The 277,231-nt window shown below is 41.4% G+C and overlaps 7 protein-coding genes and 1 long non-coding RNA gene across 20 annotated transcripts; 4 read left to right on the top strand and 4 right to left on the bottom strand.

Annotated features, from left to right (window-relative positions):
• Positions 1–43,916: 43,916 nt before the first annotated feature.
• PPP2R5A (protein phosphatase 2 regulatory subunit B'alpha) lies at positions 43,917–90,877 on the top strand. The gene is made up of 13 exons (XM_063328497.1): positions 43,917–44,071; positions 62,311–62,507; positions 67,677–67,778; positions 74,754–74,846; positions 77,196–77,326; positions 77,539–77,598; positions 78,824–78,932; positions 81,359–81,412; positions 85,524–85,574; positions 86,296–86,415; positions 86,507–86,634; positions 88,710–88,811; positions 89,631–90,877. Exons 1-13 carry the CDS (start codon positions 43,921–43,923, stop codon positions 89,761–89,763), a joined length of 1,431 nt encoding a protein of 476 aa, XP_063184567.1. The 5' UTR covers positions 43,917–43,920; the 3' UTR covers positions 89,764–90,877.
• A 2,584-nt stretch (positions 90,878–93,461) lies between these two features.
• On the bottom strand, positions 93,462–115,541 carry PACC1 (proton activated chloride channel 1). Of its 4 annotated transcripts, none has more exons than XM_063328499.1 (8): positions 115,350–115,541; positions 111,416–111,512; positions 109,568–109,777; positions 107,309–107,463; positions 105,654–105,796; positions 99,255–99,399; positions 95,976–96,080; positions 93,462–94,195 (listed from the first exon to the last, which is right to left on the bottom strand). In XM_063328499.1, exons 1-8 carry the CDS (start codon positions 115,383–115,385, stop codon positions 94,034–94,036), a joined length of 1,053 nt encoding a protein of 350 aa, XP_063184569.1. In that variant the 5' UTR covers positions 115,386–115,541; the 3' UTR covers positions 93,462–94,033. The 4 variants fall into 4 exon arrangements, with proteins under 4 accessions (XP_063184569.1, XP_063184571.1, XP_063184572.1 ...); XM_063328501.1 differs by having other exon boundaries at positions 109,568–109,669; XM_063328502.1 differs by having other exon boundaries at positions 109,568–109,669; positions 111,416–111,575; positions 115,350–115,530.
• A 2,531-nt stretch (positions 115,542–118,072) lies between these two features.
• NENF (neudesin neurotrophic factor) lies at positions 118,073–123,842 on the top strand. The gene is made up of 4 exons (XM_063328495.1): positions 118,073–118,268; positions 119,495–119,555; positions 120,750–120,853; positions 121,500–123,842. Exons 1-4 carry the CDS (start codon positions 118,119–118,121, stop codon positions 121,674–121,676), a joined length of 492 nt encoding a protein of 163 aa, XP_063184565.1. The 5' UTR covers positions 118,073–118,118; the 3' UTR covers positions 121,677–123,842.
• LOC134512776 (uncharacterized) lies at positions 121,039–191,898 on the bottom strand. 7 transcript variants are annotated; one of them, XR_010070234.1, is made up of 12 exons: positions 187,374–187,494; positions 183,716–183,783; positions 144,365–144,594; positions 143,805–143,910; positions 142,662–142,784; positions 138,510–138,587; positions 138,203–138,304; positions 133,507–133,693; positions 132,662–132,709; positions 131,449–131,578; positions 130,446–130,568; positions 121,039–121,289 (listed from the first exon to the last, which is right to left on the bottom strand). It is a non-coding gene; the product is annotated as an uncharacterized LOC134512776 (long non-coding RNA). The 7 variants fall into 7 exon arrangements; XR_010070237.1 differs by lacking the exon at positions 121,039–121,289 and adding an exon at positions 185,346–185,381 and having other exon boundaries at positions 129,436–130,568; positions 187,374–187,432; XR_010070235.1 differs by lacking the exons at positions 121,039–121,289; positions 187,374–187,494 and adding an exon at positions 191,729–191,898 and having other exon boundaries at positions 129,436–130,568.
• On the top strand, positions 188,678–215,986 carry ATF3 (activating transcription factor 3). 3 transcript variants are annotated; one of them, XM_063328494.1, is made up of 4 exons: positions 188,678–188,695; positions 211,463–211,623; positions 212,552–212,659; positions 213,594–215,986. In XM_063328494.1, exons 2-4 carry the CDS (start codon positions 211,555–211,557, stop codon positions 213,789–213,791), a joined length of 375 nt encoding a protein of 124 aa, XP_063184564.1. In that variant the 5' UTR covers positions 188,678–188,695; positions 211,463–211,554; the 3' UTR covers positions 213,792–215,986. The 3 variants fall into 3 exon arrangements, with proteins under 3 accessions (XP_063184564.1, XP_063184561.1, XP_063184562.1); XM_063328491.1 differs by lacking the exon at positions 188,678–188,695 and adding an exon at positions 206,657–206,811; XM_063328492.1 differs by lacking the exon at positions 188,678–188,695 and adding an exon at positions 206,678–206,811 and having other exon boundaries at positions 211,380–211,623.
• Positions 215,987–243,973: 27,987 nt separating this feature from the next.
• Positions 243,974–248,097, bottom strand: BATF3 (basic leucine zipper ATF-like transcription factor 3). The gene is made up of 3 exons (XM_063330973.1): positions 247,876–248,097; positions 247,149–247,253; positions 243,974–244,655 (listed from the first exon to the last, which is right to left on the bottom strand). Exons 1-3 carry the CDS (start codon positions 247,951–247,953, stop codon positions 244,470–244,472), a joined length of 369 nt encoding a protein of 122 aa, XP_063187043.1. The 5' UTR covers positions 247,954–248,097; the 3' UTR covers positions 243,974–244,469.
• Positions 248,098–252,573: 4,476 nt separating this feature from the next.
• On the bottom strand, positions 252,574–263,974 carry NSL1 (NSL1 component of MIS12 kinetochore complex). Its single transcript, XM_063328488.1, has 6 exons — positions 263,648–263,974; positions 263,336–263,420; positions 259,600–259,730; positions 257,018–257,072; positions 254,273–254,340; positions 252,574–253,663 (listed from the first exon to the last, which is right to left on the bottom strand). The coding sequence occupies exons 1-6, from the start codon at positions 263,957–263,959 to the stop codon at positions 253,385–253,387; spliced, it is 930 nt and encodes a 309-aa protein (XP_063184558.1). The 5' UTR covers positions 263,960–263,974; the 3' UTR covers positions 252,574–253,384.
• TATDN3 (TatD DNase domain containing 3) lies at positions 263,932–270,402 on the top strand. Of its 2 annotated transcripts, none has more exons than XM_063328489.1 (10): positions 263,932–264,023; positions 264,180–264,212; positions 264,316–264,389; positions 264,563–264,647; positions 265,309–265,371; positions 266,396–266,505; positions 266,903–266,958; positions 267,174–267,286; positions 268,494–268,574; positions 268,985–270,402. In XM_063328489.1, exons 1-10 carry the CDS (start codon positions 263,958–263,960, stop codon positions 269,126–269,128), a joined length of 825 nt encoding a protein of 274 aa, XP_063184559.1. In that variant the 5' UTR covers positions 263,932–263,957; the 3' UTR covers positions 269,129–270,402. The 2 variants fall into 2 exon arrangements, with proteins under 2 accessions (XP_063184559.1, XP_063184560.1); XM_063328490.1 differs by having other exon boundaries at positions 268,497–268,574; positions 268,985–270,401.
• Positions 270,403–277,231: the final 6,829 nt, after the last annotated feature.

The raw sequence follows: 277,231 nt of genomic DNA, 5'->3' as shown, positions 1-277,231 counted from the left end.
GGCAAAACAGGAATATAAAAAATCTGTTAGCTTAATTTTAACCTACTTCTGGACATTGAGATAGATGGAAGTAGTAGAAACATAACATAAAATAAGTAGGTTTGGGATTGAATTCTGTCTTAATTTTAGTTATTAGAGCAACTGTGTAAGGTACAACCTGCCTTGCCGACAGCCAGTTTTTGGTGCAGGATTCTTCCGTGTAGTTTGTAAATAACAGGTTGCAGAATAAGGAGATGTGGACCCTACTGAAGTACATGAGAGTCGTCAGACATTTTAACAATAGGATTTCATGTTCCTCCACTTCTTTCACAATATTTTCCTCCTCCAGAAATGTTCCAGCCAAACCATTATCTCCTATATCTTGTAAGTGGCTTCCTAGAGGTGATTTACACTAATGCATTACCACTTGGATGAATAATATTGTGTGCGGCTGTGAGATTTCCTTCTTTCAAATTGTACTCATTTAGTGGATCAACTTGTTTTATGGACCACCAGGCATAATTTCTTTCATCTTAAGCTGAGGTGAACCTGGCTCAGAGCCTAAGAGAATTAACTGAATCTTGCATTCTTCTGTCTCCAATTGCCTTACCTTACTGTGCTAAAATCTTGATTGCAAAAGCATAAAAGAACTGCTGATACAAATCATACGTGAAGTGGTTTAAGGTAACCAGAACTGTCTTTACCTGGGACACTTGCTGAACTAAGTGTTCAAAGAACTGAGCTCTTCTGAGTCAGCAGGCTATACCTCTGAATTACCTTTACTTCTAAAGGCTTTACAGAAACTCTACTCCATGTTTGATAATCAAATTCACCCTTTTCAGATATTATTGCCAAATCCTATGTATATATCCCATAGGATATATAATCCTATGTATATGTAAATCCCACCTTTCGTATCTTGCAGGTTTTTCCATGTAGATGATACCGCTTACTGATGTCTTGTCTCTGTCCTCAGTGTTTACCCTCTAATTGCCAAGTGGGATTTGGGAAAGACCACAGCAGTTTATGAGGATACTCTTTCCAATAGCTTTTACTACTGCTTTGTTAGAAGTTATGCCTCTCACTGCTCAGCTATGAGCAGTCAGCCAGTTCAGTTTAATAGCGGTTTGACGGTGACTTGAGCTAACCTGGCTTGGCAAAACTGACGAGGCACTCCCAGGATCTGTACAGATGCATGGTCAGCAAGCCTTGGCAAGCATTTCTTCATGTAACAGCACTGACTTAAGAATCCCTTGGGGAAGCTAACTACAAAGAAAACAAAAAAATTTAATTGCCTCAGTTCCCTGACTTAGCAGCTAGTTATACCGAAACCGTTGAGGTGACAGAAGTGAGGGTGTGGGGACAGCATTGCCTCTTCTGTCAAACTATCTCTTGATGTGTAGAGTTGCCAGCTTCTTGTTGGTCAGGTAGTGCTAAAGTCTTCCTTTGGCACCATTGTTTCTGCAGCCATTGACCATGACTGAAATCTCCTGGATGGTCCATCTTACCTTTGCGTGTCCACACCACCCTGTAAACTGACTTACAGAGGTTAAATAAAAACACTATTGTGGCACTGAAAAATGTTCTAGGTGCTATCTGTACGCAGTATATAATTTCTTAATAAGATTTGTTTAGAAATAGCTGCTTTCCAGACAGGAATTTGCCAAAAGCATTTGGTAGCTGGCTAGAGGTATCACCATATTCATGTAGGTTTACATGTAAGCCTTGCATCCGGAATGTCTCTTAAAGAGGTTTCTCAAGGTCAAATATTAAAGAGTTTTTAACAGCCAATACTGGTTTGGCAGTAAATGGGAAATAATGTTTATCTTCAGGTCCATTGCAATCAAATTTCATTCTTTCCCTCCTGAAGCTGACCTAAACAGTTTTCCAAGTGAGTGGAAATTATCACCCTCTGTTTCTCTACAAAGAAAACCAGAACCCAACGGCTTGCATTTTTTCCTCTCTCTGATTTGTGTATAGCCCAGTGTCGTGGTTTAACCCCAGCCAGCAACCAGGACCATGCAGCGTGTCACTCACTTTCCCCCCAGTAGGGTAGAGAGAAGAGGGAGAAAAAGGAAAAAAACCTCATGGGTTGAGATAAAGACAGTTTAATAGAACAGGAACGGAAGAGAATAATAATAATGGTAAAAGAATATACAAAATAAAGTGATGCAATGCAATTGCTCTCACCACCCCATGATCGATTGCCCAGCCCATCCCAAGGAGCGATCGTGGATTCCTGCCCCCCAGCCAACCCCCATCTATATACTGAGCATGGCGTCTATGGTATGGAGTATTCCTTTGGCCAGCTTGTCCTGTCTATGCTCCCTCCCAGCTTCTATGGGAAGCTGAAAAAGTCCTTGACTTACTATAAACATTACTTAGCAACAACTAAAACAATATGTGTTATCAACGTTTTTCTCATATGAAATCCAAAACACAGCAGCTACTAGGAAGAAAATTAACTCTGTCCCAGCTGAAACCAGGACACCCAGGCTACAATAAATAAAATACATTCTGCTACTCTATGGTATCCATGTGTCGTCCTTCAAGGAACAGCTTTGACCATAACCACGTGCTCTCCGTCTCCACTGCACAAAATGCCAAATACGATGGAAAGCAAGGAAGAAGAGAAAGCAAACATGAAGGAGCCCATATGTAATTTCTTTTAAAATAACTTAAGAAGAAACATTTCATGTCAATTTTTTTATAGAAATATCCACAACAATACGACAAGAGCATGAACCCAGAAGGGCAAAAGCAAAATTATAATCAAGGATTAGCTTTCATTTTTAAGCCTCAGTCTGAACTATATTTTTTTTTATCACAGTAATTTTCCATCTTAATTTACACATTATGGAAAAATTCCAGGGACCAAAAGTACAGCTAGATTACAACAGGAAGACTATTACTCCAGGCTTGTGCAACTAGGCATAGACTTCAAGATCAGAAAGGATTATGTATAATGAAGTCCAAACATGCTGTTTTAATGATTTCAACACAGTATTTTAACTCTGTTGAAGCTACAGCAGTTCATATTTTTGAAATTGTTCAGTCTTGATTTAAAGGCTTCAAGTGATAACATGTCCATTACAGTTGTACATAAATTATTCTATAGGTGAAATACTGTGAAAAGATTCTGGCTGACTTACATTTTGAATTTTTGCCTTTCACGTGTTAGCTCAGATTATTCACTTTTTGGTCTAGGTTAAAGAGATTTCTGCTACTACAGATCTTTTATCCAATATGTAGGAAGCCCAGACATGAGACTGAACCCACTCTTGTTCTCCTCTTTCATGAGCTAAATAGATTCTACATACAAAACCCAAAATATTTCTCAAGCTTAAGTAAAACAGCTAAGGAAATGCTTCATTCCATCACATTAAGGTGCCACAGTAGTAGCTCCACTCGTATTAGCACAAAGCTGCCCTGTGTCTTTCCTTCACCGCAAGGACCCAGCTTTATGATTTACTTCTCCCCTCTTGTCTAAAGAAGAACGGCTGAATCGTTAGGCAAAGTATCTTCAACCATCCACTTCTCTACCATGCCTGGATTTTTTTATTTGTGTCATAAATTATGTAAATCCCTGGTTGCCCTGTAAGCGTGCTCTTCCATCATATTGTTGTGAGCACGACAGAGGAGGAGATAGACACAAATCCAAGCAGCGAAGACGAAGCTGACCTAGTAGAGCTGATCACTCTTACACCGATTTACCTATAACTGTGACAAAATATCAGTGTACTCTTGTTTGGTTGGAGTTTTATCCTTCTAGTTGTAACATCGTTATGATAAAAATCTCAGTTTATTGTTCTATTCCTGTTCTTGAAAAAGGTGTTAAGTATCCAAAAACCAGACTAATAATAGTCTGTAGGACTGTAAAGCCAGTTCCACTGAACGCCACAGCGACAGCAAAGTAGGCTGTGTTGACAGGAGTTTAGCAGATACTGTTGGAGTGTATTACTGAATTATTCAGTGTCACCATTATTTTTGTTCTGCTAATTTTCATGGCTTTGCTGATGGAGGAAATGACTGTGTATGCTGTCAGATAAAGAGATCCACTGGATTTTTGAAAACAACACATGACTGACATAAATGCAATGAGTTCCGATTTGCTTGAATAGACTCTGATTTGCTGCAGGTAGTTGACAGCAAGGTGGTTATGTGAAAATTGGAAGTGTTGCATCATAGGGAATTAGATCTTTGTACACATGCAATTGTTTTCAGAAGCAGGGCTGGAGAGATAAAGAAGAAAACTTATGTCTGCAGAAGTCAGCAGGGGAAAAAATAATCAATGCAAGAATAAAACTAAAAGAACAAATTACATTGCATAAGAGACACAACTGACAGGAGAAACTAATCTTCATCCAATCGTTATGTACTTAGAAGTAACAGTAGGGCTTGGGAGGCCCGTGCTGTGCCTTCGTAACAGACTCCTACATGTATACTAGTCTTTTTCCTCTGTGCAATGGGACAGTTGTCCATGCTTGCCAATTCATCCCAATTAAGAGAGGGTGTGAGTTTGAAGGCTGCTCCTGATCCTTCTGTGTGTGGGCACTCTTCTTCCACCTGGTCTGATTTCCAGGTGGAAGAAGTCCTAATCCACTCTTGGAAAGAAGTCAGTTTTGACAGAGTATTAAGATCAACCAGAGTAAGGTTTTCTTATTTCAGAAGAAACCTGGTTTTGCACAGGTTTGTTCAGAAACGGCTATTCTGAAATAGCAGCTCTACAGTAACTCCACCACGTAGGCGATCCTTCAAGAAAGCGATGCGAGACTGCTGGGTGAGTGGTATTACATAAAACCAAGGACACTCTCAGGCACGAAGGCAGCAGGAAAACTTCTCTCCACGAAAATTAATTTCTTAATTTTTGTGTCTCGGCACCCCCAGCCACATCAGGGAGAGAAGAGTGACATTGAGAACGGCTCCAGCGGTGCGTAACACAACCTGTGGTTTGGCTGTTGACATGCTGCTGCCCATCCAAGGCTGAAGGAACTGCTGCTGCTGCTGCTGCCTGGTGGCAGAGCCCTCGCCTTCCTGTTGAGCGAGAGAGACTTCCTCTCGCTGCCGGATTTGTACAAAATTGTGCTCCACTTTGCCACCGCATGGAGGCCCATGGTGATGGGGGGTATTTCCCACAGTTGCCACATCCCTGGCCCCAGTGGGTCTCTCAGGCTGTGCCCGTGTCCCCACGCCTCGGCCGGTGTCAGCACAGCCCCGCATCGTCTGCGCAGTCTCCCACCACCTTCTGTCACCCCGCAGGGAGGGACTCTGGGTCCCCAGCTGCGCTCACACAGAAAAAGTGCTCAGAAAAGCACGTTCTGGCTGTGTTTTTATCTGTACCCGGTGGGGCCACCACCTTGGGGCCACCCCTACCAAACAACGTGCACGCAGCCTACTTTCCCATTTTCTCCCTGGGAGGCGGAGAAGAGTGAGTTTTAAGTACAATGCTGCGAGTTCAATGCTGCTGAGCAGAGCTTGTCTGATCGCAGATGCAGCTGGAGCTCCTGGCTTAGTCCCGGCACAAGTGAATTAAGGAAGGACAAAAGGTCTTCATTGCTCTTATGCAAAGAGACAATTTCTATGGCAGCTGAGGGCAGCATTAGTATTCCTGCCTTGGCTGGTCTGGCAGCAAGGCGGCTAACTTGATATTAACTGTGGCACAATGACTGGTTTTTATGGGCCTTGTCTTAATGTATATCACAGGTAGCCATCCAAGTGGCTCTTTATCCTAATTTCCTTGGGGTATCTGCTCTCCTACCCGCTCAAGCGATGGGGCTTGGGTTTTTTCTTGCCATGGTGGTGGTTTCATTAAGAGCCGCAGGCAGGTTCCCTGCCTGGCTCATGTGTTGTCATGTTGTAATCCTGTATTGGTTTATTTTTCAGCTGACCAAAGTTCCTCTTAAACTCAAGTCGTCTGTGTTTACAAATACTTTTATTGTGTAATGTACTAAAGCTTTTTCCCAGTGTTTGAGCTGGACCACAGATTTGCAGCTGAGACATTTCCACATTATACGCATTAGAAAAGTGTTACACTAAATGAGTAATGGAGATCATTTCTGCTCCAGGAAGCGAAATGATGCTGAGTGAAAGACAGAAAGAGAGAAGGTGGTTTATATGGAAATAAGAGTATATTCCCCTTTTTCCCGGCCCACCAAAATCCTCCCTCCCCTTGCCCCTTGCGTGTCTCACCACAGCACGAGGGTGTGCCAGAACATGTTCCCACAACCTTTCAACCCGTTCAGCACAGCCTGCAACTTTCCTGGCTATTTTTGTGTATTCCACTCAATGATTAAGTGCTGAGGACCGTGATAATACATCCTTTCACCAACGGCACCCAGCAGAATGCAGTCTCAGCTGCTCATGGACTGCTTTTCCAGTTATTCTTCGTGAAAACTGGATTATCAATAGATTATCCTTCTGATCATAAGGGCGTAAACTTGAAGATGTGTTGTTCCTGGCCAGGACCCCAGCTCTTAGTAATCAAGTATTATTCTTGTTGACAATATGATTTCTGCATCTAACCCAAGCCCTTTGCAGGCAGCCTTTGCCTATTATAAACAAAATTTGCTCATCTGCTGCTGAAGATTAACCACCTCTCGGTCGAAACAGGGCAGCTATTTAATTACACAAAATTAGAGCACGCAGTGGTTTCCTGAACACCTCCGGCTGGATAGCAGTGTCTTAGCTTTGCCTCGACTTCCCAGTCTATTTACCAAATATGCTGTAACACTGCTAATGACTTATACTTTGTAGAGAAGCCCCTTTCTGCTCTGACATCTGCCAGTTTTTCCATTGCTCAGCAACACTCGGGTGCTGCAAACCCCGCTACCGTAGCAAGATTAATTTGATCTCACATTGACAAGGCGTAAGAGTTACCATCAAACCACTGTGGCTCGCCAAACTTGTCAACACCAGAAAAGAGCCTCCCATTTGGGGTTGAGGCGCTGCGATACAGCACAGATAAACCATTGTAATTGCTCCTGCAATATCAACTGACAGCGACCAAGGCACAACACACCCATTCGTGACTGACAGGCAGCCCACTGACAGCTCACAACCCAAATCACCTCTGTTTCGTGTTGTATCCTGGTGAAGTAAAAAAAAGACCCCCAAGCCCCCAAAATGATGGCGTTGCCATTGAACAGAGTAGGGGAGCATCAGCCACAGCAACGTGGGCAGGATGTGATGGGATCCAAAATCAGCGCCTTTGGTTCCCACCTTCCCACTCATCTTCAGGAGTGCCTGAATCCTCAAGAAGCCTTCATCCTCTGAGCTTCCAGGCAGGCTCTGCAGTGACATTTGAAAGCAGGAGTTTGTCTTCCAAGGACCTTTGGCACCAGTGAACATTTCAACATTGAGGCCTAGGTCACTAAATAGAGCAGGGGTAATTGTAGGGAGCCAAAATTGGGATCTGGCCCTGAACAGACCTGCAGAGACAAGCGATTTTTCATGCCAAGGTGACCTGCTAGGAACAGGGTCATGCAGAAGGGGAAAGCACTGCCCTGATGGGTTCGCTCTGGGTCTGGGAGACGTTTCTGCTCAGTCCTATGGGGCAGCCAGGGGAAAGTCTCTATCCAGGAGCAGAAAATGAGACTGTTTTGGGACCTGCCATGGCTGATGTGAGTTGCACAGACAAAGGGTCAGACTCATGCAGATATAAATCATCCAGGCTGCATCAACACCACAGTTCTGCTCGTTTACAATAACGGAAGGTGTTGCCCACCATATTTCAGGTGTTAGATTCTAACTTATATTTACTCTCTATCCCACTGCAAGGCAAATCACACTCATTGGCAGGCTTTTGGCTGAAGAAGGCATTGCATTATGCCTCTGGTTTCATTTTAAAAAGTAAAAGCAAAACCTTAACTTAACCCTTCCACATTATGGTATGAAAATGCATGCCAAAACTGTGCTGTAAAAATATTTGGAATGCTAAAAATAGATTGGCATTCGAATAGCTGTTGAAAGGAGAAGCATTCCCAACCAAACCTGGCACGACCAAAGCTGTTTATTTTCCATACACTTATTTCCAAACAGGTTCAGCGCGCGGAGCCATCATTTCCTCATAGGGTCTTTGTAAGCTCATGTGCCACTGAAGGCAGTTCCTAGCGTAACTGCAGCTGGGTTTCCACTGCTGTGACCTGCCTTCCTGGCCATGCGTCCAGTCTGGACATTGTCGTCATCAAACTGGAAACTTTCTTCACCGAAGGAAAACTATGAAGGTTGAGTTAATGAGAACAAAAATCTCAACTCAGAAAAGATTAGCATCTTCACACTGAAGCCTCTGATACTCCTCTATATGATTTTAAAGGCAGAACTTACTGATTTGTTAAAGCATCAGACAGATCAATGCATGAAACCATTTGCTGCCCTTGGTGCCTTGTGTTGATGCACTTGCACATTGCTCACCTTCCACCACTGAAGTCATGCTGTGGTAAATCAAACATTAATATGTAAGTCTCTGCAGCATCCTATCATGGCAAAATGATGATACCTTAGAAGCATTTTTTCCCCAGCTCAACGGTAAGTACCGATGTATTTTTTATACCTCTACAATCAATATTCGTCTTTAAACATGAGAGACCTACAGCACTTCTCATGAAAGCATTTCAAAAGGCCAGAGCATGGGGGAAGTAGAAGGCTCATGTTATGGAGAGGAACCGATGCCAAGAGGAGTGATGAAGACAGTGTTGTGTGAACCCAATGGAGAGGCAGAAAAGCAGTAGATAAATTTTCTTATACTATTCTCGTCTGATTTAAGCCGCAAACCATTTGTACCACATCATTAGCAAGAAAGAGATCTGCTGCCAGTACAGTTTGAACGTCTTCTTTGGTATTTTACATGACCGTATTTGTATGTGTGTTTCTAAATAAAATCTCCTTTGCAGCAGACCGCAACAGTCGGCTTCACACTTTTCCAAGGCAGAAAGCTTCACCTTTGTTCTTTCTTGCCAGTCTGCCTCACTTAAATTGAGCCTGGCTTTTTGATGGCTGCCCGAGGTGGTTTCTCTGTGTGCTAGGAGAATCATTTCAAAAGGCTTACTTGTTCTAAAGTGCAGCAGAGGAATGCAGGGAAGTGCACTGGCAAGGGAGAAGATAAACAGTGCAAACAAAAAGAGCAGTTTAATCTTGCTCAGCTGTATCTCAGCTGCAATTCTACTTTCTCTGGGCAGCTTTGGCACAGTCACGATGCAAGCGGACGGCTAGGAAGTGCAATTTGCAGTACTACCCAGCCCCACCTTGACACAGAAGGGCTGAAACACCCACAGAAAACGAAAAGATTTGCTCACCAGGCCATAACATACAACAGAATTTTCCGCTACCATGGCTGCAACTTGGTGGCCTCTTACATTTCTATATCTCTCACGTATAGCAGGAAGCTATGGTCTGCCTTCAGACTTATCAGAGAGAGCAATTTTTGCTTAGCAAGCCTGCAGCTGAGTCATTAGATCCACCAGCTCCAGATCCACTAAAAAAACCCACAACCTCTTTCTCTTCGCATGTTCTTGCCGGGTTGCCACAAACCACCGGAAAAAGCAGGCTTGGGCCAAGGAATCCCTCTCTGCAGCCCTTGTCCATGGCAAATCCCACTCCCGGGAGGCCGCCTGGCTCCGGCAGGGTCCCTGCAGGTTGCCAAGCAGCGGCGTGAGCACTGCTGTGCCTGCGCGTTGGGCTTGGCTTTTATTCTCACAACTCTTGTGAGAACCTACACTTTGACCAAAATAGGATGTTTCCTTCCTCCAAGGATGCGGCTTGGAAAAACACGGCCTTATTTCAGATAAAGCCCAGGGAGGTGAATGATTTGAGGTGCGTCACAGCTGATTAACAAAAATCCTCAAGTAAGAATAAGCCTCCCCTTTGAGCTACTTTGAAATAACCTTTAGCACAAATGTCTCTCTAGGCTCGGGATATCCGAATGCAAAGCAGACGGGTCCCAAGGGCTCGCTCCCCTGCTCTCTTACACCTCCTCTGCGTCTCTTTATCGTGATGCATTTGCATTTAGAAGTAACAAAGGGAGAAAAATTACACCTTGTGGGAAGTTTAGCTCTGTTCACACAAGCCGCTTTCTTTTTTTAGCGTGACGCTTCCTGTATGCTCGGGGAGGTCAGTCGCCGTTTCTGGCAAAGCACATTCCCAGCAGAGAGGGGCAGGCAGCAGAGAAGGGAGTGCAGGAACGGGCAGTTTCTGTACAAGCAGCTAAGCAGCGCCTGCTGGCACAAGAGGAGGCAGGGATTTGAAGGGGAGATATGTTTTTCATGCAGAACTCCCCCTTCCTTCAGTCCCCCCTGAGAAGCCGGCAGAGCGAGCACAGCATCTCTCACTGCAAACCCATGTCTCCGAGAGGCCGCTGTTGGTTTCAGGCGTGAGGGCGAACGGCAGGCTGCCACCTCCTCGGGCTGCCACCTCCCGCTGCAACGGCACCGCCGGAGACAGCGGGGCTTCAGGCCAGCTCTCCTCACCCCTCTCTGGAGGCTAAGCTCTGGGTCGTGCCCCGCTGCACCTGGAGGCACCCAGGGGAAGGGGGGCAGAGAAGCACCGGGGAGCAGCAGAGCCCAGCCTCCTGCGCAGCTCCGCACACCCTGTGCCGTGCGGGTTCAGCAGCCTTTGGTGACATCCCCATTTTCAGGTGGGAGAGCAGAGGACATCCCTCTTCCCTCCGTCCTCCAGCACCACTGGCTGCCTTTCGGCTCCTCGGCGTATGGACCAAGGCTGGGAGTCCCTACTGCCGAGGAGGCCTCCTGCCCGCGCTGCCGGCAGCAGCCACGGTCATTCTTTCCGTGTGATAAATATGGTAACAGAGTTTGCACGAGGTCAGAGCTGGGAATAAATTCCATTGCTCAAATAGGAGAGAGCTAAGTTTCATTCACTCGCTGCCGTTCCAGCTCCGCGTCAACACTGTTTGTTGAGTGGCCTATTACGGGTGACCTAGAGGCTGCCCTGGGAACTAAATTCACTTACTATCTCTCCTGCAAGCTCGCAAAAGCACCTCGGGTACAGCCAGTGCCCGAGTGTGTCGGCTGTATTTGCTCCTGGATGATGGTGCTACACACATTCGGGCAGCCACGAGGACAGAGAGCAGAAGGCCGGGCACGGCACAGCATGCATAGGAGCTACAGGATGGCTGCCTATGCACAGTGGTATGGACCCAACCAAGGTGGCACGGCCCTCGACTGGGATGCCTTTTCTGCATCCAGTTGTCTACGATTTGCCGCCGGCACCGCTCTCTCAGGCCAAGAGAAGCCAGGAGCCCGGCACCCTCACGCAGTGGTTGGGCAGCCCCGGCAGCATGTGTCCCTTTCCCAAAAGGTTCGTCATGGCTCTGGTGGGAAAATCCCTTTCCCATGCATCTGGGCGTTGCAAATATGTCCAATCACATGCCAAAAACTAGTAGTTGGAGCCTGTGCTAATAGATGCACAAAGAGACAGAATTATGCATTACAGGCAGGTTTTTTTGAAAAAAATCCGGCACTTCAACAGCCCTGAGCACTTGCCTTTGCAATTTAAAAAAGGAAGTAAAAGGACATTAACTATTCCAGGTGTGGTGTATGCTAAACATGGCCATCGCATATTCATAGAATCATAGAATCATAGGGTTGGAAGGGTCCTCTGGAGATCATCTAGTCCAACCCCCCTGCCAGAGCAGGGTCACCTAGAGCAGGTTGCACAGGAACGCGTCCAGGCGGGTTTTGAATGTCTCCAGAGACGGAGACTCCCCCACCTCTCTGGGCAGCCTGTGCCAGTGCTCTGCCACCCTCAAAGTAAAGAAGTTCCTCCTCATGTTCAGGTGGAATTTCCTATGCTCAAGTTTGTGCCCGATACCTCTTGTCCTGTCCCCGGGCACCACTGAAAAGATCCTGGCCCCATCCTCCTGACACCCACCCTTTAAGTATTTTTAAGTGTTGATAAGATCCCCCCTCAGTCGTCTTTTTTCCAGACTGAAGAGACCCAAATCCCACACCCTTCCTTCATAAGAGAGGTGTTCCAGTCCGCTACTCAACTTTGTAGCCCTTTGCTGCACCCTCTCCAGCAGTTCCCTGTCCTTCTTGAACCGGGGAGCCCAGAACTGGACACAGTGCTCCAGGTGCGGCCTCACCAGGGCAGAGTAGAGGGGGAGGATGACCTCCCTCCACCTGCTGGCCACACTCTTCTTGATGCACCCCAGGATGCCACTGGCCTTTTTGGCCACGAGGGCACATTGCTGCCTCATGGTCATCCTGTTGTCCACCGGGACTCCTGGGTCTCTTTCCACTGAGCTGCTCTCCAGCAGGTCAGCCCCCAACCTGTACTGGTGCATGGGGTTATTCCTCCCCAGGTGCAGCACCCTACACTTGCCCTTATTGAATTTCATAAGGTTCCTCTTTGCCCAACTCTCCAGCCTGTCCAGGTCTCGCTGGATGGCGGCACAGCCCTCTGGTGTGTCAGCCACCCCCCCAGCTTTGTGTCATCAGCAAACTTGCTGAGGGTGCGCTCTATCCCCTCATCCAGGTCATTGATGAATATACTGAAGAGGACTGGACCCAGTACTGACCCCTGGGGAACAGCACTTGTCAGTGACCTCCAACTAGGCTCTGTGCCCCTAATCGTGACCCTTTGTGCTCTGTCTTTCAACCAGTTATTGAAGACCATTAATCTCTCTCTGCTACCCATTTTTCCCAGATCCCATAGAAAAGATTTATTTTGGAATACCTGAAATACGCAAGTGTTGTCCAGGTTAATAAATTACAGGTAAATCAGCTGTCCATGTGCATAATAAGTGTTTGGTTAACACAGGAGAGGGAAAAAAATCTTATCTGACCATAGCTGATGGCCTTTACACAGTTCCGAACAGGAGGTTACCTAAAAAATGCACTTTTTATTTGAATGATGAATCTGCCTCACATCTGTGCACCAGTATTTGAGATCTGCTTGAATTTGCCCTGCAGTTGGAGTTAAATTAGTACTTACACACATTTATCTCTGGTTGAACAGCCAAGAGTGTCATTTCAGGTAACGATGTTTTGACTACGGGGAATACTCTGTGGAATAATAAAACAGCCTTCTGCGCTATTGGGCAGTAGATCATATTGGACGATGTGAATCAAAATCTTAAAGCTGTATTGAGTGAAGGTGAATTAGGCTGCTTCATCTTCATGCAGGTTTGGACACTCAAGAAAACCATTCTCTGTCTTTGCTATCAAGAAGATGGACTAAGTGAAACTTAGGTCGCTCCTTCCAAAACTGTTCCTGTTCATCACTTTAATTTTGAGAATTCAGAGAATAATGTCATTCTTATGCTTTGAAATATAGACGAAGAGGGAGAATGTGTTTTCAGGATGGAAGGTGGTGTAATTTACACGAGGAAACTCTAACGCTGAAAACTGACCTCTGTAATCCTATAGCTTGCCACTGTACAAACGTAGAGCTACTGTAGTCCAAGTCTGCAGAAGTAAGTTTTAAGGCTCTTCAGAAAAACAAAGCAAATTACAGTAATTTCCAGTTCTCCACACATACATTACTAAATTTTTAATTGTCATCCATATGTGCACCACGACCAAAGATAATTCCTGCCCTAAGGAACAGTCAAATCTAGTTAAAGACTGATGAAAGTATAATTTATTACAGGTGAGCCACTTCCATATTTTGAAAGCATCCAATTAAACTTGAAAACATAGCTGCAGAATCATCTGGTACCTTGTATTTATACAGATACGACTTCTCTAATTGAGTTAGACGATAATACGTATGCCCAGTGCACACCAGCGATGCTTGCTGATAGGTTTGCGCTATATCCCTTCAATATCTCTTGGGGAGGTGGGGGGGGGGGCCCTCAGGCCAATTTGAAATCTGTACACTGTTTATTTTCATTCTAGGCTCCCTCAGCGACCACATCATTTGTTCACTGACAGCACACTTGAAAGGCTTTAATGCTCTAGTTTGGTTTTACTTACAGGCTATCCGAGACGTTTTTGGATGCCAAGGCGATAAGCATCACAGCAGGCTGGTAAAGCAGGCCAGCAGGGCTCACCTCTCATGAAGGTGGTAAGAGGGGAGGTGCACAGGCAAGCTTGGGAGAGCGTAAACAACATTATCTTCACGAGGAGTAAACACATCCATCTCTTGGCACGGAAGGAGAGTGGGAATTATGGCCGAATTAACTTTCTCTGTTTGCAGCGCTACAGACTTAATGTGTTTGTAGAATGAGTTTAAAGAGACATTCGGATGTTTACAAAGATCTTTCTGCTGTTTTCTGTTCTAAATACATTCTCCTTTGAAATGTTGAGCCTTGAGCCAAACGCTTAAGTCTCTAATGAGAATTTTGCCTAAGTAATAAAATGAATAATGACTTCAGGTTTTGGCCCTGGATAAAAACAAATGTTCTTCCTGTGACAGAGAAAAATAATCCATTGATATGAAGTATCTAAGTGGTCACTGACACAATAAATCATTTCATAAATCCCTGACCACTGATCTTTCAAATGCTTTGTAGTTTGAAACGGATATATTGCGTGCCTGCCTTAGAAAGTCCTTAATTATGTCGTTCTTCCAAGTATTCAAACCTCTCACGCGACTAATACTTGTTTTTAAGACAAAGCCTTGAGAGGAGGTGAGGTTAGCTGGCCTACGGCGCGATGGCCAGCTAACCTTCTGGGCAGATGTGCTGGAAGAGCAAAGGGCGCTTCTGACACATCCGTCTGCAGGCAGCAACAGCTTGGCTCTCCTCTCTGGGTAACAGCACAAAAATGTTCCTGTTGCATGATTTACTTCAATAAATCATCCTCTCCCTCATGATATATTGGGTGATATTACTGAGTTTTATATAAAGCGTAATCAATGCTGCTGACTCCAACAATTCCCAGTTTGGTGTGTAAGGATATCCTTACAGTTATCAGGACCTGGCCCATGCACATTATTGAAAGTTAAATACCCGTAAGCTAGAATACTACCTTGCAACTTCTGTTGATGACTGCTCTAGTGAATTATCTTGCCTTATCTATTCTTTTTCAGAAACCTCTTCAGTGGAGAGTTTTTTCTTCTCCTGGATGCTGTATACCTACACAAATACAAGTGACCAGCAAAAGACATCCCAGAGGGAAAAAAAAAATCCCATCTAATCTGCTGAATTTGATTACTTGATTGAATTTGTTACTCCTTTCCCGAGTTGCTTTATCATCTGTACTGTGCCAGAATTGCTTGCCTTGGGTGGGTGAGGTAGAACAAGCACCTAAACGTTTCCTAAAGGATATGGAGTGAGATGTGTCCTCAAGATGCACAGTAAGAAGCGGGTCCAGGAATCTCCTGGATAGCTTTGTGTTTGTCAGCTCAGTGGTGCATCGTCTGGCCAGGAGCGTGTACACTCTTTCAAGAACATGTATGAACCGCTGTGGGGTACAAACAGGACAATGCGTCAGGACTGACCCAGTTATGCAATATACTTCCCTCACTCAGATACTCAGACAGGGTCCACTGGGTGTTATTAAGGAGGACAATTAATTATTTAGAAAAGTCTAAAATCTACTCTTTTTTTTTTCCACGTTATTGAAGGAAAAGATGGATTAGAGCATGTTTTCCTGAGCTAGGCTTGGATCAGTAAACTTGATATATCCTTAAGGAAGAGTTTTTAGAGATCAGTACCTCCCATCTGTAAATTAGCCCATTATCTCTGTGCAAGGTCTAGAATTTTAGTAACAAGGCATTTTCCTGACCTGGAGAGACAAGCTGATTTTTAAACAAAACTGAAAGAATTTATTTCTCAAATACACTGGAGGGGAAAAAAAAGGGGGTAGCTATGTTTGCGTAAAATCTGGAAAAGTAACTATTCTTAATTTGCCCCATTTGTTTACTCAGATTTCTCTCTCACCCATGTATTTTGTAGAGGAACAAAGCTCTTATCTTGGGTGTTTGAAATCCCACACGCCCACCAGCAACGCAGTGCTCAGCCCTGTGAAATCTAAATTTCCTGCGTGGCTCGAACCCCTCATTTGTGAGATATCTTTTACCAGGGAACAGCCACTTTCGAAGTTGCAAGAAATCCCCGTAAGCTGATGGGATACTTTTTTACATCCCTCCTGAAATCTGCCGTTCTAACCTTCATCCCAAAGCAAACCGTGAGAGGCACGTGTGGGCCTGGCTGTACCTGCCCTCGTGAGGTGCAGCACTTTGCGCCATCTTCTGCAGCTCTGCAGTGCCCACGCCACCGTGAGGGTCTCTCCAGCAGGACTGAAGCCTAATTCTGTTGCGTCAAGGAAGAAGCCTGATGAAGCCTTTGAAGAGAAGGACCAAAACCAAAAGTATGTGTTATTTTTTCTTCTATGCTGGTGACCACAGCTTTATGCAAGAGTGTAAGGAAGGAAGTGAAGAAAGCAGGCTGTCGTGATCTCTGACACCAACAGCTCTCTGCAGCTCCTCAGGCTAGTGAGAAGGGGATCTTCTGAAATCTGCTGTGATAGGTAAACACACCACTGGGTGTAACAAGGATATAGAAGGCAATATTAGCCATATCCCAGGGTATCTCTTTGCCTTTCTAGATCAGACCCTATATGCAAACATCAGACATATTGGCAAATAAAGACGTTACATATCAGTGCCATGACTATCCTTCCAAATGGGATGAAGCAGGGTAGGACTTTGCCGAGTAGCTGCCCGAAGTTATGTTTGCTTTATGAGCCAGATTTAGCAGCACACAACTCGCACTCATATAAGACTTACCTACTGTATGCCACAGCTAAATTAATTGCTGGTGCTTATCAGCTAACTAGTTTGCAGTTCTTTTTCTCCTGACTTAGGACACACTTACAGTCAGAGAGGAGCTGAGGCACAGATGGCATTTTCTTCATCATTGTTTCTATTCCTTGAAGGGAAAGTAGTTTGTTGATTTTTTTTTTTGCAAAGAAATTCTAATGTTACCTGCTTTTCCACAGTAATGGAGTACTTCTCTCTGGAGCCTTTCCACACGCTTTTATGGCTCTGGGACAAGTGTCTCTTCATCAGACCCTGCACAGCTAAACCCCTCCTGTGGCAAATGCCTCCCTTTCCACAAAGAGATTCAATTCCATCCTAAAACATAATCAAGCACTGGCTTCCAATTAAACACCCATGCCTCTGCCTTCAAAAGTTTTCACTTTGTGCTGCAAACCCCACTTTTCCTCGCTGCCAGCACGACTAGTCCCAGTACGGCGCCTGCCAGCTTCCTGGTGGTCCTGACTGGGGAAAAAGAAATGAGGAGAGGATTACGAGGGTCCCCCCAGCATTGGGTTTCGGCTGTTCCCATTTTTAAGTTCAAAGCCTTCCACATGGCAGCTGAATGGGAGGCTTTCCAAAATCCACAGGAGGCTGGGAAGGAATCCAGCATGACGAGGAGTATCCTGACAGAAACAGAAGAACGGGCAAATAACCATATGTGAAACGTACCCCTTTTTGTCACAACCAGAGGCACTGTTTTCCCAACAAACACCCTACCCATTTGGAAAAGAACAGTCGCTACCTGTCTCCGTGGATTTGAGCCTTGCTGCCCAGCCAAAGAGAGCTTAAAGCAAGCAATCCCTCCTCCCTATACACCACACTGCTCCTACTTTTTATTCCCTTTTCAGTGTTGCTGCCCTTTTTTTAACAGACGGTATTTTTCTAACATCCTAGACCTACACGCTATTGGAGTGTCATGCAAATGTGTTTATTTGCAGGGATAAAGACTCATCATGAGCATGAGTTTTACAGCACTGGGCCTTATATTTCTCCTTGAAGTCCTTGCAACGATTTCTCTCCTGCCAAATCCCTTTCTGTCTAGATCCTGCTCTTACATTCAGACTCCATTTCCTGTGGCTTTGGTTTGGCTAGGGTTTGCGCTCTTTTTTCCTTCTTAATCCCTCAACTTTCTTTTGCTGTATTTTTTTGCCTCTCAAGCTCGTAACAGCGTATCTGTAATCAGGCTTCTTCTGCACAGCACTGTAATGGCAACACCGCGGGTCCATCTCAGAGCATTAGTTTGCAAGCATGGGAAGAGGCAGAGAAAAACTCTTTGTGTCTAAATCCTACCATTTGAAGTATTATAATGGATGCTCTTTGCAAAAAGTCCTTTAAATGTTGTTGGTTTTTTTTTTTTAGAATTGTGATATCTCAAATATCATACACTTTTCAGGCACGGACTTCGTCATTGCACTAAAATCAGCACTTCCTCAACTTTCTTCATAAACAGAGAGCCTAACTCTTTCCTGGTCTGCCGTTGCCTTTCTCCAGCGACTGCAATAATACCGGTAGTAACTCGGAGGAGCAAAAGCCTCCTGCTTTGTGTCTATCAGTGAAAAGCCCAAAGACAGAGTGAGCCAGTGTTTCTGGCAGCGCAGCCACATGATAATTAAACAGCCCTGGTTACATATCCGTCGGTGCAGGAATGGCATACTTTCCTGGTGAGTTGGCAGAGGCAGGTAATAAAGCTCGCATGCTTACACGTCCATTATGAACAGACCTATTAAGAGCCTCTCCTCCCGAAGGAATGCTGTAGTATACATGGAAATGAGTCTGTGGTCACCCAGCATTTCGCAGGTATCCAGCTGCACACTCAGCAGACACCGAGCATGCAAAGCTGTGCCGCACCTCACAGGCAGAATCCAAATATTCCTGCTTAGAGAAGCAGGATCCTTCTCGTTTGAGCAAAGAGAGGGTCCATTTGCTTTTAGCAGTGTTTGGACCACAGAACAAAGCCGTTTCTCACTCTCTTCAAAGAAAGGCGGTTGTGCCCCCATGCACAACCCCCACAGCTTTTTTGCTCTATGTAAAATCCTCCCGATTACTTCACAAGTTTCTTAGCCAATATCTCATTGATTACTGTTGCTGTACCTCCTCCTGAACAGATAAAGTATTTCAAGTGCTTCAGAGAAAAGTATGTCCCCTCTTTGCACTGACGTGTGTAGAAATGCCTCTCATACTTTCTGGATCTAGCTTATCTTTCCGAAGGGCTGAGGCATGACGAGCCTTCACTATTCTTTTCCCTAGTATTTAGGACAGTGCTTCTGCCTTTCTCAAAGGATGAGGGAGGTCAGAACCTTCCCCCATACATTTTGCTGAAGTTACTGTATTTCAGACAGGTTTATAATGTTAATCTTATTAATTGGTTTGGAATATTTTTTTGCTGCCTTATTATATTTATGGACTTTATCGTGAACCATCTAACTACTCCCCTTCAAGCATATTTCCTTTGAAGTAAGGGGCGCAGTGTAAATGCTTGAAATCTCAGAAGCTGTTGGGGTTTAGGATGCGTATGATGATGATTGGTATTTCCTTCAGGAACTTCATGCTTCTGGGATATTCTTAACATCGAACGCTTGCATCCCTTGGACAATCAAAACTCCCAGGGGATCTAGGGAAGTTACAGTCCAGCCAAGTCCACTTATTCCCACAGTTTGCTTTCCACACCTCATTAAAAAAGTGATCCAGGATTTCTCTTCAAAGCTTCAGCAGCCCCGCGCATTAAGAAGAAACCTTTCAGAAACAAACCATACACTGTTAAGTGCGTATAGTACTCTGAGAGGGATTATATGACAATAAGGAAATACTTCTGTGCAAAAACCAAAACAGAAAAATATTTTTAAAAAGCAACGCAATACAAATGAGACCAGCAGCTCTGCCTGACTCCAAACAAGATTCCAAGGTCTTCAGGGACTCGTCTATGCTTACAAGTTCTGCTACTTTAATTATGTTAACACAGAGCAGCATAATGCCTTTCTGGCATAGTAGCAATTATACTGGTATGGTTTAGTCCAGTTACACACAGCAAAACAGAGTATACTGGTGTATATTTTTTTATAGCTCAGCATGCAGAGTGCAGTTTTTACTGGCAATATATATATCAACAGAAAAATCATTTTCTTGTTAGTAAAACCTCAGTGTCAAGTAGGTATAAGTCCCAAGTAAAGTCACCCATGCTTGAACTTGTTTATTTCACTATCACTTCTCCCAAGGCTTTTCTTTGGGGATCTTTTTATCATGCCCCACTTTTGCCTTCATTGCTGTGCTTCTGTGTGTGCTTCCACAGCTTCCAAACCTCTTCCCAGGTTTTATTCCAGTCTGGACTCCTCCCAATTCTCTTGCAACTCTTTCAGATCAAACCAATGGGTATGATCATCTAGATTCCAGTTTTCCTTCTAACAGTCACTTCTTCTTCTTTCCTATCAGATGGGTTAACAAACCAGCTGCAGCAGAAGGCCAACATGAGCCCAGTTATTCCAGCAGGACAGGTGGGTGTTAGGCAATACTGTTACCTGCTTATTCCTGCATTTTCATTTAGGAAGACAGGGAACGAATACAATTTGAGAGAGGTATAGTTTTTCTTCTTACTGTCAGACTGCCTCACCAGCCTGTTTTCCATTGCAAAGAGGTTTCCCTAAGTACAGACCTTATTTTTCTCCATGCGAGTTCTCTCTGAGGCTCTTGCACATCTAGATTTATCAGATATTTGAATTAGAAATTAACAGCTACCCCACAAAACTGGATAAGGTACCTATGTGTGTACATCTATGTTCCCTACTGCTTTTCTACTAGCAGCTACTTAATTACTCCCAACCACAGGAGATCACTACTGGAGCAACTCCCCCACACTTCCTGAAAGGAGCCAGCATCCCCTTAGCCCTGGTACACACATTAACACATCCTTCTCCGAGGCAATCACAAGCTGGAGGCAAAAATGGAGGGAATTTTCCATCTGAAGTGAAGACTGCCGCTTCCCCTCACTATACGTCTTCATGCCACAGTTGGCGACGGTAGTTTGAAGAGGGGTCTGAGAGCCCAGGCTCACCTAGTAGAAATGAAGAACTGTCTTTATCTTACTACCAGTCTGACTGTCCAGGGAGATCTCCTGCAACTCTTTGGACTGGTCCACTTGAGGATTATTTCTCTGCTGGTTGTGTCAGCTGCAGAAGCAGTTGATTTTTTGAGAGAGGAAGCACGAGAAGGGCATTGGAGAATGGCCTGCACTTCGGTGATGTCCACCTTGCAGATGGGGTAGGTACCAGGCAAAAACACCACTCAGGGAACTAACCCACAACCCCAGCCAAGAAAACTGGCTTTCGCCTGGAACACTTTGAAGGTTGTATCTCTGGGAGCTGAGGACACAAAGGACTGCACAGTGCTGAGTGTGGGGGGGTATTAATCCCTGCTTACTTCGTGTCTGTCATTTAAACAACCTAGCGATAAAGCAAGGAAAGAAACTAACTGACATGACTATTAAACCAAAACAAGCCAAGCTTCAGAATCTGACTTCCTTCTTATTTACTCGACTCGAGTGAGAACAGACAGGCTGCAAAACACACAGTGGTAGGAGTAGGAAACTGAAGCCCCGTATTGACTCAAACATTAGCCTGAATCCGGCGATGACCCAGATCACGAAGATTAAAAGCACCACAATCCTTGAACTAATGAAGTAGGTGAGTGGCCAGGACTTAATGTTGGTGTGATACTTGGGTTACAGTTTGTGTACATATTGCAGCAAAGAGAAACTCTTTGGCTAACTGATGAATTTCCCCTCCCCCCTTTTTTCTCAGCCTGTCTGGAACCAGCACTTACATTCTCGTAGCGTCTTGATCCTGCCAACAATTCTGAGAGGGACGCTAAATGCTAGTAGTGTCAGAAATGTAGTAGTACAGAAATGGCTTAAGTTTCTCCCATCAGCTGCCCTTTTTTATTATTTACACTGTAAGCTGTTTAACTAGGGCAGGGACAACTTATTTTTATGGATTTGCATGCTGGATTCAAACCACAGCTCCTGCATTTCACTGGGACCTTTAGCTGCTGCTATAAAAAAAAAAAAAAGTGAAATAAAAAACCATACAGGGATGTGCAGTGAGAAAGTCTAATGGTTACTGAAAAAAAACACATATAGAAAGGGCAGAAGTCCAATGATAAGTGACATTTAGTACAGTTATGTGACAGTGATAGAGACAGCAAACAAGGCACTAACAGCACTTGTTATCAAAGGAACAATTACAGCGCTAGCAGATGCACATGAATGTGAAATCTCTGTAGAAAAGCCTGTACCTCTACCACGCTGCTCTAATAACAAAAGCAACACGACACTGAGCTACTAAACCGTTGCATAAAGAAGGAAGATGATACAAGCAAGTCAGGCATTGTTGCAAGTCACTTCAAACTTCAGACAGCCCCAAAATATACCACACTTTCTAAACCTACATCTAGGCAAGTGTGAGCAGTTAGGGCTTGTGGTGACGGTTTTGTGAGGTATTCAGATACCACAGTGATGTCTGCCACAGACGTATGCGTGCTGAGAAAATATTTCATAGATGGTTGCCACTGTGAAACTCTCTTTCCATTTTCACATGAGTGGGACTAGACTGCAAGGGATGTCATGCAGTGGGAGAATCTGTCAAAATTAGAGACTATTAAAGGACCAGAAAAGAGGATGGTGAGTTTTTTCACTTTTGCTTAAGAAGAGACAAACCATGGAATATGATGTATTACAGCAGTGCTGTCTAAGCCTTGGGATACAGGATGGCAGTTCTGGAGCACTTCTGTGGATCAGCTCCAACTCCTCCTGAGCCCCATGACTGCAGAATCTGGCAGGACTCGGGGTCCATCCGTGCACAGAGGCTGCAGGATGCCATGGGCTATGGCCTCAATATTGGATATCCCTGTATTACTAACCGCATCTCTTCTAACTCTCCTTATAGAGTAAACACTTGGGCAATCCCTCTGAACACTCGTCCTGGGATGGGATAGTGCTATGTTTTGGATTTAGGATGAGAATAATGTTGATAACACACTGATGTTTTTAGTTGTTGCTAAGCTGTCAAAGACTTTTTCAGCTTTCTGTAGAAGCTGAGAGGGAGCATAGACACCACAACTGACCCAAACTGGCCAAAGGAATATTCCATACCATAGACGTCATGCTCAGTATATAAATGAGTGTTGCCCGGGGGGCAGGGATCGGCTCTCGCTGCTCAACAACAGGCTGGGCATCGGTCAGCAGGTGGTGAGCAATTGCATTGTGCATCACTTGCTTTGTATATTTTTTATCATTATTATTGTTATTATTCTCTCTTCCTTCACTGCCCTATTAAACTTGTTTTGTCTCAACCCATGAATTTCACTTTTTTCCTCTGATTCTCTCCCTCATCCCACTTGTGGGGGTGGGGGGCTGGGGGGTGGGGGGAGTGAGCAAGAGGCTGCGTGGTGTTTGGCTGCCTGCTGGGTTAAACCACAACAACACTGCAGGAAAGTACATCATCCTAGGCATCAGTATGGCTGCCAGCCTTGTACCTACTGGTGTTGTGTAATCAACGGAGTGAAGACTGCAATTAGTCGCTCATCTTTCAAGCCTTTATTTTGAAGAAGGTAACACTCCCAGCTACAACTGAAATGATTAAGACAGCAGAAACTGCAGAGCAGATGAGTAAATAATAACCATCTGACTCATTTCCTAACTCAGAGATGTCTGGAAACTGAAATTAGCAAGTCACAGAGCAAAAGGCTTCATCTTCAGCAATTTCACCTTTTTATTGTGCATGAAGAGAGAAAAGCCTGCAGTACATGGACCTCGCAACAGTGTCTTGCTAAAGCCACTTACAGAGGAACCTGCACTTTGTGATATTTACAGACAAGCCATGCCTTAAAACACAGTGCGTGGCCGGGGGTCTGCAATGCACCTTCTTGAGCCGTTGGCACTATGGGGCGCTCTATTTCTGGGCCCTCCTTACTCTTCCAGCTGCAGGTCACCAGTGGTTCAGGTTGGTATTTCTGGTAATGGTCAGACAGCTCAGGACTGATTTTAAAACAAAGTTGCCTTGCTGCAAGGAAGGCTGAGCTTTAAAGAGTAGCTAGAGCGTGAATTAGAAGAAACCATAAATGAAGAGAACCCTGCTTATGTTCACGGGTGAACTTACTGTCTGAAGGTGGCTGGTCTCTACCAGCCGCTGCTGACACCAGCCTGCTTTTCTTTACAAGTATGTCGTTTCACAAATGGACCTCAAGGACTTAGGAACTAAATCCACCACTCTTTGGAAGTCCTACATATCCCTTAAGCTGCAAAGAAGCCTAATTTTGAGGGTCTAAGCAGCACCTAAGTGCTATATAGGGGTTGTGCTCATCCCTGAGCAGGGGAAATTTTATTAGAATGTTTAACATAACCTGGCATTCTGGAGGGAAGCCTTACCTTGGATGTACCCACAGACATTCCTTACAAGAGTAAATACATGACATAGAAATGATTCACCTCACCTTGACAACTTGCAGTCTGGATTTAGGAGGTTAAGAGGTAAAATGTTAAGGCAGATATGAATACTACTTCATCTGAATGCAATTTCAATGTCCAACAGAATGTCACTGTAGTCCCAAGTCACCCAAATAAACAACTGCTCAGAAATGAGACTCAGGGAACATTATTCAGAGTTTAAAATTAAGGAATATTAAAAATGGAGATAGCCTGCATTATTCATAAAGGCTGGTCCAATGAAAGACCCAAAGATCCTGAGCTTTCAGAAAGTTCATCCAGTGATAATCCCCTGTCTAAGGCCATTGCACCCCATAAATCCTTCAGCCACAGTGGACTTCAACACCCACAGCAGAGAAGCCCAGATAAAAAGAGGAAATATTTAAGAACACGAAAAATCCCTAACAGTCCTGAGCAGCAGAAGGTAACTTTCAAATCTATGAATCAGTTGCTTCATTGTTATGTTTACTTAGCACTCATTTGTTGTCAAGAGTTTACTAAAAATAGGATCCTTTCAAATTTAAGTAGAACAAACCATACCAAAACCATAATCAAAACACATGGTCTCCCTACAATTTTGGCGATTATCAAGTGTGCTATTTTGAGTTCATACAATTATTAGCAAGGGTTTTGCAAACATTTTGGACACTCTGGTAGTTCAAAACAGGCATGATATGTATTTGCCTGTATTTGCAGCAGAAACAGGCATGTTGAGGTCCTGTTGGCCTCCCTGATAGTGCGCTAGAGCTGCACACCTGCCCCAGCAACCTCACAGGTGGGCTGAGATGTGGTGCCTGTACAAGAAGCCTCAGCCTCCCGAGCTGCCCCAGCAGTCCCAGCACGAGCCACAATGGGAGGCTTTCCGCCCTCGTGTCCTCATCCCCCGGCTTCAGAACTGAGACCTGCTTTTTATCTTTCTATACTGTCCCAAACTGGCCATCCCGTTGGCCTTTCCTCTCTTCTCCTGATACAGGCTGTCTTCACATCCCCATTACACAGCTGCTCTCCATCCATCTTCCAGTTATTATCAGTTAAACCCAGGACAAAGCAGGAACAAAAGAACAATTTTTTGCTCAAACGTGACATCAGCTGAACAACCCAGACCACATCTTTGTCTGGCATATCATTTTTTCCCTTGTCTTCAACTGACCATGACTCTAGGGGACCTCTCATACAATCATGTCCCCATTTGTCCTACCTGTGTTGCTTCTCACCTAGTTTTCCAGTTAAATTCTTGGTTGCCGTTAGCATGACTGTGCATACACAGCCTGCTCAATGCAGGCACAATAGCCTTTCACCCAAGGTGACACAGTCACCTTTCCCCCTCCCTTTTTACCGCGTCTTTCAGAGGTGGAAACTCTTACTCCATTTGACTCCAAACATTTGAGCCTCTTAAGCATCAATGCCTAATCGTTCCCTGCTCACTGAGAGGCTGCAAGAATTTAACTTCAGCCCATCTATCCACTGCCTCTCTCCGCTGACTGTAGAGGGTGTGTAGATCCCTAATTCAGACACCTTACATACGTGCCCCAGATTAGTTTGTATGAATCCATGCAGTCATGTGTGTTAATCCATATGAGTATTGGGGTCTGATATATGTATCTTATTTGAAGTAGTTACTGTATTTCTGTGGGCTTAGCCAGCATCCTGGGGAATGGGCCTGGAGCTATTCTGGAATAGAGATAAAAATAACCACGTGCAGATGCATGGCTGGTGTAGAAGTGCAGACTCTCAAGGCCCTGTAGAAAACCTGCCACAGGCAAGGGGTGCTTGGCAGCCTCGGGTGAGTTCTGCATCTCAGAACCCCATCATCAGATGCAGGCTTCATGAAAAACAAATATGCCAGGTCTTTAAAAGCAGAAAATTTGGATCCTAAATTCTACCAGAGCCAACATACGAGCGAGCACTCAGTTAGGAGTGCTCTCTACATGCCATTAGCAATAGTGAGATGTCAATATTCAACATTATGGAGTATTTTCACCACTACGGGTAGGAGTGTTACCTTCATCTGTATTTCACCTAGGCCCTGGAATCACATCTGGTTTTATGTCTATACAGTTATTGTACAGCCAGTCAGTGAGAACAGCCCAAAAATTTTGTTTTGTTTGTTTAACACCTGCTTGCAGCCATGATGTTTTGGAACTTGCATTTCTTTTCAACTGCTGAAGCAACACTGAGGGATGACATATCACAAAAGCGAGGCCAACTACTTTCCAGAAGAAGATATATCATAAAATAAATGACAAAGAAAAATAGGCCACTGTAGAAGCAAAAGGAAAATAGTGCAAGGTGGTAAAATAAGCAATCAAAAAAGCAAGCAAGCAAAAAAAAAAAGAGCTCACACCACTCTTTCAGTCCATAAAAATACTTGAATAAGGACAGCATATTCAGTGGAAACTACACAACAGCACCATCATCCAGCTGCTTTATTCTTCTGTTATAAAAGTGGATCTAATATTAAACACTGCAGCTCCTTGTTAGAACATGAGGAACTAATGCTGGCCTCGCACTATGAATCATGGTGAGTTTCTATCTGCATTTAAATTTTCCAGACTTTGAACAAACTGACCTAACAGCTAAAAATACAATCCAGTTCCCATTTGTAAAATCCCATTTCTGCCCATCCTGGCAGTTCATAGCTGGTGATGGTTCTCTGCGAAGGTACCAGAGATGTGATGCAAGCTCTTACTGATTGGCGTGGATAGGCATTCAAACAGACAGTTTCTCTCAGCTATCAGTTCATAAATTCTGCATTGCCCAGACATGATGACAGGGATCTAAAAGTTAATTACCTTGCAATTTTCCTTGCTTAAAAATATTTTGTAAGACTGACTTCTGGCTCCTGCTACAAGACTGTGGGAACACTACTACCACCTGTGTTTGGTCCTGAGTGGCACTGGCAGTAGGAAGCAGTGAGATGTATCTTCTCACAGGTGGACTTTAACATCAAAATTACCACAATATGTTACAGCTTCTCTAAAAGATATAAAGTTCACACTGTCCACTCTGACTTAACAAAAATGTCATTCAAAGATAAACTGATAATAATGAATAAGTGGCTGCATCGAATTCTGCATGGGTAATTGTATAATACTATGCAGACAAAGCTGATTAGATTTGAAGATGTTTATATCAGACATGTTGACCAAGCCCTTACAATGTGGAACTCAGGTTTTCTGTCCTGCGTAAAGCATCCATATTCCATAAGTCAAGTTTGGAAAATGATAATGATTCTTATGTAGTCATGTAACTAACATCATTTAGAAACTTCACTAAATACCACTAGTCTCACAACACATTTGGCAATGCCATGTAGTGCAAATAAAGCAGCTCCATAAAGCAGGGTTATTTGGGGTATCCAGCGTGCGTATCATACATCAGTTTCATTTGTTAAAAATAACGAGCAGGTCTGACTTAAGAGCACACATTCCTTGAAAGTGAAACAAGTCTTCTCTTCAGAGGAGCGATGCCTCTTCACTTGTGTGAAAGGTATAATACCATTTAGCTGCAATTTCGTTTTGACAAGAAGCACGTACAATTATATTTTTTCAATTCATCGACCATGAGAACAAAAAAGCCCTACTAGCTCATTAAAAACAAATCATACTAGAGAAGACTTCTGCAAAAATCATGGTGGTAATAAAATTATGTACATGATAAATTGAACACTTTACCTGATGAGTAAGAGTCATAGGAATTTGTTACAAGTGAAAGAACTGTAATAGCAAATTTGGAAAGCCTGTTTGTTAACTGATAGACGAAATTAACTATGTAAATAAAGCAGCAAGCTTTGTAAGTTTATTTTGCAAACAATACTATATTTTTTCCCCATACCATATGCATTGTTTATATCTCATGCTCATTTTCTTTTATCCTCAGACCAGAAACAGCACTACAGCAAGGTAGCCAAATCACAACCCCTCATTGGCAATTCCTTTTCATTTTGAAAACCACAATCCTATCCCATCCTGGAGCAGAGGGTCATTGCACTCCACAGAGAGGGTGACCCAATCTGGGACTACCCCCAAGAGTCAGGGTATTATTACTGCTGAGAAGTCAGTATCTCTCGGGTACCCAGTAAAGATTATCCGCATCTGACTAATGACCTCTTCTGGTCCCCATGGAAGAGTCCAGGAGGTGGACAAGGAGTGTTACAGAAGCTGGAAGAGCTGGGACCTGCCTCATAGGTGACCCTGGAGTTGCAAGGGAACCATGGGGGCAGACCTTGTGCAAGCCGAGGGATAGGCCCCATGGAGCTCCTTGGCCCAAGGGCAGTCATGGTGGCCAGGTCTTGCACACTTGAGGCGCGGGCCCCGTGGAGCTCCTTGGCTCAAGGGCAGTCATGGTGGCCAGGGCTGGGCATGGATGAGGTGTATCTTGGGACAGGGTTGAGCCCTGTGGGGCTGACTGGTGCAGCGATGGCCAGCTGTGTCCCAGCACTGCATTCCTCAGTCTCCCTGGCTGCCACCTCCAGCCTCACATTGACTGATGTACTAGTCTGTAAAACGGAGGCCATGTTATTACTCCCAGAAAAATCTGATGGCAGATACATCTTTGTCTGCTTTCTCAAGGAAACGGGACTTACGCAACCATACCGTCTGTTAGTATGTCCGTTAGATGTACCCCTACAATAAATCCTGAGTCTCTTGGCCAATTTTAACCGCATCTGACAGAAGGGCAGGGGTCTTAAAGATAAAAGCTCTTCTGAATGTCATGCAAATCAGCATGTGGGTTGTGGCAGGGAGACCACAGCGGTTCCTGCAGCATGAGAAGAGATCGCTATGAGAGCTCAACAGCCGTGGGGTTTTTGGCCGGTCAACGTGCAGCAGACCTCACAGCCATCCATGGCACTGTCTGCGTCCTGCCCACAGGAGCACTGGGGCACTGAGGAGGTCATAAGGGCTCACGGGGTGTAGGTGCTGCAGGACATCAGACACCTACCATAGGAAACCAGGCTCCACTAGTTCTGCTGCACAGTTTGTTTTCCTTTCTTTAAATTAATCTACAGAAGAAGGACCCTTGATAAAGGTCACAGCAACAGAAATGAAGTTTGAAAGAAAGTGTTGCCAAGAAGCCAATATTTTAATGTCTGATCGTTTCAAATGCATCGCACTGACAATATAGCATGACAACATTATACTATTCTAAAATAACTCCTGATGCTGACATAATCTGTTGATTACCACTCTGAAGCTCTCATTCCAAAAAAAATTAAATAATCCTACTGCCTTATTGTTGTTTGGAATTTTAGGCTGAACTAGGCCTTGATAGGCCTCTAATTCACATGCAGCAGTGAATGAAAATGGAAGAGTGTAAGTAGCTTTCCAGTGTTTTCTCTTGTGAAGAAGAACAAGCATTTTAGGAAGCCATTAATCCTTAGCACTGAAGGGAGCAGTAAGAGAAATCTAGTGAGCATACTAGCACCAGTTTGCGCTCAGTTGACAATGCCATCTTCTAACTTTGAAAGCATCATAAAAATACATATACCCTTGCCTTCCCCATCCCCAACAGCATCTTCTGCAGAGAACTACCCTAATCACCAGGAAAGCAGCACACCTTATGGTACCAGCCACAGGAGGATGTGGTCCATGCCCTTGGGAAAGTCCAAAATCAACAATTCTTGACAGATTGGTTCAGGGAGAAGGGAAATGGAAAGTTTCATAATCTGGATGGGAACCATGAGAACAGCATGCCGCTTCTTTTAACCATTTGCTAACTCGAATTTGGAATGTACAGTTTATTTTCTGTAGAAGAAGAAAATGGGATCCATATCCCTTTTTTCAGTTTTGTTTATTTATAAAGAAGGAAAAAGAAATCCTGTGTCTTTGAATGCAAAAGGAATCAAGCAGCAGGAGAGACAGGCTTTGCTCACAAATCCAATACCTTTATAGCTAGCACTCTACCCAAAGGTCATCTTTCTTTAAAAAAATAAATGTTTAACATTGACAGGCTCTTGGCACTTCTGTGGCTGTGGCTATCACTTTCTTACTGCCCTATCTCAGTTTCTCTGTTTTTTCTGCCTTTCTTCACAGAACCACAAACCTTTACGAAACAGCAGTCAATCACTCAATAAAACCTCTTTACCTGCATATGCTTGTGCATTGGAAAATAGCTCCTACTGTTTCAGTTATCTGGCCCATAAGAGGTCCATTTTTTTACCAAGTTATTAAAACTCACCTAAAGTTATTAAAACTACTTACTCCTCTGAAGGCCTAATTAATGTTTAGACACAGCAAAATGACAGCAGCATGCAATCTGATTATAGACACTCGGCATGATATGACCTATGAAAGTAATACAAAGAATTTAAGCTCTGGTCCGTGGAGCTAAAAGCAACACTAAATCACATAGTGCTGCAATTCCTACAATGACAGATTGTTTGCAGTTAAAAGAGATCAGCGGTCAGTGATAACAGCAAATGTAATACAATAAGGGGAGGGGGGTGGACAGAAAAAAATAGACTTACTAAGAAAAGACTCAAGAAACTGACAGCTCTCCAACTAATGTAAATCAGTATATCTTCAGTGAAGGTGATGAACTTATTTAATGTAATGGAGCTAAGAAAATGACCCAAAACAATTAGAAATTAGGATGGTCATAAAAGAACAAGGGGAAAATAAATAAATTAATGAAAACTAGTTTCACTTTGTACTAGCCAGCAAAAGAAAAATACTTCAAATAACATGCTTATTATTACTCAGATGAACAGAACGTTCTAATTTTCTAGTTATAAACGCAGTAACAGCACTCCTCCGAGTGCTGCTGACAGCCTCCTCTTGTCTTGGAAAGCATAAAGTGGCTGGGCTGTGGCATCCACTTTCTAAGGCATGAGAAACAACAAGCCAGCACCTGGAAAGCATCCCTTCCTAAAGGGAGAACAGTCGGACAGAGGGAAGCAAAGCACATACAGGTTTTGCAGTTTGAGATAATACAGTGACTTGGCCAAGGAGTAACTGTAGGCTGTGCAAACATATAATGTAAATGAGCGTGAGCTGTTTTCCAGGTGTTTCATAGATTACATATACTTCCATTCTGATACACTTAACTTTTTGGAAACCAGCTCTTGGCATGAGCAACACACTTTTACCCTCAAAACCAGAGCACCACTTGTGCATGGCATACTGGGGGCTTGGGAAGGTCAGCCTGGGCCAGGTGCCGTTCCAGTAACACAGCGATAGAGATGGGAGAGTCCCAGTACCTGGGAACAGTGCCTGCACTGTTTACTTTACTTGTATAGTCGTAGTTTGAGGTTCTCAGTGATCTTCATGAATCCTTTTCTATAGCTCCAGCTTTGTAGGTGTTTTGGCCTTTGGAAGCTGAAGGCCTCGGCAAGTCATACCCAGCACCTACATGGGATGATGGTCTGTGTAGAGAGACAGGTGGTGTCCAGGGCAGACTTTGTCCGGAACTCTAGAACAAGTAACTCTGCACTTAGCTCACAAAGGAAATACACAATCGTGCACAGAATAATAAACTTTAACGATATTTTCCAAGCCTCGGTTTCCACAGCGTTATTTGGCAATATGTCAGACATCCTCTAGCGTATCTACAATATTCTTGCATCTCACTGCTTCTCCTCAAAATCAAGGTGCCTTTCTTTAACATTGTAGGGTCTCACAGTTAAATCTCATCTATTTTCTCCTGCTTCAAAAAATCGCCTTTCTTCCCCATTCAAAACCTTTGAAGGACTTCATAAATCTTCCCCCTTGTTCCCTCTGTGAGTCCCTCTGGAACTGCCACTCTCTTAATTTCTGTTCCTTCTTCCTGTTTGAGAACTTTCCACTTTATCTGGTACAACCATTAAAGTTAATGGCTCTTCATCACTCTGACAAGTATGTGGTATAGACCCAGTCAGCAGACGGTCTGTTCCACATTAAAAATACAACATTCATAACAACATTGTCTAAAATTCATAAGATGTGTAGAACATGCTGGCCACCCCATATGCCTGGGATCAAATAGAGTTTAAGTGGTGTTTAAAAGGGATGCTTTAGGGTTCTTTCTAAGACGGAGTTCAGGACTGAGCCTGCTTCAATCTCAGAAACAGCAGCTGACCAGCCAGTCAATTAACACAGATATTTAAGTAAGACTTTGGTAACAATGATTTTGAAATTTCACCCTTTTTTTTCCTACAAAAAAGGAAGTCAATGGTAATAATAAAACTGCAGAAACAAATGTGTTTGAAATCCCCACTGCCCTGTTGGACAGGGCAAACAAATACTAAAGTGACACTTGTCGTGTTTAGTAATTATATGTGTAGACAGCAGTACATTCAACACTGGACTACACTGAAGACACTTTTTAAATAAAAAGCTGAGAACTTACACATCCTCTGAAACTGCTGTGGTAAAAATTGCTGAAGACAGAAAACAATTTTTGATCTAGGACATATATTCAGAGGTATGAATGGGTCACTTCCAATCACAGAAATCAAATATATACAGTTATTATAGCAATTCGTCTATTTTGGAAATGCAGTGAATATTAACAGAAGTTGTCATAAAAAGAGATCCCATCTTCTATTGATTGAAGTGATCTAGCAAAATAGTCGACCATGCCTGTATTGTATAAAACTGGAAGACACCTTTTAACTATACGCCCCTCTTTCTCTGAACGCTTCAATTTGCACAGTGGAAAAGCAGGCGTGGGTTTCACAGCATGACACCTGACACATGGCCCAGTACAGCTGTTGACATGGAGAGAATAAAAACATACTACACAAGAAATTCAGGGCACAGCAACAGCACTTACTAAAACTCTCTTCTCACTTAGTGAACTTAATAGTGATGCTTCTTAATAGCCATAAAAACACAAAAGTCAGAGTAATCATTCTCAGGCTAGACAGGAGAAACAAGGTCTATGCAACAACATCTATTTTTTGAAGTCATACCGTTGAAATCAGTAACAACATCGAGTATTTGGGGATCAGTGACGATCCTGTTTTACCAAGGATTACGTTGAAAGAACATCCAACATTTTTCTGCCTTTATTTTTCACACACTGTTTATCAAGTATCAGCACAGGTGCATTGATGCTATTTTGTGATAAACGCATGTTAAATGTCTTTAACATACACAGTAATCCATGTCCAAACCCAATTACGGTCTTCCTTTATTGCCCTAATTTATCAGCCATGAAATGCTCTCCTATTTCATAAGTTTCCAAGCTGCTTCAAAGATGTGGCCCCAGTGGTGACTCCCTAGAAGACAAGAAGCTTCCAAAAGCAGTGGGGTAGCGAGCAGGCACTGCAAGTAGCGCCAGCATGATGCATTACCTATGGAAAAGGTAATTGCATTTTTTTTCCATGTAAAAGCCCTCTCAATCATTATTTTAAGACAAGCAGAGTAGACCCAGGCACAGTGCTACACTTTGTGGCACTGGTTCCCAACTAATGGACGCCTGTAACACAGGTGAGGCACGGAGTGGGCTGATGATACATTCTGCAGGACTCGTGCCAGCTCTGAGCAGAGAAAACTCAGGACAGACTCATCTGAATTTTCCAGCTGGGCCCAGAAAGCATCCTGGCTGCAGCCGGTGGAAGTGGTGGGAGAACAGGACACTACCTGGGTGAAAATGTGATGGGAGGCGGCAGCAGCAGCCCCCCAGACAAGGAGAAGCACAGAGACGCTGAAGGGGAGGAAGGAGTTAGCGTGTGCGGTCCAGCAGGGCACAGTGCGAGAAGTGAGCATCAGTGGGCGCCAGCTACAGAAAGGGTGGGAACCAGTGCTTTGTGTGATACCCCGCTCACAGCGGGACAGAACCCTTACGGACCATTTCATTAACTTGCAGGAGGATGCAGCAAATGCATCTGTCTTTGGCGGCTATTTTTGGTGTTAAGGGTTGCGTGGATCTGGGAGACCTGGCAGCAAACTTTGCAGTTATTAGGCAGATATAACCCAGTGAAGGGCTGCTGAAGTGGCACAGTGCAAAGGAACACTGCAGGCCCTTTTATTCTGTCAAATTGTGGGACTGTCTTGAACTCAATTTAGTCGTAACAGATAACTAGAATAGAACATACAGTATAAAATTAAATGCAACTTTGTCATTTAACGTAATACATTGGTAGGACAGTAGAAGCAATCCGACAGGCACTGGCTATGGAGATGGATGCTAGCCTAGCAACATGTCCAACCCAAGCCAATAGTGTACTCAAAGAGGTAGAGGTACCCTGGTCTGAAATACACATATTTCAGAATATATAAATATATATATCGAATACATATATTTAAGATAGTATATATGATTAGTCTTAGTCCAGTCCTATCCCCATATATATTTAATGTTTTTAAACGTGTCAGGGAGGCCAGGATCATGAGTTGCCTTTAGAACCAAGCCTCTCAGAACAGCATCAAGCCTTACTCACAGACCAGCTTGTACGTCAGCTGCCTACCTGTTCTGTAAGAAAACGGACGGCTTTACTTTACAGACACCCACTTTAATGATAATTTTAAAGAAAAAAATATATTTTAAAATAAATTTTAATTTCAGAAAAATGCATTCCTGCGTATTTACATTTTTTATTACAAAATCTGGCCTTCGGGCCTATTTGAGGAGTTGTTCCTTAATGATGCAAGTTAGTACATTTTATGTCGATGTAACTTTGACAGCTTTGGTGGGTTTATGGCCTCCAAAAACTACAGTAGAGAAGAATCAGGCCACCAATTTTTACAGAAGGTGAAAAATGGAAGAAGATTCTGAGATACCCCTGTGGTTTTGTGTTTTAACTTATTAATCAGTGAGAAATAGTCTAGAAAAGAATTACAGCAGGTGATTGCTTATACTATAATCATCCTGCTTCACCTCAGACAGTTCTGAGGTCTATTAAGACAGAATATAGTCTGAATTTTTTTCTTTCCTTAGAAGCTGGCAGCTTTTTAACAAAGAGATAGACAGGGTAGCATATGTAGTCATTGCAATCTGTTCTGATCAGTGCTGAATAATTAGGGTTTAGCTAATTTAATTTTGAAAGATGGTTGGAGTTAGACTCTGAAAACTCTTGTTTAGTAATACAAACGAGAACTGAAAACATATGTTACTACCAAGAATGAACCAGCACTTGTACAGCTCATCTTAAAGGAGGCTGTAGGTGTCACTGACAGCAGTTCATTTCACAGTAACAATTTTTACTCAAGGAAGACGATGTCTTTTTAGAGTGTGAAATAACCTGCTGGTAAACTCCGATGAAAAGGGACACTAAAAATGAGAAGGTCAAAGTAATCAGTGGGGGGCTTGAGTGGAAAAACTTCAAAAAAAGGCTTTATTCTCTGTAAAATATCTTTTCCGAGGATTTAGTTTTGTTTCATTTGAAGAGATGTCACGCAATTTTCTATTAATTTGCCTAGCTATGTGGAATATCTTTCCTAACACCTTGAACTAACTGCCTCTCCTAAGACATCAACAGGACAGGAAGTTCTGCCATTGCTTTTTGGCATTTTCCTGAAGGGCTAAGCAGGACTGGTAGGACTTGTGCATGGGCAGCTTGTATAACATGGCTACTCCATGGCGGAGTGTGGTTTGAGCCAGAATAATATTAAAGATGTGCTCATCATTTGGTTCATATGGGCGTTGAATTATTTAAGCGTTGTCCAGTATGCTCCTTCCCCAGTAAAGATGAGATTTTAAAGAAATGCAGTCAGGTGAGACGATGGCTTTGGCCTGAGAGAATCCCATCCCCGTCCTGCTCCAGCTCTCCAGGGGAGAAGTGGGCTGTGACTTCTGACGCTGGCTTTACACTGAAGCCAGGGTACCTTGTAATGGCACGGTAAACCCCACAAAATTTAGAACATATATTGAATGGCGTTCAGTATAAAAATTGTATCTTTTTTATGCTTTTGCATGACTGGCTAAAGATAAGTATGTTTACAGCAAAATTTCAGGTTGGAGCCCATTGTATTTACTGTGATCAACCCATTTTATACTGTTAAAGATCTATTAAAAATTATGGTTGGCTCACCTTTTAAGAATACTCAAACATATTTAATATACCTGACATTTGGCTACCTGTTTGCATTCACAAAGCTCTTTCTTGAAAGTGAAAATATAGCACTATCTTCTCGGAAATGTTTAACTTTCTGCTTCTTAAATAGTAAAGCAATACTGCTATTTAGATTGCAAGAACAGCAAGAAGAACATTTGCTCTGTTTAAATCTTCCCTTTCTGAAAACATGGTTTATTTATTTATTTACAGTATGTGGAAACACACTGAGGAAAGAAAAAGTAAAAAAAAAAATATAGACGTAACAAAACAGAGTTACGAACTGAAATTATCATAATGGTATGAAAAGGCAAATATTCAGAGGTTAAAAACATGCTATCTTGATAACTGGTAATTCAGGATGGAATTAATCTCTTCCAAAAATGGCAAGGTCGTACACTGTCTAATCACATTCATACATGAAGTTTTATTTCTCTCAAAATCTTTGTCTTTTTAGTTGGTGTTGATCTAAGACATTAGAAAAGATTGCAATCTACAGCAACAAGGGAAAAAAAAAATCAGTTGTTAAACATGTCTGACTCTTGGAGATAATTCAAATGGAAAAAAATCCAGGTCATTGGCCTTTTTAAATAGACCCCCGGCAATATTTACTCCTCCATAAATAGCACAGTCACATGAAATAAAACTGTGTTCAGTAAAGCCTGCAAAACAAAAGAACAATTTACAGACTGAAACGCAAACTGTGGCTCATGTGTTCGCCGGGTAGGATTAAGTGAGCTTGCTGCACGGTCTGTGCTTAGTGAGTGTGGTGTCAGATCCGCTGGAAGGAGAGCAAGTCAGGTCACCGACGGTGCTCCATCCTTCAGCAATAGCAGGGAAACGCTGGGATCCTGCTCTAGACGGTGACCTGAGAGAGACAGCTTTTCCTATAATGTCACATTATACTGCGGTAGAAACGAGCACCGCTGCCTTTACCATCATGACTAAGAGCACATCTACATAAGGAAAAATCACGGGCATTTCTATGCTGCTTTAATTCGACCACTGTGGCTCCATGGCTATAGGAAAGGCAGTACGTTTCCTCAAGGCAGACAAGTCCCAACGTGCAGGTACATACTTCTGAAATCTCAGTAAGACCATTTATTTCATCTGCTGGCAAAAATAAATCTTTCTGGATGTTACAGCCAAAAAGACAAATGACTAAATTGCTATAAACATTATTTACATCTCCAAAGCTCGCATCAGTTTCTTCTGTGTGTGTACCCACGCTTACCGCTTTATCTCAAGTCTTACTTCTTCCCCCCAACCTCCCCCCCACTAAAGATCCAGCTCTGGGAATCATGTTATCACATAAGAACCACAGCTGTCTCTTCTAAGTCTCTTTTGCAGCTCTCAAAACAGTTGAGAAAAAACTTGAAAACGTGAAACGACTGCACACAAAGGCTGCATAACCTATGTGACAAATTAGTAGTATCCACAAGCGCGTGTGACTTGATTTCATCCATTAACCCAGGACTAGAAGGATTGATTATAATTAATCAATATTTAAGACTCCTCCTTACTAATAGCACTCATTCTGCTTTTGAAAAACTAAGTTTAAAAATTGCCCCTGAAAAGGTATAGTTTGAAATTGAGCGTTGTTTGAGAGGGCAGATTTGCAGACAATAGGTGCCAGCCCACTTGGTAGCGGGCCACGGAGAACTGGCTATTTGGCAGACTTGTCTCTTTGTTTCCAGTTGCTAAATCACAGCGGAGACAGATGAAAATATAAAAATACTTTTCTGCTATTATTCTCCAAGGAGAATAGAATTACAAGGGAATAGAATTACAATTTGAGATGCAAAACCAATTCCTTACAGAAAGGATTCTCTGCTGCTGAAGTGCTCGGAAACCCTGGTACAGCAAACCCTTTCCACCTTGGATTTACGGAAAGATTTCCCCATCCTCTTCATTTCTCTTTGCTACAGCCTATATATCTGGTTTACATCTCTTGGCCACGTTTTGTACTTCTCTGGCTGGCACAGTCATTAAGTTTCCAAGAGCAGCTGATTCTTAGCATGCAGTAATTCTTGTTAGCCTGCTGAGAAGCTGACAGAATAAAACTTGCTGTTTGTTTGTTTAATTCCCTTCACTGAGCATTAGGAATTATTTCTGAAAGAACTCAAGCTTCCAGGTGTTCGCTTTGACATGCAAACATTTCATAACAGAAATAGTTCCCTTTTATTTTCTAAATGCTGTGTTGAACAATCTACAGAAGACTGTAAAGCTGAGGGTAGCGCTTGTTGGCATTTACACAGATCTGGTTTGCCACAGACAAAAGCATTTAGAAAGTGGTAGTGGAAAGGCTGCAGTGTTTTTTGTTGTTGGCGGTGGTAGCTGGTTGGTGGGGGATTATTTTTGCATTTCAGTAAATAGAGGTGCCAGTTGTTACACTTGAAAATACTATGAAGCCCCTCCTCTTGCTGAAGATCTTTCCTCATTTTATATATGAAAAGCAAACAAATCTTCAGCGCAGAGAACAGATTAATAAATACATATAACCTTATATTCTGTACATTTTTCCTAAGGAAATGTCATTACGGCAAAGATGCTAACTGAATTTGAAAGATTAGTTGTAAACCTATATCCCTGAGGGCTGCTTTGCATCTTATTGAGCCAGAAAGACTGCTGTTGAGTTCTCAGACAGCACTGTTTCAACCCAAAATGACGGTTCAAGACACAGGCAGAATTAAGGAGTTAAATTGGGATACATTTGCATTGGACTGCCAGTTACGATAATGAGTGTACGTGTGCATGTGTGTGCCTGTGTGTCTGAACTTCTTAAAATACATTTTTTTATTGGCAACACAATCAGGCCGGATTGTCTGACAGAAGATTTAATTAAAAGGTTTTTAAAATAACAACATGAATCACAGCTAGTTTTAACAATCCATTGCCTTGCACATACCCATACACATAGTTTTGCCTGGAAAGACTGTAGTGACGTATTCATAGGTATGCCGAAGGAAATCGAACTCAGGGCCCTTACAAAGAAGATCTCGACAACTAATCTCTGAGTTCCAATCCCAGAATTCCAAATCCTGCTCTGGGAGGAAGGTGACAGATGGTCCCTGAGAGACAACTGATTCTATATTATTTAAGGATTTATCAAGCAGAAGATTTGGGAACACTTCTGCTAGATAGCGACGAGCCAGTGCAGACCGCAGAACATGTAAACATACAGTTTAACCTGAAGTATGTGAATAGCTCACTTCGTTTTACTGGGACAGTCCGAGTGCTTAAACTTAATTCCATGCATGCTTGAAAGAGCACAGCCTTAGTCCAGAAAGTAATTTAAGTTAGTTGAAATATCCTGAAAAACTGATGGAGTAGTGCAGCAGCAAATATAAGCACGGCTGCAGCCAACAGGGCTTTTCCTTAAAGATTTTCATTTTGAGAAGGAAATAAAAGTAAGTTTTCATAACCTTTCTCCACAAACCTTCCTGGCTGAGGGTTCACCCACTTCAGGCATCCTCTTTACTAAAATATTCCTCCTGCTGTCTCTGAGAAGAGCTAGATTTCTTGCAGTTTGGCCTCTAAGCATCTGTACAGAAGAATGGGAAAGTGGAGCAATAGTTAACTCCTCGTCTGCTGGCGACCAAACAAGTCCCTGCAGCAAAAACTCGGCAGCAACCCAGCACTCGAGGCGCCACGCTTCCAAGCCAACTTGGTCAGGGTTCTGAAAGTTGATGCTACGTCATGTTCTCATTCACCTTTCCAAAGGTTTCGCTCCTGGGTAAAAAGATGCTAAGAAGGTACAGGAAATAAATCCCTATGATTGAATGAAAAGAACTGCAAGTGTGACTTTTAGTTAAATCTGTTCCAGAATGTTGCTTCTCTATTTTGAGTAATGATCATGAATGATAACGAGCTTTCTTCCAAGTCAAGTTAGAGACACGTGTGAGATTTTGCAGAATCAATGCTTCAGTGCATATTGAGGGCTCTGGTTTAAGAGTGGGAATAGCTTGGCATAAAATTACTATACACAACATTCTCTATGGACACCTCAGACTGTTACGAATTGGGTTTGGAGCCAGCAGCTTATAACCTGTCATCATCGCTGTGTGCCTTTAAATACACTCTAAAAACCAGGGGGTTCAGAAGCTGACTCAGAGCGGCTCCGACAGCTGTGTAGGAAGCAGTGTGTGCAGAAAGCGGGGAAGGGCAATGTGCAGCCTTCTCAAACACAGCTATTTCGGATTGCCAGTCAGAGCTCTCACTTTCATTTTTTTCTCAGAACACCCCAATCCCGCAGGCCCGTATGTTCCAATGGTTTCATACACCCATGTAATTCCATCGACTTTGAGTGTACATTAATTCAAACATTACCATTTCAGTTTGGGAAACCGTAGCTGGTCTACAGAGCTGCAGATGATTCTTTTCCAAAACAGAAGAGTTATATTAAAAAGACAAAAGAAAACTCAACAGCTAAAAATACGTCTCGTTTATTTGAGAAAATAAAACACTTTCTTTTTTTTTTGGCTGACTCAGATTTCAGCAATGTTTCTTTTATGAGTGATAGGTGAAGATACGGTCTGAAAATATCTTCCAGTGCAATTGATATGAAAATCCCCTCATTGCAAGACTACACTTATTATTCACTGACGTCTTTGTGTCATGAATGTCAACTGCCAACGGATTTTTACAACATAGTTTTAAACAGCATGGCACCCATTCCAAAGCCTAGCAACCTTGAAGAACATATTTTATATCTCAGAAAAATATTTTTATATTACTTAGAACTTACATAAGGCCTTTCATTAACAAATTCCAAAATGTTTAATTCATGAAACTTTAAAGGTAGACCGTTTTACACTGGGAACAGGCAGCAAGGCTTGAGTTGCCAATAAACAGTATACAGGACACACTGGACAGTGTCACTTTCTAAAAATGGGTGCAGAAGAAAATGACAGCTGTTGGAGGACAGGCAGGAACAGAGGTACACACCAGATACAGGGTCTGGGCCTTTAGCGGTCTCTCAATAGGAGCTGTGAAATCCACATTAACCAGGTAAGGAATGCAAGGATTTCCTTTACTGCAATGAATACATGAGTTGGCTGTTTAAAGAACAAGTGCTTAAAGACTGACATTTTGTCTGTAAAATGGATTTTATTATACATTAAACAAAGAAATAAAAAGCCTATACACCTACAAGAAAGATAACAGTATATAAAACTTGTTCCCTATAATTTCTAGACATGCTGTAACCAGAATTGTATCTAAAGTATACAGAAAAGAATTCTCTTAAGAGTACTCTCCATCTCTCTATTTCCAAACACTAAACATTATTTCACCAAAACCAAAAAAGCTGGGAGGTACACAGTAGTCATACATTAAAAAGTTAGTATAAATTGTGCTGACAGAGGAAAAGAAAAAGGAGAGAATGACAGAAGGAAACACAGACAACAGTTTCTATTGAACAGGCTTCCGCAGTCTCAGCTTTCTTTTATGTTCGCATAAAACTATAATCTACACTTGGGTTTTGATTTATGGTTTATACACATAAAGATTAAACTCTTAACTCATGAAAGCATTTGACAAACATGCATGATTACCTTACAGTATTTATGTCCTACCCCAGCTACTGAAACTTGAGTGTGTATTTAAAAATACTACAAATACTTATTTGCTGAATTGGTACGGAAAACTATGTAGCAAAAAGAAATGTGCTGATGTTCATAAAACTTATCTCTACGTGGATTACTACAAGCTAAGGCATCCCACATGTTTGCAGTTCAAAGGGGGGGCTGTTCATATACAGAAACAGCACTGGGCAAAAGTCAGACTTTCGTGCAGCCATGTACTGCACGCATCATCATGATTTTCATAGGCTGCAGTGGTCACAAATCTCATTTCTCAAAGCCTAACTTCAGCCTGAAGCATACAAATTGCACAAAACAGAAGAATTAGTAACTCCATAAACATGCACTTCTTTAAAGTTAAGCACATGCTCATTTCAGGCGATTTTGTGCTTTCAGCCTGCAAAATGAGACTGTGACTCAGTGGGAGAAAGTAAACACCATGGTAACACACATTCCCAAGAGCCAAAATCATCTGGAGCTGTGAAGAAGACCAAAAATGTTGAGGTGCCAGGAGGGTGGAAACAAAAAAGGAGCTTTGAAGATAGCATAAACCATTTTTGCATGTTGTCCTGACTCCCAGTGCCCATCGCTTAGGGTTAAACACGCTTTTAGTAGTTTCCCCCCCATGAGGAGCATCTCCAGCTGCCACATGCGGCTGCCGACGGCTCACTGAAGGCATGGAGAGCGACTGCTGCTCTCCCAGCAGCTCTACTGCTGTCAGGCAGCCCCTGCCCTGCCTCCGGGGAGCGCCGGAGCCGGGATCCCCGCCTCGCTCAGCGGGCTCACGGTCCGGCCCCGAGGCCGCAAGCATGCTTCGGGCCGAGGGGGAGGCTTCCAGGTGGAACAGCCGCCCTCTCTCCACACGCCTTATCATTTCGCTTCCCTCCCCGCCCCGCCCAGCCTAAATCCGGGAAGAGTGCGACGGCCCAGGATGCCGGCTTCACCTCCTCCCCCACCCCCGCGCCGGTCCCCTTGACGGCTTATGTCTTCGACGAAACGACTTGGGCCCCGTAAGAAGCAAGGGGCTTCACTGCCGGCTCGCTAACGGCGGCGCCGCGCGCCCAACGGCCACCGCTTCCCCCGCCCACCCCCGGGCGCAGACTAGCCACCACCGACTCCACCCTCTATCCCCGCCCCTTCCCCTGCCCTCGCCTTTTACGTCCGCCAGGCGACCCCCGCCCACCTCCCCTCCCCTCCTCTCGGTTGGAGGAGCCTGCTGTCAATCACGCCGTCCCCCGTGCTGCGCGCCCCGGCTCCCGCGTCCGCCTCAAAACCCTGCGCGCAGGGTGGGTGGTGTTTCACGATCCTCTCTTTTCATTGGCTGCCGGTCGCCGTCAATCATCCAGTGCCTCTCGCCCCTTCTTTCCACGCTCCGCCCCGCCCCTTCCCCCTCCTCCCTCCCCTCAACTCCGCTCGGCTCCGCCAAGTTGCGCGGCCGCTCGCCCGCCGGCTCCGGGGCTGCGGCGGGCGGGGACACTTCGTTAGCGGTCGTCGTGTCGTGAGCGGGAGGGGGCAGGATGACGGCGGAGGCGCGGGGAGCAGCCGGCGGTGGTTGAAGGCGGAGAAGGGGCGTGTGGGGAAGCCAGCGACTTGGGGAGCGGGGAGTGGAAGAGCCGCCTCCCCGGCGAGCTCGGCCCAGGGGGCGAGTCCGGCCGATGATCGTGGGCTCGGCGCGGGCTGGTGCAGGCGAGCCCGGCTGAGGGGGGACGCGGAGCGAGCCAGGCGGCACCGGTGCCGCCGAGCCTGGCCCGCGCCTGCCCTGAGGAGAACGGGAGCCCGGTGCGTGTCCCGTCCCCGCCGCGGGAAAGTTTGGCGCCTGCCCGCCCCTCCGGGCGAAGTTGTCGTTGGGTTGGTTTGTTTGTTTTTCCCCCTTTTCCTCCTTCCGCTCCTCCCCGGCAGCCGGCTCCCGTCGGAGAGGAAACTGCGAGGGAAGCAGGAACTGAGGAGCGAGGCGGCAGCCCAGATCCAGGAGCCTCCCCGGCGCCCAGCAGCCCGCGCCGGCACCGCCGCTCGGACGCCAGCCGCCTTCTCCCCTCTGCCCGTCGGTGTGTGTGTGTGAGGACAGGGAGGACTTGATTTTTGGGGTTTTTTTTCCTTTTTTTTTTTTTTTTTTTTTTAAGCCCCTTTTTTGCCCGCCCGCTTCGATATATGCTTCTGGAGAGCGACGTCCCCCCGCGCCGCCTCACCGCCCAGCCATGTCGGCGGCCATCTCTGCCGCGGAGAAAGTGGATGGCTTCACACGGAAATCGGTGCGCAAGGCTCAGAGGCAGAAGCGCTCGCAGGGCTCCTCGCAGTTCCGCAGCCAGGGCAGCCAGGTGGAGCTCTCGCCGCTGCCCCAGCTCAAAGGTACTCGTCTGTCCTCCCTCCTCCTCCTCCCGCACCCCCCAGATTCCCCCCCTCTCCCCCCCCCCCCGGCTGCAGGTGCCCCGGGCTGCCTTTGGTGACAGCGCTTTGCCTGCCCTGTCGCCGCCTGCCCTGGCTTGTCCCCTTCCCCTGCACCCTCTGCCCTTTAGCCGCGTCCTCCTCCACTCCCGGTGCTTTCCAGGTAGGGATCCCGCAGGAGGAATTCTCTGTGGGCATGGGCTCGCTTCCCCCGCTCCTATAAACAAGGTCGTGCGGGTCGGTTCCCATTTACCGTCCCGGGCACCGACTCCTCTAAGTCGCCAACCCTCTTCTGGGTAGTCCGGGGGTAAGTCTCGGGCGGGCAGGTGTGCTTTTTTGAGGGCTTACAGCGAAAAAATGTAGACGGTAAGTTGAGTTTAGGAGTGTAGGGAATTGAGCGCTGAAACGTAGGAGCGAGTGGTGGCTCCTCCCACGGGGGGATTTTGCAAAGAGGAACTCTGTGCCTGTGGCATAATATCCTGAGTTACCGGAGCGAGTTTGCGTCTGGCTTAGTGGTTCCTTCCCATCACTTTTGGACGGTGTTTGAATGACGTTTTGCCTGTCCCGTTTTAATGATCAGGAAGTGAATGAAAATTGTAGATTGCTGACATTAAAATAGATAGCAAGGTTTTATCCTTTGTACTGGAGCTAAAAATCTGAAAACGTTCGGTTCATTAGATTACAGAAGTGAAACGAAAGTTAACTGCAACCTTCCACACCTTTGAACAACAAAATAAATTTCTGTATATTCCTTCTTTTAAAAATTATAAAAATAGTTGTTAGGCAGAGAATATGAACTTGTTGTTAAAGTATTTGACAGGGACCTGGAAAATAAGGGAGACAGAGTACCCATGACCCAGGATATTAACTATACTTTAGTTAGTGTTAAAGTCTTGAAGTTTTTGAAGCTGTTTCATGTGATGGTGGAAAAAAGTCTCTGATGATTTGCAGCATTTGAATGAAATACATCAGACTTAAAAATATTCCTAGATATTAAGTACTTTTTTTCTGTTTGACTTTTACAGTCATGTGTGTCGTATTTCAGAACAATTTTTTTTTTTCTACTCTTGAGTGGCAGATGTACATGAACCATAAAACTGGCTGAAATGTTATTAAGTGCAAATAAGTTTGGGCAGGAGAGTAACAAGGGGAGGGGTTTTTTCTTTAGCGTGTTTGTTGCAGCGGCTTTGTGTGTTACTTTTAACAACAGCAGGGATGTTCTTGCTGCTTGTTTTGGCCTTTCTTCTCTCTGTGAAGTTGTGTCCTGTCTTGGTATGCTAGTGTGGTTTGAGGGATTTATAACCAGAATAATTTGTTTGAAATCAATATTTAGATTCTGTTGTTCACATGCTGTTTTAGACAGTATATTTTCCTCAGAGATCGTTTTTGTAAAACCACATTTCAGACCTTGTAAAAGCACTTGGTAAATATTGCACATAGGTGGCAGACTTCAGAAAGTTTGAGTCCTGATCCAGCAAACAGTTAAGCATACATACTTTATGCAGGGAGTAATTCCAGTTTAAATCGGCAAAATGTCCAAGTTTACATTCTTTGAGCTAGGACTTTAATGTTAAAATTTTTAACTCTCTGTGATTAGATTTTATAGTTTTGTGAGTGCGGTTTTACATCTTTTTTCTTACAACACCGAGAAATTTTGCATGGTATCAGCAGCTCAGATGTTTGCAAATTTAGGGCCATAAACTGTCAGAGGAATTTCTTCAGTTATGCACAGTTTTATAGTAGTTTGAATTGCCTTAAATTCTTAAAGGAAAATCACATCTGTCTTTATGCTTATGATTTAAATTTGCAGACTTGCCCTCTAAACCTACTTCAGAACATAAAACTGTGGGCAAAATACACTTTTCTGCATTATAGTATCCCAGCTAGACAGTTAGCAGAAACTTGGGCAGCACTTTTCTGCGTGTTTGCTCCCTTGGGTTTGTGATGTTAGATTTGCCCTGAATGTAGCTATGGACGTAGAATGATTTCTCTCCATCTGCTTGAGGCTCCCTCTCTCCTGTCCTCTCTTGAACCTCCCCTGCTCCCCCCAAACCAAAAAAGCTTCCAGAAAGATAGTGTTTGCTCTCTCTATAAATATATCATTTTGTAAAACTTCTTGAATTAATAACATACACCCTGGGAAGATGAAGCTTTGCTTTATTCTTTAAAGCCAATATGGAATTCAGTAATAGTTGTGATGCTGCCAGTGTAGTATCATCTACAGAGTAGTAGCCAGCTCTCCCAGGGAGGGGCAGAAAAAGGAAAGTACAGTCATTATGATGATGCCTAAGGGTGCTCAGTATACACTTATGAAATTTATCTAGACTTTTTTTACTTCTGCAGATATCTTCAAATAAACGGTTAAATCTGAGGTGTTTGAAGCCTGTGGTGGGAAAAAAGTAGTGTTTTGTAGATGAAAAAGCAGTTTGGTATTATGCTGCTGTAAAATATTTTATCTTTTTTATAGTTACTGTCTTGTTTCATCACTTTTAAGAAAAATATTCTAAAATAAGTATAAACAGTATTCTCAAAGTCCCTAATAGGTTTGTCAGACAGGCATCTATTTTACTGGAAGGAGAGATCTTCCAGAAGAAGAATAAAGATTACCCATCCACTTTTAAAAGTACCTTCTTGGGTAGATAGTGGTGTGGTGTTTTTTCCTTTTATCTAGGGACTGTCGTTTGCTATTGAAATGGCCAGATTAGATTGTGTAACACGCTTTCATAGTTTTGTTGTTTGAAGGCCTGTAGACAGATAATCTTAAAAGTACATATTTTTGGAGTTAATTGTTCTGCTGCTTTGTACTACCAAAATTCCTTAATTTGGCTGCATATTGTATTGCTGCTAGGTGAAGAAATATGTCTGTAAACTGTATGTAACAGTACCAAACAGTAGGTGCTCTTTACTTCAGAGGTTTTGTTGGGGGAGTGGAATTGAGAGGAGGGGCAGCAGGATTGTGTGTTGTCATTAATGTTCAGCTTATTTTTGTGTGTGGTATTATTTATAATTTTTAGATAAAAGCTTAGCAAAGCCTGACTGATGTCAGGATACATAAAATGAATTAGTAATGTATTCTTCAATTAAGTTAGTGGCTTTCCTATGTGTTTGTTATTCATCAGTGTCCATTTTACTGTATTATTTAAAAGCTGAAGAAGAAGTACTGAAGACCCAGTGCCTGTATTTGAAAGAAAAAGAAAAAAAGAGCGCTTGTTAAACCCATAAGAAGTTGAAGTTGCTTATTTCTTTCCCCATCTCCTTTTCATTTTGTTACTTTGTAGTGTACATCATACAAATATGTGGAAAACTCTGCAGCCAAAAAGAGGTGCTGGTTAACAGCAGGATTTTATCACTTTGTGATTCTGAGAGTGAGTTTAAAGAAATCTGGCAAAGGAAGTGTTTTTTTTAAAAATCTTAAGTGGTAATTTTGTCTCAATAGCAAGTAATTTTAAAAGACTGCAATAGCACATGCAGTTACGTCCATTTTTGAAAAAAGAGATACGACTTGACCTTGGAACCTGATCTGACTCATTACAGTAAAAGTATGCATACTTGTTTCTGTCATTTTTGGTTGAAGAAGCATGTAAAAATACAGGTGGTAAATGGTGAATAGAAAACACAACTCGTTCCTTTTATTTAGCACAGTTAATGTGATCTGTCAGGTTGTAAAGCAAATGTACCTTTTTTTCCCCCCTGTATACCAAACATGTCAAGTGCAGCTGAAATGAATAAACATTTCCTGATGCCTTTCTGTGATCTTCTCAGTAGTGAATATCCATTTGGGAAAGTGCATGTTACCGCAGGCTTATTTCCTATATCATGCTCAGAGAACAAATCTGTAAAAAAAGTTTCTTACTATTCACTTCCAAATTAAACTGTCTCCTCACAGAGAGGACTCTGGCCTTTACAGCAGAAGAACTGGAAAGCGGTTCAAAAATCTTTCAGCCATAGGCTCACGGTCGTTATAACAATCTCTGTGGGGCTGAGAGTTACAGCGGTGAAGTATACAGCAATAAGACATTTTTAAGAATACCTTCCGGTGTGTAGTTTCAACATTCAAATATGGCGTCTAAAATAGGTGTTAATATGTTTTCTTTACTTAAACCCTTGAGAGAGAGCTTGGATTTGACTGAGAACCAGGTGCTGTGTTCAACCTAAGCTTTTGTGGAATTCTTACAGGAAGGCCTAATAAGCTTGCTTAGGGATAAAATTTTAATGTTATTAAATCTATCAGTGTCAGTTCAAACCTTAAACTTTGAATGTTTTGGGTCATATAGTGTGTGCTTCAGAGTGATGAAAATAAATGGAGGTAAAAACAGCTTAGAGCAGTTTTCTTCTCATATTAAGTTGCCTTTGCTCCCCAAAGGAAAAAGTCCTTAAAAAATTTTAGAATGGTTTACTTTTACTACAGCCTTAATATATATTTGTAAGTGAAATGACAGTTTTCTTTCTCAGATTAGCACTTTTTTTTTGGTATCTCTCATGATTCATTGTTATTTCCTCTTCTGTAGTCCCCCATCCTATATATTTTGTATTCAACAGCCCTTGCAATTACGGTCTTCTTGGGCGAGTTTTTCCTTAAGAGAGATAATCTTTATTTCAGATGAAGAATGAGGACGTTCTGTGAGGAATTTAGGTTTTTAACTCTTACGTATAATCCCAGCAGGGTGCACTATAAAGTAGTCAAAACTTCTGTTTAGTGAAGTTACAATCTTGAGAAATAGAGAACCTGTAATAGCTAAAGAAGCTTTAAGAATTTTTTTTTAATAGTCTAGAGTAGTTCCATGAAAAATGGTCTGTTTAATTTTTTTTTCCTATATTAAGGGACTGTTCCTAGTTTATGGAGTGGAACATTTAGTCTTTAATTCTTAACAAATTGACCTTTTTTTATTCTTAGACTTGAATTTTTGGTCTTAGAATATACTTCCATCAAGAGCCACTCCTAAATATAGAGCCTATTGACAGTCTTCACATGAACTTTTCTATTTAAATCTTTCACATCTTCTGTGTGCCAGCTTAGTATCAGATTTCTTTTTCCATATTCGTTGCTTTCTAGTTTAGTCAGATATTAGTTTTGTAGGTGCTGAATTTAATGTTAGTTGCTGTAGGAAATACAAATGGTGTTACTTATTGCTCCAGGCTATCTGATGAAAAGATTACTTCAGCCTACAGATTATTATTTTTTTAATATCTATCTATCTTAAAATCATTCAGTGCTTTTGAAAAGGTGTCATACCAACAGTTCTAGACAGATTAAAATTCTGTTTAAGCGTAGAAGGAATATGTGTTATGTTCTTACAAAAAAAGATACTTCCCTTGGGAAGCATATAAAATTTGTCTTCTGTGCCATTGTAGTCCTGACTCCTGTTTTAATCTATCAGGCTAAAATTGTATTTACAGTCTCATAACAGTGTGTGGATTTTGAAGGTTGTAACCACAGCCTAACTAGATGAATAGGTAGTAAATAACATCTGTTGTCTAAGACTCCCTTGGCAAAATGCTGTAGTAGAAACTGGACTGACAGTGACAGCTTCTTTTTAATGTCTGAATCATTGATTTTTATCAGAGCCACTGAACTAGTTTCTGTTAAGTTTTGCTGGGTTCATGGCAAATGAAATATGTTGCCTACAAGGTGCCTATTTCATAGTATACTTTTGACTTAAAAGGCAGAGCTCATCATAGTTAAGGTTGCCTACAATTTTCCTTCACAAGACCTTATTCTCAGCTGCTTACAGCATTGCTGAACTGTTTGGACTGAAGTTTTCCATGCCAAGTATGGACAGTTTTATTTGGAACTCTTCCTCAGGCTAATTCTCTTAGTTTCAGCAAAAACAGTTCAAACTGCGTCTAAGACCAGAGTAAAAATAAATTGTATGTTGTCAATATTAAAAAAAAAAAAGTTAACTGTCTTGAGGTTTAATGTTTGCTGTACTTTGAAGCTTAGCACGTGAAAATTGATCTAATTTGGTCCAAATTCTAAGACGTGCTCAGGAGTTGTAGCTCAGTAGCAAGACTGATGATTTGGTACCTACTATGCTATTCTGTATAGATACTTCAGTATCTCCTATGCTACTCTCACTCGTTATGCTGTGTGAAGCTATTATGCATGGCTTTTCTTTGGTTTTCTTGTCTGTAGTAGTGCTGAGCATGGCAACTAAGCGTATGGAAAACTTGCAATGTATTTTTCTACAAGCAAGAAGCCAGAAGTGTGTTACAGGCAAAGGGACAGTATGGAAGTGGTGGGAGAAGTGTCAGTGGGAAGAGAGCACAGAAACTAGCTCCTCTCCAATAGCTGTAGTAAGCTCAGTGTTTCGATTTTCAATGCTCTTGTTGGCTTTGAAACTCTCTGGAAATGTTTGTTATATTCTCTTCTGGTTTCTTCATCGTTTTTCGTTGCAGCCAGCCATGGTTTTTGAATGTCCCGTGATCTTCCTGAAACTTCATGGAGTTAAGGTTTTTATTCTGTACATCAGCAACTGATTGCAGATGAGTTGACTCATCAAATGAGAGTCTTTACTTGAGTATTTAAAAATGAGGAGAACATAACTGCAATGACCATGATTAGAGCATGAAATTCACTTTTCAATCATTGTGTTTAGTAGTACTGCTTCCAGCTACTATATGTTTGGGGGGGACGGGAGCAAAGTTGAGAAAAGCTGGTGAAATGTAGGTGCAGGATACTAGGCCTTAGTATTTTAAGGGTATGGAAACTATAGGAAGAGACATCAGTCTGATCAGAATTGAAGGTGGCCTGTAGCCTGCTAAAGCAGTAGCATGTATTGCTGCTATGAATATGGTGAAGGGAAAAGGCTATAGACTTTTTTAAAAAAAAGATTGTACTGTTGTGTTGCCTGGCTACCATTGGGAAAATATTTCTGTCTCATTCTCATCTCAAGTTTCCTTTCTTTGCCATCATTTATCACTATCTTACCAAGCAAAGCTTTGGTGACATTAGTAGTTTTTGTCAGCTTCATTGATACGATAGGGTTCAGAAGAGAAATGTGAATTTTGCTGTGGAGCTGGGAAGTCAAGGTGCGAGTAACAACAAAAATTATATTTGCAGGTGTATATTCAAGAATAGTGCTGCAGAAGGAAGATGTTCTAATTCTAATAAGTGATTTTTAAACCCTTAACAATTAAAGCCATTAAAGCTACTCCCTACCATAACAGGAAAACTTTCAATATGTTATCCAAGTTTAGTTTTTCAAATTACCAATTAAAAGTTTATATCTGAGACCATCACACACTTGGAGAGTTGATGAGCTCTGGATAACAGAGGTGAAAGCAGCACAGCAGGTTTTCTCGTAAGAACCGAAAGAGCAGGTGGACTGAGTGAGTTTAGAGAAGGACAGTATAGCATGGACCAGGAATACTGATCTGAAGAAGAGCAGGGATAAAAAGTCACTGCAATTTGTCTGAATATAAAAGGGGAAACAGCTTTATTTCTGCTATTGCTGTATTTGAGAATTGGCAAGGGACATCACTGCATAAACAAGTGAACTCTTAGGAGGTGATTTAATAGGTTACTTTGTTTCTGTAGACGGTTGGTCCTTCAAATAATAAAACCACAGCTTTTATTTTATTTTTTACCAAGTAAAATTCTATGGGAAAGTGTGGGGCAATAAAATGGGTTTTAAAAAAAAGTTCCAATTTAGTGTAATCGGGTAAAGGTTTTGAAAAGTGTATGATGTTTTAATTAAAAATTCTATGCTTAAAATATGTCATACGTGTTAAGACTGAAGTCCTGTTAAGCAGCGTAAATCTTGGTTCCGCATGTATGTAACGGCAACAAATGATGAGACTTGAACTTGAGTTTTGAATTATGTATGTGAAATAAATTTGTGCATTTCAGCATTGTTGGGTTCTGTAGGAAAGCAGTCATCATTTTGAGATGAAAAATTAAGATGCAAATGTCAGAACCCCGTTGAGAGGCATAGGCTGGGTCCCACAGTATAGTCAGGAAGGACAAGGTTTGGTAGTTCATATTTCTGTGTATTTTCCCTTAAGAGTAGGAAGCAGGAGTAAAATAAACTCAGTACATCAAAATGCTGTAAACTGAATTTAAAAATAGCCAAGAGATTTTGTCAAATGGGAATATACTCAATTGTAGCATCACTCATTACTGAACACTTGATGTTTACAGATTTTGATAGAACATAACTGTTTAAGTATGGGTAAAATTAATGAAAAAACATAGCTCAACCTTTTTATTTATGAGGCTAAATGCTTAAATTAAGTGAAGTGGGTAATGAGATCCTGCAAGTGCTTGAATATTCATCTGCTCTGGATGGTCTACTCCCATTGAGGTCACTGGGAGTTAGGTCACTGAATACAGCAGAACCAGGATTTCACCTGTCTTTCCAGTCTAATCTAATCTTAGCTCTTCCTACTGTAACACTTATCATTATAAAGCATCTCATTGTCGTCTTTGTCTGAAATTTGAAAGTTAAGAAGCACTGGTTTAGCCAATTCATAATGTATATATTTATCCAAGGAATTAATCCAATACCTGTAACTTCCACCGGGATTTACATAGGCATTCAAGGGAAGAGGAGGTTTTTCCTTGGCTTTTGAAAAGCTCGATTGCATGTTTCCTCTGGCACAGATTTCCTATTAAATTACTCCGCTATACATCCCTTTCACACATTTAAAATAGCTATGTGTTAAGTTAACTGCAAAATGAGTTTCTGTGCTTCGTGAAGTAGTGTTTAATAGCTACCCCTTGGTTTCAAATGAAAGGTATTTTTATATTGCAGTCGGTGCTAATTTTGCCATGTGGAAGTGGCATAAGTGTTTCTTCAGTTTCTGTGAAAATACAAGCAAACTTGATTTGTAATGTTGATGTGCATTTTCTAGTGTGATGCCAAACTGGGGCAAGTAAGCATCTTATTCAAAATTAATTTTACTCTTAGGTAAGGTGCGGAAATGATTGGGGAAGAGTACAAGTTAATGGGTTTAAAAAAAGAATATACCATACCTGATCCACTTATGGCATATTGCATTATGAGTGCTCACTAATGATAACACACCGTAATTTCAATCAGATAGGAGTTTTGCAGTTGGCTTAATAAATAAGGGAACTTATTCAAATGATAAATACAGCTTCTGTCCTTTCAAGCTTAAAAGTTGCAAAACAAATTGTTTTGGTCAAGCAAAGTGTTTGTGTTCGTATGAATAGAGAGTATTTTTAATACAGTATGTATTGTATAATGGGTATTGAGCTTAAGTGTTTACTGAGTCTGTAGCACACAACTTTGTCACCTGCTTTTCAGCTGTCTTTATATCCTGGTAACGTACGTACAGAGCACTACAGCTGTTGGGGGGTAAAAGAGGGAGCAGAGCTGTTCAGATTATTCTTCTTTTAATTCTTAGCAGGGTAGATGTGAAAAAATTCCTTGAGTCTACCTTGTCACAACCTGACACGTTGTTTTAAATCTTAAAAATTACATGTGAAAATCCAAAATGGTATCGAACAGTTCAATAAATAGTATTTCTTAAAGAGCAAATCCTGGTGTTTGGGGAGCAGTATAATTAACCGTTCCTGTGTCAGGAACAAGCAGCATCCTACTGATAGTGCTCCTGATTTTTTTTTTTTTTTTTTTTTTTTTTGATTCAACAGTCTCAGAAACACAGCCTGTAGTCTCTTTCCGTTTCTGTAGAGTCTCTTGGGTCTCCCTCGTGGTTAATTTCCCTGGCACATGAGTGAGTTACCAGGAGTAACAAGCTGTTGTGTGCCAGCCTCTCTGTGGGTGCTTTCAGCTTGTGGCCAACACGACGTAACCTGAGTTAGACTTTAAAGAGAGGACCTGTGTACATACCCAGAACTTTACCTTAGCCTTTATTTGCCCTCTTGAGAGGAGGACCTCTTGAAAGCATGTACGTCTTACCATAACAAAAACCTTTGTTTCCTTTCAGTGTAGCAAAGGCTATTCATGAATTGTATTTTCTGTTTTGGGAAAGCAGTTTTAAATCTCAGGCCTTTGTGTCAACTTTTGCAATTTTGAGTTAAAGGTTGCCATCTATTCCATGTTCGCAGCTTCCAAGAAACAATTTTCCATTCCAGAAATCAATTACTCCCCTGTTTCCCAGTTTAATGACCTGATTGTGCATGTTAATTCTGTGATAGGATTTAGCACCATATTCCTTAAAGAGGCAGGGTTCCTATTTTAAATTATTTTAAGATCACTGTTACTTAAAATGGAGCTATTGCACCATTGTCAAGCCAGTGAAACCATTATTTTAGTTAATGTCTTGTATGGAGGTGAGAATGTGAAACTCTTAGAGCTTCTGGTTATATTAAAGATAGGCCCATCCTGGCATACGATCACTCATTAAAACTGCTTGATGGTTTTTAAATGAAGACAGCGAATACAGTAGCAGTGAATGCCAAAACCATAAATGAATGCACTGGGGAACATAATAGTTGGCTTACTGGTGGCAGAAAGCTTGGTTCAAATACAAGAGGAGTAGCATAATTGTTTTTTGAAAACGTACGCTTCAGCTGTGTAAGTGAAACTTCTCTGCCTTTTGTTTAGAGTGATACTATATTTACTATAGTATCTCAGTTGCTCAACTTCTCAGTACTTTCAAAAGCAGCATTGATTCAACCGTGTCAGGTCATTGGACAATATTATTTTTACACCCCCCCTAGTTTTTGTGGTTGGTTGTTGTTGCATGTAGCTAAATTTCAGTTAGATTCTGAACTGGCGGTGTGCTCTTGAGGAAACCTTTGTATTGTTCAAGTTGTACATTTTGTTAAATTTTGTTAGGGTGTTTTATGTTCCTCTTCCAGTGGTTGGTATGTTCAGTGGGTTGTTTGTTTAAGGAATCAATGGTGCTTTAAATCTCCTTTTTGAGAAAGTGTGGTAGAATGAAGTAATTTGTGGCAAACTTGGTTACTAGAGTCTCACTATTTAACTCTTTGAGGACCAAGAGAATAGTTTCTATTACTTTTTGCATCTGACTGCATGTTGTCTTCTGTAATTAGACAGTAGGAAATAGGGCTATTAATATGAAAGCACTTCAGCAGGGTACTTTCTTACTTGTCTGAAGTGTCTTGGTTGACTCAAATATTCATTAAAAATCAAGGGATTTAATGTGGTAGTAGCTGGAAACTCTTAACTATATGAGATTATAAGAAAGCTTGGAAGATGGTAGAAGCAATCTAGCTAAGACACTTGCAGTTTACCATCGCTGCAAGGAGTCATAGCACAGAATTTGTGACAGATGTTGTGAGATCAGCATAGGCTTTTCAGATTTTCTGGACTGATTTGTTAAGGTCAACTGCTGGCCACGTGGAGTGGCAGATGAGACTGTCTGAACAAACAATATCTGTTATTGGATGGAAGGTAGCTTTCCAGGGGTATTTTCAGTAAACAACTTTGAAATTCTCTATAGCCTAGACTTTGTAACTAACTTCATAAACCACAATGCTGTGTGTGAATAAAGTCAGTGTTGATTGTTACCCTCATCTAGTTTTACTTCTAATGTTTGATTTCTTTTTTTCTGTTGTATTTTGTTGGGGTTTTTTTCCTTATTTTTCTTTCCTTTATTCCCTGGCATGTATCACAGAACTACTCTTAAATCCAGAATATTCTAATGAGCAAAATTTGTGATGTCCTAGCTATTTCAAAAGGAAATGGAGATTTGCTTGGAAGGTGGTATGATTTTTAGCAGGTTGGTTTTTTTTGGCAGTTTTAATTTGACTTTGCACAACTGGTTGGAGAAACACGTGCTATAGGGACAGTTGAGCAAGTAGGGCGTCACAGCGTGTTTTTGAAGTATTGTTCATGTGGATCTCAGTGCAAGTCCTGCCTGATCACTGTCTGCAGAATAGTTTGCCTATAAGTGGAAGCACAGCAGAAGCTCAGCTCGTTATCTCGACTGCTATTTTGCAGTCCTTTTGATTTCTGAAATGAAGAGGTTAAGTGGTCAGTATGAGCATATGGGTCCTAGACGGGATTGACCAATGTGGCTTCTGTGCCTTTAATTCTGTGCCAAGTGTTTGTTTTAGTTATCTTCTATGTGTAGTATGAATTTCCTTGTAGCATAATTGAGAATACCATTCTACTTTGTTGTCTTGCAAAACTCCTTCTCTAGTGAACAAACCTACTACTGTTTTGGGAGCTGGTTAACTTTTAAGATACATAATGTTGTTCTATCTGTCTCCCTTATCTGACCTGGAAAGTCAGAGCTGTGTTTACTGAAAACACGAAGAGGAACTTACTCAGCCCCTCCCAGAGTTCCAGCAACAGGATGTAGACTTTGGGGTAACAGGTAATTTGAAAATATATGCTGTTGATCTCTGAATGGAGGGTACGGGGAGGGGAAACGTACAACTCTAGTTTATTCAGAAATTATACTTATTCCTTAGGGTGGCAATTTTTTTCTGTGAAAGATACTGATGATGAGATTCCTTGGGTACCCAAGGTGCTGCATGAATACTCACTGAGTAGCCCCGCTAGTTTCAGTTCAGCTGTTGAGCTACCAAAAGCTGGAATTATGGGAACTTCTCTTACGACTGTATGGAATTACTGGAGAATGTTACAGACTACCAGTATAGCCAAGTATACTGTGAGATTTTATACAGGGGCTACATTTTTCTTTAAAAAGGAGCTTAAGGTGATTTAAAACAAATAAACAAAACACCAACCAAAAAACCCAAAAAAAAAAAAAAAAAAAAAAAAAAAGACCAAAATATGTTATTCAAAAAACCAGCGAACTTAACGTGTAGGTAGGATTCTTCAGTTATCTCATACCTCAATAGTTGGATGATATGGTTCCAAACAAGACGGTGAGCTAACTTAACAGCTCACTACAGCTGAAAGAGGAGTTTCTGCTCCCACCACTAATCTTGTGCCAGAGCTGATGCACATCAGGCCCCTCCAGAAGCTGTTTAACCTCACTAATATGGCCATGTTATTGAGTTAAAGCAGCTTGCAGAAAAGTCTGACGAGTTCCAGAGCCAATGTTGAGGGATGGATGTGACTGGGAGCAGAGGAGGGGAAGGGAGTAATAAATGGCAAGGGGGGTAGAGGGGAGAGAGACCTCTCTCCTTTTTGTTGTCAGCCAGCTATTTTGCTGCTTGTCAAGCTGAAGATGTGGACTTCTGGGAACCCAGAAACATGGTCTGTCTGTCTCCAGTTGTAACATCAATTGCATCAAAACTCCATTTCTTAACAGTGCTTTACCATGCCTGTGACAAACACTGACACCCAGATGCTAGAAGAGATTGCAGCAATAATGCACACAAGAAGTCCCCAGTACAAAAATAAATCTTAAATTTAGGTTAAACAGGACTCCCTATGCTTGATTTGTGTAGGCTAGGGCAGATTTTACCAGACTAACCCCTCTCCAGACTTCACAATATCTCTGAAAAGAACAGGTTGCGTAATAGTGTTGTTAATTTACTGATGTGAAGAAATAAATAAAAAAGCAAACAAACCCAAACACTTGATGTCTCATAGTACATGTGCACCTCTCTTCATGTCAGTGTTAAGGCTCCATTCTGCTCCAGCAGATCCCGCCACTGTTGAGTACAGCTGCATGTAGCACAGTAAGTGTAGCCAGACAACAGAGACTAACAATAATAAGTGCTAAACTTCACACTGTGGAATATAGCATAACTATGGCACAATCCTTGTCATGTATCAATCCTTGTCTGTATTTGGACAGAGAATTATGTGGAAGTGTAGGATTGGCCACCAGGTTTGAATTACTCTGAGGAGGGATGCGGTACTTTATTCCATAATATCATTGTCCTCTTAAGTGTTTGAAAGGGCTGGGTGTGAGCTGCTTTAAGAGGCTGCCAGAGGAAAACTTTATGGTTGTTTCTCTGACTTCTGCAGGTTCCGGGGGTAGCTTCTTCAGGAAAAAGTAGAAATATTTAATTAGAGATATTTAAAAAATAAAATTGGAAACTTGTTGCAAATATTTGAGAGAGTTTATATTGTATTGGCAGGGAAAGTAATTTTTTTTGAACTTCCACTTTGAGTAGTTGAGAGGAGTTTTTGTGGACTTAGATTCTGGTTCCTGCTACTGAAGCAAGAATTACGTTAGGTTCTCTGGCTTTGTACAGAAGGTATTGGGTAAACAGGTCTCTTGAGAAAGGAGAAGTATCTGTCTCTTCCTTCCAGGAAAAATGCCTGTAAACATATGAGGTAAGTATACTGTGGGAAGATGGCATTGTAGTCCCCTGACTCAGTGGTAGTGTTTGTCTTTCCAGTTATAGACTAGTGAGATAGTTCTGTGATTGTGAACTCTCTTTCCCTATATATATTTTGTTTGGGACCTCCCTGAAAAAAAATAATGTTTTAACTCCATTCCATGCTTAGACTTGGGTTGATGACCTTATAAACTTGAAAGCATTAGCTTTAGAGACAAATCTGTAAAATCATGCAGTTTTAATATTTAATAACTTCTGTTCACAAAGAACTTCCAAGTCAACTTGTTTGGTACTTTTTATCCTTTGATATTGTTGCTACTGTATGTAATGATCAGGTTTTTGTAAATAGTAGACATCATCTGTTGAGAATTTCAGTATTATGAATTGCAAGGATCAAATGAACTGTTTTCATCAGTTACAAACATTTTACCATCTGTTGTGGAAATGACCAGAGGCAATCAATATCCTTAAAAAGAGTCATAGTGGGTCATAATTTACAATGATTTTTATGGTATTGGATGGAAATTTTTCTGTTTGGGATTTCCCGCTGTCATATCTGATGAAGAATTGGCTTTCTGTGTCTGCCTAAAATCTCATTACTACATTCCCAAGGATCTCAGATCAACTGACAACCAGCCTTTCAGAGAAGGTTAACAGTGGATTTAAAGAATTTCCTAAATCACAGTTCTGTTGAGTAGCCTCTAGAAAATAAAATTGAGGCAATTGCATTTTGATGACCTCAATCAGATGGTGTGTAGGCCATTTTCTGGGGTGTGGTTTAATGTATGTGTCTTGACACTCTTCCATATAGGATTAAATGCCTTTGCTCCTTTTTTTCCCCCTGCCTTAGGCTTTCTTGTGTTTTGTTTCCTTCCATCCCAAGTTTTTCTGAAGTGCCTTCTCCAACAACGTGCAGCAATTCAGGGACAGGCTGCTGATAGAACTCAGGCTTCCCCCCGCTGCCTTCAAAATACAGCCTGTCGACAGGGTTATTTTATTGAAACGTCTGCTGTCTGCTTTGAATCTGTGTTATCGTCTATGATCCTTATGGTACTTAGTGTATTTGAAGAAAAGCAATTATCTTGAACTTCAGATATATGGTGCAAATCTTGATAGATATTAAATTGAAATTTAATTCATTTAAGAATCTTGACACAAGTTGTTAAACTACTAAAGCTAAAAGCTTTGGTGTTGATGCAGTTATGGTGGCACGGTTTATTTTATTCGTAGAACTGGAACAAATTATTGCAATATGATTTTATTGTGGTGTAGAGTTGTCTAGCTTCCATTGTATTTGGGATAGTTAAAGACAAGGCTTTAAAAAGTTACGAAAGCTATCTGACAAGCACAGTTCCCAAATCACTTGATGGTTCCCATGGTACCTCTCGTAACATTCCTGGGCTAAATGTGCTATATGTCAAGCAGGGATTGAGTGCATGAAGACAGGTAGTGTTGATACAACAGAACTGGCTTTCTTGTTACCTTAGTTATTACCATGGTTGCACATAATTTTCATGTCTTGCGGATGTCTTTATTTCATGATTCCCCTTATAAGTATGGAAAATGGATGTATGTGTAAAAGAAAATACTTCCTGTGGTTTTACTTTAAATAAGAGTAACAAAACAGATTAATGGGCAGGTTTTTCATTTGAGAAAACATGTCTAATTGCGATCAGATTGCTAATGAAATGGACTGGTGATGCATGGCAGGATAGATAAGATCTCTGTTACTCTAATGTCAAACTAAAAGTGGCTAATGCAGGGACTTTGATATTCTAGGGAAGGTAATAAGTGATTTGATTATTTTGTCTGAATTCCTGTTACTTCGTTTTAACCTTAGGTCTTTAGTCTGTTTTAACCACTGTTAGGAGTATTCAGGTCTTGTCTTATGGTTTTTGAAACTTCTAAGTAAATTTTGGTCAATGATACTTCATTTTATTGAACATCAAACAAATACGCTGTATTAGCTGCACCTCACTGCTGGGCTTTTGTAACTTAGTTAAGTTTGTAGTGAGGAAAAATAAGAGTAGGTTTGACTCCTGTATGAGTCCAGCTATCAGCTTGGGGCTAGTATCAAAAAAAAAAAAAAAGCTGTTCCTTCCCGTGTTGGGTTCCTTAAATTAGGCTTTTTGGATTTTATCCTCAGCATGTCAGTGTTATTGCCTTGTTGCTATGATACGGTACTTACTCATGCCATCGGCTGTAGAATATTAGAAGATCCGAGCTGAAATGTTATGTAACTTACAAATGTTGTTACAGCTGATGTTCGTTATTTTGCAGGGTGTAACAATTCATGTCTTTGTAGTTATCTGAGCGAAATAAGCATCTTGCAAGAATCTTATTCAAAGGAAAAATGGTTAAAATTGCAGAATTAACATTCAAAAGTATGAATTGCTCTTTATGAGGGAGTAGTAATTGCTGGCTTTTTCAAAAGCTCGCTGAAGTTGTTATGCTCACTTAATAGGATCATAACTGTCAGATGGGGAAAGGTAATACAATATAACATTCTGGTGTTTGAACTTTCAGGGCAGAGCGAGCAGTTGGGATTACAGTGGAGGCGTTTCAGTCCATTTTAGCAATTACTTTTTGCTTATAGAAACAAAAGAATTCTATCAGATAATTACTGAATATGAAAACCACTGTTGACTGTTGGTTGTTCCAGACACTAAATGGGAGGTGTTTTGGTAAGAAACTTGAGGAACTGGCATTATCAAAGAGCATTTGAGTTGTTAAACTTAAAAACTTAAAATGAAGTTTGTTTAATTAGAATAAGCCTAAAACAATAAAGAGAAGCGTGTGATCTTTTTGTGATTTGTTCAAATTTTAAAGTGAGACTTAAGATTTTCAGTGCTCAGTGTTACAAGGCAGTTGCCATTTTCTTGTCTTGATAATTTCCTTGTGATGAAACAGCAGTGCTAATATCAATACTGCAATGAACGAATGAAGCTAAGGGATTGATTAGTAGCCTGGTTATAGACAGGCCTTAAATTCTTCAAGGGGAAAGCAGTTCATATTTGCAGATAAAATTGGAAATAATTTTTTTTCACTAGAACAAGGGAAATCCCAACTGACTCATAGATAAGATGATGCTATGTTGGTGGAGTGGCTTAGAACCCAAAGAAATAATAAAAAACAAGACCAAAAGGCACATTAAACCAATTTCTCATTTAAAACCATGGCGGCTGCTTTTGTTGTGATCATGCAACTTTTGACCAGTCACAATATTTTAAGGCTGTATTAAATTTTTGAGGTGTACTGTACTTAATAATCCATCTTCTTTAGAGCTAATGTGAAATACTAATGGAGGAATTTTGCTTATCAGCTTATAGAGAAACTGCACTCTAAAATGAAAATGCCAAGTCACAACCAAACACATCGTCTTAATAGGCCAAAAAAAGCTGGAAAACCTTACATGAATAAGATTATAAACAATTATTTAGACCAAAGCATGAAAATTCAGGATTAATCCTTTTGAAATATTGGAGTTGATTCTTAAGAGAAACATTCGTCACATGATGTCAAAAGTATGTGAAGTATTTTGCATTGGGGTAAAAAGACAAGGTTTCTTCAAAGCAGATTTTACAGCTTTTAAGCAGGTTACATAATAAAGGATTAGGGAACAGAATGAGACAAATCGGATGAATGAAAGGTTAGTATGGTGCACTGCTTCCATATATGACTTTTGCTGAGGGAGAGTTAATACTTGTTGATGTCTCTGTATTTCAAGTAAAGTTAATCCAGGAACTCTTTTTTCCCTAAATACATTTTACTGCCATATATTTATTCATACTTCTTGTATGAAACACAAGTTGAGAGGTGGGTCTATCATTCTAACATACTTAAACAGGTATTTTAATTTGTGACAATGTTGCTTATTTATTTGCTTACTATAAAGCACACTGTTCCCCACAATAAAAAATTAATAGCTATGCAAATTTTAGTCAACAAAATAAACTTAGAGATCCTGAGTTTGCTTCTACAGACATAAATGATGTGGTGGTTTGTTGTTTTTTGTGTTTTGTTTTTTTTTTTTCTTTTATAGATGCCACCTTCAATGAACAGCAAGATCTCTTTTGTCAGAAGTTGCAACAGTGTTGTGTACTCTTTGACTTCATGGACTCTGTTTCAGACCTGAAAAGCAAAGAAATCAAGAGAGCAACACTGAATGAACTGGTTGAATATGTTTCAACGAATCGTGGAGTGATTGTTGAATCAGCTTATGCTGACATAGTGAAAATGGTAAGTAGAGTGCTCGTGTTACATTTTGAATTTTAATAAAATATCTTAAATTAATCAGTTGACAACTGTGGTGGCATCTAACTCAGAATTGCTATTGGTTATTCTGCTTACGAAACATTATTAATTATAACTTGGCTTACAAATTGTTTAGAAAGGCTTGTAAAAACAAACAACTTGTAAGTTTTAATTATTAGCTGAAATATGATGCGTTCAGGTTAATTAAAATGAAAGAACTGGTATATTGCAGATGCTTGCAGGCTGGGTAAGCTTTGAAGTTGTTCTCATTCAGAAAATTGAAATATTTTGGTGCTGCCTGTCTTTGTTTATTTAAGAATGGCAGTGGAGTGACAGGCCAAAGTTTTCTGGTAAAGATTCTTGTGGCTACTAGTGTCAACAGAAAGGTTTATCAGTGTAAGAAAGCAACTCTTTGTAAATACTTTTTCTGGCTGTTTGTTACAGTGTTGGCCTTGGAGAGCTGTGCTAGAGCAGTCTTAAGGGGTTTGCTCAAGTTGTCAACCACAGGATGACTTGTACTGTGCAATTTTTACAAATGGCTGGTTGAATAAGCAGCAAAATACTTGTGGTCATTATCTGCTGACTTTCCCAGGTTTTTTATATGCATTTTCAAATGCCGTGTAAGTGATGTGTTAGATATACCTATACTCCGTGTACAGGGAATGCCACCGAAAGACATTTGACAATAATCTTAAATATTATAAAATTGTTTTTTTTAGAAATTTGAACTGTAAAATGAATGTGTTTAGTGCCCGTGCATTTAGGCTAATGGTTCTCTAAACTTCAGTTAAGTTTAAATAGGCACAGTGCTGACTTCAAAAGTAGTTATTGGGAACATAAGGAGACCAGTTCAAACATATGTCCTACGACTTCTGTAGTCTTCTATATAGTGCATGCTATTTTTTTCTCAAGGTTTTGTTTGGCTTGGTTTTTTGTTTGGTGGGTTTTAGTTTTGTGGTTTGGTTTGGGTTTTTTTGTGAGGAGCTGATACGGAAGATCGGAAGTTTAATATAAAAAGCGTAGAAATTTTGGCATTATACTGAAGGGCTAGGATTATTGAAACCCTCTTAATAATTTTGGCTGTTTCACCAGATGCTTATTAAGTTTCACAAAAGATCTAGGACACTGTTGTGGGTTTTTTTATATAGTTTTGTTTTTTTAAAGAACCTGTGTTTCTGCCCTTAAATGTTTTTTTTTCACACAAGACAATCAAGGACAGAGTATGTCCACTTCTTCTTTGTCTACTTTTTTTTTTTGTTGTTGCTGCTGGTGGCAGCAAGCCTGAATCCTTGCAGTATTTTCTTACTTTGTCTGCCCTCTATGCCCTCTTGTTAGAAGAAAGAAAGAGTATACTAACTAGCTTATCATACTTGTTGAAGGGAGATTTTCTTTTATATTGGAGTTGTTGTCTTTTCTTGGAGGTAAGGTGTTGTTGAGCTGTTCTTTTGAGGTTATTGTTGTGCAAATGATTGGGCTCTGTGGATGCTTGTTTTTTCTTCCATAACAAATTTCCATCTCATTTTCTCCCCTAAAATGACAGAAAATGAAGAAGGCCTTCTGCTTCAGTGAGAGCTTTTTCAGAGCTTGAGACAAAAGATCCCTCCAAGCCTGAATAGTACTTCTAGTCTCCCTGGCAACTGGCAGCAGAAAAGGTCTTTGCTGTGAATTAGGACTAAGTACCAGCTTTCAGAAAGAACTCTGGATGGGTCTCTCCCTCCAAACAGCACGTGTGTCAGGCTTGAGGCCTTTCTTTGTAGCAAAACTTCTATGACATTTAAAAGATCTTTTTTTTCAGACTGTTCAGTGTTACTACATTATAAGGAAAAGCGCTATGGGATAGTGTTTTTGTGATGAAAAAGTAGAAATCAGCCTTAATGAAACCCACCTATGATCTGACTGGTAGTAAAGGATGAACAGACTACAAAAATTCCCTGAAAAAAGCCAGAGTGGCATTAGTGGCAGAAGCGGAGCTAATTCCTTTCCAAAGCCCCTTGTCTTTCCCTGCGCCTGGGATCCCTTTCCTCCAACTTGCAGAGGAATCAGCCCAGCTTCCTTGGAGTCGCCCAAGTCTTGGGGAGGCAAAGTCAACAATCCCTTACGATATCAAGAGGGGAAGAAAAAAAACCATGTTTTTCCTGACTGGTGCGTAGACAAAGCCAGTGCGGGTGAGGAGGTCTCCTAGTATTCTGTCCCTTCACATTGTCTCCGTTACCATCATAGCTGCTGGGCCAGTACCACACAATAATGGCTCATGTAGTTGTTCCTGCTCTGCATGGATCCCGAAGTAGGCAGCACTAGTTGAAATGGTACCAATGTCTTTTTGAGCCACCAAGGGTGGAACAAGACCATAAAAAAAAAAAATCTTCTTGTTTAGGTAGATGGGCAGGACATATGCTTTTTGTTGCCTCAGGCAACCTGATTTTCCTATAATTCCTTTGCCAAAGCCTTTGAAGTAAGAACTGAGGAAGAGGGTTGCTTACAAATAGTTTTGAAGGGTAGCACAGTAGTCTGTGCACCTCCTTTCTAGGTCATCTAAAATATTAGTATCTTCTCTGTCTGGAAATTCACAATTGAAAGTACCCTGAAGCTAACAGCAAGTTAGGGTTTGGTGTTGTGAATACTTTAAGTTTTAAAACTTCTTGGGAAGTCAGAAAGCTCTATCCTTTATCAGGTTTGGGAGCATAACAGAAATGTCCCTCCAGTACACATTACTCCTCTATCTCCTTGTGCCTGCCAGCCCCTTCTCGTTCCCCACCACCATATATAAAAATCTGATGTAAATGAGATTGCACAGAATTTCAGAAATTCAGAATTGAAAAAAAAAATAATCAGATATCCCTATCTGCATGCTCAGAAATTGGAATTGAATCTAGTATCTCTCCAAATGCTTAGCTCCTCGGGAAGTATACAGACAATAAGGGACCTTTTTTTTTTCTTGTTTTGTTTTAATAAAATTTAAGTGCTCTATCTTAATACCTTAACTTTCACTTTCATGTCACTTTCAAAAACTTTGAGATTTAATTTAGAAAGCTGATGCTGGGTTTCTCTGGAAACCTATGCAGCTGTAAGATCCTTTTATGATTTGTATTTCTTAAATCACAGTTTTGGGGTAAAGACTCACTTAGGAAAGGAAAGGGATGTTTTAAATAATATGAGAAGATATAGAGAAGAATTTGCACATATCAAAAACAGGGAGGGTTTCAACTCAAACCACCTTTTTGATTGATACTATTTGCAGTACGTTAGAAAGAAGCAAATGATACAGGAATAAAAAGTATTTAAAACATCATAAAGTAAATGAACCAGTTGTTTAGGGAGATGGGCTAGTACATAAAAACGGGTACACAGTTTGTTGTAGGTTTCGTATGTTCTCAGGAAACCACTAATGCTAGTAGAAGTACTGAATACTCTGAAAAACATAAAATTAGATCTCCAAGGATCTGGACAAGAGGTTTGCTGTTTGTTTCTGCTGTAGGAGTATGTTTAGTAATTAGTACTTTTGTTCTGGACTCAACTTTTGCATTCTGTACTTGAGGTTCTGTGCTAAAGCGTTGACTGGTTTGGTTCAGCAAGATGCATCTAGAAATAAAAGGATGCATTTTCAAGAGATATTACTAGAAGACGTGCAAGCAGAGGTGCAGAAGTCTCTGTAGGGGACTGATTTGTATGTTGGGTGTTTTTGTTGAATACCTAGAGTAGACAATATCAAATAACAGAATCAAGATTGTAGCCTTGGCTTTTGGGCTTGATTAAAATTCACATTCTGTCAGACTCCTATTTCCCCCTCCTCTTCTCCTAGCCAGTTTCTCTTGTCCTCCCTTGCGTTTACAACCATATAGGTCAACTGTACTGTTTTGTTTTTTCTGCTGCGCAGTAAACTAGAAGACTGCTGTAGTGTGCATCCATACAGAACATCATTGCCTTTCTACTCTAGAGCAGCACCATCTGAAGCTTTACTGTGTACCACCAGGAGACAGTGACAGGTCATAGAATGAAGCGCCTAGGAGGAAATGAAAAGTCAGTTTATGCAACAGCTTTATATGTTGTTTAATGAGGCAGCTGATTTTTCTATGCAGAGCCAGCTGGATGACTTCAGGATCTTTTAAAGTCCTTTTGCAGGATTTTTCAAACACCTTGGAGACTCCATGGAAGCTGCGCAGTAGCATTTGCTGCAAACTGTCAAATGTTCTTTCTTTTGTGTTTAGTAGGCTAGGGTGGCTAGCAGCTATTTGAAATGGATTTGATCGAAAAGACTAAGGAGTTTGAAAGATGATTGGAAAAGTTGGGTTAACTGTATTCCTAAAAACACAGTAGAAGACGCAGAAACAAAATCAACTTCATGTTCTCTTTTATTCATGTTAGAGATTTAAAATCCGGTATGTTACATCTGACAGAGGAGATGACATTTTCCTTTTGACATCTGAAAGATTGGTCTTCTATCTAGACTTCATATACTTTAAAAATCCCCGAAGAAACCTTTTTAAATTTGCCCTTTTGAAATTGATTTGATGTGACTGTATCATACTTAAAGTAACTTGTTAGCTATTTTTTTCTCCAAAGTTACTTTGTGTTAAAACAAAAAGTCACAATTGTTATGTATTTCTGACTTCCCAAAACCTTGAAACATCTTGAGATTATGAAAGGTGGAAAAACTGTGAGCAGTTCTTCAGCTCTTACCTGAAAATGACAAATATCTTGAAGTTAAGTAAAGAACTCTGAAATTAGATATATTTTTGGGATTGTCTGTCTTACACGTGAAGAGAGTTCTGTTTAAGTCATAATTGGTTAGTCATACTGTATTTGATGTCTTATATAAAACTTCAGCTCTCAGTGTTACATAGTTAAAAATTGGCCTTTATTAGGGAAAACTGAAATGTTCCTTTAACTTTCATGGTTTCAGAGAAGAATTTTAAATATGACTGTATCTAGCTACAAACTTGTAAAACAGTTGAGAAAAAAGTTACTTTCTCATTATGTTCATTGGCCTGTTTCAGACTTTGGGCTGTTTGGATTTAACAGTTTTCACAAAATAAAGAATAAAAGTGATTTTTTAAAGCTGTTTTTGTTTCATGTAATTTTAGGATAAAAGCAGTACATTGCCGACTGTGGTCTGTGGAAGCACAAGAAGCGTAAACTTTTTTTTTTCTCTTGCAGATTAGTTCTAATATTTTCAGAACACTTCCACCTAGTGATAACCCGGATTTTGATCCAGAAGAAGATGAACCAACTCTTGAAGCCTCATGGCCCCACATACAGGTATATGATTTGTTTATTTTCAAGCCCTCTATAAATGGATACTTGAGTCATTTTGTGGCTTTGGTAAGAATGTCAAAATTCCTTTTATAATACAACTGAGTTCCTATGCTTGGAAGGGAAAAACAATGGTGATTTTCTTAACATGTGTAAATATGGCAGAAGGTAAGTCTTCCAGACTGCTTAAAAAACGTTGGTTTGGCTGTTTTGTTTTTAAGGGAATGATTGCACTGTTAAAAAGTGGTATATGCATGTCTGAAAAATATATGGATATTTTAGGTAATTATGCTCTTAAGAGGTTTGTTTTCTGCGCTTGAGCAACTTCTTTGTGCGATTTCAATAAAATATAAGTGGATGTTAACAATTTCTTGTGACAGTAACAAAAAATGGAGCAATAGCCTTTATTTGCCTTTTGAGCAAGAAATAGATATCTCCTCATTATCCCATCCTTTTCCCTCCCTCCATGCAAAACTTTACAATATAGGTGTTGTTGTTTGGTGACGGTTGGTTAGTTATTCTGTTGTTGCACTCCTGTCCCAGTCTTGTGATTTTTATAGCATTGCTGTATCAATCACATGATTGACTTGCAATACTGCTGAATTTTTTTTTATTTTTTTATTTTTTAATTAACTGCTAAAAGTTGAGCAAACTTGAATCACTTGTAGTCATCCGGGCTCCTATGTCAGGTAGTTCATTGCCTGCTGTGGTTTGACCCCAGCCAACAACTGAGCACCACGCAGCCGCTCACTCCCCCCAGTGGGATGGGGGAGAGAATCAGAAGGGTAAAAGTGAGAACACTCGTGGCTTGAGCTAAAGACAGTTTAATAGGTAAAGCAAAAGCTGCACACACAAGCAAAGGAAAACAAGGAGTTTAGTCACTGCTTCCCATCAGCAGGCAGGTGTTCAGCCATCTCCAGGAAAGCAGGGCTCCATCGCACATTACGGTTAGTTGGGAAGACAAACGCCATCACTCCAAATGTCTCCCCCCTTCCTCCTTCTTCCCCCAGATTTATATGTTGAGCATGACATCATATGGCATGGAATATCCCTTTGGTCAGTTGGGGTCAGCTGTCCCAGCGGTGTCCTCTCCCAGCTGCTTGTGCCCCCCGAACCTGCCTGCTGGCAGGGCCATGTGAGGAGCAGAAAAGGCCTTGACTCTGTGTGAGCATTGCTCAGCAATAAAGAAAACAACCCTGTATTAGCAACACCCTTTTCAGCACAAATCCGAAACATAGCCCCATACTAGCTGCTATGAAGAAAATTAACTCTGTCCAAGCCCAAACCAGCACAATTGCTGAATTTAAGTAACTAGTATCTGTTAAATAAAAGTTACGTAGCAACCTTTACCCAACTAGTAGTGGATAGAAGATTAATTGCTGTCACGCATCTACATACCATTCTCTCTCCTCTCTTAAGGGAGTTAAAATCCTACTGTGTCCCTGTAATGTTACAGTTCTAATACATCAACGAATGTATTTAAAAACTGGACTTCTCATATTGGCTGTAAATCATAGAACTGCCTAAGTTGGAAGGGACCTTTCAGATCATCTAGTCCAACCATCAACCTAACTCTGACAAAAAAACATCACTAACCATATCTCTAAGCATGATATCGACCTGTCTTTTAAATACCTCCAGGGATGGTGCCTCAACCACTTCCCTGGGCAGCCTGTTCCAATGCTTAATAACCCTTTTAGTGTAAAAAAAATTTCCTAATATCCAGTCTAAACCTCCCCTGGCACAACTTGAGGCCATTTCCTCTTGTCCTATCACCTGTTTCTTGGGAAAAGAGACAGAAAAGTAGATGTTCAAGATAGGATTTGAGACCTAAACCACGTAAGAAACAAGTTATCACAAAAAATAACTCTTCAGGCTAAAGGCTGTGATGATTACTATCTCACATATGACTGATTCTAATTCATAGGAGAAATGGCTATAACTGAACTAGATGAGAGGCTGGATTTTGGAGGGGTGGGAGGGTGCAAGGGCTGTGTAAATATCTCTTATAGTCAGTAGTGGCATCTGACTTCAAAATGCCCCTGTGTGTCAAGAACAAAATTTGTAAATGTTTGCTCAGTTCACTTTAGGTCATAAGTAATCTATAGGCTTGTTTGTTTTGTTTTTTTCTATAAAAAGACTTGTGGTTTCTGTGACCAGTTCACTTGTGCTTTAGGCTTGTCTAAGATAAATTGAAAGAGCTTTTTTCTTTGCCCTTTTCTAAATGAGTTTTGGCCAGGCTGTCTGATCACTGATTGTGGATTTCACTCTCCTGCATCAATTGTTCACACTGTCCTTGGACTAGGTTGCTCCCTGCAGCACAATGGAAACAGTTTGTGGTTTTGTCTCCTTTCTTTTACAGTTCATGTGCTAATGGATGGTAGAAGACTGAGTTTGATAACTTACTAATTGCCTTCCAGGAGCACAAAGCTGCTGGCAGCATCAAATTTTGTGTATGGAGGAAGGGGGGATGCACACCCATTCCCCCTCCCCCCATCAAAACCCATTATTACTTTTGGTATAGTCTAAAGAACTGCTTGGAGATGTGGGTGAGGTGATTGCTAAATTACAAACAAATTCAGAATTCTATCCTGATATGGCAGTCAGGTAGCCAGTTTTCTGAAGGGAAAAGAAAAAAGTTTGAATCTCTTCTGTGGTTGAATCTGTTGGCATTTCTCTATAAAATAACATCATAAATAATGGCTTAGTAAGTTACTGTTGCATGTAGTCACAACAAAAGACTCTAGACCTTCAGTAAAATGAGTGTCACTTGAAAGACATTGTTTTAAAGCAATACTCAAGATAGTTTGTAACAGCCAAACTAGGTTGTCATTAAAGTCACTGTGTATTTTTTGGAGCTTAGGGAGTTGCAAAGTTGGTGGAATTATTACCTTAAGGCAATAATATTCTAGTGGTCTCAGCAGGAAAGAAGACTGAATCACCAAAGTAATAGGAGTTACATTTCCTAGCTCTTTGACCCAAGCAGACAAATTTTGAGAACCAAAATAACTAAATCCAACAGTTCTCCCCTGATCTAGTATTTCCAATGGTGATGCCTCAGTTAAACTCGAGGAAGTTGAGTGTACCTGTCTCTTTTTTAGGTAGGAGCAGCCAATGTCCGTTGTGGGTAGAATCCATTCTTGTCCCCCTAGTTGATAGTTGTTGTTGTGCTTCTAAGTTTGCAAACGTTAGCATATAGGAGGAGGGAGAGGCTGACTATCCAGAAGTGACCATTGTGCAGCTTGCTTCCTGAAGTGCCTTGGATAAAGCTTCATGGATTTCCCAAGACTCCCAAGGGTTTCCAAAGTTATTTGTTACCTTTTACCATTTGTACATGTTCTAGGAGCAGTAGTACTAATTACCAGGAAGCTAGATGATTCTGTAAGCATCAGAACTGCATAAAAACTCCTTCAGTGCATGACACTTCCCTACAATACAGCTCAGGAACGGGATTTTTGAGCACTAAATTTTGTTTTTCTGAAAGCTCTTTAAGAACAATAGCAACAGTCCTGGTTCTGGAATTGCATGTGTTTATATGAAGCATTCAAATGGTTACTAATGCATATTCTCCCTATATTAGAAATAAGACATGTAGCTGATTAATTTGTTGTCATATATTGAGAATCTTGCATTGATACCGACTTGTTCTATTTTATAGATGAGATGTACCTTGGTCTTGACTCTAATTGATATCCTAAACTTAATCTTGGATGTCTTGTACCTAGATGTTGCAGCATTGTGCTTTAACTTAGTTCTTATTCTGCTTGGTGTTTATCGCAGTCCTCGTATCTATTTATGGAAAGAAGCCATGATTGTCCTTCCTCTCCTTGTCCTTTAGGGGAAACAAAGTATGCCAATTTAGTCTTCACTCATAAAAGGTGCTCTATCGATGACAACTCTAGTGGCTCCTTCTCTGTGTCCTTGCAGGTTTGAATAAATTTTCTCAAGCACGTGTAGGACTGTGCATCTCTATCTGTACTGGCAGTATCTTCCTGGAATATCCCAGGATTTCATCTGTCACTTCCATGGCTGCACTGTGTAGATAATCTTAGTCGTACTATGGTTAACCAGCATTCAGAACCAGGATCACTTCCTTTCTCAGCTTAAAGGCTTGCAAATGCTTAGCAGAGCTTTTTATTGGATCTCGAACTGTGACTTTGCAGTCCTTGAGTTTCATCCTGTATCTATTACTCTGAGCCTTCAGGATCAACTTGTCCTTTCTTATTGATAACCTGACATACTTCACGCACACGCACACACACACGCACGCGCACGCACACACACACACACACACTCCCCATCACCTGTGATAGCTTCCCATATTGTGGCATCGTCTAAGCAGTTATCACACGTGACTATTCTTTGTTGTGGTCACTAACAGAAATATTTAATAGAGGAATATATTACAGAAATATTGAATGAAATTTAGTTCCAAAATTAATCCCTATGAAGCTGTGCTAATAAGTTCCCTCCAGCCATATATGTTCCATTTCAATTCAAACAATGAATGAATTCATCTAGTTTCTAGCTTGAAAAAGGTCAGGAGAATCGTAGAATGTTTTGGGTTGGAAGAGACCTTGAAGATCACCTAGTCCAACCCCCATGCAATAAGCAGGAACATCTTCAACTAGATCAGGTTGCTCAAAGCCCCAGCCAACCTGAACTTGAATTTCTCCAGGGATGGGGCATCTACCACCTCTCTGGGCAACCTGTTCCACTGTTTCACCACCCTCATTGTAAAAAATTTCTTCCTTGTATCTACTCTGAATCTACCCTCTTTTAGTTTAAAGGAATTACCTCCTGTCCTATCGCAACAGGCCCTGCTAAAAAGTCCATCCCCATCTTTCTTATAAGTCCCCTTTAAGTACTGGAAGGCTGCTATAAGGTCTCCCCAGAGCCTTCTCCAGGCTGAATAACCTGAACTCTCTCAGTCTGTTGACACAGGAGAGGTGCTTCAGCCCTCTGATCATTTTTGTCGCCCTCCTCTGGACCTGCTCCAACAGGTCCACATCTCTCCTGTGCTGAGGACTCCAGAGCTGGATGCAGTACTCCAGGTGGGATCTCACCAGAGCAGAGTAGAGGGGCAGAATCACCTCCCTTGACCTGCTGGCCACACTTCTTTTGATGCAGCCCAGGATGCAGTTGGCTTTCTGGGCTGCAAGTGCACATTGTCAGCTCATGTCATCCACCAGCACCTCCCTGTCCTTCTCCTCAGGGCCGCTCTCAATCCCTTCATCCCCCAGCCTGTATTGATACCAGGGGTTGCCCTGACCCAGCTGCAGGACCTTGCACTTGGCCTTGTTGAACCTCATGAGGTTCACATGGGCCTCGAGCTTGTCCAGGTCCCTCTGGATGGCATTCTGTCCCACAGGCATGTCAGCTGCACCATTCAGCTTCGTGTTGTCTGCAAACTTGCTGGGGTATACTCGATCCCACTGTATATGTCATTGAAGATACTAAACAGCCATGGTTGGCCTCTTTCTAAGACAGAGGATGGAGTATGGTAATGTTTAAAATTATATTATTGGGTTGTCTATTACCAGGCTTTTTAAAATTCTGTCCTATGTTGTCTGTTGTGCAACTGTGTGCTATTGTGTTTATGCACAAGAAGACAAATTAAGACTCTACGGGGAAGCCTGGGTTTTAATACAGCTCTGTTACATGAAATTTGTATACGTTTAAACTGCTGGTATGAAAAGGTCTTGTTACAGTCTGTCAGAGGGGAAGGAAGTTAAGGGGAACTTGTGTTTCTGAGCGTCTGCTTTGCAGATGCAGCATGCCCTCCTTGAGGCTATGCGTAAGTAACTGTCATCTCAAATGTTCTAGATAAAAAGTACTTATTGTCAAGCATTTCTCTTGAGTGAACTTCATGATTATAATTATGAACTACTCAGATTTTAATAAGTACTCGTAGTGGTAATGGTTGAAGTACATGCCTGTGAGTATGACCACAGCTCTGTGTAGGTTTTATTTGGAAGCCCAGTCAGTGATGTCTTTATGTATCTAAATTGCCTTTTAGTATTATTGCTAATCAGTTGTTTAACTAACATGGAGTTAAGAAATAGGCATTGAGAACATAAGCAGCCCTGAATGTACCTAAGCATAAGATGTCTTTCCTCTCAATTCTGTCTTAGTTAAGAGATGCCTTATGTGTATTTTATAAATCTGCTGTTGTGACAAAAGTAAAGTATTTTCTGTCCTGGACTTCTGATGAACCCTAAAATACGTGACTTGTGCTCTGCCACCTTCATGCCCCTCTCTGCTACCTCAGGCCCTCGCTAGCTCTGTCTCCTGTCTGGTTTTCCATCTGTGGGCATCATGGGATCATAGCAAATGGGGACTTGAACTCAATAGAAATAATATACTACAAAATATAAAAGATGCTGAAAATAAATCTGCAAGAGGGTCCTGTTGTTTGAATTTGAATGTCCAGGATATAGAAACCTAATGTTAAGCTGAACTCTTAAGTTTCCATGTATTCATTCAGCTTTTTAATCTGGCTTTTCATTTTTGGACTTTGCATATGAAACTGAATTTGAAGAACACTTAGTTAGCCGACTTTTCCTCATCTGTTTAAGGAATTATGTGATGTCAGAACACTTAATTTTACCCTCAGTGTTGATAAGTGTTTGGTAACTTATTTCTACATAATAAATTGTTAATCTAGTAGGAAATGTGAATGTATGTAATACTTAGAGATTGTTTGTCTAATAGTGATATTTTCAGTAGATTATTTATGAAGCTTTGACTCTTCTGGGAATTAAAGTGTTCTTGATACTTACTGTAATTCTTTCAGTAGATTCCAGTGGAGGCTGTGATTAAGCAGAGATGTGTTAGGCTTCGGTTTCCTTTTGTACGTTTTAAGCATGTGAAGAGTCCCACTGACTTTGTGGTGGTGGCGGGGCTGAGATCTGTGTTATGGTGTGCTTACTAACTTCAGAATTTTCACTGACTTCAAAATTTTCATTTCAATGTTTGTAGTTGGTGTATGAATTTTTCCTGAGGTTTTTGGAGAGCCCGGATTTTCAGCCGAGCATTGCAAAGCGGTATATTGACCAGAAATTTGTACAGCAGGTAAGTAGAGAGTTTTCCCACCCCCGGATTTAAAGATCACCTCTCAAGCTTAACCTATCAGGTGACTGTACAGCTAAGGAGATATGAAAGCTTTCGTGTTGACTGAGGGTTAAATTTTAGTTATTCCAACAGTGGTTTCTGCCAGACACTAAATAAACAGCACATCGTACCTCACAGGCTGTATGCAACTAATAACTTCAGAAACACGTTATTTTCAGATATCAACCTTAGTGCTTTGCAATGCAATATATTTGTAACTTGTAAATAGAAGTTGTGGTTTTAGTGATTTGTAGCTTAGTTCCAGTCATATCAACAATATGCTGATTAAATTGTAGTGCTTCTATGCTTGTTTTTTTTCTTCATAGATTTATCATGGGAAAACTTAACAGCAAACTTTTTTCATGTAAAAAGCTCATGTACTTATTGTACATGAATTTGCATTCCAACATCTGCTAACTTGTAGGTAGTATAGTTCTCTTTACTATCATGTGTTAACCACAGAAAGACAATCAAGTAAGAAAGTACCTAGAAAAAATCATGCTTCACCATGCAAAATAACTATGAGCAAGAAAGTGAAGTGAGATTTCATTTTAAATATAACTTCTCAAGGAATTAGGCTGTAGAATACCATAGCATTTTTTTGTCCGAGGTTAACTCGGTGGGGACTTTTTCTATCATATCAAAATACTTTTTTGTCAAGAAAAAGCTCAGTATCTGCAGAGTGAGTGGTGGCAGGCTGTCACAGTACAGCAATGGAAGCTAAAAACAGAGATGGATGCTTTCCCTCCCCACCTTCAATGACTGCATTTTAATTTCCACTTGTTTGATTTTACTGTTCTTGTTTTATAGGTGTTTCCTTCTTCTCTGTTTTATTCAATTTTCCTACAAAATTTAGGCCTGAAGCTGCTGCTGGCTGTGGGTATCCAATTTACTAATTGACCCGTGGTTCCTAAGAGCCATGTTGCAGAGTTTCAGTTCCTGACGTTTCACTTGATCTTTCTCTGGAGTACGAGAAAGACAATGCAATGAACAGCTAGCTATATATGGAAAAAAGTGGAGTAGTGACCCTGAGAAATTTCTTCTAAATATAAAAATGAAATGAGCCCGAACAAAGCTCCTGAACAGCTGTTTCCAGTCCCTTATGCTGCTTGGTGTAGACATACCCGACCTTGCAGACCTGCACTGAGCAGGAGACTGTAGCGACTGCTTGAGCTAAGTTATGGACTAGTTTAGCACAGTTAGCGTTTCCGAATATGCTCTCACTTGGGCATGCAGGAAAAAAAATCCCCAAACTAAAATAATGGTCTGCAATGGGATTGGAATTACTTTTGATGTCTTCAAGTGAGTATGGTCTTTTCTGTATCCTTGGAAAATTTTCTATGAGAGAAAAAAAAATGTGTGGAAAACCTTGCTAGCTTATTGCAGCATTTAGTCTGTATTAGTAGAGAATCAGTTAATAATTACATATCTTATGCTTATTTTATACACAGTACCCCCCCATTTAATCATTAATTGTGAAATTTCTTGTATAGGAACAAAACCAAACATGTTCATCACCCAGAATATGTAAGAGGAAAAAAGGGGTGGGGGTGTGTGAAAGGTGTGGTGGTTTTTTGTTTGTTTTTTTTGTTTGGTTGGTTTGTTTTGTTTTTGTTTGTTTGTTTTTTTAAATAAAGGGCGGGGGGCAGGGAATATTGATAGTAGATTTGGACAGAAATGAACCAACTTCTACTTTCAGTGACTTTTTTTTTCCTCTTTGTTTCCTTCCCCCAACGGCTCATTTTTAATGCATTATCATTCTGTTAAATGTATCTCTCCCTCTTCTCCCCCTGAGGAAATATGCATGAGTCTTATCATCCACTTATCCTGCAAAATGATTCTGCAAAGAATTATGCTTTTGCTTAACCTTCAAGACACAAGTAGCTTTTTGAGATGAGTAGTATAGGATTTTAATTAAGAAATTGTAAATAACTGTCACAGATTTGATTCATTCTTATTTCTTAAAGACCAAGGATTACCTAAGGTTTGATAATCTCATTCTCACAATTTCATTTTTGTTTTGAAAGTGTAACAGTTGTTGGAATGGCTTTGATGTCTGTTGTATGTAGACCTTTGAAGGGAATGAAGCTACTGGGTTTAATTTTAAAAAAAAAAAAATCAGCTTTATTAAATCTAATTTTGAAAATATAATATTGCCAACCAAACAAAAGTTTTTTGGTTGAACTGATTCTAATTTTTCTAATGTAAACTTGTAAATGAAAGATAAAACTCCAATTGGTTAGTAATGGTTAGTAACATAACAAAATTTAAGTCTTTCAAAAGTAATACATTTCAATTTAATTTTGAAAGTTGTTGGAGCTCTTTGATAGTGAAGACCCACGAGAACGTGATTTCCTAAAGACAGTTCTTCATCGAATTTATGGAAAATTCCTCGGTTTAAGAGCATTCATCAGGAAACAGATTAACAACATTTTCCTCAGGTATGCTGTGTATATATATGTGTATGTGTGAGTAAGTTGAGGAATGTTTTATCTTGCATTCATGGTCTGGGTCTGCAGTGATCTATTCTTGAAATAAAAGACCTGGGTTTGGTCTGTGATCTGGCTTTCAAATATTTGAAGCTTATTAGAGCTTATTTCTTTGGAATCTCTGATCCTTTTTCGATTTTTGATGGTTGTCTTTTTTGTAACAGGTTTATATATGAAACAGAGCACTTCAATGGTGTTGCTGAACTTCTTGAGATATTAGGAAGGTAAGTTTGATCTGACAGAAAAAATATAAAACGTTATTGTGGGTGTTTGCTTCCGTTTTCTTCCTCTGGGAATGGAGGGAGGGGAGAGAATTATTACAGTAACGAGTGATGAAGTGCAGTCACTGATATAATCTAATACTGTCTGGGTTACCATGTGAATATCAAATTAGGATATACAGTATAAATTATTGCTCTTCAGTGCAAATTTTAAAAGATGACTGGCAAAATATTTCTCAAGGGTCCTTGTTTGTTAGGAATATCTGCTCTTGCTTATCTTACATTTGAGAGATGACTTGTTCTTTGATTCAGAAAATGAACGTTAACTTTTCCCCTCATGCTGAATGAAATGCTTTAATCTTCACCAGGCTGGTTCTCTTTAAATTCTATTCAGTAAAGCCTTGTAAGTGCTCGGATTTTTTAGTTGTCTTTTTTGACATTATTTCACTAATTTAATTTTTAACTTTGAAGTTTTTTTGTAGTAGTATTTTACTGTTTTTTCCAAAGCTGTCACATATATTTCACAGTAGAAAATGTTATAAATATTACTGGTCTAACTGAAAATCTAAACATTGTGAAACTATTGTGGAACAAATTTTCATGAAAATTGAGTGAAAATTATACCATTATTTTCACAGATTTATCTAAAATGTAGGGGAGAGGGGGGTGAATCCCACCCTCTGCCTGAAGGACTTCTGTCTGTTCTATGACTTATCAACTCATTACTGAATCAATGAGACAACTTTTTAACTTTGTTTTTGGAGGGAAAGGTTGTTCAACAATCTCAAAACAAATGTTCAAACTGCACTGTTAAAATAGTTCAAAATTTTATGCCATCTCTTTTTATTTTTTTTTCCTCTGCAAGTTGCTATTGATTGTGGGTGTGAAATGGATCAGCCTCCTGATGCATCTGTCTGAGCTTCACAATTAGACAGCAAGACTTACTGTAGATGATTTTATTTAATGGCTGTCACAATAAAAATAATCCAGCTTGTCTAATTTTTTGACTTCTGCTGCAGTTCTCTGATATTCCTGCTAAGAGTCTAAATTTTCACAATACCAACACTGTGATGGTTGTGTGTCTGTAGAGCTATTTTATGGCTTCAAAATAATCAGGTTGAGAAATTGAATCAGGAATGAAGTAGCTTTTGAATTTACAAAACTTACTGACTTGCTAGGAAAAAATTATTTTTTAATTAAAATAAATCCTGCTTATTCATATTTTCAGTATTATCAATGGTTTTGCACTGCCACTGAAAGCAGAACACAAACAGTTCCTTATGAAAGTTCTGATTCCCATGCATACTGCAAAGGGATTAGCTTTGTTTCATGCACAGGTAAGCTTTTGCCTATTTTTAAGAGCGGTGGGGTTTTTTGTATTTGTGTTTGAAACTATTGAAATTTACAGCACTATGTGTTACAGTATCAATATTCCAAAATGTTTGCAAATTCAAAAAGATCTGTTAAGATCTCTTATGTCTAAATGTTAATTTTGAGATAAATATTTAGCATATATTAAAAGTGAAAGAATATAACAGGGAGTCAAAGTCATGTCAGTTGAAGTGGGAAGCTTTTTTGCTTGCTAGTCTTGTCACACTTTAAGCTTCATTTAATCCCAGGACCTTGTTCTGTTATCACTTCCTTTATGTAACCTAAATGCTGCGTATAAAGGGACCTTGAGTATGGCCAGGTACTTATTTCAGAAGTGCTTTTTTTTTTTTTTTTAAATTTCAAAAACCATTGCAGTGATGGGGAGGGGAAGAGAGTGTTGGATATAAATGGCAGAAATGCATAGTAGCTCTCTGGATCAGCTAGAAATTATGTAGATCCATGACACGCTGTCAGAACGCTTTAGTTCTTCATTTGACTTCCATTCTTATACTTTGCACAGACGTTCAGCATTTTATTTGAGGAATAATGCATATCCTTTCCAGACATATAGCACTTGAGTATTGAATACATTTGATGCAAACTCGCAAGTAATTCTGCTGTTCCTAATTAAAACCTTGCTTTGTTAACTTAGCTCACTAATACAGCTCCTTACAGACTAAAGATACAAGGAAATGAGTTTCTAATTAAAGTGAAATCATTATGACTATACAGCCTACAAACAGGATCAAGTCAAGAGCTTAGTTAATTCCTAATTTTCATATAAAGTTTTAATTTCATTGAATCACTTGTCTTTTTGGTTTATTGTTATGCAGTAGGCTGCTTATGGAATTGAGTCAGTGATACGAAAGGGACCAGTCACGTGGCAAAGGTGTAGTGGCTCAGAAGAGCAAGCTGTCCTTTTCTCTATATTTTTTAATCTGGTTCATAGATATGTGGAAGGGTCCCATTAATTCAGCTGTACCATGTTGCTGAAAGTAGCATTTGGTTTGTTGACCAGGCTACTCATCTATCCCTCCATAAACCACTAGTGCCATGTGCACTTTCAGCCTTGTTCTGGTTTCATATTATCCTGAAGTGTAAACCTGCATTAAGTCTGCTTTGCGGTCAGGAGTGGCCTTCTTGCTTTGTTGCTGCAGTACAAGTTTAGCTTACCCTTAAAGCCTTAAAACTGAATTAAGTTTGAGTCTTTGTGTCTCAAATAATAAAGCATTACTATACAATATATATAATGGGATTGTATGAGATTAATGTGTGACATTCATTATTTTTTTGAATCTACGCATATGCATCCTTAGCCTAAGGGTAAAAGAAATACAATTACAGCATTGTAATTATCTGCTTTGGGATAACAGATTCAAAAAAAAAAAAAAAAGGTAATGCTTGAATTCAAGCATTCTAAGTATTGAAATGTACGTGCTCCACATGTAAGTAATTTTTGTCTTTCCTGTATATTCCTGTGAGATGAAAAATACTGTGACTTCTTAAAATCAGTCTTAATGGAATCCATGATTGCAACTACGTTAGTCATGGAATCATAGGTTATTGTATGGTTTCTGTACTGGGCAGAGGTATGCTAGTTTAGTTTCTTAACTGTATGCTAAGTAACTAAACAATAAGTCAGTATATAACACATAATATCACAGTCTGGCCTGCGAAAACCCCTGGACAGAAATCACTGGAGGCTGGGAGAGCACGTGGGTGACTCCATCACCTTGTGCTTCCCCCACTTCATGCACTCTTCCACGGGCATTTGTTGTAGGGCTCCGCTGGGGGCAGGATACGCAGCTGGACAGATGCTGCCTGGTCTCTTGTGGCCACAAAATGTGTTAAAATTATTTCACCTGTAATCTTAGCGCTGAATGTTGTATGCTGTGGATGTCTGGTACTTGAGCAACGTGTGCTCAGTCAGTCCTGTTTTAAAACTTCTTTTTTTTGACTGAAAGTAACACCTTTTTTACCCCAATGCAGATGTTTGAAAATTATATCTTTGTAATGTTAATACAGGAATGGATGTTGAGGAAAAATATGTTTGGATGTTGGATCTGAGTTAGGGAAATATCTGTCAAGCTTAAAAGTAATTTTCTTCTAGGATGAAAAAAAAAAAAGAAGGTTTTTGGTATGCAGGAAGTTTTTGTAAGATAGAGCAGGCCTGTATATCTTGTCGCTTTAATTGCTGTTGTGTTTAGTTTGGAAGAATTTAAAATGGCTGTGTAGGGGTGTTGTGGGTTGGGTCGTCGTTCATCTGTCCATGTCCATCCCCTCCTTCCCCCCCGATCTGAAGTGCTTCCATTATAAGTTGTGATATTTAGTTATGCTGCGATGTCTAAACAATGTCTGTTTAACCTAAATAATCATATGACTTACATTCTAGCTGGCCTATTGTGTTGTACAGTTCCTGGAAAAGGATACAACTTTAACAGAGCCTGTAAGTGTTTTTCAGTTGAATGTTTTTCTGTTTTTAATTTCAACTAAATATCTCAGTGTAACTTGCTACAATTGTATAGAAGTGCTATCTGTGCTATTTTGATTAATGATCCATAGGCATTTTTTTAAAATAATTTTAAAATCTAGGACAGTTAAGAAAATTCTGGATTTGAAAATACAGTTATCTCCAGCCTGTGACCAATATAGAGCACAAATTTAAATAAAAGTTTGAACCACTGGTACCACGTAAACAACCTCATATGAGAAAGCATCTAACAACTGTATTCCTTCCTGATGAGAACTAAAACTTCAGTATTTTTGGTGCTGATGGCTTGTGCCTAGACACTGCATAAAGCTGAAATATTTCAGGGAATAAACATTCCCAAAATAAAAGTTGGAAAGAATAACACCACTTCATTTAGACAGCAAGAACTCTGAAATTCCAAATGCGATGTTTCTGTTCTGTCTCTTCAGTTACTGGGGTGGCTCTTGGCCATTATAATACAGGTGCTTCAGGCATCAGTGGCTTTTGCCAGACTGAATCTCCCGTGATACATATTGACAGCTCAGCTAAAAAGGGGTTTGCAGCAGTTCATGCGAGGGCTCTGGCAGTGCCTGTAAAGAAGAACGTGGGCTCAGGGCAGTGCAGCAGCTCACGGGGCCACAGGCTGATGTCAGACCAGCTAGAACAGAAACTGGGTTTAGGTGGACAATCAGAAATCTTTCTGTTAAGGTTATGTTGGTATTTAAATACCCCTTCTTGTGACGGAAAAATGACAAGCTTATGCAAAATGTAAATTTTTCTACAAAGAAAAAAGATAAGCAGCTTTGTGGAAACAACGTAGATCTTCACCAGTCTTTCAGTGGAAGCTTGCTTTCTGCACAGCCACTTCGGTATTGGTGTTCCTTATCAGAAAACAAGTTATTCTGTAGGTGGTGGAAGGTGGTTCACTTGACTGTCTATACATTTGCTTTGACTGCTTGAAGCTTCCTCTTTCCCCCGTACTGCAGTGGTGCCAGATACACTGGTCAATAAACTTATTTTGTTGGGTGAGGAGAAAGGAGTTGCATAAGCCCTGTTCCTTGAGCCAGGCGATAAAACAACCCAGGCATTTTCACAGTTAAAGTTGACATGTGAGCAGAAAATGTGTAGTATTACATAAAAACCTGCAAGATTGAATGAAGTGACAACGTGGCAGAGTCAGAACTTCCTGGTGTGAATTTACAGAACTGTGATGCAGGATCCAAGCCCAAACTTAGAAGTGAAGGCGGCAGGGCTTTTGAAGTAGGAGTGCCACAGGGCACTAAGACTTCACCTGGGCTATAGTATATGCAATTCTGGTTGCCTCTTAATCAGAAAAGCTGAATTCAGAATGGAGAAGATACAAGAACTCTCTGCAGAGTCACTGCCTGTGCTTGCTTTGGTCCTTACTCTGACTGTGTAGTAAAATGGGCTTTATAAAGTTAGTAAGATGATAGGAAGTGAAGCTTTCAGAAACTTTCTGAAATGCTCGAAAAGTAAACATTAAAATTTGGGGCAACTGATGAGGTAGCATTTGGAATTTTTTTTGGCTTTAGGTCAAGTAATATTTTAAGAACTCCATCAGAAGGCTGTCTTCACAAGTACCTTACTGTTATTTTTCTGGCAGGAATTGTCACTCAGGGTCAATTTAGAGGACGTTCAATCCGAGCTCTTGTAACTATGGTAGCCTGCCTTAGGTCAGTCCTGATGTTTGCAGAGCTGACAAGAAGAGTTTGTTACCTAACCCTGCTAAGTGCAATAGCCTTTACATTGAAGAAGGCGGGCTAAACATGCAGTCCTTGTACAGAAGATATGTTTTCTAGCAGGTACCTACTGTTCTAAGTCAACTTTATGGAAATTTTGTAGCTCGGGAAGAATTATTGATCTTAAGAGTTTTGTGTAGTAAGAGCAGCAGGATTTCAAATCTGAATTCATGTAGAATATTTCTTTGAATAAAATCTTTGAACATAAATGTGCATTTATCACCTTTTTAAGAGGAAAGCATAGCTCAAGATGGAAACTGATTCTCTGAGGAGCAAGGAACAGGTGTCTTGGTGAGGTCTGCACTGTTGTATTCAGAATATGCCATTTCTTTATCAGTTGAGAATATGAGTCCGTGTAGCGAAGTATATTCAACACTCTTACAATAACAAGTGCTGGAAACTGGACTCTTCCAGCTAACTCAATTTTATGCTTTCAAGACCAGTAAATTCATGCTCCAGTTAGGGGAGTATGGTAGGTTCTTACAGCTTTTCTTTGGCAAATGTGCTCGTCTGAAGTTTTTTTGGCTTCCTTGCTTTGTTCTGGGGCAAGGGAAGGTGTCAGCAGAATGAGCGATTATACCTGTAAATGTTCCGGTTTGTTCTCAAAAGATACAAAACCTCAATAGTGCATAACGGAGTCATTCAGCTACAAGCTAATTAACAGAAAATGGCCCTAAATTTAAACTGTATTTACATAGACAGCTTTAAATTGTGTCTCTAGAGAAACAAGTGTAATTAATTCACACAAGTGTGACCCCCCAAGGGTGGAGGAGAGGCGGGTGAGCGAAGGACTCGCTTCATCAGGTAACAGCAGTGAACTGGGGGTGGGGGGCTGACAATCTCTGTGCCCCATCACTGAGCCGTGTCTGCCCCAGCTCTCCTCCTGCCCTGCCTGTGGCCAGGAGGGAGGGAGCTCTGCCGCTGTGGGCCAGGCTGCAAAATTGCCACCTGCGTGGGCTGACCCAGGCCTCCTGCTCCTTCATTGGGTGCCAGGTGAGGGTGTTTCAGTTGTCTGTAGCTTTCAGCCAGCCGAGTAGAACTTGTAGGGTCGAGGCTCTGTAAGGGATCTGTTCTTCCCACATAATTTGCTTTCGTCTTGTGGATTTGAGCATAGGACTTTACCAGCTGCCTGAGGTTTCTGCATTTGCTTGGTGTCACTTGAAGTGACATTCAGTTTTGTAGTAGCAGGATATGCGTGTATCCTAGGATAAAGACTTGTGGGCACTTAAAATCATATTAACTTTTTCTCTGGAAAGTCACTTTTGATAGTTCACATAGTTATGAATAAAACAGCCCGCTGGGAAGCTGGGGGAAAAAAAATCAACATGACAAAATCAAATATGGAAGGTATTCAAATAGTTGAGTAAGTTTTACACTTGTATATGATCAAATAGGTGCTGTTGTACCATAAAAAATAGAGGTCCTTCCCTCAGAGTTGAAGTTTATAAGGCTCTGAGAATGTTTCTGCTTGGGAAACATACAGTTACAGTGCTGCTGGTTTGTTTTTTTTTTTTTGGTTTTTTTTTTTTTTAAAGCCAGCATTAATTTTGTAAATGAGATGCCATGTCAGATGTTTGTTGCTAGGATCCAGGCCTCCAGCCTCTGTTTGTCATGTCCCGTCCCCCCCTCCCCTGCCTCTTGGGGGCTGTACTTTCCAATTAAGTTTCCGGAAGGTTTTTTCCAGTCTTGTGTAAGAGAGTTTCCAGTGTAGATAGTGGAATATATTTTCTCTGTAAGTTCACATCTGTGGGGTTTTGTGTTATTTTTTGTTGTTGTTGTGTTGTGTGGTTGGTTTTTTTTTTTTTAGTTTCCAGTCTTTAACATTTCAAATGCTAGAAGAAGAAAAGGAAGTGTCAGAGGCCATGACTCCTCTCTCTAGCGCTGTTTGTGCAGTCGGCGCATACTGCTTGCTCTCGGGCTTCAAACCTTGCTACCAAGACAGGTGCTCCCCAAAGCGTGGATGAGTTAGAAGAGAGAAAATATTCTGGGAAATCTAGCTACAGGGGGGCTAACTCCATTTTGGGATACTTTGGGTGTTATCAGCGTCCTATCAATTAGTGTATGTACTGGGATGGAAGCAGTGTGTGAACAGATAATCAACGACTTGTGAGGTGATAAGGGTCTAAATTATTTTGATAACCTAAAGAAGAGAAATGTTTAAATGAGACGAGGCAGCATTTATTTTCAGTGGAACTACATTTAGCTGTATTCAGTTTTCATTGAACCGCTCGGTAAGGAAAAGCCAACTAGTACTTCTTTTTCTTTAATCTTATCAAATATGTAATAGAAACTTGTTCTGTTTTAACTTGTTTGTATTTTTAATATAGGTAATCAGAGGACTGCTCAAATTTTGGCCAAAAACTTGCAGTCAGAAAGAGGTTGGTTTTGTCTCTTCCTTTTTGTGTCTGCTGTGATGTAAAATGTAGCGTGTCAGGTTGATACACCTCAATCTTGCAGAAATTTAGCAATCGAGATACGGAGTAAGCGTCTAGTAAAGCATACATATGTTCTTTTTCTGTAATAAAAAAATAACTGTAAATGGTCTTGGGTAATTAGTTTTTTCCCCCCGTTTCTATGCAGTGAAAATGAGTATAAAAATCAGGAGCTTGATTAATGCCACCACATCCCACCTCCCAATAGCTCTTTAAAAGTGGAGTCCCTTAACGCTGTTGTCCCAGTGTTGGGAGCGGTGTTAAATTTTCCTGTGCCACCTGCCTGGTGTTCTGCCGGTTGTAATCTAAACTGGGAATTAACTATTTATCACTTCAAAAGCTACTTTGGAGATCTCAGATAACGGTAACCTCTGCAGCCATTCTTGAAGAAATAAAATGTTTTAGTGTGGTTTTTTTAACTGTAAAAAACATATTCTGCTGAAGCAGTTCCGTGAAGTGTTTAGAGCAATTACACACAAGAAGAAATCCAAGATGAGAGCTGTAACCTGGCAGCTGGAACTGATGGATGTCTAATGCGTTGTAATTACATACCCTGTTCCTTGCAGGATTCATGACTAATGTATAAGCTGTATTTTGTTTGTTTCTCTTTACAATGGCAATCTAAAACATTCTCACACTTTTTGATATATTTCTTTTATACAAACAGGTAATGTTTTTAGGTGAAATTGAAGAAATCTTAGATGTAATAGAACCGACACAATTCAAAAAAATAGAAGAGCCTTTATTTAAGCAAATATCCAAATCTGTCTCAAGTTCACATTTTCAGGTAAAAAAAAAAAAAAAAAAATTAAAAAAAAAAACCTCAAACTTGTAGTAATGTATTTTGTGGTTGTTGACCCCTAAACTTTGTGTTTCAGGTTGCAGAAAGAGCTTTGTACTTCTGGAATAATGAATATATTCTTAGCCTGATTGAGGAGAACATTGATAAAATTCTACCAATTATGTTTGGCAGTTTATACAAGATCTCCAAAGAACACTGGAATCCGTATGTAACGTTTAACTTTATCTATAGTACCAGAAATAAATTGTCCGCTGCTTCAGGTTTGCATCGTAAGCTTCTAAATGTGACTTCATTTTTACTTAAATGAGATTATGGGTGCTAAAATGGAGGTAATTTTCAGCTGTTTCACTGTTGTGCATTGCTATTATGGACAGCTGGGATTTACTGAAAAAGCATGAGGAAACTGGATGATGGTCTTCATATTATAATCACGTTTGATCTTATGCATTAATTAAAAATGCAAATGAACAATTTCCAAGGGATTCTTCGGCTATAATTATGCTTTGCTGTCTTATGACTTGAGATGAACAGAATTCTGTGAATGTCTTCATGAGTAGTTATTGCTGCCCGGTGAGATAAGAAGGGGAAGAGATGCTAGAGAAGAGCAATACCTGCCACTATAAAGGATGGTAGGGATGAGAAATTGGTGACTACTTCATTTTGTATTTAATGCCGGGAGTTAAACGTTAGTATTTTTATCTCACGTTTGAAAGAAGCAGTAATTACATTGAAATACTAAAAAGCAAAGTTTGCTTGTGTCCAGCACCCGAATTGAGTTGCAAGTCAGTTTGCAGAACGGAAAGCTTGTACAGGCAAAGGCCAGGGTAGGCAGGAGCCTTCCACAGCTTTGAAGTAAATCAGATGCCCTGTTTTAAGCCCTTTGGGGCTCTGAAATTATTCTGAATTTATCCAGATGGGGTGTTTAGTTGCACATATATCAGCGGAGACCGCATATAAATTATGGAGAACTGGTTCTTGAAGCATTAATAGTACTTGGGAGCTCAACAAATGTGAAGGCTGTCCCTCTTTCTCTAGCTGCGGACAGAAGTTGCTTTTTCTGAAGTGAAAGACTCAAGATAACTGGATACCTTGAGGACCAGGAAGTTTGGGGAAGAAAGTCTTGATTTTAACCTGTTTTTGGAGGGCAGAGAACCGTGCCTGTATCCATCTAGCTGTCTGACATGGGCTTAACTACTCACTCAAAATCAAGCTTTTCCTCTCAGAAAACCAAAACCCTGAATAAGCTTTTGTCTCCAAACCATGTGAAACCCAGCGTTTGGAAAAAAAAAAATAAAAAAATGTGTAGACAGGCCCAGTGTACTGTGTTTTGAGTGAGCATAGGGCCTCCGACGGAATCTTGGGGCATTTCCTCGTGCCACCACGGCCAGAGTGTACTGAAAAGGCAAACCTGGTCCTTTCGTTACTTCCTTAGATGCTGCTTTCACTCACTTGTCAAGGTGACAAGGCTGCACGGCACCCCTGCTCTGCCACCTCCCAACCGATACTGCTGGGTGAAGGTGAACTGTGGGCAAGGGGAAAGATGGGGAAGCCAGCTTGCCTACTTCCCTTATTAGTGATAAGCTTAATGATGAGCACCTTTTCAATGGTTAATTTTTTTACTATTTTTGCTTTTTTTGTATAAGTAAGAGCGAGCTTAAAGGAGATAAACAATATAATATTTAAGATAACTTATTGAAATATGAATACCTTCACAAAAAGAAGCCAGCGCTGCCCCGGCTGTTCAGTTTCTTACAGGTACCAAGGTACCGCAACCACGATCTGATGTTCTCAGCTCAGCTCTTTAATGGGGCCTGTGCAGCAAAACTGTCAGCTGCCCGGAAATGCTTCTGGTAGAACTTCTAGTATTAAACCATGTGCCTGTGGTTCCTCTGCCCCGTTCTTTTGCCCAGTCTCCAAGCTATTAGCCGGAAGCTTTTTTTTTCTAGACTCATATTTCATTCCTCAAGTATTACAAAATTGTTATTAAAACTCAGTTTAATAAATGTTAACATAACTGAATGGCTTTATAGTACAGCCACAGTACTAATAATTATATCCTGTGCAATTACAAGAGTCAGGAATTTAAGGTCTTTTCAAAAGCCTTTTCAAGAAACGTTTAAATATGCAGTTTCATTTACAGAGGAAATTATAGTAAAGGATTTTGTTTCAGAAACTCACTGACCTTAAAGAAGCGGAGTCCAAAAAAGAAACTGAATGCTTGTTTACTGAAATTAATTTTGTGTTGAGTAATTCTAACGGTTGTGTTTCTTCTGTTCTAGAACTATCGTGGCACTAGTATATAACGTGCTGAAAACCCTGATGGAAATGAATGGCAAGCTTTTTGATGAACTTACAAGCTCATATAAAGCAGAAAGACAAAGGTACTGATTTTTTTTTTTTTTTTTCTTCCAGATGTGTGTGTTGATTAATACATACCTAAAATGTACCAGCTGAAAAGAAACAAAACTTAAGTCATGGCTGTGGGGTGCTGTAGCGGAGTTGCTCTGCAGTGGAACCGCTCAGCAGATGTTTGCTGCTGGGTGTCACCTAAGTAAGAAGCACCCTTGCAGGGGGATGTCCGCGCTGTGGTGGGAGCTGAAGCCCGGGGAGGCGTCAGGAATGCGCCCACTCCCTGTCCCACCTGGGCAGGGAACGCTCACTCCTGTGTGGTAAAACTGGGATCAGCTGCGAGGGGCTGCCAGGAGCCAGCTCTGCTGCTTCGGGGCTGTTTTCTGAAGAAAGCTGAGCTGGAGAATGCCTCATTGCTCAGCTAAAACCTCTCTCTTACCCCGCCAACCTCCTAAGCGGTGCTGTCAGAGTAAGGGAGGCAGGGTCGGAGTTATCCGGGGCCAGCTGAGACCACGGGCTAAGTCTCCTTTCAAGAGTTGTGCTTTTCTTCCCCAGAGACGCTTAATTTGTTTGCACGTGATAAAGAACCTCCTTAGAACTGCACTCATCTGTGCAAAGCCGCACTACGGCATTGTCTGACTCCGCTGGAGCAAAGTGACAGTTTTGCCACTAACCAGTACCAATTTGTACACGCAGTTTTTAATAGAGGAAACTGTAATTGCCTCTAAAAATAGCTTTGAATAAAAACTCAGAAGAGGAAATGCTAGATGTAAATCACAGTAGTTAAGTAACTGCACCTCCATGTTGCACTTAAAACACATCCAAAACTGATACTTCACTCTTTTCTACAGAGAGAAAAAGAAAGAATTGGAACGTGAAGAGTTGTGGAGAAAGCTAGAGGAGCTAAAGCTTAAGAAGGCTATGGCAGAAAAGCAGAACAGCACTCACAACGTGCTAAATGCACACAATACAAGTGCCAAATAAAAGAAATGACCACCTCTACTCGGCAGACATACTTTTTTGTACCCTTTTGAAATATATAAGGATTTGCAAAAGAAACCTCATCAGTATAATAGAAACAGCCAATTTTTTCTCTGGCAAATGTAAAGATTTGAATTTAAATACAGCAGTTAAGTGATGTCATTACCACAGCATATTGTAAATTTGTCTAATTATTGATATACTGTCACTTCCAATGTTTCATAGAACTGAATTATCATCCTTAATGAGTGAAATAATTACGGGAGTGGTGAGAATTATGACTTGAATTTTTGATTGTGTTGCACATAGGTGGTATAGTTTGCTATGTACATTTTTTTTCTTGTTTTATATGTGCTTTTCACATCGCTGCATACTTTGGTTAAGGTGATAGAAAAGGCTTCTAGTTGTGCTGTATTTTCTCAAATAAAACCAAGGTACATTACCAGTAACTCGAGATATTCAGTATGTACCCCTCACAGCATTGAAAGGAACTCGGATGTGGTGCTGTCCTTCAATTCCTGATTGGATTCAGATGTCGATTTATGTAACGCTCACGTTAGAAGGAGGCGCAGTAGGGAGCGGAGGTCAGCTCGAAGGGGCTGGGGTGGTCTGTGCGTCTGACCTACTGCTTGCTGAGTGCCTCTGCCCCAGGCTCGCTGCCTCTTGGTCCTGGGCTGAGTAGACATTTCCTCCTGCTACAGCTGAGGATGGAGCTTCCTCCAGAGAGCCCATCAATGATGCTCCTCATCAGCCCCAGGACTCCCTGCAGAGTAGTTGCAGGTCTCCTGGAGACCGTGTTGGGTGGTTCTGCATTAGTTTTAGCATCTCATGGACTGAAGAATGAGACCAAAATTGGGATTACTTTTTGTTGTTGTTGTTAGTAAGGAGGGAAGGATGTCCGTAAATAGTTCCTTGTTTTATTTAAAGAAAATGCAGTCTGTTTCTTAAAGGTGGAAAGCTGACAATAGAAGTCTTGTCTGTTTACTTGATCAAGTATTTTTCACATCTTTTATCAGAGTACCATTCCAATCTCTTAAACTGCAGTTGTGTGGAAAACTTTTGTAATGAAAGATCTTTGGGGAATTGAGCAGCATTCAATAAAGTCTTTATGTTTGTATTTAGTGCTGTATATCACATTTTTGTGTTTATAAAGACCAGGAGAATTAGAGTGGTTTTTATGAACAACCTTTTAACTGCACACGTGTCTGAAGAGCCTGTGGCTTTTCACTGAGTGGCAAAAGTGTTGGAGGCAGAGGCCCAATGCTGGGGTTTCATTTTTGTGGGTAGGGTGGAAGGCTTTGTTCTGCTCTGTGGTGGCCAGAACAGCTGAGGCAGGGGTCCTGGGCTTGTCTTACTTACCACTTGGCTGGTTTACTGTCTTGATTTTCAAGCAGTTTCCAGGCTAAAAAAGTTTCTACTATGCTGTTTGAGTTGACTTTATTACCCTTTTATTGTTACTTCATTTGTGTCTCTAAAAAGTTGCGTTTCACAGAGGGAATAACACTCTGCTTGAAGTCACAGTAGCTCCATCTGATGAAAACCAATTAGTTGCTACTCTCTATGTGTCAGTTTTATCTTAAAAGACTACATAATCAGCTGCCCAAAGGAGACTCTGCCATGGTAGGTGGCTGCCCAAAATTTGGGGGGGGGGTTGGGGGTAATCATTTACTTTTCATGGTGCTTCTTGAAGTCCTGAAGCCAACCTTAAACACTGTGGAGCCTGCAAGGGGGCATTTGCCAGCTCTGGAGGGAGACGACTGTCAGGCAGACAGCGTTTACCTCAGTTTAGTTCTTCAGTACCTTTTTCCAATGGAAGAATAAAAACCTCAATTTGAGATATAAAATATTTTCAGGAAATAAATTATATTCAAATTAGGGAATCTAACACTTGCAGTGGTACAAAGAACAAATTACAGGCACTTGTAATCGAGTTGTTAAAAAATTTGCAAATATAGCCATCAAGAGTAAGTATTAGAAAACCAAGCCAGTAGCTATAAGAGACCATTTCAAACAACTTGTGCAACACTTTCTACTAGACTCACTCCTATAAATAGGTATATAAAAGAAAGGTTTCTTGGCTGGAATCAGCTGGTCTGCTCTAGTAACAACATTTCCTTATAAAACAAAAGATCTCAAGAGCAGAGATGTAGTGACTGAAGCTGACTACTCTGGGAATATATTTTTTTGGTTTAAAAAAAGTACATTAAATACTGCAGAAATGAATGCATCCTTTTTTTTTAACCACAGCTCCTCCTTACCCCAGAGCTGGGACTAAGCTGCCTTCCAGCTTACCTTAATTAGCAAAAAAAAGAACAAAAAACGCAGTGGGAGGCATCAGTTCTGATCAAACTGTTGTTTCTAAACATTTTTTTAAAAATCCAAGAAATAGCTGCTGTACTATAATTTGTTGAAGGAACACTTGGGTGTTTCTTTGGCAGGGAGGAGGTAAGAGAGCTCAGTTGTCTTTGTCTTACCTGTAGAACAGGCGCGCAGCAGTGGGAAAGCAAAGGGCGGTAAGGGGACCAGGGAGGTCAGTGGGCTGCTTTCCTACCAGCGGAGGCTGTTATGTAGCAAAATCAACAGGGTTTTTCTTGATACAGGTGGTCTAAGTGTGGAGGTTTTCATCATTTTTCTTCCTCCTCCCTATTTCCTGCCCCCGGCACCTAGGGATGAAGTAGCTCTCAAACAGTTTGCGTCAACAGGGTCGTGTTTGGCCTTTGCTACTGGCCTCTCCTCTAACCTCATTCACTTGCTCACCTACCTCACCTGGGGCAGTACAGTGGTGGCCCTGCTGGACCTGTTTAACATCCATCATCGCAAGATACTGAATATAAAGCATTGACTGAACACCACCTGTTCTTGCATCCAAAAGCTTGTTTTTCCCCAGAAGAGCGTGATCAAGTCAGCTCAGACTAAACCATTCAAATTACGAACTGTTGGAAGCACCAACACAGGACCCAGGAAGAGGCAAGAGCGGTAACTGCGAGTGACTGGTAGGCTGTAACCTCCTCCCGCCCTCACCTGTCCGGACGCAGGAGACCCCCTGTGGTGTTTTTCTTATTACAGTGAATTGTTGCTCCCTTGTTTAAGGCTGTGGTCAATGCAGTCCCTTGATTTGCTCTGGAAATCAGCTGAAAGTAATACATTTAGTTCCTTAGGAGGCAAAAAAACCCCAAAGACAGGATACTTCTGCTATGCTTACTACTATATTAATACTTTAGTAGAGGATGGAAGAAGCAAGAGATGACTTGGCATAGCTGCCTGCCTTGCAACAAAGCCTTCAGAGCAAACGCAGTGGTGCAGTGCTGCCCTGCAGCCTCCACGAGGCCGAGTCAGGCATCTAGACTAATAAGGGACTTATAAGGAAGAAAAAGCCTCTGCCACCACAGCACAGTTAGTTAGCATGCATTCTCTATATAACAATCACATTTAAATGCCAGGCTGATGAAAAACTATTTTTCACTTCCCTAGCAAAGGCTTGGGGGGAAGAGGGAAGAGCAGCAGCCTGAGACTTTGAAATCTGTCATCAGCTCAGATGCCAAGGTAGTGAGCTGCTGGAGTTTACTTTGCGTTGGACTGGTAAGGAATACATTTTTGCTTTTTACTGAATCTTCGTGCTGGAATGCCTCTGCCCAGACTACCTCCTGCAAAACTCCAGCTGAATCTGAGAGCAGGTAGTTTCAGAGAACATACACAGTATCTTATTTGAAGTATTTTTTTTAATATTAAAGTCAATATACTTTAAATCAAAAATGACACACAACAGAATTCCAGTGTATTTTGTTTTAAGACATACTTTGGAGAGGGGAGGCCAGACTGACTGTTCTGTTGAGTACTTTACCTTCCACTAAACACAGTCAAGGAAGTAACCGCGTTACGGTAACAGATGCAGGTCATAGCTCATGCAGAAGTTAAACGTTCTCCTCTCCTGAGAACCATTCAAAAACACCACCCATTTTTTTAGAACTTAACCATTACAGTGTTGACTTTCTGAACATTAGTGAAATCTCACCTTCTCTCTTGGTCCCCCTGTATATTGAGGTAAACTTGTTAAATTGGGAATAGAAAAGCATGAGTTTGTTAGACCTGTCCTAGAGTTAGCTCCTTGCTAAAGGTCAAAGGCCAGTTCACTAGGCTGTTCCTCCAGCCATCGTTTTTCCTGAAGAAAACATACCTGGTTTGCATCTTTAATTGCTGTACTGCTGGTCGAAGTGTATTCCAGTTATTTTGTATCCCTTCTGCTAGGAATAGTTAAAAGAAGGCAGTCTTGGTCTCAGTTTATGTGGTTCATTGCTTGACTCCTCCTCTTCAGATGTCTCTTTCGGATTTTGATCATCCACTTAACACTTAATTTAGCAAAGTCCGCTGCCTTGAACAGAGCCAAAAAGATACCACAAAGAAGAGCAATCATGTTCCAGGGATTTGCTGTGATTATCTGAAAGAGATGAAAAATATTATTCCCCTCATCTCATTCAGCAGGTATTATACCTCTTTTAATAACAAACAATTCCATTTTTGGAAGTGAAGTGTTTTGCAGCATATTCCTTTATGCCGCAGAGGTGGCCTGTAGTGCCTTCTCCATGCATCTGCCTCACACCACGGTTTTTCCAACTCCTGCCATCAGGAAGAAAACACACTGTACTACCTGCTAAATTCCTTTTAGATGGTGAATTGCTTAAAAAAATCAGTTAAATTGCAAATTTTATGATTGAGGATTACACTTACTATGTCATTTAAAGATTTACAAAAATAATTACATTGAAGAAGATCTTCCAGAAGACAAAGCTGAAAGAAGCAGCTACTGGAAGGCTTTAATAAGACAGCATTGTAATGCTAAACTCGGTTTTGACAGCAGCAACTGTTTCTGCAGACCCACAGCAAGTATTTTATGTTTCTATGTTTAATGACATTTGGTTCACAAGTAGTTAAATTTATGTATAGTTTGCAATTCTCCTCACACCTCTAGGCACAAGGATGACTTCCAGGATCTCAGATGAAACAAGCAGAGCTAGGCTTAGGCAGCAATAAAGTAGCACACAGCTTTGGGACTGGCCCTGGAGTCGGCAGCTCTGATGGTCAGCATGAGCACGGTGTTGCTCGTCACCACCAGAGCCAGAAGGTCTTAAACAGGCTTTCCGTATCTGTTAATCCTCCTAAAAGCAGCAGCGCTGGCTGCCAGTGCTTGTGAACTATGGCCTCTTCAGCAAGAGGAAACAGGCACCCCTAATCCATCGGATCAAGGGCAGCTGTCAGCATGAAGGAGGCGGAGGTGTGAACCCTGTGTGGCCCAGAGGAGCAAGAGGTGCTGGGAACAGGACCGGGCTCTCCAGGCCAGGGAGGTGCTTGCCCTGAGGAGGTGCCCAGCCCCAGCACAGACCGGACAGCAAGAGTGCAAAGGACCAACCATACAATCCTGCCCCTCACTGCCTGTGTTTACAGACAGGAAAAAAAGAACGCTGTGGGGTTTGCTGGTGATGGACTTAAGTTGTCAGAGAGGGCCACGTTAAATGCAAAATTTTAAACAGATTGTCTTTGCATGCTTTGCCAATCTGTATCTTTCTGGGGAGATCAAGTGTACCTGACCTTCTCCGCTAGAACACTAGGAAAACAAGATCTAGCTCACATGCTTAAAGCACATGTACCTGCGGCACACACCTTTTAAGCCCTCCAGTGACTAACTGGTCTTGTCTGGCACATCATACACCTCCAGCCGCAGCATATTGAGCTCAATTTTAAAGTGCTTTTCCTGCATTTCAATGCAGTACCAAATTCCATTCAAATAAGAGGTAAAAAATACACTAATTATTTATTTCTATTATTTTGATATAAGTCTAGGTTTCTTGCTTGTCAATTAATAAAAAAAAAAGTCATTAAATCACTTTATCCAAGTACACTTAGTTAAGCAAAAAGTTCAGACTTGACCTGAAGCTAACTTTGCTAGAGCACAAGGGACAGATGCTTTTTCTTAGCTACGTGTACCTCTAGCTGCGAAAAAGAATGCTGAGTGTCACCGAGCCAAGGAAAGGCATCAGATGGTCTCGACCGCCACAGAACGTCCATTACTGGATATAAGGAAGAGCCTAGACTGAAATTTCAGATGTAGCCTCACTCTTCCTCTGAATTTCTACTTGGAGTGAGGCAGATGTATGCACAAAACACACACACAAACCATGAGCATGTACAGTCAGACAACAATTCGGTAGCGTGTTACTCACATCTTGAACAGTCTGTATAAAAGGATCTTTCCATTCAAATACCACAAAAAACAGTTGGTCACTTCTTGGTTGAGTTCTCTGGTCAATATAGTTAACCACACTAGTCTGGAGAGGAGGAAAATAAAACGCAGGTTACTTTCTTCAGCGTTGTAATGAGTCCTCTGTGCAACAGAAAAGGCTTGTGAGAAGGTGAAAACAGCAGACTGGTCAGGAACTTCCAATTCAGCCTTCCTCGACCTGGAACAACAGGCTCCCAAAATACGGAAAGCGCAGTTTCCTCCATCTGTCTCATGTTCATAATCTTTTCCTATTCCCTACTTAGTAAAACACTGCAATGCTATTTTTATAGCCAGGGCCTTTATTTTATCAAATAGTTTTTCCCCTTTCAAAGGGAGAAATTTCATTTACAAGATTGATCTACTTGGAGTAATACAGCATTTGGAAAGTTCTCATGAATGAATGCTAAATTGATTTTCTTTACGAGAGAACTACAGACGGTGACAGGAAGATTTGTTTGTTGGTTGGGTTTTTTTTGAAAAATCAGTTGTAGAATAAACTAGAAGATGCCAGCAAGCGCAGAATAAAAATGAAAGGGAAAGAAGCCTAGGTGTTACCAATTAAAACCAGCATTGCCCATGAACTAGGTTACCACTTGAAACTAGGACTGACCAGCAGAGCTGTTTAGCACAGTTCCACAGAGCTGGGATGGCCAGGGTACAGTTTAAGATCCCAGATCGATGTTACAGACACACGAACCCATAGTCTTTAGAATCACAATCAGGGAAGTATTAAGGCATCAGGCCTCAGAAAAACACTTATCTTGTCTTGTAACACACCCCATGGCCCAGAGGGGAACTACACAGAGTTTGTACGCAGGCAATAACACCCTTTGCGCTAACCCCACTGCCGCTAGGAGACAACACAAACCGCTGCAGAGCCAGGCAGTTACCTAACAGCAAGCACACTGGTGTTACAGCTGAACAAACGATGGAAGGACTGCTCCCATCTCCAGCCCTCAAAGGAATATTTACATCTCCGTGTGCGCAGACAGCAGTACGGCTGCTCTTCCTACATTAGTTTAATACTGTACTGGAAACAATGAGTATAGCGTACCATAACTTCACTTCAGGGTTCTGATGGGAATTATGGATATGAAAACAGTGATTCAGCAGACACTGTACGAGGGATGACCTACTCCAAAAACTTCCCATCTACCATGGCTTAAGTTTCTTCACAAATACTGGAAGATTTCTATCAGCTTTCTCCACACCCCTACACGCCCTGCCCTGACCAGATTTTAGGCTGCGAACACGTAGAAGCAGGAGCCAGAACACTACATGTGTCTAATTCAGAGCATATGGGAGCTTCACCGCCTCATGCTTTCTGGTCAAAGAGCTTTGCTGTTACCCTATACTTCTACCACTCATTTAGTTATTGCAGCATACCATCACCCCAGCTACACTCGTTCAAGAAAACTGCACACCAGGAAACAAACAGTACACAAAGCTAAAGGAAAGTAACGGGAAAGGAAGAAAAGACAAAGTAATGACTATTGGGCTAGATAGCAGACTAACTGACTGTGCTATTTGACCTAATATTTATATCCATCTTTCCGGTATGCCATCTCCCAGTTTCAGATTTGAAAGGCGAATGGACTTTCTTATGCCATTTAAGCAGATGTTTTACTGTCAAACAAAGCAAGTGCAATTCATGTCTGAGCTATTTCGACTTCTACTGTATTATTAATACGGATCTGAAACCTGAAATTCACACTTCTGCTGATTCCTATTTCCTAAATTGTTCGTTTTTTTAAAAAAAACACCACGCAAAACCAAAAACCCCCAAAGGTCGTTCACCTGCCCAGATGATCAGAGACTACTGATCCATAACTACTGGACTAAATGGATGTTTATGGTCACAAAGATCTCAGCTTTTTCTGAGTTTGATTCGGCCTTTTATTTCCACTTTGTGACAAGTTGGACTTGGGCACACAAAGGAAGACTTCCAAAAATCCTACACTAGGTAAGTGCCAAGTGGCAAGTGATACGGAGCTGTAGGTGATGAAGGACAGACAGACAACTGCTGTTAGTGCTTACATGGCAGCAGCTGACTGATGCACCCTTTTGTCTCCGAACTAAGGCATTGATCTGGGACTTGCGTGACTTCGGGATTTGCCTCCTGTCCTCTTCCAGTGGAACAGGAGGGTCTCCACCTCACAGTCACAGCTCTGCTCTTCCCTTGAGGTTTTGTCACATAAGGCCCTAACTGTGAGAACTAAAGGTAGGAGAACTGAACATTCTGCTTCATTTTAATCTCCACAAAGTATTCTTTCCAAGTGTACCAGAGACTAAGAGACAGTGTTGTCTCTGAAGCACATACTCTCTGAAAAGGACTGCTCTTAAAATTCTCATTTCTCATCACCAATGAGACTCTTTCTCCTAGACCAACAGCGGGAGCAAGATAACAAACTCAAAACACAATTATTCTCCTGTCCATTAGTATGAACAGAACAGGAACAAAAGTCAAACTCATTTCATCTCTACCTAAGTTTGCATCTTCCACCTGCATATTTTCTAGTTTTAAATGATACAAAAAGTTAAGTTATTCCTTGTTTCTAAGGATACTCAGCAGATAAAAATCCCAAACCCAAACAGAAAGCAGACATGAGAATGCTACAAAGGACACAAGGCTTATGTTTACCTCTTCATCCTAACATCAGCCCTTGTGGTAACCTAAACAATACCTCTTTCCAATACTAGCTATTATTTAGACAATTCCTTTGGCAATTGTTCCCCACCTTGAACTAAAGGTAGCTGTGTTAGTATTTCTATGTCTGTCTCTCCAGACCCTTACCTCAGACCACAGCTGTGACTTATAACACATTCAAGGCCTCGATTTTCTGGCCTCCCCATTAGATGTTTTCCTGGGATGTGTCACTTGGCCATACCATCAGACATGCACATCAAGACATTTATGCTTCTACAGAACCCCTCCATATTAAGAAAGAATGTGAGCAACTGTACAGCCAAAACTGCTCAGTGGCAAGTAGCGTAATGGATGCAATGAAACAAAGACCAAGCTCCTGATGTTTCTTTCACTCACTTAAACAACCAGCCAACCCACTCACCCACCCTTCTTCCAACTCATATTGCTATTTGCCCAAGAACTGGTTCTATTTGCCAGTTATCATTAAAACTATGGCATAACCAGTGGCGCCCCAGGACCAATAAACTGAGAGGTCCCAAAAACTCTTCCTGAGGATTTTTTTTTTTTTTTTACCTCTTGTTTGAATTCAACAGTCTCACTACCGTCTTCTTCTTTTGTTTTCACCAAGGACATCTTGACCCAAGTTCGAAAGCCTCCGGAAAACTTCCAGCTGGAGTATGAACTTTCACAGTCCTTCATGAATTCTGCTTTTTCTGGACTAAAGGAAAAAGACCATTACATTACTGACCAAACTCAAAGCGGTATCTGAGCGCTCTAGGCAGGAGAATGCCAGACCTACAGACACTTCAACATGTGTTCACAATTCTTTTTAGGTTCCAACTGCTAAAAGTCAGCATACCTAAAACATTGTTAGTAATGTTTTAAAATCAAAAAACATTTTGATTAATGGTAGCACTTGCATTCATGTGTTTCTCAACTGCAGAAGACCTACCTGCTGCCCTACCACCCTAGAGTTCTGCCTGCCCCAAGGGATTGTTCTCCTTATAGAGAAGCTTCATTCTGCTCATCTGTCACCTCTGGGACAGAAAGGAACAGAGACAGGATGCCAGGAAACAGCGTGCCACAAAGCTCAGAAGCAAGAGAGATGGAAGGAACAGCCTAGAGGCAGGGCATGCTGCTTCACCCCATTTCTGGGATGCAAATAAACTGGCTGCAATGCAGACATACTTAAAATACTTTGAAATTTACATTCAGCATATTCCTATTATTTTGGGAACACTATACCTTTGATGTAAGGCTCCCATCTGCAATAACATGTCTGTTTTCCCAATATATGATCCCAGATATTTGTAGCAGAACAAATCCCAGAACAGGATTGCTTTGTGCACCCCCCCTCCCTTTTTTTTTTTTTAAATACTGTGACCTTAACCCATTTTAAGGCTTCCAATACCCCTCACACCACAAGCAGTAAAGAGGCAGCTCTAAGGCATATCTAGTCTCCATCCTTTCTCTACCAGCTGCACAGTGAATTAACCACGCTATTTACTTGGAGCTCCTCAGTACTGTGATTTTAGCCACTTTAATGTCATCTCTACAAAATAACCTGGCCCTGCGGCTGCTTTTTCAACAAGGTTTCATTTGAAACAAAGGGGTAAACCACTGCAATGAGTCAGAATCATTAAAGCACAGACCGCTGATTTTTACTAAAGATAGATTTCAGGTTGCAGAGATATGTCAGGGTGTGCTGGTCTTTGAGACAACGGAAAGGGTTTTTCACTCAGATTAAACCCACCTTCCTAGGTGAAGGGAGAGAGTATATTTCACTCATATGGCAGAGGGAGTGTGCAGCTAGGTCTGTTGGGAGATTAAGGTATTTTGGTCTTTCAGGAGAAAGATGCAAAGAAGTAAAGAAGAAAAGCAGGGCTGAAGAAGGAAGCTCTTGTCCAGGAGAACAGATCAATCAGGAAGATTTGCCCTGTACCAGCACTGACTGGATTTGTATTTTTCCTATCTTTTTCCTTAGTTTTCAGACTCCTTAGTTTCAGGCTCCTTTTCTTCCTACAAACCAAGATGTCTTGTCTACAAGGGCTCAAACACAGAACTCCACTTTGCATATAAATAGAAAGAAGTGTTTCTGGAAAGAAAAGCTAATACACTTTGGTACCCACCAAGACAGATTATATTCCAAGAGTGTTTTAGTTTAGGAACATCTTTATGGATTTGTAACATTAGCTGCTTATTTAGCGAACCCAACAGGATGGCAGTGCACCTCTCTAACCCCCAGAAGGAAGATACAAGCAAGGCACATGAACAAAGCTCACCACCTGACTGCTCCTCACTGTACAAACCAATGATATAGGGAGACCTAATCTGACAATGATTTCTTCCCCCTTCGGCCTGTGTGTAACAGCAGCCGCTGATGGAACAGTATGGAAGAGTATGGTGCTTTGCCACTCAGAGAAACATACATAATTAGCACTCTGCCAGCCAGTCATATGCCTAATGCACAACTAAATACAGCATCCCAGAAGAGTTTTCCAAACCAACACGGAAAATTGAGGCAGGAAGCTATGACACAGAGCTGAATGTTACAGCCACAACTTAGATGGTAAGCAGAGAGCAGTAGTATACTTTGCCTTAGACAGTAATTGTAGGCTTGAAAAAGAAAGATTAATAATATCTTAGGAGAAGTGATCTGAGAAGGCATCTCCTTGCTTGTGCCCATAACCCAGACCACTGCCACAGAGTCAGGGGAAAAAGAGGGGGGAGCACAGCAGAGGCACGAGCTTTGCACAAATGATAGCAAAGGGCAAATAACACAGTATAAAAACCACACACAATTAAGTGAACACAAGACAAGCAAGGGATTTTAATCTGAAGAACAATTCTCCGGACAATTTTTTTTAATTCTCTCTTCACCCCAATGACAGACAACCTACAAAGCCTGCACAGTTTTGTTTGTTGTTCAGTAAGTTCTTCACCTTTAACACTTTCCTTCAGCTAAACTGCAAGATTCCTGGAATATTCTGCACCAGGCTCTCCCCAGTTTCTGGTGGTACCTCAAGACAATGCAAAAAATTCCTTCATCACAGCAAAGAAAGAGAAGTGCAAGAGGCCACTGTCTCACTCAGGTGAAGTACAAAGCTCTGCTCTCCGCAGTATTTTCAGGTAACTATTGACAGTTACCTAACCATTGCCCCAGCACATACTGACACAATAGGAGATTATATTTGTTGCAACTGTGGGAGTTGCTGATCTGATTCTGGACTGGGCTCTAGCGCCGCAGTAAATCCTTCTAACACCAAACTCTATGGACCAACCCACAAGAGCCGGAGTCAGTTTAGGACGTCCCACCAGCAGATCCCAACACAACAGCAACAGTCAAAACCACAGACAGATCAAACACAATTTGTGTTTATTGCTTTTTTTTCCCCTAGATTAGGAAACTCTCAGACAGCCATGGGATCTAATAAAGGGTCAGATGGCATGGAACCAAAAGTCTCGACCCTTCTATGTTATAATTTATTTCTCTGCACGCAGCAATCCAGACCAGAGAAGTGAACGCAGAGCTCTGTTTAGACCCTGAAATAATGTCTGACCTGTTCAGACCAGTATTCATCATTTCACAGGACTGCAAATTATTTTACATGCTATGCTAACAACAGTTTGTCAGTATTAAATTCAGAGGATTTTCTTCTTAAACCCATGTATTATACTAATGACAGTTTAGGAAAGGAACATGTATTTTTAGATATACTTTTTTGGTAATTTGCAAGGGTTTCATTATTTCCTTCCCTCCAATTAATATGGTACAGACAGCAGCTGCCACTGTATTTTAGAAAAAAAAAAAAAAAGGAAAGAAAGAAGAAGAAAAAAGCCAGTGGCAGTATCCCTCCAACTCACAGGCCAACAACAGCACACAGTTCAGCAGTGTTCTGTGAAGGCCAGAACAAAACTAGCAAGCAGTGCCAGTTTCATGTAGTCTGTCGATCCAATTTTAACAGAAGAGCTGCAGAAAATAAAACCCTTGACAGAAACAACTGGCCCTTACTTGAGTCCTCACCACTTCCTATGCCTCAAAAAACCCTTAAAGACACAAGTGTCTAGATGCCATTTTCATTATTGCTTATGGCTGATGCTTGCAGCTGCCTTCACTGATACGATTATTGCTATTTAAAGCAAAAGTGAGCTGTACATAATACTGTCTGCACAGAAACTGTGGTGTAGATAGAGCAGAGCTCTTCTCACCAATTTCAAGGTGTTTTGGACTGTGATTTAAAATGATGGAATACCCTACACATATATTTTACAGCAGTCTGCCTGCCCAGCCCAAACAAAGCTGTGTGCAGACATGGCAAAAATCTGTAAAGGTAATTATGGTATCTCATGAGTTTGAGCATAGATCTCAGCATCTTTGATAACACTTTACGTGAACTGCTGGACACAGTGCTAATAATATGCCCTCATAACCAGTGAGACAATTTGTCAGGAAAAGTCGTTAACAGTGGCCAGTAATTGACGTTTTCGAAAGCCCACATAGAAGGGCAAAATTTGCGTTGTCAATACACAACAGTTTCTACAGATATCTTGAGTCCAGACTTCTCACTGACTAAATTTAGCATCTGCTGATGAACCAGAAATCATTTCTATTTTCTCTTCTGCTGGAAGTTGGACAGAACGAGTACATTCCACATATGCATGCAGTGTCACATGCACTTCATAGTCGGGAGAAAATGTAAACTTTCAACGTGCTCTGAGCCTGTTCAGTTCATGCCCACCAGAACAGCAATACACAACACTAAGCCATACAATTTGTACCAAGCTTTGGAGGATGCTAGAAGAGAGACACTACTGGCCTCTAGCGCACAACTGGCTCTCTTACTGTATTTCACCCTAGACATGCAGGTCATTTACTACTAAGTTTAAAGGCCTACATACCCTTACCAATTTTACTGTTACCTGGGTTAGTTCAAAACCAGTTTTAACTCACATTCCTACTACCCGCTGCAAACAGACACAAAGGATGCATCCCCAAATAGATACCATTTCCTACCTTTTCACTTTGCAAACATACCCCAGGCTCAGCGTTCACTCTCCCAGCTTCGGTTCTGGTGCCTTCCAACACCGAGACAAGGCAGCTTCTCTAGGAACAAAGCGACACTTCCCCATCTCTTCGTGGATTGATTCTGCCATCTAACCAGTCTGACCTGGCAAATCTGGAGGCACGAGGTTGCAATCCAAGTTTCTCCCAGGCAGCTTACAGATGATTCTTACTGATTCACTTCAAACACAGCCTTGAAGCTAAGACCTTTGCAGTACTGCTTATTGCTGTTTTGCACATCTAGCCTTTGCACAACAGGTGGCACAAGCATTTGTGACAGCAGCATGCAGACTTGCAGCTTGCTTGCAGAAATACTGTCAACTTAAGCAGGACATAAATGTTTTAACTTGGGAAGAAACAGCTCTTTAAAATGGCTTATCTGCAAATTGATACAACAAGCACAGAAATGTGGCTTCCAGGACTTCAGTATGCATAGACCAAATTGTGTCTTGATATGTTGGCTCATTCTGCGAAGAGGCAGGAATGAGATGCAACACAACTGTGCCTCCTGCTCAGTTTCACAGGGGCTGGTCTCAGTGCTTGTGTCTGGAAGTACAAAACAGCTGTGCACCTTGCTGGAATTGGTCCCACTGTACATACCGCTAACTGCAGCACAAGCCACGAATACTGAGAAAAAACAACACAGAAAGAAAAAGTAGCACCTTCTGCATGCATCGCTACTCTTAACTGGTATTTTCTCACCCTAAAATATCAATGCCTAAAATACCTGGAACATAAGCATTTTATGAGGTGTTTTAAGTACAGTTACAGAAATAACTTAATGACTTAAGATCTCTCCTTCACTGAAGTAGAAATGCTTTGTAAAAAGCAAATTCAGATAATTGGTCTTTGGCTGCCCAGAGACACTGTGACTACACACTTCCAGTCTTTGCTCCATCTGAAAAGTACCAGCATGATCATGTCCAAGCCTCCAAGAATTCTCTGTTACGATAAAATCTGTTATTTCTCTTCTCCTCCTTCACCTAATGTCACTCGACATCTGACTACTACCAAACTGAGGCCTTCTATTAGGTCTCTACTAGGTCTCACTAATATATATATATCTATCTACACACACTATATATATTAGGCCTTCTATTAGGTCTCACTAATATATACATACACATACTGTATGTATATCTCCTGCCTGGCTTTTAATCTGGATCACAGAGAGAAGAACAGAACCTGAATTTAAATTAGAGCAAAAATTAAACAGGTAAATACAGAATTTATTCTCACAAGGTGGGAAACAGGGTGGAGCTTTCAAGAAAGTTCAGGACAGGATTAATTCCACTCCTGTTAAAATTAGAAGAAGGTTGATCAGTCACTCCAATGGCACCAATGTCAATCCAATACAAAGCAATTTTGAAAAACCCATCAATGAAATTACATAATTCTGTAGAATCTTAGAGTAATACAAAGAAATTTAGTTAATCTTTCAATGAAATCACAACAAAGCCACCTAGGGATCTGGTCTTTACAGTAATTTCCTAAAAAAATAAAAGGTACAGAAACAGTCGTATTCTCAGTGCACTTCCTGTGCACGCTGCCCAGGACAGCACATTTCCTGATCACCCACAGCAGCAGACACCGGTAAGCCAGCACAAACTTCAAACTTTTAGAAAATGCAGCAACAAATGGCTGAAGTATAGCTGAAGGGCAGATTTTGTCACTGAAAAAGTCCTCGATTCATTTCTAAAAAGCAAGATTAGTAACCTAAGGCATGAAAGAGCATCAACATAACCCAAACATTAAAAAAAAAAAAAAAAAAAAAAAAAAAAAAGAGAGAGAGAGAGAGAGAATACAAAAGCCTGTCTGATTTTTACCAAAAAAAAGTCCTGCTTTCATTAGCCCTTACTAGTATTGTTGTAGCAAATTCAATGCAGTTATAGGCTCATCCCTTTACGTACCTGTTGATGAACTCTTGGAAAGAAGAAAACAGAAGGTAGTCAATGGCACTAAAATCTTGGTCTGTTTCATTTAAATGAAACTGCAAAAACACAAGTTCCTTTTTCTTCACATCACGAGGGCCTTGAACAACCAAAGCATACTTCTGTAAGCAAACAGAGAGATGGTGAGAGTAGCAGAGGAATCCTCGTTTCCTGTTCATGAATTTGCCATCTGTCACTAATACTCTATAGAAATCTAATACACACCAAGATTTTCTTGGCCTCTACTAAGAATAATATCTAACAAGAATGCCAATAGAATCCCTCCTTTTAGTTTAGAAATGAAGTCTTCACATCAAGATTTAGTGTTTTTCTAAGAAATCTCCTCTAGTTCTACTGTAGCTCTTTGGGTTCATGTGGAATTAACAGTTAAGGCCCTGCAACCTGAATTCTGCAGAACGACAATCAAAACTGTTTTGAGCATTAAAGTCTAGGAACTTCCAGCTCTTGACATGAAACAAGTTAATTTGGAGTCTGATGTAGAGAGCATCAGGCTTCTCGTTGGGAAAGTGGAAGTTTCACAGCCCCCAGCACCACAAGTAAGCTGCTGAAGGGGGCGGGGGGGGACACACAAAAAAAAAAAACAACCAACCAAAAACCAACCAAAAAACACCCAACAGAAAATGCTTGCAGGCAGAATACAACTTAAAGTAGTGCGGGCATTTTATCAAACAGCACACTGTTGCTTGCAAAAGGACTCAGCCAATTTGAACAGGGCTCTCCATGGTTCAGAGGTCTCTGCCTCAGTGCCTCTCCACTCAACTGCGGGACTAGAGCCTACTGATCAGCCAGCTTCTAAAGGCATCTACCACGCAGCATAAAATGCAGGTTCTTAGTTTGTCAAAACATGCAAAAAGAGCATACTAGTGTCAGGAATTAAATTAGACTTGCACCTAGAATATTACTTTCAAATATACTAAGGAGCTGCTTCCCAGAAAGAAATGGTAACTAGACAAAAGGCAAAACATGAAGAGGAAAAAAAGCTCACCAAAGAGGTACCTAGGCTGTTCGTTTGTTCACGTTTAGTTTCCTTAAAAACAATCTGAGCAAACACTTTAGATACAAATGACCATATTTAATACTAGATTCCCATCATTTTTAAGGGCAATTTAAGACAGACTATCACTCTGTGTACCCAACTTATTGGCTCACAGCATTTCAGTGTAATGGAGCACTTGGTGCCCAGTTAAGATTCTCCCAAGTGTGACAAAAACAGTACGCGATTCCCAGCAAACATATAAAAAGAGATAAGCTATCCTGCTTTAATGGAATAACTGCTACTGCTTTCAATCAAAGCTAGATTTACTATATAAAGGAGCATGCTTGCCAGTTCATTTAGGAGAGGAATGAAGTGAGAGTTTCGTTGTGAAAAATTACTTATTTTGTCCCATTGAGGTTTTCATGCTGCACACACCCACATGACAGCTGATCATTCATAACACATATACGCACTGACTGGGGTATTTTACATTTCTAAAAACAAAAGGACAGACGGCTTGAATAAAAACTAGAAGCAAGGATTTTTTGCAGCACTAAGTAAATAATTTTACTTTCAAATATTATTACAAGCAGAAAACCTCCACTGAATAAGCTTTGTTCTACTACATTATTATTACCATAGTTTGATTAGTAAAAGGATCTGTGTAGTTGATTCTCCGAGTGGTGCATTCAATGTCTCCTGGCTGACCTGGATTTATCAGAGGCGGAATGTGATCATAGTAATGATGCTTGCAGCTAAGCAGCCGAGCCTTGCCTGGATAAAAGGCAATGCCTGTTTTGAGAGAAAAAACGTTGAAGAGAGCTGATTTCTTTCCCAAGTACATAGATTTTCATTCTGGGATTTAATCCTAGAGGATACTGAGCTATCCTCAAGATCCAGCAAAACAATCCAATTAAACCACATGCTTCAGCATTTTTCTGGAGCAGGACAACAGTGCATTTTTCTGCAGACAGAACCCCTGCAATGCACTGGAAAAATCAGGGTTCATGTTGCTACAACAATTCAAGGTTCACAGCAGCTACTAAGTTTCCCCAGTCTTCCCACAAGCCAGCAACGAACACATCAGTCCCTCTGGCCCCAAATGAAATGAATGTGTAAAGTAAATTAGGAGGCTATTGAAGTCTAGTGGGACATGTAGTGCTTCAGCATGTATGCGTTTTCAGATATTGTCATTTAACACATCAAATCTTAATTGGAAATAACGTTCGTAATACATGACAGATCAAAGATCACTGGCAGACGTTATAAAAGTGAAAAGATGCTCTTCAGAACATCTAGCATTTTCTGTTCACTAAATACAATGTCACAATAAAAATCAAAGAAAAAAAACCAAACAATTACTGACTGTTACCATCCCTTAATACTTGTATCACTAGGTAGGCAGGCTACTACTTCACCTGCCTAGATGAAGTGTGTGTATATAGTATATATGAGTGTGTGTATATATATATATAAATCTATGGTTTCAGACCAATAGCACGCATTAAAAAAAACCCTCGGTCACCTCAGATGTAGAAGGATAGAAAAATAAAAGGCCTAAAATCCTCTTATGCCACATATGCCACATTTAGTATTGGAAACAAGCTTGCTTGAAGATAATCTAGACCAACTACCAAAAAAAGTATGATTTGATTTGTTAGATATGATTAACTCTCACAACTGAAACGACCTGTCCACAAAAATGCGAGACATCAAAGCAGTCAGCTTGTATCAGTCTAAAAACGCTTTATCCCTTTCTTCAGTGCTCCACGCTTGCAACTTGCCATCTCATCACTTTGTTAGAGCAATGAAGTAAAGGGCTACATTAATTTAGGTTCTCTGATCTGGCAGGGATCCCTGACAATACTTGTGGATTTATATGTATGTTGCTTTTCTTCTTTAAATGTCATTTTCTTCCTATTGCTGTACGAAAAGCCCACGTGGGGAAAAAAAAAAGGCGGGGGGAGGGGAAGCCTGCTCTTACAATCAGATCCACATGGTCCAAACACAAGGACTTAGTTACAAAACTGAGCCTAACTGACCATACAGAAAACAACTACAGGAATACGGCAACAACTTGAAACACTCACCTTTCAGCCACAATTACTGGAGTGGTTATTTGTAAAATGTGGTAACACTTCAAAGAAAAGTGTTATTTTTAAATTGGAAACTGACATACGACTGAGTTGCATTTGCTACCGCAGCTCTATTTATGAATGGTTACTGGATAATTAAAAAAAAAAAAAAAAAAAAAACACGAACCACAAAAAAAACGATAGAACTCACTATTCAAAAATGCTTCTGTGGCATAATCCCTCCTGCAAACTGCAACACAGTTTTCTGATGCCACACTGCATTTTTATGCCAACATTGTTCCCTGCAGTCACATCGCATTTTCATTGCCTACTGATGTAATACCAAGTTGTAAACAACGCAGAACAGAACCACAGTACCACTTTCTGCTTATTTTGTGGTTGGTTTGAAAAATTCACCTTCTTTACTGTCAACAGCACCTCACTGTGCAGTGCAGCACTGAGGTCCTGATACACATCCTATGTGCTACCCTGTTTGAACAACACAGTTTTGGGAGTATTTCCATATGAAATTATTTTCTTTCCCTGTAAGAGGGCTCATTCTAGAGTCTGCAAACACTTCTTATCTACCAAATGTTGCATGATGCTCCACAGCTACTGTAATTCATGTTATTGGCATGAAAACCCCCCAAATTTGTCACATTTCCATGCAAAGTTGACACAACGTAGATTAGAAAAGAAGTGAAAGATCTGGTTCAGAGCATTATATGCACTCTGGGCCCTAGAGAATCAACACCAAAAGTGTAAAACAATCCAAGATAAATGTAAACAACTTAACTCATTTTTTTTGTTATCAGTCTTACCAGGTGCATCATACAAGGACACTTCTTTGTAAGAGACAGACATCACTGGGTGCTTGAGCTTCTCCCTGAAGTCACTGATGGTTTGGTAGACAAGGAACACAGCTACAGCCATGAGCAGCAGATAAATAAACAGGAGAATTACTGAAAAAACATTCTTTAGGCAGGTCTTGCTGAAACGCAAAGAAGGGGCAGTGGTACCCAGTTCACTATCTGGAACCAAACAGAATATGGATTAGGACTTTAAAATACAGATATTTGGGCTAAATTTATGCAGTGTTCATTTAAAGATGAATCCCTTGAGAAGACAGTAAGCCTCAAACTCAGCTCGATTTAAAAAAACCACAACTGTTGCTGGATTTGATGATCAGCCAGACAGATGCTTCCTTCTCAAGCATGAGCCATAATCATCCAAAGACTGTGCCTCTTTTTCACATGTTGAATTTGGCACTCTGCTTAAGGACACAGCAGGCAGGAAACAAGGTTTATTTTCAAGAAGCACAACTCAGAAACAAAGTTCAAAGTTCATAAGAAAAAAAGTCTGTTGATGGTCAATCTTTCCTCCTGGAAAAAACAACTCCTTTTCCTCCCTCACAATCTGAAGCGATTCTTACACACTCAGCATATGCACCAGCAGAGAAATTTAATATTCTAATGCTCTTTCACAGCTATCCTTGTATCTCCATCATGGTAGAAGTTACTAGACACTTGTTACCCTCTCGTTTTTGGACTCTAGTTTATAACTCCTTGTGCATACTACATAAAATGTCACAGAAGGATTCTTCCGATTACAGCTAGAAAAAGACTGACCCGATTCTCTCACGGTCTCCTTGCCTTCAAAGCTTATTCTCTGAAGATCTTCACACTAGTCTCACTTGTACACAGACACCGCTTTCTCCATACTCCTTGCATACACCATTTCCTTTGGCAATACTTGTAAGGAAAAAGTTCCTGCATTCTTGAGTTACACGTCATGTTTTGATCATGAGTGATGTAGGGCTGAACATGCAAAAGGAGCATTAAACCCCAACACAGGAAAGGAGATAAGTAGGCATATTTTACGCTGATTTCTGCATGGTGTAATCTAATGAGTCAGGCCCTCTGAAGCCATGACACACTCTGCCCTTCCACTATAATAGCATGATTTGGTGCTTGTTCCTTACCACAGCAAACACTAGCCTTTTCCTAAATCCTATTGAACACATAATCTCTTAACAAAAGCCCACCGTCACACACATGTTCCCAAGTTCATTGCCAGGTGATGGCAGCCAAGGAAATTAGGACATTAATATGCATAAAATTGCACTACTGAAACAAGTATGTCTTGAACAGCTGCAAAGCATTTAGGGGATACTCACTTTCAGGCTGGCTTACCTTAATGCCTACACCTGAACTGCAATAAGCCCATTTAACACTGCCCCACACCCTCCAAAAGCAGGTCTGAACAGTCTAACTAAAATCTGTTTAAAAGAACATCTGTTGAATATTGCACCTTTTTCATGTAAATGCGGCAAAACCTTTGCTTGCATTCCATTGCCATCACAGACGTTGCAACTCAGGTAAGATACAACATAAAGGAAGATGATGTACTATGCTATCTCAGAACCAGATGTGCTGAATCTTCTTTGATTGAGCACAGTTCATGATAAAGAAACTTTCTCATCTCAATCCTTGGAGAAACTCCTTGGCTTTTCATCAGCACTTATTCCCCAAAATAAGTAAATAAGCAATTTAGTGTTTTGTTTGCTTTCAGAAATGCAATAAAAAAACCCAACAAAACAACCAAGCCCACACACAGAAGCACCTTATCAGGCACTTAAAATTGGTGATTTCTGGGTCAATAGTTCTCACCTGGTAAAATAACAGAGCTGGCATCTTCATGAACTTCCATCTCTCCTTCTCTTTCATCTGTTGGGTTTTCAGATACTCGCTCCACATCTTCACTCAGCTGTGTAGTTAAAACAGTGGTTCAATTTCCAAACATGCTCTCAACTTGCAATTGCTGGAATTTCTATGGTACAAATAAAAGAGGCTCCAACTAACCAAACACACAAAAACATGCCCCCAGTCCAAGAGCACCCAACATCTGTTCCATTTGTTCACAAGAGCCACATTTACATAGATCTACAGCTAAAAATTAAGTGACTTGCATGCTGCAAAGAGAGAAAGATGGCACATTAAATTTAACCTACTTCTACCCTGCTGCTTCAACAATAACATCACCTTTTCTTTCAAGATCAAAGTAATTGTTTCCCCAGCAGCTGCAGCTCACTTTAAACCCCCAATTAGAGCAATGCCCTCTGAAATACGCAGGAGCTTCCTTCTGTCACTCAAGAACGTATTTTAGGCATAAACAAACCACAACACATACCAACAAACAGAGCATTAGCACTTCTTAATAAAGAGGTGCATAAAGAGCAAGTTGCATTTTGACAGGTATTAGGGCAAGTAACTCAAATGTAGCCTCGGACACATAGGCAGGTGGGTCATTACAAGACAACAGTCAAACATCCCCACGTTTCTGGTACTTACTTGAGCTCACTGTACATATTATTATATATTAGTGGTTATGCAACTAATTAGTCTTCCAGTGTTTCTAAAACAGCAACAGAGACCAGATGTTTTCTTGTTTTGCTATTCAGAGCCCTGGGCCCAAACTGCCAAGACACTTCCCTCAAATTCAGAAGCTTGCCACATCAGATAGGTATCACATGAGATCGTGAAGCATTAGACTTTATATATATATATAAAGCACCTCCTCTATGTTTTCCAAATTTCCTTTGTGGTAGGGACTGACATACAAACTACAGCAAGGCAAAGCAGGGCATAAGCTTGCAGCGCATCATGTGTCACACAGTAACTGTCCAAGCTAAATGCTCAGTATCACCTACCTAATTAGGTAAGGAAGACTAGCTTTGTTCCTGTTTCAAGGAAAATGGGGCACAGTTAATGCAGCAGCCATACTGAATGCTATTAAACTTTACATCCCCAACTTACTCAACAGTAACCTGCATGTATTCATAAGGAAGTGCTTTTATTTCACCCAACTTTAATTTAGTATTGAAACCATCATTATACCACTAACAGATCATCATTTGCACTTATTAGGAAAGAGTCCACTCATTTTACGTCTTCGAAGTCTGACGTAAAGTCTCCATCACCTCCTGCTGTATTTCTGTATTCATTTCAGAAAGCAAGTTGAAAGCAGTTACCAAGTTGTTTTTAAGTGCTTTGCACATAAATAAAGCATGATTTCCCATGGTGTGAGGTGTGAAGTGAACAGGTTACTAATAGGCTAAACTCAGCTCATTTGCAGGAGACTTACCAGGCTCCAACTGAAGACAATATTTTTTTTCAAATATCTTAATAAAATAAGGGAAAATTAAAACTCTGCTCCTTTTTTGTAGAAACACACCAGTTTTATTTCTTTACCTGACCCAAAATAAGCTATTCTGACATAAGAAGAATATTCACTGAACCTCTTGTGGTGATTAAAAAAAAAAACAGCTAAGATGATACTTACGCCACAGCTGATCCAAAAAGTTTAACCTAAGTTACAAAGTCACTGCAGTTTCTCAGTTGACTCCCACACCACCCTGATTCAGCCACAGTTCCCCACACACAGGTACCTCATCAACTGAGGTTATATAGAGAGTAAGTAAATTCTATTCCTGATAGCAAGGAGATCCCAACACAAGTTTAAACAAGAACACAATATGCAACATTTCTTACCATAGAATGGTTTGGGTTGGAAGTGACCTTAAAGATCATCTAGTTCCATCCCCCCGGCCATGGGCAGGGACACCTCCCACTAGACCAGGCTGCTCAAAGCCCCATCCAGCCTGGCCTTGAACACTTCCAGGGATGGGGCATCCACAGCTTCTCTGGGCAGCCTGTTCCAGACCACCGAGAGCCTATCTCTATTTATGGCTCAGACACCACATTCTGAGCGTACAGCACTCAGCACACTGACTCTGCAAGGCACAGCAGCATAGACCTACAAACCCAGTAATTCACAGACATATTGAGCTACAGTCTCCTAACAACTGGGAAGCCAGCAGAGTATTACTGCATGACAGCTGATTCGAGTTTCTTCATACTTGACAGAATCCCCAAATCAAGGCAAATGACAGCAGTGAACCTGGCACACGCCAACCACGTTCACCCTCACAGGACAGCTCTTCCTACATCTTATTTTTGATAATGAGGCAAGGCACGGTGCTAACGCAGAAGGAACATAAACTTGCAGGGCAGTTAAGCTTGCAATAGGACGCAGAGATAGGATAAGATGTCAAGAGCTGGAAGGGCATGAGACAGACCTTTGTTCTGCATTCCTCTGTTCTGCACGTACAGCTAAGTGAGAAACAACTGCAGGAGCCTGTCCATGACCCAGCAGTTCCTTTTCAGTCCTGCACACAGAAAAGCACTGGGACAAACAGAAGCTCAGAAGAGGCAATTCAAAACATTTGAGCATCCTTGCTAGGAGCAGGAGCATCACAAACTGCCCCAGGTGCCAGAGAAGTGATGGAAACAGAGCCGCTGCACTTACACATCATCTAGACTTGTGCCCCAGAGTTTGGGACAATCCCAAGCATACGGAGCAATGTCAATGGTGGCTGATACACAAGGCGGAAACACAACATAGGCGGAAACACAACATGCATAGTCCAGTCAATGCAACTTCAAGCATCAATGTGACTTTATTAACTCTTTCAAGTACCTCCCCTACACACAAGCCCTTACACGAGTTAATTTCATCCTGATAATCACAGGATAAAGCCTTCCTACTGGATAAAACCTTCTTAAATAAAAGGAGAACTTGTCCATACAGGCCTTTTGCAGGTCCACTGATTCATCACCTTCCAATGCGTTTTAGCCTGGCACAAAAACGAGAAGCTGAAACTAAACAGACAGTACTAAACTAAATTAGAATGTATTAAAACAGAGCCCCAAACTACCCATCACATGCAGAGGAAGGCAAACATCTGCATTCCCTTTGCCTGCAAGTTGCAAACAAAAGTGACCTACTGCAAGTCTCTGCCGCTGATGAATTTGGCACAAATAGCTTCTATCTCTAGTGTGCAAGACAGGAGCGAGCAAGGAATTCCGGTTGCTAGAGTCTGTACATTGATATGCAAACTAGGCGCTGACTCGGGCTCTTGGCAGGACGATAATGGGGCCTTCAGTTTCATACGTGAGAGCTCTGGGACCAAAGTCGCTTCTCACGCCCGACAGACCATCTCCTTGTTAGGAAATCCCCAGTTACGGAGCTCACCGGCCAGCTCTACCTAGCTCGTACACTTAAGAAGTACTGCTGCCGATTATTTTAACCATCTTTAAAGCTAAACCAAGATATTAAGCGCGCCCAAAACGCCTGTTTCTTTCTGGCGAGCGAGGTGCAACCTGACATCCCACTAAGGAGGAAGGAGGGCTGGGGCAGCACCAGCCAGGTGAAGGCACACAGCCTCACGGCGAGACCCACCCGGCTCGGCCGCCCTCGAGCAGAGGCAGACGGGCCAGAAAGGGCAAGCGATACTGCGGAGGGCTCCCTACAGCCGGCGACCGGCTTCGCCAGGGCTCCTGGCCCCCGGCAGCGACGCGGCCAGCCCCACCGAGCCGCAGAGCCAGAGACCGGGGCCGAACTGAGCTCACGGCGACAGCGTAGAGTGTAACCGCTTGGCGAGCGGCAAGCCCCGGGTCGGGCACGGCCGCCCGGGGGCTGCCCCGGCCCCTCCCGGCAAGCTGGGGCCCGCCGCCCGCTAGCCCTGCCCCGGTCCCCCCGTACCTCCTGGTAGGATGCGGAGACCTCTGGTCTTAGCATGGCATCGGCGTCGGGGAGCGGGGGCCGGGAGGCAGCCCAGCCGTACCGCACGGGTCGGCGACACCGCGACCCAGCCGAGCCGCCCTGCCCGGGCAGGGCCACGCAGGCGCCGGGACCCCCCACCCGCCCGCCGGCTCCTTCCCGCCCCGCCGCCGCGGCCTCGCCACAGCGGCGCGGGGGCTGCTGGGAGGCGTAGTCCGGCGCGAGCCGCTGTAACGGCCGCCGGGCGGCCGTTGGGGCAAGGGCTGTGGGGAAGGGGCCGGGTGGCGGAGCTCGGGCCTCGCCTCAGCGACGGGCAGCCAGGGGGCCCTCGCCCCCGTTGGTACACGGCTCGTAACGCCATGGAGGAGCCGGGTCTTGTTTTAGCTTCCAGAGCTCGCTTCGCAGGTTCTGCCCAGCTCCCTTGCTCTAGGCAGCATGAAGCCGTCCAGCGCCACGGTCGCTGCATGCATAAAGCGGGTTTTTCATAAGGTTTACGGGAACGTTTCACTCTACTGGAAACACAAAAGTGTGCCGTGTATGGCAGTGTAATGGCAGTCTTTTCCACACCACACACTTCACAACACAAACTCTCCTACGCGAGACTGAACTAGATTGGAAAAGCAATATAAAACAATTTTGCCAGCTCTCCCCAAGATGCACGCGGTATTACTTTTTTTTTTTTTAAAAATTATTTTTATATTTTGCTGCTCAAGGCTGCTAGCAGAACATCAAAACAACAGGCTCGCCTGGCAACCAGACAAAACTTCTGCAGGGCTCCTACGAAGACCCACCCACGCTGTGCCGGCAGCAATGGGGCGCTCCGGGAAGATAAAAGCCAAAGCCACGTAAGAGCTGACTCACGAGCCACCCGTCCACAAATACCTACACAGCTATTTTTCTTCCCCTGCATGGAAGTAATTGTTAATGTTTCATCATCAAGAAAAAGCATGACCAACATTTCTTTGCATTGAGATGCAACGCTGTAGTGGAAGTCTCCGCTCAGGAGATCATTTCCCTATGCCTGAGACCCACATCTAGCAAATTAATAACCAAGGTCTGAAGTCCTTTGACAACAATCCTAATATATAGCTTCTCCTTTCAGAAAGAGAACATTTTAAGTCTTGTTATTAATTTTTCACGTGTCTGTTGTTCAAAGGCAGGCTCTAACTCGCCCCCAAATCAGTAACACTTCTGACAGATGTTGGCTAGGATTCAGCATGTGCAGCCCTCCCCTGGGGAGACGCTAATAACTAATTATTTCAGAATAAAAGGTAAATCTATAATGTGATTGAACCAAACTGACAAAGTAGACTTTTGCCTATTTCCCGGCAGCATGGGACTCTGCGGCAAGCCGTGCGGGGGATATCTGCAGGCAAATGCCAGAGCTCTCTCACACATAGCAGGAGCGTTCAGGAGCTGTTTTGTCCAAAGCCCTACTAAAGGTCTCTTTTCTGCTTGACATTCCATATCTGTCTTGTGGCATGTGGAGTCAGCAAGTGGACATGACCGACAGCTGGGATGGGAAGCCCATTCTGAAGCCCAGCTATTGTTTAGGCCATGTAGGCAAACTTCACTGCTTAAGGAGAATCTCAGTACCAACCTAGTGATCCCTCGCCCCAACAGGACCAATGCTCAGCTTGCACAGCAGATAGCAGCCTGTGGCAGTCAGCTCCCAGGTGGCCACCAGGATGCACCAGGCTTGCACCAGGATGGGGAAGTGGCTCATGGGTTGTCACGTCCATACTGTGGTGACACGCCCTCACTCCCCTGTGCGCCTCATCCATGCTTTGGTCATCCAGAAGAGAACTATGGAGAAGTTGCTTTGGATTAGCTACTTCAGCGCTGCCTTTGGACAGCCTATGGAAAAGGGTGTTACCTCAGGCAACATGGAACAGGTGTCCTCAGAGGTGGGCATACGGAATTTATGCAAGAAAAGTTTATAAACAATCCTTAAAACAAAGATCAAAACCATTTCCATCTCCTATTTACTGTTCAGATCCTCCTCCGAATGGTTCAGCTTTCACAGGACACTGTACAAGGAGTGGAGATACCAAACAGGGATTTGAATTGCAGCGTGGTAGTCGGGAAGACCGGGCGCTGCAGCATCAAACATCCAGGCTTTAAATCCTTCAAGCCCTCACTTGCCAGTACTACAGCGAGGGATGTGATCTATGTATCTAAATTGTAGCAAGTTTCTAATTTTCTTAATTCTTTATAGAATCACAAACATCAAACTGTTTATTCTTCTGCCAGCCCAGAATGTTTTCCCATGCTATATTTATAGCACGGGGAAATCACATAATTTGAACATTTCCTATTTATTCTCTCCTTCCTATAGGCTAACAATGTCAGTTTATTATTTTTAAGTCAGAAAGACGAAGCCTACGTGTGCTGATTTTCCGAATAAACATTTAAAACAGCAAGCAGAGAAACTCCAGAAGGTGGGGAAAAAAAAAAAAAGGAAAAGGAGGAATCTTTTCTCGGCAGCTGTAAGCCGATCCCCCCAGCTGCAGCCCTGACCCTCTCACAGCTCCCCCCCGGAGCAGCGCCGGGCATGGGCAGTTATTTAACCTCAGTGCCTTAAACTCTTCCCACCGACTTCCATTTAACCAGCCCACCGAGGCGCCGGCTGACGAACTTGCTCCCCGCCGTCAGCCCGGCTACCCGCGGTCGAGCGGGGCCCGGGGCCTGGAGGCGGGGCCGGGCCGGGGCGGCCGTCTGTCCCGTCCCGTCCCCCCTCCCCTCGGCGGCATGGCGGGCGGCGCGGCGCGGCTGCTCTTGGCCGCCCTGCTGGGCGCCTTGCCGGCCGCGGCCGAGCGGGAGCTGCGCTTCAGGCCGCCGGCCGAGGCCCCCGTCCGGCTCTTCACCGAGCCCGAGCTGGCCAGATACGACGGGCAACAGGTAGGGGCGGGCGGGAGGCAGAGCCGCGTCGGGGCCCCCCAGCCTCCCCGGCCGGGTCTGTACAGCCGCCGGGCCGGGGCCGGTACACCAGGGCCCGTGGGGCGTCCGGGCGCCGCACCGCACCGCACAGCCCCCGGCGGTGCCTCCGTCCCTGCTGCTCGGTGCCCTGAAACCACATTAGAACTTGGGTTTCTCCTGCTGTGCTGCTGTGCTATTCCCTCTCTCCCAGTAAATACGGGATAACTTGCTTTTTAGGCATTCGCCAGAAGTCTGTTGGCGTTGTTGTGTTGCTAGCCTGATATTCATTTGTCCTGCTGGCAGCTGCTGCTTTTGGTCTTTTGAGGTTGCGTACAGACAATTAGATGGCATGTTCTGATTTTATTCGTTGCCTGCTTGACAAGGCACTCATGCCAGTGAATTTCAGATTAACATAAATTGGAGCCAAAGTAATTTTCTCTGAATAATTAATTAAACCATGTATTTAGACCCTCTTTTTCCCCTACAAGATTATAGAAATAACAAAGCAATTTCAACTTAACATTTTTTAGCTTTCTGTGATGCAGAAATCTCAGCAGAAGATCATATTCAAAACAATAAGGTCCTATACTGATAAACATCTGTCTTCTCTTTTGAAAAACTTGCTGGCTGACCTTCCCAGGGTCTTCTCTAGGCACTTCCAAGAAACTAACCCGCATCTGACTAAAAATACATCTTGTGGATGAAAGACAAAGCAGAAGCACTGCCTTATTAAGTAAAACAGATGTCAGCAGATCAGATTTGTCTGTGTTTATGTATTTATCTGTTGTTGTCTTAATCAAATAAAGAATGCTGTTGGCCAAACACCCTTTTATCTTGGGCAATATCCATCTGCATTAGGAATGGAAAGACGCAGTTGATCATCTTCTAGCAGACAAGCATGCAGACGAGAGGTGACTTGCAAGAGGGACGTCTTCTGTGATTGTGATGTTTATGTTAAAAAGATTCTCTCATTCTATATGCTTAAATTCTAAAAAAAAATAATCAGGGACAGTTCAAAGCACAAGCAAGAACTTTCAAGAGAGATAATGTGTATGCTGGTATACACACACAAACAAGAGAAAACATATAACAGATAATAATTTAATTCTCTTCTTTGTGTCCTGAGTGCTTATGAATTTCATAGCTAAAACTAATTGCCTTTTGCCTGCGCTTAAGTGTTGAGGATATATTGATGGCTTTCTTTCCAGGAAGGACAGCCCATTTACCTGGCGGTGAAGGGAGTAGTATTTGATGTCACTTCTGGAAAAGGTGAGTTTGCTTCTCCTCTGCCATCTGCTTTGTTCTCATGCTATTATTCGGTCATTTATTTTTAAATACTCCCAATGTATTAGAAGCCTGCAGTTCAATTGCAACAGAAAGAATATACTTTTTTTCTTTTTTTAAAAAAATCGATTTTCCTCCTCTGACACCTCCCCCACTCAGGTTTTGTCTAGAATTTACACTGGTTTGAGATTACAGTACACGTAGACAGACAAACCAGTGTAGTCCAGTTAGCTTGGGTGCTGACAAGAAATGCAGAAGATACCTGCCCAGACCCCTGAGTCCTCACCAGATGTGGGGTCAGGCCACACGCAAGCCGGCACTACAGCATTTTATTGCACTGGGTACATGAACTGACCACATCAAAGTGAACTTGGATGTCCTTGTATTGCACTACACAGAATCAGCATTGCTGCAGCTTCATCTTTTCCTTTTGTGCTGGTGGTTGCCTACCCGTGCTGTCCAGTGGCCTGGTCAAAACTCTTGGAAGAGTTGACTGTGATTTTGAAAGGAGAGTGGGGGGCTAAGTAATTTTTTTCTCTTTTAAAATTTTCTTTTTTAATGAGGTTTCTTGTCTCATCATTTACACCTAAACCTTTTATTTCTGTATTTGCTCTTTGTGCCTTCCCTAAGAACTACAGATGTTTTAATTTGAAGTCCTGCTACTTAATCCAGATTTCCTGTAAAATGTCTGAAGGTACCATGGGGGTCCTGGACACTTGCCGTAATGTCATCACAAGCAAACTAATGGCTTGTTGCTTTGTACTAAGCTTGTTAACGCAGCTTGTCTGGATGTACGCATTGGCTGATCTTCAAAACCTAAGTTAGACAAGGCTTGCCACTGCAAAGTCTGGAGTCTACAAACCTCTCATGAGAATGTAAAGCGCAGCTCCCTAAATAATAGGTATATTTTAAGACCGCAGTATAGGAGTTCAACGGTTGTATTTTGTAACCCCACCCTCTGTTGTCTTTTGTTTTGGTTTGGGTTTTTTTTTAAAGACAGGGTTATATTATAAAAAAGCAGGAAATGAAAAGTCAGTTTTGGAAAGAAGAGTCTTAGACTTGAGCTGTTTCTTTCAGTTCACTGACAAGTATAACAGGTTGGTGAAAAGTAGAGGCAGACTATATGCTGTACATTGTCAGATCATCGCTGGATTATTTTATTTTTTTTTAATCTGACAGAATTTTATGGAAAAGGAGCCCCATACAATGCTTTGGTTGGAAAAGACTCAACAAGAGGAGTTGCAAAGATGTCTCTGGATCCAGCAGATCTTACACATGATATAGTAAGAAAATAGACTGTTTAATTCTGTTTTGCAAAGTTATATTCTTTTGAAAGATGATGAATGATAAAATTAAAATATTTGTGTTAATTTATGCGATTCACATCTGTCAAAATAAAATTAATTAATATTCTTTAAATACATAAAATGGATATGCATTTACTGCTCATGAAAGGTACAGTGTTAACAGCCTTAAAGAGGAAAGTTTTTAATCTGTGGAATAAATACAATTTACATAAGCATATAAAGGGGAAATTACCTGCTGTTTAAAAAGATGCTTCCAAAGAGAGTAAATCACTTTCTTTCCCAGTTGATTTAGTGTATCCTGTGTCACTGACATGACGGTGGATGCTATCTCTGGCAGTGACTTGTTGCTTGTTTGAGGTGTGATTTACTTATGCAGGGAAAATGAAGGGAGATTAACCCTCGTTTGTTTGACCTGAATATATTAAAGTTTTGTCAGGACTGAATTTGAAAGAAAAGAATAAAATTACAGGCTATACTATCAACTTTGTTAATCATGCTCTGCAAAGTAAACCCAAAAGCTAACCCTAAGCTTTATAGCAATTAATAAAAAAGAAAAATGCATGTAAATATCTGTATTTTTATTTCTTTGAGACAGGACTTTTCATTTTCATATTTCATTTAGACAGGACTCACAGAAGAGGAACTGACGTCCCTGGATGATATCTTCAATAATGTTTATAAGGCCAAATATCCAATTGTTGGCTATACTTCTCGAAGAATTCTGAATGAGGATGGCAGCCCCAATCTAGACTTTAAACCTGAAGATCAGCCACATTTCAACATTAAAGATGAGTTTTGAGGAACTTTTTTGAACCTAGAGAATGCCTGGGGATAGAATATTGGATTGATTCTCTGTTTTCTGGAGTTCAGTACAAAAATTAGCTATCATAAGTAAGTTTTCTGTTTAGAAAATATCTATGTGCGTACACACATAGTTAACATAGCATTCTTCCTTCCAGGAAACAAATAGATCTGTATTAGTGTCATACACTTGGGCTGTTTTCTCTGAATTACGGGAATTTTTTCATATGAAAGTTCTTTCTGCCTGGATTTCTCTGTTTACAAGTGTGTAATGTACAGTTACATTCCTTAGAAGAGATAAGGAAGTTTTTAATAGTTGAAACATGACTGGTCTTTTTGTAAATCCCAAGTTGTTTCCCACTCCTTGGAAAAGTGAGAATACGTTATCTGAATGAGTTTACATCAATTCTCTGTGCTTCAAGTGAGGGTAGGTTATCACATGTACAAACGGGTGTAATGGAGGCTTACATTTTAAAAAGCATTGTGGGATTTAATATTTGATAGGTTTGAGAATACCGGATGTAAAACCACTCAATCTCTTGAAATACAGTTACTGTGGAGTATTTATGCAAAGCCTACAGCTGTAAACCAAGAAAAATAAATCTTTTTTCCCCATGAGAACTACTGTGACATTTTAAGTAAGACTATTATTATGTTAGTTTTGAATAAATGACACTTTTAATTTTTTTAAATAATTATAGAAGATGTCATCTATATTAGATTATGATGATTTCCTTCTAGCTTCCTCCACTCTTTCTCTGACAAAACCCGGAAATGATAGCCCCCTGTTTACCACATACTCTTACAACACAAGTTTATTATAGTAGTTCAGTATCCTGTGGATATTGTTAGCATCTTTATATTGACAATTTCAGCTCTCACTTTTAATTTCTGTTATTTTTAATTTGTTCTTACTCTGACTTCATCATTCCTATTGCAAAGCAGCGTGCATTCGTATGTTCCTCTTGCTTTTAACCTAATATAAAACTGCAGATCCTGTAGGATCTGCTAGGAAAGCAGACCCCTTTTATCAGGTTTCTCTGGCAGTCTTTCAGCAACAAGAGGACCGTAAAAGCATGTGTGTCCTGGTTTGAGATAGAGCAGAGCCAATTTCCTTTTCAGTAATTTTACTTTTCAGTTAAGTCTCTTCTAACTAAGTATGGTGTTTTTTTCAGACGGTGTCTGCTTTCAGAGTGATAAGGTCTGATGTTTATAGTTAATGCCAAGGAATGGTATGCAGAGAGGTGCTTGCTTACACTTACTGCTGTAACAGCCAAGGTTAACTAACTCTGTTGTGTGCCCTGTTGGAGGGTTGGAAGCAGAAGAGCGTAGAGGGGTTGCATCTGCGGGGAGGAGAGGACAGGACAGGTGACCCAAAACTGACCAACAGGGTCCTCCATCCCATCTGCCCCATGCTCAGTATAAAAGCTGAGGGATCAAAGGGGTCAGTCTCTGCCTTTGATCCTGATCTGTGCGTTCCTGACTCCAGTTCCCAAACCCAGTTCCTGTCTGTCACCAAGTCCAGTCTGGGACTTTCCCAGTGGCTGCTGGTGACATTCTTGCCATCCTGGGAGCTTGATATTGGTTTTGTGTATAAGGTATAAATTTCATTATTTTCTTATTAATATTATTATCTTTTCTTTTTATTATATTTAATTAAAGTAGTTGTAGTTTCTTTTTCAACCCTAAGTCTCTCACCCTTATTCTCTCTCTTCTCTTCTGAGAGGGGAGAGAGCTTAAAAGAGAGCATCTGTCATTTGTTTAGTGGTAAGCCCAGCCTAAACCATGACAGATTTATTAGTGCCCAACGTGAGGCAGGAGCAGGGCTCTGACAGATTGCCTGAATAGTTTGAATTCCAGCTTGCTCAGCTGAGAGAGTATCGGATTTTTTCCTCTGAGAGTCCTGAGGGGTTTGAAATTAAAACAGGCAGCTCACATCATGTTGTTCTCGAGCAAAATATTATATCGTGTCTTTACAGAGTTTTGTTTAAAATTAGTTGATGCAATGCTGCTTAACCTGCTGTATGTGTTGTGCTATTATTCATTTGTGCATTGTGTTTATTTGTGGTGGTTTGGTTAGGAGTGCTGGGCAAAACATGCTATTTGGCTATGGTTTTTTACTGCTATTTATGCTGGAATAAACTGGGCCACGACTATACCTGCACACGTCGGGCGTCACCTAGTGGATTTTGTTACTGATTACACGTTTAATTTTACCTTGGGAAAGTTTACCTCTTCTTTTTATCACAAGGTGACACCACTAGAGCTTGGGGATTTTGGAAATGATTGTTATGTCCTCAAAAATCGTGATTTCATTACTGACTCTCCTGAATGTGTTTCAGGGGCTTTATATTATACTTTGGTGCAGGAGTAGGTGTTATAAGACATGCGCTTGCTGCTGCTGAAATCCCACGAGCCACTCTGCCACCAGTACTGACCAGTACCGCCACTACTCCAGCTCCAACAAGAAGTTCATTTTCTTCCCTTTCCCCTTATACCAAAGACCAGCTCACGTCAGATGGCACGGGAGAGAATTCTTTTGACGAAGATCCAGGAGAGGGTCCTTCTAAAACAGGTAAAGGAAAGGGTTCTTCTAAAGTAGATCCGGGAGACAGTCCTTCTCAGGCAGTGTCAATGGATAGGGATGACTCGGGAACAGAAGTAATCATTCAGTCCTTCTCTGTGAAGGACTTGTGTAATCTGAGAAAGGACTTCAGCTGTTGTGAAGGTGAGACGCTTATCACCTGATTGCTCCAATGCTGCGATAATGGGGCCAATACCATAGACTCTGACAGTAAAAAAGCCAGGCAGTTGGGGAACCTGGCCAGAGATGGAGGCGTCAACAAGGCACTTGGGAGAAAGCCACAAAGTCTCAGTCTCTGGAGGCAACTTTTGTCAGCCGTAAGGTGTAGGTATCCCTTTAAGGATGATATCAAATGCTACCCCAGCAAATGGACCACCATGGAGAAAGGTATTAAGTACCTGAGAGAACTGGCTGTGCGAGAGGTAATTTATAGTGACTGGCGAGTGATTATAGACCTTGATGAAATGCCATGCCAATGACCTATGTCACGGAAGTTTGTGCAGAGTGCACCACCAATGTATTCCCACACATTGTCAACGATGATCTGGGGAGGATCTGATGCCGATAGCCACTTGATTTACAGTTGGTGTAGCAGAGTACAAGAGTATGAAGACAGTTTCTCTCGTCCCCTCACTGTTGCAGCCATGGAGAAAATTACTGAGAAAAGGAGAAAATGACTGAGAAAGTGACTGAGAAAACTGAGAAATTATTTGAAAAACTGTCTGATAAACTGTCCAGGCTGGAGACAAGATTCCACACTTCCCCTGTATGGACCCGCATTGCAGCTGTTAGCAGAAGATGCCCTCCTACAAGACTGGCTCGAGAGAGAAGGTACATGCCACAAAGTGCCATGTAGTCCACTCTCCACGAATACAGAGAGGATATGAGAAAGTAGGAAGGACAACCTACCGCAATCCTACAGGCACGAATATGCGAGTTGCCATCCCCTGGTCTACAGTGAGCGGTTCTCTGGTCTGAATATGAACCCATTTGTGGACCACTACAGAAGTTGCGTGAACCCATCTGTTAATAGCAGGTACTATGCATAATATTAGAGAGGCCCTGCCTCCAGCCAGGTGGAGGAGAGGGACAACCGAGTGTATTGGACTGGGTGGATTCAATGGCCTGGCGCATTAGAACCACAAAAGTATAAAGCCCTGGTGGACACTGGTGCACAGTTCACCCTAATGCCATCGAATCATTAAGGGGCAGAATCCATCACTATTTCTGGAGTGACGGGGGATTTCAAGAACTGTATTGGAGGCTGAAGTGAGCCTAACTGGGAATAAATGGGAGAAGCACCCCATTATGACTGTCCCAGATGCTCCATGCATCCTTGGCATAGACTGCTTCAGGAGAGGGTATTTTAAAGACTCAAAAGGGTATCGGTGGGCTTTTGGTATAGCAGTTTGCTTGGTCTTTCAGAGGACTCTTTTGTTGTGGGACTGCTGAGGGTTAAAGAGCAGCAGGTGCCATTGCTATTACCACTGTGCATTGATGACAATATCGCACAAACCGAGACTCCCTGATTCCCATCCGTAACCTAATTCCTTGGCTAGAGAGCCAAGGAGTGATCAGCAAGACTCGTTCATGCTTTAACGGCCCTATACGGCCAGTGCGAAAGTCTGATGGAGACTGAGGATTAACAGTAGACTATCGTGGCCTGAATGAAGTCACACCACCACTGAGCACTGCTGTGCTGGACATGCTAGAACTCCAATATGAACTGGAGTCAAAGGCAGCCAAATGGTGTGCTACAATTGACATTGCTAACACGTTTTTCTCTATTCCTTTGGCAGCAGAGCGCAGGCCACAGTTTGCTTTCACCTGGAGAGGTGTCCAGTACACCTGGAATCAACAGCCCCGGGGTGGAAACACAGCCCTATTTGCCATGGACTGATTCAGACTGCACTGGAGAAGGGTGGAGCTCCAGAACACCTAGAGTACATTCACAACATCATTGTATGAGGTAACGCAGCAGAAGAAGTTTTTAAGAAAGGTAAGAAAACAATCAAAATTCTTTTGAAAGCTAGTTTTTCTATAAAAAGAGGCAAAGCCAAGGGACCTGCAAGAGAGATCCAGTTCTTGGGAATTACGTGGCAAGATGGGCATCACCAGATGCCAAAGGATGTGATTAACAAAATAATAGCTATGTCCCCACCTACTAACTAAAAGGAAACACAAGGTGCCTTAGGTGTTGTGGGTTTCTGGAGAATGCATATTCCAGGTTATAGTCAGATTGTGAGACCTCTCTATGAAGTGGCTCAAAAGAAGAATGATTTTATGTGCGGCCCTGAGCAACAACAAGCCTTTGAATAAATTGAGCAAGAGATTGCGCATGCAGTACCCCTTGGGCCAGACTGAACAGGACGGGACATTAAAAATGTGCTCTACACTGCAGCCAGGGACAATGGTCCTACCTGGAGCCTCTGGCAGAAAGCACCAGGAGAGACGTGAGGTTGACCTCTAGGATTTTGGAGTCAAGGATACAAAGGCTCCAAGGCCAACTATACTCCAACTGAAAAAGAAATATTGGCAGCATGTGAAGAAGTTAGAGCTGTTTTGGAAGTGGTTGGTACTGAAGCACAGCTCCTCCTGGTGCCCCGATTACCAGTACTGGGCTGGATGTTCAAGGGTAAAGTTCCTTCTACTCTCCATGCCACCGATGCTACATGGGGTAAATGGGTTGCATTAATCACACAGCAAGCTCAAATAGGAAACCCCAATCGTCCAGGAATCACAGAAGTGATCACATATTGGCCAGAAGTCAAAGACTTTGTAATGCCAGCAGAAGAAGTGGTGACATGTGCTGAAGAAGCTCTACCGTATAACGAACTCTCAGGTAATGAGAAGTGGTATGCTCTGTTCACTGATGGATCTTGTTGTATTGTAAGAAAAATTGAAGGTGAAAAGCTGCTGTATGGAGTCCTACATGATGGGTCGCAGAAGTGGCTGAATGAGAAGGCGAATCAAGTCAATTTGCAGAGGTGAAAGCCATTCAGCTGGCTTTAGACATTGCTGAATGAGAAAAATGGCCAGTACTGTTATCTCTATACCGATTCATGGATGGTGGCGAATGCTCTGTGGAGGTGGTTAAAGCAGTGGAAGCAGAGCAACTGTCAGCGCAGAGGTAAACCTATCTGGGCTGCTGAATTGTGGCAAGATACTGCTGACCAGCTAGGGAAACTAGTCATAAAGGTACATCATGTAAATGCCCACATACCCAAAAGTCAGGCCACTGAGGAACATCAAAACAATCAACACGTGGATCAGGCTGCTAAAATTTTCTAAATAGATTAGGACTGTAAACAGAAGGGTGAACTACTTTAGTGGGCCCATGACACTTCAGGTCATGATGAAGGTCACCTTTGCTGATCTCAAAGCAGATAATTCAGCTTCTATTTGTACTAAATTTCAGGTTCATTTCAATGAAGAAATGTTGCAACAGGAAATGGTGATATAAACCCCACTCTTGTAGTGTGAGATCCCTGTGAATCCAACCTGCCCTCACTCATCTCTGTGAGCAGAGGGAGGTGCTCTAATCCTTCCTTTCTGTTCTTAAAGACAAGACTATCACAACTGAGTGCATTTTAGAATGCAAAATGTTTCCTTTTTGTTTTTATTTCAGTTTGGGAACTGACGCACTCACATTTAATCACTTCCTAGGCTATTTCACTTGAGGTTCCCACTCAGCAGAACAGTGGTATGATAATAAGGCTTTAAGTGGGCATATATCCTTAACATGTTTTCATAGACTGCTTTTTAAAAATGAATTCAGAGTACCACAGTATTTCTTTCAGTGTTAATTTAATGACACTATTTTATATCTAAGGTTGTTACTTGCCAACAGCCTGAAATTTATTTTGCTTAAAAGCAAACTGTCTGTTATGGTTGTTTTGTTCAGTAAATTGCATTTCCCTGACCTCTGTATTATTCTAGTAAGGCAGGTGTCCTCACTGTATGTATACACTGCTCTCAAAACAAGCGAATTGTATGCTATCCTTGTTTTTTCAGTCAGCTGCGCTTCCCTGACCTCTGTATTATTACAGTAAAACAGGTGCCCTCAGTATCTATAAATGGCACTCAAAATAAGCAAGCTATGTAAAGCCCTATTGTAGCCCACCTCTTACTCCACACCTCTTTTGGAGAGTGAAGAATTTCTTTTCAATTTGCTTGCTGCTTCCAAATAACATTGCACATGTCATTATTTTTGCTGTGCTGGTTCTAATCTGCATCTTTCTAACTTAACATGGGTGTTTGAATGGTCTGAGGTTTTAATGAATTGCTGTGCCAAGAATTGCCTTACTTTAGCTAGTTTACTCTTTGGAATTATAGGAAATTTGGAATTAAGAATTATCAAATGAGTTCATCACTTAGAGGAAGCATAACCTGAGTTGCTGTTTCCCACCTAGTGCCCCACTTTGATCCTAATACATTTGACCAACTGTTGCGGCAGGATAGATTCTATCATCCATGCTTTAAGAAGGACTTCTCTGATTAACAACTAGAGCAACAGGACTAATAATAAAAGCAACCAAAAATTCAACTAAAGGGGTTATGAAATGCAGATGAAAGTATGTTTTGTTTTTGCAGTTGTAGAGATTGCAGTTAAGTGAAATCATACTAAGAACATGTAAGGTGGGTTAGAAGCTGTTTGTCACAGTTATTAGTTATTGCATCCAAATCTGAACAAGACCACTTGCCAGAGTGCAGGTACTCCGAATCCTGCAGATTGAGCGTCTGAGATTTCTCCAAAAATTTGGGATTAGACATAAACCAAAGTTATTTCTTTCCTAACTGTAATGTGTATATGGACACCATTCTTTTTGTGTTCCTTTGTCAAAATATGAGCATTTCATTAATTTAAGTGAATTAGTTTGTGTATTAATTTTCTTATGCAGAAAAGGTCTTATGTTTCTTTGAAAACTGTAGCCATGTTCTTTGTGGTCTGATGATATTGGCTGCGAATTCGTAACAACATAGGAATCAGTGTATCAGTGCAGGATCATGTTTTAGACTGCACTTTTAGACCTGCCAGACTTCCACATTTCAGTAAAAATTAAAAGAGGATGCTTATCTGTTTAAGTACAGTGCTTTGGAATAGGAGAAGCCTCAACACAGTTGTAAATCACCTCCCTTAACTTTTGTTTCAAAACCACCATCAGGCTACACACTCAACAAATGATAGTTTGGAAAGGCATTTATTTACTGCAGTTTTTCCCTTGCAAGACTCCCAAGAACACATAGAACTCACTTGATGGTGCAGGAGAGAAGACAAGAAAAAAAACGGTTTAGCTGACTTTTACAAATGTATTCTGTCTCTTTTATAGATAAATATACTTATCTGAAATATGTTCAATGTAATTTGCGTCTGCAAGATGCAAAGAGAGAAAACGGAAGAGATGTGAAAAGTTTCACATAGGAAGTCCAACACTAATTTTTCAGCTGATCTAGTTAAACCAAGAGGAAAACATTTCAAAAAAACTTCTGACTACTATTGTGAGTGAAAAAGCTGCCATTCAGTGGGATTCAGCTGCACATCAGTAAGATGTGCTAAGTAGCTCTGATTAGTATTTGCGTATTTTCAGATGAACACTGGATATTCTCAGGGATATCTTGAAATCCCCAGAACTGACGTAAGCGATGACAATCATAGACTTTGTTATCCATCATCCATTTATTCTTTTGCTTAATATTTTTCTGTCCATACAGGAAACGCTTTGATTAAAACAAATGAAAAAAAAAAAACCTTAACTTTTAGATTTGTAATAATTACTTCGCTCAGAGCCCTACGTGTGAATGCTGATTGAGATAGTTATAATATAGAATGTGTCTGACTGCTTTGACAGAAAAATCAGTGCCATATCAAAAGGTGGGTTTTTTTCCCCACTCTCTTCAATCAGTCTCAAACAACTAAGGGTATGATAGGTGGGCATCATTGCTAGAAGTACTCTAATAGCATAGGCATGATTTTCATCTTGGCATGACCAAAAAAAAACCCTAAGCCAGAAAACTGAATAGGTGGGAAATGAGAATGTGTCTTAGTGTGGTACTGGGACAATTTATACTGGTAAGATAGATACAGCAGAGCAGTACATGCAGGTCTGATAACAGACAGCGTGCTTCCTATTTTTGCCTCTGTCAAATATTGTCAATGATAACAATGTAAACTTGTACCCTTACCCATCTGTTGGTCTTTACATAGCACTTTCTGTTTTGGCTTTTTTCTTCCTGTTCAGTAGAAGGTGAGAGTCCAAATTTATTTGTTTACAAAACTTATGCTTAGATCTTCTTGGCTGGGGTTATCTGTTGACAAGAAATCGAAAATAACAGATAGAAACTGAGATTAACGTTCTGTGAAAAATAGAGCTTGTGCACCTGGATGAACTGCAGAGACACAGGAATTATTCTTGAATAAACAATTCCTGTTTCCCCAGGGTTATTTGTAGCTGTTGCAATCAGAAATTCTGCACTGTTAATGAATGTTCAGATTACCACGTTAATCACAGAATCATAGGATGGTTCAGGTTGTAAGGGGCCTTGAAGATCACATAGTTCCAACCCCCCTGCCATGGGCAGGGACAGTTCTGCAGCGTTCTGCAGTTCTTCTTGACATGAGACATTATTTTTCTGAGAAGTTAAAAGTTTAGAAGAACCTGAGTGCAAAGCCATCCAAGAAAAATCAAAATATGACATAATTTTCCCTCAACTTAAAGAAACCTCTCTGAAAAAGGAAAAGAAATCGATGTCCCAATGTCCATATTTTACCTTCCAGATTTTGCTGAAAGTTTTCTCATATTGTGCAAAGGCAGCAGATAAAGCAGAGACTTGGATCTAACCCTTGCATTGTGAAAATTTGAGACCACTTCTTGGCATATCTACTTGGGCTTTAGAGATTACAACACCACATATAATAGGCTGATGACCACGAGTCAAACACATGAACTGAATCCAAACAGACCTAAACTTGTAGCGGTGTTTGAATGTAAAGCTGAACTTAAAGCCTTGCACTCTTCTTTTGTAGACAACAGGGTAAATACTTCCTTTCTCTGAATGGTCGTCTTTGAGTTTAGCAAGTCTTGGAGTGGAAGAAAACAGGCTGCTAAAAGATTCTGAAGCAGAAGCTTATCAGTGGAATATAACAATCCACGGCAGAGAGAAGGAAGGTGAGTGAAGTTCTACTTACGGGCAGCAGCAGGAGATTATAAATAACTCGCAGGCAGTACAGTTTCAGAAGAGGTGAAACTTGCTGATGCACTCAGAGAAGAGGTTGAACTTGAGAACGGAAAAGTGTGACATCCTCCTTGGATACAGTTCTGGGAAAATCAGCATGAATTAAACAGTTCATGACTGTTGGTTCCTTGCTTGACATCCTCAGTCTCATTTTCCAAAAATACTGATGCCTTTTGCTTTGATACCTTGCAGGTGCCTGGATTCATAGAAAATTACACTGCTGCTATTCAGTCCATAGCAATGGACTGAAAATTTAGCAATTTTTCTCATTTTGTCTTTAAACAATGCCCACTCTAGTTCAAGAGAGAAGGCTGGAGGTTTGCTGCTGAAGAGGTGACCTGGGACACAGAGATGAAGGTGCAGTTCTCAGCTTAACTACAACTTTGCAATCCTTAATGCTAGGTTTCCCGGCTGGTAAATGAGCTGATGCTTCCCTTGAATTTCCTTTGTCTTTCATCCCTATTGGGACTTCCAGGCATTTGAAGAAGGTAATGTTGGTTGGACTTTTGGGCTGGTGGAACCCTAAGGTGGCTGTAATACCAAGAATGCTACTTTCTGAAGCTCTAGCTTTTTCTCACTCCAAAGACGTATCACTTTGTGGTGCTTCATCTTTCAGCTGAAGTGAATATATTTTATCCATGTTCATCCACATCTGTCATCACTTGAAATTTGCCTATATGTACATTGGTCATTTGTTTGTTGAAATACTGACAGAAACTGATAGAATACTGATGACGCCAACAGTATTTCTGGCTCAGCCACTTAAAGACATTGTATAAAAGGTGTTTCACAACATTGTCAAGAGTTTTAATGATACACTCAAAATGTGCAAAGTGAAGGTCCAGCTGGAAGCTAGAGGTAAACTTTTCATCCACTAGGCTTAGCCAGTTTATGATAAAATAGACTAGATGTTTCAAATAAGAAGGAAGTGAGCCTCTAATCCCAAAACAACTGGTTTGTAGCCTTTGCAGACTAAGACACATTACCCTGAACTTCCCTAAGTATGTAAAACAGCTTTTCAGCTTGAAAAAAAGTAAAGTCTTAGGCAAGATTTTATCTGAATAATTATGTTAGCTGTATCTGCTTCAAAAGTAATATATATTTATGGAAACTTTAATACATAGGGAAATAGTTACAAACTATTACTTCAAAATACTGTAGCTCACCTTATTGCAAGCCCTTTCAGAGAGTATGCGTGTAAATTCCTCATGGTGCTGTGAAAACACAAATATAAGCTAGTCTAAGTCTTTTAAATGTATCTGGTTTATGTTACTCTTAAAAAAAATCACTCCCATTCCACTAGACTGTTTGATTTAACAACAACAGAAATAAATCAGGGGATTTTCTGATACTAGCTGAAAAACTGTCTCACTGAATGTGCTTTCTTCACAGCTGGGAACCTGCTGGCCACTTCTGTTTCTGATTGCACACACTGTTCATAGTCACGTAATATCACTGAAATAACCGCATCAATTATTTACATAAATAGTTCTAAAATTCTACTTTTAAAAATATTTTTTGTTCTTAACGCCATTGAACTGAAAACAAAGACAGCTAGCACCATATGACTAGAGAGGTCTCCGTGAGCCACTGGAAAGCATTTCTTGATTTACAGACAGGGTTTGTAAAGCCAAATGAATTCTGCAGAAGGTTTATATAAAAGCATTACTTCCCATAACTTCCTCTAACTAGACTGTCCTTTCATTTATATCTTTTTCCATCAACTCATTTAGATTGACTCATCGCACCTAAAATTAGTTTAGATTTACTTTATCTTTTTATACTCGGGAATACCACCACAAAATGGTTCATGCCTACATGCAGTTATCCGAGAAAACCTCCTGTGTTATTTCAGCTCATTCCTTTTGGTGTCTGAAAAATCACTGAACCACATGTTAAGTTAGTATAAATTTACATAGCCATAAAAGTCAAGGAAGTCGTGAGCAAGAATCTGATCCTAACTTATAAAGCGTAACAAAGATTACCGTGTAGGCCATAGAGAGCGTCTCACCTTTAGATATCCTTTTAGAAACACAGCATGGCTGCAGTGCTGTTAATGGAATCATCCCAGATCTGTGTCGGTGTTACTTCAAATAAATCCAAGCTTCTTGAATTTTAATTTTTTCCATGTAGCAGGAGTTAGCTTACGCCACTGGAGCTGAAGGAGGAACTCTACAAATAGCAAGCTCTTACCCTATCTGGGACAAATCACAAGAAAATAATAAAAGAAACCCAACTGTAGTTCATTATTCTGTGCCCTGAAATGTGGTCTTTTTAGAAAGGAAAAAAAATGAAAAAAGGGATTAGAGTAACTTCAGCAGAAGAAGTGGGACTATAGCTGCAGACCACAGAGCTGGTAAGAACTTTAGCAGTAAGGCTTACCCCTCATACACATTTTTAGTGAGTACACAGCTCAAAAATATTCTGAAACACTTAACACAAGGGAGAACAGCACACATAATTTACCTGTTATTTATCTACTTCAGAAAACAGATTTCTGCTTCAAGCTATAAATCATTAAGGCCTCTAACTTTCAAACAATGCATCACAAATTGGCTTTCCGGTTTATAAAAATCATCCTAATATGCCTCAGCACTGTTTTCTTTCAAGAAAGTCTACAGAGAGCCAGCTGTCTGAGCTGGTTTTGTTGCTATGTAAGATTTGTCCGTAAGTGTCTCTCTGGGAGTTTTGTTTTGGTTCTATCATTTAATATTCATGACAATCATCATTAAACCTGCCAGCTGAGCCGTCTTAGCATCCTGCCTCCAGACAAAGTCAAAAGTTTATTCCTAGCCCACACAGCTCCTGGAAGCCTACATTTCCACATTACAGGCTATTTCGGCTTGGAATGCTTATGTTTAAACTAACAGGAAGAATAAAAAAAAACCAACCACCAAAACATAACAACTGCTAGGGAAAAGATAAAGCAAGAACAAGAGGGTGTTGAGTACTCCTAGTTAGCAATGACATGGTTAAGCAATTAAATTAATTTGATCATTCCAGCCCATACACCAAGGCTTTGGGAAAGCTGACAATTCAAATGTGTCCATTAATAATAAAATGTGATGGGGCAAAAGGAGAGGGGGAAAATCCTTACTTTTAAGCTGCACAGAGTAAACTGTGCCACCTTAAAATTACTCATAACCCACTGCATATCTGTCAAAATAATATATAAATATTGGGAGTAGTAAATAATTTCAATGTCACCAAGAAGAAATATATTCACGCTAAAAGCAAATTCTGTAATTACATTATGATTTTAATGTACATATTTTTTCATCAAGAATGTCAGAATAATTAAATGATGATTAACATTCTAGACAATTCAATTACACAACACCCCGAGAAATCCAAGGGATGCTAAGTTTCAGCTTCCCCAGTCAGACACAGAAGGGAGCGATCAGTGGAAGAAGGAGAATAAGAGTAGAGAAGGACCCCCAAAATTAAGCGAGAGAGGGGTAACAGAAATTTTGATGCTGACAGCCACAGCAAGAGTAAGACAAAACAGAGCCAGCCTAACTGCATGGTTGGTTCCTGCCTCATAATTTCAGACTTCCATAGTGGGGAAAGAAGATAACGCGCATTTTAAAGAGAGAACTGTTGGGGATTAAGGTGTGGTTTGTTTTTTTTTATATTGTACCTAGTGATTAGAAGAAATATATGTTGAATTCTGTTTCTCCCTCTATGTTTATAGGTTGGTTTTCGTTCAACTGCAGTTGAACAGAGGGAAAGAGGGAGAGGCTTACGTGTTGCCTGAAGGAGAAAAAATGTTTTTCCTTATTGTACACCACACCCTGCAACGGAGCATCAGGGATGGATTTGTCAAAAAACAGCAGTCGAGGGAATTAAGAGCTCACTCCTAAGTCAAGACTACGACATCTCACCATCTTTTCTAAGAAGGCATATATTTTCTGCAGGGAACCAGACTCCCCAGTCTCCCAGGGGTGATCCTAGTAACACCGTACTTCTAGAATTACCTTTCAAAAATAAATAATTTGATAAAAGCTCCCACATAAAACTTTAGATAACAGATTTCTAAAACTTGCCAGTGTATAAGCAGTTTTATGAATGTTTCTTCCCCACTGACAAAGAATTTAGGAGACCTGAGGAATGTGAAATACAAATCTCTAACACAATGAAGAGCTGTCTATGCATAAAATGAAATTCCTAAAACCAGGAACAGTAAAGAAGAGTAGGGCAAGGGCCTCTTAGTTTCTATCTAATGGGCAGCCCAAACAGGGACGCAGATACCCTGAGCTAAATCACAGTTCACCTGCACTTGCTGGGTGGAACCAGCTCAGTGGCGATGGGGAGAGTGCCAGCAGCTTTCACCAGACCATTCCCGTGCCATACAACAGCTCTGCTCAGGCTTGTTTCAGTCTCCTGCTGCCTTCTGTAAAATCAACTCTACTGCATTTAGACTGGTTTAAGGCTCTAGCAGTGGCAAGGCCACGAGGACTCAAAGCCTGTTATGAAATCCTAACAGCAACACCCAATTTTCTAGCATCTCTTTTCATGCCTCGTGTGTCCTTTCATAAACGGGATTCTGTGCGCTGTCTAATAATGATAATCCCTCTCTCCCCCCAGTACAACACAAATATTAAATGGAAGAAGAGGAAAGCACGATGTAAGTTAATTTGCCAGCAGCTGGGTTTCCCTGCACCTCTAAGGGGCGGAAAGAGTTCTTGTTTTCTCTAAGTATGACCATTATGAGGCTTATACACATTACCAAGTTTGTGCAGAAAATAATGATTTTATATCTTTAGTAAAAGCTGGTTATCAAGACTGTTAGGTGCCTTAACACCATGAAAATTAAAATAAAAGAAAAAAAGACAGCAGAAATAAAGGAGAAGCAGCTCCTCCAAATACCAACTCAAGACAAGAAAAAAAAAATACCATTTTTCTCAGACTCCTTTCTGGAAGCCACTTTTTGAAAGATTTTATTGTTTCTTCAAAGCCAGCCATAAGTATGGCTTTATGATGATGTGGCATAGCTGATGCATTTAAAAAAAAAAAAGAAAGCATGTCCCCATTAGACTGTTTTTGATCTCCTTGTAGTCACAAGCTATGCTTAATATTGTTTATTTTCTACAATTTGTTAGATCATGTTTTACCCTCAAGTACATTTCATTTAAGTATTGCTCTACCGACTGTTGATTCAAAACAGCTAAAGGAAGTAGGAACAGGACAGCAAAGTATGCAGTAATAGGTAACAGGCCTACAGAGAAAGTTTAGAGAAAGTTTCAGTTCAGAGCGTAGCTATTTCTGTATAAGCAGAAATCACCTACAGGCAATTCTCCTTGCTTTTAGGAGCTTATTAACTTTGATATTTATGAAACTATGAAGCTGTTCCTTTGGAAACAACCATAGCAAATGCTTCTTAAGGTGGTTATGAAGCAGGGGTATTTTTCTCTAGAAAGCTTCTTTGGAAATAATTAAAAAAAAAAAAAAAGAAATTCAGTTCTTGTAAGTATACCATCAAGACAGCTAAAAAGCTAAAAGCGCAGTCAAAGTTTGCTTCACATTTCAGCCCATATTTTCCAGGAACTCCCCACTAGGAAACTTTATTAAATTTAATAGTAAATTTAATTTAGAAAGAGTTCTGTTTTCACTGTATTTTTCTTCCCACAGTGTTTTCCTAGATGGATGCTTTCATAACCGTTTCTTTGGTTTGCTTTGTTTCTATACAACTTATAGTCATAAACTGTACGTCAACAGAAATAAAGAGCTTCTACTGAGCTATGCTGATTTTCACTATTTTAGAACGCAGACACCCCTCCTTTCGCTGGACCACAATAACCTCCTACATTATCAGCTTTGATGTTTTCTATGGTGCTCAGAAACCTACATATTTTACATTATTTACATTAAGCACCAAAAAAAGGACCTCTCTAATTATGAACATAATTACAGATCCACTTTTCTTCCATAATTCTTGAATTAGACATTTGCTTTTGACTAAAAATACACTGGAACTTCGGAGTTCCGTACTGCACTCATCTGTGTACACTATTATCCCTTTCCCTTCATGTCTCCTTTTGCAGAGTTTAAATAGATCCACACTACAGGGAGTTCTGACAACACTAGGACAAATATTGTTGCAAGATACAGTATAGGATTAATGATGAACTCTGAAGCAATAAGTAAATCTAGCTGAAAGCTATAGAAGAAAACCATACATTATGATGATGCTTATTCTTGATTTTGCTGGGGAAAAACCCACAAACATGCTCCAAAAATCCTCAAAGCAAACCTCTTTTTCTAATTGCATGCTAATTTACAAAATTAAATAACTCTCCAGGGGTTTCACTGCCAGTCTAAGATAACAACCATACAATCTGGTTCTTGCACTAAATAAGCCCTTCTGATTATTGTTTAATACATAATCAGGATTAGGCAAAGATCTTTCCCAGTGCTAACCTGGAAAAATCCAGAAGGAGTAGAGGCCTTAAAATATTCAGTATAGGAAAATGCAGGTTTGTCTGGCCTAGACTTTACGAACATGGCAATGAGCGCATTCTCTGTTTACAGCTTAGTTTAGACAGTTAAACAACACTTCTGATATTCTTAAAATTTCACTGTCCAAGACAAGAGAGCGCAAAACTTCTTGGACAACCTAGTGCTGTTTAGGTCATTTAAAAAGAAGGGAAGCCCAAAAGAATTGATAATGGCACATTTCAGAGTAATCGATTGGTTCATAAACCCACCTTTTAAAAAGAAGTGAGAAGTGTACTTTCCCTGCCTGATTTCCTTACAGGCTACACAGAAAACCGACCAGAAACAGAGTGGAATGAAACCAGTTTGTAGTCCTAGAGAGGAAAATGGGTTTGAATTAGAACTGTGGTAAAACAGAAGATGCAGACAAATAGGTATCACCTCCCAAGCACCAGCCACAAGACAAGCAAATAAAAAAAATCTGAACCACATGGATGTGAACACAAAGGTGTGTATATAATTTTAGCAAAATGGTGTGACCCAATCAGAAATGTTACGTGTACAGGCAAAAAAACTCACCCCAAAACAGTGAAACACTTTGTAGAATGATGCTGAGTTCCCACAAAGAGAGAAGAAGAGAGTTTTCTGAGTGCAGTGCTGATTGAAAAGAGAAGCTTGGGTTACTGCCAAAGGAGCTGTTTCCTATTGTCTTTTTTCCTGCTACATTCAAGGAAACAGGACCTCAGTTTAATCCCACTTTGATTACAAAGAATGTACACAAAGATATATCACTTTATATCAACATTTTTGACAGAAATAAACTACAAGAGCTCAAATACTGGCCAACCATTAAAGTAAAAAGTTATGTAACTTCTTTCATGTATACTGAGAGATAAAGAGAAAAATCCAGCAAAATTCTGAAAGATGGCAGGCTTTTAGCATTCAGAATTTGTAATCTCAGTTGGTTTTAATGAATTAAACAAATAACATTCATGTAAGGAAACATACTGTCTCACAATATACAGATGAAACTCTTTCTGAAAATAGTGTGGAGAATTGAAGAATGGAAAAAATTACCTAGTCCCCACATTACCTTGAAATTTAAAGATCTCTATTGCATACCTCCTTAACTCCAAATTCCTGTATTATCCTAGCTCAATCTCTGAAACTAAATTCTCAGTGCTCACCTTCATAGGTTCTTCTGGAATCACTGCCTGAGGCTTCACTCTGTTCTTTCCCTATGTTTCAAATCACTGAAAGCTATGTGCTATGAAGCAGTATGAAACTCTTTGATTCTACACAAGTCAGAGACCTTGATGTTCTTAACCTCAAAAGGATTTCTTAAGCATTTTCCTGCATTCATTTATTTTTGACGCATCAAACAAACAAGCGCCGATAATGCACATGCAGAAAGATTTCCACTGCTTCAGCAATGAAGCTGAGCAAAACAAAGATCTGGTCCTGTGCCCTCGATTCACACAGGTAACCAAAAGTCTCTCCTAGTGTTTATTTTTCCAGAACAGGATTTTATAGAAACATCTGAATGCGTCTCTCATTTCTGTTTCAGAATAGAGAAATAAATAGAAGGAAATCTGTTTCTTGTCTAGCTAAAGTTACTACCAACTTCAACTGACCTGAGCCAGAAACCCCTGGCAGGAATAAAGAAAACGTACCCGGTGCATTTCCACTATATGGTGGTGACTGGTGTCAAAGCACCTCGGTCAGCTGGGCAGCACTGGACAGCTAGCCTTCCATAGTGACCCATTTATCTTTCTGAGGTGTACGTTTTTCACTCGGAAAGGCCAGTCCTCATTCCCATAAGCAGAACAAGAGAGACATCCAGCGGCTGCATCATTTAAGTGTATTTTTTAGCCTGACCAGAGACAAACTCAGTGACGTTCTTACATATTGCATGTTCTTGCATGTACAAGAAACCATTTATGTGCCAACTATCAGACATACAGAGCCAGAGACAAAAATATTCCAGTGGCTGGAGCACTACTGTCAGCTCTGCTGTATATCTTTCCTGCATCCTAGAGACTTCCTCATTGTGGACTCCAAGTTCCAGACACAGTTCTCCCTTTTTCTCTTAAGCTTAACTTCATTATTTTATTCTCAACTCGTGAATTTGTATAGGTCTATTAACTTCCATAAAGCTATAATGGTTTGTGTCAACCCAGAACCTCATTCAAATTGTCTTGCCATTCAAACATGTACTTTTCACATCTACTATCTTCTAGTCAAATATTTTCTGTAACCTTAATTCTATTTGTACGACTTAGTTTTATTTGCATAGTAAATAGACTTCCCAGTCATTAATGATATAAAATTCCAGAGAATCAGTGGTTAATCCTGGTATTAAGTGGTTTGATCTTCATCTAAGAGCAGGGAGAAAAAGACTATTAAATTTAGTAATATAAATTAGTAGTATCTACTGTATTTGTTATGAAAAAGAATCCATATCTTTACTGTCACATCTAGACTATTTCTTATATATAAAAATACAGCTTATTTGGAAACATAAATCGGCACAAAAGGGCTTAGAAACTCAAAAATCTGAAGACAGGATGAATAAATAGAAGGGAAATATAGGGATAAACAAAGTACTAGCGATATTAATTTAGAAGTAATTAATTTTCAAAAATCAACTTTGTCACCGCTACCTGTTAAATAATGCATTTTTTAAAGGGCTTGACCCTTACAAACTTGAAAGATCTGTATGAAAAGTTCTGATAAGAGAGTAAGGAATAGGTTAATTCTTCCATATTTAGTGAAGAATTGAAGGCAGGCAATTGCTGACTTCACTTACAACAATGTAAGCTGAGATGCGAAGGATACAGTTAAGGGCTATGAGCAACTTTCCCAGCTTCTAAAGAGAAAACTGTATGCAGCCAATGCGGTAAAAAAAGCTAATATGATGTGACGACACAAAATTAGCTACTTATGAAAAAACTGACAGTACAAGAAGTTTGGTTTCCTTTTTATAACACATATGTATGGAAAATCCATCACACGTAAGCCAAACAACAAATCAAGCCTAAACAGAATTATTCCTAATAAAAAAAAAGAAAAAAAAAACCAACAACAAAAAAATCACCTAAAAAAACAACAGAAGAAGCCTCAAGACTTTTGATGTGCCCTCTGCTTAAATATTACACTCTACCACTCTACTGTGCACTTCCTTGCAAGGTTTTTTTAACTGTGTTGCTACAAAAACACTCGTCCCAAACAAAAAAATAAAAAAAAGGAAAAAAGAAAAAAAAAAGATAGAGTGTAAAGAAAGAAATGTCCACAAGGCACTTCTTACTGCTGCTTAGTGAGAATTGCTTGCTTGGTATAGCTTAACATTCATTCTGTGCTTGAATTAAATAAAACGTTTCTTGACTACCAAATGTCCATGGGGGTTGATTTCAATTGCTAACATCATTAGAATCTACTTTCAGAAAGACTGTAAATCAATATATTCATAGGCTTCTGGATATACCCTACTGTGACTGAAAAATGAGAGCAAATAGTTTTCCCTTATGATTTCAGACCATACTTGATGTCATTGGAAAGCCAGACAGGCTCTATTGAAGCAGCAGAGCTGTATCAATAGAAATCGAAAGCTGAAATCAGAATCTCAGGTTCGGAAAATCAAATGCAGCCTCTTTAACCTTTGGACAAGAATCTAATTCTTAAAATATTTTATCAAAACACTGCTCCTCTTCTTGTGTTTTTAAAGGATATATCCAAGCCAGAGTAGATGACATTTGGAGAATTATTAGACATGTGGTAGACCTATTTTTCAGTTTGAAATCTTTTTTAAAAGGGGATGTTTCTTGGACTTGCTGTAAGGCAGAGCTGTTCATGTTGACTCACCTTAGGGATATGTCGGAAAGGTATTACATACAAAGCAAGTCACCCAAGCAGACAGCAGGCACAGAAGAGTGTGGTTTGTCTGACAAATCACAGAACTTACATTACTCCTATTTCCTCCACAGCAAATCCTTCACTGATGCCTTTATAAAAATACTTTGAAACACATTGAGATACAGCATCCATCTACCACCCCTCAAGTTAGCTTTGATCCGTATTACATTAACTGCCCAGTTGCCTCACTGAAATGACCTAAGCTGAGGATTTGTCCATCTGCTGAGTCCTGAATAGTGGCCTCGGAAAACAGAGAGACAAAAACACTTCAGCTTCAAAGCATTTAATGACAAAACCCAGGCTTGTTTGCCCATTCACAAAAGAAAGCTACATGATCCACACAGGCGCTAGGAGACAACAAATCTAGAGGTCCAGTCTATTATATGTCAGAATAACACTGTAGCAATGATTTGGGTCTTGTTAGGTAGCAATTTGGTGATGAAACACAAAGTCATTGTGTGTTCCAACCCTGGCACTAGCGCTTCACATCAAGGTCGTACAGTTCAGCAAGATATTCAGGATATGTCTTCCATGAGGCAGCTTTGTCTACAGGCAGATTTTAGGTCAGTGTTAAGTGATGGCCAAATGGCAACTGAATTCCTAGCGATGTCCTGATGGCCACAGGACAATTAGCATTCATGGCTAAACAAATAAAACTGGACTGCTCTGAGCCGTAATTACTCATCAGCAGCGGCTCCTTCTGGAACATATATAGATGAAAACTTTTCCAAGAGTTAACAGCAACCTGAATGCTGATTTTTCTTTTGTACAATGACACTTTCCCATCAGTCTGGACTCATGAAAATCATTAAGTCTTACCTAATTGCTGTACTCTGGACATCTAAAGTCCCTTGTATTACTGCTCCATTGGGGGAAAAAAGGTGACGCTGGCTGGAGGTGACGCTCTGTTTCTTATGACATTCTTTATTTCTATACCTGTTCCTGTGGAAGAGTGCAGAAAAATGCATGTGAGTTTTCTTCTATTAGAAGAGTTATTAATTATCAACAAGGTAATTGGTGAAATTTTCACCTGTGTGTCATTAATTAGATGGATACCAGACAGTAACCTGAAATTATTATTACTTTCTAGTTATCTCAAAAGAATTAATTTTTTTTTTAATTTAAAGGTTAAATCAACAGGTGATTAACACTGATTTTAAGCAATGATTTAATCATTTAGGTGTAAAAATATTAACAAAACGTATTCTAATATACCTATATGAAAAGTAAAGAAAGGAAAATAAACATTTGAAATCTGTTGGGTTTTTTTTTCCTTAGCACCCATCTTGCTTTGGAGTCTGTGATATTAGATAAGAATTCACTGAAAAACAAAGAACTTTAAACTAGTCATCTACATATGGCAAGAGCTCACCCTGATTTTAGGCATACATATAAAAAATACCACTCCTGAGACAGGATTCTCTCAAAGTGTTTGGTCCTGTTGTAACAGGCAATGTATTACTGTTTTTTACGCCACATATTGTTTGCCCTGAGGATCTTGTTTCCATCAACAGCCCTCAAACACTGTGATGAAGTAGCTATTATTGACACTCCACTCTCCATACAGAAACTGGTATGGAAAAAAGATATCCAAAGTTTTGCCAACACTTTACAGTTGAAACAGAGGAATAATTCAAATTCCTCAACTTGATGTTTTGTGCTTCTCCAACAAACATTCTTCCACTTGGAAGTTCAAGGAATAACACAGAAGAATGGCTGAGTCAGCCAATCAAAACTAATCCTGAAACTGAATTATGTTGGCAAATCATCACTACCACAGTTGACATCAACTTTGTTACAAAGTTCCTCTGTTAAGAACTTCTTCCTAAATGTTTTTATTATTAGGCAACCTTTTCAAAGCAAGATGGTTCTTCAAGAACAATATTAACGTGTGAATAACAGAGAAGGATGTGTCTGAAAGCACTCTGCTTTTGAGATAAGGTTGCACGCAGAGTATTTTACCACTAGAGGACAGTCCAATGTAACCTCCTTGACACAATGCATTCGGTAGAGAAGACTCATGGCTTCAACCTTCTTTAGAAATCTGACAACCTGAAGGTAAAGGACTCTGTGTAGTAAAGTGAGGAGAAAAAAAATGGCACATTACTGATTTACTGCGACAGACAGGAGCACCAACACAGAGCCACGGCAATGATAACCTTGGGTGTGAGCACACTTGCCAGTGCCAGGCAGAGCCGACAGGGTGTCTTTGCTTCTCTGTCAGGCTGGGGATTAAGGTGAAGCTTTAAAGACTCTTAACACCACTACATGGCACAAATCCTAAAATGCTCTTTCTTTTTTACTGGGCCTCTTACGCAGGCAAAATGGCATCAACTTTGATGGGAAAGTTGCCCAACTGAGAACTGAGTAAAAACTAGAGTAAGGCTTCGAGCAGTTGACCTGTTAAAAGATTATGCACAGAATTGAAAGGATCAATCAGTTTTTATAACAAAATTGATAATAAAATTAATAAAGAATACATCAGGGGATAATTATTGTTCTTTATTCCTTAATATCATTACCTTCTCATTGTGTTATATGGCACAACTCTGATCCCATTTAGGTTTCTGAATCAAGTCACTGACTTCAATGCGCAGGCTCCTCTCGGCTTCTGACTTGAGATGAGCCTCTTCCCTTAGGGCCCAGGCGAAGTGAGCTTCACAATACCAAAGGGGTTTAGCAGGTGCCTATCTACACTGCACAAGGACAGCGGTGCGTACGGTGGCAGTAACAGCACCAGAAGAATTTAGGCCTGGAATAAGAGAAGTGATACAGGTGAGCGTGGTCTCCAGTGTGCAGAGAGATGCATGCAGGCATACAGCAGAATTTGGTTGTCTCTCATTGTCCTGGTTTGAGGTTTGCCCAAACCATGATGCTTATTAACATTATTTAATATTTAATGACCCAATTAGTTCATATTAATGAAAAATACATGCCAAAGAAATATAACAACTATGACTACAAGCAAAAAAAGTTGCCAGAAGGAATGGTCCCTTGCAAAGATGCAGACGACTTGGGCAGTGACCTGCAGTGAGGAGAGCTATTTAACTATTCCAAGCTCTGGTGGAGACCAGGCTGTGATGTTGGTCAATCTGCGACAATCACCTATGTCTATTTTTCTGTGTAACAAATGAGAAGGTGCTTATTTAGCTGTGAGAACCGTAAGTAGAAAGCACTGGATAAAGAACAAGATTTTCCTAAATTACACCTAGAATAAGGAAGGCAAGGAACCCCTGTACCTGAGGGAACTACAGTTCAGGGAAAGCTGTGAGACACACAGGAGTGAACAGGCTGTGTGTGCAGCGACTGCAGTCCAGGAGGGCTGATTTACAGCACACGGAATGGCAGATTTGAGTTGAATACCTGGAAGGGACATATATCCGTGCAGCAGGATGGGCCATTTGCAATATCTCCTGTAGCAGCAGTGCCCAGGACACAATGGAGAAAAGGACAATGAGATGACTGCACCAATGACCAACAGTATCATACAGAAAATTTTAGGTTGGTTGGGGTTTTTTTCTTTCTATCAGTGAATAAACTTACATTCATACAGCACACTCTTCCAGAGCTTAAAAGCAATCGGATTTCTGTTCAGCCTACTACAGAAAAGAGGGATCTGAATGGGGGTCCACAGGCACTCAGAGCTAGGTCTCTGTTCTGAGCAAAATGACCATGTATAACCCAGCAATTCCCGGAAGAGTTAGTTACACCCTTTTTCCTGCTGCTCTGCACCAAAACAAGGTGTATTTTCACAAACATCTCTTTCAGCAACAGGGCTGGCTTTAACACCTTGTTCCCTCCAGCTTATTCCCACTTTACACCACAACCTTATTTGTGCCAGGACAACTGCTGGTATGGCACACGTTGAACTGTATTGAGGAAAATAACCCTTCCCTGCCCCCATAAAAAAGATTTTTTAAAAAACTGAATTAGTTTCCTGATCTAATTCCCTGTGCAGTCACACAAACTGTTATACTGGCACAAGTGAATATGTGGATGAAGGTGGGAAGCTAGCCAGAATGAACAGCGAGTGGATGGCAATACTGTGAGAAAGAAGGGTTTGTGAAACTACAGCCTCAGCGGAGGCTGAATCTGATCATTAATTGCTGCTGAAGCACATTTAACTTTGGCACCAGCTGAACTATTTAGCTCTTAACATTTTTACCTGATCACATAGACAAAACTCAGGTCTTTCCAGTTAGAAGATACTGGTATAGAATTTTACTCCAAAATAGTAACTGGTTTAATTATTATCAAGTTCACAAATAATAACTAGTTTTAATAACTAGCATTATCATTTTGAGACATTCCCCCATCCGCTCATGCCTGTTACCACCTTCTACCTTGCTCACTGGACTTTCCACCCCACCAGCCTGAGCACAGCTGCAGAGGTTGCTGGATCAGCCTTTGCCACAGCCAGGGGACAGGAGGGAGCAGCCAGGGGAGGAGTGGGGCTCTTCTGCAGCACCTCTGCTGCTGAGAGCACAGAAACTTTCATCATCAATGCCAGATCGTTTCTAGGAGACTTCTGACGCTGTATCCAGGCCGTGCTCCTCAGCGCAGTTTCAGCCTCTCAGCTGTGCCAAATACAGGCTGTTTGAGTGCTTTCACTCTCGCAGAAGAGGTATAGATCTCCCACAGACAGAAGGCAGAAACAAGAACTGACTTTACTCTTTGTTTGTTTTTATTTTCCCCCCTCCAATTTATTTATCAGCTATAGTTTCAAGATAAAACTAACAAGGCCTTTTACAGGGTCAGATCTTTTCCAGCTGTGCAAGAATCAAACAAATGAGACAGCTTAAAGTGCCCCCAGCTGGTAAAGCAGGATGCTGCCCCAAAAGCTCTTGCTCAGCTTTTCTTTACTCTTACCCAAGATATGCTTCCTACTCACTCTGTGGTTTTTCCATTTTAGTTCCCAAACTCAGCTCTTTTTCTTCTGCATATGTGCTCCCCCCCTTTCAAGACTGCTTAGCATTGCCCATTAGTCCAAATCGTTCAAATATCTAAGAAGCTTGCACTTATTCTTTTTTTCCAGAATTGCTGATGTGCCTGACTGTCTTTTAAAATACAATATAATTTATTTAACATAAAATTACATAAAATAAAGGGCATCAGTAAAACCTCCTTATTGCAGGAAATCACCTCACTAGTTAATAATAGATTATTCAAGCACACACATAAACACATATCTTTAATACAGCTGCATTTTCCCCTTGGATACAATTACATATGAAACAAACAGCTTAAATTGGTCATAGGAGAAGAGAATTTATACAAATAATTGTAAAAACAAATTTAAGGAGAATCACTAGTCCTAGTTTTTCCCCTTGACTACTGTAAATTTTGATCTCAAAAGGAGATAAGCTTTGAGCATAACAAGAAGGGATAAAATAACTTTTAAGATCATATATTGCAAAATTGAAGTTAAGTAATTACAGATGCTTTGCAGAGACATTTTCTCTCTTCCAACTTTTGTCAGTTCATATTCCAAATCAGGTTTTAACACCTTCTTTTAGCTGCAGAAAACACAGTGGCTGCTAGAATGAAGCAACGGTCAATAAATACATTGGAGGGTAACTCCAAAGACGTGCACTGTAAAATTGACAAAACTTGTTCAATTCCATATACATTATTCCTATATCAACTGAAGATGAAAGGCTGAAAAATAGATTTATTTAGGTTAATTTCTGCTTGGAAAAAATAAATCTTCAAGATGGCATTGTAGGAATGAAGTTATGGTGCCCAAGTTATACTGAACCCTTATGTCCAGCAGTGCTTCTACTTGTTCTGCTCAGTGTTTATATTAATTTCTGAGCACATCACACTGGCATTCCACTTGTAGGTGTAATAAGAGAAAACCAAACTCAAACTCCCTTTGTACAATGTACAACTTTCAAGCTTGGATGCCTACATTAAGCCAACTAAAGGTCAGAGCAGAGGAGCTGCAATTGTACTTGTCATGAGAAGAAACCCGAGGCCTCGGCCCAGAAATGTATCAATGAAATTGCTTAGCTTTCAGTTGCTGAGTATCATAAAAAAGTTCTTTCCTGGTACTTTCCTGGATAGAATCCTAAATATGGATTGAGTTTCCAAATACTTTACAGCAGATTTACCAGTATTGCAAATAGAGCTGTCTCTCTCTTTACTTTAGTCCATATGCTAGTACCTAATGACGTGATCGCTTAATGCGCATGCAGTTGCCTTCCTACATCACAGCTGTGCCTGGGGATGTATTAGTCAGTTTTAAGGTTTTGGACTGTGTGATTTACAAGAAGGACACGGGTTGTCTCAAGTAAAAGATAGTATCTCTAGCAGATGGGGCTTCACATTTGCATCAGTGTTAATAACCCGGACTCTTGTCTGCTCTGGCTGAAGTTCCAAAGAGTTCTCTGGTTTTAAAGTTTTGCTAGTCTTAGCGAGAAGGTGTAATAACAATGGGCTAAATGCTGAGCTGGCCTGAACTGCTTTTTCAGCCCTAAAGGTTGCATTTCCACGTGAGAACGGAGATGCAGTCATGCCAGCAAGAGGAAAGCCTGTAGTGTAATTCTATGTATTGTATCTGTTCAGGGATTAAAGAGAAAGCGTCGCTTCCCAGAACTGCTAGCACGGTACCTTCCCACAAGCATGAAGCTGTCTATTTTGGAGGGTGAAAAAAGAAGAAAGACAGATTCCCTAATTACCATATCATGTTCCTCATACTGTCAAATGACCTACCACACTGTGGTGAAGCATGTGAGGCTAGCTAAATCCCACCACGTTAGATAATTTGGTGGTAACAGAGAAGTAGGCATATTAGCCAAATGACTGAGCACATACGGCATTTAAAAATGCGTCAACTTTGCCCTGGACATTCTTAAAGAAAAAAACAAACAAAACTAGCCCAGACTTTTCCATCATCCTGATTACGATCCTTGGTGATTATTTTAATCCAAATTTTTGTCTGGGACACACGATTTTCCCTCTCTGTCTTCCTCAAATCCCACCTGTGGGAGTTTTCCCATCTCACAGAATCACAGAATGACAGGGGTTGGAAGGGACCTCTGGACCACCCCCCTTGCCAGAGCAGGTTGCACAGGAACGTGTCCAGGCCTCAAGTTTAGATGGAACTTCCTAAGTTCAAGTTTGTGCCCATTACCTCTTGTCCTGTCAATGGGCTCCACTGAAAAAAGACTGGCCCCATCCTCCTGACACTCACCCTCTAAGTATTTTTAAGTGTTGATAAGATCCCCCCTCAGCCGTCTTTTTTCCAGACTGAAGAGACCCAAATCCCGCAGCCTTTCTTCATAAGAGAGGTGTTCCAGTCTGCTACTCAACTTTGTAGCCCTTTGCTGTACCCTCTCCAGCAGTTCCCTATCCTTCTTGAACCGGGGAGCCCAGAACTGGACACAGTACTCCAGGTGCGGCCTCACCAGGGCAGAGTAGAGGGGGAGGATGACCTCCCTCCACCTGCTGGCCACACTCTTCTTGATGCACCCCAGGATGCCACTGGCCTTCTTGGCCACAAGGACACATTGCTGCCTCATGGTCATCCTGTTGTCCACCGGGACTCCTGGGTCTCTTTCCACTGAGCTGCTCTCCAGCAGGTCAGCCCCCAACCTGTACTGGTGCATGGGGTTATTCCTCCCCAGGTGCAGCACCCTACACTTGCCCTTATTGAATTTCATAAGGTTCCTCTTTGCCCAACTCTCCAGCCTGTCCAGGTCTCGCTGGATGGCGGCACAGCCCTCTGGTGTGTCAGCCACCCCCCCAGCTTTGTGTCATCAGCAAACTTGCTGAGGGTGCGCCCTATCCCCTCATCCAGGTCATTGATGAATATACTGAAGAGGACTGGACCCAGTACTGACCCCTGGGGAACACCACTTGTCACTGACCTCCAACTAGACTCTGTGCCCCTAATCGTGACCCTTTGAGCTCCATCTTTCAACAAGTTTTCAATCCACCCCATTGTCCGTTCATTTCACCCACACTTCCTAAGCTTCCCTATGAGGATGCTGTGGGAGACAGTGTCAAAAGCCTTGCTGAAGTCAAGGTACACAACATCCACTGCCCTCCCCTCATCTATCCAGACAGTCATGCCATCGTAGAAGGCTATCAGACCAGTCAGACATGATTTCCCCTAGGTGAATCTGTGCTGAGTACTTCTGATACCTTTCTTTTCCTCCACATGCTTTGAGATGACACCCAGAACGAGCTGTTCCACCATCTTTCCAGGGATGGAGGTCAGGCTGTCTGGCCTGCAGTTTCCTGAGTCTTCCTTCTTTCTCTTTTTGAAGACTGGAGTGACATTGGCTTTCCTCCAGTCCTCAGGCACCTCGCCTGTCCTCCAGGACCTTTCAAAGATGATGGTGAGTGGCCCAGCAATGACTTCTGCCAGCCCCCTCAGCACTCTCAGGTGCATCCCATCAGGACCCATGGACTTGTGGATATCTAATTGACCTAATTGATCTCTGACTTGATCCTCCTCAACCAAGGTGAAGCCTTCCTTCGTCCAGACTTTTGCTGTTGCCTCCGAAGCCTGGGACTCCTGAGGGCTGGCCTGAGCAGTTAAGACTGAAACAAATAAGGCATTTAGTAACTCTGCCTTCTCTGCATCCTCTGTCACCATGGCTCCTGTCTCATTCAACAGCAGACCCACATTTTCTCTAGTTTTCCTTTTGCCTCCAATATACTTGAAGAAGCCCTTCCTGTTGACCTTGACATCTCTTGCCAGGTTTAATTCCAAGGAGGCCTTGGCTTTCCTCAGTTCATCCCTGCAGACTCTGACAGCATTCTTGTAATCTTCCCAAGTGGTTGGTCCCTTCTTCCATGTGCCAATGATGGGAAAGCAAGAGTAAAATTGCTGCTCTGGGTCACACAAGCTGCTACAGAGATCCTATCCCCAACCTCAACTTCACTGTATGTATCTTAATGTGAATCTGGGGAGGCAACATGTTCTTAAGCTACGACACTTGCATATGATCACAAAAGTCAGTGAAGGGAGGACATTCTCCATCTCACGGCTAAAGCAATGAGCATGCTCCCCACACATTGCATCAAGCAAATACCTGCTCATCTAAATTATATCTCAAAGATTTTGGGGATGCAGCCTAAATTTGTACTGTGTGTGCAATTTAAATGAACTATGTAATTTCCAATTCAAGTCCATAAAGCTATATTGCAACACCATTTCTATGTAACTGACTTGCAGCACAATTAATCTCTTTTAAGTTAGGTTCCCACAGTAGAACAGACGGCAGACTAATAAAGGAATGCACAGTCCAAATACATTGAGCATACACTGCCTGTACACAGTGAATCAGTATATGATTCACCCACTTCCGTGAAACAGTTGTGACCTTTCATCTGACTACTTCCTCAAACATAATACAGAGAAATATGTATAACATATGGAAATTGGGAACCAAAAAATTAGGGGAATAATAATAACTCATCTCATGATTTTTTTGCTGTTGTGCTAATCCTTACTACACACTATCAAACACTGGTGTCATCTCTTGCTATCCTTTGACTAATTAACCAGATCAACTAAGGCATAGGTTGCTCTTTGTTATGAAATGAGCGAAGGCAGAGAATACCTAGACTTTTGTAGTATCAATCCCTAGAGGCCTTGCAAAGGGACAATTTAAAAAAAAAATGATAAAAAGAAACAATGTTATATGAATAAATAATATAGCAATCCTCAGACAGAGAATCTAGTTCTGTATTTAAAAAGTGACATTTATTTGTAGAACTATCTGCCACTTACAATGTAAACCTGGTAACAAGCAACCCTGAGCACAAACATTAAATTATGTCAACACACAGAGCTCACACCTAGAATTAGGGAACGTAAGGTTAGCACACTACAGCATTGCACCACAGATCACCACAATGTGTGAAAAATTGCAAGCATAAATAACACTAGACCAAAATTCTCTCAAGCACCTACTAATAGTATCTCACCCCATTAGGCATTTTGAAACAGTTAATCAAATATCAGAGAAAAAGCCCTACTTGGTCTCTAGAAACATAAGGTGATAAACAGCAATAGGAAAACATGTTTTAAATGTATTGCAAAGCTTTGGCAGGAAGATTGAAGTAGCCAATTATAATCCAACCCCAAAACCAGCACAGTTGAGATGGAGCAGAAAGATCAGAGCCCCACTGGATTCTACCAGGACAATCATACATATTAAAGAAAGAAATGTGTGATAAATCTGAGAAGCAAAGGCTAAATGTATTTTAAAAGGACACCATCCTGCAAATATTGTACAAAAAGTGAAAAATAGTGCATTCTTCCACAATACTCAAAACTTTGTAAAGTGGTGCTTCAGTGCATTTTTTTTCCCTTTCTTAGTAGCTCGCTCTTGACAGAGATTATAGTATTCTAGGGATCATATAATTGGTACCCTAAAACCCAGGAGAGATGGTTTCTTGGAATGTCATGGAGGTTGCCACTCACTACGGTGTTGCGCTATGAGTTCACATCTGGGAGAGGCAGCAGAGCCCACAGTGTATTAGTAAATCTCCAGGGAATGGCAGAATTGTCAAAAAGTTTGACTGCTAACCAGGTGAAGTCATCACAGTGACGCTTTGCAATTGTTAATGATCCAAATTTCCAAGCATATCGCTAGAGGCCTGTTTTGCAACCATACAAGGGGTCACTTCAAAGCCACAGTACTGCACCTCTCTTTTCCCACGTGAATGCAGCAACAGTTTGCACGACCCACTGCCTAACGCTTCTACATTCTATACAATGCAGTGCGTCAAAATGAGTCAACCGACAAACCATTAGTTGAAATCACAGGGTTATGTTACCAAAAAAAAAAAAAAAAAAAATCTTATAAACCCCGTAAAGAATTGAGTCCCTTTATCCTTGACAGCGTACCAGTAAGTAACAAAGAGCTCCTATCCCGAACAACTCACCATCTCAATTGCTGACGAGATGCCACAGGAGGAGGAAACATAGGAACAAGATGGGGATGGATAAGCATAAAAATAGCTCAAAGAAAAGCAGAAGTCCAAGCTTCCCCTTCCTAACCATTTATTTATGTCCTTTGGCAGGATAGCACAAATGCAGATGACTTAAAGCTACTGTATTCACCCTTAAAGAGAAATTCTCTTCTCTGCCGCACTTGGTGCTCTATTTCCCCATGGCTTTATCAGCAAAAGATTAGCACTGTTCAAGCAGCTCAGATGTTCACATGCTGATGCAAATTCTGAAAGACTGGGAATGTTTGGCAGTCACTGGAATGCTGCAACAGGCAGACACCCACAGGTACAGATGCAACGCGGTGAAATACTCAGGTCTGCAGAAAAGCTTAATCACACTATTAAACACAGCTGTACCAGTCACATGGTGGGGATTTCCCAGCTGCAGACTCTATCTCCCAAAGCACACGTAGTTTGAAACAATTCAGTCACTATGTAATCAGCAACCATGTGACAATTTCATTTTCTCTTTCAAAACATCCAAACAAGTCTGGATTCAGAAAGATTCTGTGGCTCAGCCACTGCGACTCTTTCTTAGTACTTTTTCTGCATTTATCGTGTCAAATATAATGCTGCTACTACAGTTGGACTGTAGTGGCTTTTACAGAAAGTACTTCTATGATCTTAATTCAGGAAGGAAATAAACGTTCTTATGTATTCATGAGATCTAAAGATTTCTTCAGCAACATGATCTGGACAAATCATATCAAGACCGCAGGTTTAACGTGTGACACTCAGGCATCGTTAGATTTTGAGTCTCTATCAATCACTGGAAAATATCAGATGAAATCTGTATAAGAAAATGACCATTTTAACACAATACAAAATAGTGAGGGATTAGGAAACGAAAAGTCTGCATTTAAAATTCTTTGCATGTTCTAATTCCGCTTGCTTATTGTTCCCTCTCCTTCCCCAGTTATAAACCAGCCTGCAAGTCCATGAACGAAGAGGTGCAGTTGAATTTTGTCAGCTGTCTTTTCCTCTCTGCTCCTCACCTTTCAATATTTCTGTTCTCAGATAGGAAAACCTACAGAAAGAAATAATGACTTACTTCCAGTTTCCTCTCTAGTCTGTGCTAATTGGCATGATTAAGCAGGAATATTACTAAAATAATTTTTAAAAGGTGTAATTGCAACATACGTGTATTAAAGAAACAGTTTTTGCTGGGAGTACGTGCTGCAGACAGGAGAACCTGCAGTGATGATTATTTTATTTCATGAAGGAAAGAGGAAGTCAGAGGGGAGAACTGCGCTAAGGGCCCTGCCCTTGGAAGGCATTTGATTTAAAATACTAAAGCAAGGAGGTATGTCCAAGCCACAATTTTTGTTTATCACCTCAGAATGGTTCTTGTTTCTGAATGCTGACCAAACCCGAACGCTCACTGCAAAAAATGCAGTGTGCTTTACTCCTGGAGAGCAGCCTTTAACTTCACTAACAAAACAGCTGGATGCTAATAGTTCCCTTAATACCCTTTATATTATCCCATTGAATTCGCTACACACTATTCTAAAACAAGAAAGAAAAACACACGCTAGTTTGGAATAAAAAGCTGACACATCCTCCAAATATGCAGGAGTCTGAGTCACAGAGACAAAATGCACAAAATTAAAAGGAGGGCCTGCTGTATAAGGCCATACAAAAAATGAGATTTACTTTTGGCTTCTGCTGGTATACCAGTGTGGAAGGCACCCTAGTGAAAATTTTACATAGAGAACATGTATTGTGATGAAATCTATCTGAAATATCCTTTTTGCAGTATCGCTTCTGGAACAGATGACATTATCCTCAGAGTAAGTATGGTCAGATGAATAACAAACAAGTGCGTGACTTGGGAAGACTTCACTAACAGGGCTTTTATGAAAATCCACTCACCATGGTAATCTTACCTCTTAGAAAAACTCTAAAACAGGACGGTTCTTTACCTCTTTCTGGTTCTTTACCTCCTTCTGATCTGGAGATAAGATGGAGTAGACAGGAGAATGTTAAAGTAGCAACACCTGAGGAAGCTGGTAAGAAGGCAAATATAGAATGTGCTCAGACAGTCCCTGAAGAAATTGAATTAGCGTGGCAAGGAGTATTAAAAGATGACATTTTACAGGCCTTTATGTACTGAGATTGAAAGACTTAATAAACCAGAGAACATGAAATTATCACCAAAGCAAAAGAATGATGCCATTATTATTAGTGAACATTGTGCAATGATTCACCCTATTTAAATGCTAAATAAAACCACACGAAGAGGTCAGGAGGAGTAGGAGAGATGAGGGAAACACTGCTGCATAAAGCCATGGGTGTGGTACATGCATTACAGTTGTCAGTAACCTGCAACTTCAGTACCCTAGCAAAGAAATTAAAATGATGATTGAAATTCATGTGGGAAAGTCAAAAGTGAGAGATTTCTTTAAGAAGAAATCTTAAGATAGTCAAGAATTTATAATTCCACAGTAAAGAAGAAGATAGTTTTGGCTAAAAATGGTGTCTTCTTTCACTACTCAAGCATAAGCAGTAGCTCATAATAAAAACTACTATATAACAGATGAAGATAAACAGTAATAATCCATATGAATTAGGAGTTACGAAGGGGAAAAAAAATCAATAAGGCAAACTAGAAACATTAGCGGAAAGTCCACAGTTGACAGGACCGCTGTAACATGAAGACTAAAAATAAATAAAAAATAGAAGTATCAAGACTACAATAGTCCTAGCAGTTATATAAACCCATTGCCAGATGGAAATTAAAAAAAAATTTAATAGCGATGCAGGACAGACAGAAATTTTTAGAAATATTTCTATCCCATATTTAGACAGATGTTCTTATGAACATCATGATGATGTGGAACTATTTTCCAGTCCCTTAGTAACCAAACAGGATGTTATACAACAGGTACTAGAAATAAACATTTTAAAATCAGCCAATCCATCTACCTCACACCTAAGAACTAAGACTGAGAAGGCCTGAGAACTAATCATGTTTATTTTAATAAATTAAGGCATTCCAAGGAAATTCTATTTGACTGGAAAAGTGCTAATGTTGTGCCAATAACAAAGGCCAGCAGGATGATTCAGAGACCTAATGGGTAGTTAGTCTGACATTACTTCCAGGTAATAAAGCTGTTATAAAATTAATAAAGAATTAAAGCACCAGAATTTAATTAATATCAGTCAAGCCAGTTTTGTGGCAAATAGGCCTTGTATCGCATTGTTTGATGAGACAGACATTTCGCTGAGGAAAGTAATTGTATATCTGCAGTACATTTGTGGAGAGCAGTTGACTTAATAGTGTATGACATTCTCATGAAAAGTAGCACAACACGATACCAAGAGAACGTGTTAAATGGACTGAAAACTGAAAGATCTAACAAAGTAATAATGAACGGAGACTTGTAACACAAACTTTAGGGCTTTTGTGATTTGGAAATAAATATAAATCATAAGTGATTTGGAAATAAATATTTACATCCATGATAATAAGATTTGTGAGATTAACAAAACTGTGAGGATGAAAGCTGAAGATAGTCATGTAGAACAATATGAATCACTTAATAAACTAAGCCAGTTCTAATTAAACATGACTTAATACAGCCAAATGCAAAGGGATTAGAACTAAAAGCTCCATCAGCAGCCAAGTCTCCTCCCTGGAAAACACATGGTCTGAGAAGTACCAAGAACTACAGGTGACAAACAGCTGATGTTGTAGCAAAAAAACCCCTAATACAATCCTTGGATGTATAGATACAAAAGCAAAACAGCTTTATACAACTGTATGCAGCACTGGTGAAACCTGCAGTGAAACACCACACCAAGTTTCACATTCCAGAAAGAATGTTTTCAAGATGGAATATAAAAAAGCAGAAAGAATGATTTGAAGAGGAGAATGTCTTACAGTGACCTGTTTGAAGGAAAGACTCAAAGTTCACTTGTTAACATTATTAACTAGCTTGATTTAATATATCACAGAAAATACTGTCTCCTACAGGATTCTTTAGCGCAAACACAAAGTTCAGGTAGGAAACCAGGCATATTAAACAAGTTATTTATAACTCAAATTACCATGTGAATTCTCAATGGTACCTTTAGTTCTTGAGGTCTTCAAGTCTGGATACCTGTTTGAGTGTTGTAGCTCAGCATGTATTTGCATGCTTACTACTGCAGTTGAACACAAAATATTCTGTACAGAGGTAACTGGGTAATAATGACAAATTAACTGACTTAGTACTTCCTTCTAGCTTCCACCCCCCATGGATACAGAAAATATATTTTACACTCTTTTCTGAAGAAGTGAGCTGGTACCACTAGTTTTGGAATACTTTATGTTGAGATCTGCCCGAAATCACTAAAGATTGTCAGATCCTCAGGCTTATCCTCAGAATGGGTATTTCCTGGAAATGATAAGAAAAGGGTTTTGTTTAAAGAAAAGGTGGGGGGAGAGGGAAGCAAAAATCCTAAACTGGATCCCATTGACATTAATATGTGATTTGTCATTGACTTGCAGAGGTAAGATCTGGAGCAAAGAGCTCACAACACTACGCAAATAGTTCTAATTTTCTAATTTTGGGGTTCTTAATTCCACTCACGATTTCTTCAGGAGCAACTGCTTGGCTCTGCGTATGGTGTAATAATGAACAGTCAGACCTTCCGCTTTTCCAGAAATAACCATGTCATAAGCTGCTGCTTCCTTGTTTTATGTATTTACAGACATCAACAAGCTATATAAAGCCTCTCCATAATTTGTTCATATACAGTAGTTTTCCTTTTGATATATTTTTAGAGCAATTGCACTTAAACAATACTTCCTCAACCTACTGAACTTTGCTCTGTGACAGATGATTAAGAGAAATGCAAATACTGTACTGTTTAAAGTGACAGACATTTTCCACAGTCCTTGCTGAACCAGTAGGGTACTAAGAAGCACAAAGAATTTAGTGTGACTCCAAAATGGTGCAGCCCTCATGCTTACAAATTCTGCATCTACCCCTTCGGTTGCCTCCAAAGCAAGGTAGGTGTAAATCTATCAATGCGCAAGAAGCAGAAGTTAACTCATGGTCTTTCAGTTTTCTAATAAACGGTGTCACTTCGAAGAAAACAGCTTTAAGCCTCTCTGCAAATAATTTTATCAAAGGGAGAATTGTAAGGAGTAAGATGACTCATCAAGGAAAAGCTGTATCCATGTGCTCCTTTCCTTCTTTGGTACAAGGTACCAAAAAAGCTGTAAACATTTGGAGAGGGTATTTTCCTACGACTAGGTTGTTGTGCGCCTTCAAGCATACTACCTTAAAATATCAGGAATGTCAAACCTGACCTTTTCTGAATTTTCCAGTCTAGAGGATATAAACAGGCCCAACTTCTAGTTACTGGCTCTGGTTACTGGTGCAGGAAACCTTTCGATCAGATTCTGCCATTCCCTTCAGGGAAAGAGGTGTGCCTAAGCACAGCCGTGCCTTCAAGAGTTTTCATGGTCTAAAGAGCTTGACTGCTAAAGCTGCAGAGTGGACAAAAGTCACAAAAGATTGTGGACACATCAGGATTTTTCTTTTTTTTTTTTTTTTAAATGGTTAAAGTACAAGCTAAATCAGTCCAAATTACAGTACTGGGCACTGTTGCATGAACGGATTCCCCACACAGGGTATAAAGTACACCAAGAAAAATTTACAGTGGTTTTGAAAAACAATTTTCAGCAACTTTGTATGCTACAAAAACTCTCCTGATTCTGTTTTGATCCCAGGCAGCTAATGCATGTCTTACTGTGCAGAGCACTTGTGCAGGGAGAGAACCTGTTAGCATGTCCCCACTGGACAATCAGACTCTTTATGTGCAAATTTTGTTTTAAAATGCTGATTAGCCACGTAATCACCAATCAGAATATTGAGGAGAAAAGCACTTGAAACAATATGTAGTTTGCAATAATGATACCTGAGTTGAGAATACACTGTGCATTAGAATATACACACGCACATCTCACTACATCTTAGTGAGGAAAAACCACAGCAAATTCATCAGAAACCAGATGATACCCCAGCAGGTAAATAAAAACCTTGCAATGTTGAAAAAACATTAAAATGTTAATTTTTGTGCTTTCTAACTGGAAATTACTGAGATATTGTATTTAACAACTATTTAATTTGTTTTTCAACAGTCTTAAATTACTAAACCATTTTGAGTGTTGATTTTTAAAAGATGCTCACAAACTAAACACAGTTATAGAAGGACATCCCCTGGATAGAAGATCCCTAAAGAACTGAGATATTGTATTAGTGGTTCAAATGGATGTCCCATTTCCCTGTGACTCAGAATTGGGCTGATTTACTGCACCATGCCACGTAAGAGGTCACACATCTGCTAGCATTTTCAAGAGGAAAAAGAGTGATAGAGGCCATGATAAATATCACTTTGGGCAAGTCCTCTATCAATTTCCTTTTCCCTCTGAAGATTTAACTAAATGTGCTGTTCTTCACTTGCAAATATACGGCGTTTCTAAATGCTGACTACGGGTAGAGACAACTCGTGGCAGCTGAATACCATCCCTTCTATATAACTACCTGGGCAGATTCCAAATACCCACGTGGTCAAAGCAAGCCAAAGTGTATATACATCAGTGCAAAACAGAATAAAGTTATATCTGCTTTGCAGGAACAAGACGTTCCTGTAGAACCGATTATACTGCAACTCTTGTTCTGCTGGCAGAACTGGAGATACATGCAGGTGGCATATTCTGCAGCCAGTAATGCAAAGAAGACTACCGGAAAAGAATCAGGCACTAAGGAATAACGCTGAGAATGAAGACAGACACAAGTGGACTTTGAGATGGAGAGCTGTACACAACATGAAATGGGACAGAAAATGATTGACACAAGGACAGGCAGGACAGGCACATAAACAGTACAAGAAAAGGCATGGAAGCTTGGGAAGCGTGGAAGCATATGGCTATATCATGTGCAAGTGAAGTCAGCGAGAGCTGGCTCAAACTGGCAAAAAGTGCAGGATATACGTAAAGGTAAACAATGGTGATGCATAGGGTGTGTGTTGGTGCTGATTTCGCAAGTATCTGAGGCTAAGTAGTCAAGGCTTACAGTCTGAATTTGATGGAAGATGGAAAGCTGGTATAGGCAACCTTTTTTCAGCTGTTAAACTTGTATTAGGTGAAATTCACTCCATCATAACTGAAATGCATGCCTATTGTAAAGGCCTCAAGCCACCACAAGTTGTCTTTCAGCATCCTGCAGAGCTCTGTCATACTTATGGTCTGGGTCTTAAAAGAAATCATTTTTAACAGGGTCTTGTCCTGTAAAACTCCATCAACTAACTCAGTAACAAATGTCTTGAGGTTTCAGAAGGAAAATTCCTCTTTCCCAGTTGTTATCTATCCTGTCTGCCCCTTCAGGACCTTTGTAAATAAAGGGAGCAGCTTTGCCACACTTACTCACAACAAATAGCTCCCATCACATGGCAGCCCTCCGCAACACAGTGACATGGCTTGCATGAGTTAGGATTACAGCATCAAGCCTACGGAAACTAACAGATAAGCTGTTCCTATCCAGGAATCTAAAATTATTTGCTGGCCTCCAGACTCAGGTTTTTATGTTCTCTCCTTACTCGTGCTACCTTTCAGCCCTGGATTGTAATGGATCCGACTTAATCCACCCTGTTGATCACTACTAAGTCTTTCCTATCTCTGTTGTCACAGTGCCATGCTTTAAGAAAACTGAAGAATGCAGCCTTTGTGACAGCCCTGAGCAAACACCACTTTTAAGGAGAATGTCCCAAATCTCATTAAAAAGAGATAAAGTCATCTGGATCCTAAGACAGTCGGTTTAAAAAAAAAATCCACAAAACTATTTTGAAACCAATTTACTAAGAAAAACAGAAAGGAAAACAAGTTTGCTGCCAACAAACGTTGTAGCCCTTGTCATCTATTACCACATGGACAGAGCACTCAATGACTGACTCCAATACCATTGCCAATTATTATGACAACATACAGTGTAATCCTATTATGTTTACAATATAATACATGTGAGTATTCGATAGAGCCTGGCAGGACTTCAGTCACTGCCCCTTTTATGTTTTAAAAATTAATTTTTCAAACTGAGTTTGCTGGATAACATGTTCCCTAATTATATACTTTACTGTATAGAGAACAATAAAGGATATTGAAAGTGATTTCAGGCAAACTTCTTAACATTTAGTGAGATCAACCAGTTTTATTCACACACATTGCACCCCTACCAGCCCACATAATGACTTTATTCTACAAACACACCCCACCTCCTTCCCATTGACATTAGTGGCAAGTTTTTCAGAAGTTTAAACCAAAGCAAAAGCAAGACCAAAATGTTCAGGACCTAGTTTTAAAAGGGTTCTTGCCTCACCATTTCTTCTACAATTGCAAATAACTATAAAGGTAAATGGAGTCATTTCAACATCTGCTTAATTTGTGAATGACATCAGATAACAAGCTTAGAAAATGACTCAATTTACATTTGCCAAATCGTGTGCAAAATACAAGCAGGAGGTTGCCTTGGAAAATATGAACTAAAGACTCAGACTCAACTACCTGGTTCCTAAGAAACCCCATTGTCAGCCCATAGCCGATAAACCAGTCAAATTTCTGGGTGGGCTACTGACTTTGCAGATAAATCAGGACACAGGTGCAGAGATACTTAAAATAGTAACGTGCCTGCTAGCTTAAGTCTACCATACCTAAGCAACAGCACACAAATATGACTATAACAATTCTCAGGCAAGCCTGAGTTCAGAAGTAACATGGTTGACACAGCTCTTCATCTGAGTTAATGAACCTCACTAGATTCATGATATCATTATAAATTATTATAATACACCAGCCTGGGTGCCTCTACACTGCATTCCACTGAACAGCCAGTTTCAGAATCTTCTTAGCTCAGGATCGTCTAATAATAAATGAAATCAATTTAGGTTTAGAAGTTCAGATTTAAAAGCAGTAGTATTATGCACAGCTTTCTTTTCTCCGGGCTACCCTGGTCCCTCGCTAACACAGCTTAAATGCATTTCTATGATAAAATGTTACTTAATGTAATAACTGAATTATTAAAAAAAAAGTGACATTGATAAATTGTTGTAATAGGTAAAAAACTGTCTGGATAGTTGGTTTCAGAAGCTAGTGGTTAATGTGTTGTCCTTAGTCTGGAGGCTTGTAAACAGTGGAGTACTGCACAGGTCTGTACTGGGACCTGTTCTGTTTCACATCTATCAATGACCAGGAGGAGGCAATGAAGTGTGCTCTCACCAAGTTTCCATGTGACACCAAACTGGGCAGACCAGCTGACCATGCTCAAGAGCAGGACCACCAGTCAAAGGGACCTAGATAGGCTGGAGGGTTGGGCTGATATGAAATTATGAAATTCAACAAGGACAAATGAAAGTCTTGCACTTGGGAAGGAAAAACCCCACACAACAGTACAGGCTGGAGATCAACTGGCTGGGCAGCTGAGGACATTGGCAGCAACAACACGAGCCAGCAGTGTGCCCTGGCAGCAAAGAAGGACAACAACATCCTGGGCTGTACCACCAGGCACATAGCCAGTAGATCATTAGAAGTGATTAACCCCCTTCACTCAGCATGCTTTCGACTGCATCGAGAATACTGCACCCAGTTTGGGCCTCCCAGTATGAGAAAGATGTTGATAAACCACAGTGAGTTCACTGAAGGGCCACCAAGACAGGGGGCTTCAGCAGAGGCTGGGTGAGGAGATCCTGAGAGAACTGTGCTTGTTCAGCCTGGAGAAAAGGTGGCTTTGGGAGGACCTAATGGCAGTTTTTCCAGTAACTGTGAGGAGGTTACTAAGAAGATGGAGCCAGGCTCTTCTTGTCACTGCATGGCAGAAGGATGAGACAAAAAAGGACAGCCCTGGGGGCAGAGTCAGAGCAAGCAACAATTTCAGGGATGCCTTCTTAAATGTGGTGTTTGGAAATTTTAGTGCTGGCGCAGTGGTCTGAGTGGAGCTGCTTTGCAAATACCTGAAGAATGTCTGGAACCTCTTAGAGGCTCCTCTGATCACTGACGGGAAATCCATTTTCACACTTCAGTATGATTTATACAATCTAAGATTCATGTATAAACTTAACAGCAAAATTGTCCTCGTATTTCTGTAGCACTGGCTAAAGAGAAAACAACTGGAAGTATCAGGCTGGAGAGAAACTGTTAGGGTAATTCCTCAAGTATCTGTCTTGGGACATACTTAATGTTCTTGCTTGTGACCTTGGCACAGAAATTAGGTGTGCGATAAGCTGTTAGTACAAAGAAAGACTGTGTTCCACACCAAAGGAGAATGGGTAACTCTGCAATAACAGAAACAGAATGAAATTAGTTAAAACAAAGTGCATGGTCATACACATAGTAGTAAAAATTCCTCTGACAAGTTGGAAATAACAAATGAGGAGAAAGAAGAGGGCGTATTAGTCCATCAGAGGATGACTACGGGCAACCACTGTGATGTGGCACAGATAACACTAAGATATTCTGGGTGAGATCTTGTCAGGAAAGATGGAGAAGTATTAATGACAGGATACAAAGTGCTAATCAGAGTGAAACATATTACATGTAAAGTCTTGTCACTCATATTCAAGAAAACTTAAATTAAAATAGAGGAATTACGGAAAAGTCTGACTTGAGCTCCCAGGCAACACAATAATAAAAATAAGATAAACGCTAAAGGTGTAGATAAAATGTCTGTCACAAAAGAAAAGTCTGATCAAACCATTAAAAAGCTGATAAAATTCACTACTTTGAATATTTCCTTTACAATATTCTTCATGTGTAAATAATTACAATTCAAAATGACCAGCATTATGTACTGCTTTGTTTCTCTAGACAGTTTTAACGTATTTTTCTTCTGGATATCTGTTCTTTCCATCTTCTGTTCCAGAACTATGGATAGCAACAACTCTGAAATTTATTTGAACGTGGATCCTCACGAATATAGATAAACTTCTGTTATTCTCCAAGAGTTACAGGAAATATTAGCAGAAATACCAGTTACCAAGGAGAAACAGAAATGACAGAGTGATTTCATCATGAAAAGAAAGTCTGTGCAATTATGAATTCATATTGCTGGAATCAGGAATCTTATTGTCATCTTTCAGGCAAGATCACTGAAAAAACACAATTTTCTCCACTAACATCACAGACTTTGTTTCCAAGGCTGGCAGGAAATGTACAGTATTCTTAAAGTCAGGCATAATGTTCAGCATTACACAGCACTTTGCCTATTCAATTAATCCTCGTGGCTCTGTTGATAGATAGTTTAGAGACCTGCCTAAGGCCATAAAAGTGTATCAACTAGGATAAGAACACAGCAACATCCATCTCCCAGGTGTGTGGTGACCATTAGACCATGCTCCTCTTCTAAGAAGGGATCCTGGCAAATCCCAAGCTTTATGGGAAAGAGGTTCTATTTAAACATTTAAAACTTTAAAGCACTTACTGGAAAAGAATAAAGGAAACGGAAATAGAAAAGATGAGAAATCCAAGTTAATCCAAGAAACACGACAGCAATCGATACAGAGGGGAAGAAATCGAATAAAAAAGATACTGCTTCAGTGACTGAAGCAAAGATCCTCAAATTGCAGCTCGGGGTGATTAATTTGTTTTCACCCCTACTGTACAATGAAAACTAGAAAGCTAAACATTAAGAAATGTCATCTAAAGACTATAAATCTTTCATACAACTGTGTAAAAGTAGCGAAACATGAGTCTGAAATTGCTATTAGAATTACTATTCAGTGCTTTAGAAGTGGCTTACTCACCAAATAGACTGCTTACTCACTGCAAGGGAGTGTTTTGGTGCACCTGGGCTCCTGGAAAATTATGTTAGCATGAAAATTCTCCTGGCTTCTAAAGTCTTTTCTAGATCTGGTATTGATATTTAGATGATTCATTGATATTTTTGATGAGACAATTTCAATTTGTTCCAGGTATTAGGAATGTAACACTGTTAATGAAAATAATGCTAACATTTACAAAGTTTATGGTATTACCTATTTAGACGGAAAGAAAGTACCACACAGGAAAGTATCGTAAATATTAAGCAAATACTAATTTCATTTAGGAAATAAATTGTCATGATTTTTTAAAATATTGTTTTGTACCTAAGAAGTAACTGAAGCCAGGTCAGTATGGTCCTACATATGCCTAGAGGACAGCAATACTATTTTGCTATGAAAATCAGAATCTTTCATGAGAGAATTTGAACTTTTTTTTTTTTTTAAAGAGAAAAGTAGGGATTTCCTGCTCTGCAGGTTGGAAAACTGAAGTCTCATAATAAAGAGCTCAAAAATCAAGTTCCATTATTCATATTTTACAGTATCTTATTCCATATGTAGCTACAGCAACTCACTGCCAACACTTTCACAGCACAATATTACTCAGACAGAAACAAGAATGCAAAAATCTAGCTCAAAGGTTTTAGCAAGAAGTTCAGAAGAAAATCTTGCCTTTGTGTTTCCTCATTCTGCCCTCTTAATCCTCAGATTGTTCAGTCTCTCACAGGATTATCTCTGAGGGAAATACCTGAATATATACCCTCCCCTCTGCATCCTATACTTGCTTTCTGGAATTAATATAGCTGGTATAATTAAAAAAAAAAGTAATCTAGGTTACATCAGAAACTCATCTAGCCCTCTGTTAGTACAAGAGGAGAAGAATAATGCTCCGATTTCTGTCCCTCTCTCCTCAGATGGGTCAATATGACATAGGTGGGGACTTGACCCCTGTCTTTCATAGGCAAGTGAGTCACTCCTAGGATTAAGAACACAGACATTAATGTACATCTGATCCTTAAACCCCAAGGTCAAATCAAACTCTCTTTTCTCTTACAGATCTTATTAATTCTGAGAATATAAGATTTTTTTTCCCCTTTCTCCCCTTTATGTTTCAACGAGTTTTAGTTCTAATTTATTTTTAATATAATGATTCCTTTTAGTTCAGTTTTCTTGATTTTTTTTTTTAAAAAGTTTTCTTAACATTTTCCTTCAGAATTTAAACTCTTCTTTCTTACCAAGGTTTAGATGACTTTATAAAATGAATACTGTTTCTTTAAAGCTGACGCAGTAAGAACAAGCAGGCTGTCTTAGATTGCAGACCATTTCATTTCTCATAAGCGTGCTATCATTAGCTACCTTTAGGAGAATGAATTATATTGATTGGTTCAAATCAAACTTGTGACCTGGTGGCAGTATTAGATGTTTGTTACAAAGCATCACCTCCTCATTAATCTTTCATTAGACAGCGTGATCCGAGAAGCCAGCAGCAGTCACACCACGCTTACTCTCTCGAGTGATGCCACCACAGAGGGCTCCCTTATTGGATCACGGCAATTACTGGCCTTACAATGCAGATTCTGAAAGCCTTATCAAATTTCCTCCTAGATATGGCAAGCTTACAAATAATCATGTGCTGTTTCTTGGGTGAGGACATCACAGAATTACACCAAAATGCAGTAAGCTCAAGTCATTTGCAATTAAACATGTGACTTTTAATTCTGAGATGATACATCTTTATTTACATCATATGAAGTATTTTACAGAAAGCCAAAATACATAAAATTAAGAAGTTACAGTCAAAGAACAGAAAACTGCCAAATCAGATTTCTTTATGGGAGAAACGAAGCAGGATCTCCAGTATCTGGATTGCTGGCCTCTCAGTGCCATGATTTAAAGGAACTGAGTAACAATTGCAAGTAAAGAGCAGACAGTATGAGAAAGAAGCTCTAAGCACTGCCAGAACAGAGCCCAAGAGGGGGACATAGGTTCTAATTTTCAGCTCAACAGGACATCATAACAAGGCTTGTTGGGGGGGGCGGGGGGGAAGTTGGAAATTGTGCTACTCTAACAGTGCATTATTATTTGCATGCAAACATAAAAGTTAAAATTTTAGCGACTCTGAGTGAAGAAGAGTCTTAATGGTCTCTGCAGTGGTCTCTTAATGGTCCAGGGACTGCAACGGACCTATACTTCCAGGGATCCTCAGGCTTACAAGTATAAGGATTGTATCACTAAACTATTTTCTGCAGACATATAAAGGTAGCATTAAACTCTGAACACAAGACATCCCATTAACCTCTGCAACCATTAAAATAAGAAGGCCTAGCAAAGGACAAAACAACTCTCCATTAGAAGGGAACTTAAAAACGCACACTGCAGAAATGTCATTACTTATGCAGCTTAAAAATGATTCTGGCTAGATTACCAAGTTTTGATCAGGGATATGGAAAAGTGACACATCGAGCACACACTGACGTAATGCAACCACCTCACTAGTGCCTCAGACAACATGGTAAACGTCTTCCAGTCCCACAGATGTTACACCTCCTAGAAACACCGTCCATGGCCGCTCCCATGGCAAACTCAGCACAGCCGTCCACTATCCGTATAACTGTGAAAGGACAGGCAGCCTACGTAGAGTACCAAAACTAAGACTGACTTCTTATCCTGCATTAAAAAAGTCCCACAAAAAGACTTCCAGGACAGCTAGATTTAGCTAATGCTCTAAGTTGTAGGTTCATCTCATTATGGGCAGTACAAAATGTCAGTGTGACATTTACTACACAAACTCCAGTGGTTCAGAATTTGGAATTTGCTCTTAAAAAGATAATTTGAGCTTTAGGAAACTGAAGTGCTCACATGCTAGTTTCGGGTAAGATACAAGTATTCTGAGAAAAGATGCAAGTCTCTGGAGAAAAACTTTTCAAATGTGAACATGCCATTCTGATGCAGAAACCGAGACTGATAAAAGAGGAATAAAATATATGAGCACTGTCAAGAGAAAACTATTATATATCTTCAGTTGCACTTAACCTGCAAGAAAGACCAAAATTTAAATATTTATAACAGAAAACCATGCATTTATACCCTACCATTGCATTTACATTACAGAATTAAACATTTTACCAACAACAGGTGAATACAAGAAATACACTCCAAGTTCCAACAAAAGAGTTGTCAAGCTAATATGCCTTAGGCAAGACTGTAAGCCACCAAATAGACTTTCTGGATGACAATCCTGTGCCTTGACAAAATGCAGTAATAATAATGTTAATAATTCAAACATATGCACGTGAATAATTTTAACCAGTGCAACTGCCTTAGAAGTTACCCAGAGATTACTTAATCTATAACTGAAAGGTAGGCATCTATGGGGCAAAAGGTAACAGCTGTGTTACACAATTGTTTTGGTTGGGGAATATATTCTAACTGAAACTCCAGAAATAATTTAGGCAGCTCTATAAATATAATTTAAGGATACAGAGGTTAATAATCTTGAAAAGAATCCTTACTGACCACAAATGGCTTCTTTCCAAAAGACACCTCTGTATCACAGCATTCCACTACACCTTCCTAGAGGCGTGAATCCCAAATACTGAATTTTTAATACCAATTCCTAGAACGCAGACATGGTCAGTAGATGTTTCTAATCCAAGTTTTTATTGAAGCTAATGACCCTGACTCACTAAATGTGATAAAAATCAAAGCACAGTGCTAAAAACTGTGACAGCCATATCAGTTAATCACATGGACCATGCACCTATTTTAAGCATGAGGCTGACAGACTGTTATTTATTCTTTTTAACTCCTGAAAACACATACATTAAGGAATAATTGTACTGTTAATTTACTATAAGATTTCCATCAATAGTCTCTATATTAGTACCATACTGTGAAATGTTGAAAAAGGAAGGAATTATATGATGCTGTGACTTTTAAACTCCATATAACTAATAAGCCATCATTAAGAAGTGTTAGATGTGTGAAAGACAAACTGTTTACATCTAGAAGAACCAAGAAAAGCATATTTTAATTTTGCAATTTACCAAGCCTCAGAATTCCTTGTTCAAATTGCTGGAGATTAATAATAAACTGTAGGTGTCATTATGATCACAGTTATACAAGCCTATTACAATGAAGCCAAAGGCAGTTTACATTTTTCAACAATGCTATTCGTTTCACCCAAGAAGTCAGAAGCGGATCATTTACAATAGCAGACAATAATATGACATATGAAACATATCTGATGTAACTGGTTCTTACTGGTAAACCAGTCCGTATAAAGCCATTTGTGTTAGGAAGAAAAAAAAAAAGGAAAAAAATAGACCACCAAAAATACTCATTCACAAGGTATACAGCTCCACAACTCTTGTCTAAACTGCAAGCAGCTGGATGTATTTCTAAGTGCCATCCTGATCGAAACAGAGTTTATAGTTCTGGCAATGTTCTTTCCACAGTATGGTGGCAAAATGAAACCCTGCACATGGAGCAATGTGTAAATTGGCTTCAAATGTCTTACTGCAAGATGTTACAAGACTTCGTGTGTGGAATATTTTTCCGTTTGGGACATGCAAAGCAGGGAATGTCGATCTTCAGATCTAGGAGCTTCCTGCACAGGGAGGCCTCGAAAATAAATAAAAGCTGCATTTTAGTAAATGAAATAACAGTATATCTCCATGCTTCCCTCAGGCTCTTGCTTGCTTGGCTGGAAAACTGAGATAAAATGGAGCAGCTCATCTGCTTCTCAACAAGACGATGAGAATTCTTTTCATTCTAAGAGAAAGTTTTGCATTTGAAAAATCATGTTTTCTGACAACAAAAAAATCCTACCAGAGTCCTCATTTCACCAATCATAATTCCATTCATTTCACCAACTATAACTTCCCTTGCCTTTCATTATTGCTTCCCTCCGAACCACAAACCCCTGTTTTCCTGTTCTAACTGTGGACTTCTGACTTTCTTTGCTTCACCACCTAGAAATGCTCCAGGAGGCTAAGATACCTGAAGTAAAATCAAATAAACTTAAACTTAACAGAAACTACATTTTTCATATATAATCACAATCAGTTAGAAATTCCAAAACGATACTAAGGACATTCCTTGAAGTTTTGGAATAAATGGTATGGCTTCATTAAAAATTAAGGTGCTGTAGTCAGAGAAATGTTAACGTCTTGAGTGCTAGACTTTACTTTTCTCTGCCAGTATCACTGATATAATTCTTTTGAATTAATAAATACGGCTGAATACATTTTCTGAATTTTGTCAGGGGCCTGTCAGCAAGCTTACTGCAACAAGGAAACCTTTTGGAAAGCCTGTATAACAATAACCTTCCCGATATATACTCAGGGCAGAAAACAAAAAGTGTGATAAAACCCACGGGATATGGACTTAGAGAAAGACCTGAATCTGTGCTTATATAAGGATGACAAATCCTTGCATGATGGAGACTGTAATTTGTTTCTTATTTGATAGAGTGAATTAAATCTCACAACTGTAATCCAAAACTCCAACAAATATTCTAATACAACTCTTGTATTTGATTCTATGCAGAACTTTTATTTACAGACTTTGATCCTGCCTTTGTGTACTTCAGAGAACAACCCTGGTTTTCAGCTCCTTTCAGAAAAATCCAAACTCTCAAAGGCTCACACCAGAAATGAAGCAGGGAGGGAAAATTAACTTGTCTGAGAGAACTACCATTTACTCACAGTTCTCATCAGATTAATACAGAAACTGGGTTCCTATCCAGACTGGTCACTGGCTTTTTTAATCTTATATATGTGATGCAATACTTAAGTGTGGTAAAGAATTAAATACTTAAACCCTGCTATAGCAGAGCATTTAAGCAAGTAATCCCAATGAAGTAAGTAACTAAATATGAGATGTAACTTTCATGAAGACAGTCACACTATGAGAAGTTTAGCAAAGGTTTCTACAGCTGACTTTCAAATATATAGGATTATGGGAGGAGAAGGAATAACCCAGATAAAGCAAAAAACCAGCAAATTTTAAAAAAGGTTAAATTAGGTTATAAGAACATATTTAGTATGTAAATTCACCTACAAAAAACCTAAAACATTTCTGTAAAGAGCAGTAGCAACTTTAAAGGGTATTAACAGAGCAAGGTCTGGTTTAAAATAATACCCACATTGAATCTTAGATTGTGAAGTACTGTGCTGAAGCAGGAGTAACTGGGGATAATGGGACCCAATTAATTCATAGATGGATAATTTTTCCATAGAAACTTAGAGTTGAATAGAGGAAATAACTCACCAGTACTAAAGGATGATAAAACAGATGTTTGTACTGTAGCCATCAACATTCATCTGGCATCTAGACTGTTTAGTTTAGAACACATGGTATAAGAATGATGAAATACTGTGAACAAGTTTACAAAATCAAACATATATCTCATTCCAAAAACAGACTTTCTGCCTCACAAAACAAAATTAACTTCACCAAGCTTACTGCTCAAAACCAACCAAAATAATTCACAATGCTGCCTCTGAATAATTACTTTTTTGCTGGTCTTGCCACAAAATTACGCAATTTCACTAACTCTGTACTATTTCAACAGCGGGAATAGGTATTCTGCCTGTTTGTATAGATTAGTTAGCACGCATTTTCTAGATATCCACATCAGTAATAATAGTAACATCTTTCTAAAAGATTTGCAAGCATGGATGAGCCTTGTTTACATACAGAGTACGTAAAAAAACATGAAACTAGATGTATTTTGTGGAGGTTTCGGATTTTACCAAGAGCTTCTGGTATAGCATAACTCCCTCCTGTGCTGTCATTCAGATCACAGATTTGAGAAAACCAAAACATGTTCTCATTTACTTTTAAGTCTGTGGTATATGTATCCAGCATGGAATTTCTCTGTAAGCAAAATTTACTTAGGTAAAGCATTATTTACTAATCAAGTGTTTGGTAATACATTAAGCAATTCAAATACCTCCTATAAAATCAACAGTGTACTTTCCAAGGACCGCAGAATGCATATTCTTCAGACATTAAGAACCACCCACCAGAGTGAGTCACACAAAATCCCAATACTTGGTTTCTTTCCAAACAGTCTTACAAGAACATGAGATTGAAAACTAAAGATTTATGGTAAATGACTGTTGGTTTTGTAATATGCTCTGAAATTCTAATAATCAATCAGTTGTAAAAAGGTTTAATCTGCATGTGACAACATGGGGCAGCATCCACTAGAAGGAAATCTAAATATTTCATCTGCGTTAGATAGGTTTTAATAACTTTCTTTGGTTTCTTTTTCTGCATGACAGAGTTCTTGATTAGAAAGTCATACAGAAAATATTAAACTGGACAAATTAATCTAATTTACAACCAATAAAAAAGTTAAAAATATAAAATCCATTGGAATAGTAGTAAGCTATAGTTAGACATTAATGGTATTTTTATATGTATTCATACATATGCATAAAATAAATTACTTGTTATCAAACTGTATGATTGTGTTCATCTAGAACACCAGCTTGGTAAGGAATGTATATGAATACAGTGGTTTCTATACCAAGGTATACTAACACATATGTACATTGAAATGTAGAGGTTAGAATCTGGAATTTGTACCCAACCTATCTTAAATACAGGTATTGTATCTACCATACAGAACAGAGCGTCTGATCCTATTCTAACAACAGCACTCCCACTGTCATACGGAGAGTCACTTCCATATATACATTAAAGCAATGCTAGCAATATTTTATGCATTAAAAAAACCCAAATAACTTGTTATGCAAAAAATAGTGAGTTTGACATTACTTTGTGAAAAACTTGGCGGAAGAGATAAGGTTATAGATTAGTATAGGCACACAGGATGTGTTACTGGAACAGTTCTGTATGTATTTTGAAATGTACTTGATTAATTAAATATACTTTATAATTATGAATAATGTAGATGGAGTTACATTAAGAAAAATGTTTAAATTCTAAACTGGTAACATCAAACAGAACAGAATTGCCTGATTTCCTGTGAAAAATTCACATTATCAGGTAAAAGAGATGGACATTTCAATAGTAACTGAAAACAAAAATGCAGAACCGTACAGAGCCCTTCCACGTTCAGTCCTGCTGACCAAGGAGGAAGAGTCATCTATGCAGAATTAATATTTGAGCACAATGTCTGCTCAGCATTCAGAGCAGTGAAAGAACAGGCACTGCACATCCAGCACAGGGAACAAACAAGAATCCAGAAATCCTATTTTTCCAAGGCACAGTTACATTCCGCATATGCCAGTAGGACCTCCCAGTGCATGCAGCCAAGAGGTAAACTAAGATTCATAAAGGCGGCAGTGAATATAGATGTGCAGCTATGAAGGGAAGTTTCCCACTTTAACATGGGAAACTAATGGAAATTCTGTATACCGCAAGCTCTCAGAAGAACAGTCCTATAAAGCAGAACTGCTGTCCTCATTAAACAATTGTCTTGGTGGTTGTTCATATTGATCTTAAATTGGCTATTCACTAAACACATTGCATCTCAGTCAAATGATTTTTGACTATGCAGTTTATTTAATGTAAATTTTTTTGAGCCACTAAGTATATTTAGATATTTACATGATAGTTAGACTAGAAAACTTCAGATCATATTCTAGCAACACATTTTTTTTCTACTATAAACAGCAACGTTCTAATTCTTACCTGTTGAGAATGAGTGAATTTAAGGATTTAACTAAATCCTTTATGAATTTTAGTTAAACACTGAAGATTAATTCAATGTGACCCATTCCAGTTTTATATTCTATACTGCTTGCTATGTCACTTCTCTACCACAAAACATCCAAATAGCTACCTATAGTTGATCTACACATGACTTAATCTGCATACGTGTAAAAATAATTCTGTAATACCGTATTTTAAAGTCAAGAATTACTCAAGATGTATGCATCATAAGGTCCTGTTTAAAGTTACTTTAAAACCTCTTGTGTACATCATTGCTTAGAATTTTAAAAGTGTGAAGTGCAACTGACATACTATTATTTTCATGTAAGGTGTGTTCACGCTGGCATATGGATTTTTTCATGAGAACAAGAACTTCCGTACTCCTTCAGTCTACGTGACTTTTATCTTAGACCAACAGAAACAATAAAATCAAATAAAAAGAGAAGTGCCTCCAAGAGTTGTCCTCATAAAGGAAAAAATTATGTTAACTCACAGTAATTAAAAATGCAGTCATTACATTGGCTGCGGTATAATCTAGACATGCCTGCTCTAGTTTTGTAATATTTTGCTGGGATACTTGTAGCAATCTAGGCAGGGCAGCACAGACCTCAGCAATGGCTAGCAAAATGGTCTACTTCAGGCAGTCAGGAGCTCAATGGAATTGAAAGCTTTATAATAGCAATACAGTTTGCAATTCTCACACAAGCTTTGCTCATCAAATTTATAACTACGCCTCCTTGTAGTCTTTAATTCAGACTATGTGCTTGGATGATAAGTGCCCTCACTTCCCTAGGTTTTGCCTTTACATTTATAGGAATTAATACTTTCATTCTTCAAAAGGCCCATACATGAATGAGACTGGCATGTCAGATCAACGACTACTTTTTGATCTCAGACCCACTCCTGCAGGCTTCTTTGAAATTTGATATTAGATACAGTTTTGCTGTAATCTTAGCTCAAGCTGCAAGTTAAATATTGACCTTAATTTAACTCCTATCTCTACATTAAAAAAACCCAACAACCTAACTTGATACGGCACTGGAAAATTAAAGGACAGGTAAAGGTCAATTTACACAACTCATCAGTTGCTCGCACACCACTTCGTAGTGTGGATACTTACTTACCATGCTTTATATGCTACTAGCGTTTCACAGATGTTCACAACTACTTCCACGTCTCCAGAACAAACAATCCACTAATAATTCAGAGAGTAACAAAATCCACTACAATAAAAGAACCCAGGGAATATGCACCTGAATTCACCCTAACACCCAAAAATAAGTGGATTTCTTGTACGAACACATTATCTCACACACCACTTTGCATTGTGCTCCCTGTTTAGGCTAACTTGAGGACATGAGTTACACAGTAGAAAAAAAAAAAAAAGCCCACTATCTGGAGACAACAAATTCACAGTGGCTGTCCTCACTGAGTGGTTCCTCTCAATACCTACAGATTGACCACATCAACTCAGATTCATCACTGTCCTTATGCCAGCAGTGATACAAGGATGTAAGCAAGCTGGCTTTCACCTTCTTCAGCGAGAGTCAGCGTCATGCACAACCATCAGAACAACTCTGGGCAGTTCTCCAGATTCCCCAGTTTGTGCTCCTGATGTAGTCCTTATAAATTATTACAAGAAAGCTGGCTACCTGTACGCAAAACCATTCTGACTGCTCCCTCCCCTCGAATGACTTCTGTGCTTGGACTGTGTGCAGGAGCCAGGAACACAGAGGCAGGATGCTATAGTGGCTATGAGGAGAAGGAACAGAGAACCAGCGTACAGGGAGGAAGACAGGACCCTTTTACTCTCTTATCCCCAATATCTGCACATGGGGTAAGGCAGACCAAAAAATGGCTCCTAAATGTAGAATCAGTACATGATCATGCTGACATGTTAGTAAAAAAATACTTTTTTTCCCCGCTCTGTTACAGTTATTACCCATTTCTTTTTTTCTCAGGTAGGAAAAAAGACTTTAATCAAGAAAAACACTAATACCTAAGATTAAAGAAGCTCCACCAGAAAATTTTCCTTCTAAAAACTTAATCTGTGAGTAGAGATGTTGCTACAATACATAGTACAAGATGTGCTTTGTTCTTTAATTGTCTCAAAGAAATAAAGCAACATTACTGCACAGAACAAAAATATGCTCTACAATCTACTTCAATACATTTCTTTTCCAAGACTTGAACAGCAACATTAATCAAAGAGTTAAGTATCACTACTACAGAAAAAGTAGCCCATGCCCCCCGACAGATGCACATTTATATTTAAAAAGCAATGTAATGGTTCCTTATACTGACTTTTACATGTATACAGTTCTCAAAGACAGCAATAGTGTTCCTCACAATGGAAATGTCTATGTGGCCAGGGATGTGTACTACATAGACGGGAAAAACAGTTACTAACCTTTTCATATCTTTTTCTCAGAATAGATACATCTCTTCCACTCTTGGTTGAGGCATCTTCCAGGCACTAGAGCCAGATTTTTCTTGGCACTGAGTGGGATGAGCACTTTGTATGCTTTTGACCAGAGTAGACACCACTCTGACCTGTTTTGCATTCCATCATGTGAAATTACTGATGGATACACACAATGAAATGGAATAAAAGGCAGACCACACCTTAAAGAGAGCAGGCAATTCTAAAAAAGGAAAATTGATACTTTGCTTATTTTTATATGACTTTCAAAATGTATTTTGTAGATCCTAAGAATCACAGTCTATTTGGAAGACATGAACAACATTACCAAGTCTGCATCAGACCTCAAAGTGGCAAAGCACTTTGCAATGATACAAATGGGTGACCGAGTAATTAATTTGCAGAATTACAAAAAAACCCTGACTCCCCTACTATATTGTGTGTGCTATTTCAAAATCATAAGGTAATCTACATAATGTAACTGTAAGGTAATCTAAAAAAAAAATAAAATCTTACAAGCAGCTGGCACTTCAAATCCTCAGTAAGAGAATACTATCCAGCAAATACCTGTTAGAAATTATCTATTGAGAAGCGGGTAGACATTTTATTTTTTCTACATATGGAATAAACAGGATAATGCTAAGGCTTCAGTTTAGAGTAACACAGAGGGTTAGACAATCAGCTGAGGCCTAGAGGTTAACAAAATGGGAGGTGGATGCGTACAGTTTCAAGCAATTTTGTTATGTCATTGTGTCTGGCTGTAATGACAGCCAACAGGACCGTCCTTGTTTGTGCAAAGCATCAAGCCTTGCCTCTTTCTTATTCCCCATTGTAAAGATCAGACACTTTTATGTAAGATATCCCAATATACTGTCCTGTCTTGATGCTTTTTAGTGATCCTTCGGCTACTGCTCTGGGAATCTTACAAAAATGCCTTGAAGACAGAACAAACCTCCTTTTGTCCAAAGACAAGATGTGTATGTTCAACCTTACAGAGGAGAGTTAAATAGCACTAAAGCAGCACTCTTGAGAGAAACAGGCTTGCCCAGCCTTGAGAAGGCCATGAGGAGTCCTACTGCTGTCTTCCATGACCTAATAGAAGGGTGTAGAGAAGATAAAGTCAAACTCTTTTCAGAAACACGCAGTGAAAGGACTGCACTAGGTGAGGCAATGGCCACAAGTTGCAACAAGGGAAATTTTGATTAGATATTAAGAAATTATTCACCATGAAGGCAGTCAAACCTTGGAACAAGTTACTGAGAGGAGATGCAGAATTTCCGTCATTGGAAATGCTAAAAACCTGACTGGACAAGGCCTTGGGCAAATTCATCTAAGTAGGCCGTGCTTTCAGCGGTGGTTTGAATTAGACAAGCTCCAGAGATCCCTTCCAATCTATATAATCCTGTGATTCTTGACCAGGCATTCCTCTTCTCAGAAACAGAGGATGGGATAAAGATTCAAGAAAATAATCCTGTTAGTGTATCTCTGGTTACTTTAGAAGCCTTTTCTTAAACATGTCCTATGTTTACCTCCACGCCATTTTCTTGTGGCAAACCTGGAAGGGAGGTATAGGGGCTGCTGCCGTGGAAGCTTTGGAATTCTTGTTGTATGAGGGGCAAAGTAGAAATCAGGGTCCACAGCAATATAAAGAAATGAGAGACAAACTTAATGAAGAAGAGCAGTCCCACGAACCTACCTATTTAATGCTATGCTATTTACATTACAGACAGTTGTTCAAGGAATGTAAGAGCACCAGTTCTCATCCACATCAAAGCTTTGCATGAGAAGAGTGCCCATCCTGTCCTGATGCTACTGGTTTTTCCATCTCTGATACCGAGATACACATACCAAGCATGGAAGACACGTGCTATCAGTGGAAGAATTTCTCTTAGGTCTTCCCAGAACACTTGTGCTCCTATTACAGTCCGATATCTTTATAGCGAAGCTGAATTATATCAGGGGATATCTTAACAAAGTTTTCACCTTTGCCCAATGTTTTATGACATCTATATACAAGAAGTGATAGACATTTGCTCCTAAAATTAGGAATAGCACTGTAGCATGAGTAATACCCACAAAATTCATAGCCAAGAAAGGAACGCTGCTAGTTAATGCTTTACTTTTCTGCAGTTCGCTATTTCTAGTAAGTTTCGAATGTATTTTTTAACTGGGCAGTGTTCCTTTGCTCCAGTGCTGCAGGGCATTTCTTGATAATCAGGAGGAAGTAAGAGAAAAGAAATGAGTGTTACTTTCAGCAACAGCTGAGTCACAGTAACATTTCACTACGCAACACCCTGCCCCTTGTGCCCTTCTGCTTACAGGCTGCAGCAACCTCAGCTGCCTACAAGTTGAAAGTCATGTTCAAAAACCAAACAATGAAATCAGCAACTTCTGTAACGTGTCACATGGATCTGTGAGCATGATTTTGGGAAAGTTCCAAATTTAGAAAATGTTTCTCCTACTATTCCAATTATGTGGCAAGAACTTTTTGTTTCCATGGTTGGTTTGTAATACTGTGTAGGATTGAGGGTTTCATCCTGAAAATAAAGATGAGATATTACTGGATACTGAATAACAGTGACAATGGCCACTAATGGTCCTCCATTATGTGTGTGTGCATATTAGGAACTCCAGTGAATTAATCAATACACGTTTATTATGTCATACAGTGATCAGCTAATCTCAGTCAATAGAGAGACTTGTGCTGCCCTCAATAGCATTTGGATCAAACAAGCCATGATGCAAAAAAAAAAAACCCAACGCCAAATCAGCTGATATTGAACCATTGGGTATGTGCTAAATAAGGATGACTAAAGTTCCCAAACTGACTATTCAGAGGCAGTATGTCAGATTCCCATACTGCTGCACACTCACAAATACAGTCAACTGCCAGTAAATGGGGCAGCTGTTTCAGCTTCATGATGGTTAGAGTTTATATACCCAGGCTTCACAAACAATGCTAAAAAACCTTGTCATTGTTGGAGACCTGTATATGTTGGCGCATCTGCTAATGCCTATAGATTATTTACCAATATTAAGATACCCTTGCCCTTCTGCAAGGGGTTAACATCACCATGCAGATGAAAAAATGTATGAGCAAACCTAAACAAAAAAACAGTCTCAACTGTTTGCTGAATGAATATATCCTTTGTGTAGCTGAGCTATAATGACAAAGCCACAGAAGCACATAAATGCCTAACCGCATTTTTGTATTACACATTACATACCTATAGTTCAGGGTATAGGGTCAAGTTATTATTACACTTTTATGGCCAGTTTACGTTCTTACCAAATTTATCTCAACGGAACAGTATAAGCATATTGTGCAACATGTTCTTTGCCTCTACCCTCTCCTAAACCAGAACTTCCCAGTTTCATAAATGTTAAAGATAAGTTTATAATATGTAATATGAGCTTGCATATTGTCTCGGCCGCAGTTCCGACATGAACTCAACTAATCACAGCAGCACTGTGCCACATCAAAGACCCAAACAAGACACTATGCCATGACATATGGCTGCCACTAACTTGTTCAGAACTTGGGTATCTCTGCACATGCAGGACTAGATGGCAGAGACATCCATAGTGTATTTCAGAAAATGACCTATCTGGTCTCTGCAAAGTTGATTGCAGTCTGCACCCATCTGTACACAGGGAAACATTATGTACAGCTCATACTCCGTATTATCAGAACATGAACTAATATTCAACATGCTAAAATGGAGGTTCTCAGAAAGCAGATACAAGCAGGAAGGACATACTGTCATATTTAAATGCTATGCAACACTTCACTAACACAATTGTCAGTGTAACTTGCAAAACTTTAGGTCACCTCCAGTGTCAGATGTTTTAAGACTTCTTCGCAAACCATTAAGCTTTGGAGAAAAGGTATCCAAAGCTACACAAAGAAGGACACAAGTGGCTTTCAACATGTTCTCTACGTATTGTATCATACAATGAAAACAAACGGAGACTGTGAAGAAAGTGCAGAAAAAATTTCTTCCTCTGTGTGACAGCCCTCCTTTAATTTACTGCATTCTGTTATAAACTTATAATCCAATTTTGTGAGAAATAAATGCTTTTTTATGAATCTAAGTATTTAGCAAAATCAAAGACCATTAGAGTCATCTTCCCAATCATATTAACGGCAAAACTCCTATAACTGAATGAATCAAGAGTTAACTCTACAACACATTAAAGAGACAGTTCATAGCAATTAATTGTCCAAATTGTAGGTCTTATTTTTAATAAGAATATCATCACAAAGTTTGTTACGAATGCTAGAGTACTATAATAAACCAGAAACTGTCAAGCTCATCTTTGAGAAACATTAAGCAGGGGGGGGAAAAAGAAAATGTAAACCCAACCCTAAGTAACTTGCCTTACTCCTGTTACTAGAAATAATATAAATCAACACCTGTGGCACTAATGCATTCCAGTACCAGACCTATGCCTATGGGTGCAGCTAACCCAAGTCTTGTAGGGAAAGGATTAGCTTCAAAACGGCACTGTCTCACCACGTCCTTGGCCTTGTGAAGCACATCCATGAGGGGAGAAGAGACTGTATGATTGGGGACATACATTACCTCCATTGTCACTCTTGGAGGATTTACAGGAAGAGAATGAAAAGCACAGCAGAAGTTTTGTAACAATAAGGTACCCCCAAAGCAATGCAACTATGTATTGTAAATACAGTTAAAGAATACTGAAGTGTTTTTGCAGTACTAGATTCTTTGCTAGACATCGTCAGCTACTGGCTGATAGCCTCTCATACTCAGTGAGAACAGATAGGGAAATCGACATTTAACCTGGTCTTTAAAACGATTGCTGAAATTTATTTAAGAAGAGAACTTATTCATTTTGGGTCAACATGATTTATTTTCTTTTATACAGATACCCACTCTCTTTTGTATCTAGATTTTCATTAATATTGTACAAGATTGCTATTCGTAACTGGATGAGAATCTGCAAAGTAACACTTAGAATACCATATCTTAGAATGCACATTTCCTCATTGCAAAATCAGAAATACTGATTTAAAAAAATGTGTCACCTTGTTTTATGGTTCAAACGTACTATAAAATGTTCCCAAGAAACATCTGGTTTGTATTCACACCAGTTTGGTTTAAATACATATGTCAACAGATAATCCTCATATTCCAAGTTTGAATGAAAACAGACCTTTTCACCAAATTCAGCCTCATCCTAATTCCTTCTGAAATAAGTGATAATTTCTACTTCATTAAGTGCAGAATATTATCCACTAGTACTAAACTTAATGAACTTAAAAACCTTACCTTTTAATAATCAATTCATAGCTCATCCCATTATCACTGATCTCAGTGACACAGGAACATATTCTAAGGGATCGTTAAATAAACAAGCCTATGCCTTTTTAGATTTGAAGTTATATTTTTCAAAGAAATGACAACAAGCATAAAAAATAATCATAATAACCTTTATTACAGATATACTCTTATTTTCAACAGCTGAAGACTGTTTTTTTTCCAGTGCTAAATAACTTAGCATTTAAGCAGAACAGCACTCACGAAACAACAAAACTCTACAGCAGTTATGAAGCAGCAAAAGAATAAAACCTGGATTTCTTTATCTGCTTTTTCAAGCCCTTACAAAGATTGCACTAAATACAGCTTAAGTGCCCAGGAGGCAGGCAGGACACTACACTGTAATCACAGTTATTAAAAGCAATCCAAGTTACAAAAGCTAACGCAAAACCAGACTTATATTTAAGTACCATTTTTAGTATAGCACAAAGATTAAAAATCATTATTTTTTCTGCATTACAAAGGGCTTTTAGGACATAAGCTACCACGACAAATTGTTGCAATTCATTTTCCTAAAATGTGAATAAAACAAAGAGAGATTAGGTGAAAGTGAAATAAAAATACGTTTTCAGTAGAGTCTTGAATAACACTGACTGAAACAGTGTGCAACTCAGCCCTTAAAAACACTTCATTATTTATAACATAAATTTAAAATCTTAAAAAAATAATCAACTTATAATTAGGCATGTTGTATCACTGAAATGCATTTTCAAAAGTTAGTGAGAAGAGGGAGGAACCAAGCTTTTGTGGGAAATCTCTCAGTTCCAGGAAGTGAGCAAAATTAGGCAAAAGCTAATTAGAAAGCCTTAGAAGACCCTTCTTAAAACAACAAAGATATAAGAAGTTATCCGAGTTCAAACACAAACCAATGACCAAAAATACCATTTACATACCTGGTACTAGGGGGAAAAGGAGCAGACATTGAAAGTGATCTTCACTTTTAACATTGTGTAGGTTGTGTGTTTTAGCAGCCAAAACTGCGGCTTTTGGTCACACATCAATCCATACGAAGAAAGGAAACCAAGAACAAGCAAACTCTCCCATCCAAGAACCTACACACGCAGTCCTGCATCACTTCAGATAGTGAGAACTGCCACCGAGTTCAGCAGGGACAGGACCACTTGAAAAACTGCTTTATCGTATTTGCATTACTTTTAAATGTAAGGCAGAAAGAAGATACCATGGCAGAATCATTCACTAAAAAATAAATTTGAGATTTAAACATGCAAAAGTCAAAGAAATGAAAGATTAAATTTTCACAAAGCAGCAGTTCTCTCCTCCAGTGTAAATTGTGTGGTGCGTTTCTGCTGATAATGTTTAAATATATTGCCTCGACATGTGTTCATGCATGGTTTTCCTTCTGCTGTCCATTCAACTGAATGAGTAATAAAGGAGTTCTAAGCATTGTGCTCACTTAACATAAGTGTTCCACAGTACACAGTGCCCTGTTTGTGGAAGTTTCAAAATGGTAGTCATCATCTATTGAGTCCATTTGCAACTTCTCATGTTTAGTAAGGCATTCCAAAGCAAAGGCCAAGTTCCAAAGAATGTATGAAGCTAAACAGTCAGGAAAACGGGAGCCCTTGGGGAAAACAATGTTTAACTTTTTTAAACTTCTTTCCACAACTCTTCCTGCTTTGCAAAATATATTTCCCACTGTGATTTACAGTATACTACAGTTGTTTCTTTGTAAATTTAATAAAGTTATTGAATTATTTTTTTTAATAACAATTGAAAACCAGAGTTACAGACCACTAGCAGTCCTAGATAAAGGCAAATATCATTCACAAGCAAACAAAAAAAGAATCAGTGGATATGGTGGAAGTGCCAGGAAGTTTTGGAAGAAACAAACAGAACAGAAGTTTCAAAGAGCCCGAGCTGCATAAAGAAGATGTATGTGAAACATTTTGACTTTACGGTCTTGGAAACATTGATTTCGGGGTGGGAAGGGAGGTGAGGGTAGGAAGGATTAGAATGCAGAACACAGCAATAATGTTTAATCTATTTTTGAACTTTGTGAGTCACATTTAATGTAAACTTTCAAGTTGCACTGTTGGTAAAACAGTGGTAACAACAACAAAAAGTTCATAAATTATGTAATTCATTGCGTCATGATAAACACTACCAGGTAACAATCCTGCACTGACCCTGTGAATGGACTAGTTGACAAAATGTCAATTAGAAGTTAATAGATTTATGAAATAGTTTAATGTTAAATGAAAAGCTATGATAACCTTCTGATATGAATTAAAGTTTATGATTAATTCACAGGTAACTATCACAAAATTTCTTAGAGATGAATGCTGTGAAATCTTACCAGGATTTGAGGACAGAAATAAAAAAGGGACCTTTCTTTTAATAAGTTATGCAAATTGTCAGTAATGTAACAAATGTCACAAATTGAATAAATTTATTTGTGAGACTATTAGACTACAGCAGATTTAATGAATACCAGTATTGTTTCAGTTCTGTAATTGTTCTGCAGAAAGTAGTAAAAGGTCAAAGAAAAACAGCTTAGGCCTTTAATGTGCAGTTTCTACTTATCTTAGGTATTTACATGATAAACAGTCTTAGCATTATGCTCACTACGTTGCTACGAGGTACAAAATGTATTATCTGTATTTGTCAGAAAGCATTAAATGACTTACCTAAAGCACCCTGTGGTAGACTGTATATTTCTTAAGTTTCTTGCTCACATCCTAACTACTTTTTCTACCTGAAAAGAAAAAGGCTCAGGATCACTGATAGTTCTGCTTACACTTGCTCGGAGAAAGGAAGTGATCACCTAAGGAATCAAACAAAATAATTTCATTTCTCAAAATGAGAATTCACTCAGCCATGAATTCCTGACTTTGGTGCTGCTAGAAAAACAGGAGATTCCCATGAAGAAAACTACAGGGTACTGACTTAGTAGTGCCTATGCTTGACTGTTCATAAGTAACAGCAGAACTGTACACACTAAGGGATTTGTAAACTTTTTTTAAACATTAATTTTCTCATATACCTTCATCATCCAGACTATACCCACTTCTACAAAAACTTCTATCATGTCCCTTCTTGAATTCCATCTTTCCTCATTAGATTCACAACCACAATGTAATAAATAGCTTTAAGGGTAACTGCCATCCTCCACCTTGCATAACCTAACGAACGATCTAATGAGAAAATGGTATTTCAAATACATTTCAAATGTATCATGTTTTCTCTAGAATGAAAAAGCCAGACTGCAAGAACTGACTTGACATTCAGCTCTGGTTCATAACAAAAGGAAATCCTTATGATTGTGAAGAAGAGAAAGCAGGGCGTTTAAGTCACAGATATAACTCCCATTTACCTTTTTGGAGAGCTCCCACAGAAAAAGGAAGACTACCACAAATCACAAGTGTAACATAGCCAAATCTTCTCTATAGCCACAGGAAAGGTGCAATTATAATTTAGCAACAAAACAGCAACTCCTCCAGGCAGCAAACATCATATTGAGAAACAAAAATCACTCCTCCTTTCCCTCTACCCTCAGGCTCATAATTAAAGGAAACTCAGAAGAGATCCTCTTTATTTCTATTGCTTGAAAACAAAGAGCCCTGTTGAGTCAGAGAATACATCTCTCTCTCTCAACTTCCACCAGAAACTCCTTCTAGTCTGCCCTGAAAATGGGTTCCAGACATAGACGGCATTAGAAAATGTATTATTTTTTTAATCAGATCAATAGATCGAAGTTGTTAAAAGAACGTGGACCTTCGTAAGTCTCACAAGAATTAAAATACCCTGATTACATTAAAAAACTATATGTTTTCAGAGAAAAGGGTAATTAGCACTTAGAAGTGTGGAGGGGCCTTAATCATCATGGAATTTAAAGAACAGCTGCTAATTAGTGCATGTGTGAAAGCAGAGGGCTGACAGGCAGAATAATGTCAAAATTAAGTACCAAATTTATGTTTCTGTTGAAACCACATTTTTTAAGGGTCCACCTGAGTTTAAAAAGTTAAACTCTGGGCTTATGTCTTGGAGGCACTCTATCAGTCCACTTGGATTGCTCTGCAAAAATATTCTCCAGCTGCTGACTGGCTATTTCCATCCTTCAGCTCGTGAGAGCCACTCTAATGTCTGGCAGCTGTTCAGATTTATCCCAGTAACTTCCATGAGGACATTCAGTATATTGAGCAATTAAGTCACATTCTGGGATGGGAATGAGTAGGATCCATAGATTGCGGTAGGTCTGCTGTAGAGGGCATTTATTATGCAAGACTCACACACAGTCTGATTCTGCTCAGTACTCACCAACTTCCAGCAAGGCTGTGTCTAACCGGGCACCACCTGAAAGCTACGACGGGCAAATGAAAAATTCTGCGAAAGCTTCATATCAAGGCATAGGACTTTTTTCAGGAAAAGGGGATTATTCAACTATTTTCCAGGGAGGTTCTAGTATAGGATAGTACATCACAGGCAGAGATGTAAAATCAGTACAGATTATTTTTTTTTTTTTAGAGTTACAGTAAGCTTTGCAATCGTATTCTGGTAGCTCATTCAAAGGACCATTTCCCTGTCAGCATACAGTCATCCTTGTAATAGTGAGGTAAGCATTGTAAAAGCCCCCTTCAGAGGGGATGCAATGTTATCTCCAGAACTGATAATATATGCTGGGGCTGTTTTGTTGCACTTAGAGCAATTAATTGTACAACTACATGTATATTGGTCCAAACACCACTCTGTTTGACAGGTGTACTCATAGTAGCATGTAACCAGAAACAAGTTAGTGGAAAAGCAACAGCTATTAGATTTCTAGAAGCTAATGAAGTAATCCAGGTTTTTGACAGAGAACAGCACAAATCTGTTGATACAGGTTTCTGGAATTTCTTTTTTAAAGCAGATGAAGGAAAAAAGCCCGTATTCCTGAAAGCTTGTTCACTTCTCTCCTCTCTTCCTTTATAAAATTTGATCTCATAAAAGGCACAGCCACTCTTTAGTAACCATACCACTTTCCCTTGGAATGCTCTGTGACAGCCATATTTAGCTTAAGTTTGCGCTGCACCATGCCATCATTACACTGCGCAACAAAGCCCTTCAAATTGGATATGCAACCTCTGCAAACACAGGCTGCTTTATCATAATGAAAGACTGAAAAGGAAGGATTGCCAGCAACTCTTCAACTACCTTTTTTAGTGCAGTGCCACACCCAAATGGCTGAGTATCTACCTTCTTCAGTTGGTGTAGTTCGAGTTCCTTGTTTCACACGGCCCACCACATTTTCCTTGAGCTCAACCAACCTGAGAAGATGCCATCCCAAGCTAAAGATCTATTTGCTGCGTGGTCTGCCTACAGAAAGCAACAGCTTTGGGAGACACACACACTCTTACTGACTTTTATGCACAATTTCTCAAAAAAGGCACATGCAGAAGGGATCAAAAAGATCCAGCAGCTTTATAATACCACATTTAGAAATACAAAGGGTTACAATAACAAGCGGGTAAGCCTTGTCTACCAAATACTACTATTAAAAGCTTGCACATGTGGCCCGATATCCTTTCAAATCTACAATCATTATAATGCTTTATTTAAATGTAGGATTATCTGATTCTTAGAAAAAAGGCAAAAGAGCCAAGGCCAGCTCCTGCAGGACAGTATAAACACTCCTAGACTTTGATCTTTCACAGCAAGAATACACGGCCAGAGAGGCTACAGAGCATCCTCGGGCTGTTCTTGATAGGAACGGACTTGGCAACCAGACTAGAAATGAAACAGCATCCTTATGAGATTCTAGATATACACTAGTGTTGTCATTGCTGTAGTTAAAAGAAAGACTAACACAAATGGCATCCCCGACGTGGTATTTATGTAATAATTAATTGCGGGGAATGTCGTGTTACAGTTGGCGTAGAAGCTATCCCCCGGGGGAATACACTGCTTCTCTTTACTGGGAGAGCGCAGTACTGGAAGAAGAGGAGCACCATGGTTTCCTCTCGCCCTCAGCGTGACAGAGTTGTTCTTTCACGCAGCACCCCGCAAAAGGGGGTTAAGCAACGCCGCGGGCTCCCTCGCCGATGCCAAATAAAGGCGACCGACGGCCTCTCCTCCCTCTCACAGCTATAAATCCCGCCAGCGCCGCTGGTCCCCCACGACCCAAAGCCGTGACTACCCGCAACACTCAGCGCCCCGGCGGCGGCTCCCCGCTCCGAGGGGCGGTCAAGGCTGGGCTGGACCAGACCGGACGGGGCCGGGGCTCTCCTCCCGCCCTCTCTCCCTCCCTTCCTTCAGCCAGGGTGGGCAGCGGCCCCACAACCCCCGGGCAGGCCGGCACGGCCTCCTCACCTGGGCCCGCCGGCCCGGCCCCGCCCGGTCGCGCGGCAACCGCCGCCGCCCGCTGTAAACACCGCCACGCACGTGACATGACGCGGCACGCACAGCCCCGTACGACGCAGCGGCAGCGCCCGCATTACGTCACCTCGCCCAACGGCGGGAGTGTCTATAAATAACCCGAGGGCGGGCGCACGCGCCGGCGCGGGGCGTGGCGGGGCGTGGCGCCGGGGGACGTTAGCCCGGCCAGGACGTCACCGCCGACGCGTCCGCGGCCCCGCCCTCCTCTTCTATTTTTACTCCTTTGTTTCAAGTCTCCGCCCCTCCGCCGGCAACCGCCGCGGGAGGACGGGATGACGCCATCCGCTTCCCGGAACGATGACGCGCCGTGCGCGCGGGGGGCGCTGGAATGCGGCGCGGGGCTTCGCTGCCTTAAAGGGGCAGCGTCCCCCAGCCCCGCCCCCGGCGGCCCTGACGGACGGGGGCAGCCGGTGGGGCGAGGGGGGGGGTCGCAGAAGGGGGCCGCCGAGCCCAGCCCTTCCCCAGCCCCCGGTGCCGCACCGGCGTGGGGGCCGCGGGGCCCTGCCCGCAGCGCTCCGGCGGGAGCGGGGCAGGTGCCGTCCCCGGGGCTGGCGGCGAAGGTGCCCCCTCCGGGGCGGGGGGTCAGGCCCGAAGCGGCGGGGACTTGTCCGGTGTCTCCTAGGGGGTTCAGGGGACGGGGCCTCGGATGCTGGTGGGGGTCCGGGTCCGGCGGGTCGCGGCACCGGTGCTTACCCGGTGTGCGGGTGCCGCGCAGCCGCGGCCCGGCGAGGTGAGGGGTGCCGGGTCTGCCCGGCGGCGGCGTCCCTCGGCCTCCCCGGGGCCAAGCAGGGGTGCGCATCCCTCGTCCGCCACGGCTCATTTCCAGAGGACGAAGCCCGTCATGTGTTCCCCGTGTGTTTCCAACCGTAACGCAGAAGCACCAAAAAGCACAGTAAAGGCTTTCCACCGATGAAGCCCCTCCGGCGGGGGCTGCCAGCCGCCGGCCCTGCCCCTGCCCCTGTCCCTCCGCCTGCGGGCGGGGCGCAGGGAGCCCCTCGCTCAGCCTGAGGTGGGGATGATGCTGTGGCATCGTATTTAGATCATGGCTCGCAGGGAAACGTGGGGTCCACTTAGTCACCTATGGCATGACCTTATATATTCCCACTCGATTTAGTAACAGCAGTTGGTTTCTTAGGGGGCATGTGAGATTTAATTTATTAACCGAGTTTCTAGGGGAGAAAGTCAGTAAAAGGCGTGAGGTGAGCAGTGGGCAGACGAAGGGGAAATGCTCAGAGAGATGGAGCTCCCGGAGAAATGTAAGTCTTGTCTCCTCAGCTTCTCAAATAGGACATTAATGTGAATGCAGTTCCTTACCAGCACTGATTTTCTATACATTGCCCTAAGTGATTATTTTTTTTTCCTTTTAAATTATCTGGTCGTGATTTTCATTTCGGCTTTTGCCTTTTTGTTTAGTTTTGAGCCTTCTTATTGAATAGCAAAGTGGGATCTGTTGGAATACTAAAACCCTTGTGTTCCAAGAATGATGTTTCAGCCACCTGAAAAAAAGAGAAAAGGTTCCATTTACGTTCAGATGGTGTATCTTATTCATCAGGCTGGCATGTGGAAATATTGATATATGTTTGAGCATGTAAAATCCTGGTAGGCAAATACCAGAGTAACTTGCCTCTGTATATTACAGAAAAGAATATGCTGCAGCTTAGCCCTGAGAGAGCCAGCGTGTCACAGATGGGTGTCCCCCGTGTCTTTTAACTCGGGAACGAATTCTGCCCCTACTGTCCCTTCAGCTGCTTCAAGTTAGGACAAGATACGTTACAAGAACTTTTAGCTTGCTGAAGAGCTTCCGGCTTTTTGCGTTATGATCCAAAAGTGAGCTAAAAGGGAGTTGGGTTTTTTTTCCCTAAATGATCACTTGCATTAACTAAACCAAGAAAGAGGTAGAATTAATAAAACATTGGAGATGATTGACTCTGAAATGTAATCTAATTAAGATGTCAATTTAAATAAATCACTTACTGCCGTTGGAACTAAATAATAGATGTCAAAAGCTGTTTATGTGCAAAAGATATTTGTGCAGTTTTCCTGGGAAAGTCATTCTTTAAAAATTTAGTATTTTTCATTCTTACTCTTATAAATAATCAGACAGGTTACTCTCTTAGCAATTTTATATTTCAGTGAATCTGAATTTGATTGTCACGCAAGCTTCCTTATGAGTCATTATCATAATTTCACATCACTCATTAAATGAAAGTTGTTTTTCCCCCTAAATCCCCTAACCTACTTCTGCTGTGCCGACGGGAGCATTCAGAAACTGGCACTAAGGTGCAGCTCTGATACAAGTTTTCTGTTTCCCTGTGACTCATTTGACATTAACATAATTATGTTACAGGAGTCAAAGTGATTTTCCAACTATGAGTAATGCACAATACTAGAGCGAATGTTTACAAGACACCGAGGCATATCAGCTAGCTGAAGTAACCAGCTGCTGATAACAGCTGAAGTAAGTTGGGGAATTAAAAAGTCTTATAATACAATTATCCTTCTTTGGCACTCAGTGTCATGTACGGCCGTGAGGTAGGTCGTGTGCTCTGCGAGGAAGGATCCAGAAGCAGCACTGTGCCGTAACGGGGAGCCCGTGGGTAGTTCGCACAAGAAGCCTTCATAGTTTTCTTCCCACTTGCATATTTATGGCAAAGTCGTGCTCAAATGAGAGCAGTGATCTTTTCAAGAAGCGGCTGTATTTACCAGAGTTCATTTCAAAACACAAGTGACACACATTCTCTCAGCCAGGAAAACAAGATCAAAATGAAACAACAACAAAAAAAATATGAGGTCATCTCGCAAATATTTTGAACTCTGTGTGTGTGTGAATGACACAAAAGAAGAAAACTGATAAGGATAAGGTAAAATGGAGCGCTGTTACCACGATGAGATATCTTGTCTCCGTAATAAAAATATCTAACTGCAGGCGAGTGATAATGGTACAGAGAAGAATTACAATGAATATGTTCTGAAGAAATAGCAGAAAAAGTAACTACAAAAAAGAAAAAAAATACTAAAATAAAATCTTAGTGGTGATGACTTGTTTCAAGTGTTCCCCAAATTTTTTAGAAATTACTGACTTCTCAGGACTTTTTTAAGTAGTTTGAGAAGTAGGTTAATTTTTTCGGACTTTTTTTTTGTTTACAAGTAGCTTTTGAATGAAACCGGGGCACTTTTTATTCAGAAGTTTGTCAACTTTGGCTGGATATCTTTCCGATGAGGCCTTATTCAGTAATGTGCTGAGCACCCAGAACATCACCGGTTTCGTAAGAGCTGAGGACGCTTAGTTTCTCCCAGGACTAGCCCGTGAAGGTAGAAATCTAATTTTGAAATACTAACACAAAGTAGCTACAATTTCCCAGAGTACTAGAACTGAAAATAACAAGTTAGAAACTTTCCTGTAAAACACCAGAATAATACAAGTGGGAAAGAGAGTGAAATGCAGAAAATACATGCCGATAGCAGAACCGTTCAAAGGATGTTTTCCAGGAGACGTATTCATAGGAGTCAGAAAAAAATTCCACGTCACACCCCGTTTTTTTAATTCATGAGAAAATCTGCTGAGGCCAGACAAGGCATGCTGAAATTATCGTCACTGACTCTCAGAGCTGGATGAGGACCAGAACTGGTAAAAAAGTTGTTCGTGGCAGGGGAGGGCCGGAGGAGGAAAGGTTTCCACAGTACCATGCGTTGAGAACATTCCCCATTTGCCAGGAGAGTCAAGACTTCGAGGTTTTGTGTTTTCTCTGCTATGGTTTTCATGCGGTACAATGGTGGACAAACTGGTTCTGTTTCCCTCGGCTTGCCCACCTCTACCTTACTAGGAGATGCAATGTATCTGCTGTGCGGAGATAGCTTGGAATGGCAACTGCTACTACAATGACCAGCATGAACGTATTTGACACACGTTGATAAAATGACCCAGCAGAACCCAAACCAAACAAAAGCAGAACAATCCGAGCCCCATCAACAGAAATAGATTCCCACAGCACAATTCAGCAATCTCAAATTTAATCTGATTTGCTATAAGCTCATCCAGGGCTGTAGTTTTGTGACTACAAATATCCACCTCCGTAGCATGCTGTGCCACTGGGTTTGCATCTATTTTCACTGCTTTTAATTACCAATATCCCTAACTACCAAAGCTCAACCCTCAGCTCAGGTTGCTCAAATGTACTCCAGTATTACCAGAGCAGGTTCCTGTACTACAGGCGTATATTGTGTTATTCCTTACAGTAAAACATTACAGGAGATGTTTGTAAAATAGTTCTGCTCAGCTCCATACCTACCTGGAGTCCCCTAATGAAGCAGTCTTGAAAGCAGTACCCCTGCGATGCTCTGCATTTCCACCTCCTGCTTTCCCTCTTGGCTCCAGAGGAATTTTCTTCTTATAATGGTTTTCAGGGCAGCTGCACCCAGTGCCCCTCCTTTTTCCTTCTTGGAAGAACTACCATTTACTTGTAACATTTATTCAGCATTCTGCATTGACATACAACCTGTGCAAATTCCAAGTATTTAACCTTTGTTCCTTGCCGAAGCTTTGCAAATTAACTCAGAATAGCAGAGTGAAATAGGCACCGAGGGGCATTTGCTGGAAGTAACCGATAAAATCTTGTGAGTGCCGCTTGCCCTTACTGGTTGGTTGGGTTTTGTTGTTAGCTTGTTTTTCAAGCTGAGCTCCCAAACAAAATGTTCACAGACAATTACTCAGTATAGAAAATAATTATGATTTTGGAAAGCAAATAAAAGTCAACAGAGCCATCAAGATTTAGCCTATTTTCTGAATTAGAGAAAAATTAGCTGATACTAATTTTTTGAGTTTTCAGAGTACATATATCTTATAACAAGGCCCAATGTTTCTATAACAAGAATAGCTATCTTGGTGATAACCGATAACATGTTACTCTGAATAAGCAGCAGAAAACAGAATTGGGGGTGCGTACCCATGCCAGTAGCAATGAAAATAATTTCATCCCATTTCTTACCTGGATGAGCCCCGGTGGCATTGTCTTCCCTCGGTCTGCGTGGAGCAGCGCGGGCTGCTGCCGTATCCCACCACAGGGCAGCCCGGAGACCACAAGCAACCTCCTCCATGGCTACCAAGGGATTTGGGAACATGGATGTTAATGTCAGACCACCATCACGGCAAAGGCGAGCAGACCTGCCAGGAACATGAGCTCTATTAGGAAATACTCAGGGAAACTCTCGGATGAATGGCAAATATTGCTGTTTGGGACGGCGATGGCTCCCCAGCATGTGCTTGCGGGCTGAGAAGGGCTGAGTTAGTGTGAGGAGAGACAGACGGCTCCAGCGTGGGGTGACATGGCTTTTTCCTGTCTGTGGGCTGGAAAAGTTTTCCAGATTTTTCCTCCCTCAGTAGCCGTCTCTCTAAGGGTTTCTTCCACAAGGTTATGTGTCAGGTCCCCCATATGACTCTCAGTACTTTTTAGAAATATTATATATCAAATTATATATATATTTAGAAATATTATCTATCCTTATATATATATATCAGCTAAAATATTTGTTAGATATGGATTATTTTTTATAATTTTTTTCATACGACTTCTCTTAGAAAACTGAATTTAACAGGATACTAATTTTAACACTGAAAAACTAGACATTAGATTTTGTGCTATATCAAAGCCCAGTCCTGCTAACACCTATGTATGTGCTTAAATTTAAACATATGAGTAGTACCAGACTCACTGAGATTACGTGCACAATTAAAATTAAGCATGCATGAAAGTGTTTAAAGGTCAGGATTTGCAAATTCCTGCACTTGTTTAGAGTAAAAAAACAACCTCATTCATGTAATAAAATTGCAGTGGTGTTTATGTTAAAGGACCTCCTGTCATTTGATAGGCAAAGTATCTTATAAAACAAGTTTATATCAAACTTAACAAAATGAAGCACTCCAATGCTGTGGTTACTTGCCTGAGTGGCTTCATTTTCTAGTAGGAAAGAGAAAGAAATAGTTTAATATCTTGAGTATCAGCGGGGCTGAATATGGTTATTTTAGAATAAGGTGGCGTGTTTCAAAGAAGAGATGAATTTTTTTTTTAAATGTGTTTATTTCATTTTTCTATCAACATGAGTTTGATATTTCCAGAAAAATTCAAACCAGTATTTTACATTGGGATGGAAATATACTTTTTGTTTACAAGGTGTACTGAACTTTGCTAAATCAATCAGCGACATTTTCACGTGATAGTTCTGTCCCACTACATGTTCTAATTAGATGGTTATGGAGGTGTTGAGACTTTCTCCTTTTAAACATTTCCCCACGGCTTTCTAAAAGAGAGTTGTCCCTGGTGGTGGTGCACTTGGATCATCGCAAGAGAAAACAAAGCGGTTTCTCACACCTCGTTAATAATTGCTGTCCTTACTGTAAAATGTAAGCTTATTGAAGAGGCTCAGGAGCCAACAGAGTTCCCATAAAACCTCAGCCACCCAAATTCTAGTCACAGAAATACCTGACTTCTAGGTCCCCTGTCTTACATATCTTGATCCTCATCTGGAAGACTTCTTGAAGTAGCTCCCAAATCAGCCACCAAGGTGTGCAGGCAGTGTCTCAGCCTCCCCAGCGGGAGATGGGGGACCGCTTGCCCCCCGGGCTGTAGGGAGGCACCTCTGTCCTCTTGAGATGCACAAACCTGAGATCTCTGCCTGTGCTTTGGTCTCTTATTTTCAGTTTAGCAAGGCATTGCTCTTTTCTTGCAAATGCTGGTGGAAGGATGAGGCAGCGCTGCTTCCTTTGAGGATTCAGTAGGGATATGTAGGAGCCAGGTTCAGTTCCACTGACTGCCTAATGATGTTTAATCTCATATTTCTTTTGATCTGGCTATAGATGGGGAGAGGAGCACATTCCATGCTCCTTGCTGAGGCCATGAAGAAAATAGATAGAGGACAGCTGTTACTCGGGAGAAGACTCTGTTTCTGGTCCTCGCTCCCAGGGCTGCTCGAAGATTTTATGCAAGCATTTTTTTAGAGCAGAAATTGATCCTTGTTCTCCCTTCTTCGAAGCAAGTGCCCTAAAAGACACCCAGTCTTTGAAAGAAAGGCATGACTACCCTGTGCAGGCGCTCACTCCTGCTGCATAGGATAGGCATGATCAGAAAACATATACCTTAGAGGACCTAGGGGAAGATTTAGTATCAGGAACCCACTGGGAATAGCCTACTTGGGCAGCAGATGAGCACTTATGCAGAAATGAAACTTTGAGGTGCATAGGAACACAAAGGTTTCTGACTGTGGCACATAGGGGATCTGGGTGCCATGGTGTTTGTAGCCCAGGGCAAGGGTTTTCTCTAAAAGAGTTTGAGATTTGCATTGCTTGAGGTTACTGCAGCTTGTCCACTCTAAAGCTGCCATCCTAATCCATCACAGGAGAGTTTGAAAAGGAGTAGGATCCAGATCTCTTTCAGCTGATGGCTGTGGCTGATGCTCTGCACACTGTCTTTGTCCCAAATAGCTCTCAGGAGACACTCACAGAAAGGTTATTTCCAGTTTAAAACAAACAAACTATAAATATTCCAGTAAAAGGAAGTTTCCAGTTCACCGTGTGAACTTTGAGATGTGCTCCAAAAATACGTTGCTGACTTCCCACTTGACATAATCTGTTTCCCTATTAAACTGTAATATAATTAGGGTCTGCTGTAACCCTGCCACTGGTTTAATGCTTACATCAATGGAAACGTGGCCTCACAAATTGCAGTGAGAATAAGGCATACATGTAAAGTCTAAAATAATCCATGCCATAGTAGAAGGAAGGATAGCCATGAGAGAATGCTTACCCCTCCTACTTTGCAAGATATTTAGGTGTCTTATCACATAAGTGTAAATGGATGTTGGGCCAAAGGTCTTTGAGAACTTGGACTCAAAGCCCAACTCTCTGTTCATTAGTGCAAATGAAGTGCAGCTGAACTGGAGTCTGTGAGGTCACATGGGGAAGTGAAAGGAAAATTGGGACCAAAATGAACTGAGCTCAAGAGTTAAGGGCAAAGACTCTTGTAGCAACCAAAGAGGAGATTTGGAAAATAGGTGATGACTATGCTGATGGGCAATTGTGGTGCTAACAGTCACCATGATGATAATAGTTGATGACTGTTAGCTCATTTCATTTCATCTCCTGTGGCCGCTAAATTTCACCCAATAACCCTTCTGTTGAGCTCTGGGAGATATGCAGCAGGTGCCATGAGAGATAAGGACAAGTCTTGGACTAGGGTAATAGAAGAAGGGTGATTATAACACACACACACACACGGTTTTGTAAGCAGTCCATTTGGGGCAGGCACATTCACAAATAAGTAAGATTCAATGAACTGATTATGTCAGGAAGCCAAAGGATGCTGAAGTTCCCCTGTTACACAGTTTACAGGAACGAGTTTAGAGAGGAGGCCCATGGCTCTGACCTACCAATACGCTGTGACAGGAGTACCCATGATGGGGGAAAAGCTGCGTGAATGTGCTGGTGGCTTCCTGAGGAGCCAGGCTGTGGCCTGGAATGCTGCTTTTACAGCACTTCTTGCAACAATATGTACAATGGGCGTTTTAAAAATGAAAAAAGGGTAGTGTTTAAACATGTATTCGAGTTGGTGATGAAACCTACAAATGCTCAGACATCTGCATGGATATTTTAAGGATACAGAGCATTCATGGAAAAGTTTTATTCTATTCTATTCTATTCTATTCTATTCTATTCTATTCTATTATATCATATCATATATCATATCATATCATATCATATCATATCATATCATATCATATCATATCATATCATATGTTTTTAATAAAAGTTATAGTGACCTGTAATAATTGTAAACCCAAACCCAACAACTGAGTACATGTTTAAGCCCCACTCTCTTCAGAGAAAACAGTGTGCACATCTCACTTGCTATGAAAGCCTTTTTTCACTGCCAGCACTCTCAGCCTAACACATAGCTGATTTACAGCCTGAGTTCAAGAGATTTTACAGACCAGTAAGGAAATTGTTGAGAAAACTTCAGAGCCTAAACACCCACTTTTGCACAAAGCACAACTTTCACACAAACCTGTAAAAAAAGACCTCCCAAATTTAAATGTTGCCTGCTAGGTTTCATATTCTCTCTGCTTCATACAGATGCTTTGAACGCAAAATAAATAATCAACAAAAAATGTCAAGCTAAGCCATTCCAAGTGAAATCCTTGGGTGATGAAATGAAAGCACTTATGCCAATTTATATCTGCGGAGAGTTCATGGCTTGTTTCGGGTACTCTGTCATATCTGTAGTTTCTGCTCCAGTCACGAAGCTGATGATTTATCTGACTGGTTAAAGTGGGGTAGTGTTTAAATGGTACTAACAGATACAGGCTCACTAAAGCCAGGAAGCATGACACCCAGCCTAATTTATTGTTTCCAAACAAGTCACGGGACTGATCCTGCAATCCCAACTTGAGCAAAACTCCTTCTGAAGTGCTGGGCATGGCTATAAATTCAAAAGAGAGTGCCAGTCTGGGCTGGGGACTGCCAGATACCTGTCTGTGCCACAACATGGCTGTCATTTGGAAGCAGACTTTACTAAACATTTCACAATTTTTCTGATACAACATGGAACATTCTGGTTTATTCAAGGGCAAGAAATACTTCTGCATTAGGAAGGAAACTGCCTTCCCCTCCAGAACATGATGGGAATCTGTCTTTAAAATGGGATGGTAAAGCAAGTTTTACTTTGATCAGCTTTCTTTTATGGAAAAATATGATAAATTTAAATAGACTTGAACTACCCTTTCCTTTATGGGAAACTGAGCCCTTAAAATGGTAAATCCCTCCCTTAATGTGGAGCAATACAGTACTGGATTCCTGTAGAAAACACCATGAAGTCACAGTGAAATCTGCTGAGTGCTCCTAACAACCCTTTACAGGAGTATTTTATTTTTACCCGTTTACCTTGTCTTTCACGCTGACCGATGGCTGATTGTGTATCACAGTCTCTTTTCTGTATATAAGTGGAGAACAGTGTCTTCAGTTAACTAGTTCCTTACAGTTTTAAAGTAGTGTGTGTGTTCATCCGTGAAGTACCAGTAAAAATCCTTCAATATTTACCTGCAAAAGCAAGCAGACTCTTGAAAAGATAATCAGCAATTCTGGAGAAGCAGTCCTCTCTCATTATGGGCACAGTCCTGCAAAATTAATTGGGGCTGACCTTGCACTGAACTTGACAGGAGTGGTATCTGAGGAGAAACTCCCACATTGGTTCTTAAATGTCTTGATAAGTCCTGACAATAAAAGGAAGTGCCTACTCTAACTAGCTCCATCTGTACCTGTGAGAGATTGCTTTCACAGGACAGCTTTCTGTCTCTAGAAACAACCACCGAAGTGCCCTCGGATACACTAACCAATATTCTGCTTCACCTCGCTGATCCCCTCTGGTCAGCAGGGTTTTCTCTCATTTTCCTCATCCTTGAAGCTGTAGCATAAGCAAGATCTTACATATGCTTGTACAAATTATGATTTGAATAGTCCTAGGAAGCAGTGCCAAAAAATATAGGGAAGTTATAAGGTATAGACTTGCTAATTTAGAAGGATACCTAACTTAGAAAATCATCCATTTCGTCATGTTTCTTTAGAGTAGTTTAATAACTGCATCATATTTCTAAGTCTGCCTAACTCTTGCATTTGCTCATATGCTGTAAAGAGCCTGAGATCATTCTGTAGAACATGGGACAAAATAACGCATTAATAACAAATAGCAACTCATACAAAACTGATCAGAAGCAAGCAACCAAAAAGTCTTTTTTTCCTGCAGCTGCCCTGATGAATTTTTCTTGCTTCTCTCCCTTCTTTCTTTAGCTTGCAAAATCTCTTTATATTCAACAGCTCTCCTACCTCCCAGTTCTGGTCCCTGCAGTCCCCAGGGCCTTGGGTCCAGTCCTGTTTCTGCTTTTACTACTATTTGTTTTTTGCTGCATTTGGAGTTTAATTTTTACTAGTAAAGCAGAGCCAATCTTTTTTTCATCTTTGTATTTTACATTTTTTTCATGAAGTACAACAGTAAAAATACCTGATGGGGAAGGCTTTTCCTGTCAGTAAGTGCCAAGCTGAGCACAGATATGGGGATGAGAACACTCCCAACTGATCATTAAACTCCCAGAAAATGCTTTTCTTACCAGTCATCATTGCTTATACACGACACGCGTTAGCTATTCCTGCTGCTGCAGGGAGACTCACTTCAGGGTGGAAAGCTTCCAAGAAGGCTTCAGCCGGCAAAGCCTATGGCCTCAAATGCACGGAGTTCATCTGGGCATGTGGGATGGTGCATGCGAATGGCCAGATAGTAATCCTCTGCATCCCTAGTTCAGTGCAGGAAATGTTTACCTCTAAGTAACTTTCTGAAAAAGTAGGCTTAAATGGTTTGATAAATCCCAAACGTAAGAATTAGAGTGAAAAAGAATAATAAAAAGACAATTTACCTTAGAGATGGTTATTTTTCACTAACTAGGCCCTCCTCTAAAGTCCACTAACAATGCAGGCTTCAATGTAACAGGTGGACAAAACACTCTGCTTTTGTTCTCTGTGTCAAACTTTGCTTTCGTGCTCTATGCCTCTTTAAAGTTATCAGGTTTTTGTTTCCTTTAATAATTCAGATCTACTCAAATTCTAAAGCTTTGTTGTAAGGTTTATAACAAATTAATTGGTCAGCCCATACTTATAAGAAAACTGCCAAAATAAGGACCTTGACAAAAGACCACAAAACTATACCTTGGCAGGTGCTCTCATCCCAAATGTGTTAGAAGAAATATAATCCCATAGGAATAACTTACAATATTTTATAGAGGCTATTATAGCTTTTTATTAACAGCAAGTCTTAAGTTAGGCAAGACTTTTGGGCAGGGCCTATTCAGCTCTGATTTAATTGCTGTGCTGAATCTGGGCTTCTGTTTGACAGTTGAAAGATTGTCATCCTATTCAGAGCTTGATATAAAACTCTTGCATATAAGAAAAATACACCCAGAATCCTTCCTGAGGCTGCTAAATACTACTGTGACACACACATTAAATAGTGAGAATAGATAATAGTGCATCTAGAGAGCATCCAGCAGCAAAAGGCCCAGGTGTGATGGCACATTAGAATGCTAATTAAAATTAGACATGAAAATGAAGTACACCAGCTGTATCAGTGATTTCCATTTGGGAATCTCAGCTACTTCACCCTAGAACATAAAATACCATTATCCATTTCAACAGAGTGGGAAACAGAACCAAAGGAAGCCCATCAGAGTATGCAAAATTACAAAGACAGTAAATAAGGAGCCCTCTCATTTCCTGACTCCCAGTCCAGTGAGTAGCACTGTCCTCATCTGCCTCATTAATAATTATTTCCAGTGTAGAATGACTAAAGCCCAGCTCCACAGAAGGAAGCTGGGCACGACGAAAATGAATGTCCCCATCTCTCCTACTTACTACCTAACCTGCAATCCAATCACCACTGTGACTGGGGCATTCACGACCCCAATTTCCCTTCTAATCTTGGACTATGTAAAACATCAGTCAGGGACTGAGCTGGTCTTTTAATAAAACTCCATCAGCGAGACCACTTGGTCTGGGTAGAAAAACCTGAGTTGGGTTCTCACCTCTGGCTGAAAGGGATGAAACTCATGCCCCCTCTTTTTGAGGAGAAATGATCTAACCACAAACCTTTCAGCTGTGCTTTTTGGGGAACCTTACTCTTGACTTCTCCTGCTCAAGCCTTCCTATTAGGAAGTTATGAACCACTTAGTAAACCAGATGGTGCCTGACTTTACAGCCTTGTGGTGAGGACATGCCCATGGACAAGGGGCATCCTGCAGGGGCACTTTTCTCTCTCTGTAACCATTTTGCTTCAAAGAGTCACTGGACAGAAGATGGACCCTACCCCACAGTGGGTAGTGACCCCACTGGACTGACAGTCACGGGGGGACCCCAGGTGGATGCAGTGACACCCTGCATCTTCCCCCCTTGCTGAGGTGCCCTCATTGGCAGCCTCCCATGCCCACGGAGCAGTCAGGATTTTTGCTCAGGGAATGCCTGTATGATTGCAATTAAGGCAGTCTAATTTTAAAACTGCGTGCAGCCCTATTGGTTTCATTTCACTTACACTTTGTTCTTTATTATCTGGGCAAGTTACTGTACAGTTAAAGCCAAAAAAATAAACCAGGGAAGATAAAAGGCTGCAAATTAAGATCATTCATGCGTTCCTCTCATGGCAAGGCACATGTAAAGTAGGTGAGAGGACAAATGATAAGCAGCGTGAAAGCTGCAATGGCAGCCTTGGTTTTGAATCGTCAGTAGATTGCAAATCTGTGTCATACGTTGTTGGTATCTGAAATGGTATTTATGTAGAAATCAATGTTTAATAATTAGAAATGTGCATTTGTAATTATTATGGCAAATTGTAATTTACATATTTACCAGGCAGATGAGAAGAGCTGTTTAAAGTATCATTAATGACATCAAGTCCTAGAGTGTCCTTTATAGGATGCACAGTTCCAAGGGCGATCAATGAGAACAGGTAATTTTTATAGGGAGCATGTGTTTGCGTGTGTGTGTTTATTTGTGTGTAGCAGCGTGATGATTCCATAATGTATCCAAAATATTTGTAACTCAGCCCAGTAAAAATAGGCATATTCTCTCAGTCTCTTCCCTTTGTTTTTACCTGGCATACAAACCATAATTACATTAGTCCACCTAAGTGAAACGTACACCTTCAGTGAATAATTTCTAGCATTTCTTTCAAGTCATTTTAAGAGGAGAGTTTTGTGTGCTGAGAACCAGTGTGACTAAATGCTGATTTTTCATAGTCCCTGGGGGCTGAATTTATCTCTCATTGAAGTCAATGGGAATCTTCCCATTGACTTCAATAACAGTTGGATCAGGTCTTAGTACTTTAATCCGTGATCTTTTTTTTTACATGTAAAGCCATTGATGAAGTTCATTATGCTGTTCGGCTTCAGTTCATGCTCTGAAGAAAAATCTGGCATGCTTTTACAAGGTGGAAAGGATGGGGAGGAGGAGGTGAAGGGGAGGATCTGTGAAGATGGAGCTTTTCTCGCCATTAAACAGATGGGACTATAGAGGCACCATAAAGGAGATATAATTTACACTTGCCTGGAGAGCAATTAATATATCTAGCCTATCATTTTGCTTGTTCAGTGGAACCAGTGAGTTTGCTTTATTCAGTCTAGTTTAAGATGTGAGTCTTTCATACTTTCATATGTGGGATCTCTCTTCCTTGTTGGTTACGATCTGGATGTATCCAAAGAGATCAGAAATTGTAATTACAGACTATTGTGCTTAGCCAGCTCCTACGTCAGTGCACAAAGTCCATCCGATAAAAAAAAAACACCTTGAAAGGCTTCAGCAGGAGGGAACTAAAGATATACTTGCCTGGGCCAGTGTCAGGGCTGTCTCAGCTAGAGAGAAGGGATGTTTGTGCAACTTCTCCCCTCTCCGTCCCCGTCCCCGACTCTGCACCCCGAACGCACTGTGCGTAATAATGACTGACAACCTTGTGGAACATTTAATTTAGTAAAGTTCCAGTAAAGTTCATGGTAATTTTGGGCACTAGAGTCTGGTCCTGAAATGTACATCTTCTTGTACCCCTTGGTAATTTTGTTATCGGTGTCTCCATCTTATTAGCAGAGAAACAAAAAGTAAAATCACAAAAAGTGAAAGAGAAAATTAAAATGAATCATTTAAACTTAGGAAGCTGCCATGGCAGGATCAGAAGGACCTATGGGAGAAAAATTGCTGGAAAAAGGGAATAGAAAGGGATACAGGGAGGGAAAAGAGAGAAGTGAGAGGAGGAGAAAAGGGAAGTGGCAAAAGAAAAGGAGAAGCTGCTGTTTTGAGGAAATGGGAAAGGGGGCTATTACTGAAACAAAGTAAAAGAGGGTAGCAAACAGGAGCATCCAAAAAGGAGATAATAAACAGAGAATAAATGGATTTAGAGGAATTATCAGATAGTGATGGAAACAAGCAGTAAGGAAAGGTAAGCTGAGGAGGGAAAAGCAAGGAGCAAATTAATTTCACCTTGAGTGTTAAATAAATAAGTTAAAAATAGTGCACTTATTTCCCTTCACAAGACATATACTCATTGGCTTGAGTGGTATTAAACGTAAGCCGGCAGCAGGGTTTGCCATACGTTCTCTGTGAGAGTCCGTCCTCGTTGACTCTGTGGGTTTTAACTCCCTTCAGTTTTTGGACTTCTTACCCCATAGAGATCCAAATGTTCTGGGGTGAATTTGATCCTCCTTACTGTGCGCTTAGGGGGTTTTTTAGTCACTTTTTTGAGAAACTCTTGTAAGTAGCCCACAGATGCCCAAGGAATACCCAGACGGCAGCTGAAGAGCCCTGAGCTGGGTGGAGGTGGCTGATGCTACTTCTACTGCAGATTACTCCCGTAGTTCAAGCAGTAGTAACCTAAACCTTGGAAAAAATAGTCCCAAGTTTCAACTCTGGTGTTAGTCCAGTCAGATGGGAAAATTGTCTCAAAACTCGTGCGTGTTTTGGGGAACAGGGGAGTCATACCACATAGATTTAGACCTGAATGTACCACAGCAAAAATCATGGTGAAGGTTAATTCCCATCACAGAAATAGAGAATACTTTTTAAGACAGAGTCAAAAAACCTGATTCTGTGCTGATTTTACCACATGACAACTCTGAGTTCTGGAAACCTCTTTCTCATATATGTGCCATGCAGGGAAAAATTTGAACCGTCAGGGTTAAGCTAATTTCAAAATTTAATACAATTAAAACTGCAAAGCACACAGAGAGATGGTTTTACTCAAGATATCATAAGATGTTTTATTTATTTACATCTCATTATATTTTCACCAAACCAAATAGGTTTGATGGAACTGCTTGACCATAAGCCAACATAGGATCTGGATGGGACATGGAGATTTTAATTGTGTTACTCTGACTGACATCCTACAGTTGCATAAATGTTAAGACAGGAGACAGCAGAAAGCTGTAAGGACGGGAGTCTGTTCCTCTGTATAATGACGTCTATAGCTCTGTTTAGCAAGGAGACAGACGTATTTTAGTTTAAATCAAATACTCACAGCGTATGAGGTAGCATCAAGGGATGTGGAGGCAGGATTTGGGCAGGAAAAGGTAAAGGAAAGAATTCTTTCCTCTACACTGGGGACTCCTGGAGGGCTGCAAGGACCACACCGTAGGGTGGTAATCAGCCTCATGTCTGAGAAGAGGGAGAAGGACCCAATACGTGTCGGTCTTCTGGTGAAGAGCTGCTGTACCTGGCTTAAGGGAAAGTAGAAATAATGAACACGAATGTCACCTCTGTGAAATGAGTGCTATTCTGGTGGGTAAGCTGTCCCCTGAAGTTTGTGATGAAAGAGAGAAATGAAATGGAAAAGGATCGGTAAATGTTCAGAGGGAGGCAAATGAAAGATATTTTATGAGATGGAAAATGAAACTGGCAGAGAACGTCAGAGCATCTGGTGGCTGTACTGGGTTTTACTTTGACTTCCTGATAGCCTTAATTATTAATTTTTTATATCTTTAAACTGGTGTGTGATTCTATGTCTTTACTGAGATCAAGTTAGCTTTGGTTTTAAAGGGGAGCAGAATAAAAACCTGTGTGACACAGTGGAACTGGGTTTATTTTTCAATGTGGTTTCATTTTCTTTTTTCACTGAAGAATTTCAAGCCAGGACATGTTTCAGTGGCCTAATCTTAAATGCGCACAGGAACAGTCTCTGTTTGCTTTGCAGGGAGGAGCTGGCTCACTTCAGGAGCAGTTCAAGAATGAACACAACTGGTTTGCCGTCAGTTTTTAGTACCGTCTGTAGCTCATGGGCAATAATGGTACCAGCAGTGGTGAAGCAGCATTGTACAGCAAACAAATCTCTTGGCTTTAGTGTTGTATAATATAGTATGATTTCAAAACAAAATAATCATCTGCTTGCTTGGTGAAGTGTTGTGATTGTTGAGTAGACGACAGTGACCCTTAACAACAGGATAACAACACTTGGATTTCCAAGCTACTTCTACCCACATTGAAGGAGGGAGCTGCTTTTTTTCCCTCTTCATTGTTCTGTGACATTGCTCTGCTTAGCTGAAAACACTCTAAGTTCTGGTACAGCTAGCTAAATAAGAACGGACAGTTGCTAAATCTCTGTCAGAATTATAGCAGGCACCTGGTCAGGGCCACTAAAACCGATGTTGCTAACACGTTTCCACAATAACTTCATGCTCAGAACTTTCCAACCAATTATCTTTTGGGAAGAAATTTTCCACATTTGGCCTCTGCTTGAGAGGGATATTTTTTTTCTACTAGGCTTGAGAAAAACGATGCCAGCTGTTTTTGAACACGGCATGAGTTATAAAATTATGCCTCTGAAGTAAAAAGAACCTCACAGGCTGCACCGAGCTGAAAGCTTGCTCTAGACCCTTCTGAAGAGCAAAGTTTTTGCCTGGCGTTATACTTGACATTGATTTACCTAGATTAATAAAGATAAGGCAATAAACATGTTTTGAAAGAGCTCAAAATGATTTATCTATAAGTGAGTGAAAAAGAAAAGCTTGCAGTTTGCACAAGCTGTAAACGGAGAGCTGCCAGGTAGGTCAGAGGAGCTCACTCCTGCCCTCTGCTAAGTGCACTTCATTGTTTGAGGAGAACAGGGAGCGACTGCACCTTCCACAGGAGGGAAGCCAACGTCACGACTCCAGACGCCTTCCCTTCACCACCAGATTTATTTTTTTTTTCAAAAGTGGAAAATTAAATGTAAAATAGGAGCGTTAAGTTTGCAAAGTTGAGCATGCTAGCACTGGGACCTTTTAAAAGCTAAGATTACTACTCCTCTCTGTGTGGCCAATGTGTGCATTTATGTATATACATATACACTCAGGCAGCCACACAGGGGGAGAACAGAGGGACTTTCATACTAGTATTAGATATCAGTATCCTTCATAAAGTGCTCCAAGCAATTAATACATGCCAGAATATACCACTTGAGACATATTACCTATTATCAAAATACAGCTACATTGATTATGAAATTAATTAACCAGTTGGAGTGCTTGCTCAGGGTATACATTTTATATATGAAGGTATATATTTTATATTGGTTTAGTTAGAATATCCTCAAGCATGAAATGTCCTGATCTTTCCATGCCGGGTACAGAGACTTGAAGACTCTCTTAATGACAAATTTGTATGTGTTGTTTATGGAATGTCATCGTACTGCATAACACTGATCTCTCTTTGTAAGCCTTCTGTGTCTCTCCTGGGTAAACGCTTTTTTGACACATCTCATTTTACAGCACTTTGGGGGCTGTTAGAAGGCAATTCCTGTCGTTTAACAAACCAGGAAGCTACGGAAACAACAACAAAAAACAGAACAAAACAAAACCCCCTTCACCACTGGCATCACCATATTACCCTCTCTCCTATAGGTACTCCCTGGGTTTCCCTGAAATCATAAGGAAATCGTGTGCTGCTGTGTTTTAAGAAAAGATTAAAGAAAAAAACAGAAACCACAACCAAAAAACCAAAAAACACAAACACAAATAAAAAACCAGCCCAAACCCCACAACATTATTTTTAGCTTTCTGTTATTTCATTTAACGGGTCTTTCCTGCTCAGAGTAAAAACTGAAGCCTTCCTCTTCACGTAAAGCGAACTTTTAGCTGTCATCTGAAGCAGCACGGAGAAGGGGAGGGGGGAAGGGGGGGGTGTGTGCGTTAAACAGTTCTTTCCCGTAGAATAAGATCCCATTTTTCAGTCCTTTCGAAAACTACACAGTCTCCACTTTTTTTTTTTCTTTTTTTTTTTTGGGGGGGGGGGGGGGGCGGGAAGGGGGCGTCGTGAGAGAGACTTTGATTTATTCTCCGCAGCAAAAGGAGCCGGAGAAAGAAACCCTTCGGTGCCTTAATTTAAAAAAAAAAAAAAGAAAGGGAAGGTAAGGGAGGGAGAACGGGGTCTCTCCGGGCGCCGATGGATGCTCCGAGGTGTCGGGGAACCTGCGGTACCGCCCGGCACGGCTCGGCACGGCGCGGAACGGCGCGGATCGCGCCGTTCCGCGCCGTGCCGAGCCGTGCCGGCGGGGGAAACCTTGCATCACCGCCACGGGCTCCGTTTCCCTCCTCCCTCTCTTTCGGGGAGGCTATTAATAGCATGACATCAGCCCGGGACTTGCCGCCAGAGTAAATACCAGCGCTGCCCGCTCGGCTATATAAAGGGGGGTGATGCAACCGAAGCGAGAGGCAGAGGAGCGGGGAGCGGCGAGAGCTGCTCGTCCCGGAGGAGAGAGGACGGCTACCGGGACGGGGTGGGCTGGGAGCCCCTTCCCTCCGGCGGGGAAAACAGCAGCGCAGCGGGAGGAAGGTAGGTTGGAAGCGGGAGGGGGAGACGCCGAGGCTCCGGGTGCCGGCGGGGAGCGGGGTTTTGGGCTCCGTGGGAGGTTGTCCCGCCGCGGAGAGATGCCCGCCGGGGGGTCCGCGGCGGGGAAAAGTTTCGCCGCCGGGGCGAAACGGGGTGCGGATGTATCGCCGCTTCCCGTGAGCCCCGAGAGAGCCGCCGGCCGCCCCGAGCTCCCCGCCGCTGCCCCACGCCCGCCCTCCCGGCGCTCACATCTGGGGGGAACCCCCTGCCCGAGCTGCCGCCAGATGTGAGCGGCGGGAGGGAGCCCGCCGAGCCCCGGCTGGCCCCGGGCCGGCAGCGCCGCTCGGCACCGCGCGGTGGCGGCCGCGGCGGAGGGACGGCGGCGGCGGCGGCTCCGGGACCGGCGGGGATGCCGGGCGGGAGTGCGCCCGGGAGGTGGAGGCAGCCGGCGGCGGCACCGCCAGCCCGGAGGGTCCGCGGGGGCGGAGGAGCTGTAGAGGATCCGGGCAGGCCGTGAGTAACCCCCCCGCTGCCGTGTTTGTATCTGTTACAGATACACAAAATGAGTGGGAAACCTCGGTGCGAGCCAGGGACGTTCACTTTTCTTTCTGTCCCCGTGTCTTGACACGAAGGAGATCAGTTACTAAACTGTTGCCTAATCAAGTCAGGCGTGACACAACGGCGAGCTTGTTTCAGAGAAGGAGTTTCCTGTTGGAAATCAATTTTCCTCCTAGTAACAGCATTTAGGAAGCTGGAAGGCAGCAGAAAACGGTTCGGGAATGATATGGGATGTCAGAAAGCTTAAGGTCAACCAGCGTGCACAGAGGTTGTGAACTGTAATTGCTCTTAATGCTGTTTAAGATTAACCTCAATGGTTATCGGGGTTTATTGCATCAGCACCAGAGGAAAAGGAATTCATATGAAGAAATAAAACCAAGAGGCACAGTCAGCCATCTGCAGTTAAGCAAAAAAGAAAAGACTGAAAGCAGTCACTTTTAATATTAATATAAAACAAGAATACCCGTAAATAATAGAAATGCACAGCTAGGAAGTATGTCCTGAAATTAAAATATTGTCAGATGAGATGAAAAGAAAGAATCATCAGCAAAAGACCAAACAAAAAGCAGGAGGAGAACAAATGGATAAAGTTGTTTGTATCTACCTAAATTGGGAGGGTACCATTAATAGAAAAGCTGTTCTCTTTGGAGAACTCCAAAACTAAGGATAAAGTAACGAAGCATTAAATCACACTGGGAACAAGCTGTGCCTTTCTGGTGCTGGTCAGTGAAATGTTCAGCACCTTCGTCAGTAACTTCAGAAGGAGTCAAAACAGCCTGGAGGTCCATGTGCATGGTCTAACAGTAAACAGAGATCGTTTCAGAGAGGGGCCTGGGTGTAATCACTTTTTAAGGCTTGATATTCTTATTCCTATTGTTTCCCAAGCCTTTAGAAACCCAGAGAAAATGAGACAGTGCTCTTGATGGCTTATAGATAGAGGTACAAGTACAATTTGTACAAAAATTGGGGGAAAAAGGAAGGGCAACCTGTTGCATTTTTTTCAATAGCAAAATCTAATTTTCATTCCAGTAAAACACTTCTAATAGCAGATTTGTTCCTCAGAAATTGGAAAACATGTACCTTGTTATGAAAAGGGAATCTATTCAGCTTACTGAGTACATTTGACATAAGGCTGACTATTTTTGTTCCTTGTTTCACGGTGGTTCCTAACAATCTCAGTGGTAGGCTGGAACCCTACCCTTCTAGGCACTGTCCAGAAGGCCTGCCCAAGGAAAGCAAACCAGTGGCAAACAGCTCTGCAAAATGGGACTGGGCTCACGACAGAAATCCTTACACAAGCCTCCTGGAAGGCCCCCTGGAAGGCCCCCCCTTCCCTAAAGTCTGAATAAATAGAGATGCCTTTCAGGATGTCTGGAAGGTCAGTGAGCTGTTCAGGCAGGAGAGCGGCAAATTTCTATGGTCAAGGACACTTGCCCCTCTGTGCTTCCCCTCCTTGTGGGCACCCTCCCATCCCTTTTCTTACACTAATGACAGACGGATGAGGGTACCTGAGGACATTGTAGTAGGGTTTTGTTGGTCCTTGTGGTACGCTTAGCACTAACAAGTAGAAATCCACAATTAACACGATTTCTCAGACATGTTACTAAAACACAAACCTTCTGGATTTCCTCTGGTGCTGTTGCAGAACCTAATTAAAAGTTCACCTAAATTGAAAAATAATTGAATAAACCACCAGTGCTGGAAAATGATTAGCTCAATTAATTATTTTGTAGGCTGAAGAAACGGCTTTCCTGTTAATTTAAGACTCCGGGTTTGATTGAATTATACAGAGTTAACTTTGTTGAATGAAGCCATCACTGGGAGCCAAAGACACTGACATTCAGTGAAAACAGCTAAAATTTCTGCTAGTGGAGTTGCGTGTCATCTGGAATTAGCCTGTTTAAATGAGTTGAATAGTTGAACGTTGATAAATGATAAATAATGTTGGGAGGAGTTTACCTGGAAATTATCTGACTTTTTGGAAAAGAGTAACTGCTAGCTTTCTGAGATTATAGGATTAAACAGTATCAGTACTTTAAATGTGACTCATGAGCAGGGGCTTTCTGAAGAGAATTACATAAATTTCCCAAGGTCTTTCTGAAGAACAAGTTGTTCCAACTAATTTCCTCATCTTTAATAACTTCGGGTGAAATCCTGGCCCCATTGAGGTCAACAGAAAAAGTCCTCTTGATTTCAGTGGGTTCAGGATTTCACTCCTAGACTCTGGGAAATCTTCAGCTCTTCTGTGGTGACTGGGTGAGGAAGAAGTGAGGAAGTCTCTGCAGCTGGACATGCCATTTTCTACCAACTGGCAATTCACTGTCCTCACATTTTTGTATTTACCTCACTTATCAATGAACCAGGTTCTACTCTCATTTGCACCAGTGTGGATGTACAGTGTATTTTTAGATATCTCTGAGTAAAATCTATCTTCTTGCCAAGGCACGTGACCCCAAACATTTCTTGCTGGGTTACAGAAGTAGCATACGGGAACTATGCAATCCTGTGTTGACCATGTGGAAGTTTAACTTACTCACACTGCTACCCCGAGGCAACTATTTGCTTACCTGCGCTAAGTAAATTACAATCGACCTTGCTATAATTATTGCAGTTCTAATCAAGAGTAGATAACACGTACTGTAATTACCTGTACAGCTATTAAAAAAAACCCAAAACATAAAACCCACATACCAAAGAAAGCTGGAAAACCAACATGGTAAAATCCAATTTAACACAAGTCACTTTATGAATAAGGGAAGTAATATAATCTGTTTTTCCTATGCATTAGCACCTTTTGTACCTTGGGCCACCGACAAAAAAAGCTCAGTTTTCTTCCAAACCTCTCATCTCACCTCTTCTGGGCAAGAGATGGTTTGCGTCTCATGCAGAGCTGCATGCATCTGCTAGCTAGGTTGCCCATGATGTTAGGATGGCTGACTGCTGAGTTTTGTCTCTTTGTCCCTCAGTGGAGTCACCAATTTTCACAAAGCACACAGAGGGTCTCTCACTCTCCAAAACTGGCTAAAAAGTTAATAAGAATGACTAAAATGAGGAAAGTAGAGAGCACTGTCAGGTAGCTTCATTTTCTTAGGAAAGCTACTAGAAATGAGGTTCCTCCATGGGTGTCCATTTGCATAATTCCCCTGAAGTCTCTTCAGTCACACTGTTCTATATCAGCAGGAGATCTGACCATAAATATTTAAGAATTTCAAACCTCTCGTTGAGGGCACATGAGGACAGTTTCACATTTTACAAGAGTAAAGGAACGAAGCAAACGGCCTCACATTTTTCACGACTCAATCCCTCCAACTCAGCCCGTGCTTTGAAGCCCCAGAGCACGTATAGACTTTTAACTTTGTGCTCGCTCTTATTGTTAACCATTTTCCAGGAGTTTATAACCAGATCTACAACTTTGTGTAAAATTGAGCATGATCATTTTGTGACAGATTCTGTCCTGGTTCGCAAACTTCAGATTCTAGAACTCTTTGAGCTGTGCCTAAACATAGTGAGATCAAGGTACACTCTGTCCATTTGAAGCTGGAATCCGTGGTGGTATAGCTCTGAAGATGGAGATACTCTTAAACTCCTGTACTTTAAATAATAATAATATTTCTTTGCTTTCTGATTTTTGTTCCTTATTCTCTTTCTCCTCCTGTTCACTCGATTCTCATTTGCCACACATTACCAGTTTAAAACTTTGAAGTGTACATATATATACACATAATTTCTTTTCCGTATTAAGTTTCAGAAACACCTCGATAGATGTTGTGTGATACGCTAATACTATTATTATTTTAAATAGCCGTTTGAAATCAACCTAAAGTAGAAGATTTAACTAGTGACCAAATTCTTAACTGCTTGACTTTAGTGAGAGATTGGGGTAGATGTGAATGGGGACTGAAGCAATGCAAGAAGTACAGTATCATTTCACATTATAAAATATACCTCTAGGAGATATTATTTGCCTGTCTAAAGTTGCCGAAAGACTATTGTTATCTCTTTTTACCTTTCAGCAAAATGATGGTCCAACACTCAGGCCAGGTATCTGCCTTAGAAGTCAGCGCCTCCGCAATTGTTCCCACTTTGTCCCCTGCAGGCTCACTGGGGTTTGATGATTTCACAAATTTAACCCCACTGGTGAAAGAGGAACTGCGGTTCGCCATTCAGAATAAGCGTCAGTCCCACAGGATGTCTTCTACACTGGACACGGTGACAGTTTCTGAAAGGCCAATTGAAACATCAATCATGAAAACGGAGGTATGACTTTTAAAACAGCATTTCAGTGTCAATGATTAATTATCTAATAAAATTTCACCACAAGACCAGTAATTAGATCAGACAACCCTCCCCATCATACTTGATCCTTTCAAACCTGCTGCTTGGCTTTCTGATAAGTGCCTCTGGGAAACTCTCTGGTATTTCTCATTTCCCTTGAGGCCTATAGTTCAATATTTTAGTTTTGATTATGAACTAAGGACAACGTTTTACAGAGATTAGAGCAAGTGCTAATCTGGTTTCCCTGCCTACTTGTGGCTGAATTTGGAATAAGTCACTGCAGCTTTACTTGAGTGAGGACAGAGCAGTGGGATCCACGTGGAGTACACTGAGGTAGACATGGCCATGCTGTGTCCACACTAGGTTTTTACTTTAAGATAACAGTCTCCGTGAAAAACATTTCTCTTCTAAAGTGGAGAAATAGCTTACGTTACGGAAATAGCTACACCTTGGTCTGAGCCTCCACAGGAAACAAAACTTGAAGGAGTGCGTTAATATCCCCTTTTTGGCACTGTCTTTAGTTTGCTGCACTCTATCTGCCTTGTTCATGCCACATCCTCCATTCTTCTTCCCATGCCCCTTGCTCCTTTTCCTCCTTGGGAAGCAGAGAAGAGATGGTGGTGTGAGAGTCAGCCTGGGGAGATGCTTGGCAAGATTTTTGAGTACCATTGATTTAAAATGAGCCATCGCATCCGTCCAAACTCTGGTCAGGTTTTTATTGACAATTCTAATGGAGTTACTACCATTTTACTGTATGGGAAGCAAGGTCAGAATTGCATCCTTATGTAACTCACGATGTGAGCACTGACAACACTATCCACATTGTTTTTAAAAATTCAGAAGTAATCAAAATACAAGTTGAGTATTTACGACATCTTACGGATTGTGTGTGTCTGTTTTTATGGGATAGTTTTCTCCTGAAGAGGATGAAAGAAAAAAGCGAAGAAGGGAAAGGAACAAAATTGCTGCTGCAAAGTGCCGAAACAAAAAGAAGGAGAAAACAGAATGTTTGCAGAAAGTAAGTGACTGGCATGAGTTGTTCTCAATCTGTCATCGTACCAGGATCTGAACAGACTGCACAGGGGCACTGTCATAGTAGGTATTACAGAAAGATGTCACCCAAAACTCTGTAAACCCATTAAATATTAGTTATTTAAAAAATGGACATGCTATATATTAAATCAAACCTGGTTAAAACTGGAAAACAGTGAAAGCATGGTAGGGGTGAAAAGAGATTGCTGTTTCAGGGACCAATCTTGTCTATGGGGACAATATGAATTTAAATCAGTACATTGAACAAAAAAAAAAGTAAAATCTCATTTCATATAATATCCATGGTGGAGACCAAGAGCCTACAAACACCAAGTAATCTCTGACTTCTTTATGAAATGAGTGGCATACTAGCTTAGCCCTGAATTCCCTGGCCTAAGACCCCAGTAGTGTCTTCACCTGCTCTGCCGTGATATAAAACTATATTACAGCAGCATCAGGCCTGTCTTTGTTCCTATACCCAGGGGTGAAGGGGAAAAAGCTATGTCCTTACTTTTTTAGCTTAACGCGGGTTTACAGGTATGTGACATGGTGTTCCAGGGAGTTACTAAGAAGTGTAAATAGCTTTGGGTAAATTTTTGACCCAAAAAGTTGAGAACAGTTTTGCAGAAGGCAGCAAGAGTGCTTTGGATGCCCGCTCTTGTAAGTCAATACAAATCTGAATTCAGCCTTTTAACTTTTGTTACTCTCAGTTCAGAAAGCAACTGTCAACCTGCTTTTTTAGACTAGTATCGATTGAGTGATGTATAGTTTCACCACGACAGGACATTAAGAGCATGCGAGTTCTTTTACAGCTAGCCATATGCTTCCCCACCAATAAAAGACTGCAACTATTAGATAAACATTGCAATTAACTATTTGAACTGCTCAGTCTAATAGTTGTGTCTGTCCTTTGTGACTAGGAATCAGAAAAGCTGGAAACTATCAATGCAGAATTAAAAGCCCAGATTGAAGAGCTAAAGAACGAGAAGCAGCATTTGATATACATGCTAAACCTTCACAGGCCCACTTGTATAGTGCGGGCACAAAACGGAAGGACACCTGAAGATGAAAGGAATCTTTTTATTCAACAGATCAAAGAAGGCACGTTACAAGGTTAAGTGATATGGCAAACATGGAAATATTTATAGTGTTTTTAACAACTACCAGAATCCATGGAGAATCTGACATAATGTGTAGGATTCTATTAGTCAAGAGCCTTTAGGAAGGGCAGATTGCTTTCTTAAGCGGAAAGAATCATTTTGGCTTGACAGCGATTCTTCCCCTTGGAAGATCTGGTCTCAATCAAATTGAAGAGTCTTCTGCCTCAAATATAGGTTTTGCACCTGTCATACTTGCTGTTCCTAGGAGCTACAGACGACAGCTTCAGAAGTTTTAGCTCTCTGCTAGTATACAGTATCTGCACTCACGACGTTTGTGCTAGAACACTATGACTTCCGATGATGCACATGGTACAGACAACTGTGCTGGATGGACACTACTTTTCCTTGTTGCTGGTAGGGAAAGCAGACTGAGAGTATTTTTAAAGTTTCGAAGTTTCCAGGGGGATGGTTTCTGGCAGAACGTACCGATACGTAATGTTGCACTCTAACCTAACTCCATACACAAACACACAAAAAGCCTTCAGTTCCAACTAAGCTTTGTCATTTTTTTCACAACACTTGTGTGGTTTTTGTTTTTTTTTTTCAATGACTCATCTCAGAGACTGAATTTGAAAAGCCTAGTAGGTGTGACAAAGCAATGATGTTTCTTGCAAAAGGTCCATGTAGCTAAGTTTGTGTTTTATGAGCTGGAACCCTAAATACTATCCTTCGGGGACTACAATTTTTCCTTGAATTGCTGAATGGCAGCTTGTACAACCACTTGGTGACTCAGTGAATTGGACCTACCAGAAAGAGGAGACTAACTATTGAGGGATATTGATACAGGTTTTGTCCGAGTAAAGTACTGCAGGACTGAATCCCAGGCTCATGAGTCATTAAAAGTTGGGTTTTTTAAAAAATAATCGATTTAATCTAGGATGTAATCCTACAAGCCTTAATTCATGCTCTTAATCCTTACTCACGGAAGAGGTTCTATAGACTTCAGTGGATCTACTTATACAGGTAGCTCTTATAAGCATAAGAGCTTGACAAAGCTTTTTTCCACCCTGGTCAGGGTTACTTCCTTTTGCCAGGTGATTCAGAGGGAAAAAACTATGATTGCAGCTACTTTTATTTCACGTTTGAGTGGCAACTACAGTCAGCAGAAGTGTTACTTAGAATCTAAAGGAGGCAAGAGTTTTGTTGTAGTGAGTAATTGTTTTTATTTTTTATTAAATACTAACTGTAGATGTTTTTGAACTGGTTGGTAGAAGAGCTGCTGGACAAAACAGTTGGAGCTATGAGTGTTTAAATTCTGATGTTTCTGTGAAATTCTCAGATTGTTTAATCCTATAAAATATATCCTTACAATTTTTTGTAAAAGAAAATATTATCCTTATTTATCACTAATATCATCATGAGTAAAGTTAATAAATACTGCGAGCAAGATAAAACTGAAAACACAAGTGTTGTGCTGTCTTTTTACTTTTATCTGTTGGTGTTGAATATTATATATTCCTAAACTTCACCAGTTGTATTTGAGACACCACTATTGAAAACACTTATCCCTCATCTTTTTCACAGATGAGGCACTGAGTATGTTGAATGAATGGGTGCAGAGATTATACCTTCCAAAATTCTGTACCTCCATCGGTGGTGTCTAGCTGCTCAGTGTCACAATTTATGTGAAGCAGAAAATAAGAATGGAGCTTACTGTACATAATATTTTACACCAGTTACGCAGTGTTGAAATTGTGTTTTTTGTTCTAAAGGCTAAAATTAAAGATACCTCAGCCATAAGCTTCTTACCCTACAAGTCCTAGATGAGTCTACCAGATATCATACCTGATCCTTATATGATCATTATATTCTGCAACAGAACTTCTTAGTACATTTTCCTAAGATCTGGATATATTGTAATGTCCTATATCACGCTTTAAAGATATGTACTTCCTGTATCTGAAAAGTGACTGTATTACAGAGATGATGTACAAGGTCCGATTCTGTCCTGAGAATCCATTGTCTTTCTGTATGTTGGAAGGAGCTTCCATTGACTTCAATGAGAGTTTCATTCATGCCCCGTAGGCAGAGTTTGGAGCCTCTGATACAACTTCCTTGGTTTAGAGGGCAAGTTCCACGGGGAATTGGGCCAGCTGTTTATCAGAGAATGGATATACATGAAGTGTGTTACAATAAACTTGTCAAACAATGTTCATTGGTATTTGACTTCTGTAATGTGGAAATAAAAAACTGAGGCATCATTGCAGTATCATACACCTTGGCTTTGCCTTTTGCGCATCAAGTACCAGCAGACAAAACTGGTTGCCTCCTATACTGTTATAAAGTGTTACCACAGAGACTAGAATATAATGACAGAATTAATGTGTCTCCCTTAGGGAATTTGTATGGTTGCTTTTAACCGTATCACTGGTGACGCAGGCGTCATGCTTTTGTTGCTTGATGTTATTTACTTAGCATGTCAAATGCTAAAATGGTACCACTACTATTGTCAGAAGATAATCTATTTTTATTTCTTTATATGTGCACTCATAGCTGCTTTCTACTGCTTGTATGTGTGTGTGCATATGTGCTCCTGCACAGTACTCTAGAAATCATGGTACTCAAATTCGTTTGTCTGTGCCCAGGAGAAGAGTGTTTAAACGGCTAGACAGAAGCAGTATGTTGCATGAGTTTTCTGAAAGTATACTTTGTTCAGGAGAGCGTTTAAAATGCATTAAAAGCAATTTGTTTTCTATCCTCGAGTTTGTTTTGATACTTTAATAAAAAAGAATTAATATATATTTATTCATGTGTCGCTTAATTCATTCGAAGTTTTAAGGTCCAGGAGCAACTTCATTTTCCTAAAACAACACCGAGATTAAAGAGCAAACACTTTTTATAGGTTTGCAACAATAAGCATCTTACAAAGTGAAATTGGTACCGTTCACTGCTTGTCAAGGCATAAACAAAGTTTTATTATTTCAAGGTTGATCACGAATTCCAGGCTAATTTCTTCTTGTGGGCTGGAAATTAGAACTCCTGAACCTCTCCTAACCCTGCAACCAACCAGCTGATAGCTATTTCAGCTTTCTGATTACCTAATGGGTTTAATGCTTTTGCTGTTGTGAAGCTTTAATATTTATAGATTGCTTTCTATGGTTACATAGAAGATGCTAAAGAGGTATAGCATGATTAGGGCTTTGGTTTGTTTCTCTGTGTGTTGGTGTGTGTGCATGTGTGTGGGCGTGGGTGTGCGCCTGGAGAAGCATGAGGAAAGATGAACAAAATGTTCTAGCCCGCTTTTCCAAAACTAAGTATCTACACCCAGACAGAAGTCCCTGTGTTTTGACAGCCGGGGATGCGGACAAAAACTTTTGGCTTCAGTCCTTTGCAAGCATTCATAACTTGTAATACAGAGGTCAGATAGCAGGCCAGGAGCTCCAGGGACCAGGAAATGCATTGCACTATTGCAAAATCTAGTTAAAAGTGTCAGCTGGAAGGAAGATCTAGGCTACTATGAGCCTGGCAATGTTGAATGCTTACTTTCCTTATCAGTACATCCATTTACAGATGTGCAGTCACGATATGTGAATATACTCAATATGCATATTCACTGTTTCACACATTCTCCTATAGCCGCTATCAAAATTCACTTCTGAATACCTGATTCACTTCTATTTTGGTAAATTATACGTCGTCTGCCTGGCCTGTTTTAGAAAACCTTATTAACAAAATTAGGGCTATGAATTCCTGAACTGTTATTTTATAATATTTTCTTTAAATGGTATAAGTTAAAACCATAAAACCACTGATGGTCTCTATGACATTACAAATAGCATAATTGATATTCCTTGAACAAAATAACACATTGTATCTCCTCCTTACATCTTGTTTTAGATGCTACATCTGTGTCTGTACAGGCCCATGCAAACCTTAAAGCGTGCTGGCTTCACACTGTACATTAATAAGGAGCATCTTCTACTTTTTTCTAGCTCTTGCCTTGATGTAAATGAATAAATAGCAATATCGAAGGTAGGTAGAGCCAATGATTTATGCTAGGCTGGAAACATTTAATGAAATGGAATGGTAACAAATTTAAGTTAACAATAATTTTTCTACATGGGGCCATTAGAATTTGAAATTATTGTTTAAGGGATGGTTTTAAAATCACTGATTCTTAGTGTTGCAAGAGAGACTGGACGATTTATGGCTAATGAGAATAAAACAGTACAATTGTTTGTTAGTAGCAAAAGAGTTTTGAAAACAAAGTCTACTTAATCTTAAAAAATTCCTAAGTCCAGAATGACAACTGTATCTTACATCCATTGTTCTTGGGTTTGTTTTTTTCCCTTCAGCAGAATACTGGACTAGGTACCAGCCTCATTCATGCTGGCTATTACCATGTTTCTATGTTTGCCCAGTGCCCCCAACTGGAGACCCCGAGAATCACATAATTAAAATGCCCAATAATTCTAATTTACATAAGTACTTAGTAACATACTTCATTATTTTGTAATAACACCAATATAATATTTTCATTTCTATAATTGACACCTTTCCTTTTTAAAGTGTAGTTAAGATAAAGGGTGACAATATTTTAAAAAAATCCTGTTACTCAAAGTTTATTTCCTTACTGGACACTCTGAGTCAGAACTGCTGACTTTAGTGATAAAAATAGTTATTTACCAATTTTCAGTGCTATTAGATTTTCAAAGCCATCACAGTTAAAAGAGAGTATGCTGGAGTCTATTCTTGATACAGCATCAGTTCTGGCTACAAATCTTTACTATTGCTGACAGTGATGCATGAATCAAAAAAAAAAAATCTAATGATTTTCAGACCCCAAGCTAAGTGTACTAGAGCTGACACTCAGAAAAGTTATTAGACCTGTGAAATGAATAAATAGAAAATGGAAACAAACGGCGAGTTGAAGCTGTAATCCTTTTTTTCTGCTTTTGAGGATTTAGCAACTTGAGTATCCACAAAAATAGTTGGTGCGCCACCATGTCCACTTAGACAGCGGGTATGCCCACACAGCAAACAGTAGTGTAGTATGGCAATACGTTTCTATGAGCTAGTTTAGTACTGGGAACATCCCAGTGATGACAGCAAGAAACTCAGCACAGGCTAATTGATGCCACTGAGAGGATGAGCTCTCTGTGCAGCCAGAGGACAGGCTGCTACTGGCATCTGAGGTAGCTCATTTAAAGCCAGCTCGGGTATCGTTCAGCTCCTCAGGTTAGCATATGTCACGTAGCTGCCTGCATTCACAACTAAACAGCTCCACCAGTTCAGACCAAAGGTTCACCCAGACAAGTTTACTTTCTACAGCAGTGATCAAAAGCAGCTGCACAAGGAAGAATAAGAAGAGGGCAAGTATGCTTCCCCTGGGTGCATTCCCACACTATGACTATTTTCAGCCCATGAGTCACACAAGCTCGACATGATTGCTTTAGGTAGTAGCCTTCCATAGATCTTTCTCTCAGGCATTTGACCAGTTTCTCATCCACAGCACCAGCATCTGCAGTAACTTTTGGTGTGAAGTTCCATAGGGCTATCACCATTTAGAAGAAGAAAACAGTTCCTTTTCTTCTGACCCTGTTCCCTGTAACTCTACTTGACAGTCCCTCATTCTTGAATTGGAAGAGCGAACAGCTATCCATTCTTTTCATGCCACATGATTTTATACTTTGCTGTGTTGTTTCTTTTTCAGCATAAAGAGTCCCAGCCTATCCAGTCAGTTTGGATTTTTTTTTTGGGTAGTCATTTTACATCCTTGGTCATTCCCATTACCCAGATTTTCTGGGAAAACTGTGGGTTTCCAGCAGTATTGAGAGTGTGGTGAAGTCATGCAGTGGGATCTTGATGTTCACTGTCCCTTTCCTAATAATTCCAGAAATTCGTGTTGCATTTTTGATGACTGACAAACATTAAGTCTGATGCAATGCAACTATTATCATGAACTCAAAATCTCCTTCCTGAGTAAACCTCAAGCCCAACACTACGTATATGATGCAGGGATCAATTTTCCCCATATGCATTACCTTGTGTTTACTTGCATTGAATTTTATCCGCCATTTTAACTTCCAAACTGTAAATATAAAGTCTTCCTGCAAATCTTCTTAAACTGCCCTTCTCCTTACTATCCTCAGAAATTTTGTACCACCATCAACTTCCTCACTACGCTACTCACCCTCTTAACAGATCATTTCTGAAAATGTTGAACTGTGCAAGTGCCAGCACAGGTTCCTGTGGAACTCCACCTGTTCCCAGTAAGACAGTTCATCATTTACTCCTACCCTCGCTTCTACTTTTTAATCAAATCTTTATGCATACACATCATACATATGTATGATCTCTATTCATTAACTATTCGGTTTCTTCAAAAATCTTTGGTGAGGGACTTTACTGAAATCTCTTTAGAAGTCTCCATAAACTACATCTACTGAATCTCTCTGACCCACATGTCTGTCAACCCTTTCAAAGAACTCCAGATGCATGTGTAAGTCTGAATTTAATTTTACAAAAGCCATGCTGAGTTTCTTAAAGTGGAATGTATTTATCTAGGTACCAACTGATTTATATAGTTCCTTATTCTTAATTCCCATTTAGGTCTGTAATGTGACAGGCAACTTTAGTTCCCTGGATCCTCCTGGAACCTTTCGTAAAGGTTGGCAACACATTTGGCACACTCCAGTCCTCACTTACCAAGGAAGATTAAGTTAGAGTGACGAGTGACAGTGAGAGAGCTGCATATTATTTTTAGTACTTTGGCAATTTTTTCTTTCTGTTTTCTTTGAGCTTTGGGTGAAAGCTCAATTGGTTAGTGCTGATTTTTCTCTAAAACTCCACCCATAGTCACTTTTTTAGTTTCAGACAAATCCTCTGCTGGTTTCCTTCCCTTTGCACCATCCTGGAGAGGGGTCTGGCTGTGAATGACCACTATTTCTTCAGCTTCTCAGTTCTCCAAGTGTTCCCTTTGTACCCTGATCATCAGTTGGCACTAGACTCTCTATAACTAATATATCTGAAGGATAATTTAGCATTTATTTTAATTCCTTTAGCTGCTCTATTCCCTCAGCTTGCCTCTGACTGGCTTCTTCTGCCCTAAGTGCCATCTCCTGAATGTGACCTACAACAGGGTCTTCATCATCCTCAATCACATTTAGAATTTTTAGAGTCTCTGCCAGACACTTCAAGCTTTTATGTGGCATTAAGGAGTTGTAACACAGGTATACCTCTAATTTTAATTACTGCCATGCTGTTTGACTTAAACACACAAACCACCCAATGCCTCAATTTCTCCATCTCGAAGACAGAAAAAACAACTGATACCTTCCTTTCTACGCATTTTGACATCAAAGGAAAAGTGTCATGATTTTTTATCAATTAAAAGTAGCACACTATTAAAAATTATCTAACAATAGCCTTCTTTTGAGAGTTCATCTCAAGTAAAAAACTACAGCAGTATCATTCTTTCATCCCAAGAAAAAATAAAATACCTTACTTTCAAAGACTGTGTTTGTGGATCCTCACGAGACTTGTTCAAAAAACTGTGCTGAGTCACTAGGTAGCTACTCAACAGAAAGGTAAATTTTATTGCCATGTGATTACTACTTACATTCAAGTAAATGTGTCCAAAACACCTGTAATAAACAGCACTCCATTCAAACCCAGGAATACATTTGTTTGGGTTGTTGGTGGTGTGAGGTTTTTTTTGTTTGGTTAGGTTTTTTTTAGTTTTCCTGGACACCCAGAAGACACATTTTTCTGTGACAGAAGAGCACGTATGGCTTGGATGCCTTTATCCAAAGGCAGCTTTTGACAGCTACTGCAGTCAAAATTCAAATTCTTAGTCCATTGACAATTCCTTGGTTAAGAGTTGAGATCAAAACAAGAGAAATTAGTTGGGAAAGACCTGAGTATACAATAGTCCCTCCACTGAATGGAGTACAGCTACAACAGGGATCCTTTCTCCCCTGGCTTGGATAAGCATAGCCCCCTGATGCTGGGATGGTGAGAACTTCCCCTCTTGTTTTCATCTACTATAGCCATCAAAACTGAATCACACAGGTCTTCTAGCTCCCACACTTGTAGCTAATCCCTGTGGTTTTATCATGTATTTTCAAAGGCCCAGATCTGAAATACATCTGATGGGGTGAAAACCTTGTTCATCATGACTGTAGGGAAAGCCTCAGAAATTACTTGTGTGTACCAAGAAGTTCAGAAACGAAGAGAAAATAAATTAAATTTAATGCATTAGACTGTAAACATTTCATGTTTTGAAACAAATATTCTGGTTTGTGTGTCTCTGCATGGGGGGTCTTTTTTTAAACAGGATTTTTGAATGTCTGAGTTTGGCCATATCACATTCTCTTGCTGACAGCAAAACCATCTACAGACAGAGGAAAGGGTCACTGGAGAAACCACTTATCAGTGCTAATTCTGAAGGGTTACCAATAGTAAATTCAAAGAAAAAATTATTATTAGAATTAATATCAAGAGAAAGGAGAGATTAATTTAAAAAGTTACCCGCCTTTCAAGTAATGTCATGCCCCTCTGCATCTAGCAAAAAGCAGTGAGAAGCACTCTGTTTTACATTCATCTGTTGTTACTGTGCACTGGCCCCTCCATTCCATACTTCTAGAAGTCGTTACTCAATTGAACAGAATGTTCCAAAGCTGGTTTATAGCACACAGCATAACTCTTCCCTTAAAGAGAAGAGAAACTATTCTACAGGAAGCTAAAGCAAATATTAAATTGCACAAATATGTATTCAAAAGCAGGAAATGCCATTGTTGAGAGTGCAAGCAGAAGTTCAGCTCTGCTATCTTACACATGAATGATGAAATATCTTCTAATTGTGTGACTAACTATTTCCAAATAAGATAATATATCACATTTGCCCTTCTTTGCATGTGCACAGTATAACACAACCAGAACCTTTTAAGAAAGTGTCTACACACAATGCACAAACAGACTTAGGATTCTTACTCCCATGCACATCAGTTCACAGACAGTTTCACTTAGGAGCTATTTACTAAAGAAAACTGCAGTTACAAACTCAAACAAACAGGTATCCACACACCTAGGGTTCCAAAAGGTTTGCAAGGGACTACAATAAGTCTAGAAGTCTGTGCAGAACAAAGGTGTCACATAATTAACAATTATATTATAAATCGTAAAGGTCAAAATTACAAAAGGTGTTGTGGATGCCTTTGGGAAAAACGAATGCTTTGACTGGTAATAATTTCCAATCAGTGTGAGAGCTAATGTCTTTTTTTGCAAGACATGTCCAAGTCCTCTTCGCCACAGGCAAGAATTCCATAAAATCATTTGAGAGGGGATATAATAATCTTGCTTAGCCCAGAACAGGTCACTGCAGCAGAAATCACAGATGAGAAAAAGGTAACAGTAAACTAAACAAAGAACTGTATCTTCTTTCTAAAGAAGCAGTTCTAGCTCCTCAGTCCTCCTGGACACAGTGACTACAGCAGCAAAGGCAGCTAGCACAAGTTAAGATGATGACTGCTTTTACCATCATCTCTAAAACAAGACAGAAAATTACTAATGAGCAGTGTAAGCTCTTAATTTCAAGTACCTCCGTACAGGAGAACTTCATGTGCAGCCAATCAGCTTGTCACCCTTCCACCCTGAGGTTGGAACAGCAGATTTCTTTTACTGTGTCACTGAATCTCAGGATCTACGAGCTGCAGGGACCCATCCCCAGGGTGCATCTGCGACTCAAAGGTGTTCTTTTCAGACAGATGAGTATCAAGCCTCACAAAGCCCACTTGGAAGAAGAACTGACTCAAGGGGCAAGTGTTTTCTGAGACAGAGGGACACAGGAAAGAGAAGGTACAATCCTACATTTGCCTAAGGCATCAGTATACCCTAGGCCATGTCTGAGCAGCAGAAGAACCTATGCAATGAAAAGAGCATATAAGAGATTGTCATGATTGTAAAGGAATTGGTAAGGGGCTAGGCAGTGGGATAGCTTTTAACCAACCTCTTGTTTGGATTCTCATCTTTCTCTACCCTAGAAACTCCAGCCTAACAACTATGGCACATATGACACGTATTTAAATTCCAGAGTAATGACAGTACTTTCCATGGACAGCAGTAAGTGCATCAGAGAAGAAGGACATAAAACCATAAGGCCATTTTCTATGTCTTCCCAAAAATATAGTGCCATCATTTAAAGGTATTTGAAATATTTCTCTTTTTTTTTTTTCCAGGCATTTTAAGATGCATTTAATTGTCTCATGATCCATTTTGCTGGCAGAGTGCCCTACCAGAATTCATGATTGTTGGAACAGTTGTTTAGTGACAATTTCCTAAAGCACAGAGAAGCTTGTTCTGGACACTATGAGCTCAGAAACAGCAATGCAATTATTATATTCTGGAAACTGGATTCCGTCTAAAAGCTGATCTATCACAAGCAAAAACAGGGAAAATTAGATTCTTTCATAACTGACCCCTTCACTCAATGTTCACAGACACTGCATACAATACAGGATCCTGTTCTTTTTGCCAAGCCTCTAGTCTGCTGCTCACAAACATATTATCAGTGTCCTAGATGCTGAGAGGCTATCCAGTTATGTCTGGCATTTCAGACTGCTCCTTAAGTAGGAAAGCATTAGTGTACTACTCCTGTGCATGCGAATGAAAGGATATGAACGTCACAAGGACTAGACAAGACCTTCTATCCTCCTATCAAAAAAAAAAACCCTGCTAATGTTGATAAAGAAACCTGTGGTTTTAAAGAGAGATTTCAAGCCCACAGCCCAGCCTCTGCCACGTAACATCTGCATAGTTATCACGTAAAATCCACTTGAGTGTGAATTCCTTAAGTGAGCCTTCTGAATACACCCATGATCCCAAATATGTGCACTCCAAGTGAATGCCACATTAGATCCTGATGGTTGGACAGGCAGGCAAATTCCCACTCAGAGCATATTGCTGGAGCTATGGGTCTGCGCAACCACACAGAAGGAAGAAGCAGATGATGAATCCTGATGTTTGTGCATGCCAGAATTGTAGTGACAATAATGGTACTTAAATCCTTTTGGGGATTTAAGTACCATTAAGGTGCTTTAGTTCTTGAACTAAAATTCAAGCACTAAAGAGTATTTCTAAGTATGGACAAGCATATGCATTAGTAAGGGAACAGAAGGTAATGCCTGGTTTCCTTTAAAATGAATTCTGTCTAAAACACTCAGTTAACGTTTTTAGGTCACCCTAGTAACACCATCAACATTACCATAGTATATGGAATGTCTTTCTTATATGGAAAGACAGATCACTCCAACCTCATGAAAAGGTAATTCTACTTCTCTGACTCATGGTAATAAATCCACACTTGTGGAATCAAATGGACAGTCACCAACCGTCTTGAGCGTCCAATGATGTCAGGTTAGTTGACTATTCAATATGTGTAAATTTGAAAAAATATAGTAAGTGTCATACTTAAATTTATAATCCCCCAGAGTTCAGCATGTTCCGAGCAATTAGCACAAAATTACTGCCAGAGATGTGATATAGTAGAATAAATAACACTTTAAAAAGATACAGATGTTAAATGTGTATGTGCCTTCGAGACTTGTGTTAAACATTTAAAAATAACCTCAGCGATTATTGGTGCATTTAGATTTTATAAGATCTAGGATTGGCAGAGGACCCTGTGTTTCTTGCTCTGTTACTGTACCACACGTGTGATCTGTAATAAATTTCAGAGGGAGGTCTTTTTTTGTCCCTTCCAGAGTTTTACTAAGTAAGAGTGCAGCAAGCTAAATTCAGAAGCAGGGTCGGAAGGAGGATCCGGGGAACTACAGGCCTGTGAGCCTGACCTCGGTACCAGGAAAGATCATGGAGAGGATCATCTTGAGTGAGCTCTCACGGCAAGTGCAGGGCAGCCAAGGGATCAGGGCCAGCCAGCATGGGTTTAGGAAAGGGAGGTCCTGCTCAACCAACCTGATCTCTTTCTATGACCATGTGACCCGCCTTCTGGACACGGGGAAGGCTGTGGACATTGTCTGTCTGGACTTTGGTAAGGCCTTTGACACCGTCCCCCACAGCATTCTCCTGGAGAAGCTGGCGAATCATGGCATAGACAAGTGTACTCTTCACTGGGTTAAAAACTGGCTGGATGGCCGTGCCCAGAGAGTTGTGATTAATGGGGTGAAATCCTCTTGGCAGCCGGTCACCAGTGGTGTCCCTCAGGGCTCAGTCTTGGGTCCAGTTTTGTTTAATATCTTTATCAATGATCTGGATGAGGGGATTGAGTGCACCCTCAGTAAGTTTGCAGATGACACCAAACTAGGTGGGAGTGTTGATCTGCTTGAGGGTAGGAAGGCTCTACAGAGGGACCTGGACAGGCTGGATCAATGGGCCAAAGCCAGCTGTATGAGGTTTAATAAGGCCAAGTGCGGGGTCCTGCATTTCAGTCACAACAACCCCAAGCAGCGCTACAGGCTTGGGGAAGAGTGGCTGGAAAGCCGCCCAGTAGAAAAGGACCTGGGGGTGCTGGTGGATGGCCAGCTTAACATGAGCCAGCAGTGTGCCCAGGTGTCCAAGAGGGCCAACAGCATTCTGGCTTGTATCAGGAATAGCGTGGCCAGCACAAGCAGGGAAGTGATCGTGCCTCTGTACTCGGCCCCGGTGAGGCCCCACCTCGAGTGCTGTGTTCAGTTCTGGGCCCCTCTGTACAAGAGGGACATTGAAGTGCTGGAGCGTGTCCAGAGGAGAGCTACCAGGCTGGTGAGGGGTCTGGAGACCAGGTCATATGAGGAGAGGCTGAGGGAGCTGGGCATGTTTAGCTTGGAGAAGAGGAGGCTGAGGGGAGACCTCATTGCCCTCTACAACTACCTGAAAGGAGGTTGTAGAGAGGTAGGGGTTGGCCTCTTCTCCCAGGTGAATAATGACAGGACCAGAGGAAATGGTCGGAAGTTGCGGCAGGGGAGGTTTAGATTAGATATTAGGAAGAATTACTTTCCTGAAAGAGTGGTCAGGCACTGGAACAGCCTGCCCAGGGAGGTGGTTGAGTCACCATCCCTGGAGGTATTTAAGAAACATCCAGATTTGCCACTTCAGGGCATGCTCTAGTGGCAGAGATTGTAGGTTGTTTGGTTGGACTCAGTGATCTTGAGGGTCCTTTCCAGCCATGAGGATTCTGTGATTCTGTGATCTCCAAAAACTCTATGGGTCAAATTTAACAGTGACCAAGTAGTGGTACAAACCATAATCCTGGTGTCTAAGAGGAGCAAATCATTGACTTCAGTTGCTTATTCTTCAGAGTCTGTAAGATGAGAATCAACTTACAGGTAATATAAACTGTTCACAGATAGGTGCTGGGCAGAGCGACCTGCACAAATTTAACATGTACTGGCTTGTAAAATGAATATAGTGTTATCTGCCTTATGGCAGAAAGCAACATTGATGGCAGTAGCAGCCTCAGTAACAAGCATTGAGACAGTAGGTTATAAATTTTCCCTCCAAGCTCTCAATTATATGTATCTCCCCTCCTCAGCAGGTAAGCTACAAGTTTTAAACTGAAAAACAAATACTCTCTTATCCCAAGAGTGTCACAGAAACTGTTCCAGCAGAGAAAGCTGAAGGCCAATAGGGAAATAAAGCATTTCTCTTGCATTCTGTCTTTCTGGATGAACAGAACTTGGAAGTGTTACAATAAAGGGTATGAGAAGTTAGAAAGCTACACTTTTGCCTCTCTGGCTCATTTTCAGTCCTTGCCTCCCTTCCCACTCTTGGCCCCCACCTCCCTTCTCAAAACACAAATTACCAGCACATCTATCAACAGATTCTCTTTCCTGCAGCTCACAAGACTCACAGCTCAACCCCTAACGCTGCCAGTTCCTTCAAATGCAGCCACACTTCCCGTGCTGCCGCACTCAGCACGTGCTCCATAGCTTCAGCAGAGAGGCTGAATGCATCATTAATAGCAATTATTCCAATAGCACCTAATGCCCAGCCTGTGGTGACATGAATAACTAACAGAGGAGTTTAAGATTAAACAGTTCTCCCCAAATATATAGGTTATCTTCCCACACTTCTTCCTTTTCAGCATCTCCATTACACTTGTTTTGCATGCTTGCTGAGTGCTGAATTAGCTCAAGTTACTGCATTTTATCACATACTCCTCTTTTAGGAATAATTTACATACAATGAGAAACTTACACCATGATTTAAGTCATTGTTAAACTTCCCTCAGTACACATCGTAATAAACACTGCTTAGAAACCACACATGAATTTGTGGCTTGCTTATGCCAAACAGTAGAAAAATACAAAGTAATGAACCATTCTTTGAAGTGCTAAAATCCTGCCTAGAAGACAAGCAGAGTGCAAAGAGTTGTTTCAATTCAGGTTTTATGAGTGGGGACCAGTCATAAAGGGAGGTTAGACCACAAAGTTTTCTTATTTTAAATGGATGGGAAGCCCAGCCCATGAAATTGCTGGGAGACCTACAGTACTCCACACATTCTCATTAAGTGGACTATTTCATTACTATGAGTGGAAACTGCTTTGTTTTTAAATACAAAAAAAAAAAAATCCCTTATTCTAAAAAAAAAAAAAAAAAAAAAAAAGAAAAGAGAAGAGAAGTCATGAGCGAAAGAGTCTGTTTCAAACTCTTGGCACTAAAAAACCCCACCAGCTATTGCTATTGTTTTACAATAGCAGTTTTAACTTTCAGGAAACTCTGATCACTATGTAACTGTTCCCACCAGACATGGGCAAACAAACCCCTGTAATGTAAGGCTTCGCAAGGAGCAAGCAACACAGTGAGCTCGAGGTCAGCTTCTTAAGCCTTGGAACAGATAGAAAGCTTCCTATTACTTCATTTTTCATCAGTCTGCTAAGAAACAAACCAAGGCAAAGTTATGCCCTTCAGCCTTTCAAATAAATTCTGACCAATCTGGAGAGTCCGTGGTTTAGTACATCTCCCAGTGGTAGGTGTAATTTTCTTGCTAATATATATCTCAGAAACTTTCTCCTGCCTGTAAGTTTTTAGATGATTACACAGATAGCTAGAGCGCCAAATTCATAGATTGGAAGTGAACAGTCAGTTCAGAAAATCCGGATTCATTTTCCATAAAAAGCTCAGAGGTTGACAGTTCTTCATAAAGAGAGGTAAGAGGATTTTCTTTGGCTCTACTGTCATGAATCTCCATTTACATTAATAGAGCAAAACACAGAACATTATTTTATCAGAGTTAAAAACAGGGTAAATGATTGCAAACATCCCTTGGAAGGATGTGCCAGCAATACCTACTGGGTGAAATGATATAAAAACCTGAAGTTTGGCTCTGGAGTTTAGATCCTACAGTCCTGAGTTGGCAAAGATAAGAAATTATAAGAATGATAAGAAAAGATAAGATAAGAAAAAGCTATGAGACTATTTAAGGCAGAGGAAAATATATTCATCTGCTTTTTAAATGGGAATCGAGATAAACAGCAACATAATCCACAGATAAAATATAAGAGGAAAGAAAAATTATTTCAGGGCCCCCTCAAAAATTAACATTCCCAGAAGATGATTCTGAGAGAGGATTTCCCTGAAATACCCTCCCTTCTGATAAATCATAGATCAGCACACTCAGCCTGTGGAAGAAGACAGTTTCTTGCATCTCTCTTGACTTCTAAGGAAATAGTCACCATCCACAGGAAGGAAGTTAATGAAAGCAAATATTAGGGACTGTGGACAATTAGAGAGGAAAAACATAATCTGCAGTCGGTTCTTTTCAGAGGCAACATGAATAATGAAGGTTTCTGCCCCAGGTAACACAGATTTCAGCATGAATTGAACTGATAGCCAATTCCAACAGATACAAAAGGCAGAATTCTATTATTGCAATCTAGTCTTTTACTAGTTCTCTAATGAGCAGCTTGGTTCTTGTACATAATTTGATCACTCATACCCAGAAATGGCTAGCTCATATGGTGACCTTTTAATTCACACACATGCATAGCACTTCCACTGCTTCAACATGAACTGTGAGCATGCTATGAGTAGCACAACACTGAATCACAAAGCCGTGGAGTATTTCATTTCTAGTACAGATAGTGAGAAATAAGATAGAGTTCAAACGCAGGGTTTCTATTCATCGTTTCCTTCTATGAAATGCGGTATTTCCAGTACGTGTTTCTCAATCACACCATCCCCAGATCAGCTCCTGCGAACAGCTCAAAGGCAGGCACCAGATACTTGCTGGCTGGGTAGTAGGCAACACCAAGCAGAAGTGAAACAAGCTTTCAAATGCACTTTGCTCAAAGCAGCTCCATTCCTTCTCCCCCACTGACTGGAGATAAGACAGTGCCTTAACACTTAACATCCAAGTGTATCCTTTCCGTTTCCTCTCCCATCCCCCAAACAACAAGCACAATTCTTTGAAACATTACGTGTTTTGCTTCTTAGACTAACTCAGCACTGTGTCAGCAAATGAGAAGTACACATACCGGTGCCAAAGAGATGCAGTTATTATGCATGGCTTCTGCAAGACCTTCACATATTTCTTGCATTAAACTATGAGTGCATCTTGCATCATCTTGATGTGATTCTCGTATTTTAGTTAATTTGAAACAGCATTGCATGTAGTAAGCTGTACAGAGTTTGGCTCTTTAATGGTAAGTCAACATTAAGCAGATACTCAGACTCGTCACTCCAAGGCTGCTGGCATTTCCATGGGAATGATGATTATTCTCTTAGAACAGCACTGGTTTTGGCTGCTTTCGGCAGGCTGGGCGGCATCATCAGGAGCAGATCATTAAACCTCAACACGTTCCCAAAAGTCATAAACGGAACCGGGTAGGCTGGACAGTGGTCTATACATTTTCTATTTTTATCTGATGATAGCAAAAAAACAAACAAACAAAAAAAAAACCAAAAAAACTTCGTTACTTTGGCCCAAATCCTGCACCTCGGAGAGGTGCCGAGCCCCCTCCGCTGAGGGTTCCGGGCGGGCCGGGCCTGCAGAGCCGGGGCCTCCCCGGAGCTCTCCTCCCCTGTCGCACCGGGAAAGGGCTCCTGGGCGAGCATCGGGTTCTTCATCGTAATCCCGAAACTCTCGATTTTAATTGAAAGGCTTTCACTTTCCGCCGGGCCCGGGTCAGGGAGTCGCCGCTAGGGGACACTGCGGCCCCGGTTACCGCGGCCCGGCGGCTCCTCCCAGGGCTGCCGAGAGGCCCGGCCCGGCCCCACCGCCCCGGCGGGGCTGGAAGGGCCTTCTCCCCCGCCTCCGAGGCACGCTCGGCGGGGCTCACCCCACCTCGGCGGCGGGTCCCACCCCACCTCGGCGGCGGGTCCCTTCCCCGCCCGCCGGCCGCTGAGGGGAAGGGGCGGCCCCCGCGGCGGGGCGGCCGTTGGGAGCGCGGGCGGCCCTGAGGGGGGAGCGCGTTCGCGGCGCGATGGCGGCTGCCCCTCCGCCGCGGGGTAGGCCGGCCCGGTGACCTGGGGCGGCTTTCGGCTGCGCCTTTCCGAGGCCCGTGTCCAAATCCCGGCTCGGAGGTGGCTGGTGCGGGCGGGTCGGTGTGGGGCCGGCCGCAGGGAGCGTGTCACTTCCAGGCACCTTCAACCCGCGCGGCCTGATGGTACGTGCAGGGACTTCCCCGCCTGTCGGCAAGCCCAGATCCTGTAAATGAAAATTCAGGCCCTGCTGGTTATCTGGATGGAGAGTCCCTGAAGGCAATTTATAGACCGTATTTCGTGACTAACAAAATATGGTCACTGGGATTTTCTGATGGCTTTCAGGTATAGCTGCCTTTATGAGAGCAGAACGCAAAGATGACAGCAGCGATGGACAGAGGAAACGTCAATGTCCATTGGGCCTGTTCCACCGCACGGACAAGACACCATAGCCATTTGTGCCATACCGAGTATTCCAAATCAGAGCCGCACAGCTATTGCTGTATGCAAACACTGCACGAAAGCGGTGGACCACAGAGTTACAGACAACTGTCTAAGAACCCTGAGCCAACACCGTTGACACCTATCCTCGGAACACACGCAGAGGCGCTAACTCAAATCCCCAAAACGGGCTGGCCATTTTAGCAAGCACTGACTTTTACAGCACAAGAGGATTGCGGCACATCAGTCTTGCTGAAGTCATGTAATGGTGAAAACGCTGCAGAGTCGTGCGGTTTGCCCTATGAAGGGCAAGTCTTAAAGGAATCAATACTAGCCAATTGGTTTAATTTTTTACGTTATTATCACTCGAAAAAATCAGAAAGAACTGAAATATAGGGTATGTAGAGGAAAAGCACAAGATTCAGTGAGATTGCTTTGTGTTCTGAGTGGCATTTTGGGGATTTAAACCTCACCTGAGAAAATTGTTAATGTTTTGCAGCTCCCAGGGGAGTCCTGTGGAGCACATTCCTGCACATCATAGACTAACGTCTTGCCTGGGAGTCCTGCCTCATTTCTTGGGAACCATTATTCTGTACATCAGATGCTGTGTAAGCTATTTTTCCACTACATTTTTCAACTCTTTTTGTAATAAAAACAGTATGATGAAACTACAAGAAGCATTCACTTCCAAATGACATTATTCCATTTTATTTGTGATGACAAACATTTCTACAGAGTGAATTGATGTATGGATGGACTGCCTATCCTGCCTGATCCATGGGATTCAAATGCACTGGGCATATCGTGCTTGCATTGCTGTGAAGGCTAGTTTAGGATTTTGAAATGCTAAAACCAACTACGACAAGTAATCTCTTACTGGGTATCAACCAGTACTGCTTTAGCAAGTATCAGGGTAGAGGTGAAAATGATTTAGCACTGAAGTCCTCTTGAAGGCATGAATTTCTTAAAAAATAAAGACAAGTGTGACACTAAAGGTTCACAAAATACCTAAGAAGACACTACCAGAAAGAATACCTTCACATACAAAATCAAAAACTCATCATTCTCATCACAGAAAAACCTCAAACTCGGTCATGAATTCTTCCAGTGTTTTCTCTACGTTATTTGGTCCCAAAGGAAAGTGGAGAAGGAGAGGAATCTTTTCATATTATTACATCTGAATCAATAAAGTTCCAGAGAAATGATGACCATTAAGACTATGGTTCTGAGTAACCAGCTTGTCTTTTTCATCTGCTTGAAAGTGGTTAATTCAGGAAATGAGTGATAGCATCACAACCACCTATTAATGTCCAAGAGTTCAGCTACTACTAAAGCATGTTAACAAGCCAGCTGAGATAGGTATGCAGCTATCAAATGACAGATAATCTATCCTGTTTATGTATACAAATGTTGGATGCCAAATGAGGATGAAGCGGTTCATGTCACAAGTGTTTGGTAGCAAGCACAACCTACCAATTGAAGGCATTCCCCTGCCTTTACTTCTGTCGTGGCAAGCTCCCTTCTTTCAGCTGTGCCATTCCTGCTGTTTGTCAAGCCATTATGTGAACAGGATCAGGCAACTAACACTCAAAAAAAGGTTCTTTTTCATGCAAGATTACTTTTCAACCAGCTACAGTTCACTGACTGGGTTTATTATGCAGCCCATAAGTATTGTGCTGGTACCACAAAGAGGGCAGCAATACGGGAGAAAGGTGGGGGTGAGCAGGTAAGACCTGCTTTAGCTGATGTTGCCACCCAGAGAACTGTTTGTGCACCTAATGACAAAGGACTGCTTTTGGTGCTTTTACACATCCCTACACACTGAAAATACACTCAAACAGTATCCAAAGTTCATTTTTCCCTCTGGATGTCTGAATTCTCTACCCTTTCCCTTGCTCTTCCCCCACGCTCAGCAGGAACCGAACACCTTGGTTCTGAAACCCTGACAGAAAGGCAGTCCCTGATGACAAATCCCAATGACTTGGAGGTGGGGAGGAACGGGTTTCACACCATCACTTCTCACAAGTTTAAAACCAAAACTTCTCACTCTCTGACTCCATCGGTAATAAAACACAAATAAGCATACTGCAATGTCTTACCTTAAAGCATCAGTGGCCTTTCAAAGGAACCAAGGCATCTGAGTGAGAACTGAAGTAGGTTAAGCAGGGGTATGTCCCCTTCTCTCGGTTCTGGTAATCAATAGCAGAGTGATATCCATGCACCAAAAACTGTGGCTGCTAAATTTACCAGAGCCAATTTGCCAGTGCTCTTACTCAGCTGGAATGTACCCACATGAACACTCCTACTGAAATCAGCTTGTAAATTAGAGAAATGTCCTCCACACCCATTTTAAAATTCCTTTGTGTTGCCAAGATGGCATTAAGGGGTGGGGGAGGGAGGTATAGGGAAGGAAACAGGTGTGATGTTTTATTGTATTAGTTAAGTTGTTGGGACTGCAATTTTGAAATCAGTAAGACAAATCATCCAAGTGTTTGGCAACACATGCATAAGTTTACAATTTCCCATAAGACTTTGAGAAAATCTAGACTGTAACATGCAATTTCAGAACCTGAATATGGATTCATGCATGCAGAGCTCTTGTGCTCTCACTGGGAGTATCAGCACACGATTAAATGAAAATATTTAAATTTACTAACTACAGTGCTGAAACAGTAACGCAAGTCTTGGTTTGCAATCCAAGAAGATCCACTTTCATGCCAAATATACATGAATTAAACTCACATCATACAGTTCCCTGAGAGGACTGAAAATTAAAAAGAAATCAGCTCCCTTAAACTCTGGAGAGTAACCTCAGAGAACTAACGCTTGGTTACTAATTGAATGACATCAGAAAGCAGCCATCAGCAGTATTCTGCCAATTTCCTAGACACTGGAGAATTTTGGTAAGAGTTGCATTAAATGATCTGTCATCAACCAAATATTAATCTCTCAGTATTTTATTACTCAGTCTTAAACAGGGCCTTCTGGAGGGCATGAATTATTTGGCAATGGAAGGCAGTAATTACAAAGTGAGGTATAGTGTAGCAAACATGACAAATGAGTTAAAACAGTGTCTGGGGACCATTTAATATTGTGCTGGCAAACAGAATGTGTTATAAAACCATTTTAGAGAGAACAGATATAATGCAGGAGTCTAGCAAAAAGGAACCCTGAAGCAGAAAATTCCTTTTTTTCATTTCTCACGTTAAGGCATAACCTGTCAGGCTACACTCCCTTAGTGGAGCAGTAGATTCTGCCTATGCAGACCACCATGTGGATGCGCCAAGTTTCTTGAATGTGCTACAGGACTGGACACATTTTTTAAACATGTAGTAATCGCTGTACACGAGATGCCATGTTCTATGGTCTGCCTTTTGGGTGCCATGTGGCTGATGACAGCCTCGCTGAACTCAGTGGTGAAGGGCCTCCAAGTAGCAGCCGAGTTAAACTGAGGAAATATGCACTATACATGTGCGTAACACTGACATAGTTCTGGTGTAGTTAAGAAAATATTTCAGTAAAGTGAAAACAAAATCACACTGAATTATTACAGTTCAAACATCCCAACCTGAGCCAAGTGTGAACAGATACTATTGTGATGGGCATGTAATAATCATAGAATCATAGAATGGTTCGGGTTGGAAGGGACGTTAAAGGTCATCCCATTCCAACCCCCCTGCCATGGGCAGGGACACCTCCCACTAGACCAGGCTGCTCAAAGCCTCATCCAGCCTGGCCTTGAACGCTTGTGTGTGTTCAGCCTGGTCTTGAACACGCAATAATACAGATGTATTGTGAAGGGACAGTAAAAAAAGCTAAAATCAAAGTGTACAAGGGATCAGCTGTCATAGGGCAGGGCATATGGCTGATAAAAAGATAAGTGGCTTTGGAAGGCACCACTGAATTATTAGGAAGGCTCAACCCATGAGACACAGAACCGACCATTGCAGGCCACATGATACAGCCTGATATTCCCACAGCTGTCATTATTGCATGACAAAGCATGAGTAACAGCAGAGGAGTTCTGTTCAAGTGTATCAGTGCACGGAAAGACCAGGAAAGTACTGGAACATTTCCCTGAATTGGCTACTTATTGCAACAAATCCTTTGCCTTGAAGAACTTATATTCTTAGTAGGTAAAATGGGTAGATGGCGCTGGAAAGAGATACATTTTACCTGATGAAGGATCAATAGCAATGTACTTTTGTACTTTGCAAAGCATGATGGCCCTGAAAGAAGAGCATTTTGAAAATGTATAGCATAATGCAAAAAAAAAAAAAAAAAAAAGAAGGAAGTCATTAATATTATTGTAATGTTATTATTAGGGAAATTGGAATGTTTGTAAGCAAAGAAGTAGAGACTGCATGTTGACTTGGGATAGATTACTGCTTTCTCACTCATTTTTAATATACATTCAGTAACTGAATTATTGCTCTTGAAACACTACTATTTAGGTATAAAAAAAATATTCAGACTGTGCAATGTGATTTTTATTAAGAAATAATGCAACAGTTTAATATCCCTATGTTATCATTTGTAATAGTATATTCTTCAAGTTTGTGAGAGTAAACCAAGAAAACAACAGCCAACAGTCTCTCCATATGCATCTGATGTCACATACTGCTATAAAAGTGAAATTGAAAACACATCATCCATTTTTTCTTTTGAATGTATGTAGCTGGCATTTAAAAAGTAAAAAAATTTCATTGTTCCTCAACCGTTATAAAAGCTATAACTTGGATTCAAAGTAATTATCTACAATTGTACATTGTTTCCTGAACTTGTAGTTGGAAATATAAAGAAAATAAATGGAAACAAATGATGATGGAAAACCAATTGGTGAAAACTGTAGGAATTGGTTTTCATATGAATTAAACAGAATTTTTTTTAATTAAATAGAATTTTTTGGATTTTGTAAAATATCAAATTGACATAAAAAGCTTATCATCTAATAATTTATGGGGAAAAAGTTTGATCACATAGTTTCTTAACATGATGGTAAAAATACAGAGGTATTTACATGTGAGCATCATTTAAAATTGCTCATAAAAAGCCTGAGTAGTCATGTAACTTTATATTACAGCTCTCAATCACCCATATCCCTGTTTATACTCTTCTGCTTGAATTGTATCCTCTCCCTGCTGCAAGCTGCTCTGCGTGGGCTGATCTCACTGAGTGTTCAAGACTCTCTGAGTTATCTGAAACTCCAGACAGGAGAAGCGTGGGACTACCAGCAGGACAAAGGTTCAAACCAAGGCAAGCTCCCTCAGCATTTTATTCACCTGGGAAAAGGGACTTCTGTACTTACATACACAATACATAAGTTGCTGTCATTAATTTCTTCCCCTGTATGATCAAAAAGTCTCTTTCAAATGTGATGACTCTTGGCCATTAATCAAGTCCTTAAACACAGCTGATGGACCACCTACCCCTAGAAAGGCATGAGCAAGGGTGCGTAACCTCTCAGTGCACTGACAGAATAGGTCCCGAGTCCATACTGGAACTTAGCAAACAAATGGGATGACCAGAATTTACAAGGGAAATTTCTAGCCTATGTACAATTGTCATTTACAGTAAAAAAAGAAAGAAAAAATATTCATCTCTAGAGATTATTTACCTCGCAACCCAATAGTGCACTTGGAAATTACTGTACCCTAAAACAGCTCTGATAAGCAAAGATGAAACTCAAGTAGCTAAAAGGGAACTAGCAGATCTCTTGCTTAGTATCAAATCCTGTTTTAAAACCTTCTGCTCTTAAAGACATCCTGTTTATATATTTAATCAATGAACTGGATGTAACAGAAACAAAATGTTTCTGTAAAATGCATATTTGCAAAGTTGGAGTAACTCAGCTTTTAAAATAAACAACTAAACAGTTTGGGAAATTCCCCAAATTCCTGTTAGATTTTGTTTCTCTTTCTCTGTGAACAGTTTTCTGACTTTTCTGGGAACATATCAGGGTTCAATGGTAAGCATTTAGAAAAAAAAAAAAATAATCCCTTTCTTTTCTGCTCTTTCCTTACCTGGATGCTATCAAAGCTTTCAATTTGACAAGAGACTTTGCTTCTGACAAAACCTTACATCTGTGTTAGCTCTCCTGTCAAAATGAGCTTCTGGATAATGATGTGAGAGTCAGGGCCTCCAGGGGGTTGCTTGTATTTGTTCTGTTTTGTTTGTTTTAAGATCATCTTGCTTTTAAAGATCAATTGCAAGCCTTCTCCAAAGAGAATAAGGACATGGGATAGGAGGAAATATTTTGGATCACCAGTGTAGTCAGTTGGTCTCACATTAAATAATCAAGCTTCACCCTAAAACTAAGCAGGTTGCATGCATACAAGCCTACCTACAAAATTGCTCACATACACCATTTCTGTTGGAAGGCTGTTCCTGAGCATCTTTCTTCTGACACGTAGGAACTTCCTCACATATATTGCTCAAAAATATGTGCAAGTTATAGCTATTTATTCTTCTACTAATGTTACTCCTTATGTACAATAGCCCTTTCCCTTATATGGTATTTACTCTGCTGTAATTACATAGACAGTGATCCTACCACTTCTCAGACTTGATCTAAAATGAAGTCTGAAAAAAATGGATTCCTAATTCCCTTAATCTTTCTGGTAGCCCTTCTGTGTACCTGTAATAGTTTTGGTTCATCTTTCTTCGTCATGGTTGAGCAGAAATGTATGCAGAATTCCAGATGAGGTTTTGACATGTCCTTGCATAATTACATTGAGATTTCTCCCTTTAAGAACACAAATACACAAATAAAGAAATTACCCCGTTCCTACGCATCAGAGTTCCTATTTAACTTCCCTTTCACCCCACTGCATTGATGCCTCAGCATTAGTTACCAACTAATATGCCTTTGCTTGTTCATTCCATTGTCCTTTCCAATTGATGACTGTCCACCTCGTGACAGGAATTCTTGTTAATAATTTTTCAAGTTTGTGATTGTATACTTTGCATCATGACAGGGTTCAAGGTAATCTCATCTAGGTTCACTTTGCCACAAAAGGCCAGACCAGATGATCTTCTGAGGTCCCTTCCAACCTGGGCTGTTCTATGATTCTATGATTCATTATCATGGCATTTCTATTCTCTTCTGCAAGGTCATGCAGTTTCTTTTGCATTATATTCCAATCTTCTTCTATACTAATAGTTCCTTTGTATCCAAAGTCCTTATCAAAGATACCAAATGTGTGGTCTGCGATCAATCCTTGATAACCTCCACTTATAAATATTTCTTTAGCCTGATGGCTCCCTTTTCGAAAAAAATATCACCGTTTTCATGCAGATAGTTCTCTGGTTATTTTTCAATTCTTGGACTACTTTGCATCATCTGCAGCTGAAGTAATTGTATCTTGTATAGCACTGCATCAAATATTTAAGAAGAGTCTTGTTGCTTATTCCTTATCTTCAATTATTTTACCTAAGACAGATAACAAATTAGTATTCTCAAAATTTACTTTACAATGGGAAGACAAATCTTCAGAGTTTGTTTATCCCAAGAGAGATTACTTATGACCCTTGCTTAGAATCTCAAGAGTTTTGACATTTTAATAATTTAGAATAATGAAAACATTACAACAAGTTCATTGTAAGACAGTTAAAGGAGAAAGTTCTTCCAGTAATTGGAGACATCTATCCAGAACTGAGTTCTGAGGGCAACGGTCTGTGGTAGACTTAATTGGACAGTACCTGGATAAGTGCAGCAGGCTGTACTGGCAGTCTACAAAGCTTACGAAGCACATACAATAATAACTCTTCTAATGCAGATTTAAAACAAACACACCTATTAGAGATACCATTTTCTGTATGGCTACATGAAGAAGCTGCTTCAGGATGAGATAAGCTGTGAAATTGAAGCACAGTAGTCATTCGGGACCAACTCCTCAAATGAAAGTTTTCATTCTGTACCAGGACAGCCCGTTGTGGTTTAGCTTATCCACTTCTAAAGAGAACTATAATGATTCCCTTAGAGCAGACCAAACACAGAACTAGTAGAGAACAGATTATTTACAAAAGCTATGCCAGCTATTTCCAGAATAGTCAAGCCCTTACATTTGATGTCATGGTTTAAAAATTCAGTGGGAGAAAAGATTCCTACTCTATTCTTACAGATTTTTTCCATTGGAATTATCTAGGAAAAAACCTGAATGAGTACTAGAAAAAGAGCACGCAATCCTAGGGATGACCGTTGCTATGGTTTCCTTATTAAGACTGAACCACTTCAAGCTAGTCTGTAGCTACTCTTGTGTTAAATACTACTCAAGTTAGTAAGCATAGTGCCACATGTCCTCTGAGGTAGCAGTAGGACCGTTTCTGCTTCCAGTGAAATCAACGTAAACCCCGTGTTTCTGCAAAGAATTAATCCAAATTCTTTCACTCCCTTGTATGCCCACACCACATGCTGTATGTACATGTAAAATGTGTCTCCAGTGACTACTTGACAGTAACCCAGGGTTTGCAAACAAAAAACTCCTACCCTTTTATAAAGAGAATAACAGTAGTCTGTAACAGTAAATAAACCTACCACTTCTCCTGCTTATCAGACGTGCTTCCTTCCTGTGACAGGAATTATATCACTGCACTGATGGGAAGAGGAGAAAAGGGATTTTTTTTGAATGGTTGTTTTATCTATCACTTTCACTGAGGCAGAAATTCTAGACTGATTCACAAATGGAAACCCCAAATGCCATGCAGCAAAGCGTTCATCTATGGACAGGAAACAGTATGGGTTTTATAGGCTAGAGTAAAGGTTATGTTACTTTTAAGTACATTTTAAAAGACTGCACAGACACCTTCCTTAATATTCAAGTGACAAAACCGGCCACACGTAAAAGCCTTTAATCATACACAGGGTATATCAGTGAAGTTCAATTTCCATATACTCCTACAGATTAGCCTTGGTCCTCTAATACCAATAACATTAAGCGATGGTGTCACCAAGCTACATAGGAACAGAAGGAAACAGGAAGAAGGAAAAAAAGAGGCATTGGAAATTAAACGGTGAGAGATTACAAAGGCTACTGCAAATACCAAATGCAGATGAGATCAGCAGGTATTACAGGAGGAGCAGTAGATGACAGTAAAAGGTACCAGGAAAAGAACAGAAAGTCTGTAGAATAGGCTGTTTTAAATATATTTTTAAAAGGTGTTTATTTTTAGCAAGAATCTAGTTGACTACATGAAGATGCTTATAAATGAACGTAAAACATCAGTGGGAAGACTTTCTAATCAGCTGTCTTGAGGTGTAATAGTTGATCTCTGTTATACTCACACTAGCAGTTTTGGGAAGCTTGTCTTTGTCTTTCTGTTGATTTTTTTTTTTTACCTTTGAAGGCTAAAATTATCTTTCCAAAACATGATCAATTGAAATCTGACCCAACAACAACCGAAAGAAATGAATAGACAAATAGCTGGATTGGACCCAGTCTGCTCCTGGAATAAATACTTTTATCTATGGGTAGGTTTGCACTGAGCATTTTGCTTCTTCATTAGAGTCACAGAAAATAAAAAAAGGAAATCCACGCTAACAAAATCTAGCCAAACTGTAACCTTCATTGTGAACCTAAGAGGCAAAATCCAGCTTTCTTGGCAACCCTCATCTAAGTTACACATCCACAAACAAGACTGCAATTCACAGTACTCCTCACATGAACCACCAACTGAATGTAGAAAAGATCTTCCCTACATACCTGCATCTGAAATTCATGTGAATGTAATACAGACATTTGTAGGGAACAAGTCAAACTAACTGGAATCTTTCTGAAGCTAGAATACATCAAGCAGCATTTTAGCCATACGTAGGTAGGAAACATTTTTTGTGATGGTGTAATACTCTGCAGCAAAAGGAGAGGTTTGGATTTAAAAAAGAACATTCTGTTGCTTCCTTAACAAATGGGCCTTTTCCTTTCTGTTCTCCTTTCTGGTTCCCTATTCATGTAAAAATTATCCCAGGCTCCAGAACACACTTTGAGTTTTGAAACTCTCTGTAAATCAATATCATGAACAGCTCCTGCAAAGAGTGTAATCGGCCTGTAGGTGTATTATTTGCTTAAGGATACCTAAGCCTGTGCTTTAACAGTTTGTTGTCCATTTTGACCCATGATTCAGCTATGACATTAATTCTATAAATACATCAGAATGTTGGGTTTATCTGGCTTGGGACACTCATTTTGCTCACTTCTTTTGTTTAGGTTTCATGGCTGTCTTTGAACATTAGTCACCCAATATACTGTTTGTGAGAGATGCCTCGGTTAATCTATTAAACAGAAGAACGATGCATCAGGCCCTTTGGAAATAGTGCTGCTGGGAAAAAAAAAAGTGATGCAATAGATGAAGGAGGAAGAAGCAGCCCAGGCTCCAGGTTCCAAGCCCACTGTTACTAATGGAGGTGATGCACAGGCTGGAGCTACACCCTGAGGTTGTGGGAAGGAACTGGAGGCAGTGAGGGCCCCTGCAGGGCTCCCAGCCCTTCCAAGGAAGAGCAGCATCACCTTGGACTTAGGTTGGTGTTGCCAGCACACAACGTTGCTGTGAATTCAGTTTTTTTCCCCTGAACACTCTGCACAGACACTATACAGTTAGTAGACCAATAAACTCCAATGCAGAAACGGTGGACTAAAGCTTGCATCACAGAACAAGAATAGTGCTTACTGATGAAGAGTGCACAATAGAAGTTGGACTACTAAATAATAAGCTGGAGCCAGTTTCTAGACAGATGTTTAGAAGAAGAATGATGTAAGGAGGAAGATTTTACATGGGGAACTAGATCTCTACTTTTAGAAGCAAGCATCTGTAGGACAAAAATCTTTAAAAGGATTCTGCTGGGATGGACTGTCTTGGTCAAGGCGATTGATCTTTCCTCCTATTTTTGAGGGTCTGCAGGGCTCCACAGGAGAGACCATGCTTTTGCACCAGCCCTGCCTTCAACTAGCTACTTTCCATTCCCAGCCTCAGTTCAATTGCACATACCTTGTTCAGAGATGTGAGACATCCTCTCACTCTCTCTCCATCCTAAGCTATAATGAATTTTCCCAGAGTGGATGCTGTTCATTTCCACTATGCTTCTCCTTCTCCATTACACCTCTACTCTGCCCAAATTACACAGTGGCATCCAGGGCCTGAAGGAATGCGGGTGGGTGGATGAAGATGCTTAAGATTGCTTCCTTTCTTAAGGGCGACACACAGAATTGTATCAAGGACATTATCCAAAATGCCTATTTCGAAGTGTCCTGAAACTTGCGTTTTCATTGGCACCAGATTTTCTTTGCAGGATGACTCAGTTCCTACAGGACCATAAGAAACTTTGAAGACTGCATTTAAGCGACAGATAGCTTCTGCAAATGCTGAAAATTCTCTTGGGGACAACCTAATGCAAACTTTTAAAGAAGCCAACAGCTCACACCTGTTGTCTTGTTTCTAGCCTAAGACGATGGCATGAGAGGGCCCTTTAGAAGGCAGCGTTGACTATGCACTTTCCCCAATTCTATCTTGGCAGTGATTAGCAATGCATCATTCTACTAAAGAAGTTAAAACAGAAAAAAAATCTTTCAGACATTTCAGATCATATTCTGCTGATACATACTACAGTCCTGGTGAGGGGAGAAATTAATCCCGTGAGTTGAACTGAAAAAAATCCAAATGCTGAAGTGAGAGAGTTGGCAAAGGAGTGGGGCTTTTTATTATCTAAAGGTGCTCATTGACTGCGAAATACTATAAGAAAAACACTCTTTGCTGGATCCCAGGCTACAGCATTCACATTCCTAGACCTATTAAGAATCTTCAGAGAAAGTAAACACGTTTTTCTCTATATTTCTCACTAACACTGTCATAATTCTTCCTTTTGGAAAAAAAAAAAAAAAACAATTAAAGAAAACATGTTTTTCTTGCAAGCAGTTATCAAACGTCTTCAGTGTGGACATAGAACAAAATGCTTAGCTAAAGCCAATTTGTTCTATCCATGGGCATCATTTACCAGAAGCAACACGCAAGATGAAGGATAAAGATTTGTTCATTTCCAGTGGGTGCATTAAACCAATAAGTTGTAAAATCTGCTTTTTAAAATAATGTGTAGAACCAGCAAACTCTGTTTTGCTTTTCTTCCACACAGAGCAGGCAATCATCATTAGAAATTGGCCAAGCCATGGTTTAGGATATAAAGCACTCCAAGAATCGTCAGGGCTGACAATTGGGGTTATTAAAGAAATAAAGACTGGGAAAACTCATTTGTTACGCATACTTCCAAAGAGGAACCAATAAAGAGGAGATAACCAAATAAAACAACTGACAGGAAGATTAGCATTAGAGTTTGGATTTAACCAGTAATAAAAAAATAGAGATGTTATAAAGACATTGATTATTGAAGAAGGTGGAGAACATGATAAACGTGGAACATCGCTTTTATTAACCAAACCTGTTTAGAGAAAAAAAACCCAGCAGCCAGAATGTGATATACATGGATGACAACTGACAAAGGGTTACTGGCAGTGGACGTGTGGGAGAAAGGCATCCCAGCCCAAGGTCGGTACTTTTCCCTGTCTACATTCCATCGCGCGATGGTGGGCTGCACCGCACTTTGACATTTCTGAATGCAAAATCGTGGCTTGAAGATTCTACCAAACAAGAAGTCGCATTTCGAATTGTCTTTTTTCCATACTGGTGTTTTCCTGAGATTCAGAAGACTATAACGCTTCAACATGGAGAAGGGCTGCGTGGTCAAATCCAGCCCTCTTCGATGGAAGAACCGGCACCATAAGTAGGCAGTTCATCAAATCTCCCCTGTTAATGGCACTTTCACACATCAAGTTTAAAGACGATCAAGGAGAGCTCTCATCTTGGCAGGCAGCTGGTGAGTGCATCGGGCCTTGGTATGGTCACAAAGTTCATGGTGCAGTGCAATAGCGGACAGATCTTTTCATGATCCTTCAACACTTCACTCAAGTGTTTCATTTCATCTGTTAGCTTTCCGATTTCTCTTTTCAGGGAGGTATTTTCTTGCTCAAGAGACTCATATTCCTGGAAGGAGGGAGAAAAAAAAAACAACCTACTCATAGTCAAAACATTCTTTTCAGTGCTCCCACCTTGAGCATATTCATGTAACTGTAGAAAAACTGCGGTTTCTTATTACAATGTGCAAAATGCTAAGGGAAGACAGGCATAGCCTGGGTGCTGGAACAGGGTAAGTGCTTCACAACCTGCACCCTGACCATGCTGCGGCTCCTTTTATAGCCCCAAAGACCAGGACGTGCCGCTGGCCCTCAGGGCTCCCCAGTAGCCCAGGGCTGCAGGCGTGGGCGGCTGCATCCCCGTGGTGGCCTCTTCCAGCCCTGGGCCACCTCTGCTATGAGGGGCCAAGCAGGGCAGCTCTGCACTGTCAGAGCAGAGAAAATGAAAGCACCCAGTGCAGCTAGGTGCTGGGAAAACCCAGTGCCTGGCATTGCTGGTGAGGAAAGGGCAGCCCCTGCCTCGGGCCACTGCAGGGAAAGGCCATTTACCCAGGTGCTGGCTGAGATGGACACCTAGCACAACATGCCCGGAGCCAGTTGGGCTCCTCCAGCTCAGCCAGGGCTTGTAGGCACCTGCTCAGATGCCTGGAAACTCAGGAACACGAGGAGGGGAGCATCATGCCAGCTTGTTCCCAACCCCACTTTGTCACCAGAAGGTCTGACCACTGCCTTGGTTATCCCTGACCCCAGCTGCTTTTGAGCTAAGGGTTCTCTGGCAATGAATAAGCTGCTATTAACTGCAGGGGAGTTTTGAGATGCTCTACAGCATACATCTGTGACGGATGTGAGACTCGCGTGTCACATTTTTTGATAACTGCATGTTTCAAGTGTCCCTGCTGTCAAGATTTCTCATCCCAAAGAGAAGAGACTCAGAGGTTCAGAGCCAGCCCACGGAAAACCTGCAGGTGTCTGCACCTCGCTGCCGGCCTAGGGCTCAACACTCACCCACTCAATCTCACCTCCCTTGGAAAGCTTCAGACCAAACTTCAAAGCCTACACATGCCTTAAAAGGCCCGTTTACCAGGCAGCAGGGAGAGCCTCTCACGCAATGCTCCTCTGGGCAGCCTGGCGCTGCCTCTGCTGCCCTTTGCTGCAGGAGTTTGGATCCCCTTGCCCCCCCTCACACCCTTCCACCAGCCACCACCTCTCACCCACAGAGTAGAACAGGCATGGTCCTCCTACCACATTGCTGTAGCCAACTCCAGCAAAGTTGTCCATCCCTGACTCTGGCTCTGCTCACCTCTTGTTGCCCCAAACCCCATGGGGTTTGGTTTTGGAGTAAGTGTTACTCTCCCATTGCTCTGTCCCATTTTCAGAGATGAGACTATCAAATTGTTCTCGCTAAGAATGAATGACTATTCAACCAGATCTGCCTGCATCTGGCAAAACCTGCATGCCCGAGAATGAAGATTCCCAGCATGAGGAAGATCCTCGAGTCGAGGAGGAACATCAAAGAGGCTGCAGAACAAAACGATTCCACAAAATCATTTCTGCCCAGAGACGATTCCACAAAAGCCAGGGGTTACCCCTTTCCAGAAGTACCCTGCACCTGGCTTTCTCAGGCGCTGACTCAGAGGAGATCTGGGAAAAACCAAACCCAAAACTCCCCACGCTGTCCCTCTTGGCCTCTGCTGACTGTTGGCAGATCCTTCCACACTGAGAAAGAGAAGAGCCTGTGATGAACCTCTAGAGCTGAACAACTGACTCAGCCACAATCGCAGCAGCAGAACTAACACTTACCCCAAGAGCCCCGGCTGCAACAAAAGCACTGTTGTGCAAGGTAACATCCAAAACCAGAGAAAGGGGATTCCTGTCCTCCAGCGTTTACACTGGGGACACAAGAAAACTGCACCACATTGTGATATTGAGAAGAAGTATTAAGCTGGAAGAATCAGTTACTTTCATGGTTTTTTGGAAACACCCACTGTTACTTATCAGAGCATACAAGTATAACAGCCAACTGAACTGAGCTCTCACGCTTGGAGGTTTTGAAGTTCCTAAGAAGCCTTTTCAACTGGGTATTTCTGTCTCACATCACAGTTTTAGAATTGACTTAAGCCAGCACTGCCACTAAGCAGCATGATCCCCTCCTCCTCCATCGCCTTCTTCCTCGTAAGGCAGCAAGAATTCATCCACTGCCACAGCAAACGTGACAAGCTTACCCAAGAAAATGGGTTTGTTTTAGCCCAGAGGAACCCTGTGATCCAGTTCACTGGGTGGTCACAGGAATAGCAAAAGAAGGTGGGTGAAGTGAGGGCAGGACCGCATGTCTCTCCCTGGCAGTGTCACCGATGGCAGAGCTGCACCATCCAACGTGAGCATCAGTGTCCGGGAGTTCCCGACCAGGCCCCCTGCAGCGCGCCTGTCTCTGCCTCACACCCACAGCTCTCTCAGCTGGATTAGCGTGAAGACAGGCCCACATCTGCTTAAGAAGTCCCACTTCTTGTAAAGTCCCGCACTCGGTACCCAAGCCGTGCCAGCAAAACATCAAGTACCCATTCACCTCGTGAAGTTTATCTGCTTTCTGAGTTTGCTTCTTCCGGCTCCTCTGTGCAGCAACTCGATTTTTTTCTCTCCTCCTTACCTTCCTGTCATCTTCTTCATGACTCTGGAAGACATAAGCCAGAAACATCTCACCGTTTTTTTAAGGTGCGCACGGAGACGCCCGAAGTCAGGTGTATAAGGGTTGCCGAGCGTGAGCGCGTACTCCCAGTTTCACAGCCCCTGCCCCACGGACCGCACGGTGCCCGCAAAGGGCAGCGCGTCCCCCTGCCCCGCTGCGCGGGTGGGGACCGGGGCGGAGGGGTGGAAGCCGGCAGAGAGATGCTGCAGAGCCCCGCGGGCCCCCGCTGTACCGCTGATGGGGGATCCCGGGCACCCCCCGCCACCCGCGCTCCCGCTCTGCCCGGCGGGCGGCGTTTTACACCTGCCTCGCCCCAGGGCGAACGAGGGGACCGAGGTGCGAGAGGCGGCGAGGAAAGCCGGGCTCCCCCTGCCCCCGCGCCGGCTGCCGGCGGAGCGGCCCCGCTCCCCTCCCGCTGACCGCGCCGTGTGCCGCCGGCGGTTCGCCCGCTCTCCTACTTGGAAGAGCCGGCACCACAGACGCCTCCCGGGAAGGGAAGGGCCGATGCCCTTCGGGGAGGCGGGGGAGCGGGCACCGGCGCTGCCCGCGGCGTGACTCAGCCCCATGTGCCCGCCCGCCCGCCCGAGCCCCGCCGCCCTGCCCCTACCTGATGGCTGCCCTCGGCCGCCCCGCTCCGGGGCAGAGCGCTGCCCCCCGCCGCCGCCACCGGGACGGCGCACGACATCCCGCCGGCTGCGGAGCCGCCCCGGGGCGCCGCTGGGCTCCCCCGGCCCGCCGAGGGGTGGGAAGCGAGGGGAGGTCAGGGCGGGCCGGGGCGGAGCGGGGCAGGGGGACGCACCGCCCCGGGACGCCCCGGCACCTGGCACCCCCCCGGCCCGGGGGCGGAGCCGCCGTCCCGCCGCGGGAGCCCCGCTCCGGGCCGCCCCGCCGCCCGCATGGCCGGCACATGGCGCCCGGCGGCAGTGGCGCCGCGCCCGGGGAACCGGGAACCCCGGGACTCCCCCGACCCCCCATCCCGCACTGCGTCCCCCTGGGGCTGAGCCCCCCGCGCCGGCAAGAGCGCCCCGTCCCCCGAGACCGCGGGGTCGGCTCAGCCCCCGGGAACCGGGGGAAAGCCCGCACCCCCGGGGCACGGCGCTGGTGGGCAGGAGCCGCCTGAAAATCCCTCGGAGAGCCCCAGCCCCGGGGGCCGGCGCCCCTCCGGGCGACCCGACTTATGCTTTCGCCTGCAGAAATAACCGCCCCGCGCTTTCTCTTCTCCCCACATCCCCTCCCGGCGGCGGGGCGGGGAGGCCGGGCTGCCCCCGGTAGCCGGCACACCCCTGCCGCGGCGACCCCCGCTCCCCCCGGTGCTCGGGGCCGGCTCACCCCCGGCCGCTCCTGCCCGCCGCGCTCCTGCGACATGGGCTCTCCAAAGCGGCGTGAGCTCCAGCGAGGAGACAGCCGGCTCAGCTGCGGGTTCACGGGCGTGAGGACACGGCATCGGTGCTGGGATACAGCGATTTTCGCTTTCGCTACTCGCCCTGTTCCTTTAAATAATAAGGAAATGCCACGGGCTTCTTGTAAAGGCGAAGGACAAGGATCGCTGAGAACACAGTTGCCGCAGACAAAAATGTCTCTGTTCAACCGTTCTGAGGGGAGCATTTTAACAGACTGAACAGCGTTTCTTTTACCCCTCCAAACATTTTCCTTGCGTTTTAATGGAACCGTTATCTTGGCCCTCGCTCTGAAGGGAAGGAAGGTGTTTGCACCGACAGGTACTTCAGCAACATCCTCACTCTACCGTAGGTGCATTTGTATATGGCAACTAACGGCACTCCCGGCTCTGCTCAACTCACAGGGGCAAATCCATGCCAGGAGGGTGACGTACCCCCAAGCTGCAGGGCAGGCAGTCATAAAGCCCCAGGTATCTTAATAAATCGAATACTTCCCTATTTTTCTGGTTTCCTGAGAAGTTTGAGTCATCCAGCTCAGACAAAGATGAGGTTACAAAGTTTGCAAACTGAGTAAATATAGACCATCCTTTCAGGAAGGTCTGGCTCACAGTTCATGCTGAAGGTGAGAGAACCACACTGCCCATGAGCCCAAGAGTCAAACCAAGGTCTGCGCTCTGCCACGGGTTTCCTGGCAGGCTCTGGGACCACCAGCATTACTGGAAAACCCGAGCTGGATTTCCCTTCTCCCCAGCTGTTCCACCTCAAAGCAGCTTATGTCTCCATCTTCCATCTTCTCCATCACCCTGACCTTACCTGCCCTGGGTCTCCCAAACATCTTTCAGGATGTTCCCAGCCCTCTGGTTTCTTTAAAAGCAGCCTTGCTTCTCCCTTCCCCCGTCGTCCAACATGGCAATGCGAGGATGCTCACCAAGGGGGTTCTCATGGAGGCAGCAGAAGTTGTGGGTTCAGCGCAGTTCTCCAGCTGAGAGGATCCAAACCACCATCTCCTGGAAGGCAGCCCTGGCCGCCAGGCGGTGAGCGATTAGAGGGTGAATTGCTCTCAACCGCTCCTTTGAAACAGTCCAATTTTGCATTAACTACACATCACACAGTTAAAGAAAACGAGTAGAAATATGGACACGAGCAAAGACTTCCTTGGGGCAGTTGCTTAAAAACAGAGCGCTGGGCTCCTTGCTGCTTTTGTAACTTAAGCACAGTTGAAGTAAACAGTGTTTTCATAAACTCAGGCAACAGGTATATTCTCTTGCAATAAAATCTATGAACGATGCGGACAAAATACCTCAACAGCCCTTCAGAGCCATCTGCAGGAAAAAAAGCCCCCTTCCACAGAGAGACTTCGAACTGACCCCACACCAAGCCCTCGTGCTTTTCCAAGAATAACGCTGCCGTTAATGGCAACTGCACAAGCAGGCTAACAGCATCAAGTCTCAGCAGCTTACCAAGAATTTATTAGTACTGCATAAATATCTACTTCATCAAACAACGCCCGGCAGCTGTAGAGTAAGGTTTCTGGGATCCCACGAGTATGGGACAAGTCACGGGACGGTCCCCTTGAGCCTGAGTACAGTCTGCTCTTGTTCAAAGTGGCAAAGGAAATGAAAAGTCAGAATTTGCTTGTGGGAACAAGTTTCTGCTCGGTACTAAAGCTATCTCTGGTACATCTGTAGAAATGCCTACACAGTAATTCCAGGTAACGCAGCAGTAAAGGCAGAGCGTTTCTATGCAGGAGAGAAAACAAGCCCAGAAAGCAGTCTAGTCAGCTGAGTTTACATTTTATAATGGCAGTTTATCAGTGATTTTTGTCTGCCCTGAAGCAGCCTACACACATGCAGACTTAGAGTGGCGGAACGCAGCTCAGCATGGCCTGGCTCTTCTGAAGAATGGCACGTATCGGAACAGGGTTTCAGAGGACCAGCGCAACCGAGCTTCCAAACAGGCATCGGTGTCCACATGAAGATTTCTGAAAGAGAAGCTTCCCAGCACACTGTTTGCAATCCCCTTTGTTTGCAATCCCCTTTGTTCAGCAACTACACGAAGCAAACATGTGCATGGACATCGCTCCAATTTGCAAGTTTTTCTTGGGTAGGGATGGCCCAGCCTCACGAGCAACAGTACAGGCTGACAAACAGCGAGACGTTCCACCTCACCCCAAAAAGCCAAGGAATTCAAACGTGCTTTGCAAATGTTCCCAAGCATCCATCACCATTGAGCTGTCTTACAAAATTCAAGGGCTATATAAAGAAAAACTACCAGACATTTCTTGATGCAACACCAATTCGCCTCGAGTTAAAAATAAGAAGTTTGGATGTTGTGACATTTCAGTAGAAGCCCGATTAGACGCTTGTCTTGCACAACACTGCTGATTTCTATGAAAAGTTAACTGAAGGACAAAAGGCTACTGGAATGGGAAAAAAATGAAGTATTTTATATATTTCTGCTAGTGGGAAGAACAGATCCCAGGTGGGGCTAGTTGCAGAGATCACTTGCTGTAGAAATTTTTAATAATCATTGAACAAGCAGCTGAACATCAAGTGTCGAGTTTAGCTCATCACAGAACTTGCATTTAAAGGAAGGTCCTCTGACACCTTCCAGTGCCGATGGGCCAAAAGTAGCCATCAGATTTGTAAAATCACAGTTTATATGCTGTATTTGGAATCTTGTTGTTTTCTTCATACTTCTTTACACTATTGATGTGGCGAGCATTTCCAGACGCGTTGGTCTTCTTTTTCCACCCAGCTGCGGTTGAAACCAGGGCCACAGCAGAAGGCCCGACTGCCCTAGCTCAGGGCACCTGATCCCTCTTCCCTCAAATCCCATGCGCACCAACCGTTCTGCAATCTCTTAACGCTAACATGCACCGTAGGGGGAATTCATTAATTCGCTTATTAAGTCTTAATCCACGGTGCTCTCCCTCCTTATTTCTTAAGGCATTCGTCCTACCTTGTCCATTTTTGATAGGACCTCTTCAGAGAGATGTGCCTGTTCCTAGCTATTTTCTGTACTTGCCAATCATTATTCATACAGACTAGCAGGGAATCTTCCTATTAACACAAAAAACATTCAAATACTATAATGGTAGCCATGCAAAATCTTGCAGGGGTCACCTTATTCTAGGAACACTCAGACTAAAGAGTATCTGTGGATCTTGGTGAAGAAAGCCATGGTGGGGATTTTCACGGCAGCATGGAGCACACGTACTCAAAGCCACCAGAATAGCGAGTTGCTGTGTGAAAAACCGTCCCACTCACACGTTCCACAGCTTCGCCGCTCCAGTCCCTCTCACATCCTGTCCTCTCTTACATTAGACGCTTTGTAGCCCTGAGATTAATAACAGTTGTGAGTTCAAAGGCGGTAAATGGAACTACTTCAGTTACTCGAGCCAAAATTTATCACAGATGTCTTCTGAAGTACACGCACTGTTCAGTCACCATCTATTCCAGGATTAGAACTGACAACATTATCTGAAACTTTGATCTTCCTTAATTGATTTAATTTACTTTGTATAAAAACACATATTTGTACATACAAGAGCGACAGGAAACAAATATTTACATATGATTAAATACACAAAGTCTCAGTACAGATGCTCACCTTTATAAAACAAATGCTAAAATCTATCAAGTTTTCTTGAAAATTTTCAGTCTTTTAGACATTAAGTTGGACCTATCTTCTTACCACAGTACATTTCATTAATACAGCTTCTAAAAAAACCCCTCCATTTACTGTGTGAGAAATACGTTAAATATTAGACATGAGCATTTTACTGCAAGCACATGCGATCATAAACCAGAAAAAGTTATGAACGGTTAAGGCACAACTCAATTTAGTACTTCTGTGCAATTGCCTAAGTACTAATGTGTAAAGGAAAAAAAAAAAAGTAAGTTAGCTCAACTTAATACCATTTATTGGTAGCCTATAATGATCTTTAAAGCTCAGGGAAACATCACAAATGCGTACATGACCCAAGTCAAAATCCTGTAATTTGCAGAAATATTGTCCCGGAAAACCCCAGACAGCATAATTGCATTACATGAAACGAAATACCAGATGGTAAGATGTGCATGGTCAAATCCTTGTCCAGAAGGGCACACTGCAAGTAAATATATACAATTACTAAAAATCCAAGTTTAAACAAACAGGACCATAAATAAGTCCAGCTGACCTAAATGCAGGAAAGGTGGAATAGCAGGGACCAGTGTCACATTTGCGCATGGATTTTCTAAAAACTGTAACATCATATCAAATTTGGTGTTTTCAATACGCTCCAGTGTGAATTTCTTTTTCATTTATTTATAAAAAAATACCCACCCACCTCAGTAATAAATGAAGGTGCATGCTTAATGTAAACGAGCATTTAGTGGTTTACTAAAAGACTGCCCATGTACATAAAGCATGTGCACAACTCTGAGAAGCATGACGACTCAAGCTAAATGCTGTAATAAAAGAGCAAAAAAATGAGTGTTAATCAGCAAATGTACTTGTTGGATATCAGATGTTACTGGTACGCACAGGCTTTCATATACCATCGGTATGACAGTAAAAACGGAAATATTTAAAAAGAGCAAAGACAAGATAATTAAGGAAGCTCCCATGTATAGCACTAAAATTAGAAGGAGACAAAGGTTTAAGAAAAAAAGACTGAGCGCACTGAACAAGAGTACAACTGAGTTTCCAATCTGAAAATACCAAATGAGAAATTCATGCACTGAGAGCAATTTTCCTGCGTCGAAGCGGGTAGCGTCTTCTTGTTGGTGAATCTGCAGCTTTTTTTCTTTTTAGCAAAACACAAGGATTTTTCCTGGTATCAGCATCTGTTGGTGTGACTTCTCCTGGTGATATGAGATTTTGGACATTCTTCTCCTCCTTCGCCTTGCAACCAGCAAAGACTTCTTGCCGCAGCTTGCTGAGTTCCAAGGTTGGTTGCCAAGTTAACGCTTGGGAAAAACCTTCTGCTCTTTCTATTAGCGCTGGGAGAGACTGCAAAAACAAACCCAAGTACCTCAAGTTACATGGGGAAAGTAACAGTTACAATGAATGAAATGTGTTAATTAGATCTGACAGACACAAAAGCTTCAGTGTCTGCAGAGATGATCCTTAGGATGGCAGGTGAAGGTTGGGAAGTCAGAGCTACCAGCCTAATAGTGACCAGGGTCTGCACTCACAAGCCATGCAAAGAGTATACAGAGTTTAAATGTTCCTTCATTACGCCTTTAAGCTGAGTAAGTATCACAGGAACACCATGGTTCATGTCTAAGCTGGTACTGAAGTAACAAATGTCACATGCTCTATCAAGTTGTACAGGTCTTCAAAAGATGTTTTATTTTCCACATGCTTCAGGTACTAAAATCTCTGTAAAAAATAGTTCCCATTGCCACAGGGTAATCTTCCTTACTACCATGAGAAGGGGAATGCTTTACAGATACAACTTCAGCAGTCCAAACCTAAAGAGGTACTTGCTTCCAAAAATACACACGCAGGCTTTTTTGTACAAAACCATAACCAAGATGAGTTAGAACTCCTGTTTCATGACATGTTCTCACATCAAGAAAATAAAAAGTATCCTCTTGGAGCACACAGAGATCTCACCTTCATTGCCGCACCGATCTCTTTGGATGCCATTTCTGTCACCTGCTTCAAATCTGTGATGTAAGCATCTACAGAAAAACATAAAGCCCAAATAAACCTCTGAAACAAAATCCGCCCCCCCAATAGTTGCTATTGACTTCTTAGAAATTGGACAGAAAAGCAGTAGAGTCCCTGTGTAAAACCTAAACCTACAACACATCCCTTTCATTATAGCACTGAGGACAACAGCTTGTATGTTTTATCTTACTATGATTACTCTTTATCACTCAAAATGTAGCAGCGCCTAGAAGTCTCAATTATAGCAAGCCACAAAGTTGTTCACTAGAAAACCTACAGCTTAAACAAAACATGAGACACAAAGACAGTATATGACATAAAGGAAGGGAACAGTTATAAAGAAAAATACAAAGAAAAGATCTGTTTTCAAACCTTTCAAGCTCATATTACATTTGATGATACTGCAAGAAAGAAGTAGAATAAACATAACTGTGGAGAAAATGAGATGAAGGAAACCCATTTCCTTCCATAAGGGGAGGGGAGACGGATGGAAATAATGTTAGAGCTCCAACAAGTCAGCTTTTACAATAAAGGCTACATTTTTCTCCTAGCTTAACTTACCAAGCATTAACACCAAGAATAAAAAAGAACCAAGTGTGAACAACATGAACTGCATTAATTCTTCTGGCTTAATAAGAAAAGAAAGAAAAAGAAGCTTTCAGGAACAGTGAAGTAGGTGCAGAATACTGGGGGAAAATGGCATATGTTTAATTGCATTAACAATATGATAAGATCATCAACACAATATACATTTTTGACGATTAATTCTTTACTCAAGAGTTAAACTCTTTAAATTATTATAAAACTGTTTTGCATGTTGTCCACCATTATTCTGTCTGCAATGCTACGCCATCAACAAAAACTTAAAATCAGCAGATAAGTGAGCCTGCTCCTGGGAACTATGCAGTTTCGCCTCCACTACTATTATTTTTCTGCAGGATACAATGTTAGTCCATCACTGTATTCTAGCACAGGGTGACAGTGATCCCCTGGTGAAACGTAGTAAGCAGCAAGAGACCGTGTTTTGTTAAATTGTCTCTCCGCATGCCCAATATGCTGATCAGACACGGTTTAGGAACGCACAATCCATGTATGAACATGGATGCTAAAATTCACCATCATTCAGAGTTTGGAAGGAAAACCAGTCCTACAGCAGCCTCTCTGACCACACCACTGAGGTCTATGAATGGACATTCTCTAAAAGAAGGATATGTCTATAATGGAGGATTCTTTGTAGAGTATTGGGATTAAAAGACTGGTGACCCTATGAAATAGCAGGGAGGGAGTTTAGTAAAAGTAAAAATAATTACTTGGATTACTCCAGTTATACAGAAAGACTGACACACAGTTAAATGAAATTTGCCTGCAGGAGTTCAGCTTGACATGGACAGCATTATATTCCTCAGTGTTGAAGGCTTTCCAAAACATAGGGAAATGAAAAAAGGAAATGAAAGGTATTGAGTAATCTAAACATTTTTGGTTTCTGGCCACTGTGCTTGCTAAACTGGGATACATAAGCTTCCCAAAGACTACATAATACTAAAATTCAGCACAAACTCTATGCTATATTGTCTAGGACTTCGCTGTTACCAAACCTAAAAAGGCAATACCATAGTGTAAGCTGTTACTAACTTACAAGAAGTAGTTAATTCACATCAGAAAAACACAGATCTGGACACCAGAAACCAAAAGAAACGCAGCTATGAAGTGACACTGTTTACTGCTCCTTTTAGCTGCTTTGCTGCACAGGCTGGCATTTCTGGAAGCAATGTCTCCTGTTTACAAAGAGGAAATGATGCCTAGAGTGAAGTCAGATCAGCAGGGTGAGAACTGGAAGACTAAGCTCAGCTTCTCAAACGTTAACACCACTGCTTGTTACACCAGCTTTATATCATGTGCAGTAACCCATCGTGAGGGCTCCGCAACCACGCTTCTCAACTCAGAACAGCATTGGTAAATTTTGTCATCTTTCAATACTTAAAAACAGGCAAGACAAAACTTTCAATTTCTTAAGGCCAGCCTCAAAAAAGCACATTCCAATCACCAACTACAAAATACACCACCCTCTTCCAAGGATTTTGTACAAGGAATCTTTCAGAAGCATGTCGCAAACTTAGGATGTTGTTTGCGGTTTTCTTTTTCATCAACACTTACAAATGACGCAGGCAGGACAAAATCTGATGCCTACTTTGGAAGTTAGGAGAGTCAACACTGCCATCACTGAGTACTACACAACTGCTTTCAATTCCCTGAAGAAACTGACTGATTAGGAAGAGAGACTGAAGAATTTCTAGTATTCGTGTAAAAGGAAACACAAGAACGGTCAAAGTATAATGTCAGCGATCCATCTAGTTCCCTATCTGGCCTCCACTAGCGGTGATTAAAGAAGTAAGAAAACCTATTGAAGGTAGCTCTGGGACAATTTCTACCCAACACCCACACAGTGGCCAGCTTTTGCTTTTAAGTACAGCACCTAACAGCAGACAGCACTCAGAAGAGGAGAAACGGGTACAACAAACTGATGCTCCAACACATTCAGTTATGACAAATTTCTAGCTGCTTTATTTAATTATTTCAACAGTCAATAATTTTAAACAAGTTTAAAGAAAGCTTCTTAAGCATTTACAGCTAGCCAGTAAGGTAGGCAGTGTTTCCTCAGTACAGTTCCCCTCCCCGCAAAATCTTTACCTTGAGAAGGCTGCAATCTTATCTCTTCTGGTGTTACAAAAGGCTGGTAGAGCTTCTGCATATTAAAAAAAAGAAAAGTTCTGAAATACCCTCTTAGTTTAATAGATATCTAATATACACATAGCAGTCAGAACAATGGAGAGAGGCTAATACAGTGAGTTGGCGGTGGAATAATTTAGATAAGGAATGTATTAGAGGTACAGTTACAGATACTCAGTTACTGGAAACAGTGTCCTGCTTAACACAGTTTAAGTTCACTGCAAACATGTCTCCAAGATCAGCTTTAGTTTGCAGGATTCTGGTTATTAAAGCATGAGAACTAAATTGAAATCCAGGCATTTTGGAAGAAGCATTGCCATCTGCTGCACCACAGAGGAAACAGAGCTGCTCTGGCTTCTAAGGAGCCATTCACAAAAACAGTACGCTTTCACAGAGGACCAAAGTCGAACAAAGGGTACATTAAGACAAAAAGCTAAGAAAAAGAAAACTATTTAAATGACTACATTCTAGCCCTGTAATTACTTATGCATGAATAATAACAGTCTCCTTCACAGACCAGCCTCTGGCTCTTTGGTCCTACTGTGAGTCTTGTGACTTGACATCAGTTAATTATTGTGACATGAAGTTAACTAATAATAAATACTGAATATAACTAATATTTAGTTATATTAAAAGTGGAAACAGAAGTAACTACTGGGGAAGAAGGAAACAAAGCAAAGACATGGAAACCTAAGTTTTATCATCTGCAAGTTAGTATTTTCTCCACTTCAGGAGCCTCAACCTACTTCAACCAAAAACAAGTAGGAAGAAAGTTAATTATTCCTCTCTGTAGTTTTTACCAGCGCAAATTTTTCACAGTTCACACATCTTCTTAGCAAGTTTACAGTAACTTCAGCTCCAAGCAGAACAACAAACATTATCCTCAAACATAACAGAATGTTTTGACTGAAAACCTACAGGATGATCTCTTTAGGGAGATCACCACACTAAATGAGTGGTTGTCTCCAGATAAACTGCAGTTAATTACCGCGTCTTCATACCTGCTCTTTATGCCTCAGAAAACATGCATCACAGGAGTAGCTAGGGTCCAAAAAGAACATAAAAATTCCTCAACCAAAAGTAGAAAAACCACTACTACCTTTGCAGAAGTAGCTGAGTAGCTCTGTAAATAAGCCACTTCATTTACAGAGGTAAAGTAAAACCTTTCTATATTTTGCAGACACTTTCAATTAAAATAATCATCTAGCTGTGGCGGTGTAAGATTTGGAGAGATCAGCAACAGAAAAATGGTAGTGAGAGGCGCATTCTAAATAACTAATCCACTTTGTGACTCAGGTAGAATGTAGTTTTCCTTTTGCAGAAAGATTAAAAGGTCTTGTTAAATCTTGGTGTTACGCAATAACATATTTTATTTTAGTTGTTTTTTTTGGGTTTGTTTCACATACTTGATGTATTGACAAGACAGAGAGATCACAAAAGGCAATATATGTTAGAAAATATCTCAGGTTTAAGACAAATATACACCCATGCACTTTTACTTACTGTAAATCATCTATGCCTGCCTAATCTGGAGTTACTTTTGTCAATTTTAGTCCTCAGAAATGCAATGCAAGCTCTTAAACAACTTTCTAAAAAAATCCCTGTCTTCTTTAATATAGAATCATAGAATAGCTGAAGCTGGAAAGGGCCTCTCAAGACGGTCTAGTCCAAGCCCCTGCTGAAACCAGGGCCAACTACAGCAGGTTGCTCGGGGCCTCATCAGGTTTTGAATATCTCCATCAGTATCTCCAAGGATGGAAACTGGGCACCCTGTGCCAGTGTTTGACTACCCTCACAGTTCTTTTTATGTTTTTTTCAATGGTTAAATGTAATTTCCTGTATTTCCACTTGTGCCCATTGCCTCTTGTCCTTTTTTCTTTTACCAAAGAAAATTGACTCATAGTTAATCAGCAGGTAAGCAAAAAGCAGGCCTAATGTAACCACAGGAAAGAAATTTAGCAATGAAGGACATGACTGGGTTGTTTAATGTCAGTAATTACTTTACATTCAGTGTCAAAAAAACAGAGAAATTACTGCACCTATTCATTAATTCACTCTTTTTTTTCTTTCATTACTGAAAGTACTTACTCAATGTAGTCATTAGCTCAACAAAAGTGCTTAGGAAAACAGACATCTTTTTAACAGTCATCTACTGCACATGATAATATCTCTCTGTACGTATCATAACATTTAGTATGTCAACCAGCCTTCAGCCAAGGATTTCAGAAACCCGGATTTGACAAGGTAAATAGGTGTATCCTGGCTTGTAAATGACGAGTCATCATGTTGAAGCAATCTGCTTAAGTGACTTGCTGAACTGTGCTGCAGGTCCAATTCACTCAATAGTCACAACACTTTGTAGTAACTCTCATTTTACTGCAGAGCAAATTAATGCAAAGAAACAGTTTCATTATATGACAAAGAATCAAAAGCAACTATGGGAAGGAGCTTAAAGGTCAACGTTTGATGATTTATTTCTTCAAGTTACATGTGGTCAGCAGCTACTATATGCAAAGGTTTACTGAAAATCTTAGGTTACTTACCAGCATCTCTTGCTCTGCTTTCATGGTTTGGATAGCATGCATCAGTATTTTTTTAGGCCACTGTTTACGTTTTGTTGTTGTCTCTACTATTAGTTCATCAAATTGATCTTCAAGAATTTTGATGCTGGAACCTAAAAATGATGAATACACAAAGTTATTGTAGGATTCTTGTACTTTTTTTTTTTTAATTTGAGACAAAGGTATAAGGAAAAAGACAGCTTTAGATCTGAAATAAGAAATCGTGCTTGATTATCAATGAAAAGATAAATATATCTGTCTTGGATCTCTTAATTAAGGCAATATAGAAACTGGAACACAACACAATAATGGCCAGTTACTTTTGAAGTAAATGAGCTAGTGGTGGGGTGGGCGAAGAGGGGAACCATCTGGGGAAAAAAATCCAAAACATTTCTCTATGAACTCTGAATCTACGAAGAAAGTCTCACAAATAAATGGTTATCTTTTGAGATAATTTGTTTTTCAACTGACGGGAAGCAGTGCAAGATGCAGCTTAATCTGTGTCATTCACAACCCTTCAACAAACACCAACTGTCCAAACAGTAATTTGAAGCCTAACTGATCTTATATCATGTAGAGCACAGATATACAGATTAATTTTAAAATCCATCTATGAATTTTTGAGAATATATGATGATATAACCTTATATCATATATAAGGTTATATATGTTATATAAGGTTAAATATATAACCTTAATGAAATCCAGTTCCTTGAACTACACTGCATCCTGAGGACATCTGTAACTATTAGTCACATGGAGTTTGCAAAAAAACCAAAACATGTCTGCTTTCAACACCTCAGGCCCCAGAGACTGTATGTGGTAGGAGCTAACTTTCATAGCTTGCTTTTCAAATTATAAGATTAGGCTAAATACCTAGAACATATTTTCAGCTCTTGACTAAAGTGTTTTGACTACTGCTACCCTACTACAGGTACATAGCTTCTCCGAGACTGCAATCAAACTTAACAATTTTAAAAGCCTGAAATAATAATTTAAAACTGGTTTCAAAATTTAGACAAGTAAATGCCTGCACTGTCCCGACATCACATGCCATCATTACAAACTACAAAAACTGAGAGTTGTAGAAGAAAACTAGTGGTAAAGAATGGATTTTGAGCACCCTCTCTCGGTCAATCTGTGTACAATCAGGTGATTGTAAACCTCAGAAAGGCAAAATCAAGGTTTTTAGGAGCCTGTGGGTTTGTTTGGTTTGTTTGTTTTATGAAATCATTTAAGTATAGAGAGGAAAGACTCGAGCCACCGGTCAACCTAAACACCAAAGGCACAAAATGCCAGATCATTTGGTGACTCAAACTGGATCAGAGATAGGCAAATGAGTAAATTTACATCAAATTAAAAAGTACAATACAGTCCTTACACCTGCTGGAAGATGACAGCATCTCAGCTGGCACAATGTTAGGCTTGTATAGACAAAGGCTAGCTTACTGAAAATACTATCCATCTGGTCAAAGTTTTCCTGTTAAGAAAATCCTCTCAAGAATTTTTGAGCAAACTGGAATTAGTGAAGTGAGCCCCAATTGGTTCAGCATTTTGCACTGCAAGACTTTGTAGTGCATTTTTGACTTTGCAGTCAAAGGAGTTGAGTTTTATCATTTTAGAACAACTGCAGAAACCTCCTGACCAAAAAACAGTTCAAGGAGCTCCTTCTCCATAGCTAGCTTAATATACTTGTATTTTTGGCTTTGTGCAACTGTAAAAAGCATTAAGTTAAAGGCAAGGAGCATCTAACACTAACACAGGCAAGGAAATGAATTGCACTGAAATTTTCTTTGGACACCAGACTAACAAGAGTCCCCACTACTATTATTCAAAAAACAATTATAAAAAATAATTATAAAAATATTGTATATATTACATATGACTATATATCAATAATTATAAACATATACTTGATTTCTATATTAAATAGTAGAAACAGACATACCACTAGGGTCTCTTGATAGGAACAGACCTTGGCCAATGTCCCCAGCACAAAATCACTCAGCCTGGGAGGGCCCTCAGGAGGTCTCTCCTGACTCAAGCCTCCTGCTCACAGCTCGGCCAACACACAGTCCAAACCAGGTTGCTCAGGGCTTTCATCCAGTTGGTTCTTGGAAGCCTCTAGCACTGGAGACTACACAAGCTCTCTGGGCAACCTTTTCTAATGCTAAGTTATCCCAACAGTGAATTATTATGTTCTTAAATCAAATCAGAACCTCCCCTTTTTATTTACGACCCTTGCCTCTGTGCATCTCAACAAACAGCCTGGCTCCATATTCTCAGTAACATCCTTGTAGGTACTGGAAGGCTGGCTTGTCTTCTCTGGGCTAAACAAGCCCAGTTTCTTCAGTCTCAGCCCATAAAGCAAGTGCTCCACTCCCCTGACCATCTTGGCAGCCTGTGATGAACTCACTCCAGTTTATCAACAATGTCCCAATACTGGGGGAGTCCAAAAACGCACGCACTACTCCAGATGTGCTCTAGTAAGTGCTGTAAATAATCACTTCCTTGGATCTACTGACTACACTCCGTTAACACAGCGTATTAGGCTGGCTCAGAGTAAGCCTGCCAGGACCCCTAGGTCCTTTTCATCCTGTACCTCTGCAGGGGGTTACCCGTTCCTGGATTTAGGGCTTTGCTTTTTGTCCTTGTTGAATTTAATGAGATTCCCATAGATGCGTTTCTCCAGCCTGTTTACATTCCCCTGAATGGTCATATTCACTGCACACCAACCTGGTTGATGTTAGCTGCAAATTGGGTGAAAGCATCTTCCATCTCCTCCCCGGTCATGGATAAACAAACACATTAAAAAGAACGTGTCCCAGAGCAGACACCTGAGGAACTCTGCTTGTAAAAGGTATGAACCGTTGAATGCTACTCTCTGAGCTCAATGATGCAGACAGGATTCTCATCTACCTGGACCATACCACCCTAGCTTGAATGCCACATTTCAACAGGCCACAGGGAAGAAAATTATCACCAACACGGCAGTCAAACACAGAAAATGGCTGCCCAGAGAGGATGCGAAGCCTCCAAATATGGATCCTGTTGCACTGTTCTAGCTTTAAAAATAGATCAACTTACCCTATTCAATTAAATTTTGAATACTCTCTTTATTCTAATAAAAGGAGACAATTAAATAGAACACCTTTTTTTTGTAACCACCCAAATGAAAAAATCTTGCTTTGAAATACCACCTTTCTAAAAGGTTGCTGTAGACTTTTCGGCAAGACAGCTGCTACTAAACCTAGTGAAACCTTTATTTTTCCCATGGTAATATCAGATACTTCGGGTGTCTCTAAGCGACATTTCTCTGGTAGTCAAGGACAGATCCTTTAAGTCAGGCAGGCACCATACTAGTCATAGATGGAACTCGTGCATTGAGATCTGTAAGGATCTTGACAGAAATGTCAAACAAGCAATGGTCCTTCAGATAAAGCACCTCCCCTTCACTTTTCTCTTGGATACAGATCCCTACGTGTATTGGTTACCCTTCTTTTTCTTTACAAACACTGCTCTGTAAGAATTGTGGTCCTGCAGTGCAGCACTTCAGATCTTCTCGTGGGCACATCTGAGCTGGTGTTTGACCTTACCTTCTCCGTGAACATCCTTACTGCCGCAGACAGCTGGGGGAAAACCCGCCCAATTAAGAACACCACACGCAGAAACCAAAACAAAACCATCCAGCGGGAAATGAATGAAAACCAACACATACCGCTCTGCAGCTTGCAGTCCTCCGAAGTCTCCTCCCAGGGCTGCCCGTTAATCGTAACATTCTCCCGCACCGCTGTTTCAAAGTTCTGCAAGAGATGGGAGAGCTTCAGAAGCCATCCTTCAGGCACGGCTACAACACAAGTACACCTGGAAAAGCCCCTCCTGCCGCACGAAATTGACTACCTCGGGGAAAATTGGGCTGACACCACGGGTCGGCTCAGCTTTGTGCCGGGCCCCTGACAGAAGCGGGCACAAGCGCCCAGAGACGAGTCCCGGCAGCACCGGGCCTCCCCGCTCCCCGCCTCAGCCTCACCCATAGCGCGTCTCCCGCGGCGGCGGACCCGCCCGGCTGCCCCTGGGCCAGGGCCCGCACGAAGGGGGCGCAGAGCGCCATCACCTCGCCCAGGCCGCGCCGGGAGCAGCACCGCACTCGCGGGTCCCGCCAGACGGCGGCGGCCGGGCTGGGAGGCGGCTGCCCCGCGCCCGCCTCCTGCGGAGGCGGCGGCGGCAACAACGGCGACGCTGGGCCGGCAGCCATTTCCCGCCTCGGACGCAGGGAAAATGCCGGCCCGGAAGCAGAACCCGCCGCCTTCCCGCCTCTTCCCCTCAGACCCAGGCGCAGCATGGCGGCAGCGGTGGTGGGGCCGGTGGACTGTCACTGCCACCTCGCGGCGCCCTGCTTCCAGACGGTGAGGCGCGGAGGGGCCGGCGGCCCGGCCCGGCCCGGCCCGGCCCGGCCTAGCCTAGCCTAGCCTAGCCTAGCCTAGCCTAGCCTGGCCTGGCCTGGCCTGGCCTGGCCTGGCCTGGCCTGGCCTCGGTGCTAAGGCGGTGCTTGTCTCTTGCAGGACGTGGCGGCCGTAGTGCGGGAGGCGGAGCAGGTGAGGCAGCCGGCAACAACCCTCTCCCCCGCTCCTCCTCGGCCCCACCGCCCGGCCTGGCCTGGCCTGGCCTCAATGGGCTGGGGGTTTGTGTCTGTCGCAGGCGGCGGTGTCGGCGCTGGTGGTGGTGTCCGAGCGGGCGGAGGAGTTCCGCAGTGTCGTGGCGCTCTCTGAGAGGTACGAGGACGGCGGGGGGATAGAGTATCCCGGCGCCCACCCGCGTCCCGGCCGCGGGGTCCGCGCCTTGGCGGGAGCCAAGCGTGGGGAGGGAAGTCCCGCTGTCTTCCTTGGCTGGGCCGGCCGTTCTTTTTGACTTTAAGCTTGTTTTCTCTGTCGTTTCACGCTCCCAGGTTCCCAGGGTTTGTTTTGCCCTGCCTGGGAGTTCACCCGGTTCAAGAGGTTTCGCCGGAGGAGCAGCGCAGTGTTATTCTGAAGGTAAAATACCATCGCATTAGATCAGCGCAGCTATAAAACCCTGCTGGGACTGCTCGGGGCGCACGATGGGATGCTCTGCTTTGCCTGATTGAACTTCAGATTTGCCCAGTGATTTTTCTGCGCTTCTGTGATACAGGAGACCCAGCGGACCAAATCCCTGTGTCTCTTAGTGCATCCGTTTGTCCGCATTAGTCCTAAAGCAGAATTGTTCACTGGAGTCATCTGGCAGTATTACTGAAGCGAAACAGTTTTAGGAATCCCAAGTGAGTGCGTTACTTACAGCAAACAGCATGGGTGTGTGTCTGCAGATGTCCCTTTGTTAGTATGGGAAGTGTAAGGCGACCCTTTGTGCCCTTCGCCCCAAAAACTTGGAGAGCTGTCTGCAGCCATTTAATGTTACCAGGCTTTTTATGGGCCTTGTTTTAATTACTTCTAATGCTCCTGTGGAAAGATAACTTGAAATGAAGGGTCATTAAATAAAGAAGGGAAATTCTGCACATTCCTAAAGTCTGCCTGACCGCACAACTCACAGTCATAGCAAGTTTTAAGGTACAGAATTTAAGAATGATGAAGGAAATGCTAATTTAATCATAATGCTGAGCTCATAGCCCTTCCATCTTGTAAGGGCAGTGAGGGTTGCATCTTTAGTTTGTTCTTGCAGGATCTGGATGCTGCGTTGCCGCTTATAGAACTCTACAAAGATAAATTGGTGGGGATCGGAGAAGTAAGTAAAAATTCCATAAGTTGTTTCAATGTGTATGGCTTTGGCAGTATCTGTCACCAGAACTACAAAAACTTAGTGAAACTTAATGAACTCTTAAAGTGCTTTCCTTCATAGATTTGCCTGATTCCCTCTTTTCCTTCATTATTGTTATTAGGAAATAGATGGCTTTTACGCTGGTGGATTTAGTAGGAAGAATTGCATAATTATGCTATATTGTCTTTTGACCTGTTCTCTGGCACAATGAAGTGTCAAGTCACACTGTTATCCTCATTCAGATCCTTCCTGCCTTCCTCCCTGACAAAATTAGGCTAAGTTGTGACTTCAGTACACCTCACCGGCTTGTACAGTTCTTTTTTTGTGATCGCTTATCTGTCTGTATCCATGTCTTGTCTCCTGTCTTACATTTGTTTATAAACTAACCGAGGCTTGAAAGCTTTAGGGTAGAGTCTGCCTCTTTTGTGTGTTGGTACTGGAGGGACTTATGGCTGCTTCTGCACTGGCTGCAGAAAAAGCAGTTATCAGCAGAGCTTTGTAGCTAAACTTGCCATGTTGTACTTGTACTGTATATCGAGGACTTTGCTTGATGTAACTGTGAATGGGGCTGCTTTGACAAACTTTGAATTTTGCCTGAATGTGTTTAAATCAAAAAAAGTATAGAATTAATGGGTAATTTTTGGTAGAGATAAAGCTACAGATTCAGGTCCTGTATTGGAAATCCAGATTTAAGATTTAATCTATTCAATAGAATATTAGAACCTCAGAAAAGCAGTTAGAGATTAAAATGCTAAATACACTTGTTAGTAACTGTCTGCCCACAAATGCTTTCATAGTTGAAGAGCTTATGGTTGGGAATGGGTTTGTTTCTGAGTTGAGCTGTGGTTGAGCTCATTTTAATTGCAGTCTCTAGTATATATATTATGAATGCCTTGCAGTTTCGAAGCATTTTTTGTCTTTATGTGTGGTATTGTGGCTTAGTCAAGCGTTAGGTCTGTAAAATTTTTTCACTTCTCTTCTTGTATTGTAGGTTGGACTAGATTTCACTCCCAGATTTGCCAGCACGGATGAACAGAAGGAAGGACAAAGACAGGTTTTGATCAAGCAGATTGAGTTAGCAAGAAGCCTGGATTTGCCTTTGTACGTTTTGTTTATACTACTAGGAGAATTTGCCAGATCTCAGTAACATGGGAAACATTTCCCAGGATTTATAGTTACTAAGAGCCCACAGAACTTTTCTTACATGGATTAAACTGGCGTTAGTGTCCTATCAGTCTCCAGTTTGAGATTTAATTATAGAATTTTCCCTATGTTTGCACTTGGATACAGTGGTCTTCTGTGTCCTGTCCTTGCTTTGTTGTTGCTATATCTTCACTGTAGCTAAAATGATTCATATATATGTCTCTAGATTTTTTTTCTGATAAAAGATGTAATGCAGATTAATTATTGTCTTCAAGATGCTGTTAATTTGTTTGTACTATTTAAAAAAATGTATTTTGCTGAATTTCCTGATGTCGGGCCTCTCCTTGCTGTGCAGAAATGTTCATTCCCGCTCAGCTGGAAGACCAACGATTAATCTTTTAAAGGAACAAGGTATGTTTTTAATGTATTTTCTCTGTCATGGCTGTTGTCAGCCGAATTTCTTTAGTTGTGCCATGTCCTCACACCAGTTTGTGCACATGAAACTTGGGAGGAATAGCGCAGAGATTCTGTATTCATTCTTTATGGGACCAAGGTCTCATTGGAAGCGGACATCACAGACCTACTGTAAACACTGCTAATGATTTGGTTTGCTTCTTTTCTCTGAGGTGCTACGAAGGTGTTGCTTCATGCATTTGATGGGAAGCCATCTGTAGCGATGGAAGGGGTGAAAGCCGGATACTTCTTCTCCATTCCTCCTTCCATTATAAGGAGTGAACAGGTAACATTTAAAGGGATTTGCTCCTTCTTGGGGCTTGCAGATGATAGCTGACAGCTTATCAGGATGGCAAACAGGAATGTTTTCACTGTGCAGCTCAAGAATATGCTTGTTCTTTAAGTCTGTACAGTTTGAAGTGGGACTAGCAGTACTCACATAGGGTTGCTGTCACCTGACATTTCTCAATAGACGTTTCAGTTCCTTATAGTGTTACACATTTTTACTTTGGTTAAATTTCTCCCTGGGGCTTTTGCCTTAGCTAGACTTTTTGGGGGAAATATTGGTTAAAACAGTTCAGCTATTCCTGAGAAACAAGGGTTAAGAAAATAGGCATTTTTTTTTTCTTTCTCGTTTTATTGTGATTTCTGGTGAGCTCTTCTTTGGAAGCTTCTCTCACTGTACTGTTTTAGAGTAGGGACATGACACGTGGAAAAGGACTAGTTTCTGTCTCCATGCTATGGCACTTTCTATACAAAAGGAAATCTGCTCACAGTTGGCTAAGTGACAGACCTTTGAAAAATTGTGATTATCACAAGGTGCACACAGCAGAGAAGCAGCTAAGTCGCTTTAAAGACAGAATTGGTCAGGTTCAGCCGTTGATTTGATGAGACTGCTCTCTTAATTTCTACTCTGGGCTGCCATAAACTATGCTAACTTCTTATTTTGGAGTAGCGGTCTGTTTCCATCCTGCACCATCATCGCTTTCTGTGATCAGCCCAGGAAATGTAAGAAAGGAAAAGGCATGATTCAAGTGGAGGGGGTGTGAGGGATGGATATAGGTGGAGGATGAGGTTAGGAACTTGGAGAAAGGAAAGCAAACTGGGGTTGAGGGGTAAAAGCAGAGATGCGAAAAAGGTACACAAATATTATATATACAGAAAGCCAGCAAATTAAAATTACATCGATAACTCTAAATAAAGGGTATTTTGTGCAATTATAACTACATGATTTCATAGATAACAATGGGTTCAGTGTTTAGATAATGGTACTTCAGATATTTAGAAAACAGGATAATCTTAATTTGAAGGGACTTCTTTAGCAGCTCCTTGGTATTCTTGCTTCCATTCTGAAATTGTTGATAAAATGCAGATGGTGGCACCAACGTCTTTCGACGTTGCTTTTAAATGCAGGGGTGTCCTCCTTTCATGCATTTTTTTCCCCACAGGTCTAAGTGCATAAAGCGTTTAATAGCTGTCTTGTTTTCTTCAAGAAGCAGAAGCTTGTGAAACTGTTACCTCTGGAAAGTATGTGCTTAGAAACTGACTCTCCTGCTCTGGGGCCTGAAAAACAGGTAAGTGATGGGGGGAGGGACTTCTATGCATGTATATCCAAACCCAGGCCTTACAGAGGTTAGTTACTGGCATGGGAGAGTGGAGTAGTGTCGGCATGGACAAGGGACAAAAGGGGTTGCCAAGTGCAAATTTTGAGATGAACAAGTCTGTGTTCCCAAGGCTGGGAAAGGAGAAGAAATTCCAGGAATGGGCAAAAAGGGAGAATAATCCAAGAATCGTAGCATCATTTAGGTTGGAAAAGACTTTTAAAGATCATTGAGTCTAACTGTAAACCAAGAAGAATAGATACATGTAATTTCTCGGTCACAGATGCCACAGTCCGACTGAAGTTGTGTCAGTGTGTACTGAATCTGAAACATTTGTCATCTGTAGGGATTTGCAATTGGGTCTGGTTTTTTTTTTTTTTCAGGTGAGAAATGAACCAAAAAATATTTACATTGCTGCAGAATACATTGCCAAAATTAAAGGAATTCCAGTTGAAGAAGTTATAGAAGTGACTACACAGAACGCACTTAAAGTATTCCCCAAACTTCGGAACTTTCTACGGCTATAGACTTAGAAGCTAAAATGTATAATATTGTAGCAGCTATTATTTATGGGATAATAAATAAAACCAACACACATCTTGTCTTAAAGTGGAGTTTTGCTGTTGGAAAATTCAAGAAGTAAGCAGAGTGTTATACAGGTGCAGAGGATGAATATAGTGAATTTCTCAAATACCTTCTTCAGTGCATACCATTGTCAACTCTTAGATGTGATAGACAGGTTATTCGTTTGCTTCTCTCTCGTGTTTCTGAATGAATACTTTGTAAAGAAGAGCACCATAAAATTGTCAGTTTAGTTTCTCAGACTCTTGCTCGGCTGCTCCTAGCCCGGGAGATGGGTAGTGTGCGGTGCTTAATGTCCCCCTCATTCCTTAGTTTCTGCTGAGTGGAAGTCACTCAGTTGTGGGCCCACTCGTGATAACGTGAGCTCCTGTTAGGACTTGCAGACTGCACATCCTTTTCTGAGCCACTAAAATACCTGAGCGGGATGGATGTTCTCTGTATGTCATGTTGACTGAGCTCAACGAGTGGTGCAGAAGCAACGACTCTGATTTCTTTCAAAATACAGTTGGAAGGAAAGAATTACAGCCCTTCTCTCCTTTCCCCTTGTATACAGTAACTTCACAGCACTCGGATCCTCACTATTTTGAGAAGGGTTTGCTTTGACTTTTTTTCAAATCATATTCAAAGGAAGAACCCTGGGTTTGGTATTACTTCAAAGACTTCCTCTTCGGACTGCTCAGTATCAGGAGATGGGGAATGTGAAACGGAGACAAGCCCAATTTTGTGAGATCTTGGGGGTACCTGTCTGCTGTGGATTCTGCTACGTTGGCCAGTGTCCTAAAAACTGAACCTCGTGCTCCCTCACAGCACCTGCGTGGACGTGGGCCTGTTGAAATGCTGATCCAAACTTTGCTGACTGCGGAGAACTATGACAATTGTTCTGAGGGCCACTAGGGAAGTGGCGGCTTTAACACCTTACAAGGAGTTTTACTAGCTTGGTGAAGAAAATATACAGGTATTAACTTAGTCCATGACCACCACAGGTACAAAATTATGCATGATATCAGCCCATGGTGAGAGCGTTTGGCTTTAAGATTTGGGCACGCGTCTTCTATGTCTCAGGTACCTATGTGATTTTTTCAGATTAGACTTTTTCCTGTCTTCCTGGTTAAAGCATCTTACCGATTGTCCCTTTGGAAAATGATTTGTAATACCCTATTCTGAATTAATCTGATGTCAGCCTTTTGGGGTGTAGGACTGCAAGGCGAGGGCTGGTTTGTTTTTTTTTCCTGTCTTGAGGAGGATGTAGATGGAGAAGGTATCCGCTCCCAGACAGGAGGGAAAAAAAAAGGCGGGGGGGAAGGGAGGGAGCAAAAGCTCGTAATGTAAGCGATACCCATCTCAAACTTTTGGTTTCCTGTACATTTTCTTCCTCTATTTCTTAAAACCACATTGTCAGGAGTTTCTTAGGGTTTTTTTTGCTGTCTTTAGCAGAACAGCTGTGGTGTTCTGCTTTTTGCTTAGAGTTAATGTTCCTAAAGAGTTTTTGGCCTGCAGCAAACAACCAAACTTGAGTAATTTGTCTCTCTTACAACATGTATTCAGAACAGCAAACACCTGAATCTTTGCTGAATGTTTGGCCCAGAGTAGTTAGAGCCATTTGTTATCTTGAATCTACAGGCACCATCTCCACTAAATTGGGTGAAGGACAGAGTTTGCCTCCAGATGGTGCTAGGGAACAGGTGTGCAAAGGCCTTAGAATATTAATGCGGTTGACATTAACGATTAATAATCATGTTGTTATTGGAGATGCTAAACAGGCGATACCAGGCAGCCTTACACATGCTTCTTGCTGCCTGTGTGACGGGAAGGCTCCCAGTAGCGTATGGGAATGCAATTATGTGTAGAGATGCTCCCGGGAAAAAGTCAGGCTGTGTCCAAATGTTTGCAGAGTTTTGCCCTTATTACTATTATTCTCTATAAAATTCTTAGCCTTGGATGAAAACATTGGTTTTGCAAAAAGGGAAATACGAAGTAATTAGTGTGCTCAAATTCCCTCTCTCTGCAAGGGGGTAACGTTGCTCTGGTTCAGGCTCAGCCTCCCAGCCAGATGACACCTGGCCCGAGCTCTCCAGTCCCTTTTTGCTGCTGCAGCCCTGCAAAAACCTGTAGGCACGCTCATGTCCCGCGGCTCCCAGCTGGGCAGGGCACCGCTGAAGGTGGCCAGCCGTGGGGGACGCAGCCTGTGTCCCCTGTCCCTGCAGCAGCAGGGCCCAGAGATGCTTGCGGTGGCGCAGGAGTGGGGTTGGGGCTGGGAGAGGTGGCACGGTACTGCTTTTTCCCCCCTTCCCTGGGCGAGAAAAACCTGGCATTGCAGCAGCCGTGGGTAGGGTGAGCCTGGCAGGGCACCCACTGCGAAACAGACCGACTTTGTCCTCTCCTTAGACCTGCGGCGCCTGAGCTAAGTCATGGCATAGGTGGCCTGGCGCTCCAGAAAAGGAAAATGCAGTGTCATTCCCATCCCACGTTGGCATCCCTAAAAGCAAACAAGGGTTAGAAGTAGCACCCTCTTCCCGGTGCCATTGGTTTGCTGTGTGAGCTCTGCCCCAGACCCATGCAGTCAGTGCTGGGGAAATGGCAGGTGCTGGCAATAAATAAAGTCCTCTTTGTGCAGGAAACTGAACTTTTTAAGGTGCTCACTCAGGAGTGGTGGTAGCCCTAATGTGCGGGGGGAGGATGTGTGGTTTCCAAGCTGGAAAACATCATTCATTCCTCAGCAGTCATCCTGAGTCTTTACCTTGAAAAGGGAATTTAGCGGAGAGTTTGCATTTCTGCCTGCTAACGCCTGGTCCGGAGGGGCTCGGGAAGGCAGGACGGCTGGTGGGGGAGCCTTGTGGCTGCGCACCATGAAACCCTCCATTCCCACAAAGGCTGGCCTTAGCAACACCAGTGTGTGTGCTGAGCCCTGCTGCAGCCTCTCAGGTTGTCTGGGGAAGGCATGTCCCCTCCTACGTAGCACAGGACACTGGAGTGGCCAGAGACGTACTCAGGGAAAGACCCAGTGCAAATTTAGCTGGATGCCCTGTTCAGCTTTCAGGAAACCTGTGGGGAAATGAGAGAGAAAGCACAGAGTTAGTGGAGACCCAGGTCTTTTCAGTCATGCCACTGATTTTGGGGGACACTAACAGCCCTGGTGACTTCTGTCTCGCAGAGGCGGAATGGCACGGATGGTCTGCAGCAGTATGGAAAGCGGTAGATCCCAAGATCCATCTGATACCTTTAGCCAGCACCTTTCCCTGCGATTCTACAAACAGCAGATCTGATTGATTGCACTTTGTATGACTGACTCCTCATGTCTCTCTGCCTTGCAGGGTGTACACGATGTGATAGAAATCAAGAAAGGTTTGTGATTTCTTTGGCATAATTAGTGCCTTCAGAGTGCCTCGCTCGTTAGTCAGTGCTCTGTTATCGATGGAGCTCTGGATGGTACAGCTTCTGCCAGAAAAAAAGGCCTCATGTTGCACGGTTCTTTCCGGGCTTAAAATAATACACGCAGATGCACTGGGTGCGCTGGGGACTCCCACACGTGCAAGGGCTTATAGTAAGTGCGTAGCGTAACACCAGGCATAAATAACGAGGGGGATGCAGGCTGACGGTAATAACATGAAGGTACTTTCCATAGGCAGAGATGCAGAGCTTGTAGATCTAGAGAGCTTCTAAAGTGGATTTGTCTGTTGATAGAGACAAAATAGTGGACCAGCGTATGTCATCGATGGCTACCAAATCACACAGAGGTACTTTGCACTTTCCTTGTTCAATGAGCACATTGAATCCGTAGCAGGGGCTGGAAGGGCACTGAAACTGCAATTCCTCGGCTGGCTGGTGTCACCGCCCTTTTGCCACCTGTGTCACGCTGTTCGCAGGACTCACATGGAACAAGACCTAAGAGATTTCTGCTTGAAGGCCAAGTGATTTGCAAGAGTGGAGTGGGTATTGTAGAACTGAAAGTTTTCAGCATAAGTCACTTGAACTAAGGGCTATATCTGTGCTCACTCAAATATTTTTTGGAGGGCTGCAGGTCAATTGTCCTCCTGGGGCCTTTCTTCTGAAACTTGCTTTTAGTCATGGACTAACAGGGCCTGAATCTGCTGAACTCTGGGGCAAACTGCGAGGGTGATGAGTTTCTCCAGATTTTGACATGGGAACAAGTGAGGAGATGGTGATGAGGCCAAGTGGATGATACGCTGTTTAATCCTGCTGTTTATTGTGACAAGAGTTTAAACAATTTGACCAAAGACTTTTACTGGAGGTGCTTCCAAGAGCCTATCTATGCCATGCATAGATAGGCTCTTTAGAGGCAAAAACAAATAAATGATTGGCGGGAAATGCAACTTTCATCACTAATGAACTTCTGCTTTTGTTTGTTTTTTCATTAATACAGGCAGGGGTTCGATCCTCTGTTCCTGTTACAGAGCAGGAAAATTAATTTGAGAGCGCCACTGGCTTAGCAGAAAGGTTTATTGTTCTTCTCTTTGCTTTCTATACGCGGTAAAAAGATGCAGCTGAGATCAAAGGAAGGATACGAATTGCCATAGGACCTAGTTGTCTCAGCATTTTCCTCTGCAGCAGGTGGTTATCCATCCGTTCATTTCCCCTGCTGGGGTTGGCTTTTCTATCGGTGTGAACTGGTTGGGGTATGATAACCCGCACTGCCCTGCGTGGTGGCCCCACCGTGCAGTGAGTACAAAGTACCCCCTCCAGGGCCTGGCAAATTTTTATGCCCCTCCTTGGGTGAGAAAACATAATGAGGATCGTGGCCATGATGAGCCTGTGCCTGGGGCAGACACTTGTCTCCCCAAATGCTCAGTGCTGCGCACAGAGAGATGCTGCCAACGGGGTACTTAATGCAGACACAGGAGACCACTACTACACCCGGGTCTGCTGATGAAAATGGTGATGTGGTTGACCTGAAAAAGCAGAAACAAGGAAGCACTGCATCAAGGAGTCCGTAGGAGCAAGGTGTAGCCCCTCTCTGCCCTAGAAAACAGCATAACAAGCGGTGCCGGCGTTTGGTTTGGCTGCCGCAGAGGGCTTTGGTGCACAGAGCTGCTGGTGCATGGAATGCTTGTCATACTTGTCATGCTTGTCATGTAGTGAGTTGCGCAGGTGCCATCAAGGAACTTAAGGCAAAGCTGAAAAAAAGTGTAGAGAAATGCCACGTGCACAGGACAGGAAGATCTGGCCTGTTTTCAAAGGGCTGTGGTCTGAAGAGCAAGCAACTTCTGACACAATGCTTGGGGACATATCTGATGTCCTACCAAAGTGACACGCAACATCAAAATATATGGATTTTGTCTGCAGTTCCTGGGTGAGGTAATATGTCTATGAATGCTGCCTCCAAGGGCAGGTGAGGCGGCTGCGTGGTGTCCATGGTTGGTGGCTGCACACAGATGAGTCCAGCCTGCCACGGCAGAGCACCGGCACCGTGGCATGGCTGGGCAAACCTTCAGCTTCCCAGCACGGGAATGATTACCCCAACCTGAAGGACCACAAAGCAACACTGGCATGGGGAGAAGCAGGGCCACATCCCCCTGTTTTGGAAGTACAGGGGGTGAGACGTGGAAAATCACACCATCGGCAGTGTGATTGAACCCATGAGGCCTCATAGGTATCACCTGGCAGGAAGGTTGGACCAGCGCATGGGCTGGGGCTGGGGCTGGGGCTGGCTGTCAAAGCCTGCCTGCAGAGGCGGGAGAGCTGTTTGTGCTCCTCACCCTCCTTAGTCCCTATCAACACAGCCTGTAGGCGTAAAACAGCAGCAGAGCTCTGCCCCGTGGCACCGAGTGTCCCCCCCATCTGCTGCAAGGTCCCCGCGGCTGCTGGCACTTACAGCACCTGGGCCACGCTTGCTGCCCGGGAATAACAGCTCACATGTCCCTGCCTCCTCCCACCCCCCAAAGGCATCCCGACTCCGTCACCGTGTGCTTTGGGGTTCCTCCAATTCAGAGCAGAGCAGACGAGCAGGGCAGCGCCACGGTCCAGCTGAGGTGCCTGGCTCCTTCCCATGTGTATTTTGTATTTCTGTGACAGGGTGTGGAGACTGCATTTGACTTCTTTAATACGCACATTCAGATTTTGCATCCGCTATTTTGTCTGTGCCAGGGCTGTATGCTCTGTCACCAAAGAGTACAAACAGACACTTGGGTCCTTATCAGCGCCCAACTGCAGCTTACATAAAGTACGTGTCCCACATTGATAGAAGACATGTTATCTCGCAAACAGCACAACCAATATAGTTTTTTTTTTCCCCAGGGATTTATGACCTCCTCACCACAGCAATCCCAGTCTCCTATCCATGTCTTGTGACGCTCTCATTATGGTCCAGCACTCCCAGTGCCGCATTCGCAGCTCCCTGTGTGTCTCCCTGATCCCTCCCACGGTACCACCAGTCCCTCCGTGTACCCTCTGGGCTCTGCCCACCACAGGGCTTTGGCTTTCTTCTGTGTCCCTGTGACTTCCCTGTAATTCTGCAGCTCTCTTCCATGTTGCCTACCTGCACTTGTTGGATTGCCATTTAGGCAAGAAATAGCACATGCTGAGATTAGTCCAGAGCTGGGTAGGTCATGTTTGGACAGCTGCCGGCGTCAGCCTCAGCAGCTGGGTGAGTGCCTCCTCTTGGTAGCCTCGACGGGGAATGGAGAGAGGGTCGGTGTCATTCACATGGTCACCAGCTCTCACAAACCTTGTAGGAGCTTTGTATCTCCAAGAGCTCTATCTGTCTGCCAAAATTTGTTGACTGTTGTCAAAAACTGTGAGTCGTGGATGTGGACTAGGAGACAGCATGACCATGTTAACTGATTTCCATAGGAATGTGTGTTGGACGCTGCCACTCCCAAGTAGAATTGGACCCGCTGCCTGAGACCTCCTAGGTCTGCACAGCACTTGACCACTGGTGAACCCATGAAATGGAAAGGACTTGGGATTATCTAGCAGGAAGGTCTTTCTTTGTGAAGTGCACTGCCTGGAGAGGGCAGCTTTGAAGTCCTGATTGGCACTGGCTTATTGCTATAAATATATAGAGAGAGTACTTTTGTGCTCAGAACATTTCTGGATGCACAACAAAGCGGGAGGAAGCGAACAAATGGAGCGCTGTGGGAAGAAGTTAAATGGAGCACTATGTGGGGAGCTCCAATCAAAGCATCACTGGATAACTTCCCTTCTCTTTAGGGGTCATTATTCCTGTCTGGAAAAGTCAGGGTGGAAACTCAACTCTGTACTACACAGGACCTCTGTGCTGGGTTGAGGCAATAGCAGTGGGCTAATGTGGTATATAATATGAATGAGCAGATGGCAGCACGCTCCAAAATAATCCCTTCCGCGCCCCCAGTGAGTGCAGCACATCCGTTGACAATCTATGTGTCTGTGGGGGGACCATCTATCCAAAGAGATTGTTTCTTGACCAGCACGTGGAAGCTGCTGTGGTATCAGGATGATCAGAGCTCCCTCTTGGAGTCCTTGGGTTGCCCATTTTTGGAGAGGTGCAGCTACATGCAGTGGTCTTGTTTCATGCCTGCTGTCCTAGTGGATGCAGATTGTGGCAGAGGAGGGTGAATGCTGGGGCATAACTCGAGGAGGGTCAGTGCTGAGCCTGTTGCCACCAGTGGCAGATAGAGTTGAGGTTCAGTGGGAGTCCTGCTGGTAGAGGCTGTCTTGCTCCCATCTTCCAGGGATGGGGAGAAATCTCCTTCCCTCCTCACCTCTGCCCCACATGGCACTGGATGGGGGCCTCATTGCTGGAAGCCCACAGTGAAGTTTTACCAAAGCTGAGGACAGGGTCCGTGGGAAATTGTTGTGTCCGTGTGCTGTTTGCTGGTGCAGCATGACCCTGTGCTCTTGAATAGCCCAGAGTGATGAAGGGTTCAGCTGAAAAGGTAGCGATTCATGGGACTGGTCTGGTAGGTTGGTTCAATGAAACCTGTTCTCTGCCACTGACAACTGCCTTTTCTCTGGGAAGGACACCACCCAGGAGCAGGCTGCCAGGGACCTATTAAGTTGCCAAGATGCCTTTCTCGGAGGTTTCCCAGCTCTTAGAAGATGAGACTCAGCTC

The sequence above is a fragment of the Chroicocephalus ridibundus genome, chromosome 3 (assembly GCF_963924245.1).
Source record: "Chroicocephalus ridibundus chromosome 3, bChrRid1.1, whole genome shotgun sequence".
NCBI classification, from domain to species: Eukaryota; Metazoa; Chordata; class Aves; order Charadriiformes; family Laridae; genus Chroicocephalus; species Chroicocephalus ridibundus.
The sequence above is the reverse complement of the archived record's forward strand: the minus strand, read 5'-3'. Positions and strand labels throughout refer to the sequence as shown.

Coding starts and splice junctions, on each gene's coding strand:
- NENF (XM_063328495.1), top strand. CDS start 118,119: ATGGCGGGCGGCGCGGCGCGGCTGCTCTTGGCCGCCCTGCTGGGCGCC. Junction 118,269..119,494: donor CCAGATACGACGGGCAACAG/GTAGGGGCGGGC, acceptor CTTTCTTTCCAG/GAAGGACAGCCCATTTACCT. Junction 119,556..120,749: donor TGATGTCACTTCTGGAAAAG/GTGAGTTTGCTT, acceptor TTAATCTGACAG/AATTTTATGGAAAAGGAGCC.
- BATF3 (XM_063330973.1), bottom strand. CDS start 247,953: ATGTCGTGCGCCGTCCCGGTGGCGGCGGCGGGGGGCAGCGCTCTGCCC. Junction 247,254..247,875: donor CGGCCGAGGGCAGCCATCAG/GTAGGGGCAGGG, acceptor TATGTCTTCCAG/AGTCATGAAGAAGATGACAG. Junction 244,656..247,148: donor AAGCAGATAAACTTCACGAG/GTGAATGGGTAC, acceptor CCCTCCTTCCAG/GAATATGAGTCTCTTGAGCA.
- TATDN3 (XM_063328489.1), top strand. CDS start 263,958: ATGGCGGCAGCGGTGGTGGGGCCGGTGGACTGTCACTGCCACCTCGCG. Junction 266,506..266,902: donor AGAAGCCTGGATTTGCCTTT/GTACGTTTTGTT, acceptor CTTGCTGTGCAG/AAATGTTCATTCCCGCTCAG. Junction 268,575..268,984: donor CTCTGGGGCCTGAAAAACAG/GTAAGTGATGGG, acceptor TTTTTTTTTCAG/GTGAGAAATGAACCAAAAAA.
- PPP2R5A (XM_063328497.1), top strand. CDS start 43,921: ATGTCGGCGGCCATCTCTGCCGCGGAGAAAGTGGATGGCTTCACACGG. Junction 86,635..88,709: donor TCCAAAGAACACTGGAATCC/GTATGTAACGTT, acceptor CTTCTGTTCTAG/AACTATCGTGGCACTAGTAT. Junction 88,812..89,630: donor TATAAAGCAGAAAGACAAAG/GTACTGATTTTT, acceptor TCTTTTCTACAG/AGAGAAAAAGAAAGAATTGG.
- NSL1 (XM_063328488.1), bottom strand. CDS start 263,959: ATGCTGCGCCTGGGTCTGAGGGGAAGAGGCGGGAAGGCGGCGGGTTCT. Junction 254,341..257,017: donor AAGATTGCAGCCTTCTCAAG/GTAAAGATTTTG, acceptor GTTTTTCTGTAG/ATGCTTACATCACAGATTTG. Junction 253,664..254,272: donor AGATCGGTGCGGCAATGAAG/GTGAGATCTCTG, acceptor TTGTTTTTGCAG/TCTCTCCCAGCGCTAATAGA.
- PACC1 (XM_063328499.1), bottom strand. CDS start 115,385: ATGCTAAGACCAGAGGTCTCCGCATCCTACCAGGAG. Junction 107,464..109,567: donor GTCCTTGTATGATGCACCTG/GTAAGACTGATA, acceptor CTCTCAAAACAG/GCATTGCCTTTTATCCAGGC. Junction 96,081..99,254: donor CTGTTGAATTCAAACAAGAG/GTAAAAAAAAAA, acceptor CCTCCTCTCCAG/ACTAGTGTGGTTAACTATAT.
- ATF3 (XM_063328491.1), top strand. CDS start 206,673: ATGCAACCGAAGCGAGAGGCAGAGGAGCGGGGAGCGGCGAGAGCTGCT. Junction 206,812..211,462: donor AGCAGCGCAGCGGGAGGAAG/GTAGGTTGGAAG, acceptor TGTCCCCTGCAG/GCTCACTGGGGTTTGATGAT. Junction 211,624..212,551: donor CATCAATCATGAAAACGGAG/GTATGACTTTTA, acceptor TTTATGGGATAG/TTTTCTCCTGAAGAGGATGA.